This window comes from Lepidochelys kempii, chromosome 3 (assembly GCF_965140265.1).
Source record: "Lepidochelys kempii isolate rLepKem1 chromosome 3, rLepKem1.hap2, whole genome shotgun sequence".
In the NCBI taxonomy this organism is placed as follows: Eukaryota; Metazoa; Chordata; order Testudines; family Cheloniidae; genus Lepidochelys; species Lepidochelys kempii.
The window spans coordinates 168,266,478-168,554,835 of record NC_133258.1 but is presented as its reverse complement, the minus strand read 5'-3'; the positions used below and the strand labels follow the sequence as shown (position 1 = coordinate 168,554,835).

The 288,358-nt window shown below is 41.3% G+C and overlaps 2 protein-coding genes across 7 annotated transcripts; both read left to right on the top strand.

Moving 5' to 3' along the window:
• The first annotated feature begins 12,818 nt into the window (after positions 1–12,818).
• Positions 12,819–40,324, top strand: UTP25 (UTP25 small subunit processome component). 2 transcript variants are annotated; one of them, XM_073339009.1, is made up of 12 exons: positions 12,819–13,005; positions 15,653–15,692; positions 17,794–18,037; positions 18,994–19,200; positions 21,493–21,581; positions 24,511–24,921; positions 26,620–26,839; positions 28,566–28,768; positions 30,077–30,259; positions 31,656–31,768; positions 32,251–32,496; positions 35,148–40,324. In XM_073339009.1, exons 1-12 carry the CDS (start codon positions 12,902–12,904, stop codon positions 35,392–35,394), a joined length of 2,307 nt encoding a protein of 768 aa, XP_073195110.1. In that variant the 5' UTR covers positions 12,819–12,901; the 3' UTR covers positions 35,395–40,324. The 2 variants fall into 2 exon arrangements, with proteins under 2 accessions (XP_073195110.1, XP_073195111.1); XM_073339010.1 differs by having other exon boundaries at positions 12,829–13,005; positions 17,767–18,037.
• A 69,379-nt stretch (positions 40,325–109,703) lies between these two features.
• SYT14 (synaptotagmin 14) lies at positions 109,704–286,075 on the top strand. Of its 5 annotated transcripts, XM_073339008.1 has the most exons (9): positions 109,704–110,010; positions 126,200–126,247; positions 172,907–173,071; positions 185,122–185,340; positions 249,028–249,296; positions 252,280–252,729; positions 278,612–278,801; positions 282,502–282,558; positions 283,741–286,075. In XM_073339008.1, the coding sequence occupies exons 1-9, from the start codon at positions 109,998–110,000 to the stop codon at positions 284,052–284,054; spliced, it is 1,725 nt and encodes a 574-aa protein (XP_073195109.1). In that variant the 5' UTR covers positions 109,704–109,997; the 3' UTR covers positions 284,055–286,075. The 5 variants fall into 5 exon arrangements, with proteins under 5 accessions (XP_073195109.1, XP_073195106.1, XP_073195107.1 ...); XM_073339005.1 differs by lacking the exon at positions 282,502–282,558; XM_073339007.1 differs by lacking the exons at positions 109,704–110,010; positions 282,502–282,558 and adding an exon at positions 110,074–110,130.
• The last annotated feature ends 2,283 nt before the right edge of the window (positions 286,076–288,358 follow it).

Here is a 288,358-nt window from a genome sequence, read left to right as displayed (position 1 = left end):
TTGATTCACCTTAACTTTCTTGCATACCATTTGAGGCAAGCCAAGTGTCTATGCTGCTCTACTACATCATACTTCCCAGCTGTAACAGTACAGAATGAGTGGGGTCACATCAGTTCATTCAGCTACTCTCACATTTCTGAGCAAGCATCTTGAGGAAAGAGCAGAACAGATGTGATGCTTCTCAGGGGGAAAGAACCAGGAGAAAGGAGTCAGTGAATGCAGTCTAGTGCCCAAGGCATCAGTGTAGGGCTAACTCCATTATCTGAATAAACCAAACTAGGAGCACGGCGGGGATAGCATAGTAATCCCACTCAGCAGAAGGAGAAGAATAGTAAGCATCTTTGTACTATTTTCTAATAAATCATCTAGTTCACTAAAAAAGCAGCGTTAATACAGGGAACAAGCGACAGGGGTGTATCCACGGGCGCTGTTTGAGGTCCGTAGGGTAGAGATTAAACCTAGGAAAACGGGTTACTATTTAAACCGTCACCCCCTCCCCCGCCAATGAACGACGAGACACATCACATCCCACCTCGACCAGCGACTGCTCAGTGTAAATAGATGGGGGAACGGGACCGAAGAGGCGGCATCCTATACGATCTGTGGCTCCCATTTAAAGAAACCACTGGGTTTTATACCACCCATAGGACAGCCGGGCCAAGGCTTCCCGGGGGTGTTTTTCTGGCTTACTTACAGGACCCCCGCTCCCCGCACCAGTTTCAGCAGCGCGACAGCCGCGGGAATCACGCCGCAGGCTGGGAGCATCCAGCCCGCCTGAGGGGCGGGGATACAGACGCTCAAGCCGGAGCGACTTCGGATCCAAGCAGGGGTCTCTCCCGGCTGCCGCTGTCACAGGGGGCGCCTGGCTTCGGGGCTTGCAACCCTCAGGAGAGCCAGAGGAGGGGATCCCCCCTCAGCGGCTGCCGAGGGGGATCAAAGGGGGTAAGTGAGAAGTGGGGGTGGGAGGGGGGCAGCCCCACTCACCGCTCAGGCCCGGTTGCACCGCCCGCTCCCAGGGAAGGGCCAGTCACAGCGGCCGAGGCCCTGCGCCCTACGCTGCCCGGGCAAGTATCGAGTGTCTCTCGCAGCCCCGCCACACAAAGAGCTTCCCAAAATGGCGCCCGAGTCGGCCGGTGAGGCTGAGGTAGGAGGCTCCGCCCACCCCGTGCCAGGGGCGGAGCTTCCCCCACCCCGGCCCGCAGCCGGGGGGAACGTCACTGCGTAGAACGTCCCCCTCCCTCCGCCCGTTTATTAGCGCACCGGGGCTGCCCGCGGGCTCTGGGAGCGGCTGGGGCCCCGTGAGGGTGGGGCCGCCGCCTGTCACAGCCGAGCGGGGTCGGGAGAGCCCCGGCGTGGGGGCCCCGCGGAAAGTGCGGGGAGTTTTCCCATCCGCCCCGAGGAAGGAGGGAGGGAGGGAGCCGATGGCCCTCAGGGCGCCCCCCAAGCGATGGGCAGTGACTGCCCCCGCCGGAGGTGGCGCTCACTGGGGCCCGTGAGGGCGGGCCGCCCCTGCCGCCACAGCCGCTGGGCTTCCTCCTCACAGAGGACCGGACCCCTCCGTGAAGGGCGGGGGCCGCTGAGTGGGGACCCCGGAGCCGCTTGCACTGCGCCCTGCTGTGGCACCCAGCGGGGGTCACTGCTCCTCTCGCAACACTCCTGGCCTGGGGACTCGGCTAGAGGCTGCAGGGCCAGCCCCAGCGTGGTCCATGGCAGGGCTGCCAGGAGAGGTCATGGGACCCTCGATGCTCGTGTCCCGTTGCTGCAGGAAATGTGAGACCCATCTGGGTGGGCATCCGATATTTTCAGTCCCTCGCTTCTCCATTTCCTACCAGGATGCAACTGCCCCGTTCCCGTGAGAATCCCGTGCCCCAAACCCTTATCTCTGGGAGGGTCCCACCCTTCTTATCCCTGCCTATTAAAAAGCCACTTCTCGCCCCATCACTCTGGATGACAAGTGAGCATCCAAGAGTGCTACTGAGGTGTGTCTAAGGCGAATTCTGCATCTCCTCCAAGCTGCCAGGACAACAGACTTGCTAGTTGTTGGTATATATGGCATAGCTGGCCGTGCCTTGACTCCTCTGTAATATATCTGGAAGGTAAGCATGCATACAGCACAAGGATACAGAGACCCTGCACTTCACACACCCGGTGCCACTTCTGGTCAAAGGATCCAAAGTAATTTGCAGACATTATCATAATCACAACTTTACTATGCAGTAGGTATCACTGTTACTGACAGATTAAGTCCACCTCAGGTGAGGCACAGAGAAATTAAGTAATTTAAGGAATGTCGGATGAGATCTCAGCGGTGGAACTGAAAACAATGCAGAAATCTGGACTTCCCATCCCCTGTTCTAAACACTTGACCTGGGTCCCATTCTAGTGAAAAATTACTGTTTTTAAGCAAGTTATTTCTTACTCCCTATTTGTTTAGACTTCAGTCTAGCCTATATTATTCCTTTATTAATATTCCAGGCTTATCCTACTACCCAAATGTCATTTGTTCTTTTATATTGCAGATGTGTGCATTAAAAGCAGTGTGATGGGTAATATTAGACTTGGGTATCCTTGATAATAGGTTTACCAGACACAGCACACTGAAAATCCCTCATGATTGCAACCTATAGTTTGGAAACTGCTTTGAATAGTACTGTGCTAACTTTAAGGTAACAATAGATTCATTTGTTCAAAAGATTTTATTTTCTCAAAATAAATTCAGATTAGTGATAGATAGTAAAGCAGAGGGACTACATTAAGAGAGTGAATTACGTGCATTAACTTAATATGTAGTAATTTCATATTGTGGTGTGTCACTGCTTGTACCGTAGGGCCATCCACATGTTGAATATGCATGAAGTACTGCACAGGAAATGAAATAAATTTGTAAACAGTCAAGATTGAGTTTTGTCATTTTATTTTGTTTAATTGTGATATCCACTTTCAAGTTAGAAATACAAGACCAAATTCTGTAAGTCACACACCACATAACTGCGGTTGATGTCAAAGGAATTGCACAAATGTAAGTCAAGGTAGTATTTGACTCACTGAGCCAAAAGCTATGTACAGACCAAAACAAGTATGAAGAAAGGATCCCCAAATGAGGTCTAAATCCTTTTCTTTACCTTGAGATGCATATGCAGTTTTCCCCATGGACTGTAGCATGGATAGGGTGTTCTAATTGCTACAGAAAGGTGCGTGTATTTGCCATCAAGTAGTAATGTGAAAATTTTGTTTATATTTATTCCTTTGAAAGGTATAAAAGCTTGGAGTCACCTGGGTCTTGGTGTGAGCAATTTTGAAGAGACAGCCAGCGCTGTCAACAGATGACAATGTGTTACAAACAAACGGACTGATTGTGCTTGGTTTGGGGGAAAAATCTTCCATTCCTCTTGTAGACTTAAACCCAACTCTTTACTATATATAGATCTAGGTTCTGTGAAATTTATTCCTTTTTGCTTTTAGCATCTTTTTTTGTTTCTTTCTAAAATTTTGACACAAAAATGGTTCAATTCATGACCGTAAGATCTATATATTTTACTAAGAAAGGTAAACTTGGTTTTGGTAATAATGTAGTGTATGAGCCATGTTTATATCACAAATGCATTACTGCAAACATGACACCACATTTTGTGTCTTTTCATCCATTTTGTCACTGGTAATTATTTTCACCATCAGAGTTGTGATTGACGGTTCTTTCAACCATCTTGATTACAGTGGCGATCTATTAGATTTTCATTTCTGAGCATTACATGTTATGCTACCAATATGCAAATCAGTATACATTCTTGTTCGATGGAAATTTAATTCATGTACTAGTTTCAGTATGCAGATTTTTGGATGGGGCAGATCTTTATATCCACTGTGGAAAGGTCTTTGCAAATGTTGCTCCATAACTTGTGGTAAGGGAAAAGTTGGGGCTTATTTAGCTGATGGCTGGTGGCATGTTGAGCATCTACTATTGTTAGTTTTATGTAGATGCTCTGGGTGAAATTCTGACTCCCTTTGTAGAGCTGGATCCTTATATATTTGTGTATCAACTTGTTTTTAATATTTGACTTATCAGTGAACTCAGACTTTGGATTGTCTCATATGGAGCTAACTACTGAATTTGATAAATCTGAGTTGGTGACTAAAGTTGTTGCAGTATACTTTAGATTACATTGAATAAAGAATTCTTGCACAAGGGTACAGGTCAGTATTTAAGATATTGAAATGACTTCAATGCACCCAACAGAACTGCTAAATCATTTTTTCTTTTTGTCATAATTTTATTTTTCTTAATTACAATAAAATAAAAATACTTTACGAGACACATAAAAGAAGGCATAAGATGGGAAGGAGCCATCTTTGACAAGGATGAACAACATAGGAGGAAAATAATAAAATGTACAATATTTCTTTGAATAGGTCTACAAAGTCTAATAGAGTTTCCAGGTTTGAGTAAAAGGGATTATGTGGCTTTTTTATATTTCTGCTGCTATTTTTTTATACTCTTATATAAAACTGATTTCATTAAATCACTTAGTAGGTGATCATTTTGGTATCTTTCCAATTTGTCATGGTTTTACTCTGTCAACGTCTGCTAATTTTTTATAAAGACATCTGCCAGTCTTTTTATATGTGAGTGGTTATGCCCATTATCAGTAAATTTGATATGCTTAGCAAGGAAATATCTTATGATTGCTGTAAGGTGAAAAAACCTCACCAAAAAGTCTTAAAATAAGCTACTCTGGGTGGAAAAAACAATATAATTCAAGTATTCAGTGAGATGCCTTATAATATAAAAGATGTTATTGTTTCTATAGTCAAGCCTGGGACTGTCACAGTTCACTACAGGGAGTGACTTGGTTGGAGACAAAATGGAACAGTACACTAGTACTTTTAGATGATTTGAAATAACTGGAAATTTAAGACTCAATTTCATTCCAGATGCTAAATCTACATTTAGTTTTCCATAGAGGGAGCTGCAAACTGATGGAAAAACTAAATTTGTTTTCTGATTTTCCCTCATCCCCTCAAATACAGAATTCAATCCTCAATATTTCACTTAGCTTAAGACTATATACATCTGAGTAAGTTAAGAGTTTCATTGGTAAAGACTGACTTAAAAAAATTGTACTAATCTTGAATCCTATTACCAATGGGAAAACCTATATAGGTCATTTTGGTTCATTTCCCCACAATGACAACAGGTAGACACTAAATAGAGGATGTATCAGATACTGAACAGATATTAATTACATGACATCTTTCTAGAGTAAGAGATATGTCTGTCTTTCAAGTGTTGCATATGGGACTAACAACATCTGAAATAAGCTGATGAGAATTGCAAAACACTTTTGTTCATATGAGGAGCAAATGGACAGATCAGTAACTGTAAATGGAGACTGCAAGATGCAATGAGTTTAATTTTTTCTGGAGATTTAGGGAACAGGCTGAAAAGTACTCTTGTTCCTTTCTCTTATTTGAAACGTAAAAAGGGGAATTATGTGTGATGGCTAACATTTTGTATGGGGCCTATGTTTCATGGAGAAATGTATTTGATTCCATCCTGCAATCCTTGCTCACACAAACATCTGGCTGCTTTGCAACGCATGGTTTATATTCTTCAGTCACTTCACATCTGGAATTTTTGGAGTAAAATGTAGCTTTAGGGTGGACATTTTGAACTAAATTAATTAGTGTTATGTAAGTTATATGTCAGTAAGTATGAGAGTCCAAGGACGGTCAAATGTTTCTAGTATTGGGCAATATTCTGCTCTCCTCCTTTGAGTACAACTGCTACTGTCTGGAATGAAAGTTGTGCTTCAGCAAGGACTGCAGAACTTGGCCCATAGCTGCTGAATGGCTGGCTTGAAAAAAGGGTATTGCTCAGCATAAACCATGCTCGCAGCAACTATGGGCCAAGTTCTGGAGTCCCTTAAGCTTGTGCTTAACTGGGTGTCAGCTCCCTGACAACACCAGCCTGTTAGTTACCCAAACACTCCCCTCTGGGCTATGCCAGCCCTTTATTCTGAATCCACTTTTTAAAAATATTCCACCATTTTATGCACAAATTCCCCTTATGCACAACTTTTCAACCTTTTTAAGTTTCCTGAATCTGAGGTGCTAAACTTCTGGTGTAATTTGAAACTTTTTTAACAGGGATCATTTAAAAATCTCACAATTCATCACTTCACTTGCATCTGTATCATTAAACATCTGCAATGCTTTCCCTGTCAGCTTAGAGGGCAGAACAGTCATTTTCTGGCCCTCCAGGATGTTCTGTACCCTACAGATTCTTTAAAAGGTGGTCAAATATTCCTCAGTGCAATCAGTTTCCTAGTAATGAGGGCACAATTTGTCCCAGCTGTGCAATCTCTGGAGAGGATTGCTTGCTGCCTGAGTTTTGTATATGTGCCTCCATCATCCTGCATTTGTGCTCTCTCTCTCCCTCAGGCTTCCTGCGGGTGGGGTAGCTCAGTGGTTTGAGATTTGGCCTGCTAAACCCAGGATTGTGAGTTCAATCCTTGAAGGGGCCATTTAGGAATTGGGGATTGGTCCTGCTTTGAGCAGGGGGTTGGACTAGGTGACCTTCTGAGATCCCTTCCAACCTTGATATTCTATGATTCCTGTAGATCCATAGTTTGCTGATGGGCAACTGCTTGTAGGTCTTTTTGGCATATTGTTTCTCTGCCTCACGCTTTTGCGTTTCTGCCTCCAGGGCTCTTTGGTCGGCTTCTTCTTGCACTGCCCATTTCTCTTTGGCTGCCCATGTCTGGAATTCTCATTCCTTTTCTGCCTTCATCGCCTCCATTCTGGCCAACTCTAACTTCATGGCTGTTTTGCTGAGGGCTGCATCATGGGTGGCCGGTGAACCCCGCACTTCAAGGAGGCTAGCCCCAGGCCCACCCCTTCTGCCTGAGTCCTCACCTGCTGAAGCCCCAAGCCACTGGCCTGACCCCCCCATCTCTCTCCTCTGAGCTCTGCCAGCCCTTACTTTGTCTTACAGGTTAACAGTAGGTGTACCCCATTTCCTGAGACCCTTTAAAACATTCCCCTGTAGTGTCTTCTACTTATTTGCCCAAAGTTCATTGTCTGTATTCAGAGACAGTATAACTCCCTCATGGTTTGTTTTCCTGTATGCTTCTCCCTGTTAACATTCACATCCCTTCAATAATTCTGTATGCAAAGTGGCATCCATTGTGTTTGCTTAATTTACATCTGACAGAGAGACAGGTGAATAACCATCTTTTGTCTAACAGGATACCTGTTTCTCCACCTCTGCTGTGATACAGAATCTAAGAACATATTTTCAGTATCCATGCATAACTCTTTACATAGTATCTGTGCAGACATTTAACAGTGTGTTACCCTGGCTTTTATTCAAGACCTCACATGACATTTTCTGATGAACCAGAATGTACGTGCTAGAATCAGGATATTCTTGTGACCCCCTTGCCATTTGGCATTGAGGGGTTCATGGGTCACACCATGCTATTGGTGCTTCTCTAGTTTTCCTCTGACTTTTCTCACTGTTTTCTGTTTCTGAAAAACAGACACACACAACTCCAACTGATGAATGACCCAGTCCTGGCATTTGCAATCAGTCCCCAAGGATGCCCGTTAGCTTGCATGGCTCAGCCCTTACCCAGGGCTTGTAGTTGGCCAGTGCCTTCAGGGATGGTTTCTATTGTTTCAGCTATCTTACTCCATAAAGAAGCTTAATTGCTTCTTCCATTTAGCAAGAATGAAGGGATGGCTTGCACGTCCGTCAGGTTCAGTGAAGTCTATGATTGCCCATAAATCAAGAGAAGTTTGCTGGCAGCTACCAACATCCCACGACATAATACATGTTTCTCCATACTAATCACTGATGTGCCTCCATCCTGTTTGAAGGACCACCTCTAGTGACACTGCTTGATACCTTTGCTGAGAGTGCCATTAATGGCAACGATTAAACTTTCAAATATCAGCTGTGAGGTTTTTTCTATATTCTGTTTTTATACTGTAGATATTAATAAAGTACATTATCCTAAAACCACTTTGAGATATTAATGCTTATTCACTAGGCACTGGACTGAATGCACATAGATGAGTACTGAGACTATACCCTGTCCATATATGCCCTAACAGGTATCAGGCAGTAATGACTTTTGGCCTTTATAGTCTTGGAATGAACAGGAACCAGTGACTAAGAGGTGATAGGCTCTGACTCAATCCTTTAATCTTAAATAAGGCTACTTTTACTTTCAGTAGCAAGAGGGAGTAAATTGAGGTTAGCCTTCCTACAGTCAGTTGATAATTTCTTCTCTTTGCGGTGAGTAAGAGGCTGGTCTGCTGGCAAACTTTCCACAGGAGGGAAAGATATCAACGGATCACAGGATAGTTAATTACAGTTTTACAACCATGTTGTACTAAAAGTAAAAGTAGTTTTGGTTAGGTCTTGACTCCGCATCCCCCTGAAGGAAATAAGAATTTTCAGTGTGCATTAAATGCAAGGGCCTGTAGAAGAAAGAAATTGGGTTTCCATGGTCCATTGTAACCCAATTACTGCACCAATTGGGAGCTATCATAATTTTTAGTGTAAATTTGTGAATTCAACTTGTAATTACTGTCTTGAGTTCCAGCGGTGAAATCCTGGAGGAGTAATATATTTAATATGATTCAAACAGGATTTTGGTTTTGTGTTGCTTTTTGATTTAAGGTGATCTGAACTTCTGTGCAGGGGATTCTCCTTTGTCCCCCCTGCTGCATCCCATCTTCTTTAGTATATGGATTTTCCCATGACATATGTAGCCTTCAGCACAAAAGACTGGAAATCTAGGGCCCAATCCTGCAAGCCTCTAATCTGAAAAGTCTTTAGATGAGAAGCCCTTATGTTAGCAGTCCACTTGCAGTGCTTACGAGAGTGTTTGCAGGATTAGGTTTTAGTCAGCTTACTTTAGAGTAGGTTTAGATTATTTCTTCCTTTAGGTCTAAATGAGGATGAGAATTAACACTGTATTAACCTCAAAGGATACCACAGTTCCAGATTGCCTTGGCATTTTTCACATAGGACCAGAGAAACCCTTAGCTCTAGTATTAGTATTTACTAATTAAGGGCCTCCTCCTGTCAAAGACAGTTTTACTATTTTCTTCAGTGAGAGCAGGATCAGCCCTTATTGGATGATGTTTGAGCAGGACCATTAGAACTAAGGTTCTGTAAGTGTATCCAGTACAACCCATTATTTTCAGAGTTCTGATCCATTCATCTTTTAAAAAATAAGTTATGACCAAATTGGCAGAAAAGGTCTCAGCTTCAGAACAATTAAAAAAAAAAACAATGGAAAGAAAATCCTTTCAGCCATTTTAAAATCATCGGAGTTTAAATTATCCATGGATCCAATCTATAATGTTTGGTTCTGCATCCAAAGTCCAGGAATGTTCAATTCTGGGATTTTGGTTGAGACTCATCTCTCATCTTAATAGGTGATTTGGGGACAAAGTCTGCTGTATCAGTCTCTTTAGGTCTTGTACACTCTTTACAATGTTGTTATTGTATATATTATGTAAAGTGTTGCAGGCAGGGTTCCGATTTGGATATAGGACTGTCAGGTAGAGCTGACAAGTTCTTACCTGAATGAACTGAATATAAGGGGCCCAGTCTTGAAACCCTTGCTCACACATGTAGTCCTCATTTGTGCAAGTCATCCATTTAACTTAATGGGGTGACTTGCACGAGTAAGAACTACTTGTTTGAGAAAGATCTGAGGTATCACATAGAAGACATCTGTAACAGAAATGGAAGTGCTCTGCTCTTATGGTACCATAAGTACTTATTGTAAAGCAATGATAGTAACTCAGCTGATGAGAACACTGGAATCTGTGTCAAATAGTACAAATTAGAAGTTTTATATTATAATATATGAGGTGGGAGGTGATACTATCCCAAGCTCCATTCATAACAGCATATACTGGATGCCACCCATACTGCATAGATCTTTGTAATATAATTGAACTGTTCTTGCTTGCATGCTTTGATCAGCAGTGAAATAATATGTTGATATTTAGATCGTTAATGTTAGGTTTCAGTGTTAACATCCACTGAGATAAATAGGTATTCTTCACATCTTATACAGCTATTGTTTCCTGCTGACTGAACACTCAGACATCACTGATCAGGGTTTCTCAAACTTCATTGCACCGTGACCTCCTTCTGACAACAAAAATTACTACAAGACCCCAAGAAGGGGTGCCGAAGCCTGAGCCCTGGGTGGGAGGGTGTGCTCGATATCGAGTGGTACCAGAACATCCCAGTGACAGGTGCGATCACAGAAACCCCCTTGGGACTACCACCTGATGTGCTGAGACTATCCCTGAGCTTGTTTTCCCTGGCAGCTTGGGACTTCAGAATCCTGCCTGGTTGTGCCAGACACACTTGCCTGCTACAACCACAGCCCGAGGTCTGAACCACGTCCCTCAAAAGCTGCAGGCTTAAGTGAAAACAGCTTAAGAAGCATTCCTGTCTCCAACACCCAGATGCCCACTTCCCAATGGTGTCCACACCCCCAAAAATCTGTTTTACCCTGTATAAAGCTTATACAGGATAAACTCATAAATTGTTCACCCTCTATAACATTGATGGAGAGAGATGCACAGCTGTTTGCCCCCCCACCCTGATATTAATACATACTCTGGGTTAATAAGTAAAAAGTGATTTTATTACATACAAAAAAGTAGGATTTAAGTGGTTGCAAGTAATAACAGACAGAACAAAGTGAATTACCATGCAAAATAAAACACATAAGTCTAAACCTAATACAGTAAGAAACTGAATACAGATGAAATCTCATCCTCAGAGAGTTCCAGTGGGCTTTGTATACAGACTAGCCTCCTTCTAGGCTGGATCCAGCAATCACTCACACCCCTGTGGTTACCCCCGTCCTTTGTTCCAGTTTCTTTCAGGTATCCATTGGGGATGGAGAAACTCTCTCTTGAGCTAGCTGAAGACAAAATGGAGGAGTCTCCCAGGGGCTTAAATAGACTTTACCTTGTGGGTGGAGACCCCCTCCTCTCTCCTATGTAGAATCTAGCTGCAAGCTGGAGTTTTGGAATCACATGGGCAAGTCACATGTCCATGCATGACTCAGAACTTTACAGGTAGCGGCCATTGTTCACATGCTACCTTGAATGTCCCCAGGTAGACTTCTTATGTGGATTGGAGTTTTCCAAGGTTCCATTGTCCGTTAAGTGTTTCTTGACTGGGCACTTAACTTGCAAATTCCTTTCTTAAGAAGCTGACCAAATACCTTACTAAAGCTATTAAAATCAAACAAGTACACAGCCAATATTCATAACTTTGAAAACAAAAATGATAAATGCATACAAATAGGATGAATATATTCAGTATATCATAACCTTTACAGAGATATGTTACATGGTATATGTAGCATAAAACATATTCCAGTTATGTCATATATACATTCATAATCATATTTCTGTAAAGCATTATGGGGCACAATGTCACACTCCCAATATCAAGGATGATACAAAAACATTCCCCAAGGATAACAGGAACACACTGACCCTCCTAAAAGATAAGGTCAGGATAACAGTACGTAACAGAGATGTTTTGATCGAACCAACATGTAGAAGGTGATAGGTAATAACCAGCCACGTCCGGGGGCAGTAACTAACAAGATATCAGAGGCAGATCAACTTGTTTGTATCAGGATATAAAGATGTATCTCAGAGGGAGTATCTTTGTCCAGCCGAGGGGAGAATGGAAAGTCCCGCCATTCACTGACCTGCATCCATTGTCACGGGCACCCATGTCTTAGTATCCTCATAGAGTCTGCCAGGTGCTATTACCGTGCATTGTTGACAATAAACCTGGCCTGGTGCCTTCGCACCTTAGTGAATCTTGTGGTCATTGGGCAGTTCGCTCGAGGTCTGCTGTGCCAGATGTCTGCACAGAGCTGGGGCAGCACATAGGGAGAACACACACATGCAGCCAAACATAACCACAAACACTACACCAACTAGTGTTTTTAGAAATATGCCTACTGTTGTATTTTTCATTTAAATTTGTATAAAATATACAGCAACACTGTCTGGCACTTCAATAATTTCCTTTTCCCGCTCTCAAAATGTTTTATAATAGTGGTTTTATTGTCCCCATTTTACAGCTAGGGTAACAGTCACAGATGGGAGAAGTGACTTGTCCAACCTCAGATAGCAAGAACTGAACCTGGATCTCGTGGCTGCCTGCAATGAGCTCCTGCTGGGGCATTTACTGAAGTCAGTAAAAAGAAAAGGAGTACTTGTGGCACCTTAGAGACTAACAAATTTATTTGAGCATAAGCTCATGAAAGCATCCGATGAAGTGAGCTGTAGCTCACGAAAGCTTATGCTCAAATAAATAAATTTGTTAGTCTCTAAGGTGCCACAAGTACTCCTTTTCTTTTTACTCTGAAGTCAGTAAGGCTCCGAGCAGATTTAGGGGTCCGCCTCTGTGAAACTCCTTGCATGATCAAGGCCTCAGTCTGATGCACAATAAACGTACAGGCCTACAACAACTTATTTACACAGCTGAACCCAAACTGGAGGAAGACAGCGGAGCAGCTTCTATTCATTTATAAAGCACCTGCACTATGTGCCGGCTGCAGGAGAATTACTGAGTCCGATGAAGAGAGCGTAGAACTGATTGAACGTCCTGCCGCCCGCACCGTGGCTTATCCTTAGACACCAGGGCTATAGGGCCGGGATGTAAATACCACAGACAGACAGCTACGCACTCATGCAAAGGGAGAGGCCTGAGCTAATCCCCACCCACTCTGGTCCCGCCGAGGGGAGCGATTTGCGAGACAGGGAGGGATTACGGCTGACCGTAAAGCGCCGGGGAGCGGACCCACGTGGGTGCGGGTGGAGCCGCAGCGCCATGGGGAAAAGGAAGCCCCCCAGGCACCCGCTGGTCGGCAGCTTGAGCAAGAAGCAGAAAAAGCATCTCAAGGAGTTTGGGGAGGCGCATCCGTTCTACGACAAGTGAGCGGGCAAGGCGCGGGTGGGGTGATCGCTTGTCCCCGCTGCCCCGGGCCCCCGGCCGTGGGGACTGACGCCCCGGAGCCGCCTGTGCCGCTGGGAGACTGCCCCTTCTCCCGCCGGCCTCGCACCCGCCCCGGGAAGAGCCCCAGGGGCCTCTAGCCTCATTCTCCCGCCCCGCCCCTCCCCGGCGCTGGGGCAGCCCCCCGCTCTCAGCGTATGAATTGCCCGGAAGGCGCCGAGGCCGAAATGGGCGGAGGCTGGAGGAGGCGAGCGGCGCCCTCCGCCTAGAGGGGTCGGGCCCTGGCCTTGCGAGGCAGGACCTAACAAGGTGTCGCCCCGAGCTGACGCTGCCCCGGCTGCTCCCGGCCCGGGCGGCCCGGCCCCTGGGAGGCGGGCGGAGAGCTGGCAGCCGGGCCCTGGGCTCCCCGGGGTCACGACGGTGCCGGAGGCTGCCGGGCGCGTTGCCTCTCGGGGCGGCGCGGGCTGGACGGGGCGATGCTGTGCGGCTGGGGCTGCAGCTCGCCGCGCTGCCCCCGGCTGGGTCAGGCTGAACGGGGCCGGCTTAAAAAGATCGTGAGTCTCTCTTTCACAAAGACCCAGCGAAACCCTCCAGCCGGGGAGGAGCCTGACCTCGCCCTAGGAAGGCGGCGGGGGCGATTGGAAAAAGCAGGTGACTCCTGCTGGGTTCCTGGCTCTTTGTGACTTTGGACAAGACGCTTAACTGGTCTGAACCTCAGCTTCCCCACTGCTCGCCCAGCTTTCCCAAGTGGGTGTAGGTCAGTGGTTCTCAACCAGGGGCCTGGGCCCCCAGCCAAGCATGGCTGGCATTAGATTTGCCATGGGCCAGGGCGCAAAGTTGAAGTCCCACAACGTGGGATTGCAGCCCTGAGCCCCACCACCCAGGGCCTGAGCAACATCACTTCACGGTGCCCCCTGTGGTGTGAGGGGTCCCGGGCAATTGTCCTCCTTGCTACCCCGTAACACGGCCTCTGGTTTTTATGTGCAGAAAAACTGTTGTAGTGGCACAGCTGGGCTGTGGGGTTTTTACAGCATGGGGGGGGAGGGGGGAGCTCAGAGAGAAAAAGGTTGAGAACTCCTGATTAGATCTTTACCTGACAAGTGCCTATCTATCCAGATACACTATTATTAAAGCTTCACTTCCCCTCCCCCCCATAGGACCAAACCTATTTTTTGAGTGTCCTGTGCACAGTAAGAGGCTTGGTGGGTTTCATTTAATTTTCTCCCTGGGGGTGGGGGGGAGGGAATGTTCACTGTGGCAGCATCTTGCTTTCACATGGAGATCAGGGGTCTTAGAAACCTGTCGGGACAGCAGATTGTGTGTCCAGCTGTGCACCTGGGGGATGTGTTGAGGACTGTTGCCCCCTAGAACCACCCTTATCCAAGTTAGAGACTGTCTCTTCAAATGAGTGAGACCATGCAGGTCTGACTGGGAGCCCATAAAATATATGTTCCTATGACTCTCTACATGCTGTTACTGTCCCATGCAAGGACAGGTATAGTTTGAATGTTTAGTCCAGTTCGTAGTGTTTGGCTCTCATGTAATTGTACTGATTCATCTGGTGATTAAATATAAAAATGTCCTTCACTGGTATGGGATTGAATTGGTAGCCAGTATGTTGTACAACATTTGGCTTTGTGCTGTACATTAGTTTTTTCTAGAGTGAAAGTGGTTCCCTATTAGTTCACTGATCCTATCTTAATGCTGTAAATGCTAGTTTGCCTCAGTTAACTTTGTTGTATAAACTTGTTTAGCTGAATAATCTTGTAGTAAATTGGTGGCATATTGTTAATGTATGTTAGGGAATTTGTCTGTCAGAAGCAACGGAGCAGAATGCTTGGTTATTATGGCTTTTATGAGAGACTTAATATAACAGGGTCTTACCTCATCTACTGTCAGACTCTGCAACTGCCTCAGTTCCTCTCCTTCCCCAGTCAAACCACCACAACAGGTGCTTTGAATTACTTTCCCTTTCTGGGGTCTGGTTCGTTAACATCAGATAATAATTTAACTCAAAGCCAAAATTACCCACATGTGTTTTCCAGGCTTGGCAGTCCACTACAACTGTTGTGGGCTCCTAACTCCCTCAAAGACTTTACTTCTCCCCCTTGTTGGTAGCTCTAGCCAGACCTTTCTGTTTGGCTGGTATGGAAAGCAGGGTACCCTGTAGGAGCATCTCTGCTCCCTTAAAGCATAAGCGTGTGTCTTTCTCTTTCTTTTACCCTTGTATCAGGGCACTAGTCCTCAGCTCCCCAGAGCTCTGAGACACCCATTCTGGACTACTCTTAGGTCTTCTCTAGCTCCTGGTTGCCCTCCTTCTGAGGGCAGCAGGCTCACTCTTATAGGAAGCCCTACCCCTGGGGCTACCATTATGTGATGTTTGTCACCTGACCCAAACTCATCACCTGGGATATGGAGTACTAGGCACAGGTGAGGCTGAACCCAGCTCCCCCTTAAAGGCCCAGCCCATGCAGTAACATTTAGCTTTTCCTTTAAGGTGGCTTTTAATTACACTAGGACTTATTCATGTTTATTGTTCCCTTTCCCACATTGTACCATTTTGTTATGTTGTATGTGGAGAAACTGTCAGATAATTAAAAAAAATAAATGTCAACAATGTCTTTTCAGGGTTTCTGGGAGAGAAGAAACAACTGAAATTTGTGAGCTGGTAATATATTATTGCTATTTTTATAGTCCTCTTTGCATTGCTATTGATAGTCATGAAACTAATGTGAAGCATTAAACAGTATAGAGCTAATTTAGATGCCAAATCAAGATTTTAATTTAAGTAAAAACCTGCTTCCAGAATAGTTTCAGTGAAGTTAAAAACATCCATTGAAAATAGTTTATTGTGGTTTTAAACATTTCTCTGAAGGACTTGCAATCCAAAAATGTCAGCACTGCCTAGAACAGGAGAGCTGGGAAGTGAAATTGAATAGAAACTGAGTCTCTTTTTGTCATCCAAGCTAAGTGGAGAATTTTTGCATTTCACCTAACAATAATAGTGAAAAGTAAATTAGACTTTTAAAATGGAGAGTTAATAATAATTATAATATTAAATCTGAGAGTGTCCCTTGTAACTCTTTATTTTATTAATGCCCATTATGGGGTAGGCAGTTTGATTTTCATTCTCCAATTAAACGGTAGCTTTTTGTGGAGTGAAGGAATTTCATTACAGCTTGTTCCACTTCTAGAGATCTGTAGTGCTTTAATTTTGTGTTGGTCTGGAAAAGGGAATCCCCTCCATCATCCCCTTTCAGATGGATGAGGAGGCTGGGTTCTTTTGCTATTTTGTTTCTTCAGCCATAGTTCATATTGTTGTTTACGGTATCTCTGTTGCCTCTCACTTCAAGGTGCCAGGAGCTGAAAAGGAAAATTTAATCTCGGCATGAAGCTTGCCAATATTTCTGCATAGTAAAATTGTGTTTGTAGTACTGGCTGCAGTGTGAAATTTACTTGCAGTCATAGCTAAACATTGTTACGCAGGATCATTTTTATTTGGTGCACGCAGGGCCTTCTGGATCTCCTGGCTTTTTAAGTTTCTTCCAAGGTCTGTATTGGTCATCTTATGCATTGGTCAGTTATGGTCACTCTTTAGGGTAGCAGGTTTGCGCCAGGTACCATACAATTCATCCAACTTGCGGAAGGCACTTTGCTGGGCTGGTATAGCAGACAGCAGCTAGGATTCTGGCTATTGCTTAGAGAGTCAGGGTTGGCCTGTCCACCAGGTTCCATACTCGTTATAAGGGACTTTTTGCTGACTTAATCTTTCAGAGACCAAGTTTTGCCTCGTTGAAAGTCAGATGTTTCTTCAATAGGAGAAGGATCTGAGCAGTGACTTTTTACTGATTACCAAGTGAGCTAAACTGATGCAGATCTCCACTAAGTCTCTTCCTATATGGGTTGCTCTCTTGAGTGTCCTGCACCAGTTTAATGGAACTCATTGCTTATGGCGACTACAAACATTCTGATCTCCCTCTGACCATGGCTTAGACTGACAGGGTCAAAATCTGTGTTACTCTACACTCTGGACAAGCCCATTGAGTTAAGTCAGTACAGAACAACTAGATTTCATATTTAAAAGTCCAGAGGTCAAAGTTCTGTGTCCAAGTGGCCAGACTCGTCTGTTCCCAGAGAAGCTTGGTCCTCTGACGTGGTCAGAACTGTCATCTTGTACTGTGTCAACAGACTTTCCTTAGAGATGCTCAGTGTGTTATTACTTATAAACATAAACTTCCTAACGAAGTTCCATTAATATGAAGCCGATCCCTATAAAGCTGAAAACAATATTGTACTGATAAGCTCTGTTGTAGATGTCTCTTACTCATAGCAATTTTTGTCTTGAAGTTTCTGATGCCAAAACTTTTAACTTCACTTTGAAGTTCTTTCAATCCCAACTGATCACAAGAAGCTGTTCTTGGAGAAGGAGACTTTCAAAACTACCCAGCAGATTTAGCCACACAGCTTCTATTGAAATTAAAGGGAGTTGTGTGGCTAAATCCGCTTTCAGAATCTCAACTAGGAGGCCTAACTTAATTGCCTGCCCTTATGGAGATGCAATGAAACTACATAGGTCTGTTCAAGAGTAGAATCATGGAATGCAAAACTGAAAATGGGAGATCTTGGGCTGGCCACATGCATTAAATGAAAATACTGCTGCTTTGTGTATGTAGACACACTAATAATTGTTATGCTGTTAGGATGCATGCGAACAAGTAACATGCTGAAGGAATAATATGTAGGTTCTGGAACACTGTTTTCACATTCAGTCGGAGAATTCCGATCACTCAAGTGCAGAAAGTGATGGCGAGAGTGAACCAGAACAGGTCTCTGTATATCACAAGCTCCTAGCCACGTTCAAGACGGTTCCAGATTCTAACAATGAAGAAGGTGACGAAAATGAGTCGGAAGAAAGTGATGAGGAAGAAAGTGGTGAAGAGTCTCAGGAGGGTGAAGATGGAGATCATACAGCCGGTGAAGAAGATGAGAATGATGTGCAGGACCAGAAAGAAGGTAGTTTTTCTCTAATGTTTGGGTAACAATGGCTGAATCGGCAGGTATAAACAAACCGCGACACTCATTAAAGCCTCTGTATCCCAGAGTGGCTGCACTGCATGCTGGGTTGTCTGTTGTGGGAGGTGGGGTTTGTTGTTTTTGCTGCCTCTGGCCCTGAGGCAGTAGTACCTTCCATGGCTCCTGCAACTCTACGCTGAAGGGGTAATGGCTAATAGATCTATGTAGCAGTGGGTACACCAGCCCCTAGAACCCTCACGGAGCAGGACTCTGCCAAGTCGCACAGAGGATGCTCCCCACCGGCACAGGCCATTCCCCTACATTGCGGGGGTGGGAGGGAGATAGCTCAGTGGTTTGAGCATTGGCCTGAGAAGCCACGGTTGTGAGTTCAATCCTTGAGGGGGCCATTTAGGGATCGGGGGCAAAAATTGGGGATTGGTCCTCCTTTGAGCAGGGGGTTGGACTAGATGACCTCCTGAGGTCCCTCCCAACCCTGATATTCTATGGTTCTATGATACTCAGCACCTAGTTCAACTGCTACCACAGAAGAGAAGGCAGGATTTGCCTCTAGAGGAATAAATATTTGAAATGGAAGGAAACTTTCTTTACAAGGAGAGAGAGCCTCATTTGCAAGGTTGGTTAGCGAAGAATTCTAGTAAAGAGGTGGCAGCTTTACAAAATTGTAGCTATTTAAAATAGGGTTGTTGTTTGGCTGCTAAGACACCCATCTACAAAGATATATTGTTTAAAATAATCCGTTGGGCATCAGTGACCATTATGCATATGAGCCTTTGTTACTGTAAAACACAAACTGGTTCTGTTTTTGGAAAGAATATTGGGGAAAAATAACCAGTAGCTAAAATAATACCTGGAACCTAACCAGCAAGAATCAGGTGTCCATGTAGAGTGACTTTTTTTGGAGAACATAATTCATTTCTCTATTCAATAATTCACAGCTAAAGACACAGCAAAGCAGATGCTTGGCCAGGAGCAAGCCGATGGAGCAGATACCTCCAGTGACCCAAAACATGGAGCAATTGAAGAGTTCACCGATGTGAAACATGAATCTGAATTTAGCCTGGAAACCAATTTCATGGTCGAGGAGAGTGGTGATTACAATGCAGATGAGAGGGAGAGTAGCTCTTCTGTCATGGTTTCAGAAGGTAAAATACAGTATTTGTGTAGTGAGCCCTCTCTAGTGCGGCTCCTGTAGTTTGATAGTTTACACTTGTTTACAATAGCCACACGCAGCAAGACTGCAAACTCCTTAAAGTCATGCTGTCTAGCCTTCGAATTCTTATGTTACATTTCTGTTACGAGGACTTGTAAGCCAGTTGTGTCTATGTAAGCTCACCTGGTAATGTGGATAGACAAATTGTCTTCAGATTCGGGAATCTAGTTATTCTCCCATTAACAATGATGTGATTGTGACTCCTGGTAGGAGAGAACAGAGGACTGAATTTACCCACACACATACTATGAATTAAAAGCCCATCTCCCAAGCTAACTCAAACAACAACTAGACTGAAGTTTAAGAATATAGATGCCGTCTGTACTCCACTTCTAAATTTCAAGAAACAGAGGCTGAGATTCTTATTCCTGCTGTGGCCCTTCTACACCCAAAAAAAGGGGGTGGGGGGCAGAGTCATGTAAAGTGCCCTAGAAGCCCTGTATCTAGCTGGAGGAGGATTCACTTGGCACAAGCATGGCAGAAGACAGCCATAAGGCTGACTTCTGAGCAAGCCCTCACAAGCTCTGGGGTAACAGATGTGCCAGGAGAGTACTCCAGAGATTCTGGGCAGTGCTGCAGCCCATAGGCCAGCCCAGGGAGGCTGCTGTAACTTAACCAGTCCAAACAGCAGGTCTGAGTTATGACAGGGGCTCTGCAGCCCAGGAATGGTAAGGCACAAAGGTGGCTTAAAGACACCAAAGCCTTTACATCTGTGAGTTCTGTGCTGTGCTTGTTAGTGATGCAGCTGAGAATCTCTCTCTAAACATTAAATCGAACTGGGATGTGCAACCCAAACTCCAGTGTTTGAATCACACCGCCGTGCATAATACAAATAACGGTGTGCGGTGATGTGTGTGGCCTTTTCGTGATAAAGTAACATACCGCACATTGGCATTTGCAGAATTTCTGTTCACATTTCCTGCTATGTGGTTTTGATAGAGGGCATAATTTAAAAGAGAGAAATTATATTTGCATCATCCCTGGTGACACTGGCTTGTCTGCTTACAACAGCAGCTGATATTAAATCTGGGATGCAATTTGGTTATTGCTACATTAGGGTGGAGGCATCAAAGGGCCATGTGATGGGAAAAACTGTTCATTCTTGTTACCCTGGGGAATATTGCTTATGTTGTGGGAATTGCATTTTAATAAGAACTAGCAGCTTTTCAAATGCATACTTGGCACAGTGACATTGTTCAGCCTATAAACAATGTTTCTTTTCTTTGCGACGTGGACTGGAAGCTGCTTTTCAGCCTGTGGTAAAAGAGGCGAAACTGGGTCCTCTAGAACAACAGATATGGGTACGTCAGTCAGGGAGCAAACTTCTGTCCTTGTCCAGCAGTGACTTCCTGAGAACGGTGGTAATCATTCACTTACCCTTGGCCAACCAATGCTGGAACCAATATAAAGAGTAACAAATCAGAGCAGCTGTCTTACTTTAAAGTAGTATCCTCTTCAGTTGCATTGCTGGGAAGAAATGCACAGCACTGCCACAATTTAGAAAACCCCATGAGTTCTGAGCGCTGGATAACCTCAAGACATTGGCACTAGGATTCTCTCTCTAGTAGGCATTTTTTCTTATGAAATGAGCAGTCCCATGTGATGCAATTACTGTCAGGGCCTGATTTTCAAAAAGCTATGCCTATGACTGTACATGCTGTAGTGTATGGACAGCCACGTGATCTGCTTATGCAATTACTTCCCTAAATTAATTGAAAATCAGGCCTTTCAAGAGCTCAGAAGCAGTTTGGGAGCTTGGGAGAGATTAGACTAATCAGAGTCTTCACCACCTTTTAGGGAAATGAAGCAAATAAAAAAATGCTTTTTCAAAAAGTTTTTCTCCCATAACTAGAACGGTGTTGAGATAATTGATCAAAAGCACCCTATCCCAAGCAGAGCTTTCTATGAAAAAGAAAATGGGCTCATTATTTTTCTTGCAAGATGTGAGATACTAAGTGATGTTCAACAGTACTGTCCCCTTCACACATGTCTTGCAGTTGAAGCTCCACTGTTTCCAGCGTGGTGCTATTTTTTTATGTTTTGTTCATATAAAGAGTATTTGATATTCTGTAGAAGTGAAATGTCTCTTCCCTCCAAGTGCTGTAAAATCATTTTCTTTAGCAACTGAGTTACCTGGTTCAAAAATCATGTATGACTCAACTTGCAAATCAGTTCAGGAATTTGATTCCAGTTTTAGTAACAATAGCTTTTGTTTTTTAAATAGATCCATTTAAGCAACATATGAACAAAGAACTGGAAGAAAAAGAAATAGGAAACCATTCAGCATGTTCTAAAAGTACAATTCAGCTGAAGGTAATGATGTGTTTGTTTCCCCATCATGAACTTATAAAAGTGCCTGCATTAAATGAAATTGATGTTTAGCTTACATTAGTCCTTTTTGTATGCTTTATTATTCCAAAATTCCAGTATCTGCACTGAAATAGATTCTGAATACTTATTACTGTTGGAACTCTTGTCAGCATTCAGTCAGACTGCATTGTTGCCTAGATTTTTCTTTTTGTCTAGCTCAAAGCTGGAGTCAAAATTTAAGTTCAGATATTCAACTGGAGTAAATGGGAGCCACTGAGGATCTGGCCCTTATGGTCTAATCTGCACTACTGAAATTAGTAGACATTTTGTTGTTGACTTTTGGTAGGATTAGGATTAGTCCCGCAAGGACTGATTCTGAGAGGAGGCAAGCACCTGGGCACCTGAACACTTGTTACCACAGGGATCATTCATCCAGTCAGACACCTTGATGTTATTTCATAGATTTAAGACCAGAAGGAACCATCTAGTCTGACCTCCTGAAAACTTAGACTTGTTCAGGATTTGAATCTGGGATCTCTTACACCTAAAACAAGACTCCTACCCTACACCAACAAGCCACACTTAATAGATGTCCTCTTTCATCTACTTGTTCAAATACAATTATCTGTCACTAAGGGTTTTGTTCTCGGGGGAGAAAGTTAAAGATGCCCAGCACATGTAACATCTTGGATAAATTATCCAAGAAGTAACCTGCAGCTGTCAACTCTGTCCTCCTGGTAGTTTTAGAAAAACTCCTAATGAATAGGAATCAAAGCTGTATAGATAGAAAATACTTTTAGAAAATGAATATCATTTTTTATTACTTGGATTGCCATAGCAAATGTGCTAGACACTTTCCAAACATGGATACAGTCCTTGCCTAGAAGGGTATGCAATCTGTTTTAGATTTTTAAATGGATGGTCCTTCTCATTTGTCATCTTGCTCAACAATTATCATTAGTTTTGCACTCCTAGTAGTGACTAACTACTAGTCCTAAAATGAACCACATAAAACACATCTTGATATTCATGTCCTAGGACTACTGTATTCTATTATTCATCTCCATGACATGTTTCTTCTAGTTGCATATAGATTATGTCACCATGAAAACAGTTTTTCTCTCACACACACACACACACACAGCACAGTTATTCAACACAAGGGTAGATTGATTACAAATCACTGATCTTAATCAACAAGCAAGAAATCTTGGTTTGAATAATCAATTTTAATCTTGTTTTGCATTGATTCTCATTAATTGGTATAATTTAATACTTTTTTGTTAGTAAAAGAATATACTCTATCTAAACACATTTATTGAAGCAATTACATAGCTTAACATATCTGAATGGCTTCTTAATCTTTACATTTTTATTATGTTAGAAAGTGGTGAATGATTTTCTTATTCAGTAAATTTTTTATTCATGATTTGTGTCAAGCTGCATTTGAATGGAAATTGGAATTTAGTTTAAAAATCTACAAAACAGTATTTTAAATTTTTATTAGTTAAGTAATTAAAACTACCTTAAGTTCTGGATGCATAAATTAAAAAAAACTAAGTTTATCAAAACATGTTTTGTATTTTAAACTACCTGATTTAGTAAACAAAAGAAGTATATCTGTAGTTAATGAATTGAACTGATTATTTCACCATATCCTTTACAACTTTAGAATTACAACTTCATTCACACTTCATTTTTTATTCATATTCTGCTTTTTCTAGTTTAATAAACTGAAATAAAGAAGAAATTTCTCTCTGCACTTGCAGAAGAGACTACTGCAGTCAAAAGTTGGACCGAGCATTTTGTCAAACTGTTGTTCAGGTGCTTAGACAGGATCACCAGATCAGTGTCTTTTTAAACTTTGGCAACAAAAATGTACTGCTTGAATATTATTTTTTCTTTAATTTAAATTATTATAATAAATTTAGGTAGTAATATAAATTGTCAAAATTTCAAATAGGTTTCTTATGCAGAAAAATCACTTAATTTGCATTAAAAAATGCAATTTCCTTCTTGGTTTCTTTAAATCATTTATTTTTATCCACCTGATACGTTGGCTTGCCCTCCTTCAGGCTGGAGTCTGATGTTTAATTGGAATCTTACAGTAGGCCATGATGTTATTTGTTGAAGGGTGGCCATAGGTAAAGACACAGAACAAATGCAGAGGTGATCTGTAAACTGATGCATGATGTACATTGGTAAATTGAGTGCAAGTGAGAACAAATGAGGCTAGGGTGTAACTTACTTTGTGAGAGGCGAGAAGAAGCTAGAGTCTTATTTAACTTGCCCCTGCTAATTGCTTCCTCTGCACCCATCGCTTCTGGCCTTTCAGAATGTAAATCACACTACCTTATGCTTCTTGGTTAAACTCTCTAAGGCGTAGCAACTAACATGTAATTTACATCGCCTCTGAATTTGGTCTTTGATCTTAAAAAAGTGCTTACGTGAATTATCTTATTTTTCATATGGTAAAGAAAGTAAATGGTGACTATATCAGCATTGCTATGCTGGCATAGCCCCATAATGTACATGCAGACTACGCTGACAGAAGGAGTTTTCTTGCAAATATCAGAACACCACCTCCCTGAGCAAAGTTAGCTATGTTGTTAGAAATCCACTTCCATCAAAATAAGCTACATCTGCAATGGGTTTTGTTGGCATAGCTACATTGGTCAGAGGTGTGGTGTTTTTTCCACCCCCCCCAACCGAAGTAGCTATGCCAATAAAAACTCGTAATGTAGACCAAGCCTGAGAGATGGTGCATGTTGAAGGAAGAAAGGTTTTTAATTTGTATCAAGTTTGATAGACTAGTATTTCATATGTTATTAAAATAACTGCCATAGGAATGTATATTTTTAGCTGTATAGTGCTAAGTAATAAAGTAACACGTTTGATTTTCTTTTTTTTTTTTTTTTTTTTTTTTTTCCAGTGGCCAACGCTGGGCCAGTTAGTTTTTTCTTCTTCGTTACAGCAGCCAAGAACTTTTAAGCCAGATAAAGAAGCTGATTTGAAACAGCTTCATCTTCATAAGACTTTAGAATCCACCTGGCCAAAAGTGAACAGCCAGTTCTTATCCAAACTAACTAAACAGAACAATCACCCGTTTACCCTGTTACAAAAGGAACTCTTTTGTATTATGAATCAGTACAAGGACTTGTTCTACCCAGAAAGAACTGCTTTAGGGAATGGGGAAGAAGTTCGTCATGCTTACTGTCTGCATGCAGTGAATCACATCCTGAAGGCAAATGCCCAGGTCCTCAGCAATAATGCCAAACGAAGGGATCAGAAGCCAGCCATTGATGATGATGATTTCAGGGACCAAGGACTCACCAGACCTAAGGTGGGAGGACTTCATTAGCATAATCTTTTGCTGGGTAATTGGCCCTGCCATGCAAATGTCATAATAGTTTATCCTGGCATCATCCACTAGCTCTTTATATCTTTTGACATGTTCCCAATTTTTGTCTTTCCACACTGGCTGATCGTGTTGTCTTGAAGCTGTCTGTAAGTGGCAAGGACAAATAGTCTGGGAAAAGGGCTAACTTCATTTTGCACATTTTGCAGGCAGACTAATTCCAGGAGACCTGTTTTTGTTGGAAGAGTTTTTCTAGTACCATTACAGATCGATGTGTGTCTCCTTCCTTGTTCTTATTCCATTCCTGCTACACTAGCAAATAAAGAACCTCCATATCTCCCTTTACAACTTATACTGTTGCTGCAGTTGGAGGTCAACATCTGTACAGACTGCCCCAGAAAATCACGTGCTGCCCTTAGGACCAGTGGAAATGGCTCTGTATAGTCACTACTCTTCAGCCAAAGCCTTATGAGTTCCTACTTCCTTCCACCTGTTTCTCAAGGGCTACTGTCATTGCAGGTCCCGCTTTGCTTCAGACGTTCTTTGTATCCGGTGCAGCATAACTTGGGACCAAAATTCCTCTGCTGTTATTACATAACTCTATTGCTATGTCAATTAAAAATCAGCAGAGACCTATCTGTATTGGCCCAAGGGGATCCAGTCCCATCAGATTCTAATAAGGCCGCTTTCCCCTTTCATTGGTGATGAGGCCCAGATTAGAGCTGTCCTGCAATCAAATTATGTTCTTGATAGGGAGCATGTCACTAAGCCACCATAAACTGATGGATGGACAGCTGGATTCAGTTTGCACTGATTTGTCACTAGAAGTGTAAGTGGCCTGGTTTAAAAGTTCCAGTGTTGGATTGTCACAGTACGTTGTGGACTGATTACCTTTTAAAACCATCTGGTTTGGTTTTTTTTCTTCTATTAGTTTATTTAGATATTAGTATTTTGAGTGGTGTTTTTACTAGAACCGAACTTAGATCCAAATACAGCACCAAGTCCAAGTAGCTGTGTAGAGGCGACTCCTGCCATTTGGCTGGATAATCTGTGTGCGGGGCTTTGCTAGCTTGTGTGGGGAGAATAGAAGGATCTGCAGAGTGGAAAATCCTCTGGTGCCAGTGGGCCCTGTCTTGTCCATGCCCTGCATGCTAATGACCAGAGTGTCCTTTGCAGAGCTGAGCTCCAGACCACGGTTGGGAGTAAGCACCTGGGCATCTAGCCCCATCCATTGTACAGCAGAACTTCACAGGTTCCTCTTCCAATGGTTCCTCTTTGCTCACAGAAAAGGGGGCTTAAGTTTACTCATTGCATTTCCTGTTCCAGCTGAGTCACTTATAGCTGACTCGCAATAAGGTGTTTGGAAGCCAACAGCTAAGGCCTGTTTTAGTGGAAGTGCATTTTGAAGCACTTCACTGAGCCAGCTTCTGGACCCAATCATATCTGTTCAGTCAGGCTTTCATCACTCAGGCATAACCCTCTACCTTAGAATTTGTTTGCAAGGGACCTATATTTCTTTTAATCCAGATGGCACAATAATGGGTACTATGTGTAATAATAAATAAAATTCAGGCATCTTTGTATTTTTTGTGCTTCATAGGTTGATGTGCATTCCCTTCTTCTCTAGAGAAGACCTCGTTACCAAGTAAAGTTATCCTTTTGTAATTGTGTTGGTCCATACAGGTGCTGATAGTAGTGCCCTTCCGTGAATCTGCCTTACGCGTGGTGCAGATTTTCATCAGCCTCCTTGAGTCAGAGTGTAAAAAACAAATAGATGTAAGTAACAAAAAGCGCTTCAAAGGGGAGTTTGGTTCTGATCCAGATGAGAAACCTCCCAACCTGAAAAGACCTGAAGATTATGAAGCTGTGTTTGCAGGCAACATCGATGATCATTTCAGGATAGGTAATAAAATCATTTGAGTATTTTAGTTCTAAAATTAAAGAGCAGGAATACAGTTTTCCTAAATGACTTAGGAGTCTAATTTCTGTTGACTTCCAATTAAGCTTAGGCTCCTAAGTGCCTAAATCACTCTTGAAAATGCAGTTTAGGTACTCTTGAAAATTTCATTCCAGGTCAAGGGTTTTTTTTTTTTGTTTGTTTTTTGTTTTTTTTGGTAAAGTAACATTATGAAGTCTTTTTCTGCTTCGTGGTTAAGATCAAGTTTAATATAATTTTAAAACCCAGTGCATCTTTTATTGGAGCTGGGGGAATCCACATTGCAATTGGGAAAGGATGGACTTGGTATAATCGACCTCTTCCACCTGTAATGACTATAGTTTCTCTTGATTTTTTTAAAGCAGTTTGTTTGCACTGAAGTTATTAATCAGTAATGGCCTGAGGAAAATTTAGAAATTCTGTAATGAGCAAAGCAATTTTCTACTGTATTGCATATGATTTCCAGCAGAGCTTTCATGCATGCAAAGGATGGGCAGTGAGTATGAATACTAGCTGAGCAGAAAATGTCCAGACTGTTTAATAAATTGAAACTTCATGCTGGTGTGGTAGCGTGGTATGCAGATAATTAGCTTGTGGCTTGATGCCATGAGGAGTAGATGGTTGTTCAAACTTACCTAGACAGATAAGAAGAGGCTCTTAAAATTATTGTCCCTTGAAAGATAAATTGGCCTCAAGATGTTTGATAATGTCATGGCAAATGCAAGCATTTGCCCCATCACCAGTGAATAGCTGTGATTTACTGAGTGTTACGCTGCTTTCTGCAGCCAAATCACTCTCCAATATCCCATCCCATGTAAAAACCTGTCTGATTCACCTACTGCTGTGAAGAAATGCTCATCTGAATAGAGAGGAAATCGTTATCTGTCCTCTTGTAGCAGCATTGTGATGGCATCTATCACCATGTTATCTAGGCACTAAAATCCTTTTTAGTATGGATTAGGGAATGCATTTTAAACTCTACTAGTTCATTATTATTTTTAATATTTTTACAAAATATTTGTCAATGTTTTTGTTACATTGAATTGCAACTCTGTCTTGTGTGTTTATGCCCTCTGGTAGCTTATTTCTTTGGCTTGATTTCCAGTGAGGAGCTTTTAAAATACAAAAGGTAAAACCCTGGCCCTGTTGAAGTCAGTGGGAGTTTTGCCATTGGGGTGAATTCCTGACTTAAAGTGTCTAACTCGGGCACAGAAAGCTGTGGGCCCAAATACCATCAATGGTGTAGTCATGACCTGGATAACTAACTCATCACTTTATTTTTGTACAAAAGAAACAGTACCTAGGTCAGCCCAGCATGCCTGATATATTATGCTAGTGTAGAACCAGTGCCAATAAAGTTACTCCAAACTGGCATTGATGGAATTGAGAGCAGAATGGGTCATCCTGCCTTTATGAAGGAGGGGAGTGTTGTGTTTTAGTAACCTATGGATCTGTGAATGGTATTGATATATTTTTAAAGGTGCTCCATCCAGTCCTCCTTGGACAGAGTAAGATAATGATTACAACAACATTTAAAGGGGAAGGGTATAAACTGTGGGGGTGGGGGAGAAGGAGAGAGAATTGTGGGTTTTTTCATTGCATGACCCTTTGGGATGGGGGGGAAAGGAAGTATGGTGATCAAACAGCAGTATTTTCTTAGTATGTTTGACTTTTTTTGGTTTTTATTGGACAGGGGTTGCTGTTCTTCAAAAGAGCATGCGATTATATGCACCATTTTACTCTTCTGATATCATCATTGCCTCTCCCCTTGGCTTGAGGACCATTATTGGGGCAGAGGGGGAGAAGAAGAGAGATTTTGATTTCCTCTCATCGATAGAAATTCTTATAATTGATCAAGCAGATGTTTACCTGATGCAGAATTGGGAACATATTCTGGTAGGTTTTTTCACCCAATGTTACTTTATTTGTTTGACATGCTATGCTATGTCTAACTAGTTATGTAATTCATCCCTAGCAATAAACTCTGTGTCAAATTTTCATTTTCTCTCTCTCTTCCCCCACTTAATAATGTTTCATCTCACTAACATTTTCATATGCTAAAAGTAATTTTGTCCTAAAATTACAGATGCATGCTGAAGTCTGCTAGGCCTATGATACTCCTTGGATTTCAGTAATACTCAGCACTTTTACTCTGTAGGTCTCAATATTTGGCATTTCAGTAGCACATTTTATCCAAATTTCTGTAAAGTGTTGATTAAATCTTGGAACAGCCCTATGAGGAAGATAACAGGGATCGCTTCACTCACTTCTGGGAGGGAACATAGCAGTTGTATGGCAGTTTACAATAATATTAGACAACATTTCAGGTCAGAAATTAAAGTAGATTACTGTATCTGATTATAACTATGTGTAGGACTTGGGAAGGAAGTTGCTTTCTGTCTGCCTTGGAATTTGGCTTAGGCGGGTTAGCATCCCGATAGTTGCCGAATTTAGGTAATTCATAAACACTCCTTGAATTATTACTTAAAATGTTAGCTCTGTATCTTTCGGGGAAAAAATACATGGTTCAGTATATTAAAACAAAGCAGATTTCCATGAGACTGCTGGACTGAAACACCCTACTAAGGTGCCCAGGTATAAATTCCTAAGATTTAACAAGCACCGTTAACACTGTGCTTTCAGAAGTGAGCTTGGAGAGTGTCTTTTTTAAGTAATGTGTCCCGGGGGGGGGGGAGAGCATAAAACTGAATATTAACAAAAAATGCATTCATTGATGCCAATCCAGAAGTTTCTCTGAGTGAAATTCACTGATGTGGCACATAAGCCTGGTGCTGTCTCCTCTGCACAGGGATGAGTTCACCATCTGTGTTCATAACTCTCACTAAGTGCTATGTGGGTTCCACTTGGGCTTTATTGATTAGGTCTAAAGTTTCTGGAACTGGCCCAACATGGGGAAGAAATCAGGAGCTGGGACCATACCAACAATGAAATCTACCTCACTTTAAGCTTTTAAAGTCTGCGGAGCTAATGACCTACTAGATTTCTTTTTACAGGGCCTAATTAAATTTCTGTTCATCTGATGAGTGAGCAGGATCCAGAAAGCTGTGTTTTGGGAGGCTGCTAGTTTGTTATGCTGTCAGCTGACTTGTTCATTTCCACTCACTTTCGCAGTGCAGTTAACTTACTTGCCAAGTGTGCGTTCGTGGTCTAAAGTCACATATGTCTGTTTCTCTTCATTTAAAGCACCTAATGAACCACCTCAACCTCCTTCCGTTGGAGTCCCATGGTGTAGATTTTTCACGAGTGCGCATGCTGAATCTGAATAACTGGTCAAAGTATTATCGTCAAACGCTACTGTTTAGTGCTCTTCAAGATCCCCAGATTAACTCTATCTTCAATAAGAACTGCTTCAATTACAGAGGCCAGGTGAGTTCACGGACAGGCCAATAACTATCTTAGATTTTGGAGGTAACAGGATCAGCTGCTTCCTACGTGTCCTCTTGTGGCCAGGGTTGACTTTTTGCTGCACCCTAGCTCAGTTTCCCCTCTTGATTCCTCAATAACTCTAACCCCCCCCCCCCTCCAAAAAGCACCTTTAATGAGTCTGGTGGCCATTCTTTATGTTATTTAAACCAAACCCAAAGTTCTTCTACCCCATCTTAAGCTGGGCCCAGCCCCTCATCCCTGAGGTCTTGCCTCTGATGGTTCTCTGAGCCTCTGGAGAAGACACGAGGTCGATCCTGCCTTCTTTGTCTTCTCTGCAAAAGGAAAACTAAACCGGCAGCTGCGGGTTTCTGCTCAACCATAACTCCCTTTGGTCCCTTCCTTATGGACCAAAGCAGGAGACTCTCTCATCCTGCAGCTTCACTCTGCAGACCATCCCCTGAGAGGCCAGGCCCTGTAGGCCTGGTTTAGTAACATGGCTGTCAGTTAGGTGACAGTTCAGTTTCTTCACTGTGGAGGCAAACAAGCTGCCATCACAGTGGACTGTTTCCCTTTAGAAGGGCCAGCCACCCTCTGACAAGATGCCATGTTAATCTTCAACATGAAGAAATAGCAATAGAAATTCCTATTGTTTGTGCGTGTGCCAATAATTCATATAATGCACATCAGTTTTTAATCTACAGGACAGTGCAGCCTGCACTAAGAACGATCTCCAATGGCAAACTATTGCCTTAAGCAACCATTCTTATACCCAGAGATTCCATTGCAATTTTATTTGATCTATTAGATTTTTTTTTTATTTGGCAGTGCCTAAGAGCCAGCCAAGAAAGGACCCCATTGTGCTAGGCACTGTGCGAACACAGAGTCGTTACAGAGACTCCTGATGTGACAAAGTTTCAGGTCAAATTTTAGGGATTGGTTTTGTATCGAATCTTATAAACCTGACTATTAATAGAGGGGTTGTAGGGGATTTTTTTTTTTTGGTTTTGTTTTTTTTGGGGGGGGGGGGGTTCAATGGAATTTTTGTTTACATGTTGCATTCCCTCTAACTTGCTTGCAAGCCAAACATTATAGCATTGTATTAATCCATGAGAACCAGAAAGTGAAAATGACCATTGTCCAAGACGAGCAAAAGGCATACAGAAAGCAGTGAGTTAGTTCCCACTCCCATATCCTCCTAGTTGCCATGTCATGTATAGTTACGCAGATTCTGTGTGGAAGTAGGGCTGGCAGTAGTTCTCTGTTGACTTGTTCAAAACAGCCTCGTTTGTTGCCTGAAGGAGTATGTCATCAACTGAAAACTGATTAGAATGTGAAGGCTTTTTAAACACCACTTACGTTTCACTGCTTCTCTAACTGTTTGACTTACCCTCTGCAGGTAGCTGTAAGGAATGTACCCTCGATTGGCTCCATTAGCCATGTTGTGGTACAGCTTCCTCATGTCTTCCGAAGGCTGGAAGCTGAAAGTTCTATTTCTGTAATAGATGCAAGGTAATCTGTTGCCGAAACCATTCTGCTATGCCCCAGTGCCTAGTCCAGTTTAGTGCACCCTGGGGCCTACAGGGCAGGTGTACCTAAAAATAATGAAATAGTAAATAGTAGTGTGTGCTCTTATTGCTCATGAGATGCGGGTTAGACCCTGCAGTCAAATAAATGCACTGGTACTTTTCTCTCCCCTAGTCCTCGCTCCCTGCATTTTTCTTTGTAAATATTATAAACAACATCACAGAACCCTTACACTGATGTACCTTTGTATTTAGCCCTTCTCAAGTCTGGAAACCTTGGTCAGTTTAAAGAGTTTTTTGACTGTGACACAGACTAATAACGTTTGGGAGTTGTGGGGGGGGAGGGGGTTGTTCTTTTTTGTTTTTTTTGGTAAGGTTTCTCCCCCCCATTCTTAAGAAAGCTCCTTTACATATTGGAAAGATGGGTATTGACTCAGGATAATATTCATGTGCATTTTCTTAACCCAGGTTTCAGTTCTTCATTGACAAAGTTTTGCCTGAGTATCGTGATGCAATCATGTCACATACACTCATTTACATTCCATCGTATTTCGACTATGTGCGTCTTCGAAATTACTTCAAGAAGGAAGAGCTGAATTTTACACATATCTGTGAATACACCAAAAAATCTGGTATCTCCAGAGCAAGACAGTTCTTCCTCAAGGGAGAGAAGCAGTTCTTAATTTTCACTGAACGCTTCCACTTTTACAAAAGGTAAGTCATGGGCCAGATTCTGCTTTGAGATGCACATATGGAAATCTGAAGGCAAAGTCTTGCCCTTGGGATATGCTAGCCTCAAACTAGCAGTAATGGATGGGTGGTGGTGGTCTGGTTCGTGAACCAGTGTAACCTGTTTGGAGAATCCTTCTTAGATTGAAGTAGGAGACTCATGAAATATTAACACAAACAAAAATGGCAAGTATTCCCTTAAATCTTTAATAATACATTAAATACTGTACAGGGTTCAATGTTGGGAGTTGGTAAATGCACCCAACTCCCCACTGACATCTGCAGGAACACAGCACCATCCAGAATTGTCCTCATGGTCATCACAGTCTGCATCTGTGTTGGGATAATTCCTTTCACCTCTGGAAAGGAACATGGAGTTTGTTCCGTGACAGCAGCACTACTAAGAGAGTTTTTAGGGGACCCATAGTAAGTTTTCTACTTGAAACAGTAGAATTTAGTAAGGCAACCCGAAATTACAAAAGTAGGATTCTGCTAGGAGCCCAGAGGCTGATGAAACTGACCTTGCGTAAAAGTTATAGGATCCTTATTGAGCACAAGTCAGGGTCAGGGTCTCTGCTAAATTACATTCAGAAGAGCACCTACAGCTGCTCAGTGCTCCCAGCATTGCCTCAGGAAGAATGTCCCCACATGACTCTCCCAATCTCTGTACAGCAGGATGTAGACTAGCTTGAAAATCTCATTTTAAAAAAAGGCAAGTGAAAACAAACAAGCTTTGTGCCCATAAATTGACCTGAAACACTCACATCCTGTATCCTTTGAATTTTACAGTATCGCAGAGCCATCTCTTCAACATCCATTATCTGAGTATAAGGGTCTTGCTATTTTCAGTAATACAGATCATCCAGCAGAGTGTGTTGGGTTTTTTGTTGTTGGTTTGAGCATTCTCTTTCTCTCCCCTCCCCCCAACTCTAGCCTTTTTGGCCCTTTAGAATATAATTTTTCTGGTTTAAACCCATATTCTAAGTAACTTTCTTGAAATGGTAATACTTAGCATTTTAGGGGCCAAAGTGGACAGGGTTGGAGTTGACACAGACTTACATCAAGGTCGAATTTGGCCCTGCATCTTTCAAGTGCCTTACAACTATTCACTCATTCTCCATAAGTTCCCTATGTGGCAGAGAGATAACAATATTAACATTTTGCAAACTGAGGCAGGGAGGTTAAAGGACTTGCCCAAGGCCCTCTCGAAGGAAATTATAGCAGAGCCAGGTTTAGAATTCTGGAGTGTCCGGTTCTCAAGTCCTCTCTTTGGTGCAGTAAACCATATAGTGACTCTTACAGCATGTAGAGTGCTTAGGCTGGTAGTGTGACAGCTTCCCAGGGTGTCTCTCTTCAGGTTTTAATATATACATTTGGGTATTTCTGTAGTTGATTTCTTCTCCCTTCCTCTCCACAATAGTCTAGGAAAAAGCATTAAAACTAAGTTAATGCTGGATTTTAAAGAAGGGGAAAAAAAGTCCAGATGTGTAAGTGACAAATCAAGGCTATTCAGAAAAAGTGCTTATTCCTGACTACAGCTGATCAGGTTTTTTTTGATGGAATAGTTTTCTGTTTGAAAATGCTGTTTAGTCTAGTCTAAACTTTCCTGTGCAACATTTGATATAAATTTTGATGAAATTTTCAACGGAAAAAAGTAAAAATGCATAACATTGGTTAAAATAAAACATTTTTGATGATTCTGAATCGGTTTTAATTTTCTTTTTGCATGATATTTCAGTTATTCGTTCTGACTGAGAACAAATCTTGTTTTGAAATGTTGGCATTTTCTGTGGAACGGAAATCCCGGTTCTGAACTGGTTTTTGTTCTGTCTAGCACATACGTAAGATTGTTCCAAGATTCCAACAGTCTTTTGGCTGTTGTTACATCCTTGGATGTCGTAAAAGCATTTTAAGCGATCAGACACTTAAACTAGTCTACATTCTACTCCTCTGGTAACTCCTAATGTATTGCTAAAGGGGATTTGGATTTTATTTCAGTGATGTATGTCGGGTGGGGGGAGATAAATTTAGATAATAGAGCCCAAAAAAAACCTAAGCCAGAAAAGGGATCTCTGTGAGTGGATTTGTACAACCCCATTGAATTGCACTGGTTTAATTTGGACACCGCTGGGGCACACTACCCACGTGAATCCCTTTGCAGGACCAGGGCCTTAGTTTGACCAAGTTTTACTGTATTAGGATTAAATCCAAAAAGTTTGAGTTCAGTGGGAGTCGATGGTGCTCAGCGCTTTTCAGGAAGTGCCCAATACCTAGCAGGATTAAGCTCTAAATTCTGTTTCTGTTTAAGTCAATGTCAAGACTCCCAGCCATCAGTGGATGTAGCACTGGACTCGCAGAGCTCAGTCATGGAAGAGGCTGAGTGCACTTAACTCCAATTGAAGTCAGGGAACTGGGAGAGCTCAGAGCCTCACAGGATTGAGTCCTGATGAAGTGAACTGTAGCTCATGAAAGCTCATGCTCAAATAAATTGGTTAGTCTCTAAGGTGCCACAAGTACTCCTTTTCTTTTTGTGAATTTACTATGTAACTTTCATAAATGGACAGTGTAAATAAAGAGTTTCTGAAATCAGATTGCAGAATACAAGATTGTGATAATGATATTTTTCCCTAATTTAGATACCTAATAAGGGGCATCAGAAACCTCATTTTCTATGAGTTACCGACCTACCCCCATTTCTACAGCGAGGTTTGTAATATGCTGACAGCCACAGCCAGTGGAGAGGAAGCTACTTGGACTTGTACTGTTATCTATTCAAAGTATGATGCTCAGAAGTTGGCTGCTGTGGTAGGTGTAGATCGTGCTGCTCAGATGCTGCAGTCTAAGAAAAACGTGCACCTTTTTGTTACTGGAGAAAATGAATGAACAAAGTCATGGACCGGGACTCTTGTATGGACTTGGATCTTTTTGTCTAACATGCACAGTGATGCTGTTTTTTAAATAAGGGTTTGGGGAGGAGAAGATGTATCAAAAATATTTTGTTGGATCTTGTTTTACAGGGTTAGTTTGTATATTTAAATACTCCCACTTAAGCCAAAGAGGGAAGTGAAAGGTGCCATTTAAGCAAAGCACGTGTGCTGCTGCTTTTGTGTAAGTGCACAAGCTTAAAAAAAAAACTCGACTTTCCTGGCTAACTTACCCCCTGTGCTCTGTCTGCATCCTGGAAAATGTTCAGTAAATAGTTTTGGGGTGAAAAATGCCTCGTCGTTAGACAATGGCACTCCCTTTCCCCCATTCTCCGTCGTCAGAAGCTCTCTATGTTCCTTCATCAAACGCAACTTTCCACTGTCTCGTTCGGGGGAAATTCTTCCAGATGTTGAGCGTGTTCATGCAAGACATTCTGTACTCCTTACACCCCACATTGCCCCTCAGTTGAGGGCAGGGCATAGGCAGAGCCATTAGACGCGGGGCGCCTCTGTAACCCAAGCATGTCATTGAGTGAGTAGCTGAAAACACCTTGAGTTGGCCCTTTGAGAACAATTTGGGGTAGGAGTTAATGGATCTTCACTCGGACTGATTAAATGGTCAAAATTTCACCACATTCCATCCTTACAATGCTAATTTCAGTCCCAGTGTTTGTTTTATTAACACTATACTTTCAAAGCTAAATGCACACCATTGTGCTTTTCTGCACACTTCCCTTATGTGTGCAGATCCCCAGTGTGCACACCTAGTTACAAGATCACCAAAGCACAGGCATAGACTGCTGAAAACCAATCCAAACTCTTCATAGACAGTTTGCAAAATTACTTGGAGTATGTCTACACAGCAAAGAAAAACCCGCAGCTGGCCCATGCCAGCTGACTCAGGCTGTGGGGCTGTTTCATTGCTGGGTGGACTTCAGTCTCAGGCTGGACCCTGAGTCTGGGACCCTTCCAGCCTGAGCCTGGAAGTCTACCCAGCAATGAAACAGCCCTGCAGCCCAAACCCATGTGCCCTTGGCAGCTGGCATGGGCCAGCTGCAGGTTTTTCTTTGCTGTGTAGACATGCCCTTCATGAGTTTCTGAATACCTCAAAGTCAGCGATCTCATTCCATGGTTGTGGTCCAAAGCCCTCATCTATGGAGAGCTGTTCTGCCTCTCCTTGTTTACAGGAATTGTGTCATGAAAAGAAGCCAAAAATATATCAAATACTTTCCTAATGTTTACTTTTCCATATAAGCAATTGTAGTTGCCATAGGGACATTATCTGATTGAGGATGGAGGGGCTGGTGGTCTGTGTGATCCAAAGTGGGAAGGGAAATGCCTTCAAGCTATCTAAAGTGTGGTCCATGCTGTAATAAAGCTTAAGGAATTCCTCTCCTTTCCCTGATCCTTAATTAAACTGAGTTGCTACAGGCTAATATATAACATATAATGTTTTGCTATCTGCTCTCGAAATAGTGGTTAGTGTGTATATAAACAGGGAAAATTTAACTCCGGTAAACAAGTACATATTGTGGTAACACTGCATAATTTCAGCCTGTTCCCATATCATAATCATTATTATAATATTGTCAGATGTTTATCTGAGGTGATCATCTGTTGCTATTGTTAGTATGAGCTGTCAGTTCAGCCCTTTAGAAGCATAAGTCTATACAGCTGTTTGCTTTCTATTTTAGTGAGGCACTAAGGCCCAGTTGCAATGCTGAGCACTGTGGAGCCTGACTTTTAGGCACCTAGAAGATGCTGCAATCCACAAAGCCTGAGCTGGGTGCCTAGGCTCCATTTACAATGAAGGGAGGAGAGACATGCCTTAAATTGATATGCCAAGGCAGCGCACTGCCTAAGCTAGCCAATGGGAGATGCAGACCAGAGGGGGGTGTGGTGAGCCCTGCCCCTCGCACAGAGAGAGGCACCTAGCTCTGCTTGAGATGGATGAAGATGGGGGAAGAAAGGCTTTCAGATGCCTAAGTCACATGTTGGGCCCAATTGATAGGTATGCTCAGAGGCTGCATCGGGCCTCTCAGGCGAGTTCACCCAAAACATTCGGGGGCAAAGGTAATCCCTTAGAACCTTTAGCCTAGTAGTTAGGGTACACTCATCCAGGATCTGGGAATCCTGGTTCAAGTCCCCCCTCCTCATGACAGGGAGAAGGGATTTAAATGGAACTGCACAGGTGAGTGCCCCAACCACTGGGCTATTAGGGAACACCACAGCAGAATATCCTAATCTCTTCTGTTCAGAGTTCCACTTTAATTCAGTAATTGAATAATTGGGCCAGTGAAAGCATGAGTGACTCTGTAGCCTAGTGATTAGAGCCTCACCTGATCATTGATAGATCCCTGTTCCAATCCCTTATTCCCCTCGGGGGGGGACAGGGACTTAAACTGAGGGGTTTTCCTCATCCTCCACTAGGCTAAAGGTTATAAGGGGGCTCCACCTCTTCCCTCTCCCACCCTGATTGTTTTGTTTTGAACTCGCTTGCAGGGCCCAATCCAGTCGGCAGCCTCTCAGCATACCGACTGAGTTAGGCCCTGCATGCGACTGTAGGTGACCAAACACCTATCTTCCCTGGTTTGTGAATCGCTCTGGGGCTAAGGCAGGACCCAGGCACCTGGAGTGAGGTAGTGGTGTGCATGCCCAGAAGCAAAAACTTCGGTGTCAAGTGACTGTAGGTGCCTACAGGGTTAGGTGGCAGCCAAGCAGGAGTTTTGTGGATCACAGTGATTCATAAAATGGGACTCTCAGGCACCTGAACACCTTTGGGCCTCAGACTCTAACTGGTTATTGTTTATACATCTCTGTCCTTTAGCTCAGGAGTCGAATGCCACTAAAGGCTAAGTTCTTTTTCCCTTTGAACAGCTGACACGTGACAAATCTTTGCCCTGTTGCGTTGCTCCTTTTTTCCTATGTTTTCTGGACTTGATGGAGGTGTATTTTGGTCAGGGTCATAAAAGCAGACAGATAAATGAGGATTAAGTGTCTTTCCTCTCCACCGGATATGCTTATCACAGAGAATAGCTGACCTCTGAGAAAGCTAAAGTAGGATAACTACTTGGGGAGATAAAGTGATACAGTACAGCTCCTCTGCTAGCTGCAGTTTAAAAGACAGAAAGGTTATTTGGCTAGAATCTTAACTACAAAAGGGCCTGCTCTTACTCCCATTAAAGTCAATGGCAAAGGTCTTATTGACCTCAGTAGGAGCAGAGTGGGGGCCCTAATTTGTTTATCCCAAAGTCTTTTATATTAATGCCACATTTTTTCTTTATTCAAAGGAAAACACTCTTTAGAAAGGCTACTCAGGGCTGCCAATTGTCTCAGCATTTGCGTGCATCTATGTTCTGATTTGCATCTTCAGAGATCGTTTTGCTGACTATAAATTCTAATCTATTCTTATTTTTTAAAATTTAATGGATAAATGGGTTGACTTACACCTGACAGCTGTTAAAAGCTTGATTTGGCACTAGCCTTGCAAAACACACGGGTGGGATTTTTCTAAAGCACTCATCATTGACCTAACTCTGCTCCATCTCAAGTTGATAGTAAAACTCCTATTAACTTCAGTAGGAGCGGAAATAGCCCAATGCTAGTGAGCACATCTGTAAATTCCACCCTTAGTCTAACACTAATGCAGGATAGAGCAGCATTGGTATTTAAAGGCTTACGTCTGCTAGAATGGATGGCACCCCACCCAGTGCAATCTGCATCATGTCTGTTTGTTTCAGTACCAATGTATGGTATTTGAATGGAGGGGCACATTCTGTACTCAGCTACTCCTGTGAAATCCCATTGATTTTCAACATCGCATTGGTGGCTTGTGAACAGAGATGTCAGTGATTTTCAGTGGGTTTACAGTTATGTGAGTGTTCAGTAGTAGCCCCAAATGCAGTGAGTTACCGTTGTATGAGTGAAGCTGAGAAGATAATTTGGCCCAACATGGATGCAAATACATTAATGTAGTGCCCATCTTTAAAAAAGGGAAGGAGGAGGATCCGGGGAACTACAGGCCAGTCAGCCTCACCTCAGTCCCTGAAAAAATCATGGAGCAGGTCCTCAAGGAATCAATTTTGAAGCACATAGAGGAGAAGAAAGTGAACAGAAACAGCATGGATTCACCAAGGGCAAGTCATGCCTGACTAATCTAATTGCCTTCTATGATAACTGGCTCTGTGAATGAGGGGAAAGCAGTGGACTTGTTGTTCCTTGACTTTAGCAAAGCTTTTGACACGGTCTCCCACAGTATTCTTGCCAGCAAGTTAAAGTAGTATGGGCTGGATGAATGGACTATAAGGTGGATAGAAAGTTGGCTAGATTGTCAGGCTCCACGGGTAAAGTGATTAATGGCTCCATGTCTTGTTGGCAGCCTGTATCAAGTGGAGTGCCCCAAGGGTTGGTCCTCGGGCCGCTTTTGTTCAATATCTTCATTAATCATCTGGAGGATGGTGTGGATTGCACCCTCAGCAAGTTTGCAGATGGCACTAAACTGGGAGGAGAGGTAGATACGCTGGAGGTTAGGGATAGGATACAGAGGGCCCTAGACAAATTAGAGGATTGGGCCAAAAGGAATCTGATGAGGTTCAACAAGGACAAGTGCAGAGTCCTGCACTTAGGACGGAAGAATCCCATGCACTGCTACAGACTAGGGACCGAATGGCTAGGCAGCAGTTCTGCAGAAAAGGACCTAGGGGTTACAGTGGACAAGAAGCTGGATATGAGTCAACGGTGTGCCCTTGTTGCCAAGAAGGCCAATGGCATTTTGGGATATATAGGGGCATTGCCAGCAGATCGAGGGACGTAATCGTTCCCCTCTATTCGACACTGGTGAGGCCTCATCTGGAGTACTGTGTCCAGTTTTGGGCCCCACACCACAAGAAGGATATGGAAAAATTGGAAAGAGTCCAGCGGAGGACAACAAAAATGATTGGGGACTGGAACACATGACTTATGAGGAGAGGCTGAGGGAACTGGGATTGTTTAGTCTGCGGAAGAGAAGAATGAGGGGGGATTTGATAGTGGCTTTCACCTACTTGAAAGGGGGTTCCAAAGAGGATGGATCTAGACTGTTCTCAGTAGTAGCTGATGACAGAACAAGGAGTAATGGTCTCAAGTTGCAGTGGGGAGGTTTAGGTTGGATATTAGGAAAAACTTTTTCACTAGGAGGGTGGTGAAGCACTGGAATGCATTACCTAGGGAGGTGATATCTCCTTCCTTAGAAGTTTTTAAGGTCAGGCTTGACAAAGCCCTGGCTGGGATGATTTAGTTGGGGATTGGTCCTGCTTTGAGCAGGGGGTTGGACTAGATAACCCCCTGAGGTCCCTTCCAACCCTGATATTCTATGATTCTAATGCCAACACTCAATATGGGAATTGTTCAGACTACAATAAGCAATTTAAAAATCTGTCATGCAACCTGCTCCACAAGACTGGGAGAGGTGACTTCTGAAACCCAAAGGAAATAAGAATCCACGGGCCAATTTCTGATCTCAGCTACTTACTGTAATTCTGCTGTGACTCGGTTCAGAATCTGGCTGTATGTGCGCATCTAGGTTTTCTGTTTAGTGTATTTCAATTCATTAACCAATGTGTATATACAAGAGTGCTGACATCAAATAGAATATGAACGTATGACACTGAGCGTGATATTTTAGTTTTCAGAATGGTTTAAAGATTTGATTACACATCATCTTAGCATGGAAAAGCATTCTCCAGTCAAGCCATCTGAGAAACATGCAGCTGTTTTGACCTCTCTTGTCTTGAGGAGACAAAGATCTGTGTTCATTGGTTCCAGAGACAGTCACTCAGAATCATGGCTGTGGTACTGTTTTTTAAAATCCTCTTGGCTCCAGGAGCTGCTCTGAGTAGTGAAAATGAATTCTTCAGGGTTTTTTTTTTTTTTTATTCTTAATGAAAGAATCCTGACACAACACGAGAGAGTTAATTGTCTGGCACCAGGCAGTGGGATTCCCTGCCGCCAGCTGTTATTGCGGTAGTGCTGATGGTTTGCATTAGTTGGCTAGCTTTGGGGAATTCTAACTCAAGGGTAGAAATAAACACTGATAAGATGTTAATTCCTTTTCAGGATCTCCTGTCACCCTGTAAGTCCTACAAATTGTGATAACTGTAGAAATTATGTTTAAATATATATCTTTGATTGGAACAATAATATTCCTATATAATGAGCAGTATAGTACTGGATCCTGTTTCACTAGTAAAACTTAATCAGGACAATAGGTTCATTATGCTTTACTGTTGCTCCTGTTAAGGATATACAAAAAAAGCAACAATGCATTTTTGAAAAAGTTTTATGTGTAGGATGAGAGGCCGGGCTTATGATGGAGTCTGAATAGATGTGGGGGCTGATATAGGCACGGTCCTTGCACAGAGATGGGGAAACTGACTCCTGAGGACAGACTACTAAAATTTTGTAATGCTGATTGGAAGATTTAGAGCAATCCATGTGAGATAAAACTAAAGCCTCCTTGTTAATCACCGTGCAATTAACAATTATTTTACACTTAGTGAAACCCATTGTCAGGATTTCTAAGCCTTACGTTCGTTATGCTGTTGTGGTCTCAAACCTAGCGTTGTTTTGTTTGGACCTGGTAGCCAAGCATATCTGCTGGAATGCTTTAATTTGCAGCGGGATTATTCAGAAAGCTTCAATGCCTCCATTTTGAAAAGCATATCTTAAAGTGAAAGGATGAGGACTGAGACAGTTAAAAAGGTGTATAAGCATTTGCAAGGCAGCCTTAGAGACAGAGCATACAGTGCAGTCTGCTGCAGTGAAAGCTTACCCCCGCGATGGGTGTGATCCTCACCTCCACTCCAGCCCCCTTTATATGGGGTTAAAGAACTGGAGTGGTGTAAAGGGACACTAAGCTCCATATCTGTCTAGACAAGACTTTCTCCAGCACAGGTATTGTGGAGACAGCCGTAGGGCTTTATTTAGAGGACCTACTCACAGGCCATGGCAGAGTGGGAGTAGTGGGGCTGCAATGGAAGGGTGTGTTGGGGTGGGAATCTCGGCTTACAGCACTGTGGAGATTCCAGGCAGCACTATGATCTATGGGGAGGCCCAAAGAGACTACTGTAACTCAGGCAGGCTCCCAGGGCTCTCTGCAGAGCTGCTTCAGCCCCTAGTCCCTGGAACAGCCCAGGACTGAGAGGGCACAAGGGTGGCTTAAAGCCAGCCCAAGCCTTTTAGGGTATGTGTACGCTATAATGTAAGCCCAGAGTTAGTGGAACTCTAGTCAGTAAACCTTGGGTTTGAGAGTCCAGGGCTTGAGCATCTGCACTGTTTGCTGACCCTAGGATGAGGATTTTTGAACCCAGGCTTCAGCAGCCACACTGCCCTACACAGGTTTGAGTACAACCAACTGTATCCCCATACTTCCTAGCACCCTCCCAAAATGGGGCTGCTTTAGCCCTTTATTTGTGGCATAGTATAGGAAAACTTGACTGTCTGTCCGCCCCCTCCTTCCTCATGCCCCATTATGGCAAGTTTGATCAGTCCATCAAAGCATGCCGCCAAGCTGTCATTTTGTTCTGCATCCTCCCAGCAACCAAAACCAACAACATGGAGCAGCTGCCTTTTGAAGAACTTCTCTTGGTCGTGCTTTCAATCCTGTTTCAAGAAATGGGCCGAGTTTCCACATTCCGGCAGTGGTTTCTGACTCACCAAAGGCTCCTGAGAGAGCTAATGACGGAGGAGGACACAGACGTGGCAGACTTGAACTGGCGGCTGCTGCTCATGACACTTGGTATAGATGCTGATGCCCCATGCCTAGACCGATGCTTCCAGAGCAGGGCCATAGGCACAGGCTGGTGCAACCACATCCTCTTACAGACCTGGGATGACCAGCAGTGGGTCCAGAACTTTCACATGAGGAAAGCTACATTTCTGAAGCTTGGTGAGCAGCTTGCTCCAGCCCTCCAGTGTAGAAATACACACATGAGGGTGGCCATGCTGGTCCAGAAGTGGGTTGCTATAGCTGTTTGGAAGCTGGCTGCACCACACTTCTCCGGGTTTGTTGCCAACCAGTTTGGCGTTGAGAAGTCAACTGTGGGTAAAGTGGTGGTGGAGGTTACTGAGGCAGTCAGGTGTGTGGTTTATCCCAGGTGTGGGGCATAAAAGATATTCCTGAAGGAATTGCTGGCTCTGAGAGAATGGGGTTTCCAAACGGTGTTGGAGCCATTGATGGAGCTCATGCATGCATAGATTTTTTTTTTTTTTTTCCTCCTCAAGGAGCACAAGTACATAAACCGGAAAGGGTACTGCAGGCCCTTGTGGGCCACGGAGGCTTATTTATGAACATCAACGTGGGCTGCACTAGAAAGTGTCATGATGCCAGGGTTTTCTGCCAATTGGGTCACTATTCCCACCAAATAACAATGTCATAAATGGAGTTACTGCCTTCACTGTTATTTTGGGGGGCCCTGCTTACCCCCTTTTGCCTGGGCTTATAAAACCATGCCCTGATCTCAGAGGACCTGGCAAAAGAAGGTTTAACTGCATTCTCAGCAGGTGTAGAATGGTGGTTGAATGTGTGTTTGATGGATTGAAATCGACTGGTGTTTATAGACCCACTTGGTTTACAGTGTTATCAGTGCTGTGGCTTGTGCTGTTCCTGATCTTTGTGACGCCAAAGGGAAGGCATTTTTCCCCCCTCCGCGGACCTATGACAACAATGGATTGCTGAACCAGTACTCTCAGCCAGAAAGTGCACCTGTCGCAGTTGCACCTGTATGTACCCAGGCAACGGAAATTAGGATGCTCCCACATCATGGATTTACATGGAAGAGGGAGACTAGTACCTCTATGAATGTGCTTATGCAATGCTTACAGTACATTAGGTTGGGAGGTGGGGGTTTGATTGCCATGCATTGTACTTATGGGTGACATGACCACTTATGACATAGGGCAGGGGGGAGAACTGGATTAGATTCTGTATTGACAAGTGGTGTTTGCATACAGCTTCAAAGTTGTCCCTTGTCATGTGTTTCTTTGTTGTTTGGAATACACATTGTGTTGCAGTGATGATAGAATTTCTTCATAAAATAAAAAACTTTATTTTTGAACATTTATTAAAAAAGCACAATATTAAACCATTGCCGGGCAGGCCAGCTGCCATTAGCACACCAAAACCTTTTACAAAACCGTGCACAAATGAGTGCAAACAGTGAAACAATTTGCAAGACTGAAAACCTCCTACAATGGCAGGTCCCTTGGTGCCCTGTTCTTCTTTCCCCTCCTTACACATTTGCGGCTCACTGGGTGCCAGGGAAGAGGGGTGAAGGCATCCTTAGGGGAAGGGTTCAGCATGGGGGACTGCGTGGGGTACATTGACTGTCCATGTCCTGATAGGGCTTGATTGCCTGGCCCACCCAGTCATGGAATTGTCAAACCTGTTCCTATCTGCAGTATGTTGTACCGGGGCAGGGACTCGAGCCACGGGGTGTGCACAGAAGGAGCCTTCAGTCTTGTGGCCATTAGAAAAAGCAGCTGTTCAAACAGTTCTGTTTTCCTCCCTTAACAGCTATTCCTCTTCCGGGAACTGCTATGCAAGTGTCTGCTTCTGCACTGAAATCCTGCCCTCAAGCTGTGCAGCCAGCCTGAGCCTTTCCACTTGCTGTAATTGCCCCTCTCTTTGGTATTTGGACTGGCTTGTTGGCCCTGTCCAGAATGTCAACCATAAGTCTGTCATGGAAACGTTTCCTTTTGGGCTGGTTCATGATGGTATGGTGACCCAGGCTCCTACTGCTTTGTCAGTTATCTGTCGTGGTACTGTGGTCTGTAGAGATCAGTAGGCTTGGGAGAGGTCAACACGCAGAAGGTTGTTTGTCTCCGTGCGTGAGCACAGAAGAACTCCTTTTGGAATTTCAAGGACACAAAATGTTACTTTGTACAACTGTATTTCAGTAGAGTGTTAAAGGGAAGCTTCAGCTCACAGAAGCTCCCTCAACACGGCTGGGTTAATTGCAGTGAGGGTCATGCACACAGAATGGTAATTTACAAATCACAACTGCCTTTTTCTAATACCGCAGACCAATTTGGGCTTTGCGAGAGGGCACTTGTGACCATGTTCTAAATAAGCCTCTATCATGGCAGGCATTCTGCATTTTGGAGGGCGTAACCGTTCTTGTGGTTCCCGAGTGGCAGAGAGGTTTTATGCCAAGCTGCTGACGGGAAGCCAGCCCTGTATGGCACAGAAGTATTCAAACGTGTGGTGAGTGAACGGCACATCTGTGAGTGGAGTGGGCTGGTCAGCTACCGAGGCGGCCCTGGAAAAATACGCCCTTCCCCAAAATGTGCCTACCTGTCTGGAGTTTCTGCTACAGGAAAATTTTGCAGCTATCGGCACCCGAGATTGGGTCAAACTTCAATAGGTTAATGCCTGCATGGGTTGGTCCCTCCCCACTGCTTCTGATACAGCCTGTTATGACTGCCTGCAAACACACGAATCTCCACCAGCATCCCCCTTACCTGCCCCACACCCCCAGTTTCTGGACTTCATTCAAACTCCCAGATGTATTTCAGACACATGATTTCATCCGCTGTGGACCATGTGGACTACATTGATCTGAAATACTCTACAGCTGTAAAAGGACTACATGTCAGCCTCCCCCTGCTACAGTTTACTGTTTGCAGGGGGTTTGTTACACCATTGGATTGGTTCAGAGCAGTGTGCTTGCAGCGATGGCAATATATAGGGTTCTTATTTCTAACAAAACTTACCTGTCCTAGCAAAAATTTGTGCTTTTCTGTCGAAGCTTGTTTCACTGCTTGTACTTCACCATCTCCATTTTGAATTCCATATGGTTGGGTAGATGCCAAGGTGCTGGCATGCAATCCACCATTCACGGGTACACACTGCTATCCGAGGCCTGTAATAACCTTTACATTGGTTCATAAACTGGAAATCCCTCCCATAGTATGGAGCCAGAAACTTACCGGTTCTAGGGTGATTTCTGCCTCTTCTGTTCCTGCTGCCAGTTCCGCGATGGACCGCTCCTCTGGGGGGACCTCGAAAAGTTCCTCCTAGTACAACTCAAAGATGTGCTGCAGCTACACTTGCAACAAAGTCTCCTCGGGAATGGTTTCATCACCAGAGTCATTTTAGTGGCCACATCGGGCCCCTGCTGCTGGTTCTTGTCCATTCACATGCTAGATTCTGGGGACAGCAGGGCACTCTCCCACTTGACCAGGTCGTTGTGCTTTCTGTTGGTTCCATGCTAGGCGCAGTATCCAGCCCCTGGTCAAAGTCCTCATAAAACGGGAAGGATGATGGCAAGTTTGCAGAGGTGCTCTTCTGGTCCCTGGCTTTGTGGTACTCAGTCTTGAGCTGCTTAATCTGCTCCCTGCGCTGGTCACTGGTCCAGTAAATTTCTAACTCTGCCAGCTTCTTTGCTATTTGCTGTTGGGCATTGTCATTCATGGCACTCTTACTAAAATGGAATGTTTTGCTCGCTTCACAGCATAGAGTCACCAAATCTGGCTATGCTCCTGCAACAAGGAAGTAGTGCTCTTGGCAAAGGACTTCTGGGCGGTGGCTATTGCCAATGCAACAGAAGGGTCACTGCATTTGCTGCTCAGCAGTCACGATAAAATACAAGGGTTAAAAGCTGAGCTTCTCTTTAATAAAGGGGGTTACCTTCGTTCTCTGGGAGTCAATTGGCGACTTGTGGGGAGGAGAGGACAAAACACCGGCCCATGGGTTTGATGGAGAGCGTTAGCGGATTCCCAAGCCCTGTCTCTGTTGTGGCTGCATCCATACAGCAGAATGATAGGGCTTGAACCCTGGGTCTCAGCTGGACATGGGTTTGGACTCTCCACCCCCTTGGGGATCTAGGACCCTGGGTCTGAGCCTGAGTCCTGGAACTCTGTAGACAGAAGCTGGTTTAGGGTCTGAGTCCAGGCTTACATTGCAGTATAGACATACCCATAGATCTATAATAAATACTGGTGCACCACAGAATTGATTATTTATATTACCATAGTGTGATTCTCACCCTGTGTCACTAATATGCCTCAGCCATAAGTTGGGTGAGAACATAGTCCCATTGCCCTTTAAATCTTTGTCCACTGCGTTGAGCCAGAAAGAAAAAGGCAATTACTACAGTGACGGGTGTTTTAAAGGCCTATATAGAAATGGCCCATTAGTTTCAACTGAGTTAGGTATCTGTGATGTGGACAGCTGTCCAGGAATTGGACTGAGACCACTAACTCCTTTTATAGAGGTGATTAACAGCTGATGGATTTGATTACTGCTGAATTTGAACCAGAAAACTAGAGAGGAAATGTTAAAGTGGTTATAGTATTGAGAGACCTGGGAAAATAGTGAAGATTTGATTCACGTAAAAGGAATTGAGGAATCTTTAGTAGAGCAAGTGTCAGGGAATGGGATAAAGGGCAGGGAAAGAACAACACATGGGACAGAAACAGGACATTAACCTGGGAGCAATTGAAGGCATAAACATGACACTGTAACAGAGAGTACAGGTTGGCCCCTAGTCTTTCAGATGAAACAGTAAACACACACCAAAGTCTTACCTACTGTACATGGATACTAAAATTTGGGCCAAATTATTGTCAGTTACACTGGTATAAATCTGGAATAACACCACTGTCTTTTAAAACTGAATATTGTCAGAATTCTGTAACTTCAGTAGTTTACTCTACATTTACATCCATATGACAGTAGTTCCATGGGCTAAAATTGAATAATTGTTGCTGTACCATAATATTACAATGTACTAGGCAGTTCTCTCCATGTCATTTACTTGTAGTAGGTGGTAGATATAGAAAGACCTTATCTTCATTTAATTAATAGGTTAACAAAGAAACCAAGAACATTTGACTTTAGCTGAACGGATGAAAGATACTTTTAATCAAGAAAGGAACTGAGTCACAGTTTTAAATAGATACTATAGCTATTAATTATGTCACCAAGATGTAGTAACTCATGTTGAACATACCAGTAAAGCCATGGATAAATGAGAACTGGTTGACATAGTTTTAGTGGTGGTGTAGCCCTGTGGGCCCCGGGATATTAGAGAGACAAGGTGGGTGAGGTGATATCTTTTATTGGACCAAGAGACAAGTTTTCGACCTACCCAGAGCTCTTCTTTAGGTGAAGTTGGTCCAATAAATTATATTGCCTCACCCACCTTGTCTCTCTAATTTATTTAGACTTTCAAAAGGCCTTTGAAAAGATCACTCACGAGAGGCTACTAAAGAAACTCTGCAGTCATGGGATGAGATGCAAAGTAGTGTGATACAGTGAAAACTGGCTAAGAGACAGGAACCAAAGTTAGCAATAACTGGTAAGTTTTCATAATAACAAGGTTAACTGTGTGATGCCCCAAGTTTCAGTGCAGATCTCATAGAATCATAGATCATAGAATATCAGGGTTGGAAGGGACCTCAGGAGGTCATCTAGTCCAATCCGCTGCTCAAAGCAGGACCAATCCCCAATTAAATCATCCCAGCCAGGGCTTTGTCAAGCCTGACCTTAAAAACTCCTAAGGAAGGAGATTCTACCACCTCCCTAGGTAACGCATTCCAGTGTTTCACCACCCTCCTAGTGAAAAAGTTTTTCCTAATATCCAACCTAAACCTCCCCCACTGCAACTTGAGACCATTACTCCTTGTCCTGTCCTCTTCTACCACTGAGAATAGTCTAGAACCATCCTCTCTAGAACCACCTCTCAGGTAGTTGAAAGCAGCTATCAAATCCCCCCTCATTCTTCTCTTCTGCAGACTAAACAATCCCAGTTCCCTCAGCCTCTCCTCATAAGTCATGTGTTCCAGACCCCTAATCATTTTTGTTACCCTTTGCTGGACTCTCTCCAATTTATCCACATCCTTCTTGTAGTGTGGGGCCCAAAACTGGACACAGTACTCCAGATGGGGCCTCACCAATGTCGAATAGAGGGGGATGATCACGTCCCTCGCTCTGCTCGCTATGCCCCTACTTATACATCCCAAAATGCCATTGGCCTTCTTGGCAACAAGGGCACAGTGCTGACTCATATCCAGCTTCTCATCCACTGTCACCCCTTGGGCCTTTTCCGCAGAACTGCTGCCTAGCCATTCGGTCCCTAGTCTGTAGCTGTGCATTGGGTGGTTCCGTCCTAAGTGCAGGACTCTGCAGTTATCCTTATTGAACCTCATCAGATTTCTTTTGGCCCAATCCTCCAATTTGTCTAGGTTCCTCTGTATCCTATCCCTGCCCTCCAGCGTATCTACCACTCCTCCCAGTTTAGTATCATCCGCAAATTTGCTGAGAATGCAAACCACACCATCCTCCAGATCATTTATGAAGATATTGAACAAAACCAGCCCAGGACCGACCCCTGAGGCACTCCACTTGACACCGGCTGCCAACTAGACATGGAGCCATTGATCACTACCCGTTGAGCCCGACAATCTAGCCAACTTTCTACCCACCTTATAGTGCATTCATCCAGCCCATACTTCTTTAACTTGCTGACTGTGGGAGACCGTGTCAAAAGCTTTGCTAAAGTCAAGAAACAATACATCCACTGCTTTCCCTTCATCCACAGAACCAGTACTCTCATCATAGAAGGCAATTAGATTAGTCAGGCATGACCTTCCCTTGGTGAATCCATGCTGACTGTTCCTGATCACTTTCCTCTCATGTAAGTGCTTCAGGATTGATTCTTTGAGGATCTGCTCCATGATTTTTCCGGGGACTGAGGTGAGGCTGACTGGCCTGTAGTTCCCAGGATCCTCCAATTTGTCTAGGTCCCTCTGTCCTCTAGGATATATGTTTAATATATTTATTAATGATCTGGAAAGGGTGGGGTAGCAAAGGGGTGTTTAGTCCAGAAAGGACTGTGAGGAACTTCAGAGGAACCTAAATAAGCTAGGGGCATAGGTAGTAAATTAAATTGCATGTTCTATAAATACAAAGCAATGCACATTGGAGGGGAAAATTTAAACTACTCCTACACCTTACAGCATTCTGAATTAACTCTGTCAACTCAGGATAGGCAAAGTAAGAAAAATGCTGCTTGAGACCTTAGAGTTTGTTTTAAGGACATTTACTTTGTACATTTTGGCATGTGATGTTGACAATTTGTGTTTGAACAGTTATAAATCTTTAGTTTTCGAATCTCAACATCTACTATTGTTGAATAATTATTGTCTGATCCTCCTGTCTGGCACCCTGCCATAATTTTCCACAACTGTGAACATTTAAATAGCAGACTGAGACGCCTCCCTGGAGCCTGGACTTAGGTGCCTATCTCTGTGAGAGGGGCAGGGCATAGCACACACCCCTCCGGTCAGCATCTCCCATTTGCTAGCTTACGTGGCTCCTCAGCTAGCGTGCTAGGTTTTGTGGATCGCATTCTAAGGCTCCTGTCTCTCCCCATTCATTGTATAGGGAGCCTAGGCACCTAGATCCAGCTTTGGAAATTGCAATATTTTTCTTGTGATTTTCTGGGCCTCTAAAAATCAGGTGCCATGATGCTTAACATTGCAATATCTAAATCCCTACATGGCTCATGCCCCTAATATCAAAACCACAACCTCAGCCCATCATAAAGCCGCCTCCTCAGTATTCTGTTATTTTGTGGGGCTATCCCTTTCCACCCTCCCCCACAACAGAGATATTAGAATACAAGCTTTAACAAAATACTCTTGATAAAAGTTTGACAACTCTTATTTACCAGAAATTATAACTGACCATTTCAATTCTCTCAGGACTTTAACAGAACACAGAACTTTGTCTAATGAATAATTCTGAGGGGCAATATTTAGGATTGTTTACAGCTGGGGATATACCTGTTTGTGCCTGTTTATATTCTTTGTGGTGCCTTCCATATGTGGACTTTATGGGTGCTCAGACAGACATACATGCACGTAACCACACTTCCACACCCTAACACTACAAAAATATAAAAAGGCTGGTGGGACACTGGGATTCAGCCCAGACCAGTAAAGGGTTGTGTTACCACCTGTCCTGTAACTCTGGGTGCCTTCAATACTATGCTGCTGTGGCTCACAGGCCTGACACCAGCAATCTGCATAAAGATCAACCCTGGCTTCCACCACCCAGTTACTTTTTGCTGCGTGACCCCCAACACCCAAATTTTCCCCAAACTGTCTCCCTCTGTAGCGTCTTCTCCTGGAACGTTCTCGGACATCATTAAGTTTGTTGCTCCTTTAAAGAGTCAATACACTGCAGCTCATTAACAGGTGTTTGACATACTCTTATTCCAATCACAGTATTGAATAAGTTTATAGTAAAACAAGTTTATTAAACAAAAAGTCATAGGTTTGAGTGATACCAAGTACAAGGCTGAAAGATAGAAATTGTTACGAACTTCAAAAATAAAAAATATGCTTTTAAGACTAAAACTGAACTTTGGCAAGTTATAATTATTGGCTAAGCAGGTCAGTTCCTAGAGCATTCAACTCTATAGCCTTTTATTTTCTTTAACGTGAATTTTGTTATGTGGTATTACACCATTGTGGGTTCAGCTCTGGTTGCTACAGTTTCAAGTCTAACAGAGTGAAAGTTACTTTTGCTACTTGCTGCAGATTTAGAGTCTCTAGGAACACAAAGACCAAGTGTAGTGACCACATGTACATTCACTAGTACAAGGTCTAGTCTATTTTACAAGTTTTATTAAAGTTACAATTAAAGTTATAATTACCGAAGCATATAGAAATTCTATAGAGACCTATGCATAAGTTACAAATATAGTTATATTCACATCCTTAACAATAGTGTTAGGTCTGATGCGTCTCATGGATTGATCATCAGTAGAGGTTCCTGCTGGAGTTTCCCATAGGGAGCTCAATTTTCCCACTGTGGGCACTTTCATTTTATAATGTGATTCTGTCTATACCTACATTCTGTGCATGTCCATAAAAGTGTCAACCCTCTTTTTCCGTATTGGTCTGATGTCCCCTAGAAACTTAAGGGACCCTATAGGTTGTATAGGTTCTCTTTATTCTCTTAAGCATTGACGCACAACCTGTATCCTGTGGTTAAGACGTGTTGGAAACAGATGTGCCTTTACAGCATTTTTATGATTTAAAATTAATCTTCTGGCTAATTTTTCACAATATTACCACTTGGTACCTCTTTTCCCATAATCTTAGGGCATAGGGTTATTCTTCGATCACTTACTTATGTTAGCATTCCTTACCTCCAAGGCCTAGTATGGCTAAGCTAAAATCTTACAGGCCTTAGCCTGTAGGCCTTGCATTTCAACTCTACTTACTTAGATAATTAATACATGATTTTTCCCCTCTACATACTGATCAACCTTATACTTCCGAAATCCTACAACTTAACTCTATTTAGCATACAATTATTATATATGACATAACATGTTAGTTAATTATACCATCACACAATAAATAGAGAATAAACTAAAATCACTGGCTACAATTCCCTTTGTTGAATGATCCACTTTTCTCAGATGTACAAGATCCCTGGCCTCTTGTATCTGCCTAGTAAAGGATACCTATGGGGTTCTCTCCCCTTTCTTTTTATAGTCCAGTAAATCTTTGAAAAGTATTCTTTGAAAAGTAAGCCTAGACAATGCGTGTTTTCCCTGCTGGGTATGGACTCCATGCTATCTGGAGTACATGCTATGCTATTCTTCTCCCCCTCATGTGCCCTTCCTCCCATGCGTTGCCTCTGCATGAGTAGAGTTCACAGAGTAGTGAACCACCAGGGGGCCTCTGTGTCACACTGGGACATCTCCCAGCTAATAAAAATAGAGAGAGGAAAAATCAGACCATTCAGACAACAGCAGAGTTGCATACTCTTCAGCTCTAGCAGTCTGATGGACTCATAGCGTAGGCGCTGGAACTGCAGTTAACGAGCCAGATGGTGATGTTTCTATTGGCACAGCACTTTTTATTAGCAGACCTTCTTTTGGGTACAGGGAGTCTGGTCAAAGGCTGGCAAAGCCCGTTTGTTGATGTTGTGACTTCCTCTCCCTGAAGTAACCAGTCTGGGAGATTCTGGAACGTCAATCTTCTCTCAGCGGCTTGTTGATCAAGTCTCACTCTAAAAGGTGAGACTTGATTCCTACAGTTTTTGTACTTCCCATACTCTACCTTGCAGTGCCTCCCTCCAAGCTCTTCAGACACCTCAGATGTGAGGCCTACCTTGAAGACATGTAACTTGGTCCAAGCAAGCTCTAGTTAGGTCATCTTTTAGTGATCATCAACTTGGAAAAGTCCTGCTTAAATCAGCAATTAAAAAAAAATGGTGTTTTAAGTATCGCAGAGACTGCAAGTCTGTGATTCTCCCCGCCCCAAAAGATCAAATATCTGGATGCATGAGATCACTTTTGAGGAAGCTGGCATGATTTTATCCTGGTGAAAAGGTCTTGAGATGACATTGTGTCACCAGTTTCTGAAAGTTCAGTATAAAAATGGTTGATTGACAAAAGGCAACATTGATCCATCAGCAAAATTAAAAATAAGTTCAAACTTACGTTCAGTATAATTACCTCCAGTTCTTTCTCATGGAAATGAGGCATTTACAGTAATATTTCTATTTTTGAATGGTCAAACAGCTTATCTTGGAATCTTTATTTTGATAGAGGAAAGTTACTTGAAAACCTGTCAAGATGAAACCCACTTGGGTCTATATTGCCAAATAAATTATTCCTCACACATAAGAGAAATAAGAGACTGCTCCTCTCACATAAGAGACTGCCTGGCTGGTTTGTCCTTAATCTGTTTCTTAGGAGCCCACTGATGAAATTAAAATAAATGCTGTATTTAAAAAAAATTTTTTTTTGTGTGTAACCTTTGTACCTTGTGAAATTGCTAAATTTAGCAATAATACATTTTTATTTCCTTAGTGCTTGAACCCAAAGAATCTCTAAGACTGACCTGGCATAAAAATACCCCATATAACCTACAAGCCCAAGAACAGAAATTCGCTACAACCGGCGCCACAAAAATTAAATAAACTGGGCATTAATGTATAAAAATTCAATTGTACTGCTGCCATCTTCCCACCCTGGCCCCAATTTTTATTCGACTAAAGATTTTACTTAAATATTTTATATACAATATAGTAGCCACAAAGATGTGAAGTATTTTAATGTTTGGCTAAACTTACAAGTTAAGGGGCAGATTCTGATACCTCTATTCTTGTCAAATAGTAATTTATTCCACAAATAGCCCCATTGGAGTATATTGAGAGTATCAGAATTTTGTTCTAAGTAATGAATTGGACAATCAAGGGAGGGAAGAACATACCTGGGTAAGGCGGGGTGTGTGGTAAGACATGGGCTATGGAAATCTGATCAGAGTATATACAAGATATTTAGAAAGTCATGGGTCTCAATTTGGTTTTAGGTAAGATGGGTAATGCTTCTTTCTTGTCCCTACCCCGCCCTCGATATTTCAGTAAGTGTATTATTGCATGACTTTTACATTATTAGACAAACTAGTTCACAAAGTGGCATTTTGCTGATAAAACCACTTTAAGGCTCAACCAAGTGTTGAAGGAGCAATTGACCCTACAGAATGTCTTGTCACTTGCAGAGTACCCATCACGGACATCATCTTTCCTGCTATGTGCTTTACTCCTTTACTCTGTCCCCCTCCCTGCAAATGGATGAGTTCCTAACTTATCTGTCAAGTTAGAATAATGAGAAGACGTCTCAGTGATTCACAGCTGTGGACATGTGGAGCGCTTAGTTCTTTGTTCATACTGTGAGGCAATTAATGCAATTTGTGCTGTGCTGTTTGGCTGAATGAACAATTTGAAATGAACCATTGAGCCATCTGTTCCTCCAGCTGACATCAAACATGTCAAGAGCAGCAGTTAGCTTTCTCTGGGAAAGAAACGGCGCATTGACACTAAGGAAAGTTCAGGAATGGCTCTTTGCCCCTCTCTCCTCTAATCTTTAGAACACACTCTTTCCTGTGCTCACCTGGCTCAGAGCCTGGGCCAAAGATTTCTGCCTTCTGGCAGTGACTGAGGAGAAGTGAAATTGAGGCTAGGGTTGCAACTCCACGTTGAGGCTGAACTTGTAGTGTTCGGAACACCTTCAACCTTCTACTCGCTTAATGAGTGACATCATTGGGAGTTGGAGGCACTCAACACCTTCCAGGGTCAGGTCCACTTTATCCAACCTTTGGCTTTCCATTGTCCTGTCCATCTCTATGAAATTCTGCCTTGAACTGAGAGACTCAGGACATAGTCTCCCTTTAGATTGGCAGTTAGAGATGGCCATGGCCAGTTCAGAAATGTTCAGTAGCTCCATATATGGAAGGACTGTGCTTTCCGTGTCTCAGCCCCAATCTTATGGCAGATATTGGTTCAATCTTGAAGCGTGATACCATAGGAGTTGCTAATTGTCAAAGCAATTGTGATGGATTTAGTTGCCTGTAATAATTTATGAATGTTCTGTGTTGACCTGTGATGTTTACTGTATGCATCTATTGAGTTAATTCAATAGCAGGACTATCAGGAAATGCACCCAGGGAGGGGGAGATGGATCCAGATATACACTTCTCAGCAAACATCTGAGGGACAACATAAGAGCTATTTGCTCTGGTACTACCCCTATCTGGGCTTGCCAGACAAGTTTCTCCAGGGATGAATCAGTCCCAGTGAAGGAGGAATCAAAAGACAAGGGAGGTTTAAAGAGACACTCTCTCTCTCAAGGAGACACAGGTTTTTGAGACTGAGAACCCAAAGCCTTCTGTGTGGAAGTTTGGAGGAAGTTAGATCTACCAGGTCCCCACCAGTAGAATGGTTAGACTCTAGGAAAGATACATGTGTGTGTAGATCTTTGGTTGGTTTAAGATCCTTTTCTCTGGAATGCTTTGTTCCTATGGCTAAATAAACAATACTTTTGTTTTAAGAAGGCTGTTCTGGGTCATTGTAATCCATTGGTCAGCCTGCCAAAGGGAAGATCTGCAGGTGCTGATCACAGTCAAACTGATGGGATAAGCATGGCTGATCCACAGGGTACCGTAGCCCAGGGCTCAGTCTAGGAGTGGGAGGTTTGTGTGATTCCACCCCAGGGGAGACTAAGGCACGAGGCCTGAGGGGTGGCTCTCAGAGAGAGGGGTCAGAGGTGTAGCTAGCTCTGCAACTCTATTAGCAATCCTTACAGAAGTGGACTCACTTTCCAGAACTGATAGTTGGCAGAAATGGTGACATCCTTCCCAATAGCATTGATGTTGGATGGAGTGCTACCAATCAAATGTACTATGGTATGAAGAAATCACATTGAACATGAACATAGGAATTGCCATAATGGATCAGACTGGAGGTCTGTCTAGTTCAGTATCCTGTCTTCAAAAGTGGCCAGTACCAGATGTTTCAGAGGTATAAGACCCATGCTGTTGGCAGATATGGGACAATTGCCCCTCCCCCTCAGAGGTCTCATCCTGGTCTCTAATAGTTAGAGATTGGTTTATATTCTGAAGTATAAGATTTAATCACTTCCAAAAATTTTATTGTCATTTATTATGATTACAGCTGACCAGAAATTGGACTTCCCAATCCATGAGAAATACTGCACTTTCAACAAAATCAAAGTTTCACACAGAACAGGAGTTCTGAAGTTTTGTTTAAAAAAGTGAAAAAGACATTTTGTTTTTACCTTTTCAAAATGTTTCTGATGCTCCCTGAACTTCCCAGAGCACCAGCAGCCAACCAAGAGGGGAGCTGGGCAGCTCAGGGATCCTGGTAGCTTGGAAGCCAAGACTGCTGGGAAGCCCAGATCCTGGAAGTCCTGTAAGCCCCTGGTGGGCTGCCAAAGAACCTGGAAGCCTGAGCTTCCTGGTAGCCAATCTGGTGAGCGACAGAGGACCAGGGGAGCCCCAGAGCTGGGAATGATTTTACAATATAAAATCAAAATTTTCCAGCAAAATTGAAATTTTCCTTAATACAGGGCTTGTGTGCTAGATCCCAGAACAGAGAGAAGATCTGGGTTCTCCCATGTCTTCTCTCTCAAAGGGATGTAAAAGCCATCCTGATGTGAGAGTCAAGGATTCCTGAGATTAGGGTTGGACTGAAGACCTAGTATAGGGTCATTGGACTCCTTGTTTATATGATGAGCCATTCGTTGTGTCTTACTGTTCTGAGGCTGTTCCTGCTCCAGCTATGGCCAGTTGCCAAACTGTCCTGACAATTTATTGGCTACTTCCCTGCCCAGGAAGTGATGGGCATTATGTTACAGGATGTATCAAGTAACCTCTCCCAGACTCCATTCCTAGCTCCATCTAAACAGGCACCCATTGCCAATCTCAGTTCAAACCCTAGATCCCTACTGAGCTCTTCCTCCACAGCATTCAAGCCCCTTACAAACACCTGCTTCATCGCTGGTCTCACACAATAAAAAGCTAGGTGCCTCTTACATAGTCCTGGGCCCTGGCCTTTGGCCCCAACAGGCCATGCTTACAGCCTGTGGTCACATGATCCACTATTGAATTACAATTCCCAGAGTGCCTAGTCTGTTGTAGCAACATACTCCTGCACGGACAGTGCCTGCTCCGGCTCCCACTGAAGTCAATGGCAAAAACCTTCAATTGCTTGCTGTCAAAAGGAGCAGGGTTGGACGCAAAACTAATCACAAAAAAAAAATCTCTATCAAATGTAATTATTTGCTTGATCATAAACTATTTTCCTCAAATAGAACCACTATATGAGGAAACTGAGCTGTAAGTTTGAAGGGGCAACCATTTTTGAGGTAACAGGGCAAAAACAATTATAAAAGAGTCAAAATTTCAAATATTTGTAATATTTAGTAATATTTTAATGAGTTTTAGCTAACACTGTTTTTTATGAGTTTTCTTCAAACTTTACAAAATGGTTTTCCTTTGCCTTCAGAGTAAATGGGATGATTTTAAAATTCAAAGTTATAGGGGAGCTACAATAAAGGCATATAATGCAAACTGGCTGTGCCCTTGAACTATCATACAGTTTGTCCACAATGACTTGTATAAAAATGAAATGTATTTTCATGTACCAAATCTGCCGTATAAACTGGGCTTCTGTTTATTAAGGTTTATTAATTCCATTTTTCAGGGTTTATTTTTTTACCAAACTAGAAACTACTCACTTGAAACCCCCAGATATATAAGTAGATTGGGAAATGTCTAGGATGATGCAATTAGGTTTATTTCTTTATGGCTTGTGGACTCCTCTGTGCTAACCCCAAATGCTTTTGTTTTACTTGTAACCTTTAAGCTGGACCTCAGGTTATTCTTGATGCTTAATTCTTGTAAGTGGGTTTTTAAAATCTAGCAATAGCCTGAGTTTTCAATCGTATTTTCTTTCTTTTTGTTTTTGATAAAATTTACCTTTTTAAAAAAACTGGATTGGATTTTCTGTCCTAAAAGGTTTGTGCACATATTGTTTAATTAGCTGGTGGCAACAGCTGATTTCCTTTGTTTTCTTTCTCAGTTCTTCCCTGGAGGGGGCATGAAAGGGCTTGATGGTACCCCACAGGAAGGAATTCCCAAATGCGTGTTCCTGGGTTCTCAAAGGGGTTTTTGAACTTGGGTGGTGGCAGCATCTACCCACCCAAGGTCAGAGAGAAGCTGTAACCTTGGAAGTTTAATACAAGGCTGGAGTGGCCAGTATCAATTTTTAGAATCCTTGCGGACCCCCATCTGCACTCAAAGTGCCAGAGTGGGGAATGAGGCTAGACAACAGTAGTATATGCTGTCATGAGTAATGTCTTTCTAATGTCCCCCAGTGTGCTTTAACATAGTGCTTTTCAAACAGCACTTTGTTAAAGCACACAAGAGAACCTTTAGTGTGCACCAGCAGTGTCTACACGGACTACGTAATGCCCAACACATTAGTGTGCTTTAGAAATCACTCCCCAGTAGTCTGCATTGCTGTTCTGTCTAAGGAAGCCCTTAGACACAAGTAACCATTTCCAATGTTTGTTGGATAAACGCCAATTTCATTTTATTTTTGGTATTGGTTTGTTTTAATCTGTGTTTATCAGTTAAAAATAAAATAAAAAAACAGAAGCTCTATTTATAGCTCCTGTAGTAGGACAACATAATTAACATTACATTGAAACTAAATCTGGCAAAGTAATTTAGCTGATTGGTCAGAGTTGCCTTATTAGCATGAAATGGTTAAGTTTGAGCCTGATTCTCCTATCACGCCAGTTTGACACCTCTGTTAACTATTGATTTGAATTGAGTTACTCCAGAATTACACAAGTATAAGTGAAAGGAGAATCAGGCTTGAACAATTTAACAGCAGATGTTAGAAAAAGTAGTTTGATGCGGACAGGTGTCAGTGTTTATTCAGCTGAGAAGCATCAGTTTTATTTTAGTCTGTATGTTTTGATTACAGTTGTCACCTCAGCTTGCCAGAAAAACTATGTGAAGTTGCTCCTGCTCCCGTGTGTTTTAAGACAATACAGCTTAAATTTTGTTTGTAGTAAAAACTGTCCATAGTTCTATACAAAAAATATCATGGGTAGTTAAAGCTCCAGAAAAAACATACCAGTAGGGGGTGTGGGTACACAACTAAAGATTTTTCTACATCGGTGGTTCCAGACCACTGTAACCCTTTCAGGAGTCTTTGTCTTGCGTACCCTAAGTTTCACCTCACTTAAACTCGGGCTTTGGCTTCAGCCCTGGGCCACAGCGAGTCCAACACTGGGCCTAGCAACCCCATTAAAATGAACTCACCCATAGTTTAAGGACTGCTGATATAGTATATAGTATATAGTATATAGAAGAGTATAGATAAGTCACTGTCCTAGTTGAGAACCACTGCTACAAGCAACCTGGCCAAAGGGCTGAGCCATGAGACGAGGCCAATCACCACAATTTTGGTGGGGCTTTGACAGGGGCTTCTGGAGCCTCAGAGGCTGCTGTACCATTCCAGGCCATAAGGGGGTACACTGGCTGGCGAGTGATCCCTCCACAGTTAGGTTTCCAAATTCTGAATAAAAATAAAAATGTACTGGCTGTGAGCCTTTTTAAATGCCACCACTAACCCTGATAGAAGGCAGGAATCTAATCTGTCTTGTCCTTTGTATTGCGCTCAGTGTGGCATCAAGTCCGTTACAAGGAACTGTAAGCAGAGTGAGGATGAGCTCCACCCTGACACCTGGTGGTGAGGTGTGGCAAGTTGTGGAAAAGGACTTCAGGGGCTGATCTTATTTGCATAGGCACACCCACCCTGCCTAGAATGAGGCCATAGCTGCCCAAATGGTCACTTTGGCTGCTGTGGGATCCCCAGTGTCTCTGTTATTGGAGCAGAAAGAATAAATTGTTATTACCCTAATTATGGGAACTGTGCTTGGAACTGTACTTGGCCTTTGTTATGATGGAGGGACTCACCATCAACTGAGTAGCACTCGCTAGGCAAGGGTCATGGGTTCCAAAACTCTGTGAATGGAGAAGGGCTAGGAACAGGTATTAATACTTGGTGGCATGGGCCCCCTGGTGAGGGTCTTATATGCTAATTGCACTTCCTCCTCTCTCCACTGTGGAATATCAGAGCTAATTTTGATTCTGTTAGGAGTCTAGTTAAAGGCTGCTGAGCTCATTTTGGGCTAATGGTGCACCAGCACTGAGGCTCCCCTACTACAAGCTGAATTCACCAAAGAGCTGAACTGACTAAGAGCTGAAATCACTGAGTGTTGTGTTAAGTAGTGGGGGAGCCGGAAGGTATATTGTGGAGCAGTTTGTGGGACGGCTGGAGCGCCTTGTGGACTGGCTGGTGGAGCAGTTCATGGGATGGCGGGAGCCGCTTGTGGGATGCGGAGCGGAGCAGTTTGTGGACCGACCGGTGGAGCAGTTCATGGGACAGCAGGAGCTGCTTGTGGGACGCAGAGTGGAGCAGTTCATGGGACGGCGGGAGCTGCTTGTGGGCTGCGGAGTGGAGCTGAGCAAAGCAGTTCGTGGGGCAGCTGGTGGAGCGGAGCGGAGCCCTATGGAGCTGCGGGGCGGTCAGCTTCAGATCATGTAAGGTGCCCCTTACCTCTCTCTCCCTCCCCCTCCACACAGGTTGGGAGGTAAAGCTCTGCAGATAAACTTTCGAACTCTGGAGCTGCCCTGACCAGGGACAGAGACTTTTGGGTCATTGGACTTTTGGGATTTTGGGTGATTTGGGGTTGCTGGACTCAAGAACCAAAGGGAAAGGACACGCCCCAATTTGCTTGGGGTGGGTTTTTGCTCATGGGTTGTGTTATGAATCCTGTTGGTGGTGTTTCCCCAACATAATGCCACATTGTTTCTCTCTGTTATTAAAAGGCTTTTTGCTACACTCAGACTCTGTGCTTGCGAGAGGGGAAGTATTGCCTCTTGGAGGCGCCCAGCGGGGGTGGTATATATTTGTCCCAGGTCACTGGGTGGGGGCTCGAGCCAGTTTTGCATTGTGTTATTGAAACGGAACGCCTAGATACTGAACCCGGCCCTTGTTGCTGCCAACTCTGATGGGCAGAAGGGTTACAGAACTAAAAGGGATTTGGTTCACTCTCTTCTTTTTTTTTTTTTTTTTAATTCCATCCCCAGACTAAAAAGGTGTGTGGTGGGCTATCTATCCTATCCTGACTTTAAAAGGGTTAATGTGGGCCTCAGGTGCCAGTTAACACCCTTGCTTCACCTGAGGGGTGGGCCAAGCCCCATTAAAGATCAGTCCCAGCTGGGAGAGGAGCTTGATGGTAACTATAAAGGCAGGAAGTCTGGAGCAGTAGAGGTTGCAGGGATAAATTTGCACCCGCTCTCTGGGACTAGAGTGGAGAGGCTGAGGGGATCAAGGGGGAAGCCTTGAGGAAAGTAGGCCTTGCACTCCTCTTCTGAGTAGCTAAATCTGGCAAGAGGCACACAGAGCAGTCAGTGGGTTGGAACAAGCTCCAGTGGTGAGCCCTAATAGGGCTGGATCTGGACTTTCAGGGAAAGATCTCTGGGAGGCATTCACCTGAGGAACAGAGAAGGATGAAAGGTCAAACTGGAGGAGGGCAGAAGCACATTTGAGATTTTGTTAGGGGATTGCAGGGGAGAGCCCTGTGAGTCCTGGCCCTGAGAAAAGGGTGAACTTGGAAAGGTTGCAGAAGGAGCCCGCTGACAGGCTTAGTAGAAAGGAGTCCAGGGAGGTGGCAGCGAAAAGTCTGGCAGAGTGAATGTTGACTGCCTGTTTTAGAATCTCTGGATGTGTAGATGGTGGGCCTGGGTTCCCTTACCAACACCATGAAGCCCCTGAGAAGGGGCTAAGGAAGACTGAGAGCCTCAGGAGAAGGGTGTATGAACCACTGGGCCAGAACTGAGGGCAGAGGGATGGACATATTGGACATCTGTTTTTGCTGGACCTTCTATTAGGGGTGGGATTGGAACATGAGCCAACTAGAGGCTGAGTCACAAAAAGAGGTGGATGCTGCAGGAGTGGAGTGCCTTTCAAATTCAAGAATGCATTTTCTGTCAACACTGCACTATACGACCAGGGAGCTCACTCCGTTTTTCAGGGAAAGTGTAAACCTTTCCAGAAAAGTGCAGTTCCTGTTAGTTTCTTTGCTATGTGTCTTCTTCCTCCTGAAAAGCATTTTTTTGTTTGTTTGTTTGCTAAATGGTCAATACATTAATAGATGTTCCAGTTCAGGTCCCATGCTCTCTGCAAGCACCATCACTGACCTTTCCTCCAACTACTTGGGGTATGGAAGAGCTGTACTTGCTTCCCTTAGAGTTTGCAAGGGAGCCCTTGTTAATATATGGCAGCAAATCCCTAACTGTAAAGGAACAGAACCTTTCCAAATGGGCTAACAGCTGTGAAAACAAAGGTCACACTCACACATACAAACATGGAAATGAAACACAGCACTTGTGTTCACAGGCATTTACCAGCTGGTAGCATAACTAGCGATCTCAGAACAACGTCCCACATTCCACTAAAAGAACTTGTAATGAAAACATTGACAGCTCCACCTACCACAGCAAAAACATTAGGCCAAACTCATTCCTGGTGTCATTCCACTGACTTCTATAAAGTGACAGGGATGAATTTGGCCCAGTGTGCCACGGTCTCAGATGGTATCATTAAATTTCCCCATAAGGTTATCTGTTGGTTATACAGTATAGAATATATTTTGGTCTCAGCCAGCTACTCATTTGCTGAATATTGGGAAAGAAAAGCTCTCCCAGATGGTATTGCTTGGTTTCAAAGGATATGGGACATATTAATTATGGACCAATTAAAAGATGATGAGAAAACAGAGATGACCCATTTTTTATGAGTTGGCTGCAATCCTTAGTTTATGAACAAAATGACACTACAAAACAACCAGGGGACCTGATGAATATATATATTTTATTGTATTATAATATCTGTTTACTTTGGATGAGAATTCTCTTGCTTCTGCCACATTTGCTGTCCTATTACTTTGCTCTAACACCAAACTGTTTACAATCAAATCATGGTCTGTGACTTCTCTGTCTTGATTACATTTGTTTTAAAAAGTTATCCCTCTGTCCCACCCTACTACCAATCTGTGGAAGGATTGTAAGATACTTGACAAAAGAAGCTGAAGTAACAAGCTGCAAGAGACAGGATAGGAACTAATCCATCAAACTGAAGCATTTCTGTATTTTCCCTCAACCCCTGATAGCTCTTCCTCAGCTTCCCAGTTGAATTCTGCCTCACTAGAGAACCAGGGAGACAACACCTGCTGCTTGCTTGGTGACACAATCTTGGCTTGCCAGCTCATTGTGAAATCTTCTAAGTCAGCAGAAAATGCTAAAATTAAGAATAAATATAGAAAGAAATGTTTGTCCTGGTGGAGTTCTGTGGTTATAGTTGTCACAGGTAATGTTTGTTCTCCTCTGCTCCATGGAGCTAAAACCCAGAGACCTCCCACCCCACAGCTGAATCCTGGAGCCCTGAATGGGGGGAGGGGGAGAATGTGGAGGGCTCCAGGAAATAATCTTTGAGAATTTAAGACTTGAGTAGTTCCGTTGAGAAAGGGTGGCAGAATGTTTTCCATAGGTCACAATCAATACTCCCACCCCTGGCCCTCAACTTCCTCTGAGGTGGAGTCAGTGGTCCTTCTGCAGAGCACCCTTCCAGCCTGAGAAGAACAGGAAGCTCACCAATAACAGCAGAGAACTCTCCTGAAACTATGGATTCTATGGGCAACAAAGCCATGGAAGGTCAACCTCCGGTGAAGTTAAATTCAGGGGTTTCCAACTCCCTGAACTATCCCTTGTAGATCTTGCCTGGCTAAATCAATCATTTTTGCCATTCCAATCCAGGCAAGAGTCTGTTATCCAATAAAGACAGGTTTCAGAGTAACAGCCGTGTTAGTCTGTATTCGCAAAAAGAAAAGGAGTACTTGTGGCACCTTAGAGACTAACCAATTTATTTGAGCATAAGCTTTCATGAGCTACAGCTCACTTCATCAGATGCATGCTGTGGAAAGTATAGAAGATCTTTTTATACACACAAAGCATGAAAAAATGGGTGTTTACCACTACAAAAGGTTTTCTCTCCCCCTACCCCACTCTCCTGCTGGTAATAGCTTATCTAAAGTGATTACTCTCCTTACAATGTGTATGATAATCAATGTGGGCCATTTCCAGCACAAATCCAGGGTTTAACAAGAATGTCTTGGGGGGGGGGGAGGGGGTTTGGAAAAAAACAAGGGGAAATAGGTTACCTTGCATAATGACTTAGCCACTCCCAGTCTCTATTCAAGCCTAAGTTAATTGTAACCAATTTGCAAATGAATTCCAATTCAACAGTCTCTTGCTGGAGTCGGAGGGATCTGATCGCTGGATCAGAGGGTAATGGCTGATCCCACTGAGAGTTACCAAAAGAAACTACAGCATTTGCTTAAGAAACTCCCTGAAAAAGCACAAGATCAAATCCTCACAGACACACCCCTGGAACCCTGACCTGGGATATTCTATCTGCTACCCAAGATCCATAAACCTTGAAATCCTGGGCACCCCATCATCTCAGGCATTGGCACCCTGACAGCAGGATTGTCTGCCTATGTAGACTCTCTCTCCTCAGGCCCTACGCTACCAGCACTCCCAGCTACCTTCGAGACACCACTGACTTCCTGAGGAAACTACAATCCATCGGTGATCTTCCTGATAACACCATCCTGGCCACTATGGATGTAGAAGCCCTCTATGCCAACATTCCACACAAAGATGGACTACAAGCCATCAAGAACACTATCCCCGATAATGTCACAGCAAACCTGGTGGCTGAACTTTGTGACTTTGTCCTTACCCACAACTATTTTACATTTGGGGACAATGTATACCTTCAAATCAGCGGCACTGCTATGGGTACCTGCATGGCCCCACAGTATGCCAACATTTTTATGGCTGACTTAGAACAACGCTTCCTCAGCTCTCGTCCCCTAACGCCCCTACTCTACTTGTGCTATATTGATGACATCTTCATCATCTGGACCCATGGAAAAGAAGCCCTTGAGGAATTCCACCATGATTTCAACAATTTCCATCCCACCATCAATCTCAGCCTGGTCCAGTCCACACAAGAAATCCACTTCCTGGACACTTCAGTGCTAATAAACGATGGTCACATAAACACCACCCTATACCGGAAACCTACTGACCGCTATTCCTACCTACATGCCTCCAGCTTTCACCCTGACCACACCACATGATCCATTGTCTACAGCCAAGCTCTGCGATACAACCACATTTGCTCCAACCCCTCAGACAGAGACAAACACCTACAAGATCTCTATCAAGCATTCTTACAACTACAATACCCACCTGTGGAAGTGAAGAAACAGATTGATAGAGCCAGAAGAGTTCCCAGAAGTCGCCTACTACAAGACAGGCATAACAAAGAAAATAACAGAACGCCACTAGCCGTCACCTTCAGCCCCCAACTAAAACCCCTCCAACGCATTATTAAGGATCTACAACCTATCCTGAAGGATGACCCAACACTCTCACAAATCTTGGGAGACAGGCCAGTCCTTGCCTACAGACAGCCCCCCAACCTGAAGAAAATACTCACCAGCAACCACATACCACACAACAGAACCACTAACCCAGGAACCTATCCTTGCAACAAAGCCCGTTGCCAACTGTGCCCACATATCTATTCCGGGGACACCATCACAGAGCCTAATAACATCAGCCACACTATCAGAGGCTCATTCACCTGCACACCCACCAATGTGATATATGCCATCATGTGCCAGCAATGCCCCTCTGCCATGTACATTGGTCAAACTGGACAGTCTCTACGTAAAAGAATAAATGGACACAAATGAGATGTCAAGAATTATAACATTCATAAACCAGTTGGAGAACACTTCAATCTCTCTGGTCACACGATTACAGACATGAAAGTTGTGATATTACAACAAAAAAACTTCAAAACCAGACTCCAGCGAGAGACTGTTGAATTGGAATTCATTTGCAAATTGGATACAATTAACTTAGGTTACCTTACATAATGACTTAGCCACTCCCAGTCTCTATTCAAGCCTATTTCCCCTTGTTTCCCCCCCCCGCCCCGACGTTCTTGTTAAACCCTGGATTTGTGCTGGAAATGGCCCACCTTGATTATCATACACATTGTAAGGAGAGTGATCACTTTAGATAAGCTATTACCAGCAGGAGAGTGGGGTGGGGGGAGAGAACCTTTTGTAGTGGTAAACACCCATATTTTCATGCTTTGTGTGTATAAAAAGATCTACTATACTTTCCAGAGTATGCATCCAATGAAGTGAGCTGTAGCTCACGAAAGCTTATGCTCAAATAAATTGGTTAGTCTCTAAGGTGCCATAAGTACTCCTTTTCTTTTTATCCAATAAAGAAGACTCATAAAAAAACCTATTCAATGAAATCCTAAGTATTTTCTCTTGCACTGTTTATACAGGCTGAAGAAATTTGCTTGCCACTTCTCCTAAACCAGACTTCCCTACAAATCAGCAGCCAAGGCTCTGGATCTACCCTCCTCTGTCTTATCTTTCTTCCTCTGAAAAAGAGGGAACTGGTGAGACTCTTCTGAGTCTGAACCTGTGAGTCAATGCCCTGTCTAGCCAGGAAGGTGTTTTGGAGAACTGGAATTTCTTACTCATGAATGTTTTCTTTGTAATGCAGTTGGAGAGCCCACAATACAATAAAGCATGATTTCTAAAGGTCTCCTGCTACACTTTGGTGGAAAAAGCAAGAGATCCCTTCCTCTCAGTCCTTCTATTTTTGACATCATGGAGTTAATATGTAGTTCCCCAGATCCAAATAATTTTTTTTTCTAAATGTGCTCAGAAACTATACAGGCTCCCTTGGATCTTTCTAACAAATTACCATATCCCCTAAGGCGGATTCAGCTGTTGTTTCCTGTTCCAAGGAAAACGATCTCCCCATGGATTCTTAAAATTTCTCTGAGGGACACATTAATCAGGAAAGCGGAGAGAGTATCTGCAAATTTTCAGTTTAGGAGCTACAGTTTTTCCTCTACTGCCTCTTCTTCCTTTTGTCAAAACTACCACCTGCTCATTGTGTGAGAGTCAAGAAGACCTACTTTTGTCAGGCCCTGGAGTGCTCACTTAGTAGACCTTTCACTGTCTTAAGAATATGTGTGGGGTTAGTAAACTACACATACAAATTACACAGATTTCATTTGGAAATTATGCAACAACAGTACAGAGTATATATTAATGTTGTATATTGGTATCTGTACACCAAGAGGAGGTATAGATCGCCAAAGTGAGGCATACATGCATGTTTATTAAATTGTTTTTAATGTCTAGTCTGTTCTTGGAGTGATCCTTAAAAGGGTTCCACAATAACTGAAAGTGAGTTTGGCTGGGTCCAGTAGGTTCCCTCCACAAGGCACCCCAGCCACAAAGAAGCATGATCCAATTAATACATTTTTACATAAATAATAATACATGTTCACTAGAATGTAAAGAACCCCCTCCAACGTGTATAAAATCACAGGACAATCACATGAGTCACACAACACACACTTTTTTTTTGCAGTGCCCAAAATCTAACCTCTATTGTTGGATTACATGATGCAATAAAAGACCAGGCTAGTCTATCATGTTATTCCAAAGTTTCTGTTTTCAAAATGCACATAAATATACTTTTCCTATCCCTACTGCTGACATTTCTAATGGCATACATAATATTTATACCTATTCACTTGTTGTTGTTGTTGTTCAGCTTAGTTTCTTAGTGCTGATTTAAGTCTGTGAAGTAACTGTTTTGAAATTCTCACTTCATCTGCTTATCATATTCAGCTGTATTTGTCCATCTGGTGCATCTAGTAATTCAATAGTTCATGCATTAAAAACGTAGCAGTTACCTCACTGGATCCAATCATCAGTCTATCTAGACTGGAGTGTTTGCCTAAAGCAGTGGCTCGTGCCTCACTGAGCATCCCATAGATAGACAGACAGACAGACACACTGCACATCACAGTTATAGTATAGCCACAGATGATGATGTCTTATCTTTCAGTAGTTTACGTTCTTGTTTAGAACGGATCTGTACACAAACTGGCACAAAATAACAAGAGCTGTGAACCAAAACAAATTTATTTCAGAGCCAGTCTGTGTGGACACCTTAATTTCAGAAGAAAAGTGGCTAAATCAAATTAGCTTAATTCGGTTTTGTTACTGACTTTAGCTAAATTGATTGATTGTAGCCACATGTATTCTGAAATAAGAGTGTCCTACCACACCCACACCTGCACCAAAATAACTGAACTGATGTTAATTCACATTGCACATTTATATGTAGACCAGCCTTTCTGTTCATCTCTGTGGCTATCTTTCTTTAATAGCCCACTGTGTTCAGAGCGCGGGTTCAAATGCGCTGTCACAGACTCAAATGAGTTTAAATAATACCACCTACTTCCGGCACATCTTAGCCTCTATTTCTCTTAACTATTCAGGACAGAACTCACCCCTACAATCCAAACTCATCAGACAACTTTCCCCACGATCCTTTCTATAGAGACCTCTACCACGGTATAATTTACACAGCAAACTATTCTCCCTTTTGGAATGAAAGTTTACCCATAGTGTTATAAAATAGATGCAAAAAATAGTGCTTTCCCCTTGGGTAACAGACCTCCATTATGTAACAGAGCCTTCTCTCCAACTAGCATCTGTATCACACTGAAATAAGTATCCTTGTCAATATTTTGTAGTGTGTGAACCACTAGGTGGCACTCTAAACAAGGGTGGGCTAGAGCCTCAAGCCAACTATAGACTAGCTGTGAGATACTTGTAGCAAAAATTCTCTTTCCTCACTTGAAAGACACACAAAATAGCCTGAACTGCAAGTTCCTGTCCTTCCTATTGCTATGGCCCTGCACCTTGCAGGGTAACTGCAGCTGCTTGTTAAAGGGGAATGACACTTTCCAAAGAATGCATCTGTATTGAGTATTTGTGCTGTAGGATTGTAATAAAATGCATTTGTTCTCTAGGGGAGAGGTGAAGAGTCAGGGAGCTCCTGAGCTCCTTTTCGTGCCCCAAGATCCTCTGTCTCTCCCTCCATTTGCCTTCTGTAATATGGGGAAAATACTTACTTCTCTACCTCCCAGTGGTTTTCTAAGGATAACTTAAAAATGATTGTCCTTTACCTTGTAAGATCCTTAAGAAAGGGACCATATCTTCCTCTTTATTTGTAAATGCAGATAGTGTTCAATGGATGGTGATAATGATGATGCATGAACAGTGATGATTGTTTTCCAGGAAAAAAGCAGAGGATTTTTGTACTTGAATAGTTTAGATTCCCTGGGACATTCCTCTGCATGCCTTTCCTCAATTCTACCCTCTCCTCTCCTGCCCCTGATTTGATTCCAGGATCCTGCTTGTTTTAGCTCTGAGGGAAAGTTTAAACACAACAAGTAGTAAAATGGAAGAATTTATTACTCAGCTGTACCTGACATGAAATAAGAATACATAGAAATTAAATTTTGCTAAATGAACTGAAGTTGCTAGGCAACCAGTCATGCACAATGTGCTACCTACTCAACCGTGGTTACAAACAAAAACTTAATATGCAGCACAAATTACTGCTTTGCTTCTTTGTTACAATTAAATGGATGGTCTCAAGAAGCCAACGCCATAAGGACTGGAGGCTAGCTTTCAGTCACCGTACAGTATACAAGTCCTTGCACTCTGATTGGCTGTTGCTCTGATAATTCAACATTCATATGTCCACAATAAACCTGGTGATCTGACCTTATCAACTTCAGCTCAATTATGTGTCAGAAACATTTCACTATAAAAATGGTAGATGAAATTCAGTGTTGATAAATGGAAAGTAATGTACACTGGAAAACATAATCCCAACTATACATATAAATAATGGGGTCTAAATTAGCAGTTACCACCCAAGAAAGAGATCTTGGAGTCATTGTGGATAGTTCTCTGAAAACATCCACTCAACATGCAGCGGCAGTCAAAAAAGCAAACAGAATGTTGGGAATCATTAAGGAAGGGATAGATAATAATAAGACAGAAAATATCATGTTGCCCAAACCTTGAATACTGTGTGCAGATGGGGTTGCCCATCTCAAAAAAGATATATTGGAAATAGAAAAAGTTCAGAAAAAGGCAACAAAAATTATTAGGGGTATGGAACGGCTGCCATACGAGGAGAGATTAATAAGACTGGGACTTTTCAGCTTGGAAAAGAGACGACTGAGGGGAGAGGGGAATATGATTGAGGTCTATAAAATCATGGTGTGGAGAAAGTAAATAAGGAAGTGTTATTTACTCCTTCTCATAACACAAGACACCAAATGAAATTAATAGGCAACAGGTTTAAAACAAACAAAAGGAAGTATTTATTTACACAACTCACAGTCTGTCTGTGGAACTCTTTGCCAGAGGATGTTGTGAAGGCCAAGACTATAACAGGGTTCAAAAAAGAACTAGATAAGTTCATGGAAGATAGGTCCATCAATGGCTATTAGCCAGGATGGGCAGGGATAGTTTCCCTAGCCTCTGTTTGCCAGAAGCTGGGAATGGGTGACAGGGGATGGATCACTTGATGATTACCTGTTCTGTTCATTTCCTCTGGGGCACCTGGCATTGGCCACTGTCAGAAGACAGGAAACTGGGCTAGATGGACCTTTGGTCTGACCCAGTATGGCCGCTCTTATGTTCTTATGTTTCTTGTCAATTCAGGAACAAACATAGCTTAACTATGAAATGGCCAATATATCCATTCATGTCAGAAAGTTGTTGTTACCTCAATGTTATCAGATTAAATAGAACATACAGCTCTTGCATTTCTTCAAATCCTGAAGTTCTTATTGAGTCTGTGGCATTCTCCCTGAGTAAGGATGGCAGGATTTAGCCTACTAATAAACCAGTCTTGTAAAGCGTTAATGCCTCCTGGGGGGTGATGAGCACCTTGACTCCCATGAAGTCATGGGGAGGTGAGTGTGCTCACATCCTTCCAGGATGCACTTGGTACCTCAGTAGGGTTGCCAACTTTCTAATTGCACAAAACCAAACACCCCCGCCCCACACCTTCTCTGAGGCCCCGCCCCTGCTTGCTACATCCCCCCTCCTTCTCTTCCTTGCTGTCCCCCACCCTCACTCACTTTCACCGGGCTGGGGCAGGAGGTTGGGGCATGGGAGGGGGCTGAGGGCTCTGGCTGGGGGGTGGGAGTACAGCGGGGGGGGTATGGGCTCTGGGGGGTGCAGGCTCTGGGGTAGGGCAAAGGATGAGGGGTTTGGAGTGCAGGAGGGGGCTCTGAGCTGGGGCCAAAGAGTTTGGAGTGTGGAAGGGGGTGCAGGCTCCAGCTGGGGGTGTGGGCTTTGGGGTGGGACCGGGGATGAGGGGTTTGAAGTATGAGAGGGGACTCTGGGCAGGGGGCTGCGATGTGGGAGGGGTTCAGGGTTCCAGGTCCCGGTGGTGCTTACTACAGCTCCCAAGAAGTGGCCGCCAGGTTCCTGCAGCCCCTAAGTGTGTGGGCATCCAGGGACACGCCATGCGCTACCCTTGTGCCCGCAGCTGCTGCCCCTACAGCTCCCATTCGTTATGGTTCCCGGCCAATGGGAACTGTGCAGCTGTCTCTGGGGGTGGGGTACACACAGACCTCCTTGGCCGCCCATGTGCTTAGGGGCCTCAGGGACATGGTGGCTGCTTCTGGGACCCGCGCGGAGACAGGGCAGGCAGGGGGCCGACCAGAGCTGTCGAAAACCGGCCACCTAGCAACCCTACCCCTCAGATGATCCAGCCCTAAACATCAGTGGTAAAATCTTGTCTCCACTGAAGTCACAAGCAAAATTCCTTTTTGATCTCAGTGGACTTAGGATTTTTATTTTGTGTCTGTCTCCCACATTGTGCCCTACATTTGGGCCTTGGCCAGTGGGGAGACATGTTATGGGGCGCCATGGAGCAGGGAAGGCCCAGATTAAACATTATGATTTCTTTCTTCCTTTCTGTTGGTTTATGCTGAAATAAAATTTCTGCCAGGTTAATTAACTTTCCCAAATTACACTGACCCCTTTTGGCCTTGCCTATAGTAGCAAACTTCAGAGTCATAATTCACTACCAACCTAGCATCTCCTATAGGTGATATATTGATAAAAATGCCTGCACGTTGTCTACACCACTGGAATTGACCTGGTGGTAGCAAAAGCGGGAAATTTTAGGGATAAAGGCAAGGCTCTGCTAGACAAGACCTCAGTGAAGTCATTGGGAGATTTGACAGGGCCAAAATCTGAAGTCTTGGCTCAATTAGAGGATATCACATTAAAAAATCATGGCTATAAATACATCAGGTAATATTAAAATCAAGTTTGTTATACCTTTTTCATATTTCTATTGTCCAGAAGTTGATGATTTGGCCCATTAATTTCTAATTTAAGAAACCCATGGTAATTAATTTCCCTTGAATGGAATGTTGTTGTTTTTTTAATAGCAAGCTGTTGCTACATGAATCCTGAATCAGTTCAGAACATAATTTATTACATACAAATCTAGTCTTTAACTTGTGTTTATCATGTCTTAGTCAACCATAAGCAGGTATTAGTTTTAATTTGTCAGCAACATGATCTAAAAGTTTCTGATGATGGTAATATGAATAATAAACATATTTTGTGCTATTACAATACCCTGTATCCAAGGATCACAAAGAAATGTACAACCACTGGGCCTGAATCTACAGGCAAAATCCCCACTGAGTTCTCGAGTCAGTTAGGAAGCTGGGAAGAATGGTTAGATTGCTGGCCTTGGACTTTAGAAAATAGGGTTCAATTTCCTGCTGTGTTCCAGATTTCCTGTGTGACTTTGGGTAAGTTACTTAGTCTCTCTGTGCCTAAGTTCCCTGTCTTTAAATGGGGATAACAGCACTCCCCTACCTCACAAGGGTGTTGTGAAAATAAATACCTGAGCACCGCATAGTCTCTTATGTAAGTACAATAGATAGGTAGATAGCTTCTAGGATTAGGCAAATCAGTGAATTAACTCTCGTAAAGAGAAGAATCCGGGTCCCATTAAAATCACTGGATGAAATGCTGGCAAAAGACCATTATCTTTCATATAAGATAGTTTGTTCTCTCCCATGTCAATGGATTTGTGTCCACTTATGCCAGTGATGAATTTAGCTTTACATATTGTTTTGTGAGCAACATAAAGTATATAATAAAGAGCCTGATGGTTTAGATTTCACTGATGAGATTCTGAATCCACTTTTATCTTTACTGATGTTGCAACTGCATATGTCAGCTGTGAATGTGCCTCATTCTGTACACAGTATAATTGACTTCTTCAGCATAGCAGCACAGAGAAAATGTAGGACAGAACTTGATAAATTCCTGTCTGCTTTGGGAATATTCTGTCACTGTCTCCTGCTTGGCTTATGGAACAACCAAAATGTGTGCAGCACAGCTGCTGCTGCTAGCTCTGTTGCTCTGTAAGTTCCCCTTAACTTAGCTGCTAGGGCCAGATTGTGGTGCGGGGGCCAGCTGCTTAGAGGTGCACACCCGAAGCAACCTCAAAGTTCCCCTAGTTTGGTCTCGCAGAAAAAGGACACAGACTGTCGGCACTTTATTTAGATATGTGCCAGTGGTATAAGTGGGTATTTTGAAAGAAAACAGAGGAGGGATATATCTATATCTATCTATCCTCTATCTGGCCTGGAAGTCACGAACTTCTCTCTCATAAATACATAGTGGACAAAATCATCCTCTAAAATAAATCTAGGAAATGACACTCCTAGAAATGAAGCCACACATCCCGAAAAACCCCAGATGTACAAAAGGCAGCAGCCCAGGTCATTGTGAGCACATTACCCTTGGGCTCTGCTCTCTCTGCACTAGCTCCCAAATGACTACAGAGTACAATAAAGGTCTGTATCCTAATATTCAAGCCCTTCATGTGACTGGCTTAACCTGTCTGAGAGATTGGCTCCTGAGACAGCTATATTTCAATAGAACAACAATACTGTCAGCCAGCCGCCTCAGGTTTGTGAGCACAGGAGAATGAAAGATCATAGAAGCTAGACTTACACTACAGAGCTTGCTCTCTCAAGAGAAAAGAATGACAGTAGACTTTACCTCTTTCAGAACTAAATGCAAAATCCCTAATCTCTGACCTGGCTTTCCTTCAATAACATCTATAGACACACATACCAAGCTATTTCTTATACGAGCTGGGAAGGAAGGAAGTGATCTATAATTATTGTTGTTCTTATTTTTCAATGCTTGGAAAGTGTTCATATAGTTTAGTGGTGGGGGACATATAAGTATGGAGATAGACAGACCTAGGTTAATTGACTGAGGATTGGCCTGACAGGAAGTGACCTAGGAAGGAGGTGGGACCTGGGGCCTTCAAATTAGGACAACCTTTCTTTCTTAGTGTCAGAGGTAGGTGTGGCATGTGGAAGAAAACTACTCTAGGTAGACAACTGGTTTGCAGACATGTTTACTTAGGGCAGGGTTTTTGTTTTAATCAGGAAGATTTACTGGTTCAGGTATAGTTAGTCAGTTTTTCTTCTGTTACATTAGCTTTGTATTCACTTAAAAAAGTGAATGACCAGGAAAGCTAGAATAGATTTCTGTGGATATTCTGGGTCTCCCTGGTACTGCAGCTGTAGTATCTGTCAGTGCTGAAGAAGATTCCCAGCGTTGCTGTCAAATCTTATTTTCTTATTTAAAAATTATTTGTTTTCCTTAGCTGACGTCAGTGGCTGCAAGTGCTTCAGAAATGGCCTTCTGACCATCACATTGTGGACTAGTCCTGATGAGCTTGTCCAGAGACAGCGTCTTGGAATTTCGTACCTATTGGAAGGTGGGTTATTATTATGAAGGAGTAGAGCAATGATACTCGCCGGGAATGTTAAGAACTCCAGAGGAGGAAGGAAAACTATATGGTTTGTATGTTTGAGGAGGAAATGTTTCACTTTTCCACTTCAAACAGAAAATATTGAAAAAAATCCATAACACTGACAGGTACAAGACAGTTTTATTCAATGATGTTTAAGTTAATGTATTTCCCCCCCCAGAGGTTGCATATGAAAATCAAATGTATAGGATTCTGTGATGCATGTGACATTTTTTGGGAAAAACGATTGAAAAATGTTCAAATGATCCATCTGGGATATCTAAAACTCTCCATAAAGATTTTTTAATCTAAAATATGTTGTTAGAAGAAATATATTGTTTCTGTGGATGAGCATAGTGTTGTTACCTTGCAGAAAAGGTATTGTAAGCGCAACTTACAAATGCATATGGGGCAGGAGGAAACCACCCTTTTTAATATAAAAGCTCCTGCATATTGTTCTGCTTGGAAATCTGTGTCCCAATCCCCGACTTTTTGTGCTCCCTCTGAAGTCGATGAGACTCTTGGGTGCTCAAAAATGCCTGGTGTCCAGGCCAACTTCCATTTTTGTAGCTAAATTCTACCTACAGAAATTCAACATGTAACTTTAGTTGAAAATGATGTTCTTTATTTCCTGTCCTAAACTGTTCTGTAGTATTGCTGTGTGGTGTTAAACAGTGCTGTACCCTGCACCAGAAGTGGTTGCATTTAATTGTTGGGAGAAATGGTTATAATATATCCCTGGAATGTCTAACTGAGTAATGTACAACTTAATCAGCTAATAACTGTACAGCCATTAAAGATCCACTAATGAAGGTGACTACAAGAGTGGAATTACTACTGTTATTAAATTATCATTGTTGTTAACTTCTGGCTGGGAGAGTAGGATTGGCACCAATTTTGGCCATCTCGTGACTGGTCTTGAAGGAGTAATGAGGTGAAGTCCATTTTCTCCGATCTGAAGTCCAAGCTTACAACTTTCATTTCAAAGTTTGCACTAGCTTGAGTCATGGGACACATCACATATGTATGTGTTTATGTATTTGTTTTATTTATAAAATGCACCTGTTTTAAAAATGTATACATTTAATCCAGGTGGACCTACAATGTCAAATAAAGAACCCCGTGGAGTGTAGTTGGACTGGAAGAGAACAAACAATTCAAAACTAGCATCTCTTTGGGTCAGTCATGAACTGCAAATGAACAGAACTTCATTACGTGGACTGATTGGATGGGTGATGGTATAATGATGCATGCAGGAGACTTACAATGCTGTAAAATTTCCTCCTTTAGTGTAAAAAACTCTTCCTGTAATATCAATTTCATGAGTCTGTGTTACACTGTAAATAATTTTCAGCAACAACAGTGAGGGGACATCATATTTTGTGAGATGCAGGTGATTTTTAGGACTAAAATGAATGACATCTCTTGAAAGAGGAAGCTTGAGAGTTATGATAACAAAGTTAAAGCTCGTGATAGGTGAAACTGTATGCACAGGGGTAATATGGTAGGAAGTAAGTCTTAGGAACCCAGATATTTGCAAATTGTGTTTATCTTTGAAAGGGCCATTATTACTTCCTGGGTTGAAAACTTTATCCAGAGTCCTACATTCCTCCTTCTTTTGCCTACTTAAAAAGTTGCAAGGTGACTGTTTTACCCAATGTTTGTTTGAACGTATAGTGTTGTCACCTAATTTAACCTTGAATAGCTGGGATAGTGTCTATTAGGGATCACGTTTAGCTTGGGAGAATGTTCCATGTTATTGATAAGTATAAATGAATTTGGTAGAAAAAGAAGGAAAAAGTCACGTGCTGCATGAAATTTCTTACGCTTTGGTAAATGCCCTCCAGTAAATTGAAAAGAATATTCAAAGCCAGTTACTATGGATGTCAGTTAAAATATCCATTTTATAGACAAGCCATCCTCAGTTCACTTCAGAGGGATCAACACTTCTCAAGACTGTGTTGTAAATCCAGGTGCTTTACTGTAGGCCTTTTCTTGCTGTCATTTCTCAGACAAAACTTCCACTGGCCTCAGCAGCAATGGCTTCAATGAGAGCTTTGCTTCAAGAAAGTCTGTGATATTAGACCTCATATGGTACTTCTATCTCCCATAGGATGTACTAGTTAGTGTTAAAGCAGTTTTACTTATATTTCATTTTAACTGTACCTACATCTATTTTATTTTTAGCTAGTGGTTTATAGTATCCTAAATTAGCCATGGATGTTGTTCTTTGCTTTGAGATTTCTCTCTTTCTTTCTTATTTCCAATGAATAAGCTGTCTGAATTATAAAAGGTACTTTCCAATCTCCTGCTGAGAAATATGCCAGAGTATTAATATAAAAAAGGGGAAGAAATAAAGGACTTTTTATGTAAAAATACTTGTGTTCTGGCTCTTAGCATCTGTCTTCTGATTTATTGAGAGGGTAAAAGATATACATTCAGTATATAGATGATGTTCTGAGAGACACTGTGGCCAGAAGTGCTGAACAACAAGATGCTGATTCAAAGATGAATTATATATACAGTTATATTTGTTTGGGATTGTTCCAAATAATGGTGGAACTAACTTAACTGCTGCTGCATCATTCTGGACTAAAGAATATAAATATTCAAAAGTTTCTTGAACTGAGTTGCGTTTCCTTGGTATTAGCCAATATAAATAATTCAAAAATTCTCAAGTCAAAACATGCCTTCTCAATGCTATAATTTTAAAAGATAGAGAAATGTTTTTGGTGATATTCTTATTTGGCAAAGAACCCTGCTCCCTTTGGAAATTTGCTGTTGACTTCAGTGGGAGTAGGATCAGATCTGATGGTCTAAATCAGTAGCTACAGCCAAAGAGCTCACAGCACTGCTCAGGAAGGCTTGCAAAAGTGGCCTTTACACTCCCCAGTCTTGGGCTGGCTAAGTCCCAGAATAATTTAGAGATGCTCTAAATTATTCTCGCTGCTACTGCCCCAAAGAGCCCAAGTGGCAGCTAGGCATGTATGCGTTGTAGGGAAGCCCTGGCCAAGTCCCCTTTCTCCAGTCACTACCTCTCTGCTGGCAGAGTGGTGGGTTAGCACAGGAGCCATTATGCTAGCAGCTCTCTGTCACTGGAGGCCCCTACTAACTGGTGTGATCATCCTTTGGCTATGGTTATGCTGGGTTTGGGGGCAAAAGTCTCTACCAGTGGTGCACAGGCAAATGCAGGCCCATTTTAATGCATCATAAGAAACCTATTGGTGCACAGAGAAAGTATACACTTTGAGGCCCCTGTGTATATTTATTTTTAATAGCCATACTTCCTGAAGAGGGAGTCAATGGAAGTTTTGCTTGAATGAAGACTGCAGTTTAGGGCCCCACTTCACACGTGTAATTTGTTTTAGTATTACTTTAAGAGCTTAAACTGTTCGGTTTTCTGACTTCTGTGTATTTAAATGTGCATCATTTAATGTGATAAACACAGTTTTTACACTTAAATTGAATTAAAAAAACAGCTGACCCCTAGACAGTTGGCCATTTGTGGTTATGCTGTATGAAAAGAGATAAATTTAATTGTGATAAGTAATATCAAAATTGATCGAATACAATTACTTTTCTAAGATGTACTTATAGCTAACATCTTAGATGAAATCTTGATCAATAATGTATACTTGGCTGCAAGCATAAAACAATTTCCTTATAGGACTTTAGAGGTTATATTCTAGATGATGAATGCCAGATTGATGCTTTTTTGAAGGTTCCAGTGGTGGTGTTGAAGTCCAAATATATATCCAGATCTAGTCTGATGGTTGTACTAAAAGAGTATGATCAAGAGAGAAAGCCCAAAGTTTGAAGGGATAGCATTATCTAACATGGAATTGAAATTTAGTCATACATTAGATTTATAATATTTTCATGGTGGTCTCATCAAATTTAAATTTGTAGCAATAAAAACTTCATTAAATTCACTGCATCAGTCAAAACATTAACTTGAAAATTCCTTTTAAAAAATTACCACTGACCTCACTGGGCTAACTTCAAAATGTCAGGAGCGCAAAAAATGCATGTTCAATTGCATGCTTAACTTTCATGCACCGTGGCAGCATGCAGGACACAGGCATTTGCATTCAATTACAATAACTATATGCACAAATTAACTATACACTTCATGTGTGTTTTTGAGCATCATATTACAGGTCTGACTTGTCGAAAAACAAGCTTTTAGTGTCAATGTAAATCAGCTTTTGCAAAGTATTGATCTTAACGTTTAGTTCCTAAAAGTCAGTCAATAAATTCCATTCACATTCATGCTATGGAAGGCTATGCAAACTGAAGTATATTTATGGAGCCTGTGGGACTTAGAAAATGGGTAGAATTTTAAGAAATCTGTCCCCAAGATTGTGCAACTTAAAGACCCTTGTCAAACTTGTTTGTTGCCTTTCCAAAAGCATTTACTATAGATCATATTCAGTTCAGGCCAGCGCTGTCATTAACACTATCAGCACTGGTATACTGTCATGATGAATTTAGAGCAGTGGCATGAATGACAGAACAGCAAACAGCCCATTGTATATGGGGGAACACAGTTATCCATTCCTGAATATACATAATTTAAACTCCCCTTCACTATTACTATGAAATGCTTAGAAGAACTCACTACAGAAGACAGAGAAGTTCAACTATAGACAGCTAAATGGTAAAATGGTGCATATGCAAAGAAGTAATAAACTAAGAATCTGGGCTTAATTGCAGGGGATCAGGTGTACAGGGATAATGAACACAACAGGGTTTCTCAAATTTTTTCATAGTGCAAATCTGCATGTTACTGGGAAGTGTATCTCCTTCTCCTGCATACCTCCTCTCCCATTCACTGTTGAATGGAGCAGTTCTCTTGTTCATAATCATATATAATCCCTTGGCAACTGTAGCAATTGCTTGCATGGAAAAGAGCTGTTAGGAAAGTATATAACGACAGAGAGAAACTGGCCTAGGGAAAATTGTTTGTCTCTGAAACCTTATCTAATGCATAGATATGACAATGCAATTCTGGGTAAATGTTCCCCCCCCCCCTTTTTTTTTCCTGTTGTACATTTTAGACTTGTATTTTCTCCATAGACAATCCATCATTTATATGATCTAATAGCGACTTGGTACATTTCTGGTACTCTGTGAGTACGTCCGTTAAGTGTTAACTGAGAGAAATTGTCTAACTGAGAGCTGGTAGGTAACAAGAGCATTAGTGTCTGCATTACTCATCCAGAAGCTTCATAAAAACTGGGAATTGTATTTGCAAGTACAATTTCTGAGTGTCTGGGAAAGTCTCATTCTGTTGGAGCTGCAAGTGAAGGTGAGAGTATTGAGAGGAGACATGGCTAAGAACGTGTGTAACAATACTAATATGTCAAGTGAAAGAGTGATTCCTGACACAATATGCAAAGATTTAATCTTAAATAAATATTTTAATTGCAGCTTCACAATACACGATAAGAGAAGTGAGTAATAAGCACATTGAGCTCAATTTTGCTTTATTACAATGACTTCAATTTGGGTAGGAGTTGCATGAGGGAATGGAAGAGGTTGCTCTTGCCTAGGGTGGGGGAAAAATAATCATGAAGGGATTGCCCAGAGGTGAATGGGAGGAAGAGATACATGCTGGGGAAAGTCTACTGTATTTAGGGCTCTGAACCTCTAAGGAGTTGGATCAAAAATTATGTGGCTTACGTGCCACAGTTGCATGACGATAGGAACAGACTTCTCATCTCATAGTCATGTATATATTATTATTGTTCTTATCATTTTATTTATTATTTCCATTGTGTAGGTGTTTTACTATTGCGGTATTGTTTAGAGTCTCCACTTAGGGATTGGGAACCCATTCTGCATTGTACAAACATAATAGAAAGATGGTGCCTGTCCTGACGAGCTTGTAAAGCCAAAGATGTGCTTCAGAGCACCTTGATTCTTAAATAAAGTAGATCTCAAATATCAAAGCCACAGAGAGTGAACTTCTTAAACCTTTCATCAAAATGTCAGTATTTCTCATACAAGATGCAGTGGCTGGGCAGGGGGAAGAATACAGGAGACAGAAAAGGGACAGAGTTGAAATTGGTTGGATAACTTTAATATTTAACTTCCAAAGTTTATAACTTACAGTTACATTCAAATATATGTTTTAGCTTTGACTTTCCAGGTTCTTGTAAATTTGTATTTTTCGAGATCTTGAGCATTCCCTTCAAGGTTTTTCTATTAAGGAAATTATGTTTACAGTCTTAACTCCAATTTAATTAAGTGTTTTGCCTGGTAATTATCTTGGTCACTAAGTAGGTTAAATCTGATAATTAGAACACAAACATTATTAATGGACTTAAGTATTAAAATTAATCACACATTTAAAATTAAATTAATTTTGTCAAGAGTGAGAATGAACAATATCAACAACACTTCTTATTACACTGTGTCAGGGTTTCCCAAGTAGAACCTCCATCTAAGTAATTCAGATGGATCGTGCATGTGTTTCAATTAGTTATGAATAGTTTACAGGGTGGGGAAAAAAAGAGGATGTTTAAGAAGAGCCAGAATGGGCATATTTAAAGATGTTTTGCCCATGTATGGTTTGTAAGAAGTAGAAGAAGCTTGGTTTTGCTCAGATGGGTTGGTGTGCCTTTGCTTTTACTTCTTTGCCTAATATGAATAGTTAGTGAAGCTGTAGAATAAAGCTCTCCCTTCCAAAGCCTGGCCCACCTTATCCTCTGGAGATCTGCTCACTGAGGGGGCTTCTATGTCTGGGGGCCTGTCCCTTTTAATGCAGAGGTGAGAGGGTGCAACCTCTACAGAACAACTTCCACTTTGACTCTGCATGGATGCTTCACATAGAAGGAGCCCTGTGGGAACACAAAAGGGTGAAATAGAGGAGATGCTGCTCCCTTCAGCTTCATCATTTGTCCCGCATCCAGGTTTTAGTGCAGAAATGTGGACTGGGGTAATTCACCTTCCACTGGGTCTTTCTGTTACTGAGCAGCCTCAGTGGGATGAAGCCAATGACAGTACAGCTCCTAGCAGCGCTATCAGAAAGTGGGAAGACTAGCAAAGCCAAGCATTGCTGCTAAATGAGGGTTCCTTTCTCCATGTGGCAAGGAAATCACTTCCTCTCTGGCTCCTAGGATTCATGGGGCTGGGAGTGAGCAAGGCCTTTGTGACAGTCTATACTATTCCCAGAGAAAATTCTCCAGTCTCTACTTTGTATTTCTGATCTCCGTTCTGAATAAGCAAAAATGACTCCACCCTGAGATGGACCCTGCGGACCCTGCACATGCTCAGTAAGAACTTCGGATTTCTTAAAAAAAGGGGGCAGGGGGCTGGCAAAGAGCCAAGTGTTTGTGGGTGAGGCTTGGCAGAATCACAGTTCTGAGGTAAAGGACAACAGTGAGCATGTGCAGTAAGAGGTGACAGAGAGGTCAGTCAATTAAGCAGCTAGCTGGTCAGAACCTACTTATACTGGTCATAACTTGTTTTAAAGGTCAGAGCTGTCAATCGGAATTCTGAGATAATGGTCAGGTCTGAGCATGTGTGAGTGAGGAAACTATTGCTAAGAATAGGGAGGTATTTAAAGAAAGAGCTACAATTTAGCATACAAGGCCAGCTGCCAGCAGCACTTTCAGAGTCTGGAGGCTGCATCTGAGAAGGAGAGAGGCATGCAGGAAGAGTTGGAAAGCCAGAAAGAGAAGCTGAAGAAGAACTGCTGCAGAGAAAGAAAAGAAAGCTGGAGCGGAGTGGAGCTGGCTGACCAGGAGCTGAACAGCAACAACAGTGATTTGATTTTTAAAAGAAAGCCATGGATTTTTGAGTAAGCTTAATATTCTTTCAATTTTAATTTAGAATAAGTATAGTTTAGGATAGTATATAGCATTTAACATGTGTGTTGAAATGTGTATGTTTAATTCTATTTTACTTATGTAAACTTTAAAGGAATTTATGATCTGCTGTCAGCAATTTGTTGCAAACTGGGCACTTGCAACAAATTGCTTCCCTTAGTATCATTTGAACTATATGCTATTGTAGTTTGAATGCTCTTTAACTTGCAATAAGGGAATTTGTGCCTTATTTAGGATTTTTAGATCAGATTGGAGTAGGGATTATTTGACACTTCAAAACAAAGTATCTTTTTATTAGAAAGAATACTGCCTGTCTCAATTACTTTATTGGAAGGTTATATCTGTGTTCTTTGGTGTTTTCCTTTGCAGCCCAGGAACTTTTTCCTTGGGAAGGACACACTAAGGGGGAAATAGGCAGGTTATTATAGCAGCATCCCAAAATATATTTTTTGGGGTAACAATACTATTATGATCACCACTTTTACAAGACACTGATAAATTTTGTACAAAGTATTCCTTGTGAGGTATCATTTGAAACACTACAATCTGCTGAGCATTATTGTCCTGGTAAAATATGTGTAGCTACACTATATGTGAGGTTATAAGATTCTACTGTATGATTGTTAGTGAACTATGTTGTAATTCTGTAAAACCACAAACCAGTTTTTCAGAGACAGACACATTGGTCCAAGTCAGGTGTTAAAGAGCTAGCACCAGTTTAAGCAGCCATTCCTCAGCAATGGGAAGGTGTAAACAAGAAATTTACATTTCTTCACAGAGACAGTCCAACCCTCACATCCACAGGAGACTCACTTGTCCTCCGCACCCCAGTTGGGGTAATCATCAAAGAGGGGAGGGTGGTATAAGAGAGAGACAGTGGCTTCCATTTCACCGCTCCTCCTCCCCCCATCTCTCAGCTCATGACATCACCAACTCTCAAAGAACTGAACTAGGGGGAGTGAGCCCAGACTGAAAAAGAGACCCAGCCTGTGAAATTTACAACAGCATATGGTGAGACAAAACCTTTGCTTTTAAGTTCACTTGGCTTATGTTAGGTATTAGCTTCCATATCACTTTTATTTTCCTTTGTAACCAATCCTGACATTTGTGCATCATCACTTGTAAACTATCTTTCTGTAGTTAAAACAATAAGATAAGTTTATTATCTTAACCAGCGTGTTTGGATTAGAGCATGTGGGGAAACTCCATTTGGGATAACAAAACTGGTGCATATATCATTTTCCTTTGATGAAATAACAGACTTTCTATGAGCTTGCATTGGTAAGCAGTGTGCTGGACGTACAAGATGCACATTTCTTGGGGAACAAGGCTGGGACTAAGAATTTGTGGGAGTTACCCTGTATGTAATTCATGAGTGACTGGTCAGAGGGCTCATGTATTTAGCTGGGAGTAAATTTTCATGCTGAAGCCTGCATGAGCAGGCTATGCATGGCTGTTCTGACAGCAAAGCCGTGTAAAAGGCACCCTAGGCTAGAAAGTCAAGGGGAACACAGCTGTTAAACTGTCCAGATTGTACCCTGGGTAATGTCACAGCCTCGAAATCTCCACACACCCTAAAACTTCCCATCAGAATAGTTGGCACCAGAAGGAAAGTTCCTTGCAATTTTTCTACTGTTGACCAATCTTTAGATTATGTATTAATTATATTGATTACTTAAGAATCCCTAGTTATCACTTTAAAGGTTGACAGGTTCTTGCCCCAAGATCAGACCCAGTATTATTTAAATTATTATATAGTTGGGTACTCCGTTGTGCACAGTTGCGACCCTTACACTATAGAAACTCTTTTATGTTTACAAATATAGTTTATTGATACATTTAGCACAGTCACAAACCCCCCAACTCAGTAAGGTAGATAGAGATACTACAGAATGTACATCTGCACATCCACATATTCACACCTTCCCTTGTAGAACAACCTGAAATGTTAGCCATCATCTTCCTCATCACCATCACCTTCCCCCTCATCACCAGTGGCCATCATTCTGGCACCTCCCAAGGACTACTTCTCCTTCTCTTACCTTCCCTCTTTACCATATTATGTTGGAGTGTCTTTTTTGTATAGTATATCAATGATCTCAACTTATTATTATATATGTCAATTCGTTACAATGGCCCTTTTATGGTTAGGTATCACATTTGTTATTTCTGTCCTAACCGGTTATTTTGGTTCTTTCCAAATTCCAAGTTGTGGTGCCCTGTTAAGTTTAAAAGGGTATGAACTTAGGAAGCCCCCTATGCCAACCTACTTCAATGCATCCTCTGTGTTAAAGGTGGCAGCCATATATGGACCTTATGCTTTAGCTCATCACCATCTCTCTAGGTGAAAGGTCCCAAACATATGTATGCTGACCTTACCCTTGCTCAACGTACAGGATATGGTCCGTAGGTCCCTTGCATTACAGCCAAAATATATTTTAATATAAACCTATTATAATAAAACAAATAATCAAACCCATAAGAAAATAAGAAACTTATAAGAAAAGATATATAGGCAAGCAAGTAGGCTAGCATTAGCTGTATCTCATGTACCTGTTATGTACATCAGTTCACTGCCAGGACACTTCTGTGGTCATGTACCTGTGGTCAGAACTTTCCCTTAAACTCTATTTTTAGCTCCCCACATACTTGGGGTTTTCTGTTGGGCCATTTATCTGTGCAAAGTTAATAGGCCTCAAGCCTTATGCTAATTTGCTGAAGCTAATGTCTCAGGTGGTGGTGATCTGGTACAGTGGATTTAAGAGAAAGTGTACAAAAGGTTTATCTATTTTTAAGTAGTTATTCTACAGTAGACTACAATAGCCAACTTTTCCCTATGGGTCAAATGCAAGCAATTACTATGCATAGAAGACCGGTGTCTATCCATTAGAATACAGGCTGGAAGCTGACCATTACTATGGCTTCCCCCCCCAACAAACAAACAAATAAACCTAATTGAGAGCTCATTCTACAAGCCTACATGACCAGAGCTATAGAGGTATGGTCTCTCCATGTGCTTATATGGGTAAATTTCTGCCTTGGTGATGGCCCCTACGCTCATATCCGGGCACTCTAAGGGTGGCAGCTGCTGACAGGGCCCCGTCTCTTAAATGTTTATACACTACGAGTCCCATCCTGCTTTTGTTGTGCAGTCAAAATTTAGGGGGAGTTCTGAGTGTGCAAAGACTGTAGGACTGGGCTCTAAATATGAAATCTTAAAAAGTTAAATCAAAGGTAGTTTTGCATAAATGTTTTATAAGTGTGCTTCCCTGTATCAGAACTTGGACAGTTACACACCATTTAACTTTGTGAACATGATGACTATGCCTGAGTCTTCTAAAACCAACAAGAGAGTTGCAGAAAGAGCATTTTCTTCAAGCTTGAATGCATGGTAGGCCTTGAATATTACTCCATAAATCTTTATCATTGAGAAATCCAAGGGAAAGGGATATGAGAAAACATTGTATCATTGTGTGTGTGCATGTGTTCTTCTTAGCATATGCACAAGGTACCTCAGGTGGAATGTGATCAGAATTCATCACCGAATTTGGTCCACTGGTTGGATCATTAGCTTCCCCGGCTTGGGCCAGGTTCTGATGGAGAATGCGACATGAACGCTGATCCATGCTCCTCTGTGCATGCATTTAATTACCTTTAACAAGAATTCAGTGGCAGATAGATTTAACCCATATTTCTCTTTCTTTGTAAAGAATTAGGCCTTACGTCAACCTGACTTTGTAAGCGTCTACACTTAAATGTTCCTCCCACTGATGTAACTCACCTAACACACCAACTTAATAACTCCACCTCTGTGAAAGGTGTAATGCGTAGGCTGATGTAGTTAGGTCGACACAGTGTGAGAGTAAACACTGTTGCTGCCTTTCAGAAGCCATTCCACAATGCCCCACACTGACAGTTAAATCAATGTAAGTGCTCCTGGTGAGGACGTGCACCACTAACACAAAGAGCACAGTTTGGTCATGCAAAAGTGATTTAATTACTGTGGTGGCTGTATGTTGACGTAACTTGGGTTGACTTAATTTTGTAGTGTAGACTTGTCCTTAGATACATAGATTTTTGGAATGCTGGAAACTAGAGATCCTGGAGTAAAATCCATATGATAGTTCTCAACTATGAACAATATAATAGTAAGAGGTAAATTGATTTTGAGAATACCTGTTATTTGTATTATTGTACTGCCTAGAGGCCCCAGTCATGGTCCAGGGTCCGGGTTGGCCAAGTTGCTGCACAAACAGAATAATACATGGTTCCTGCCCCGAAGAGCTTACAATCTAAATGGACAAGACAGACTCAGGTGGGGGTGGGGGAAGGGGTAGAACACAAACCCAGAGTGAACAAGGGGCTGGCAGCAAATGGCATGGTAATTCAACAATTTATTTATTTATTTGGGTGGATTTAGTAGGAGGCGGATCAGCTACATGGAAAGAAAAGGGAAGGGAGGTGCATAAGAGAGACAAGCAGGACAGAAAGGGTAAATGGGGAGGTCTGGAGTAAATCTGAAATGGAGAGACTATGAGGGGAGGGAGAGAGTTGGAGCAATCAGCACAATCATCACAGGGCAGGGAAAATCAGAACTTTTCACAGTTTTGACTGGAATGTCCAGAGGCTACTGTTTTGGCTGTTTCAGGTTTTTTAGTGGGTGGAGTGTGATTGGCTGCTAGTTGCAATTTTACCCTAATGATGCATGGCAGGGGTCGGGGGTGGAGGCAGAGGGACTGTCTGGGTCCTAGTGACCCCAAAGTCTGTGGGCAGGTGGGTGGGGTCTGTTCTGGGTCTAGGGTGCTGGGAGACGGGGTGGCCCTGACTGGGCGCCATTTTACCTTCTTCCCCAGCATAGCAGTTGCTGCTTCGGGTTCTTCTGTCACCTAGGTTTGGGCAAGAGCCGAAGGGTCTGAGCTGATTTTTTTTAATATAATTCTTTAGATATAGATTAACTTTCTTTGCTCAGTATTTATCATTGTTTCCCCAGCCTTAAAATGAAATTTGCAAAGCATTGCCATAAATGGATTGAAAGGTAATCTTGTTTCCCAGCAGCTTCTGTAATTGTCTTTGTCTCCTTTCCTGAACCGCTATTCTGTAACTTCTCAAAGATATACTCTTCAGGGAACAGAAACAGGCCTCTTTATCCCTACTATGGCAACAGTACATTACAGGCCAACAGAAAAATACTGCTGTCTCTAAGCTCTGGCAAATCAAGGCACTGGCTCTTTCTCCATTTATGCCAATAGATCCTGTACTTAAGGTCAAATCCCTTCCACAGTGGTGAGGCCAGCTGAAATACAGGGTTCTCCATGAAGACAAAATCCTCCCCTCCAGGCTGTGAAAGACTAGCAGAGGTACTTTACGGCCAGTACAGCAGCCTCAGCTGTGCGATATCTTCTCCAAAGCTTCACCCCTTGTGTGGGAGGGTGTAGCCAAATGACGCATGCATGGATTCATAAACCACACACCTACTTTTGCCTGCTACGTACCCTCTGTGCTCTCGTGGATAAACCTATGAAACTCAGCTTCACAGTGCACAGATTGCTCGCAGACCCCTAAGAGCAGACTTCCCAAATCTTGCCTCCATGCAGCAGAATCACACCTGTTTCCTTGGGCAGAATTTTCTTTTGAAAGGGCATAGGATAAAAGTGAGTTAGGAGTCTAGGTCCCATTGAGGTTCATGGGACATGAGCTCCACAGTCATTTAGGTACCTCTGAACATTTTACCCTATGACCTTAATTTGTGCTTCTAAAGAAGAAAAGCTTTGGGGCTTATTTCTCTCCTTTCAAAAATAGCTGAAAAACCTATCTACATTTCCTGTCATTTTCATTCATGAAAAAAATCATTTTCAGAAATGGGAAAGCTTTTGGAAAAAAACATTCTATTAAAAATCTAAATAACAAATGACAGCTTGGTCTACTTTCAACCCTGAATTCTTTTTTCAAAATTTATTGTGGAAATTGGCTTCTTTCTTTACCAGCCAGCTCTACAATTACACCACCACCACCACCCCGCCGCACACACACACTCAAAAGGAGGAGGAATCATTCTTCTGTACCCTATGTGTTCTGGCTTCTGTGGCTGCTCTGGGACGCAGGAACATTCACAGTAAAATGTTCAGAGTTTATGAGCAAAGGTTTAACCTTGTTAAAACAACCTCCCTGCCACTTCATTCCCAGAAACAACGAAACCATTTTTGTTGAAATTTTTTAAAATATTCCACTTAAGGCAGAGACTAAACAAAGAAAATTTTGGCCAAAGGCTTAAAATTTGTCAATATTATCAGCAATTGAAAACAGAAGGTTATAATGGGTTAGGCAATATTAATAATAGAGTAAATATTTATTAAAAAGATCATCCCATTAGAATGATCACCAAAAAGGCAGACACTAAACTTCAAAAGCTTGTGGGAAATGTTTACTTGTGGCCATGTAGAAACAGAAAGTTTTTAAAAGTTTGACTTAAATTTTGATTGTATAGTTCAATGTATTATACAGTTATTCCAAATATGCATTTGGAATTGTGGAATTTGACACATACAGTACTAGTCTATGCCTGCTGGACATTGGTATATAAACACACATATTCTGGTCGATTACATATTGCTGGCTCACTTCTCAACATAGTATAGACTATTATCTATCAAAATAAAGCTCAGGTCATTAACTTTGAAGATGAGTGAGACTCATTTGGCTGATTGTACTGCCATGGCTGTTACGTGCTGGCATGAAGCAAATGCAAGCTTCACTGTATTTTCTTGCAGAATCTTTTGAGGGGGAGTTGCACACTATGGATCTGATCATACAAAATGCTGGGCTCCCTCCAATCCCATTGTCTTTAGCCATATTACATGCAATATCATTTGCTAAAATTCCCAAAGCAAACAATATCTCCAAGCTGGTTGTACACTATGCACAGCAAATACTAATCCAGTTCAAGCACCTCAGTTTGTGATTGCATTTTAAATTTGTTTTATTTAACGAACAAGCTGCTGTTCAGATTCAACAATTTCTTTAAAGTAATGGCTCTTCTGTTTCTTCAGAATATTCCTATTAATATGGAATAAAGTGTGGAAAACAGGCTCATGAAGAGATGTAAATAGCTCATTCTCGTTCATTCTTAATAGTATGACTGGATTTTGTGATGAGAGATGATCCAAGATATTTACTATGAAATATGCTGAAACAAAGCATAAAGGAGTGCCGCAAACTACAACGCTTTCCTGAGTAGAAATAAAAATAAACTATCTTTTTCACATACACAGCACATTTTAGCCATAGATCTCAAAGCTCTCCCCAAAGTTGGCTAATTATCCATGTCTCCATTTTACAGTTAGAGAAACTGAGGCACAGAGCGCTCTAATAAGTTGCTCATGGTCATGCAGCATGTCACTCGCAGTACCTGGTGATCACAGTTGATCTATTTACGTGGCTACATTTTTTCCCAAAACATTTCTGGTCTTCTTTCATGAATGAGGCACTGACCCTCACTCATTTACCATTATTATTTTTTGCAGCTCATGGGGCAGCAGGTTCCTCTTGTCCAAAATAAATCTTGGTGGTGCAGGGCAGGAGGGTATATTGGGGCAGCCCAATACACTGCCTCTTGATCCCGCCTGTGTGGCCATCTCGCCCATCTGTCACATGGCTACAGAGGCAACTGCTGGGTTATTGGCTGTCTTCACGCCCATTTCTCGGATTTCTGCCGCCTTTGGTGTTATGCTTGCCTAACTTTCCACACCCTTGATCCAATTTCAGCCATGTCATAAGCAGACACAATTCTTGTTCAATGGGAATTGCAGCCATTTGTGAGGACTGTATTTCGTGTCCCGGATTAAGATTACCGCATGTATACACATACATCTCTCCTCTCCAGCTCCCTGTGCATTGCTGTTTGTCTGAAAGCTGCTGATTTCTTGACACTCTTGTATCCTGATGCATCTGCACCACAACAAGCAGTATGTAGCCCAGCATAATTTCTGTGAGGGGCAACTCCACTGACTTCTGCTTTCTGTAATTTTAGTTTGCTGTTAGCATTAGTAGTGTACCTTTTATAAACCTAGTCATCCAAGAAATAACAGGTAGTAACATAACTTCTCATTCCTAGAAAGGGTCTGGTTGTAGGAAGGATGAGAGGATGAAAATGGCGCAGTGTTTGTCCTTCTATAGCAGAGGTGGGCAGCCTGCAGGCCACATCCGGCCCACGGGACCCTCCTGCCTGGCCCCTGAGCTCCTGGCCCGGGAGGCTGTCCCCCTGCCCCTCCCCCGCTGTCCCCCTTCCCCCGCAGCCTCAGCTCACTGTGCCACTGGCGCAATGCTCTGGGCGGTGGGGCGGCGAGTTCCTGGGGCAGCGCAGCTGCAGAGCCTGGCCTGACCCGGTCTCTGCGCTGCGCGGTGGTGTGGCCGGCTCCAGCCGGGCGGCGTGGCTCTAGCACCGCCAGCCACCGGTGCTCCAGGCAGCGCGGTAAGGGGGCAGGGAGCGTTGGATAGAGGGCAGGGGAATTCGGGGGCTGGTGGTGGTCAGGGGGCGGGGCTGTGGATAGGGGTCAGGACAGTCAGAAGGCGGGGAACAGGGGGGTTGAATTGGGGCAGGGGTCCCGGGGGGGGCAGTCAGGAAGGAGAGGAGAGTTGGATGGGGCGGCGGGGAGGTGTCGGGGGCAGGGGTTCTGGGGGCAGTCAGGGGACAGGGAGAAGGGGTGGTTGGATGGAGCAGGGGTCCCGGGGGGGGCAGTCAGGAAGGAGAGTGGGGTTGGATGGGACGGCGGGGGGGTATTCAGGGGTGGGGGGTTCCAGTGGTGGTCAGGGGACAGTGAGCAGGGGATGGTGGATGGGTCCTGGAGGGGCCGACAGGGAACAGGGCGAGTTGGATGGGGCAGGAGTGCGGGGGGGGAGGCCGTCAGGGGGCGAGAAGCAGGGGGGCGGGGCCGGGCCACACCTGGGTGTTTGGGGAGGCACAGCCTCCCCTAATCAGCCCTTCATACAATTTCCAAAACCTGATGCGGCCCTCAGGCCAAGAAGTTTGCCCGCCCCTGTTCTATAGTGTATGTGGGCTATGAATACACAGCACACTTCCAGCTTTCATTATGCCTAGTCCCTCTGTCTAAAAACAGCCCTTGCAGTCTTCTTACTATGATTTTAACCATGTCACTAAATTAGATGTAATTTATCAGTATGAGGGCTCCAGTCTGGCCCCATTGTACTAAGAAGTGTACAAAAAACCAAAACCAAAACCAAAAAAGCAAACGGAAAGAAATGGTTCTTGCCCTGACCAGAAGTGAAATAACTGCTATTGAGGTAAAGTGGAAATCTCCAGTTTAAGGCAGAGTATTAAGCAGAGGCATCAAATAGATTAGTAATTAATGCAGGAAATTTTTACGTAGATTAATGACTAACCATTGATTGACAACAAGTACAGTTGTATGACAAGCCTGTGAATCATCTGAAGTATGTTTTTATCATGCACCCATAGCTAGGAACTAACTTTTTTTGTATCAAATAACAGTATTTTGTAGTCTATCATCCATCATCTTGTTAGGACACAAACTGTGACCTATATCACACTAAATACAACTGTAGTGAAAGGTTCCACTTTAATGTTGGCTGCCTAGACTTGCCAGATTAGCCCCACCTAAGGGAATGGCACTCTGTCTGTGTCAACGAAAATATCTAGTACTATTATTCATCTGGATGGACATAATGAATCCTACTGGTTTGCTCCGGCAGTAAATGTTTTTTTGCCATCATTGCTGAAATACAGCTGAGTATTAGAATGTGTCCATACAACAATAATTTCAATATATTAACTCCTGCTGGAATCTATCATTAACAGAACCACATATTTCATATAGTTGTGAATCCCACAGCTTACTTTTTAATACCTATATGATTATTGTGTATATCTATTTCTGTTAAAACTAAGAACCTCAAGCTAGGAATTTGTATTCCAAAAAGCAAACCACATTTCACAAAAATTATTTATTCAGGGAACATTAAGTCTCTAAAATTCAGCTAATCAAAGAAATACTGCCTAAAATGAGATATGTTTGGAAATAAAAATCCTAATGGTATATGAAAGTCACATTTCTACAGAGAGAATGAACAAAGGCAAATTGTTTTAAGACACTGTCCTTTTCCAGAGTATGAATTGCCTTATATCAGGGTGTCATTGTAGCAGCAACATTCCTGAGATTTGAACTTTCATGGCCAAGTTTACATTCTAGAGATGATCTGTCTATGTATGATGCACTTAACTAGTGCAGATGAAGCTGACTGTTGGATTTTCACCATGGTGGCAAACTGATGGCCAGCACATTTAGACCGTTCAATAGATTTATTTAGGGATTCAAATCCCTGCTTGGGGGAAGAGAGATCCTCAGTTTCCAAAAGCTTGTGAACTACTGGTGTAGTTAGTTAAGTATACATTTATTTTACATAGTTGTTACCTATTCAGACAGGAAATCGCATTTTAACTAATGGCTCTTTTCAGGATGTTTTCCATGAGTGACATTAGATCAGATTCTGCTCGGTTCCACCAATGCGAATCTGCGGTAATTCTACTGACTTGAGTGGAGTTACTTCAGCTAGTGTAAGCAGGATAGAGCATGGCATTTGGCCGTGTGTGTGTAAAACCAAGCAATGTTCCATGAACCAATATTCATGCCCAGAGCACAGAAGGGGGTGGTGAATCAGGAAAAACAAATAATAGGCATATGTTAAGATAAGGTAGGTGAGGAAAGATGGTCCAATGTCGCAGGTGGTAGACAGTGACCTGGGCTCAGTTCCCTGCTTGCAGCAGATTGCTTGTGTGATCTTGGGCAAATTGTGTAGTCTCTCTCTGCCTTAGTTCCACACCTATTAAATGGGGAAAATTATACTTCCCTACCTCATAGGGGTGTTGAAAAGATAAATGCATTAAAGATTGAGGCCCTTGAATATTACGGTAAGGGGGGCTGTATAAGTACCTAAGATAGAGAGGTACACTAGAATTTCAGAGTTACGAAGTGACTGGTCAACCACACACCTCATTTGGAACCAGAAGTATCCAATCAGGCAGGAGCAGAGACCAAAAATAAACAAATAAATAAAAAAAAGTAATTCAGTGCAGTACTGTGTTAAACTTAGAAACTACTAAAAAAATAAAGTTTCAAAGCTGTCTTAAGTCAATGTTCAGTTGTAAACTCTTGAAAGAACAACCATAATGTTTTGTTCAGAGTTACGAAGAACCTTCATTCCTAAAGTGTTTGTAACTCTGAGGTTCTATGGTAGGTGCATATCATGATGTTTGGGGGGAACACACTTTAGCCTACCCCCTTATGTTAATTGCTTTAAATGTAACAACTCCCTCCCCCATGTAAGTTTCACTCACTGTGCACCCCCACTGAATGCCAAACTGTTACAAGTTATGCTACTTTGCTCCTTGCAGCTGAGGTCTATTTTCTGACCAATCTACACCATGTGTAACTTACAGCACCATTTACATCACTGCCCTATGTGATTTACCCTTACTAACATACTTTGAGTCTTGACAACTTGATTTGATTTGTTTTTTTTTTTTCAAAAGAACTCATCACAGTCTTTTTTTCCCAACTGCATTTTTTTAAATAGAATTTAATCTTCCCAAATAGAAAATACTGGAGAATCAATGTGTATCTTTTTTGTTAAAAGAGCTAGTCTTTGTAGCTTTCTTTTGCAGCCCATTAGATTCTTTTTAAAATGATGAAAATGCAACATCCTCACACACACATATATATAAAAATTTAGGATGTACATAAAGGAGTTTCTAGAGACTGGATAGTTAGTTATATTTCAATGACAACAAAAACTGCCTTTGAAATTAAAAAAAAAAATAGACCTCCACAAAAATAGACCTCCACAGGAAGTAGCCTGGGGGGACTAGCCACTGTGCTGAGGGATGTCAGTGTGTTTCAGTAGGATCCCTGCTGAATCTGTGGTGAATACTCCCACCACTGACAGGGCCCTGGGCTGGGACCTGGTGGAGCAGGGACAGCCTGGGTCCTCCTACCCCGACTGCCACCCACCCCTAGGTGGCAGCTCACTACTCCCCATTGGCCATTGGGCAACACAGCCCTGAGGAAGTGGGCAATAATATTGTTCCACAGCTTGGTTCCCAGACCAGTCTGTGAAAAAATACTGACATACAAGATGGAGTCCAGCATCATGTGGCCTGGTCACATGTCCTTGTAGAATCACAGCAGCTGTCACTCACAGGCTGTCTGTAGCTTCTCAGGAAGGCTCCCCAGGTGGGAGATAAGCTTCTCCTAAGGCCTATTGTTTTCCCTAATGGCTGAATCCCTGAATAGGCCCTTCCCAACCAGCTCTCTAGACTGAAAGCATCTTGTCTAATGGTTGTTACTCAGGTGTAACTACAGTTGAAGTACAGATACATAGTCAGTATTTATAACTTCAGATGCAAAAATGATACACGCATACAAATAGGATAATCATATTCAGCAAATCATAACTTTTCGAATGACATCTCACATGACCCATCTTGCATAAAATGCATCATAATTATGCTATAACCATAGCATAATAATATCACTATGAAGAATATGGGATGCAGTGTCACACAGGGAACCAACAACTTGGGGAGAATTGTACCAGAGGACAGTGATGGAGAACACAGCTTTCATCTGGATCACCTTTTGGACTCGCAAACAGCTATAGGAGCCAACAGGGATTGCCAAGGCAGAGAAGTTAAACAGATTGTTATCAGGAGTAGAGTTTCCAGTTGGGGACAATATGCAGCTGGAAAGAATCAAACAAGCTTGAATATGAGAGAGGCAAAGTGCTAGAACCACTGATGACAACTGTTGAAACATGTCTAATTTGCATCTAATATTGCAACAAAATCTAAACCTAGTAACTGGTTCTTTGGATAATTTTCAACTTCTATAATGGAGTCAGAGTATGTTTTTCCCATTTTACATGGTTTGTCTGTTCTTTAAAAAAAGGGTTTTTCTAAAGATGCAGGTTTGTTTGCCTTTTGTAGAAATGGGAACAAATTGTTTGTATCAGGTGGAAATTAAAACAAAAATTGAAACTTTTCAATCAAATGAAGCCAAACAATAATGTTTATTTAAAAAATCAAAATGGGAAAATTCAGATATAAAAGATACTTTGTGAAAACTAGTTAAGGTTCCTAAAGGACAATTATGCCATACTCAAAACCACAGAATACCCAGAAAATATAAATTAAAGCTATGTGCATTACATTCTCCCTCATATACTCTTAGCCAGATGCTAACAAACACACACCATCCATTCCCCTACCAAATCAAGCTTACTCAAGCATTATTGCTAAGATCTTGTCCAAAAATTTTAACTATGCCCTCCCATGGGATTAATCTTTATTTCCCGCTGTTTGTGATTTTTGAGTCTGGAATTATTTCCCCTTAGGAACCTTCACCCATCACAACAAATATATGTTTGTAATATTAGAATTGTGAACTATAATGTGTTATTAGTCAATGTTTCTATCTCTGAGGATCCTTGAGCAATGTAGTGTTAGCATTGTGGATGTGTCGATCTCTGGTATGTATTCTACTTTGCTTTGCTTCTTATGCAGGAGACTGGTAGGGTTTTTTATGGCGTTTTGCTCATATTAAATATAAGTATAGCAGATACCAAAATCCATATTTAGACCTTGTTAATGTAAATGAAATTTCATTTTGGTTTGTATTTGGCCCTAAATACTTTAAAATACTTGACCTGTACATGGAGCTTTATTACAAAGTGGCTTCAGTCTAAACTTCTGATCAGTTTGTTACTAATTTCATTACAAAATACATCTGGCATTTTTCTCTTGGTTCTGTGCTCATCATAAAAACCACCACCACAGTTGGTAGCAAATTGCACCCGTATTAGCAGTCTCAGCCTGAGCTGCCCAGGAATGAATTGGCACAGAAACTGAACAGCCCTCTCATTCCTAGAAGTGATCTTCCCTAGATGCCTGAGAGAGGATGGATTATCCAGAGAACTAGCCTAGGACTTGAGAGACTTGAGTTCAATTTCCTTCTCTTTCACAGAATTCCTGTGTAACCTTGGGCACGTAGCTTAGAGCTAGATTTATAAAGGATTTTAGGTTCCTGGTGGGATTTTCAGAAGAGCCTTGTTGCCCAGTTCCAACTGAATTATGCTTTACTGGTCCACTCTTTGCCAGATAAAATAAGTCATTTTTAAAAAATTGCCTTTTTTGGTGCAGCTGACTTCTTACATGGTGGATGATAAATTGTTTTAACTGAATAGAACCCTATATTGTTAACACAAAGAGCAATTATAGTTAGTGCCTCTGCCTGCTATAGCTAGTAAGCTCTACTATAATCCACAATTTTTAGATCCTCATAACTTTTTGGAACATTCACATTTTGAACTGAAATTTTCCATGATTGATCTTAGTCAGTGGCAATTTTTGGTGGAAATTATGAGCAGAATCCCATCAGCTATTTTTGAGTTATGGGAGAACTGAAACAAATCAGACAATTCTCACTGTAAAAAAATGTTTTGTGAACAGGTTTCAAAGTAACAGCCGTGTTAGTCTGTATTCGCAAAAAGAAAAGGAGTACTTGTGGCACCTTAGAGACTAACCAATTTATTAGAGCATAAGCTTTCGTGAGCTACAGCTCACTTCATCAGATGCATATCGTGGAAACTGCAGCAGACTTTATATATACAGAGAGAATATGAACCAATACCTCCTCCCACCCCACTGTCCTGCTGGTAATAGCTTATCTAAAGTGATCATCAGGTGGGCCATTTCCAGCACAAATCCAGGTTTTCTCACCCTCCACCCCCCCACACAAATTCACTCTCCTGCTGGTGATAGCCCATCCAAAGTGACAACTCTTTACACAATGTGCATGACAATCAAGTTGGGCTATTTCCTGCACAAATCCAGGTTTTCTCACATCCCCCCACCCCCATACACACACAAACTCACTCTCCTGCTGGTAATAGCTTATCCAAACTGACCACTCTTCAAGTTTAAATCCAAGTTAAACCAGAACATCGGGGGGGGGGGGGGTGGTAGGAAAAAACAAGAGGAAACAGGCTACCCTGCATAATGACTTAGGTAACTTCTGGGAACTCTTCTGGCTCAACAGTATGCCAACATTTTTATGGCTGATTTAGAACAACGCTTCCTCAGCTCTCGTCCCCTAAAGCCCCTACTCTACTTGCGCTATATTGATGACATCTTCATCATCTGGACCCATGGAAAAGAAGCCCTTGAGGAATTCCACCATGATTTCAACAATTTCCATCCCACCACCAACCTCAGCCTGGTCCAGTCCACACAAGAGATCCACTTCCTGGACACTACAGTGCTAATAAACAATGGTCACATAAACACCACCCTATACCGGAAACCTACTGACCGCTATTCCTACCTGCATGCCTCCAGCTTTCACCCTGACCACACCACACGATCCATCGTCTACAGCCAAGCTCTGCGATACAACCGCATTTGCTCCAACCCCTCAGACAGAGACAAACACCTACAAGATCTCTGTCAAGCTTTCTTACAACTACAATACACACCTGCAGAAGTAAAGAAACAGATTGATAGAGCCAGAAGAGTTCCCAGAAGTTACCTACTACAGGACAGGCCTAACAAAGAAAATAACAGAACGCCACTAGCCGTCACCTTCAGCCCCCAACTAAAACCCCTCCAACGCATTATTAAGGATCTACAACCTATCCTAAAGGATGACCCAACACTCTCACAAATCTTGGGAGACAGGCCAGTCCTTGCCTACAGACAGCCCCGCAACCTGAAGCAAATACTCACCAACAACCACATACCACACAACAGAACCACTAACCCAGGAACTTATCCTTGCAACAAAGCCCGTTGCCAATTGTGCCCACATATCTATTCAGGGGACACCATCACAGGGCCTAATAACATCAGCCACACTATCAGAGGCTCGTTCACCTGCACATCCACCAATGTGATATATGCCATCATGTGCCAGCAATGCCCCTCTGCCATGTACATTGGTCAAACTGGACAGTCTCTACGTAAAAGAATAAATGGACACAAATCAGATGTCAAGAATTATAACATTCATAAACCAGTCGGAGAACACTTCAATCTCTCTGGTCACGCAATCACAGACATGAAGGTCGCTATCTTAAAACAAAAAAACTTCAAATCCAGACTCCAGCGAGAAACTGCTGAATTGGAATTCATTTGCAAATTGGATACTATTAATTTAGGCTTAAATAGAGACTTGGAGTGGCTAAGTCATTATGCAGGGTAGCCTGTTTCCTCTTGTTTTTTCCTACCACCCCCCCCCCCGATGTTCTGGTTTAACTTGGATTTAAACTTGAAGAGTGGTCAGTTTGGATAAGCTATTACCAGCAGGAGAGTGAGTTTGTGTGTGTATGGGGGTGGGGGGATGTGAGAAAACCTGGATTTGTGCAGGAAATAGCCCAACTTGATTGTCATGCACATTGTGTAAAGAGTTGTCACTTTGGATGGGCTATCACCAGCAGGAGAGTGAATTTGTGTGGGGGGGTGGAGGGTGAGAAAACCTGGATTTGTGCTGGAAATGGCCCACCTGATGATCACTTTAGATAAGCTATTACCAGCAGGACAGTGGGGTGGGAGGAGGTATTGGTTCATATTCTCTCTGTATATATAAAGTCTGCTGCAGTTTCCACGATATGCATCTGATGAAGTGAGCTGTAGCTCACGAAAGCTTATGCTCTAATAAATTGGTTAGTCTCTAAGGTGCCACAAGTACTCCTTTTCATTTTGTGAACAGTATTGCAGAAAAAGAAACAGGGCCACAGCAAAAGTTGTTGAAGTTTGTCTCAGACAGGTTTTATAGTGTTCTTTGAGGACTAATGCATTTCTTTAATTTTAAAATGTTTTTTATTTATCCTAGTTGAGAGCATTAATGGTATAAATATGTTGGAAATATGGCTCTCCTACTTTAAAATAATTACATATTAGCTAGAACTGGTGAAAGAAACAGCAATATTTTTCAATGTTTTGTTTGGAGGCAATGTGACCAAGTGGATATAGCACCAAACTGGGATTCAGGACACTTGATTCTATTCCCAACTGTTCAACTGTCGTGCTGGGTCACCTTGGGTAAGTCATGTTACCTCTCTTTACCTTTATTTTCCCATCCTAAAAATGGGAGAATTAGTACCTTCTTTGTAAAGTACTTTGAAATCTACTGAAGAAAAGTGCTATAGAAGAGCTAGGTATTATTATCAATATTTTGAAAAATTAATTTGGTAATCACACTTTTTCAAAAGCATTAGGAACCTTGCATTAGAAATACCTGAATAGGTTTGGTTGTGGTTTTTTAAATATTCCCCATCAGCATAACACGTGTCTCTGTCTATAAGATGTGTCTCAGTATAAACAAAACTGATAATTGAGTATTTTAATAACATTTTAATAACAAGACACAGAATTACACATTTGTTAACTCAAATCAGCAGGGCAGCTTTATATACATTAATCTGAAATAGTTAATTCAATCTCAAACTGTAACTGCATGGCTTTCCTATGTTACAACTCTATCAAACTATATATTTTACTGCATCAAGTACATTAAGTTTTTACTTCAATCCTGTACAGTAATTTCATAACATGCCTCCAGTGTAGAATTTATGCTATATAGCCTTTGTAATGAAAAGGGCATTCTGGCAGTATAAACACATACAAACCACAGAATAATTCTGTTACATTAAAAGTGCATCCCGTAAAGAAAGGGCCAAATTTCCTTATGACTTTCAATTTCACAGTGCTGCTTCTCCTGTCAGCCCTGCTGCTCTTTCTGTCTGACTGCCTCTCAGTTACACCAGCAAACATTCTGTCTCAAAGTTCCATTCCATCCCAAGGGTTAGTTTCTGTCAATGTGAGAGTTGACAGTATACAGATAATTTTATTTATTTGTATTGTGGTAGTGCCTAGGAGACCCAGTCATGGACCAAGACCCTTTTGTGGTAGGCACTATACAAACATGGAACAAAAAGACAGTCCCTGCCCCAAAGTTTACAGTCTGATACAAAGATAGGGAGTACAAGAAAACAATGAGACAATACTGGTCAGCTTGATAGGCAATGTTTTCCTTTAAACCATTTACAGATGCCAAATTAGCATTGTTGGGACTACAGCATCAAAAGTAACTCAATCACATAACACAGTTGACATTTCATTTGCATATACACCTCTTATTGCTTAAAATGCTTTAAGCATACAAGTATTTACTCTAAGGTCTGGCAGCTGCAACTGCACCCAGATGGCTGCTAAGGGGATTCAGTGGGTAAATTCTGTCTAATACAGACTATCAGAGGAATTGGTCTCTGTGGACAAATCTTTGTGAGGTTCCTTTATGTGCAGAGCAGCTACACAAAGCTCACCCATGTTGTCCAAAGTTTTTGGCTTTGGGCTGATGAGTTATCAGGGTGGGACGAGGGGGAGGCAGAATATACAAAGAGACAGTGCACTAAAAGCAATGAGACAGACATCAAGAGTGAGAATGAAGGGAGCTGTTTCTTGACAATCAGGGCTGACCGAGTGGTGTCTTAACTGGGGTTTGGACAAGTAGAAAACTGTGTCTATATTTGCCCAATGCTGTTCAAGGTAAACAGGATTTGCACAGTTGTAAATGACTAACACTAGAAAATACCTTGAGACTGTTCTCAATTTCACTTCCAAATTATTCCACAGCAACCCCACTACTGCCCTTGAAAACATCCCCTGGACAAGCCCTAGGCTTTAGGGGTTGGTGGACATGGGCACCAGCACCACTCTCCCCCCATGGACCAACCTCAGTAGTCCACTTCCAATACCTTCCCCATTACTCTCCATGTACTCTGGAAAATTATGTGACATGAGGCATAAAATGAGAAATGGTAAGAACCATAAAAACCCATTGATTAAATATATTCTAGAGATGCATTGAAAATTCTTAAAGGAATATTTTGACTCTCCCTCCACCTTTTTAATTTTTCATAACAAAGAACTATTAGTAATAACATGGTTTCATTATTCTAAGGGAGGAGAAAAAATAAAATTTTTCTCCTACACTTTTGAAAGTCTAAGTGGAAAGCCCTATATATATAGGGACAGAGCTATGATTGTATATATATACATCTATCTTATATATATACTACTATCTTAGGGCCTGTTTCAGCTTCTGTGAAAGGCAATGGTAGCCTTTCTTTTGATTTTAATACTGATCAATTAATGTGAGTTGGACAATGCCCTTACATACCTTCTTAACATTTTCTAAATGTTTAATTGAATAAGCACATACATTTGTTCTATGGTGTCAAGTGTGATGGCTTTTTATGACAAGGGCAGTTTGTTTTTTTAAATAATGGACATGGTTTTATGATCTGATGTGTGTTTATATAGTACATCAGTCACACAATTGCTAATCTCTAATATCTGTCTAATTAAAAGTACATGGAATTATTCTTCTCAGCAAGAAACTATTATTATTTGGATGTGCTTACATACTATAAGGGATGTGACTGTGACTTATAGTTGTGGACATGCCAGACCTATTACCTTATTCTTACTCATGTAAAGATTGTATTAAATTTTATGCATAATTTTGAAAGTTGAGATGAATGGTTCATTTAGACTATAAGTACTGTGGATATTTTGTTACAGGATGGAGTTATGGCTGTTTGCAGGTGGCCACGGAGATATGTTTTGTTCAGTGGTATGGGTGTGCATGAATTTTGTGTTAATTTTGTGCCAGAATTGTTTACATAATCATTGTGTGTGTGTGTGTACATGCATGTGCCCACGTGTGTAAAAAGTATGTATTTACTGGTATATTTTCTCTTGAATTGCACTTAAAAACTTTAACTGTAACTTAATTCTTTGTTTTGGAACTCTATAATGTAAAGTATAGTATACACTGTGGAGTAAGGTTTACTTTGGTAACTTGAGCAGGTCTGGCTTTTTATGAGTATACCAGTAAGTTTAATTATCCTTTCTATCTGGGACAGAAGAGTGCTTTGTTACAGGACTTGGATAATGGAGCACTAAATAAAATAAAATGCATAAATGTTTTAGTTCATATATGTGTGGAAGGTAAATGATACTGAAAGATTTAGCAATAGGAACCCTGATCATAACTGTTTGTTCATTGCCATAGCTTATAGGCGATTGTTGACCAGTACCAGATCCTCACTGAAAACCTGACCATATGGAGTCTAGGATGATGGTAGAAGTTAACTGTTATTAGAAATGCTCTCTTTTTATTTTCTCAATCAATTTATTAATTAATGCTAAGTTAGACACTGGGCAATAGTTGACCACAGCATTTGCTTCAAGAGTAATCTTTTTGAGCACTGATCAAATTATTTCATTCTTAATGGTGGCTGGTAGATTGTTCTCACCAAAGGGAGCTAAACAATTTTCGTCAGTAGAGGGAAGCTTTCAGAAACCATAAGGGACAAAGACTAAGAGCCACAGATATTCACTCAAACTTTCTTTGGTACCAACAAAATGATTATGCAAACCCTCAAATTAGAAGGTAAGTTGTTAATGCCCTAATAGGGACATTTTTCATGGGAAACGAATCTGAATGGACATCAATTTCAGCTCCAGTTGGCAGAGTTCACAACATCGCTGCCAAAAATTCTTAGTGAAAGATGTAAACTGAGATCCCAAATCAATTTGGGCATAGCACTGTATCATAATTGTTTCAACCATCTCTTCATTTGCTAGTGCAATAATGTCCCTGGGAGGAAATTTTTCTGAAGATATGGAATGTGACAAAGTTCTTCCTCTGCCTTGGTAGGTCCTGTGCTTTTTGGTGGATTTGCTAATCTCAGAGGTTTATGGCAGCCCTCAGTCTGGCTGCTTCAGCTAGAGGCTCAAACCTGCCATTCACTCAGCTAACCTCATCACTGGCCAGCATGGGGGAAATGGAGAACAATCCCTGCAGTCTCTGTGTCCCACCTAGTGGGTCAGGAACAGGCCAGATCCCTTTCTAAATTAGACCTTCCCTTCTGGGGCTTCTCACAGACCAGGTCAACTCCTCCTGTGTCCAATCACCAGGTTCCAGCCCAGGGCCTTGTGGATAGCAGCTGTCTACAATATCCCCTGTATCAGCTGCGTGACAGCTACAACTCCCTGGGCTACTTCCCCATGGCCTTTCCCCAGCACCTTCTTTATCCTCACTATAGGATCTTTCTCCTGATCACACTTGTACTCTTCAGCCCTCCAGCAACACGCCTTCTCACTCCCTGCATGCCTACCCCCCGCCAGGCCTGGGAGGTCTTTTTTTAAACCAGGTGTCCTGATTAGCCTGCCTGCCATAATTGATTCTAGTAAGTTCTTAATTGGCTCCAGGTGTCTTAATTAGCTTGCCTGTCTTAATTGGTTCTAGCAGGTTCCTGATTGTTCTAGAGCAGCCTCTGCTCTGGTCACTCGGAGAACAGAAAACAATTTATCCAGTGGTCAGTATATTTGCCTTCGATCAGACTCCTCTACCCCACTGGTCTGGCTCTGTCACAGGAAGAAGATAGGTTTTGTCTTGAACAGGTCTGGTGTTTTCTTTGTTAGTATGTTATTTATGATGGTATTGTTAAAGTCTGATATTTTTCAAGTCCCCATGAACAACCCATTTCCCCATAGTGGGAGAGTTCAGAAAAGTATTGTACAGTATGTTGTTCTGCTTCTTGCTGGGACTCTGGAAGACTAGAGCTGTGTGGGAACCAGAATTTCTATATTGCAGGAGATTCTGCTGATTTGAAACTTGTTTGTTTTGGTGGTTTTTTTTGATTGAGAACAAAAATAAAATTTTGAAATTTCCTGCAAGATGAAATTTCTGAAGAAACGTTTGACCCAAACCAAATTTTAGTTTTGATAAAAATCAAAACATCTCATTTCAATTTTGATATTTAATTTTTTTATAATATAAAGAAATTTTCAAAACAAAGTCACTTTGAAATGAAACAGTCAATACTACATTTTAGAATGGAATGTTTTGACTTTATCAAAATGTGGGGTTTTTTGTTTTTCTTTTAAAACAAAAACTAGGTGAAAGTGACACACTCTGTCAGTGCCTGGGAGGTGGGTGGTTGTATCTAGTGGTGAGAGCAGGCATTGAGCCCAGTCGTTAGAGCTAGTTTAAGGGCCCAGAAATCAGAGGCCTGATGCAAGAGCAAAGGGTCAGAGCCAAAGTCAGAAATCCAAGCTGAGTCAGAGGGTCAGAACTGGGTTACCTGGCGTGGAGGGGAACGGAGCAGAGTAGGGCAAGAACTAGCACAGCTATAGGTAAATGCTTTGACCACCCATTGAACTGCTGCAGCTGGGCTTAAAAGCCAGTCTGCTGAGCTGGTACCGCTCCTAGGCGCCGACTCTGTGGGTGCTCCAGCTCTGGGTGGATTTGGCAGAGAGAATTTTACACATCAGCAGATCCTTTATATTACTTTTATAAAGGGAAATATGTATTCAGACAAAGTTCGGTTTGTCACAAGCATCCACGTTATTTTTAAAAGAAAACTGACTTATATGGCCCAAACAAAGAATTAATTTTGCAATTTGATTTAAAGTTTTGTCCCTCTTTTAGTAACACTGCAGTTGAAAAAATAGGACATTATTCTATGGTCTGTTGATTTAGTATAAAGATTAAAAAACGTAAACATAGTACATGTGACTGTATTAATTTTGACTTGAGCCAGGGATAGTGCTGGCAAGCAGTGTTCATGCTTCCTCGCACATCTCTGCCAATATAACTCTTTGCTGACCTGGAGAGACACCTATTATTTTAGTCCTGGAGCTCTTTCCTGAGCAAACAGCTAATTGGGATTAAGTGTGTGGAGATTTTCTGATGTGAAAAAATGGGGACTGGGATGAGATTTCCAATCATCATTTTACTCGTGACTCAAGCAACAATTAACTCACAGCCTCCCCAAGAAGGATTGCCACTTATCGGCGTTTGTCCAACGAGACAAACTTGTGTGTCACAACATGTTAATGGTGTGCAAGCATGTGACAATGGGATAACTTTTTGCAGGCCACCCACAAATTTGGGATGATTGATTAATGTCTTTCAAACTGGAGCCCAGACCTGTGGGGATAGACTCCTATACCCAGCGGGAGCCCCACTGTGGGTTATGTGACATGACATTACCCCAACAAAATGGAGATACTGCTAGAAAAAAATATGTATAACAACGTTAACAGAGGTGAAAGATACTTGGATCCAATAGATTCCTTAACCCACTACTCAGAACCAGCCGTACAATATAGTCAAACAAGATGGTTCTTAACAACCAAAGTCAAATTGCATGGAAGTTTTTAGGGATAGCATATACTCTAGTCTTCCTACAGCACCAAACCAAACTCCTCACAGCCTCTTTTTAAGGATTTTCTGAAAGTTCAAAACAACAAATTATTATCAGATATAAACTCAGTCTCTCCTAGGATCAAACTCAGATAAAAATAGTACCCAGGCTAACCGTTCAAATGAAAGAAGGCATGGAGACAGTGTGGTGTGATTAAAACAGGAAATATTCAGGAAGAAAATGTATGTAGCACTGTTTGGTGATAACCATTAGTCAACATTATCTGTTTTTTGTTATTTGTGTGTGTGTGTTCCAGTTTTTAAAAAGACAAAAAAATAAATTTAGAGAGGAAATAAGTTAATATTGATAGATATATGGAAAGCTAACTGAGGGTCAATATAGAACGGTGAATGGATGAGGAGTTATGAATTTTTCCTTATGTCTCCTGTTGTGTCTGTGATTAGGAGAATTGAGGTAAATATTATAAACAGTTCAGGTGGTGACACCTATAATTAAGGTTCCCTGACACTTTCCATTATAAGACCCTGTTTACAGTTGCTGATAACTTGGCTAAACATAAATCATTTGAGTTGAAATTTTACTTGTTGGGTGTCTGCCTCAGGCTTTTTTTAATTTAAGCTAACATGGTTCAGCCATTTCAGAGAGTGACGTTAGGGGAAATTATGTTTTGCCTTCGTTTAAAAAAATTCTTACAATGGTTTAGCTGCGAAGATCTAGTGCTTCCATGATTGAGAGCAGGGACTTGAAATTTGACTGGGGTATACTTGTGCCGGGGTGTGCCCCTGTGAAAATTTCCCCAAATTATAAACCACTAAAAATCTCAGTTCTCACATGCTCAGAGACTCAGATTTTGGCAGGTACAGTCTCTGAACATCCATCTGCAATGGGCATGTTCCCTCCCTTCATACACCTCAACCAGACTATACATGTGCCATCCCTACATAGCAACTGAATATACTCTGGCCTTGGGCTGTAGGAGCTGAGCAGGACTTTGCCTGCAGTTACTCCTTCTGTCTGCTACCAGGCACAGGAATGGAGAGCAGGGAGACTGTATCTCTTTTTGTTCTCAATACACCCTCTGCTGAAAAGGGGGTAAAAAGTGAAGTGGCAAAGTTTGCAGATGATACAAAATTACTCAAAATAGTGAGGAGTGCAAAGTTACAAAGGGATTTCACAAAACTGGTTGACTGGGAAACAAAATGGCAGATGAAATTCAATGCCGGTAAATGCAAAGTAATGCACATTGGAAAACATAATCTCAACTATACATACAAAAAGATGAAATCTAAATTAGCTGTTACTGATCAAGAAAGATCTTGGAGTCACTGTCGATAGTTCTCTGAAAACATCTGCTCACTGTGTAGTGGCAGTCAAAAAAAAAAAAAAACTAAAAGAATGTTAAGAACCATTAGGAAAGTGGATAGATAATAAGACAGTACATATCCTAATGCCAGTACATATAGCTATAGTACACCCACACCTAGAATACTGCATGCAGTTTTGGTTACCCCATCTCACCTATATTAGACATGGACAAGGTACAGAGAGAGCAACAAAAATGATTAGGGGTATGGAATATCTTCCATATGAAGAGAGATTAAAAAGACTGGGACTATTCAGCTTGGAAAAGAAATGACTAACGGGGGATATAATAGCAGTCTATAAAATCATGAATTTTGTGGAGAAAGTGAAAAAGGAAGTGTTGTTTACCCTTTCACATAACACAGGAACCAGGGGTCACCCAATGAAGTTAATAAACAGCATGCTTAAAACAAACATAAGGAAATACTACTTCCCGCAACACAGTCAACCTGTGGCATTTATTGCCAGGGGATGTTGTGAAGGCCAAAAGTATAATGGGGTCACAAAAGAAATAGACCTATCCCTCCGTGAATTTATCTACCAATGGCTATTAGCCAAGATGATCAGGGATGCAACCCCATGCTCTGGGTGTCCCTAAGCCTCTGACTGCCAGATGCAGTCAAACCCTGCTGATGGCCCATATGGGGGGGAGGGGGGAAGAGTCAGTATGATTCTACATAATTGATTTTATTTTGACTTTTACATTTTTAAAAATTAACCTTCTACTGTACTGTTTATGTAATCTTAATGTTGCAAAATGAGGCACCTTAAAGTTAAGGAAATGCCAGAATTAAGACCACCTCATTCACTTTTTTTGCCCTGATCCCACAGACATACCTTTATGTACTGCATAAAGCTCATGTGCTCACATGCTTAGTTACCGTGGTGTATGTAAAATTGGGAATGTATTTACGTTTTAAGTCTTCTATATGAATCAATGCATAGTTTTTTAAACAAATAAAACTTCCAAAACCTGGACAACTGTATGCCCCACCCCCCATTTGAAAAGATCCAATTTTTAACAATAACTGGAACGGTCTTAAAATTTCAAGGATGATCAGCTATTGATACCAGATGAGCAAAATTTCAAAATTCTGCCTATTTTGGAGGGGAAAAGTTCTGTCTTTGCTGAAAAAAAAAAATCAACTGTTTTTGGCAGTTGGGCAAGAATGTGCACTTTATGCCGAATTTTAAATGGACCAAATCCTGATCCTACTGAACGCTAGGGCAAAATTCCCAACAAGCTGTAGTGCGTTCAGGGATTTGGGCCCCGATTCCTTGGCTGCGCAGCAGAAATGACCATTGAACCCCCGAACAGGGCCAAATCCTGCTTCCATTGGAGTCACAGGCACAAACCCCACGGACTTCCCTGGGCTCAGGCAGCCGGGACTTAGCAGGGGCCGGAAGAGCGCGCGCAAGGCTTGGAGCAGCAGCAGGATGGAACGCAGGCCGGGGCCGCTGGCGGCAGCAGTCGGGAACCAGGGCACCGACGGCCGTTGGCCTCGGAGTCGGGACGGCGTCGACCTCCGCCACCCAACTGCCGCCCTTTCGAATCTGGGCGCGCCTCTGGCCCGGGGAAAGGGGGCGGCGCCACGCGCAGCTCCACTGCCCTGGCACGCGCCATTCTCCCTCCCCCGTTAGGCCCCCCCCCCTCCCGTTGCTTCTTTCTTCTAGCCGCTGCCTGTCGGTGTGCCTCCTGCGTGCGCTGCACTTGGTACGGCCCACCTGGAAGATCATGGCGATTGATGGTAAGTAGGCCAATAACGGGCTCCCCTCCCCCTGAACATCCTCCTCCCAGCGGGCATGGGGAGCAGGGGGCTCCCCTGGGCGAGGGACCAGCGGGGCGGAGGGGCTCACTCCCCACTCAGGTAAATAATCCCTGGCAAAGCGGGACTGTGGCGCCGAGCGGTCGCGGTGGTACCCGGGTGGCCGGCTGCGCCGTGGCGTTGGCTGGCTGCAGCCTATGGTGCCCGGCGTCTGTGGCTGCAGCAGGGCAGCTACCCTAGAGGTGGGTGGGGACGCGGGGGGGTGCTGTTCCCTCCCGGGCCTCTCCCCACCCTGTTGTGGTTGCGCCGAGGAGTCTCCGAGTAGGTAAATAAATAATCCCCGGGGGTGCCAGGCAGCTGCCACCGGGCGGGTGTTGCCGAGGACTCCGCCTGGGGTGGGGGGAAGCCTCCCCTCGCTGCACGCTCCCCTCTCGCCGGTTGCTGGCCGTGAGAAGACGGAGACTAGCCCAGGGTCTGAGCGCCCCGCACCGTGGTGCGGGGCAGGGGCCCGGGGCGGGGCGCCAGTGGGGTTTGTCTTGCGCCCGCCCACCTCCCTGGTTTTCCAATAGGTGCTAGGCGGAGCCCGGGACGCAGCCTGCTGGGGGGGCTGCCGCTGTTTGCAAGCCCATTGGAATGAGAGGCTCAGGATTCAGTCGCAGAGATTGTGGATCGCATCGAAACCCACGCAGCATAACCTCCCCCCCCCTTCTTCCTCCCTGGGGAGACTTCATCAGTTGCTTTAAAACTCCTTCCCCAAAGGATGGAGTCTCCCTCTTTCTCTCTACTGCCCAGGGAGTGAGACTTGCAGGGCTGTCTGTGTCTGCTCCAGGTTCTTTACACCATCACTTGCTCTTTTTTTTTTTTTTTTTTTAAAGGAGTGGGCACTTGGGAGGACAAGGGATGATAGACACTTGTTGTAGTGTTGGAAGATGACCATCTGTTTTGAAAGGGGTGCCACTCCTGAATCCGCACAGTTTGCTTTGAAACCTCATTCAATCTTGAGGAAAAAATATATAAATGTAATTAAAAACTCACAAACCCCCAAACTGTAATTTCCGGTGAAGGAGACTGTAAAGGTACACTGTCAATTTCAGAACGTTTGTCAAAATTTTTTTCCCTTACTGTAGCTGAAATAAGCTATCATTTAAAAAATTCCAAAACTATTTATTAGTTTGGTTATTTTGTACATTTGCCAGCACTTTAGTCAGTTTCACTGTGAAAGGTAGGGGCTTGGCTTCCTATAACTGTGGAAGTTGCTTTATGCAAGCAGATTCCAGTCCCCACACAGAGTCAGGGGGCCCTGTGTGCGTGCAGGGGTTCACCCAGATGGAGTAGCTTGCAACATAGGAACCAGAATTGGTCAGTAGAATTCTCCCATGCTGAAAAGCCCCCTTTAAACAGAGGTAGACAAAAATCCCTTCTCAGGTGTCTATGGGGGGGAGAGACAGGACTTCCTATATAATATAAAGGATGTGCTGTCATTAATTGGAATCTTTTAAATTAGTCATTCAAAAAAAAAATCAAGTTGACAGTGTCCTTTAAAACAGTGCCTTAACTTTTATCCCTAAAATGGAGAATCTCCTCCAAATGCATCAGAGCTTATTGGATCTGAAGATATTTTTTTTATCACCCTTTGAATTCTGTATTTGAAATCTATTTTTGAAAGATGAGTGGTAGAAAGAAGAATACTACTAAAAATGTTTAAAAAAAAAACAAAAAAGATTCAGACTTTCAAAAGTGCTCACTATCTGCAGTGCGGGGCCAGTGTTTCAAAAGAGCTCAGTTTCCACTTGGACACTTAAATAAAGTGGCCTAAACAGGAGCTGAGCTCTCCTGAAAATCTGATGCAAATCCCATTATGAAATTGAGCAGCTAAGTATTGATTTAATTCTCTTGGTGAAGGCAGGAGTTGAAATGAATTTCATTACTATAGGCAAGGGGTAGGCAACCTATGGCATGTGTGTCAAAGGTGGCATGTGAGCCGATTTTCAGTGGCACTCACACTGCCCCAATCCTGGCAACCGGTCCGGGAGGCTCTACATTTTAATTTTAAATGAAGCTTAAACATTTTAAAAAAAACCTTATTTACTTTACATACAACAGTAGTTTAGTTATATATTATAGACTTGTAGAAAGACCTTCTAAAAACGTTAAAATGTATTACTGGCATGCGAAAACTTAAATTAGAGTGAATAAATGAAGACTTGGCACATCACTTCTGAAAGGTTGCCAACCCCTGCTATAGATTTAGCAAGAGTGTAGCATCCATTCTGTTTCATAAATAATATTTTTTTCCAGTTTTAGTGATGTGTGTGTATATATAATCCCTTCTCCTTCCCAGTTCGGTTTTCTTCCTTCTTTGGTCTGCTTGTTAGCACCTTGCCTTTGGCTTTAGTGTTTGACAACCCCCTTTACCAGTCAACTAATCAAATTCATGTTTTTATATTAGTTATCCCTGGTACATGCTACTGCTTTTGTCTTCCCCAGTGCAATCAGAGTAAAGGAGCAGGACTTCCGTCTTACAGCACTCAGATACAGAAATTACTGTGTGTCCAAGACATTTTCACACAATCATTAGACATAAAATATGTTCATAGAAAGTATTTTTTTAAAAACACCATGTACTAGTTCAATATTATTATTATTATTTGTAACTACAGGGAATCTGCAAGGTTAAAAATTTCAGCATTTAGAATAAATATCAAAGGGTTTTTTTTAAAACATTTGAAACAAAGTAATTATAGTAGCATTTGAAATCTACACAATTAAAATATCAACTTAAAAATAGTATTTATTAGCTCTAGTAAAGAAGTACTTTTAATGTATTTAAAATAATTTTAGATATTTTCTATGTCAGTCATGTTAACATATGCCAGTTTACATCAGTGCTAACTGAAAAACCTAAGTTGTTTTTCTCATGTAAAGCTCTTTATATTAAGAGTTGTAAGGAAGAAAGCAAGTGCAATTTATTTTGATCAGTGAAATTATTTATAGCTACATTTGTACAGTGTGGAAATACTTTGGTTACTGACAAAGCTTTTAAAATGAAGTAGTACTTCATGAGGTGAAGTTTGGGAAGCCACATTTTCTACTAGTAGCTACCATTATAAAACTTGCTGAGATGATTTCTCAAAATAAACATATTGTTATAAAATCATTTAAAGTCAATATGAAGCTGAAATTCCAGTCATTGTGGAGATAGTAATTTTTAAAAAATACATTAACATATTTTTTAAATATCAGGTAGATAGTTTAGGTTTGGCTTGAGCAACTCCAGAAGTACCAGGAAACAGCAGAGGACAACTAGGAAAGGGGCAGGCTGAAATGGGACTACAGAATTACTTTGACAACCTTATCTGTCGTATGTTTCTCACTCCTCAGACAAAACAAGTAAGGCAGAGTGTCAAGTGTAAGATACGTTGGAGGGGTAGATACAGGAAGCACATTGTTTAATATTTCCACTAATAATAGAAGAAGTTAAAGTTTCAACTAATAAAAATTTCAGACAACACAAAAATTGGAGGAGTGGCAAACTCAATCAATGATGGCATCAAATGGAAAAGTGACTGAAAGATTGGAAGAGTGGGCTGCATCAGAGGGGAAAATTGGAAGCAAAATGGAGCAGTAAGTCACCAAAAGTAGCAGTTGAAAGGAATGTATCCTATTAACTGCACTCTGTGACTCTATTAGGGTTGCTTTCCCACAGGTCACTGGGGTTTGGGACTCTGTGGGATTTCAGGCAGTGTGCTGGGATGGGTGGAGAGTGCACCACTGAGGAGCAATGCTTCTTTCATACTCTCACAGCATAAGTTAATGTTGCTTATAGCAGCATTAATTTCATTTTCACACCTGCACTCCCTTCTCCCCCCCTTGGAGAAAGGGCTAAGCTCAGACATATGCTAAAGAGCTTTGGTAAAACAGGACCCAGTTGAGAAGCTGATGATAGCATCTCTTTAGCCATGCTGCATGAAGTATGGAGGGAAAAGTACAGGGACAGAATGGATGCTTTATGATCTGAGATGATGCATTTGGATAGCTCTGTAAATCCTCTACTTCTGCCACCCTTCTGGGCCTTCCCCTCTTGTTCACTCTCTAAAGTTGTACACCTGATTTCCCCAAGGTGAGACTGCAGCTAGAAATTCACCAGTTCAAACTCACTGAGTTCTTAAATTTATACTGACTCTTGCAGGTTTTGCTGGGAGGAGTGGAGGTTGTTTAATATTAATAATTATGAAGGTATACTATGCAACATGAAAAGGAAGTAAATAGCACAGATTCAAATTGAGGGATCATTGGTTAGAAACTAGTAAGTCTGAGAAACACCTTTTGTAGGACAGTAGACAGTAAATCTAGCAGAGAAATGGCAAACTCAATCTGAGCTTGCAGTGCTTTTTACAAAATACTAACCAAATAACAGTATTTTTCTTTGATGTAAGGAGCCAGAGGGATAATAGTGCTTCTTTGCATAGCTTTGGTGAGACTATACTTGGATTATTGTGTCCAGTTTTGCTCCTCATAAAATAGGAAGGATAAATCTAAAACTAGAGTAAGAACAAATAATTTGGATCAAGGGCATATGAGGAAGTGCTTAGAGGTAAATTTGCTTACTTTAAAAGAAGGCTTGGACAGGGTACAACTTACAGTTTCATGTATGGCTTCTGTGTAACAGTATAAATGAAGGAAGGAATAAATCAATTACTGATGATGGCAGGACGAGGACAAATGTCCTGAAGGTTAGGAAGGAAAAGTTTACACTGGGCATTAAGAAAATGTTATTAACAATAAGGAGCAGTCTGTCAGGGATCTAGATTATCATGGGAGATGGTTGAATTTCCATGTTTGTGAGTACTTTAAGATCAGGTTAGACTACATATACTGGCCCTTCCCTACACTGCGGTTTTTCTTCAAATCTCCCAACATTACTGTGGAATTGGTTTTAGTTCCACTGGTGCTAGCAATAGTTGGAGTACTAACATAGATCAAATGCTCACATTACCACCCTGCAGGGTTGGATGACAAGGTGCTTAAAAAAGTTAGGAGCCATTCTGTATTAGTGGTACCACTTACAGAGCTGCATGAATACAACAACATGAGTGCCAAGAAAAGAGATTTTCAGAAAAATCTTAGTGTAGCTGAAACCTAATGGGAATGATACAGAGAATAGTTCTGCAAAATGCAAGAGATTAATTTGGGTTATTCAAGTTGTCTCTTCTGACCCTAATGTTTAGGATTCTATAGGAAGCAGAGGCTTTCATACATTAGAAGGGGGTTGACACACTAAGCTACTGTTGCATTCAAGAGTTGGAAGAGAAGAACTGAATTGTGTAGTAGATTACCAAGTTTATCAAAATATCAAACGAATACCAGCAAATGGTGAACAGTATAGTGATAGCCAAAAAAACTACATTAAAAGAACATGGAAGTTGCAAGTCAACCATTGATAAGATGAAATGAAGACAGAGAGAAGAGAAAAGTGTGGATCCTTAAATTAATAACCAGTAATAATTTTAAATATATACTGTTAAGGATAACTAATGAGTTCAATACCAAGCCCCTTGCCAGTTGCTTTTTTTATTTTATGAAACTTTTACCTTCATAAGCTGAAATTTTCCAGGCTTATTTTCAGCCCAAAAGGGATTTTGTTTTTTATTTGAGCAAAAACAATTCAGCTGATTTTACTAAAAGAATAAATCAATTATGCTTTCCCATAATAAAATCTTGCCATGTTTTTCACAGCTTTGTAGCCAAAATGGTTGGGAAACACTGAAATTGGCATTTGAGTAATCCTCTGTAAGGATAAATGCCTTTTGTGAGTTCTTGTAAACTCTATTTTTTTTATTTGATGGATTTATTACCCTTGAAAATGTCATGCTCTGCATGCACATTTTGCACTGATTCCGCCCCCCCCCCCATCCATAAAAGGGATACCAGAGGAATGCTTAGCTTCTTTACACCTTCAATATGCTTTTCATATAAATGTGTGGGAGGGCTTCTGTGTTGTATATGAAGTTTGCAGGAGGGCACATTGCTCTGAGATATCTTACACAAGCAAGTAAATCTAGAGGTTTGCATTTGTATTGGATATTTTGCATCTGTATGTTTTAAAATCCAGTATCAAAGCCTTCCTTGTACAGTTAAGGGGATGAAGTGGTTTGCTCTGAAGTAGGCTTTGGAGTCCTATAGAAACCTGAAGATTTTCACTGTTGTTGTTTTAGATTTAATATGTAGTATATATGTTGTGTAAGTATGGCTTACTGTAGTTTTTGTATAATGGTATTTCCTTGACTGTCTGCCATTCACAGTCCATCCGTTCATATGGTCCACAAGTGAGTGAAGTTATATATTGTAGGTGATGGTTTGTAAGATAAAACCTTAATTATTAAAATACATCCCTCACAGAGAACAAAATTTATCATATAAAAAGTCTGTCAGGAAAGATATTAGTTCATTATGACGTATAACCAATGATGTAGAGGAAATTGTATGATATATTGTACTTTGAGCAATAGCATTTGGCCATATAACTAAAGGCTATTGTAATGCATGGACACAGAACTAAGGTTGTACATACAAGATGAAGAGTGATGTTTCCCAACTTTCTTTTTTCAACATGTAGTCTATTATAAAGTTTCAGCTAAATCTATCTGAATGAGCTAAACTTGATCATATGATGCAAAGTTTATAGGCTGGGAGTGCAGAGATTTTAAAAATTGATAAAATTCAACTGTCCTGTCTCCTGTGACTTTATTTGGACAATTTTCTACTTTATGATGCAGTCAGAACTGTGAATACAAACTCAGACACACAGATTTGTGGTAGAAATCTAGATCTTCAATTTAAAATGACGAGAGAGGATTATATTCCATCAGCCATGTTTCAGCTACCTCTTCGTATGCTGGATTCAACATGTGATCTTTATATTTGCGATCAGTCATGTTGGCTAAATAATGGAAAGGTTCCATAGCTTCTCTGAATCATGTTTTGATTTTGTTCTTGTGTGGTTCCAGTTCTTTATTAGTTAGATCAAGCCAAATTTCTAACAGCATTTCAGCAGTAGTGTCACCAGCCTGTAATCTGGGTGGGGTAGAAAGGGATAATTGTAAATTGTTGGAAACAGAGTAATTTTATTTTAAAAATTACTGAAAAATGTACTCTAGAGAAACAAGAAGTGGTAGACCAGCTCCTTTGTCTTACTGACAAATCAGGGAAACCCAAAATCAAAAGATAGGGTAATGAATAACCTGCATCAATCATTCTGACTCCCACTATTTTACTCAAAGGGGTTCTTTTACATACCTTAGGGGACACCAGGATTAAAACCAGTAAAATAATCAGAATTATTAACCATGGATATTTTATTATTGAAGAAAGTAAAAGAAAATATTAAAACAACACAAATGATAAAACACAAGTGATTGGCTACTTTCATTACAATCTCTTCTGTATGTCTGTCTATGGAGAGCTTTTACAGATGTATTTACCTTTGAGAGTGGACCACCACTGGGGATGCTCTTCATTTGATAAGTTAAAACCAAAGTATTTTGTTTTCCCAAATTATTAAGAACCCAGTCTTAGTATCTATTAGATACTTAGAAGCTGTTTATGTATGGACAAAATAATTTGTTTAAGGGTAGATAGAACTTGTCTAGTTATTAATAATCAGCTCGTTTATAACTGGGAAAAGTAAGCAATCTTAACTCAATCCTATGAAACTGAAGGAGGTATTCAAATCGGTGATTTAGAGCAGAAGCCATTTAAAGAGCTGCCTTGAAACATAGCAATTGACCAATATTAAGAATCTTAGATCCAATTAAATCCCTCTTTTCCTTTGTTTCAGTGTAAAGCCCCTGACTCCTCTTCAGGTGTATGCGGTCTAACCATTTGATGATTAACAGCAGCAACTATTAATGGTTTAATTTATAACAGCATTTTCATATCCCAATAAAATCATTAGAAGAGTTTTAAATTTAATCTCTTGGCAGTGTCTTAGTTAACTTTCTTTCACCAATCCATGTTGAAATCTTGAGGAGCTATCCTTTGGGTTTTTTTTGTTTTGTTTTGTTTTTCCCCTTGAGCCTTCTCTGTTTTTCCTTAGTTGTTGTGTCAGCTTTCTTATAGAGATGGAAAAGATAAGTTGATAAATGCTTGCTGTTTAAGTAGGGTAGCACAGGATTTGTGTGTGTGTGTGCTCACTTCTGAGGGTGGTTTTTTTTAAATACTCTTCCTTTTTGTTTCCGTGAAGTTAGGAAGACATCTTTTTTCAGGCTTGTTTAGATTCCAAGTTTGTTGCTGTCATCTTTTCATTGGCTTCATGCCATTGGGGTTGGCTTAGGTGCTACCTTCAGCTTCTGAATATGCAGCCAGGTGTTGGTCTCTTTACCCAATGTCCTTAGAGTTACAGTCTATCTGGTATATCAATTAAATGTCTTGGATATTTTGTACAAAGCATAAATTTAAATAACCAATATATCTTTTAAACATAGAACAAAAGAAAATACATAGTATAAAAGTTAAAGCAAGGTAATGTTTAAAATGCAGCTTTTCTTAGTTTGTATAACACTCATGGCTCTATGGCTAAGGTACAATAATCTTCTGAGGCCATTTGCTTGTTCTTGGGAGACAGAAAGCAGAAACCTCTTGTAATTTCTTTAGCCAGCCTGAAATTTTTATAACATAATTAACTAAAACATACCACAGATATCTTTCAAGCATTCTGGCTATAATACATTTGTAGCTGTATCTTAATATTCAGTAAAGATGCAGACAAATTTATAATCTAATAAAAACAAATTTTTTATTAATATAATTTTGCATCAATATTGAGGTCTCTCCCTCATATCTATGAAGTTGCTGTAAATTCTTCATATTTTATACAAGAAACTCTAGAAAGCCACTAAATCTGTTTTAAAAGAAATGTTTTGTTTTCCTTGTGCTCAGTGCAAATTTCAGCATACTTATGGTAGTTGGCTGTAGAGACACAGTTTTTCTCAGTTCTACTAAATTTAATTGAGAAGTTGGGATATCAGTCTTCCAGAATCAACCAGGAGAGTGATGGTGATTTTTACGTTAATGCTTTTGAACTGTGTTAGTTGATACTTTATTCTCAACAAGCGTCAAGTAGTGTGTTGAATATCAGTATGTTGCTTCAGGATGATTTCAGTTCTCATCTTTTTTTCAATTTATTTTTCACTGTTTGAAAATTGGTGAAGACCTCTTTTTGTTTAATTTTTTCTCTGGATTTCTGGATGGGATTTTCAGCAATTTGGACGTGGTATTCTGTTTTTTATTTTCATGTGTAGAATCAATAGCATTAAACAAGAATACATTTCCTTGACTAAATGACAGGTTTCAGAGTAGCAGCCGTGTTAGTCTGTATCCGTAAAAAGAAAAGGAGGACTTGTGGCATCTTAGAGACTAACAAATTTATTAGGACATACGCTTTCGTGAGTTACAGCTCACTCACAAAAGCTTATTCTCTAATAAATTTGCTAGTCTCTAAGGTGCCACAAGTACTCCTTTTCTTGACTAAATGTTTGTGGTAATTATTGAATGACTTCTCATTTTCAACCTACCATCTAATGTCAATGTTGATTCTTTTAGCTCTTTCCATAATTTTCTTTCTTCACTAGTGAGTTGAAATCTGTCTAGGGAGAAGTATTTCTGCCTATGACTATCTTAACGATTTCTGGTTTGAGCTTTTATGCCATAAAAACAGCCAAATCTCCCATCATTCTTTCAGTTTTTTGTGTGTCAAGGACAAAAATACAATTCCTAAACTAAGCTAAAGTTGAAAAGCTTCTGGAAAACCTGGAACAGGGACTTAAATGATCGTTCTAGCTACATTTTGATAACAGCGGTGACCTTGAAAAAAATCTTCCTTGCAGGATCATCAAACTCATCAATATTTTATCTTTCCCATTCAGTAGATGAATTGCCAGTCAGTGGCACATTTTGAGCTTGATGAATCAGAAGAAATAGATTCTGCACTTTAAGATGAGCATGGCCCCTTTCTAACTTGCTACTTAACAATTCTTGACCGTTTTTGCATTTTAGTGTGAAAGTTATCTGGTTTTATTCCTTTGATCTATTTGATCCTTTGTATTCTACCATTTCTTTCATCTTCATTCATGTCGAGTAGATAAATTCTTATGCCAATATGAAGGAATCATTAACAGTAATTGTTTTAGCGTATTGATCAGCAGCAGTATAAGCATATACTACACTTAAAATGAGAAATGACCACGTAATAAATTACCCTGTTGAGACTGAAGATCGATGAGCTAGATACCCTTTTACAGAGGAGTGGCATCACCTCTAAATTAAGATTGGGTTCCATTTTTTTTAATTTGGGAAGGATTCATTCTTTGATTTGCATGAAAAATACATTGTATCTTCCCCAAGCACAGAGTCTGAGTAAAGCCTGCATTTTCAGAGGTATTTTAAACTAAATCTTTTACTTTGAGTTAAAATTAAATGGGACATTGAAACACTTTTAGTGTTTGACTTTTCTTCATATCCTTTTTGCTAACAAATGGTGGTTTTATCATTCACACTTTCTGTACAGTTATTGCCAGCATTCCTTGAATGTACATTTAATAAAAATAGATTGTAACTAAGCAAAGTTCTAACTACTTTATTTGTGGAAGAGATGTCCCCAAAAGGAGAAATGGCACTTAACCAGTGCGTTGGTTATTTGCTAGACAGCAATATAATGCTAGGAATCAGGATTCTTGGATTCTGTTCCCAGCTGGGAGGGGATAATGGTCTTCAGGTTAGAGTAGTGGGGGGGATTGGGAGTAAGGAATTCTGGGTTCTGTTTCTAATTCTGAGAGGTGCATAGTCTTGTGGTTAGAACCATGGTTACTGATAGCATAGCCAAGCACATAGATTTGGCAAATGCTTTTTGAGGGGCAGAATCAATGACAGGAATTGAGAGGTGCAGCACAGAATCAACAGGCTAGGAGGAAGAGGCATTCAGGTGGCTTTAAAGCCAGGAGGGGGTTGCATCTAAGTTATATTAGCCTGCCTTTGGCTGCCCATGGGCAGCAGTGCTGCCCTGAATCTCTGCAGTGCTACATGTTTCAGCCCCACTTCTGACGTACTCCTCCCACACACAGCCATATTATCTCTGGCATGCCCCTATGCAAGGACTTTGAAGGGGTCTTTGGAAGATAGCCTGCAGCTGTCTTCTTCAGTCCCTGCATGAAGATGAATATCTCCTGGAAGGAAATGGATCTTTTTAGAGACTTTTTAGGCTGTTTCCCAGCCCTCTTGCCCAGCATAAAGTGGCAAGAGCAGGGGAGAGACTCTCACCCTGGTGTCTGTCCCAGCTCTGCTAGAGATGACCTTGTGCAACCTCTCAGTTATTTCATATGTGAAAAGCATGGATGATTTTTGCCACCTCATAATATAGGGATATGAGATGTTGCTCAATAATAAGGTCTTTGGAGTGAATGGAATAGATGAGATTTGAACTCATGGTCTTCTGGCTCCCAGCTCAGTACATCTTTCACAGGGCTGAATAATAATTTGATGGAGAGCTTTTTCTTACCCTTCCATCCCCCAGAAAACTGGGAATCTACTTCACCTGTAATTTAGTATACTTAAGTGCTCATTTGCCATGTGAAAACGAGGCTGCCTCTAGTCAAAATTGCCATCTCTTGGGTCTTTTCAGTCCCACCAGAAACAAGCCACAAACTATCCTCAGGGAAAAGGGTCCTTCCCTGTGGTCTACATTTGGGAAACTGTGAGGAGAAGGTGTATACCGTAACTTTGGCACAACTGGGGAGCAGTGACTAGCATTTCCGGGGGAGCGGAATTTGGAGCTCCAGTTCTGAGATCTCTCCAGCCATGTTAAAGCTTTGTACCTCTGATTATGGGTATGTCTGCACAGCCTATGGAAGTGAGCTTCCGATCCCTGGTCGACAGACTTGGGCTACCCCAAGTCATTGCTTCAAAGCACTGTATACATGGCTATTTTTAGAGCTCTAGTGTGAGCAAATCCAGAATGGGACAAGATCTCCTACCCTACTTTCAGGAATACGGGAGCTATTGTATTGGAGTTGGAAGTGTAGAGAAAGGCCTTCTTTGTCCCCTCCCTCTCCCACCTTTCTTAACACAGTTAGTCCTTTCCTCACTATGCATGCTGTCTCCCACTTCCCCAACAGCAAATGTTCCCACTCCCTCTGTAGACTATGCCATAGGGGAAGTCGAGGGCATCCTTATCACCCTTTGGCCTTTTTTCCCCCTCCTAATAAAAAACCTCTCTCCTATACTTGCTGTATTAAAAATCTGGGAAATTCCATAAACAGAAACTTTGTTTAAAAGGTCTTGAGGTTAGTGGTCCCTCCAGCTCAAGCTCTAAAATTCAAGAAAATGCCTACTAATGGGATATCTCTTTACCATACCTTAATGTTTACACAGCATCTGTACACTGACAGGAACAGACTCTGTTTTCGTAAGGAATATTTTATCTCCAATATATAAGAAAATGTACTATGTACAACACATTAATGTTACCTTCTAAGGGAAATTAATTACAGTCTCATGCACTCTTCCCCCTTAAACACTTAACACACCACATGCTTAACCTGTACACTTTCTGTCAACACTAAATGTTTGCTGAGGGTCTAATTAAGGTTTTGCATTATGCTGTGAGGGAGATTAATGTATTCTATGTATATTTCCTTATCATTTGCAGTCAGAAAGAAGTTCATTGTGAATACACAGTCTGTTGAGTGGAAACATGTTTAATGGGCATTAAGATATGGTTAAGAGATGTCCTGTAACTTAGTATTACCCTGAGTTTAAGTGTTTGAGTTTGGATGATGTCAAACTTAAATAAAAACTTTGTTTAAATGGAGCGAGTATATTGTGATACAGGAGGGCCAGGGAGCAGTGGTTTTTGCTTCAAAAAAAGAAAAAAAAATTTATTTGCATAACACTTACAAAGAATCGCCAAGAAGGAAAAAACAAAACTATGCAATAAAACAAAAGCAAACGTAAGGTATAACACAGCAGCCTTCAGGAGGGAGAAGTGTTCAGGCTAGCCTGGGCCCAGAGCAGGGGGGCTTTCTTGACAGTCGTGGTCTTCCACCCCTTCGAGTTACCTGGTGCCACGCCCAGTGTCACCGATTATTCCTCTCCTGAGAGTGCCCAACAAGATGGGCATGGCTGCAGGGTGGGCAGTTTGGGGGGGGGAGGGAAATGCACACCCACATGTGATAGGACCCCTCCTAGGTGACGATGATGATATCCACAGCGGCAGTAGCTGGGGCCTCTCGCTCTTCCCCTCAATCAAAGGGTCAGATGGAGGGAACCGGACGGGGTCACCGAGCAGAGAACCTCAGACAGCGCCCACCGCTCCTCGAAGGCATCAAGGGAGTCGGTGGACGTCTCCCAGAGGAACTCCGCCCGGATACGTGAATGTACTGAGGATCGGAAAATGGCCCTACAGTTGCAGGACGCTTCATTGGCCAACCTCCTCTCTCTAGTTTTATAGATGGCTGTTTTAGCTAGGGCTAGGAGGAGGTTAACCAGGAGATCCCACAACTTTGTGGGGCCATGGATGAGGAGTGTAAATAAAAAGGTGAGGGGAAAAGCACAGCCAAAAGCATGATAAAATATTTGTGAGGAGCCGGAAAAGGGGCTGCAGCCTGGCACACTCTAAATATACATGTGCCAGGGTTTCCCTCACATTGCAAAAAGGGGAAGTGTCCGGGATGGGGGTGAACTGCGTCAAAAACACACCCGTGCTCACAGCTCCGTGAAGGAGCCTCCAACTAATGTCCCTGATGGGCCTCGGGACCAAGGTGGAATACAGGCTGGCCCACCAGGGCTGCTCACCCTCCAAAGGTGGCAGGAGGTCCTGCCACTTTGTATTGGGGTGGGACACCAGCATGAGGGTGTGAAGCATGAGGGTGTATAGATGTTTCCTTGGCGCAGTTTGGAAGCTGACCGGCTGCAGTGAAAGGGTGAGGGGTTTGTTGGGATCTACGGGGTAGGGGCCCAATTGAAAGGTCTGGCGGGCCTAGGGTAGAGGGTGGGCAGGGTGCGCCCTCATGCAGGGCTCGGCTGAGATAAGCCTGAGCAGCAGGCGTCAAAACAGCCTTCACCTCCTGAAGTATGCGCTGGGGGGGGTACGAGGTCTGGAGAGTCCCATGCGCTGAGTGAGTGTCAGGGGATCCAGCCAGTCTCCCTGGTCGTAGTCCAGGAGGTCTCCGACTCTCGTCACTTCTGCCAGGACCAAACTCTGGTGCACGGAGCGGGACTCCGCCACCTGCAGACGGAGCTGGGGGTTGTGTAGCAGGGGCTCTGCGAGGAGAGCCGCTCCCACAGTGGCCGCCGCAGACGTGGTAGTTGAAAACAGTTTCCAGGTCAGGAGGAGGTCCTGGCAGAAGACCGGCAGCCTGGAGAGGTCTCACGGAAGGCCTCTCGGACAGAGATAAAAGAGCTGCTGGTCATATCGGAGCCCTTGGAAGCGACGCAGGAAGGAGTGCGCTAGTTTGCTCCACGTCGAACTACCTGCACTATAGAGGAGCCTCTGCAGGGCCTGGAGGCGGAAGACACAGTGCAGACACTTCAGTCCCTGTCTTCCTTCCTTCAGGGCTAGATGAAGAACCCCAACAGGGGCCCAGTGCATTCCTGACCAAAAGAATTCTAGAATCGATGTCCGGAGGTTGGTCAGGAAACCCGGGGCCAGGACCAGGGTGTTGAGCCGGTACCAGAGCATGGACAGGACTAGTTGGTTAAGCACCAGCGCTCTCCCTCAGAGGGAGAGACATAGTCAGGGAGCAGGGGTACAGGGGAAATATATAAGCCTAAGGCTAATTAAAGCATGGCTCCCTGTAGACTAGGGAGGGTTGCTACAGGTTAATTGGAGCACCTGTAGTCAATTAAGCCCTGTCAGGAACCTAATAAAACCCCCTGCTTCAGGCAGTTGAGGAGGAGGAGGAAGGAAAGAGGACTGGAGCTTGGAGGTGTGTTGTAAGATTTGATAAACCAGAGAACTGAAGTAAGGGAGACCCTGCCCCAGCAGAAGAGGGAGACTTCCTCCCTCAACATCTAAGGACCAAAGTTTCCCCACTGAAGGGGGAAGAGGGTAAGAACCTGCAGGGGTTGAGAGGGGCTGGGGCTCAGAGTGAGGAGCAAACCCAGACCCCTCCCCCGCTTCCCTTCTCTCCCACCTTTTCGGCCCAGTATCAGGGACCTCAGCATCCCAAGAGCAGGGGCAAGGGCTGGCATCTTAGCCCCCTGCCAAGAAAAGCACAGGACCCACCATACTAGTATTGGCTATCTTGCCACTATATATATATATATACACACTCCTCTTTTTAACACTTAATGGCACTTTATTTCACCCAATAACCAAGCTTTTCTCTCATCCCATTCTTTTTCTCTAGGCTTCTAGACAATTCTTAACTTTCCCTAGTAGGCATAACAAGTTTCAATGTTCTCATTGCTTCCCTTTGAACGTTTTGGAATAGTTAGTTTTCATTCACAGTCTGAAATTACAGCCTAATTTTTCTAGTAACAAAGAGCTTTCAAGTACTGTATATGTTATGCCCATTTAAGTACTTTAAAGTAACATAAGTTTAAAAAAACCCTCGCCAAATGGAAAAACTTGATAAAACTGGGGATGATGGGAATGACACCAATAACCTCTATGTTTTTTTTCCTGAGAGGATAAAACCTGTTTTGTACAACTTATCAATTAGACATTGCAACAGAGTGTCAACGTGATGTTCTAAAACTGGCTTTCTGAAACTCCATGTGCTGATCAAGTGGCTCACCAACTTTTCAGAACTAGAGGACTTGGTTTATAGTTAGGAAAAGGTTTGGGGTGACTAGCTCACAGATTTCTATGTGTAAAGTCCACATGAAAAGTTTAGGGATAATTTAATATTCAGTTTAATACATTGAATCCAGTGCATGAATAATTGCATCTTTAGTAGAATAGTAATACCAAAGAACGGTTTGAGTTTTCATATTTCCTATTTACATATAATATCCTCTGAAAAAAGGAACTTGTTTTATTCTTTTGGAATGTCCTCATTAAGTGACGCTCAGTTTTCCCCCTTTATCTTTCTTGCAGTTTGTAAAACTCATTAAATATTAGAATACATTTCATAATATCTATTTCCTATTTTCTAATGTTGTTTTTCTCAAATAGGTGGAGAACGAACCTGTGGTGTACATGAGCTAATCTGCATTAGAAAAGGTACACAATATTTTAAAATGGGTGTTTAATTTTAAGGCTAATTTTTGGGAACAATGAAATATTTTAAATTGGTTATTTATGCTATACTTTCAAATTGCTGTAAAATTACTTCTGTTTAATTTGTATGCAGTGTTTGTTGAAGCTATGTCAGTCCCAGGATATTAGAGAGGCGAGGTGGGTGAGGTAATATCTTTTATTGGACCAATGTCTGATGGTGAGAGACAAGCTTTGGAGCTTACATAGAGCTCTTCTTCAGGTCTGGGAAACTTAGGCTATGTCTACACTACAGACCTTATAGCGTCACAGCTGTACCGCTGCAGCTGCGCCACTGTAAGGTGTCCCATGTAGCTGCTCTATGCTGATGGGGGAGAGAGCTCTCCCATTGTCGTAATTAATCCACCCCCAACGAGCGGCGGTAGCTATGTTGGTGGGAGAAGCTCTTCCATTGACCTAGTACTGTCCACACCGGCACTTCTGTTGAAGAAATTTATGTCGCTCAGGTGTGTGTGGGTGTTCCTGACCAACAAAAGTTTGACTGACAAAAGTGCTCGTGTAGATATAGCCTTAGGCTATGGCTATACTAGAGAGCTTTCAGCAGTGCTGCTGCACTGATGCAGCTGCGCTACTGGGAGTTATCTAGTGTAGCCACTCTAAGACGATAGGAGGTTAATCCACCCCCAACGAACAGCAGCAGTTTGTGCTGACCACACTGGTGCTTCTGTTGGTGAAGCTTATGGTGCTCAGGGGTGTGGTTTATTTACATCTCTGAGCAATGTAACTGGATCCTCTGACTCCTGCCTCTGCTCTGGTCCACAAACCGCTCCGAGACCTTTGTGCTGGTCCAACACCTTGAGTAGTTTGTTTACAATGTGGGTTCCCTACCGCTTCATACTACATATGGCTCTGCTCCAACTGTCCTAGGGAGTCCCTAGCTCCTGCAACAAGCAGGGAAGAGCAAATTCTCTACTCCTCCTACTGTCTGCTTTCCCCACCTTCTACTTTCTTCCTATGCCTATTTATAGCCTCTGCTTAATGGCTTAATTAGCCTTCCAGCTCTATTTCTCCAAACAATTAGGCACACTCTGTTTAACCAGCTCCATTCTGGATTGTTTGAGTGGAGCTGCCATGACCAAAGTGTGTGCCCAGCTGCTCTTGCCTAGCACTCTGTTACAAACGACATAAGTTGGACCAACATTAATGGCTGCGTAGACATAGCCTTCCTTAGTGTCACAACTAAATACAAGATGGAACAGATTGTTTAGCATAAGTAGTTAACACACATTTCAAGGGACCATTCAAGGTGAAGTGGCCTTTTAAAACCCCTCCAGTCATAGGAAGAAAGGAGAGGGTCAGGGGAAATAGCTGGGGCTAGTTGCTAATGAATTATAGATTGTTGTAATAAGCCACAAATCCAGTGTGTCTATTCAGTCCGTGTTTTTTGGTATCTAGCAAACTTATAAATTTAAACTCCCAGGCTCATCTTTTGACAGTTTTGTGCAGGTTTCCTTTGAGGATGAGGACTGATAAGTCTGTGTAGTAAGTCTTAGGCTGCTTGTGTATTCTCTCTGCATGCTGCACTGGCTCTGGCCAGATAGGCCATACAGAAGACTGTGATCCAACTTCTCAATCAGACCACAAGACTTGGTTTGGTAGCGAAGGCACCTAGCCAGGTTTATTGTCAATGAAGCATGGTCCTAGTTCCCCGGATCAGTGTCTACAGTTATACTAGCATATGCATGCCCATTGCACTGGACGCAGCTTGGTGAATGGTGGGACTTTCCATTCCCTTCTTGGCTGGCCAAAGACGCACCCTCTGACCTTTCTTTTATATACTGATGCAAACAAGTTACATATTGCCAACTTGATGTATTGAGGTGATTAGTTACCACCTTTTACCTTATACATGTTGGTTCAATCAAACATCTCTATTCATCACCCTGTCATCGTAACCTTTTCTTTAAGAGAGTGTTAGTGTGTCCTTGTATCATCTTCGGGGAGTGTGTTTACACCATAACCCTGTATCGGGGTGTTCTGGTAACACCCTTCTGGAATGTGTTTCCATGAGTGTCCTGTGCCTAGCACGACTTAAGAATGTGTGTTTTTTTGCAGTGCCAGCCCAGTTCTTGCCAGGTTCTATGAACTTGAAAGCAGGCATGTTTTGTAACAGGGCCTGATTTCTCCTCACAGCTGACTTTTGCTAACTTTGGCTTCTATGTACAAGGCTTGACCACTGTTTTAGTTCAGGCCTTTTATACCAAGCGTCATGTGTCAGGCTCTCTCTTTCTACTACTGTCCGATATAGAGTGATTGCTTTATGAAAAGTGTTCAGCAGGTGATGTGGTGTTTTTGTCTTTTGTCATTTTCGTGTGAGTTCATTTTGTGTCATTTTGTGTCACATAAACACCACCCTATACCGGAAACCTACTGACCGCTATTCCTACCTGCATGCCTCCAGCTTTCACCCTGACCACACCACACGATCCATCGTCTACAGCCAAGCTCTGCGATACAACCACATTTGCTCCAACCCCTCAGACAGAGACAAACACCTACAAGATCTCTGTCAAGCTTTCTTACAACTACAATACCCACCTGCAGAAGTAAAGAAACAGATTGATAGAGCCAGAAGAGTTCCCAGAAGTTACCTACTACAGGACAGGCCTAACAAAGAAAATAACAGAACGCCACTAGCCGTCACCTTCAGCCCCCAACTAAAACCCCTCCAACGCATTATTAAGGATCTACAACCTATCCTAAAGGATGACCCAACACTCTCACAAATCTTGGGAGACAGGCCAGTCCTTGCCTACAGACAGCCCCGCAACCTGAAGCAAATACTCACCAACAACCACATACCACACAACAGAACCACTAACCCAGGAACTTATCCTTGCAACAAAGCCCGTTGCCAATTGTGCCCACATATCTATTCAGGGGACACCATCACAGGGCCTAATAACATCAGCCACACTATCAGAGGCTCGTTCACCTGCACATCCACCAATGTGATATATGCCATCATGTGCCAGCAATGCCCCTCTGCCATGTACATTGGTCAAACTGGACAGTCTCTACGTAAAAGAATAAATGGACACAAATCAGATGTCAAGAATTATAACATTCATAAACCAGTCGGAGAACACTTCAATCTCTCTGGTCACGCGATCACAGACATGAAGGTCGCTATCTTAAAACAAAAAAACTTCAAATCCAGACTCCAGCGAGAAACTGCTGAATTGGAATTCATTTGCAAATTGGATACTATTAATTTAGGCTTAAATAGAGACTTGGAGTGGCTAAGTCATTATGCAAGGTAGCCTGTTTCCTCTTGTTTTTTCCTACCCCCCCCCCCCAGATGTTCTGGTTTAACTTGGATTTTAACTTGAAGAGTGGTCAGTTTGGATGAGCTATTACCAGCAGGAGAGTGAGTTTGTGTGTGTATGGGGGTGGGGGGGATGTGAGAACCTGGATTTATGCAGGAAATAGCCCAGCTTAATTGTCATGCACATTGTGTAAAGAGTTATCACTTTGGATGGGCTATCACCAGCAGGAGAGTGAATTTGTGTGGGGGGGTGGAGGGTGAGAAAACCTGGATTTGTGCTGGAAATCACTTTAGATAAGCTATTACCAGCAGGACAGTGGGGTGGGAATAGGTATTGTTTCATATTCTCTGTGTATATATAAAGCCTGCTGCAGTTTCCACGATATGCATCTGAAGAAGTGAGCTGTAGCTCACGAAAGCTTATGCTCTAATAAATTGGTTAGTCTCTAAGGTGCCACAAGTCCTCCTTTTCATTTTGAGAGTGTAGTGATTCTCTGGTTTCACCAGCATAGTTGCTGTTTGGGCATTTAGTGCACTGGATACCATATGTTGTGATAGGCACGTGTAGGACCCCTGGATTTTGAAAGATGTGTTTAGGGATGTAAATATTTAAAAAGTTAACCATTTAAACAATTAAAATTATATAGTTTAACTGATGAAAGGGAGAGGGGCTGGGGTCAGAGGCTGGGTCTGGGGCTGCTCCGGCCGGCCTGTGGGGTTGTGGCTGGGGTTGGCTGGCCTGGGGCTGCTCCGGCTGGCACGGCCTGGGGCTGGGGGGCTAATGTTTAGGGTGGGTTAACGTTAAGATTAATGCTTATCGGTTAACCATTTAATATTTTACATCCCTAGTGGAGATATGTCTGCAGGTTTTGTATCTGTTCTGGCAGGGTCTGGTGCCGCTTTGAGTTAGTGTCCTGGTCTGTGGGTAGCTTCCTTCTGGTGATTAACTTGGAGAGGTTGTGAGGTTCTTCGAAGGACCGAAGAGGGGTTCAGGAAAGGATATTTCAGGATGGAGTCACCATCAAGGAGGAGTTGTATTTGTATGATGCAACCCTATCTGGGTTCCAGTGTTGGGTGGTAGGTGCCAACTAGGGGTATGGGTCAGAGGTGGTTTTATTTCTGTATTGAAATATGTTGTTCCATTTAGTTTAATAGTCATTGGAAGTTGTGTTTGTATTTTGGCTTGTGGGTGCACTGTGCAGGTGATCTTGGGGCTTGTCTACGCTATGCAGCTTTTAGCGATGAGGCTGTGTCAACACAGCTTAGTCGCTAAAAGTCAGCGAGTGTGAATGCTCTTCTGCGTTGTTTTCTCGGCACTTTTGCCGACAAAATACTTCCAATACCCCCCCCCCCCCCGAGCAACATAAGCTTTATCAGCAGGAGAGCACTCCTGCCAACAAAGCTGCATTCGCACTGCTGCTTGCGTCAGCAAAACTTTTGTCTTTTGGGGGGGGGGCTTTTTTTAAGTATCTGCAAAAGAAAAAAGTTTTGGCAATAACTGTGCTGTGTAGACATACCCTAAGTCTAGTTCTTAATCTGGTGTCCTTATGACCATACTTATTGATACTGTTTTTCATATTATCATGCTTGCAAACTTATTTTATTTATGTAGTGTACACATCTGACATTCTCTAAGTGCATGAACATTTTTTTAGTTTGAAGAAAAGCCCTAAAAACAACAAAGCTCTATGCAAGACATCAGGCAACCTTCATTACCATGACATGACATAACCATTCAAACCTCAGAGAAAGAGAAACATTATAATTTTAGTAAATTTTCAAAACCTCCAAAGTTTATTGAAAACAGAATTTCATAATGAAAGCTCTCAACTTGAAGTAAGATTTAATACTTCCTGACCTACTAGAGCTGAGGTATAATTTGCAGCAGTTTGTGTGCGTGACCTGTGAGGTATAATTCATAACACCTACTAGAGCTTGAAACAAATGCTGCATACCACTGGAAAGTGAGAGCTCTTATTCTGGTGGTACAAAAATATCTGGTTTTACCTCTTGTAGTTTGTGAGCTACTAAATCCTACACATGTCATTGGTCCAAAGTTGAATGTTGCCCATTATGTGTCTCAGACAAGTGTGGTTTTGGCAGGAAATTTTGTCTTTGGGGAGGAGCATGTGATTCAAACCCCCCCCTCTCCCCTGGTGTGTGAGGTTCTACTTGTTTTAAAAAGAAAAATCTTTGTATCAAAACTGCTTTTTATCAAATGGTGCTGCAAATTTATGTGGCTATCAAAGATACCTACACAAAATACAGGAGGCAAATATATATACACCATGTACACACACTTATCACTGTACACTATTAAAATATGCAAACATTAGGATGGCATGTTTTTTAATGGTATTGCAGCTTAGATATTTTCCTGTTAAACACAGTTAAGTGTTTTGGCACAGTGGGCACACAGATTTTCTATTAACTTCAGAGACCATATTTCAAAATATATTTATGATTTGGTACTGTTTTTCTCTGCATTTTTAGTTGCATTCATTTATCCATAAACCTTTACTCATTTCTATAGCTAGAGGGGACATTCAGGGGCGCTATTTGCCACTACTTACTACTATTTCCCCTTAATCTGAACTGGCCAAGTCTCTTATTGTCCATTGGTGTATGTGCACTAGTTTCTGCACAGTCTTAGGCAGATAAGAACATAAGAATGGCCATACTGGTTCAGACAAGTGGTCCCTCTAGCTCAGTGTCCCGTCTCTGACAGTAGCTAGTACCAGATGCTTCAGGGGGAAAGAATAAGGCAGTTTCAAGTGATCCATCCTGTTGTCCACTTCCAGCTTCTGGCAGTTGGAGGTTTAGGGATACCTGAAGCATGGGGTTGCATCTTTGACCGTCTTGACTAATAGCCATTGACGCACCTATTCTCCGTTAACTTAATTATTTTTTAATCCAGTTATACTTTTGGGCTTCACTACATCCCCAGCAATGAGTTCCCCATGTTGACTGTGTGTTGGCTGTTTTTAAACATGCTGTCTTTTAGTTTCATTGGATGACAGATGTACAACTTGGAGAGCTTTCTGACTAGCCCTAGAGTCACCGCAAAGAATAACTGTTCTCCATCATCCTACAGAACTCTGTTGCGTGGCATCTTTCTCTGTGCCACTATAGAGGGGCTTTTACTGGCAGAGACAGGCTGGTGGAGAAGCAGGATGAGTATGGCCAGTTGCCCCACCACAATGTGAATTCACTGAATAAAACTGGAGAAAAGTGTTGTGGGCTGGAAGTTCTTGTATGACACGGTGATAAGTACCTTAGATGGACAGACAGAACGCCATTGCAGTCCTGTGATTAAATTAGTAGTCACTAAGCAGCCCTGCTGGTGTTCTGAAATCTATGAATGTGTGTCAGAAATTTGTCTCCCTGGTACCCAATAGAAAGCCTGTGGTTTAGTGCAGAGCTCCGGTTTTACTCCTTTATCATTATACTTTTTGTAATGGAAATATTTGCAGATGCTTATAATTTTGTGTGTGTGTGTCTCTCTCTCTCTCTCTCTCTCTCACACACACACACACACACACACACACACACACACACACACACACACACACACACACACACACACACCCCTCTACCCCTCTTCTTCCTGTGAATTCAGTTGATATTTTTGAGGGTATGCGGGGAACTGATATTAAAGGGAACCTGTTATGTTGCTTTGCTTTACAGCCAGCACATAAGAAATAAAGCAGATACATAGTGAAATACCATCTGTGTTTCTTTAAGAACCTATCCAATACCATTGAATTTGATAGTAGTCTTTCCTCTGACTTGATGGTATTTTATGGCCCCGATCCAATTTCTATTCAACTTAAAAATCGATATGCACATGATTGTGAAAATATTTTATCCACTGCTCTGATAAATTATAACTAAGAGATGAAAGAAAATTCTCAGTTTTAGTTTGTTTGCTTTGTGTTTCTCAACATTTTGAGGAATAGTCATTCTTTTTAGAGTGCTGTCCCTGTGGGTGCTCCACTCTAACGGCGCTGGGACACACCAACACCTAATCAGAGATTTTTGGTAGCAGTGCCTGGTCGGGATGCACGCACTCAGTTGGTATTTCCCATCTTGTTGGAATCTTCCTGAGCACGTGCATCCCGCACCCTCCTCAGTTCCTTCTCAACCGTCCTCTGCTGAAGACGGGACTTGGGGCAGTGCTACTTTTCTTCCCTGTCTCTGTAGGAAACAGTAACAAAGAACATAGAAATATTTATTAGTTACATCCCAGTTGTTTCCCTTCTTTTAATGTAGTTGCATAGTTAGTTACTTAATTTTTAAAAAAAACCAACAACCAACCCCTCCCCCCCCTCCCCCAAAACAACTTTTTTGGCTTCACGCTTGTCTCCTGCTGAGACACTCTCCTCTGCCTTTTCTAATTCATAATACCAGGGGCTTCAGGATTCAAAAAGTGTGTTTCCTGTCAGCACTCCATGCCACGGTTGGATGGGCACTGATGTTGTGTGAAGAGCCCCAGGGAAACTCATGTCCCCGCAAAGTGCCTCCACTGTATGAGCCTCAAGTCAAGAGCTCGGCGTGACAGGGACCTGCAGCTTAAAATGCTTCTAATCCCTGCAGCTGCTTTTGGAGACAGGGAAAGTTAAACCTGCTCCCACATGCTCCCCAGCCAGATCCGAACCAGTTGGGAGCATTTCTTCACCCTCTCTGGAGCAGAGGCAAGAAGCACAACCGTCTCAAAGGAGAGACTTTAACTAGGGAAAAGGGTCTCCCGCAAGAGCCTTACCTTCTGTGCTGACAGCGCCAAAGGCAGGCACCTCAGCATTTTCTAACGCCTCAGCCACGGCTCCCGGAGAGTGCAGAGGCAGGGACCTGACCTCCCACTCCGGGAAGGTTTCCACGGCACCTGTCCCCTCCGCACCGAAAATAGATGCGGTGCCAACAGCGCGCATGACCCCAGTGCCGAGAAGAACGTCGGCACCGAGCCTCCCTCCCACCCCGGCACCAGCAGCAGATCCCCTGCAAAGCACCTCCAAGCGCTCCGCAGCACCGCTGACACTTTCACTCTCACTTGATAACGTGCTAGAGCACAGAGCAGGCTCAGCGCAGCCCAGGGAGCAGGAGCAACAGTTTCTCACTCCATGTGACCTCTCAGTGCCACCTGAGCCTAACTCCCTACTCCTGGATACACAGGGTTCACTTTTTGAACAGCCGCTCTCCCGACCTGAACTGGCTACTTTTACTGACAGTGAACTCAATATACAGCAGCAGGCAGAGTTCTCCCCACCTGCCTCTCCTCCACCAGCACCTCTTCCACATCAGGTCGTAGCTCACAACCACCAGCCTCAGTTTCCCTACTTTGCTGCCCCCCCCCCCCACTCCCCCCCACCCCAGGCAGCACCTGGGTTCTCCTACCCTATGCCTTGGCCTCAGTGGTGCCCTTGACTACATCCTTCTACCACTCATCCTCAGACCCCTTCCACCAAACCACTACCTCCTTCGTGCCTTGATCTCCAGCTCTGTCCACTTCTAGAGTACCTGAACCCCCTCCTGAGAATGTGAGCTACGCACCATACCCTGACTCTCCGACTCCTAACTCTCCATCCGCTCCTACAGAACGTGGACGACTGTAAACAATTTCAAGAACTTTTCAGGAAGGTGGAACTCAGTCAAGACATCCCCTTAGAAGAGGTTCAAGAGACACAACACCGACCCCTCAGAATCTTTCAACCATCTGCACCCTCAAAGATTGCGCTCTCCATAAACAAAGCACTCCTGGAACGAGCTGACGCTCTCTGGTAAACTCCAGCTTCTTTATTACCAACTTGCAAAGAGGCCGAACGTAAATACTATGTTCCTGCTAAGGATGCTGACTTCCTATTTTGTCATCGAAACCGAACTCTCTTGTCATGGATGCAGTTGCACAAAGTACGGAACAGCCACAATATCGGCCCAACCTGCAAGACAGGGACCTTAAATGTCTTGACGTATTGGGTCGCAAGGTTTATTCATCGTCCACTCTTCAATTCAGAATTGTGAACTATTCTGCCCTCCTCTCTAGCTACAACTTCAATAATTACAATAAACTTTTTGAATTTGCCTCCTACATTCCAGATGATAGGAGAGCAGACTTCAAATCAATCCTGATTGAGGGCCAACTGATTTCCAGAACAGCCCTACAAGCATCTCTAGACACGGCGGACACAGCAGCCTGTACTACTGCAGCTGTTGTGGTTATATGCAGATCTTCATGGCTCTCTGTATCTGACATCCCTAAAGATCTGCAGACCGAAGCGGAGGACCTCCCCTTTGACAAAGAAACTTTTTTTTCCCCACAAAAACGGATAAACTCCACACCATGAAAGATCCTAGAGTGACACTGCACACCCTGGGCATTCACCCATCTCTTCCCAGGAGACAAACCAACCCTACCAAAGACCATGGACACAACAGTATTATCGGCCTCAACCCAAACCATACAACATAACTAAGAATCACGCTAGACCTTCCCTAAGCACAGACAAAACCAAGCTCAAGCAACCACCCCCCACCCATCGGGGAATTAACAATTTTGAAACATTAGTTGAGGGTCTGCATGACTACCCCTTGATTCTATCGCCTACTTGCCCATTTGGCCACTACCTCCAGAGTTTCCAACATGCCTGGCAGTGGATTACACAGGACCGCTGGGTCCTCGAAATAGTTCAGTCCGGTTAGTTTATCCCATTTAAATCCTACTCTTCCCTTTCCCTCTTCAGGGACCCTTCTCACGAACACTTTGTGCAGAAGTGGCGCACCTTCTACAACTAGGCACAGTTGAACCTGTGCTGACGCAACATTGAGGGAAAGGGTTCTACTCCCATTACTTTCTGACCCAGAAAAAGACCAGGGGATGGAGGCCTATACTAGACCTATGCTGACTGAACAAATTCGTGGGGATACAAAAATTCAAGATGGTCACACTGGGCACAATAATTCCTGCACTGGCTCAAGGGGACTGGTTCACAGCCCTCGACGTACAGGACACTTATTTTCATATATCCATTCATCCAGCTCACAGATGCTTCCTACGATTCACCATCAGTCACAGCCATTTTCAATACAGAGTTCTTCCTTTCAGACTCTCCACAGTGCCGAGAGTCTTTTCCAAGACTCTAGCTGTGGTCGTGGCTCACCTCCACAGACATGGGATCATGCTTTTCCCCTGCCTGGACGATGGCCTCATCAAGGGCAACTCCTAGGGCGAGACACTTCAAGCTACCCATTTCGCCATCTCCCTCTTTCACAGCCTAGGCCTCCAAATAATCATCCAAAAATCCACCCTGATGCCTACACAACAGAGTTCATTGGAGCTCATCTGGACTCAATCCGAAGCAGAGCCTCACTCCCAAATCACAGATTCCTCGGTATCCCACAACTTATACGCACGCTCTCTAGTTGTCCTAGGACACAGGCAAGAATCTGTCTACAGCTCCTTGGTCACATGGCAGCCACCGCTTCCATGGTCCAGTACACCAGGCTACACATGAGATGTCTTCAGGGCTGGCTCAACTCCAACTTCAAACCCAACAGACATACCTTAGGGATGCTGCAGACTCCTCCTCCCAACGTTCTAGCTTTCCTACACTGGTGGAAAAGACTAGAAAACCTCTGCACGGGTGTTTCCTTCCAGCAGTGATCCCGTAGTTTGCCCTCCCCTGCTTTAAATCCTTTATCAATCAATTTTATCTGATCCCTGTATCCTTTCCTTATGGAGTACCTGCACTGGACAGCCATCACAAAGAGATGCCAGCAGTTAGCTTGGCTGTGTTCCCAGACATCTCCTAATGCCCCCTTTTAATATTCGCCAAAAATTTGTCAGCTTCCAAGTCTGACAGGTGGATCCCATCCTCTCTGAATAATTCTGGTGCTCCAAATGCTATGACCATATCTAAAATGTTGACTCCTTTGACACCCATGAATTTGGCCACATGCCTACTCCCATACCTCTGAGCCTTGTTAACCTGTGGGGGCTTCACAGCTGCCCACCACACGCTGCGTTGCAGCATGTCCAAGAACACAATTTTTACAACTGGGAAAAGTTTCAGGGTCTGCCCCAAGTCCCTCTTAGCTCTGATTAAGTCTACCACTTTATGCATTCCCAAATCATTTTTCCCCAAGCTGAGCTATAGTTAGTTATATGTAGTGTCTGCTCACACGCTTCCACAGTGTACAGAAGGGGCATCAGCTGGTCCCATAACATGCCCCTCCTCCCATGCCAGCTCAGGACTGCTTCACCACTGAAACCCAGCTATCACCTGTGGCATGTGCTTGGAAGAGAAACGGATGTTTAAAGTTTAAACATTTGTAGTGCAAATGTCCTCACCAACTTCATAACCCTGTGTGATCTGAAGGTCTGGTCATTCTTCCCTCCATTAAAATGGCTCAAACAGTTCCTACACCCCCAAATCCTTCATTTCTCCAGTAACTCATATAAAATGGAGAGATCTTGCTATGCCTGCAGTGACTGCTGCAACCCAAGCACAGAATGCCTGCGCTGGGGCTACTACCCCTCAGGTAAAGTTAAGATGCTCAATAATTGCAGCTCACAGAGTATTCCTTTTTGGCCCTGTGATGGGATATACCAGCCTCACACTGGGCCACCAGGGGCGCACCAATCATTGTGGATCCAGGAGGCCACACCCTCTCCTCCACATGGAGCATGTGCAGCAGAGAACTCATAAAAGGAGGCAGCCCAAGCCAGTCAAGGGGAGGGAGGAAGGGAGCACACTACTGGCTCCTGCAGGGGTACCTGTAGCGCCCCGGCAGTAAAGCCTGGGGACCTGGACTACCCGCCAGATGACCTGCTGGCCGTGGAGATTGCCGTGGAAGCCGAGCCCCTGCCCACTGAGGAAGCTGCCTAAACTTTGCCCCAGCCCCGAGAAACAGGAGGTCTGTAGATTGTTTTTGTTGCTTACCTTGCCCTGCCCCAGGATTGCAGCCTGCTTGCTGCTTCGCCCTGGCCAGGGGGCTAATTCCCCAGACAATTGGATTGTATGCCGCCCCAGGCAGGAGGCTGCTGGGCTATAGAGACTTTTTACTTTGGCCCCTCCCTGGGGCTGCAGCCTGCTTTCTGCTGCTTCACCCTGCCCAGGGGGCTAATCCAACAGACTGATGGTTTTGCTGCTTGGAATCCACAGACCACCTGTTCAGGTGACCCCGTCCAGAGGCCAGGACACACTTGGCAGAGATCACCTGCTTAACGGGGAAGTCCATGTCCAAGTGGTGGAGTGGGCCACCCACATACTGGACTGATGGGGGCACGCCAGCTCGACCTGCAAGGCCCCGCCTGTCACAGGCCCCTCTACCTCTCCTAATCAAGACCAGTAGTTCCTGAATCTTATCCTTAGGGAGTAGCGATAAACCTGCCAGTGCGTCTATCTAAATCCCCAGGAAGATTAGTATAATGGAAGGTCCCTCTGTTTTCTTCCTCCACTAGGGTACCACCAGTTCTTTAAACAAGGGCCTGAAAGGTGTTCCATCAGGTTAACGCACTCATCCAAATTCACCCTGCCTGCAAACAAAGTTCTTTGAGTAATGAACTACTTGCTGTAAACTACTTTCTGCACCGCTGCAACAGTGAAGCATTGTACTTAATTTCTCAAATGCTGAACAGAATATTGCACATCCCATGGGCATAGCTTTATCAAAATAAAATTGTCCCTTAAAAGAGAATCTTTTTGGATTTAAGTCCGAAGGATGCACTGGAGCTGTCAAAAAGCAGACTTGATATCACTCTTAGAATGGGTAGATTTAATGATCAAAGCTAAGAGGGACTTGGGGCAGATCCTGGAACTTTTCCCAGGAGTGAAAATTGTATGGTTGGACATGCTGCAACGCAGGGTGTGGCGGGAAGCTGTGAAGCCCCCAAGGGTGAACAAGGCTAGGAGGTACTGTATGTGAATAGGTCGATTTATTTCATTCCAGGCAAGAGCCTCCCAGTTGGTTGATATGTTTAATTATAATAGTGGTGGGATTTGTTTTGGTTAGGTAACAGGTGTAATAAAATTGTTTTAATCTCTAGGAAGTGAGAGAACAGAAAAGAAAAACTGGTTAAAGGTCAAGCTTCTGACGTGTGCAGGTAATAGAAGTGGGGTCCAATAACCCATAGGTCAGGCCCTCAAAGTATCATTCTCTCTGTACTTCCAGCACCAGGAAGATCAGGTTCTTGGGGGAGGCTGAGGAAGAAAAAACAGAATTGTAGAGACAGACAAGAAGCTGAGGGCCAAGCAACAGTACAGAACTGACCAGCCTGAGGAGCAGAATAGCAGGCCAGGGATAGTGATGATGAGAGAGCCTGGGGGAGGCTGGTAAAATACAGCAGTGTATATTATTGTAGCTGTACAGTTGTGTCTGGAACTTAACAAAACGGTGTAAAACTTTTTTTTTTACTTTAAATAAATGTTTGGTTTATATTCACTTTCAAGACATAATTCCATTAAATCAATTATTTTTTATCAGTAGTGTTTGTTGCCATGGTAATACAATTTATAATACAGAGGGATACCCTGGCTTAAGTTAGACATTGAAGAATGGTGGTACAGCTTCTTTTCAAAATTAATTGGGGTTCTTGAGCTAACAAAGAGGTGATATTACAGGTTGTGGTTTTTTTGTGTGTTGTTGGAAATGTTTTCTGCCTTTTAATCCATCCAATCCTCCTTTTTGTTTTAGATGGTTTATGTTCCCAACACCCTCCAGAGGCCAGCAATATGGCTTCTGGGATTTTCATAAGTGGTTGCTTGAGAATTATGCAAGATGCTGCCTTCGTCTAGGTCCCAAGCACGTTACCTGTTCAGGGAACTCAAGACTAAGGTTGAGAAGAACTTGGATATTTACTTGGCTGTATGCTGCATTGCAGCAAGGCTGCTTGGCCAATTTTTAGTTAGCTATTATTAGACTGTGACCGGATCCCTGGGTGCAGCCTGGGACTGTGGGACCACTGTGCCCCCTTACCTCTCTAGCCTGGGCTGTCTCTCACAATGCTTTGCTAATGACAAGCAGCAAACTCCTCCAGGCTTTGTGATCACGCAGTATAACAGCATGTGGAGCCCCACACCAAGCTAGATTGCATGAATGCTCCCAGAGCCACTCACTAATTAGAGAAAGGCACCAGCCAAATCCCCCCCCCCCCCCCCCCCCCCCAGCTCCCAGCCTTGCACCTCAGGAATATACCGTCTTGCGCTGCTCAAGATGAGCAGGGCAAATTTATTAATTGGTTCACCATTTCATCAATGGAAAGTGGATATACACCAGTCTTTGCGAACCGGAGCAGATTTGTCACACACTTCAGGCAAACTCGCTGGTAAAGATAAACAGTAAAAGAAGTTTGATTACAAGAGAGAGATTTTAAGTAATTATAAGTGATAGGCAAAAAGTTAGTTAGTTACCAAAAGAAAATATAAGCACGCAGTCTAAACTCTCAACCCTATTAGGCTGGGCATCTAGATTAAGCAGTTTTTCTCATCCCATTGGATATTGCAGTCGTTAATATACAGGTTTGTCCTTTAAACCTGGGCCAGTCTCCTCTGTTGGAGTCTTCAGTCCTGTTGTTTTTTTGTTTTTGTTTTTGTTTTGTTTTGGTTTTTTTTTTGCTTGTAGCATAGGTGGTGGAAGGAGAAGGGTGAAGTATGGGGCCCCTGTGTTTTGTTTTATACCCTTAGTCCATATGCTTGGAGAACACAAGTCCAGGCATGTCTGGGGGCATTGCTGAGTCCCCAGGCAAGGTTGAGCAATTTGCCTGGTGTGGTCTTATGCAGGTGAGTAGTTGAATTGTAGCTCCCTTGATGGACAATGGCTGTTGATGGGTTGTTTGACACCCGCCTGGGCGTTGGTTACTTTCCTTGGCATTATCTCTGGGGAGCTAGTATCTGGGCGCTTCCCAAACCCACAGCATATTTTAGTGACTACCGTATAACACAATTCTCATAACTTCATATACACTAATGATATACATATTAAGATAGAACAGTGACTTTCAGCAGATCATAACCTTTCGCCTGATACCTCATATGGCCTGTTTTATATGCAATATCACGATTATATATAAATGAGGAATATGGGGGTTACAGGATGCTCCCCCAAGGTATGTGACAAAGACACACTGGTATTTTAATTAAGCATTGAACTCTCTTTCATACACTTTTTTCACGGTGTGTGAAATTCAAGCTGTTTTGTTTTTACTGGATTGTAAATAAATAAAATGATAAATATATTTTACAAAATATTACTTTACCCCATGAAAGTTATTCTAAAAACAAACAATGTGTGACCATCATAGATTTTTTTCATGACTTTTTCTCCAAGTTTTAAAGGGACACTATCAATTCTGAAATGTAGTCAATTTTTAATGAATGAGGTAAAAGTAGTTTGGGTCTGTCACCAGGTCTTGAGTACCTTGGCAAATTTTTGTGGTTTTAGTACCCTTTTTTGTTGGGGTGTGTGTGTGTGTGTGGGGGGGGGGGGGGTGGTGGTGGTGGTTTTTTTTTTTTATTTTTTGGCCTTTTCTGTTGCTGTGGGAGACCTTCATAAGCGGGAGAAACTTCGGCAAACTGTATGTAGAGCAGAAACCGTGAAACTGATGATAGACACACACTGCTGTCAAATGCACAACATAAAGAAGCTGGGAAAAGACTGAAAGACTAATTTCTTTCACTCAAGTAACATAATCCTAAATGTCACTTAACAATATCTGTTTGAAATAAAATCCAACTGAAGCATGATTTTGTTTTTAAGTAGTCATTGTCCCTTTAAATATTCAAGGCAATATTATTTGCTGATTTTTATCCTTTTTGGTTGTTTAAGTTACCAAGATGTATCTCTTTCATCTCATTCATATATAACATGTACAGAAAAAATCCATTCACACTTCTTTGTGAATCTCACTTTATTACTAGAGACTTTCATTTATTGAGTGAAAGAATTAAACTACTTATGAAACTCAAAAAGCATTTTATTTTTGACACAGTCTACGTTTAAAAAAAGTAGACTTTTTTTAAAGTAATTCTTCCTTTTGTTTCCCCTCCCTCTCATTCAGTTGGCGCTTATAGTTAGAGCTCAAGAGAAAGAGGAGACTGCAGAGCATGACAAGCTTCTTTAACTTAGGTAACATGACTAAAAAGTGAAACAAAATGTAATTATCTCATGTTACTGTTCAGTCTGTAGTTCATAAATATTGAAGATACAAAGGTTACCAGCTTTCTTCTGTTGCTTTAAGTATGGATAAAAAACCCTGAACTAAAAACAAAATACAATTTTTGAAATAATAATCTTAACACTTTTAGAAGCCAGCAGTAATTGGTTCATTAGATGATTGCAAAGCAGAAATCTATCCTAGATTTGTCTTTGTAATAAATGTCCTGTATAAAAATCTATAACTATTATCCCATGAGTAGCAAACCTACAATTCAGGTTTTGATGTTGTTCAGAGAATATCACTAAACCTTTAGAAAATTGAAGATTAGTTTTTGGATTTAAAAATATTAAGATATTAAATTCTGTTTTGCTGTTGACTGTTTTAATATGACGCTATGGAACAACTAATCTATATCCAAATATTTTTGGACCAGTGAAATAGTGACCTGAAACACACACATACTGTTCTTTGAGGGGCATTCTTCCATATCCCACATATGAGGTGCATTCTTGCTGAGGCTGCGGAGCTTTTGAACCTTCCAGTAAGTAGTCCCTGTTGTGGCCATGCAGCCACAATCACTTCAGTTCCTTATTCTCTACAGCAAGCTACAGGTATAGGAATGTTGCCGTATCCCAAGTCTAACCTCCTGCCTGCTTGCTCCCCCCCCGAATATATTTGTGTAAATAGTTATTAGAATTAGTTTTAGATAAATTTTAGGTAGCATTTGAGCCATTTCAGAATTGGTTCCTAGAGTTTTTCAGGTTCAGTTCTGGATGTCATGGCTGACCCAGCTTCCGAGAAGGCTGGTTTTAAATGATTTTCATAGTGCCCCTACATCTCTCCACAGTCCAATATACACACTTGTCTAATTTGCTTCAGGGAAGGCCATTCTCCAGGTCAGTGCTTGATATGGTGGGCGCTTATGCCACAAGCCCATAGAGACAGGTTCTTCAGTGCCCTGATGCCATCAGATTTGGCAGGTTTAGCGAGAGACCATTTGGAGTCTTCACTCCAGTTACTACTTGTTTTTTCCCTCCATTAGGGGACTATTGGTTCATTTGCTTGCAATGTGACATGTAATGGATTGTTGGATTTCGGAAATAATCCAATTTGATTATATGATCCTGGTTCCACTCCAAGCCACACACAACCCACCTTCCTGTTACTTTTCATATCTCTCTGAAATACTGAGAGAGACTGCTCAGAGAAGAGATGGGTTCCTTTATTAAGGCTGGGAACCGACCAAAAAATGCTAAAGCAGCATAGAGGAAGAGTACCACTCAAGGTATTTATTCATCCCAAAAGCCTTCACCCCATCATATGCTGAAGAAACTGAAGAGTTATATCAGAAAGTTAAAATTCCGTATGCAGACTTTGGCTGTGGAACTGGTACATATGACATCAGGTATCTTTCACGAGATTCACCTTTTAGGTCTCCAGAATGCCCTAGCAGGCAGTCTGAGCAGGCACTTTGCAGCAGACCACAAGTGGACAATGAAAGATTCTGTGATTCACCCATAATGTGTGTGTGTGGTTTTTTTTCTCCAGGATTTAGGTAATCCTTCAATAGATCTGTTTGTGACAGATGAAAGCAACACGTGTGTTAGTTTTTGTTCCAGATGGGGTCAGAGTCCAGGATTCTTATCCCATGCATTCTCATTCACTAGGCCTCAGTACTGAATGTATGCATACCAATTTATCTGATTCCTAAGGTACTCAGAAAGATGAGACCAGTTGCTGTCTGGCTCATCATGAGACTGCCTGCCCAAGGCAGTTTTGGTACCTGGAGTTGATGCTCTTAGTGATTCATCCTCCAAGACCCTTACCCCTACTACCAGACTTGACATCCCAGGACAAACAGGATCTGATTTCTGAACCTAGTCTCTCTCCATCTTGCTGCCTGGCTACTGTATGGATGTCAGACATAGAGAGGTCACGCTCCTCAGATATCCAGAACGTTTTGACTAATAGGAGGAAGGATTCCACCAGACAAACATATACTGTTAAGTGGAGAAGTTTTGTATCTTGATATGAACAACATCAGTTATATCTTATTGACTCACAGATTCTTATTATCTTGGACTATTTCCTCTTTAAAAAAACCTGGACTCTTGATTAGCTCTGTTGAAGAACATTTCTGCATATCACCCTACCACCAAAGCTACACAGTCTTTTCCAGGACTTTTCCACTATGACTAAATTCCTGAGGGCCTTACTCAGGTTTTCTCACCAGTGAGAGAACCTCCTGCTTCTAGCACCCAGAACCTTAATGTGGTTCTGGCAGGTTTAATGGGTCCCCCATTTGAACCTCCTAGCAACTTGTTCTGTACTACAGTGATCTCTTTTGGTAGCAATTATGTCAGCTAGAAGAATTGGGAACATACAGGCTCTCATGGCAGGACCTCCCTATACTGTATTCCATGCAGATAAAGGGTCTCTCAATCCCCACGCCAAACTCCTACCCAATGAAGTCTGTGACCTTCCTTAAATGAAATGACCCATCTGCCTCTATTGTTTCCCAAACCCATTCTAATCAAGGAGACTCTAGATGGTTATAGGGCCCTAGCTTTTTATGGTGGATAGGTCAGTCTATCAATGGCTATTAGCCAGATAGTCAGGGATGCAACCCCATGGTCTGGGTGTCTCTAAATTCTGATTTCCAGAAGCTGAGAGTGGACAACAGGGGATGGATCACTCAATGATTGCCTGTTCTGTTCATTCCCTCTGAATCACCTGGCATTGGCCGCTGCTGGAAGACAGAATACTGGGCCAGACGGATCATTGGCTGACCCAGTATGGCTGTTCTTATGTGCAAAGAACCAAACCCGTCAGGGCTTCCTCATAACTGTTGTATAGTATTTGCTGAAAGAATGAAGGGTCAACCTGTTCCAGCCCAGAGATTATCAGGGTGTATTAGTGTCTCATGAGCTAGTCTAGAACAGTGGTTCTCACCCCCTTTTTTTTTCATATGTGGACCCCTAAAAATTTTAAATGGAGATGTGGACCCCTTTGGAAATCATGTGTGTATGTATGTGACAAAGCTCCATCCTTGCCTCTGTGGGTCCCGCGTTTCCTGGCGGATATCGCTAGCCTCAGAGGCTCACTGTGACCCTCCACGTAACTCTTCTTTCTCTAGAGACGAGGGTCACAATCTACTGAGCCATTTTCATCATAAGCCAGCAAGGGAGGTGAGGAGAAGTTATCCTTCCTTGCACAGTCTCTGTCTCCCAGTCTCAGTGATTAATCAGGGGGCAAAGGTGTGGGGGGGGCAAGCCGGGCCCACCCTCTACTCCAGGCTCCAGCCCAGGGACCCTAATAGTATCAGCTATGGTAGCTGACCTTTTAGAAACATGACATGTACAATTCCCTGGGCTACTTCCCCCACAGCAGCCTCACTTCCTCAAGCTCCACTTCACCCTTACCTCAGGGCCTCCTTCCTTGTGCCTGATACAGTGTGTACTACTCAGTCTCTCCAACAGCGCAACTTCCTCCCACAGCTCCTAACATGCACAGCCACTTGACTAACTGGGAGGCTTTTAACTAGTTTCAGCCAGCCCCTGATTGGCTTCAGGTGTCCCAATCAACCTAGCATTCTCCCTGCCTTCTGGAGAGTTCTTAATTGGCCCGAGGTGTCTTAATTGACCTGGAGCAGCTGCCATTTCACTTATCCTGGTACCAGGGATTTGTTTAGCCCTGAGCTAATATATCTATCTCCCACTACTTTTCTATGGCCATCTGGCCTTGCCCCATCAACATATATATATATATAAAATTCTGTTCAGTCAGTTTTCAGTATTTCTTTTGCAGACCCCTTAGGCATAGTTTGCGGACCCCCAGGGTCCGTGGATTACAGGTTGAGAACCACTGGTTTAGAACACTCTGCTAACATTAGGGCTCCAATCTACTAGGACTCATGGCAGCCTCTAAAGCTTTCTTCTGAAGCATACCAACTTCAAATCTCTGTAAGGCAGCCTTTTGGGATTAGTCCATACTTTTACTAAACATTATTCCGTAGTAGAAGCCTTGAAGTCTCATGCCTCTCTTGCAGAACTCTACTGCAAACATTGTTTAAGTAGACTCCAAACACCTGGCTCCTCATAGCAGGTCATTGTTTGGGAGTCAACAAGAGTGGAATACATATGGATGGGTGCTTGAAGAGGTAAAGTTATTTAAATTTAAAGTAATTGGGGGTTCTTCAACATGTATTGTCCTTATATATTCCGTGACCCTTCCTCTTTCCCATCTACTATGGAGGCCTATAATGCTTGGATTCTGTGGCGGCAAAGTAACTAAGTAGTGATTGGGCCTGCTCTTTCCTTAAGTCCTCTGTACAGGAGGACAGTCCATGCATGCGCAGCCCCAATGGGCGTTGCTGTCCATGTGTGCACCAAGAGTGGAAAATATATATGAGCACACCTTGAAGAACTTCAGTTGCTATATAGGCAAGTAATTTTTCTTTCTTATATAGAAAGTTTACACTCTTACTTCAGTTTCATATTGAGGTATGTATTAACAATAACAATAGTCACATGCAGCCTATAAAATTTATTGAAAAATATCACAAAGGAGTGCAAAATAAAAATGAGTGGTGGATTTAAAAACAAAATATTTTAAAATGGAGGGAAATTCCCTCCAGATTATAATAATTTTAGAATGGGTCAGATATCAGCCTCAATTTAATGGGCAGTGTTCTCTTAAAGCAAATATAAAAGATCAAAATCACGGGTGATTTTTTTTTTCCTTCTTGATTTTTTTAAAAATATATTTAAATCTAATCTGGCATAGATAATGATGACTTAAATTTGCAAGCACACAGTAGATTAATATTGTAACACTTTCTAAAAAATGTTTCTCTCCTTGCTGATTCCCTAGAAAGCTTATTTATTTGAATTTCTGTGACAGAATTACTTACTGCTGTATACTAAACACTTGGTACTAAGGGTGTAAACTGATGTACATTGAGTTATGAACCTCAGTTCCTAGAAAGACTTTTACTTTGTAATAATTTGTATAAATTCTATACAATATATAAACCAAATAACTTTTAGTGAATAGTTCATAAAATTAATTTAGGAACTAGTTTAGCTTTTTTGTCATAGATTTGTACCTATGACTGAGCCATATGATAAACTATAATAAATGCTTTGACAGAAAATGTAATGGAGTAAAAATTCTGGTTTTGATCTGTTTGCAATTTTAATGAAAATTAATTCATATAACGATTATACCCAGTCCTCACCCCTTTGTCAGTGGGTGCAGAAGGTCCTAGATGTTGTGAATTTTTATGTTAGGGAGGAGCGAGTCCTTAGAGTTCATGAGGAAGTCCACACCAGTCTGCAACTGAACAACTCAGCTGGGATTTGCTGTCCCTCAGACTACATGAGTTTTGATGGAGGAGGCCAATGGATTAATCACTACATGGCTCTGCTGGCTTTTTTCCTCATTCCCATATCCTGTGTACATTATAGGGTGTGTACCTCATCTGTGTGCTGCTCCAGTCTGAAGGCTACAGTAGCAGTCATAGAATTGTTCTGTTGCTTTTAGAAGGAGAATTCCACTAGACAATTGTGATGGTTCTCAGGGCATCCAGGACTGGGGTCACCTTGCTACCTCCAGCGTGAGGGAATCTCGCCTGTGGTGGCTGGGTGTTAGGTTGGTGGTGTTAGGGAGCTATCAGCCACTTGACTGCTCTCCTCCATCCCTGACTTCAATATGCAGGTTAACGATAGGTGCACCCCAGTAACTGAGTGCCTTTGAAGTGTTCCCCTGTGATATCCAAACTCTAACATTGGCTGCTCACAGAAATCCCAGATCCTCTGCCCCCAAAGGAGAGTTGTCATAAATATAAAGGGAAGGGTAACCACCTTTCTGTATACAGAACTATAAAATCCCTCCTGGCCAGAGGCAAAACCCTTTCACCTGTAAAGGGTTAAGAATCTAAGATAACCTCGCTGGCACCTGACCAAAATGACCAATGAGGAGACAAGTTTCTTTCAAAGCTGGCGGGGGGACAAAGAGTGTGTCTGTCTGTGTGATGCTTTTGCCGGGAACAGAACAGGAATGGAGTATTAGAACTTGTTAGTAAGTAATCTAGCTAGAAATGCGTTAGATTTCCTTTTGTTTAAATGGCTGGTAAATAAGCTGTGCTGAATGGAATGTATATTCCTGTTTTTATGTCTTTTTGTAACTTAAGGTTTTGCGTAGAAGGATTCTCTGTTTTTAATCTGATTACCCTGTAATCCTGATTTTACAGAGGTGATTCTTTTACTTTAATTAAAATTCTTTTAAGATCCTGATTGCTTTTTCATTGTTCTTAAGATCCAAGGGTTTGGGTCTGTGTTCACCTATGCAAATTGAGGATTTTTATCAAGCCTTCCACAGGAAAGGGGGTCTAGGGCTTGGGGGGGATTTTTGGGGGGAAGACGTCTCCAAGTGGGCTCTTTCCCTGTTCTTTGTTTAACACGCTTGGTGGTGGCAGCATAGGATTCAAGGACAAGGCAAAGTTTGAGGAAGTTTTTAACCTAAACTGGTAAGAATAAGCTTAGGGGGTGTTTCATGCAGGTCCCCACATCTGTACCCTAGAGTTCAGAGTGGGGAAGGAACCTTGATAAGAGTGTACTCCACTTTTACCTTAAACCCCTGCTCATAACAGTGAGCACTAATAAAACAAAAGAAAATTTATTTAAAAAAGGATAGACATTATATTAGAAATAAGAAGGAGTGATTGGAAAAAACTGGTTACAATACAAACAAAATCATAAAACACACACTTGGGTCTACACTTGTCTTTTCAGCCTAGTAAAGTAGGTTTTCCCCTCTCCCCACCCAAAGTTCAGTCTGTTACAGAGCTGGCTGGCTTCACAGGAACCAGGATCAAATTTTTCATGAAAACACCACAAGGTGTCTCCTCAGTAAAAGGATAGAGTACCTTTCCTCACCTTGTGTTACACTGAAAGTCATTTATCTTTATTCATAGTCATGGCGAGTCTCTGTCGTAATGTTCCTTTTTCATCTCCAGGTGGTTTCAATTGTTTGCAGTTGTCTCTGATACTTTCCAGTGAAAGTCTTGGGGTGGAGCAAGGCTAGATTGTTGAAGATCACTATATTAATGCAAAATGTTGTTAAGTGCAAAGTGGATGCAACGAGAATCCAGGCAAAGTTAAATCATGGGTAATCCTCCTCACTTTTTGCCCTTTTAGATATTGTTCATGATGTGTAAGAAGAGCAGCCAACTTTGTTTTTTCTGCTATCTTAATACTCTCTCGGCTGTAGTTGCAAGATTTTTCATTTTATAAATCCTATATCTGATTTATCTTCACAGCAGTAACAGGGAGTCACTGAGCCAACATGAAGTGACATAAGATAAACTGAAAAAAGGCTGCTGTTATTCCAAATAAGAGCACACGGTGCAGTTATACCAATATAGTAATGCCAGTAAATTTCCCTGTGTGGACAAGCCTTTAGATTTTGGTTTTATTTAGTGACATGTTAAACATATTGTACATGTTTTATAAATTAGCCATTAGATGGCACCGTCTATTAGCTAAGGTAACTTCATATCAAATTCTATATTTACATTTTCCTTTTTTGTACTTTGGAAACAACATAAACTAAACCAGCGGTTCTCAAAATTCATTGCACCGTGACCCCCTTCTAGGGTCGTGTTGTAATTTTTGTTGTCAGGAGTGGGGACCGAAGCATGAGACTGCTGCCCCAGGTTGGGGGGGGGGGGGCCCAGGCCCCACCACCTCAGGTGAGGGTGCCAAAGTCCAAGTCAAAGGGCTTCAGCCCCAGGCAGGGGGCATGTAACCTGAGCCCTACTGCCCAGGTTTGTCCCCAGGCAGTGGGGCTCAGGCTTCAGCCCCGGGCCTCAGCAAGTCCCGACCCACAGTTTGAGAACCTCTGAACTAAACTGAAAAAAGGTCACGATTTCTAATGAAATGTGAGGAAGGAACTGTAAAGTAGGGAGACAAAATATAAGAAAATGTTTGCAAATTTTTATGTTTCTTTATAATTTTTTTTTTAAAGGTTAGCAAAACTTTTTTAGAAAGAGCTCTCCCTAAAGTTATTCACAGATCTCCCACTGACTTAAGTGGAAGCAAAACAACTCAATCAGGGTCATCCTTACCCATGTGCAAAGTATGCAGTTGCGTAGGGCACCAAGAAATTTGGGGCACCAAATTGCCCCAAATTTCCTTGTGCACTACGCAGCTGCGTGCTGCTCCAATGGCCAGCCCGATTCCCCCGGCCGGCTGAGCTGCCCAGGAAAGTTGCCCCTGCCCCTGCTCCTGCTCTGCCTCTTCCCCATTGTCCCTGCCTCTTCCCACCCCTGCCCTGCTCCACCTGTTCCCCTGAGCAACATCCCAGGGGACTGCAGCAGGGGTCGGGCGTACTCCACACTCATGGGGTGGCAGGAAGTCGAGTGACCCAGCCCGCTCTGCGCCACTGGTGAGTGCTGGGGGGGGTGGTTCCCCTGCTCCCCAGGGCTGGGAGCCAGGAGAGCAGAGTGGAGCGGGCTGGGGCCGGGTCACTCCACTTCCCGCTGCTCCGTGAGTGTGGGGTCGGGCCTGCCCTGCACTCACTGGGCGGCAGGAAGTGGAGCGACCCGGCCCCAAGCCGCTCTGCTGGCTTGTGCTGGGGGTGGTTTCCCCCTACCGCCCAAACCTGCTTCTGTCCCCCCGCAGAGGCCTGGGGGCTGTGTAGGGCACCAAAATGTCTAGGGACGGCCCTGAACTCCATATCTGTTTAAGACACTTTTGTTTTTCTATGGGTGAGTAGGTGACACCTGAATATTATTAAAATACAGAGTGTGTTCTATCATATATTTTAATCCAGAATATTAAAACTGTTGGAGTAACAGTGGATCTATTTTTTCACTTTGGAAACATTAGAGCAGAAGGCTGAATAAAACCTTACCATTTTAATTATGGTATTTTATTTATGGTAAACTAAAGATGTTGTTGTATAGTAGCTTGCTACAAGTACGGTATTACCCAGGTGAATAATAATTCCATATTTTGAAGCCCTGTGTATTTAACTTGCTTTTCTCAACCAACAATTTATCTTTTAAAGAGACTAAAATACTAAGATAGCCTTCAAGGTCAGTTGCGTGGTATTAGAGAAGTGATCAATATCATTGGTGTTTTAATTAACTGTAAAAGAAGATATTTTTATTATCTGTAAACTACTTTATTGATACAAACATAGAAAATTATAGCTTTTATTGCTATCTAATCAATCTTGACATTTCACTTAAAAACTAACTCTGATGGAGTTTCATTGTGATATGGGTTGTTGGCAAGAAATATATATCCAGTATGTGGAGGAGAATAAAGGATGGATAGGATGAATCTTGATCTGAATCACTTTGTCATTCATTGTATGCATTTTGTATGGCAAGAGGGAAAGTTCACATGTAACTTCAGAAAGACAGTTGATTAAAATGACACTACAATGAGTAATCTTTGCACTAGAATAGTATCAGCTAGACCATTACATTTTAAAAATGTCAATATACACATGTAAAAATTAATGATTTTTCTAAGAACTGATTCAGAACAGATATTTTAGCACTTAAATTTAAAGTAATGAAGAAAACAAAGGCTAGAACCTGTTAGATAAAAGTTGCTGCAAAAAAATCCAGTATCTAAAGTAGAAAGCAGGTATACTTTTTTCTGTTAAAGTTGCTTTTCACATATGGCCTGATTCAGAGCCCATTGAACTCCCATGGATTTCAATGGGCTTTGGATCAAGCCCACAGTTACTTAATTTGTGCAAAGAGCAGGTAAGATTTCATCTGTGAAATAAATAATTAAAGCTTCATTAACATAGAGTTAGGTTACCATATGGCTTCATACATTACTGGACAGGTGAGAACTACACTACATTGCATGAGCTCCAAAAATAATTTGCCTTAAATTACACTTTCTAAATTAATCCATTTTTTAAAAAAAATGTTTTGTATTTTATATATCTGAAGATCTACATTTTTATTTGACTTCAAGATATATTTAAAGATGATTGTTTTTTTGATAAGGAGAATTGTATAGTACATTTGAAACTGCTGCTTGTAACATATTTTAATAGACATTAGATTTGAGAGAGCGGCACTAATTTTCATGTTTTAAGGTAAGTTTGTACTCTAATTTAGTGCTAATTAGTAATCAAAATGTATTAATGTAATATTTCCATAATATTATTGTAAACTAAGTATACTTTCTATAACATTAATTTTCACAGCCAGTGGAATACATTAGTCATAATACCAACTTTGTGGTAAGGCATTTTGAGTTTTTTTTATACGTTGAAAGAGCGTTATTACGTTAATTACCATATACAATTTTTTCAGCCATTATTTTATATTGTCTAGCATATAAGTGGAGGATAATTATCAAGTTAGTGAAATAAAATATATGAATTTGATCAGTTTACAGAAAGTATTTTGATTTTAAAAAAAAAATACCATCTTTCTGCTCTAGTTTGATAGTCACTGGAAACTCTCAATTTTTTTTCTTTTACACTTTTAATGGTTCAGTGAATGTCCATTTGGATTGTTAGTTAGAATTTATGTGAATACATATTTTGGATGAAAAGAATTTCATGCATAGATATGCTAAAGACCATCTCTTACACATAGTAAGATGCTTCTTATTGTTTTCTGTCCAGGGAGCACAACTGGTTAACACTTGAACTATGAGAAACTAATTTAGGGATTTATCCAGTCATCATTATTCGTAATATACTACACTGTTAGTGATCATACCTTCACAAAAGTATTGAAGATCAAATACAGTTTTAACGCAATACAGTTTTACTTATTTTATTATGGCTTTTATAATAGCATTAAAAAGTAAAAATATTTTAACTCGATAATATATTCAGTCCACGTACAAGCAGTTTAAGATCCTACATGTATGCAAATCGGAAATTATCTTTTTCGTATCAAAGTCCAATGGTGGTATTAAATTACATTAATAATTAGTCTTTCTGGAGCTAAAGTTTCAGTCTTTTTGTAAGGTTAGATACTGTGCTTTCTTCACTTCAGAATGATGTCATCAGGTACTGTATATCCATAGAGAGCGGCATAGCTCACTTACAGGGTTTTTTATTTTCTTTCTTGAGTACTGCTTGACTAATTCATTTAATACTAGGCCTACTGTATTATGGAATAAACCGCTTTATTATAGGTTCACTTCTGTTTCAGGGTTCATGTTGAATAGATCAGAATCACCTTTGAGGTTGACGGGAATAGGTCTGTGCATTATAAATATGTTTGATACAAGCACTTCCAGTTGTTTTGTTTTAATTTTAAATAGCAGGGTGCATAATACTTGAAAATATGCTTTGCTTTTAGGATGAAATAATTGTAGTTAGCTTGGATGGTTAGAGTTCTAATTTAAAAATAAAAACAACAAACTATTTCATACCCTCTCTCCCATGTGCGGGCACTGATCAGAAACCCACTAACCAGCAGAAAAACAATTGCAGACTTGGCAAATAAGAGTCCATTTTCCTTCTGCTGGTGACATCCATGTGCTGTCTGCATATTTAAACATTGAAAGACACAAGACACTTGCTTATGTGCTTTTCATGCAGGATGCTTTAAAAAAATAATAATAAAAATGTAGCTGGCCAGTTACCCAAGGCCTGTGTAATTTTCGGCCATTTGCCCTTTTCACTCTGCTTGCCCAGTTTCCTTCCCTTTTTGTAGCTTTCTGATGAGAAGTTTAAAAAAAACCAGACTAAACAAATAGATAGCAGCATACCAGAGGATTGATTAATGTAAGGTAACAACAATTTATAACTTGGTAAAACATGAGGCCCCTGACTTTGTATGTATAATGGATCAGAGACCTGATTGAACGATGCTGCTGAACCAGTTTTAGTACGGTTGGTTGTGGCTGGGTGCTTGGTGTGGCGTGAGCCAAAGAAGTATCAGCATAGAGGGTGTATTACTGTGCTGTATGCATCCAGCCTGAAATGTAAGCGGTCTTCTGACCTCCTCTGGATCTTGATCTTTGTCAATCTGGTTAATGACCTGGGTACAACAGAGGTGGCTATGGTTGTGTGTGTTTGATGATCTTCTCCTAGTGGTGGATGAAGGTCAGGTATCCCTGCTGATGTTGTTACATCTGTTAGTTTTCTTCAGTACAATTTAACCACGAGGTTTTGTTGGCTTATTTGTGAACTAAAGTGGGGTGGAGAAGGCTGCTTTTGAGTTGTTTAGTGGGTACTCTCACAGGGTGGTGGTAGGCTACTTCTCCAATATGAATGTGCTCTCCTGTGTGGATCTTCAGGGGATCCATCTTGTCATCACATGCTTAAAAAAGTGGACTAGGTCATTAGGAGGGTTAGTATGGAGACATGGATTGTATTGTATTCAGTATTCTGATGTACAACTTTGTCTCCACCTCAGCCCCGTAATGGTCAGATGCATTACTAACTGTCTGTGGAAGACGGACTGAAATATGGAAGAGGGAAAGCTGGCTGAGACTCAGTCCAGTCAAAATGAAAATGATTTTGGTTGGTTGAGGGAAGCAACCAGAAGATATGGCAGGAAATAATATCAGCCTTCTTTGGTTGAAGTATGTGTACTATTTTGTAGATTGAGTTTGCAAGCTGAGAGTCAGGTTTAAACTCCCAACCTCTGCTAGAAGAGCAGGATCAGCTACAGTTAAGTTGGCTTTTTTCATCTCTGCTGTCCAGAAGTGTACACTTATGTATTCCATGCATTAGTCACCTCGAGATTAGACTAGTGCAATGTATTCTACATGGGGCTACATATTAAATCCATCTAGAAACTGCAACTAATGCAAAATTCAGTAGTCCTCTTGTTAAGTGATGTGTCATTTCATGACCATATTAAGCTAGTACTCTATGGCCTTGTCTATATAGGTGGGGGACAGGGGTTTCTACACACTAACCTGAGTTTGTGCACATTGAAATGGCCTTTATGTTCACAACACAAACCCTTGAAAAGCACAGTAACTCCCTAACTGTGCAATCAGTAATACACTTTCAAAGTGTAGTAAGTTCGTTGCAAATTGAGTTAGTGCAAATTAAGTGTTTGAGTGCACTGAATGCTCCTTCACACTACTTTATCAGTCCTCCAAGTGCTATACCACACTGTTTTGTGTGCTGCTGTGACCAACCTGTCTGTTCACCTGTGTGCCCTCCACTGCTCCGGGGTCAAATTGATCTCCCCTTCCCTGTTTAAAATCTGGCATGGGGCCAGGATTTGTACGTTTGTTCCTGGATTTGAATACATCAGTATTACAGTGGTATTATTACAGCAGTGCTACACAATATCTTATGCATCCACTCAGAGCCATGCAGAGATCTTGCCATCTGGGGAGACGCAATAGTGCAGCCATTTCTTGCCATCAACCACCACAATAAAGACATGTCCATAGATTTTTGTGAAGTAGCTGGCTGTGAAGGGTCACAGCTGGGACACTAATCCGTGTAATCTGAAGAGCGAAGAGCAAAGAGCTTAGGATCCTTTACGAGAAAACCAGGGATGCAAATCAAATCTCCAGTAATACCCCTGTATCCTTTCCATTTTATGGGGAGGTGGACAAGATGTTTTTTTTTAGGCGCACCACTATCAAACCCAGCTCATGTGTGGACAGTGCTGACACTGTCACTGCCACCAGCAAGGAGGCTGAATCCCAAGAAAGACCAAGATTCAGAGGAGAATGAGGAGATCTTCCCAAACAGCAAAGGCTCTCTTCTCCAACAGAACCCTAAGGGTGTCCATACAGATACCCCAGCCAGATACTCAAATCAGGACACAGGATGATAATCCTTTTGAAGGGATCTCAGCATGTAAGTATCTATCATTATAATTTATTATTGTTTTTGTTTGTTTTATTTTATTATGCTTTTCAGCGGTGGTAACTTATTGTACCTGGTGGCTGCTGCCGTTTATAATGGATATGAGCTGGGGCCTTTCTGAGCTTCTAGCCGCTGCTTCCCTCTCTCCCTCACCCAGCGGTGTCTCCCTTTCTTCCCCCTTCCCACCAAACACATTTTGAAAATGGCAACTGGGCCAGGTATTCAGCCTTTAACTCATACTGACATCCCAAACATTGATTGTTTACATACCCATGGTATGGAGGGCATATATCCATCTACTTATTTCCTTTTCCCTGCCTGCCTCTCTCCTGCGTGGTGAATGCTGATTTCCTCCCCCGCTGCCCCTACCCAGCAGCCCTATTTGCATGCCCAAACTGGCACCCACATACTGTGGCCCTAACCCGTCTCCCCTTGGGCAGTAGATTCAAATAATGAAACCTTGTAGTTGTACAAAGTTTTAAAAGTTTACTGAAACAATCAGTGCAGGAAAAAAGGTTAGGTTAGGTTTCACAATTTACATGAGGGGTATATGGGATTACACACCTATACAGCTATTTAGGCTATTACTTCCAGCTGAGGCACATCAAATACCCTTTTCAACATTGCAACCAGCATTTCATACAGGAAAGAAGTTTAGGTTAGTTTTGTTTTCAGTTTAGCTTAGTTAGTGTACAAGAAGAATATGTAGGTAAAGGGATTGCATAGATTTACAGCTTTTGAGGCCACTAGCTCTGGTATATCAAGTACCTTTTCCTCACTATAATCAATTAGGCAAATGTTACATAATGACATTTCATAACATTGTATAGAAAGACTGGGAGCCATTAAGGTTTCAAACAATCAATGCAAACCCCAATCTATTTCTTGCTGCACGTTCTTCATGTCTGCAGAGGAGTTAAAGCAGAATTAAAGGCAAAGAAGTGCTCTCTATTGGTACGGACATTCCATGGTTGCCCTTCCATTCTTGCAGCACTTCTAGGGGGTCCATCTTGGTGAATAACATCACCATATTGCTGGTCTGCCCTTTGCCTTTTTGAATAAGTTCCTTCTCTGCCTTCTAGTCACCTACGTCAATGTAATGTCACCAAGAGTCAAGATTGCCTTAAAAGGGGATTACTGCCCAGCCCCTTCTTACACCCTAGCCATTCCCACCCTTGTTGTCTACACCCACCATCCAGACATTTAACATAAAGTTACAGCATACGCTGTAAGACCCAACCTAGGATACACGTGTACCCTACTCATCTACATCACCCATCCATACGCGTATTGCAAAGCTTCAGCATGAACTATAAGACTTAACCCAGGAAACACACACACCCAGTCGCCTCCCCAAACATCCTCAAAACTATGACATGTACAGTAGGACACATGCATAAGAGGAACAAGGATGAACATGACTTACCCTCTCTGATGTCTTCCAAAACTGAGATGAAATTCAGAAATGGAGGGAATGCTTTCCTTCTTTTGAAGTAGTACTAATCTGAACAATAACTACTTGTGTTTTTTTTTTTTTTTTTTAATTAATCCCTTCCCCCAGCTATTGCACCTGATTTGGTGAGACCTTCAAGGACAGGGCATTTATCAACATTTGGCAAATTTGAGAGGGAAGAAATGGATGTCAGAGGAGGAGACGTTTGGAGTTCTCCTGATGGACTCGTAGGGTATGTCTTCATTTAAAATGCTGCAGTGGCAGTGCTTCAGTGTGAACGCTCACTACAGCAACAGGAGGGGTTTTCCTTACTGTAGTTAATCCATATTCCTGAGAGGCAGTATCTAGGTCAACAGAAGAATTCTTCTGTCAACCTAGCACTGTCCACACCGGGGTTAGGTTGGCATAGCTATGTCTTTGAGGGGTGTGGATTTTTCACACCCCTGGGAGATGTAGCTATATAGATATAAATTTTCAGTGTAGAACGAGTGCAAAGCCACCACACACCAGAAGGGTGTTTTGCTGGTTGAGTAGGAGAAGGATAGGCAGCTGGCCAGAGACAGCATGGACCTGACACAGATTAGCATTGCCCTGACCAAGGATGCTGTAGAGAAGGATTGAGACACACAGAGGCAGCTCCTGGAGGCAAATAACAGGCAAAATACTTTGCTGGAACATATTATTACTGCTAGGCCAACAGGCAATGCAGCATCCTCAGGCAGGACGTTGTCATGTTCTCCAACCCTTAGATAACACGGATTACTGGGATCAGCAGCAGATATACCCTGTGGTTGTCCCACAAGCTTGTCGTCGGTGGCCATTCCTTCTCCAGTCCCAGCACTGGGTGGCAAGAATAGCAGTGCATGAGCGCCAAGCTTATTTGACCTCTCCACTGCAACAGAGACTGTTCTCCCACACCACTCTAGCCCTTAAGGCAGGGTGATCAGAAGGAGAATTAAGACCTTCATATGCCTGTGACCAGGAGTGTGTGCTACCTCTTTCCCGTTGCTATCTGATGACTCCTTCCCACTGCACTGTTTGTAAATGTTCACTAGTCACACATTGTCACTTTCAAGTTGTATATTATGTTAGTTTGTTTGTAAATTTGAAATGTTATCCAAATTTTATTTTTCTATATTTTTGTACTGGCACAATTTATACAATAACGACCATTAAATGTACCTTAAAGAAACTACAATGCATGGAATACACCAAGACTCCCAGTTTCCACATAAGAGCACTATATTTGGTTTTAAAAAATCATAGGAGCCTCCTCAAAATGTGAAATATATGATAAAACCTAAATGTGCCACACCAGCACTGTATGACTTTATAAAAATTCATAAAATCCTCTCCAGTACTCAACAAACCTACAATGCTTCCCCTCCCCTAAATTACTACTGAGGGCACAGCAGAATGTTTTCAAACCCCAACCTTAAAGAAAAAGCAAAAGACATGCCTGATATTGTGCTGTGGCAATTCTCACTTTGCAATAGATGCCTTACTGGCTGCTCAGACTGCCTAGAAAACCTCTGCACCATTGCCTCTCACCTACTCTTGAGGCTCTGCCACTTGCTCTCTCTTTTGTACAAAATACAGCATGCATTTGTAATCTGAGGCAAGTCTTGCTCTGCAGCCTCTAACCTTGTCATGAGAGAGCACCACCTGCTTTTCAATGTGCCAAATGCATGCTGTCATCCTGCAACTGCTCAAGGTATAGTTGAACTGTTCCTTTCTTCTATCCTATATGGCTTCATCAGCAAGGGACGCAGAGGATAAGCGGGGTCTTCCAGAATGATAGAGATAATCTCAACATAATTAATGTTGGTAGTGATTCTGGGGACAAATCCTCCATTATTCATTAAGGCAAACAGTTGGGAGTTCTGAAAAGATCCTAACATAATGAACCTTTCCAGACCACTCTGCATTAATGTTTGTGAACCTGCCACAGTGACCAACCAAGCCTTGTAGCACTGTAGAGAAATATCCCTTTCTGTTTATAGACTTGAGGCCTGGTGGAGGGGTGGGGAGCAAATGGTAGGCACATGGGTCCCATTAGTTGCCCCAGTACAATTTAGGAACCCCCTGCGTGCAAAGCTATCAATAACCTGTCAAGTATCAGGGGGTAGCCGTGTTAGTCTGTATCCACAAAAACGAGTACGGTGGCACCTTAAAGAGTAACAGATTTATTTGCACATAAGCTTTCATGGGTAAAAACCTCACTTCAACTCCTTGTTGCTTTTTATCAATAACCTGAGTGTTGGTAAGCTTTTTGACTTAGGGCATTTGTCCCTTTTGCATTGCAGTGATGACCAATATATGTTATATATAAACAGCATATATATGTTAGTTTGCATTAAGCACAAATAGCATAGCAGTTATAAAGCAAGGCCTACAATTGGCCTATACCTTTGCTACAATCCTGTTCTCTTATGTTAAATATCCCATAACACCTTGCATTAGCTGAAGTAAGTTTTGGCACAAGCAGATAGGAAACATGTCAAAATCAAGATAAATTCATTCTATGTCTTTATACAAGCTAGGGAAATACCTACACAAACCAGTACCTGGAATGCTAGTATCCAAAACAAAGATAAGGAAGGAATGAAACAGCAAGCTAGGGAACTGGGACAAACTGATGGGTTGGATTTTAGTGATGTGTAAAGAGATGTATAACTTGCAAAATCATCATAAATAATACCAGATGAACTGTGTACTTTTGGGAGCATGTTTTCAGAATAAGGTGAGAGTAACATAGCTGCAGGCGATGGCTTCTTGAAGACTGGTATTGTATAGAACCTTTTCCCTGTATTGTATTATTATTGGCTTATAGCAATAAACCTGACTAACCTTGATTTATTTGTCTCTTGAGTATATTTCATACTGAACCAAAGTGTGTTCAAGCAATTGATTATACAGTTTATCAACAAAGTGGTGAACCTAGCCAGAAACAATCTAGCCAAAATCTAGTCAGTCGAACCAAGCAGTGCAGGGTCATGACCTAACTGCTTGGAGGGGGATAACGTTCAGTGAGACGTGGAACTCTAGTGTTCATGAATCTCACGTACACTGATGGAGCCAGCCCTGGCTGGGCCGATGAATGCTAAGTGCTCCCACAATTCCAGTATGCACAGGAGGTGCTACTGTGATTTTAAAAAATATATAATAAGTGCTATTTCTGTGGAACGCCTATTCAAAAGTAACTGGTTTTATAGAAAGTGCATGATAAAGCAGTCTAGGCAAAACGCCAATACTTTAAGAATTCCTGGGCAAGAAGTCATTCTTTAAGAATATATAAAGATTAATTACAAGTGAAATTTTCTGGGCAAAACACCCAGATACAGCAAAGGCTAAAATGGTGAAGTGCCAAAGCCCAAGAATTAGCAATTATGATAGCTATAAATAATAATGAGCTACTAAAATTTTTGTAAAAAAAATGTAACTAAATATAGGGGCAGTTCGTTTATGAATGACATGAGGCACATAAATGATCCCCAGGATTCATTAGATGAAGTAAAACAAATCAAAGAACTAAGAGAAGGGTTAAAACTAGAAAAAGATCAAAATAGGAAATTAGAACAGCAAGTGGAAAGTATAAGCATCTGTAATACTCCTCTTGCTCACAGTTTACAAGAAATGCAGGGAAGACAAGGAAATTGTCAGACCAGATGCAGCCAACAAAAAGGTGGAAAATCAGGCTGTTGAAGACGGACTAAAAATCTTAAAGCTGTACTGAGTTGCCCAAAATCAGTTAATCACAGTAAGGAGCAGAGCACTTCTGTAATCCATTAAAAGTGCAGACAAAAGCAACAGGCACTTGGGGAACAATTTCATATTTTGTGGGAACAGGTAGCAAGCCCCACTCTTCACCAGAGGGGGGTTAAAAATGAGAGGTCCTCCTTTCTACCCCCTACTCTAACCCACAGAACCCCCACTCCCTTCTTAGCCCTGGCCTACACTAGGAGTTTAGGTCGAATTTAGCAGCGTTAGATCGATTTAATCCTGCACCTCTCCACACAACTAAGCCATTTTTGTCAACTTAATGGGCTCTTAAAATCAGTTTCTGTACTCCTCCCTGATGAGGGGATTAGCTCTGAAATCGACATCGCTGGATCAAATCTGGGTTAATATGGATGTAACGGTATTGGCCTCTGGGAGCTATCCCACAGTGCTCCATTGTGACTGCTCTGGACAGCATTCACAACTCAGATGCACTGGCCAGGTAGATAGGAAAAGCCCCGCAAACTTTTGAATTTCATTTCCTGTTGGGCCAGCATGGCAAGCTGATCAGCAGAGGTGACCGTGCAGATCTCATCAGCAGAGGTGACCATGGAGTCCCAGAATCGCAAAAGAGCTCCAGCATGGACCGAACAGGAGGTACTGGATCTGATTGCTGTATGGGGAGACAAATCCGTGGTATCGGAACTCCATTCCAAAAGACGAAATGCCAAAATATTTGAAAATATCTCCAAGGGCATGAAGGACAGAGGCTATCACAGGGACCCGCAGCAGTGCCGTGTGAAACTTAAGGAGCTCAGGCAAGCCTACCAAAAAACTCAAGAGGCAAACGCCCGCTCGGGGTCAGAGCCACTTCTACAATGAGCTGCATGCAATTGTAGGGGGTGCCCTACAACTACCTCACCCCTGCAAGGTGAGGACTTGTGGATTCCTGCAAGAGGGAAGTCTCACGCAACAGGGATGAGGATTTTGGGGACGAGGAAGACGATAGCGCACACCAGGCAAGTGGAGAAACGGTTCTCCTCAACAGCCAGGAACTGTTTATCACCCTGGAGACAGTACCCTCCCAATTTGGGCTCCTGGACCTTGAAGGCAAAGAAGGCACCTCTGGTGAGTGTACCTTTTTGTAAATATAATACACGGTTTAAAAGCAAGCGTGTTTAATGATTAATTTGCCCTGAAGACTTGGGATGCATTCGCAACCAGTACAGCTACTGCAAAAGTCTGTTAACCTGTCTGGGGATGGAGCGGAAATTCTCCAGGGACATCTCAATGAAGCAGTCCTGGAGGTACTCCCAAAGCCTTTGCAAAAGGTTTCTGGGAAGGGCAGCCTTATCGCGTCATCCATGGTAGGACGCTTTACCATGGCAGACCAATAGCACATAGTCTGGAATCATTGCATAAGAAAGCATGGCAGTGTGTGGTCCCGGTATTTGCTGGCATTCAAGTAACATACATTCTTTATCTCTCTGTGTTATCCTCAGAGTGCTATCGTTCATGGTCACCTGGTTGAAATAGGGGAATTTTATTAAGGGGACATTCAGAGGTGGCCGTTCCTGCTGGGCTCTTGCCTGTGGCTGAAAAGAAATCATCCCCACCGTTACCACGTGGTGGGGGGAGGGGTGAAGTGATCATCCCAGAGAATTGGGTGTGCGGGAGGGTTAGTTGGGTTTGTGCTGCATGTTAAGCCGAAATCATCAGCCCCTCCTTTTAAATGGCCAATGTGTCTTTTTTTCCAACTTTACTCTCCCTTTTTTTCCTCCCGCAGCTGCAAATGTTTCAATGCTGCCACTAGCATCTCCGTCCCAGAGGCTAGTGCAGATAAGAAGGCGAAAAAAACGTTCTTGCGATGAAATGCTCTCTGAGCTCATGCAGTCCACCCAAACTGAAAGAGCCCGGCAGAATGCGTGGAGGCAGACAATGGCAGAGTCCAGGAAAGCACAAAATGACCTCGAGGACAGGAGGCGGGAGCAACAGGAGAGGTGGCGGGATCAAGAGGAAAAGTGGCGGCAGCATGATGAGAGGAGGCAGGATGCAATGCTGAGGCTACTGGAGGATCAAACTGATAGGCTCCAGCGTATGGTTGAGGTGCAGGAAAGGCACAGACCGCCACTGCAGCCCTTGTGTAACCAGCCGCCCTCCTCACCCAGATGCCCAAGAATGCAGGGGGGGCCTCCGGGCACCCAACCACTCCACCCCAGAGGACTGCCCAAGCAACAGAAGGCTGGCATTCAATAAGTTTTTTGAAGTGCAGTGTGGCCTTGTCCTTCTCCCGCACCCCACCTGGTGCTTTCCTCCTCCCCCATCCCTCCCGGGCTACCTTGGCAGTTAATCCCCTATTTGTGTGACAAATTAATAAAGAATGCATGAATTTGAAACAACAACGACTTTATTGCCTCTGCAAGTGGTGTTCGAAGGCGGGAGGGGAGGGCGGTTGGCTTACAGGGAAGTAGAGTGAACCAAGGGGGCGGGTTTTCATCAAGGAGAAACAAACAGAACTGTCACACCGTAGCCTGGTCAGCCATGAAACTGGTTTTCAAAGCTTCTCTGATGCGTAGCGCACCTTGCTGTGCTCGTCTAACTGCCCTGGTGTCCGGCTGCGTGTAATCAGCGGCCAGGCAATTTGCCTCAACCTCCCGCCCCGCCATAAATGTCTCCCCCTTACTTTCACAGATATTGTGGAGCACGCAGCAAGCAGTAATAACAATGGGAATACTGGTTTCGCTGAGGTTTAACCAAGTCAGTAAACTACACCAGTGCACTTTTAAATGTCCAAATGCACATTCTACCACCATTCTGCACTTGCTCAGCCTATAGATGAACAGCTCCTGACGACTGTCCAGGGTGCCTGTGTATGGCTTCATGAGCCATGGCATTAAGGGGTAGGCTGGGTCCCCAAGGATAACTATAGGCATTTCAACATCCCCAACCGTTGTTTTTCTGGTCTGGAAAGTAAGTCCCTTGCTGTAGCTGTTCATACAGACCAGAGTTCCTGAAGACGGAAGCGTCATGTACCTTTCCCGGTCATCCCACGTTGATGTTGGTGAAACATCCCTTGTGATCCACCAGTGCTTGCAGCACCATTGAAAAGTACCCCTTTCAGTTTGTGTACTGGCTGCCAAGGTGGTCCAGTCCCAAGATAGGGATATGCGTTTCATCTATCGCCCCACCACAGTTAGGGAATCCCATTGTAGCAAAGCTATCCGCTATGACCTGCACATTTCCCAGAGTCACTACCCTTGATAGCAGCAGCTCAGTGATTGCATTGGCTATTTGGATCACAGCAGCCCCCACAGTAGATTTGCCTGCTCCAAATTGATTTCCAGCTGACCGGTAGCTGTCTGGCGTTGCAAGCTTCCAGAGGGCTATCGCCACTCGCTTGTGAACTGTGAAGGCTCCTCTCATCTTGGTATTCATGCGCTTCAGGGCAGGGGAAAGCAAGTCACAAAGTTCCATGCAAGTGCCCTTATGCATGCAAAAGTTTTGCAGCCACCGGGAATCATCCCAGACCCACAACACTATGTGATCCCACCAGTCTGTGCTTGTTTCCCAGGCCCAGAATCGGTGTTCCATGGCATGAGCCTGCCCCATTGCCACCAGGATTGCCAAATTGCCGGGGCCCGTGCTTTGAGAGAAGTCTGTGTCCATGTCCTCATCACTCTTGTCACCGTGTTGCCATCGCCTCCTCGCCTGCTTTTGCAAGTTCTGGTTCTGCATGATAATGCATGAGGTGTTTACAATGCTCATAACTGCCATGGTGATCTGAGCGGGCTCCATGTTTGCCATGATATGGTGTCTGCAGGAGCACAGAGTTGCAGGGGAAGTGGAGGTTAGATGACCAGTTTTGCAGACCTACTGCACCGTCTGCTGCCAGGACACAACAGCTGAGCGGGCTGCATGCTTGCCGTGGCATGGTGAGACAAGAGCAGCCGAGCAGAGTTGCAGCGGAAGCAGCCCTGTGAGACCACCAGGAGAGCAGGAAAGCAGAGTGGCAGCGGAAGCGGTGGATGACGACGGTTAGCAGTCCTACTGCACCATCTGCTGAAAGCAGTATGGCACCCGCATGGGAAAAAAGGTGCGAAATGATTGTCTGCTGTTGCTTTCACGGAGCGGGGGTCGACTGACAACATGTACCCAAAACCACACGCGACAATATATTTGCCCCATCAGGCATTGGGAGCTTAACCCAGAATACCAATGGGCGGCGGAGACTGCAGGAACTGTGGGATAGCTACCCACAGTGCAACGCTCCGAAAGTTGACACTAGCCTCAGTACTATGGACGCACTCCGCTGACTTAATGCGCTTAGTGCATTAGTGTGGGGACACCCAGAATCGACTGTATAAAATAGCTTTCTAAAATATTGACTTCTATAAATTCGACCTAATTTCATAGTGTAGACATACATTAGAGCTAGTAATAAACTTTTATCTCCAATATTTTTCAATACAGGTCCAATTTTTCTTTTGTCCTTTCTCAGTTTGCTAAACTTGGTGCTGCTGCCTGTACTTGGAAATGCCCTCACTTAATCTCTTTTGGCGGATGTCACTCTCCCTTCCTACATTGCTTTCTCCTCATTTCTGCCCTCCCTTTCTGTTAAAAATTATAGTTATTACAGAAATCCTTGTTGCACAAAGAGATGCAGAAGCTGAAAAAAACCCAAAGAAACAATCAAAATGGTTAAGGTAAAAATTTTGTAAGTCCAGTAAATAATTTTAGCCCTTCAAGGATGCAGCAGCTGAAGATACTCAACCTTCTTGAAGATATAGTTGCCAAGCAACAGAAATGCTAACTCTGCTTGAAATCCTAGCCACTAATATAAGAAACATGGGTTTTCCATATTTTTGTATAGCAGTATTATTAAGATAAAAGTAACAAGTAATGGAAATTGCCTTAAGTTAACTAAATTAATACTGTACAACAAAGTGGGCAAATAGCTTAATAGAGATTCTTATTAATGCTTATTACAAGTTTAAATAAAAACTTGCCTGGTTAAATATTTAGTTCTTTCATTTACCGTTTTTGCTTTCCGAAATGAGTTGTCTTAATACCTGTAAGTTTTAATGCCTTATCTTGCACTGTTATAAATAGTTTTGGCACCATTCGTATTTAATTGTAAGTTTGCCCTTTGTCATATATATTGTCCTATGTTGTGTGTCACATCACTAATTTTTGTTTTGTTGCAACAAAAGCCAATGTTATACTCATAGTTTAAAAAATTAACATAAGTGGTATCATACTATTTAATATTAAGGCTGGATCATAACCATCATTACATTTAAATTTTTCTGCAAAGCTCAGAAAAGCCTCAGTGATATATGTACATATATAGATAATATATATTTATTTCAGCCTTAATAAATAATGCAATTGCAAACAAAAAGGGTTTTTTAATTAATCAAAGGCTTTTAGATCAAAGGAAAAAAAAACCCTGCAGGGCAGCAGTTCTCAAACTTTAGCAACCCAAGGACCTCCATTCTGGTTTAAAATGTTTTGGGGACCCCCAAGTCCTGCCTCTGAACCCCAGGCCCTGGCCCCACCCCACCTTTTCCCACTCCCTGCTCACTCCATCTCCCCTCCCTCCATTGCTTGCTCTCCCCCACCCTCGCTCACTTTCACCATGCTGGGGTCGGGGGTTGGGTTGCAGAAGGGGGTGAGAGGTGTAGGCTCTGGGAGGGAGTTTGGGTGCAGGAGGGGGTTTGGGGTGCAGCCTGTGGGAGGGAGTTTGGGTGTGGGATCTGGGTTGGGGCAGGGGGCTGGGATATGGGAGGGGGTGAGAACTGCAGGCTTGGGCTGGGTGGTGCTTACCCCAGACGGCTCCTGAAAGCGACTGACACATCTCCCTGGCAGCAGCTCCTAGGCATGGGGTCTCCATGCACTGCCCCTGCCTGCAGGCACCGCCCCCCCCAGTTCCTGGCCAATGGGGACTGCACAGTTGGCACGCGGGGTGGGGGCGGGGTGGGGGCAGGGGCCAGAGGGCCGAAGGGACCTGGTGGCTGCTTCCGGGAATGGCGCAGAGTGGAACCAGGGCAGGTAGGGAGCCTGCCTTAGCTCCACTGTGCTGTCGGACTTTTAGCACCTAAAACCTCCTGGTTTGGCTTCAGGAGCCTCTGGGAGATGAAGGGGGGGGGAGTTGATAAGCAGGGTCCATGGACCCTTTGGAGTACCCTTGGGCACTCCCAGAAGTCCACGGACCCCAGTCTGAGAAATGCTGCTGTAGGGGAAAAACCTCAACACTAATGTAAAGGTAATATTAATACAATCATATTTTAAGAAAGCTTTTATAAACTTATTTGGCCCTTTATCACATTTATATCTATATTTTAATATTTAATAATAGATATTGTTCAACATTGTGGCTATGTCTGATTATGTTATGAAATGTTAGAGCTAACCAAACAATTTCAGGAGGTTTCTAACTTTGTCTTCTAAGCACGAGCAAATGTCATGAAAGTTTAATACCCTGAAGTGCTTGCATAAACCTGCATTTAAACTTCATTTTGCTTTAATTTTTATACTATTTTGTGTTATGCTTAGAAAAAGTATTGGTTATAAGGTTTATACTTTCAAATATTTAACAAAAATTAAATTGCCACCACAAACAGATTAATTCTAAAAAGCTTGGGTAAAAATTCTGTGGCGAACTCCCTTGCTAAAACAGAGTGCTCAACAGGGGAGAGCAATACATGTTCTCACAGAAGATGGTGAGCATCTATTTTAGCAGTCAAGCACTATATCTGTTGTTAAAAACTAGTAATGCACCTATTGAGGAAGTAATAATTAATGTTTTTATGCAAAAACTGAAAAAGCATCTAAAACATGTTTAATATGTGCTAAAGAATTGGAAAAAATCAGAATAAAAAGCTGAAATATATTTTAATAATTGGGAAAAAAAAATTAGACTAACATAACCAGGTCATTCTTCTGTCATATGCTGTACCAAAGCGTAGTTTGTGTTATAAATGACTTGATCCCTATTACATTGTAAATGAACTAAATTAATCTGCATATAAATTTGGTTTACTGAAAACAAGGGAAATGTAAATTTTAAAAAATAAAACATGTTAACCAACATCCCACTGCCAGAAGACACCAGAAGATATTAGTGAAGATGCCCTAGGCATTGGAAGAAGAAAAGATAGTGTGTTTATAAATAAGACTGATCAACTACACTTCAACATACTGTATATGGACAACTGAGTATGCAATAGACTTTAGAGACGTTACAAAGACCACTAGCCCAGCCAGGTCTAATTGTTGTTTAAACTGTATATTGTTAAGCAAAGTGAGTTTATGCATATACCTGTAGTTTTAAATCATTCTCAGTGGAATATGGATGAATTTGGTTATTGTGGAAAAGCAAATGGATTATGACTGTATCCTTCGATAATTATATAATGGCATATTATCAGGAAGGTGCACAAGACTCAATGGCTGGGCAAAAGACTGTTCAGCAGTCTAGTATCTTTCAAAATATGAGACTCCACAATCTAGATCAAATTATTGTTTACATTTCAAGATTATTTGAATCTGGAATATCTATTTGGAACAGGGGTAATATGGAAAATATGTATGTATAAACCCCACCCACATTAGTGGTTTTGAGCATCAAGAATTGGAAACTATCTCTAAACCCATAATTCCTGGCACTGAAGTGTAGCTACTAAAAACAAAAAGAACCATATGTGGTATACAATATGCATAACATTGATAACCTGTTTAACGTAACACAAGCAAAACTTAATTCCAACAAATAATAAAAATGTAAAGGAAAATCAGGAAGGTAAAGAAATATTTGTACTGCTTATGGGAATTGCGTGTTAACTACCATAATCAATTCATTAGGGAATATTGAGAAAGGAAAACTGCCTGACCTTAGTGATGAACAGTTAGCTAACTGCTATTTCCCTCAGCGTATAACAAAAATTATGGTAAATTGGTAGTACGTTGAATCATGTAGGCAAATTCCCTTTCTTAGTGGAATGTGACTGAATTTCGCTATTGTGTAAAAGCAAATGTACCATTACTGTATTCTTTGTTAATTAACATAGCATCTTATCAGGAACATGTACTAGACTCAGTGGTTGGGTAAAAGCCTATTTGTAATTTGATGTCAGTGACATCACATCCTAATCAAGGCACATGTTACTCAAAACAGTGTTGCTCAGTGTCTGATTCAGTGTATTTTTTTTTTTTTTACATTATCACTACAATATTTGATAAATTGGTTACTGTCCATTCAGTAGGTTACCTAAAAGATGACATCTACGAGGGGTGATTGGATTTACCTTCGCTATTGGTGGTATCACACAGCAACACAAACCTGGAGAGCACCACACATTGCGTGTTCCACTAAGAGATACCAGTACATGTATCGATGCAATGTTTTTGACATTGCAACTCCAGTATGGGGCCATAATGGTTCAGGCCGGTCCAATGCAACAGAGAAGCTAGCTGCTCCTGTCTCCTGTCCAGTGAAGCTTACCAGATGCCGACAACCAGCAATAAGGGTACTCTGTAAGATGGATGGACAGTATGGAGGCCTGACTTGTAATGTTACTACTACAAATTTCTGTTTTACTCTTCATGTATGTAGCACTGTGGGGGACACTGTAATAATGCCTATCCCAATTTTTCAAAATAAAACTTATCAAAAGTGAATCTTTAACATGCATATTAATTCACTCATTTAAATTTAAAAACATTATTAGACACAAAAGACATACACATTATTTAAATTAGCAATGACATGCACAAGCTGGAACAAGTCTTGAATGATCTTATCCATGATGGGGATCTTAAAATACTAATTTCTCATTTGGATAGAAGTTGCATTTAAAGCTTTACTTGTGGTTCAAGGTGTATTAATTTTAGCTGTGTTAATTATGTATTGCCACTTATGCAGGGGTAAAACATTTTAAATGCTGTTTAAAGGCCCTCCCCACTGTTTCACATATTAATTTTGCAAAGGTGTCACCTTTGCTATAACAATTAGTAAGGTGACAAGTGGGGGCCTGGTGACCAATATATGCTGACTAGCATATATATATCTATATATAAATTAAAAATCAATATCTGCACCATATATACATTTAGTATGCATTAAGTATAAATTAGCATTAAGTACAACTAGTATAGCAGTTATATAGGCTAAATTGGCCCATATCTTTGCTATAATCTTTTGGTCTCTGAGTGACTATTGATGTAGTTAACAGCACTGTCCAGTCTTTTACATCAAGACAGCAGAAGAACTCTTCATACACACATTTCATAAGGGTATATTTGGCATGTCTTTCACCATCCATTGGAAAGCTTTGCCATATTTTCTTACGTACAACATCTAGTTTTCTTAAGAGGTGATTATATTTTTCTCTACCTATTTCGGAGTCCTTGCTGGTTTGGGAGCTTAATCTGGTCCTTTTGGTGCTCTTGAGACCATTCTTTGCATGCTGGGAAATTGACCTCTTGCTCAGTCATCCCTGCGCCATTTGTTTCTGCCAGTGCCTCACCATGCATTGCCAAAGCTTCCCAAAAGACCATGCACATGATGGCGGTGGCTTGCACACAGCGATACTTACCCATGGTGCACTGCGCTATGCACTGGCACAAGCACTTCTGGTGAGAAAGTTCAGCGCTGATGCAAGGAGCCAACTACGCATGCACAAAAGCGATCTGCTGACCGTGGTGACTTTATGCTGACATAACTTGTGTCAGCAAAATTTGATAATGTAGACATGCTCTCAGTTACCAATATTTTCCCAAACCTCACGTCAGTCATGAGGAAGCTAGGTTACATATATTAGACGTTCTGTGTTGGCTTTTTATCCTCAAAGAACAGACCCTTCAGAAACTCAGTGAGGCTTTTTAATTTCTTTGTGGAAAGGATTAGGGATGTCCCTATCTCCACACAGAGACTGTCTAAGTAAATTTCAGGGTGTATAAGACATGTTACAAGATCATGACCTAGATTCCCCTCCTAACCTTGGAGCCCTTTCAACAAGCTCAGTCCACTTCAACAGCCTTGTTGAGGAAAAACTCCTGTTGTTGACATCTGTAAGGCAACTACGTGTACAGGCTGCTAGAGCAGATGTTTCATCTGAGGTGGCTGTATTATAGTCTATCTTGCATAGAACTCTGAAACACCTACCTTCATAGTTGAATCACTGCGTGGGAGGCACCTAGAATAGAGCACCCACAGGAACAAGCAGAGGAGTGGTTACTTATCTGTATCGTGCTCTACAACCCACACTTCCTCCCATCTGCTTCAAAGTCCCTAGTTTGGGCTGGGTTCCATGGTAGAAAAGGAACTGGATTGGCAGTTGGTCCCACACTAGCCTATGTACCCTCGATAAAGTGATTGAGGCACATGCGTGGATTAAGCAGACAGTTCTGGCAACAACAACAAAAAATCTCTGATTGAAGATGATTTGGGTACATGCGCACCTTGATGGACTCCAGTTACGGCACAGGTAAGTAACCTCTCCTCTCAGAAAAGAGCTCATATGTTTTGTAATGTTTTCATTAGGTTAATCAATCAAACATTCTGATTCAGCATACCTTGGCTGTTGGTAGGTATGAGCTGGGTTTCTTGAAGTTCAGCATTTCCTTCATTCCTATTCAATATAATCATTACAGAATTCAGGTCTCTTTTCTACATGTACATTGTTCTGGAATTTCCACAGTACGGATGTACCTTTTTAGTGACAACCTGTATTTTTATTTCCAATTAAAAAAATCATGTTTGTGCACACAGTGATCAATGTGAAAGGAGCTGATGATTCTGTTTTCAATTTCTGTTAGACTAGTTGAAGTTCATCAAGATGTGAAGAAAAACTGTATAACATGACATGGTAAGGCAAATATTCAAAATGATGCCAGAGATGTTAAATAACTTTATTTTTGGCAAATCTGTGTGACATCTCTGACATAAGAACTAATTTAGAACGTGTTGGGTGACTATAAGAAAATATTTTTGTAGGTCAGTCAGCTGGTCACTTTTAAATTTAACACCGTGTCCAAAATACATGCAAACTGAAGTAGTATAATTTTATTTTAGTAATATCTTTCACATAAATTACAGACAGTGTGGGTATTGATTATTGAACCGTCATATTCTGAAATCTATTGTCGATTTTTAGATTTTTCTCTTTTTATTTCTTTTAGTATCTCCTGAGGCAGTTGGATTTCTGTCAGCTGTTGGAGTGGTCATTATCCTCATGTTGCTTCTTTTTCTATATATTAATAAGAAGATGTGTTTTGAAAATGTTGGTGGCTTCCCAGACCTTGATTCAGGATACAATGCAAGGAAGACTTCACAAGACAAACTTTGTAAGTATCTGAAATATATTCTACTCAATTTAATTCTGTAAAAGTTAATAGAGACTTTCACAGAGTAACACAAAATATACAAATACTTGGACCAAATGAGAAAGACCTGTTATATGTATAAAAATTTATGATGATTGGGACCTATTTGGAGGAAAGGCAGCCTCTGTGACTGCTTGCCCCCAGAAACTCTACAGGTCTCAATGGCTATATAGCTAAAGAGATTATCTTTGCTTATGAGAAGATACTTTTCCCTCCCTGTGCTCCTTAATATTGGATGTATAATGCCAATTGAAATATTGCATGGTTGTCTTTTATTGCCCTTCTCAAATAGATGTAGGTGAACCACATTGCTGAAGATTGCACTCAGCATGCTGAGTTAGTCCTCCAGTGTCCTTGCACAGGAGGTGGCTCGTTCAGTTAGGGAAGAATTTTCAAAAAAATCACTCACCAGAAAATATAAGGGTTTCTCTTCGGTGGCTAATAATTCATTTCTAGAACTTGCCTATATGGAAGATAGGATCCAGTAAGCCAAAGATAGTATCCAGACTGTCAAAAAATAATTAGGGGAACTACTTTATCAAATTTCCAAAGGGATCAGGGTTATGAACTTCGTATTTCTCTGGGAATGGAGTTTGGTAAAATGGCCTTTGGGCTGGAAGAATTCCAGCTGGCTTTGTTGGCTCTCTTGTAAAGAAGACAGGCCTCAGATAAGGAGCTATAAAGTGTGGGAGATGGTACGTTTATTTTACTTTGGGCTGTTCTTCTTTCCTGCCTTCTTGAAAGTTGCTTCCCAAAAGGGAGGAGCAGGCTTTGTTTTCTGGGACAGGGGCTAGGGCTTTTTTCTCTCCTTCCAGCTGTGGAACAACTGTCTGTGGCCCAAAGTATCTCTCATTGCTTAAAAAGCAACAAATGTTTTGAGCTGAGGAAACCCTTTGGGGTATGTGCTATTGTGCAGCTATTATGTTAATCTACAGTAGTTCTTCGCAGTATGAATTAATTTAGTAAAAGTACATAATTTTAAAGTGTTTAAAACTTCTTCTTTGCAGGTGTTGAATAAAATACACATTTCCCCTTCTTTAGTTGTATTTTTGAAAACAAATACTCGTATTATGGCTAGTTGATACTGAACTTTGATGAAAGACTACTTATTTTGCAATGGAAAAATATTGTTTTGAGCTAGTTGATCTTGGCTTCATTTCAAAGATTTTTTACTTCAATTTATTATTTCCTTCAGTACATATAGAGTTTTGGGCAAGAACGAAGCTGCAGTGGCTGCAGGTTATATAGTAGGTTTTTGGACAGCAAAACTAGATAAATGTAAAATTGAGTCTCTTGGGTGGGTGACAAATTCACAAAACTGAAGACCTTTCTACCAGAAATAATTTGTTTAAGATTGGAGAAATGGCATTTTTCAAAAACTTTCAACAAAATCTGAGCCTTCCTTCTGTGTCTTCTCTGGTTGACGCTCTTAGTAATGCTGTAGATGATCTAACCAGTGCTGTTGGAGAGGTCAGCTATACTGTAGCTGATTCGGTCACAGAGCAGGTAACGAGCATGATAAATGGCCTTCGCACAGAAGATGAAAACTCTCGAATGCAAGAGGATAAGTCTATGCCTATTAAAGAGGAAAATATAATATCATTAGCAGATTCTAAGGAAACTAATATGAAGGAAAAAAGATGTGTTGAAGATAAACATAAGCAGACTCATTATTCTGATTCATCAGATTCTGTAAAACAAGAGTTCAATCAAGTTAGAATGTCAGTTCATGTCCAGGACAAAAGAAACAATCAATTAAAAAAGGAAAATGCTAACAAACATTTTAATAATATGGAAGTGTCTGGAGACATGAAAAAAGTAGGACGACATGTTAAAAGCAAAGGAGCCACTGGAAATAAATACTTGGAAAACGAAAAGTTTTCAAAGGATAATAATTTGACTAGTAATAAATTTGTAACAGATGAATCTATTATTAAAGATCCAGGCAATGGGTTACGTGCAGTATTGGAGAATTCTAAGGATCACTTGCATAGAAAAGCCAAATCCAGGTCTTCAGTGATTGATTTTCAGGACCCCAAAGAGCAGCCCTGTACAGATGGATCCAAGGATTCAGAAGCAAAAGCAAATGAGGTACCAAAGCAGAGATTATCAGAGTCAAATTTTAAAAAGGCACCGAGTGATCATCCTGATTGTGCTAATGAAGTAAAAACAAAGAAATACAAAACTTTTTCTGATGGTAACGAACAAACCATAGTGAAACATGAAGAAAATGCAACAACCACATTTTCTAAAGAAGGTAAAAAGAGAAACTATAAGGAATCAGAAAAGATTTCAAGAGAAGTAAGTAGCAAGAAGACACCAGAAAAAGGTGAGGTGTCTTTCATCAAATTTTCTCCATTAGGCCTTTCCTGCATCTTTTTCTACATACTACTTTTACCTCCTAATTTACAGAATTCACTAGAACAATTTTTCCTTTTAAATGAGATCACTTTACAGTGTATTTTATTTTCTATGAAATTTATTCTCTAATTGCAATACTTATTGAAAACCAGTTAATTTTTTTCTATAATTGGAGACTCAAAGAGTTTGGCTCATTTAGCCTAACCAAAAGAAAGCTGAGGGGAGATATGATTGCTTTCTATAAATACATCAGAGGGATGAATACCAGGGTAGAAGAGGAGTTAAAGTTAAGTACCAGTGTGGACACAAGAACAAATGGATATAAACTGACGATCAACAAGTTTAGGCTTGAAATTAGGTGAAGGTTGTTAACCATCAGAGGAGTGAAGTTCTGTTAACAGTCTTCGAAGGGAAACAGTGGGGGCAAAAACATAACTGGCTTCAAGACTGAGTTTGATAAGTTTATGGGGAGGATGGTATGATAAGACTGTCTACAATGACATGTAGCCGATCTGCGACTGCTAGCAGCAAATATCTCCAGTGGCCGACGAGGGGACATTAGATTGGGAAGGCTCTCAGTTACTACAGAGAATTCCTTCTCGGGTGTCTGGCTGGTGAGTCTTGCTCATATGCTCAGGGTCTAACTGATCGCCATGTTTGGGGTCAGGAAGGAATTTTCCTCCGGTCAGATTGGCAGAGTCTCTGGGGTTTTTTCACCTTCCTCTGCAACATGGGGCACTTGCAGGTTTAAACTAGTGTAAATGGTGGATTCTGTGTAAGTTGAAGTCTTTAAACTATGATTTGAGGGCTTCAGAAACTCAGCTAGAGGTTAGGGGTCTATTACTGGAATGAGTGGGTATGTAGGAGGTTGGATTAGATGACCATGATGGTCACCTCTGACCCTCAAGTTTGAGGCTATGCTAGTACTCATGATTAAATCTCTGACATTTGTTCTAAATTTTCTATTTTCCAAATAAACACTATTTTGCATTTTCTGAAGTGCTTTGTGTGGTTTCTGTTGGGTACTGGGAATTTTTCTCTAGTCTTTGTTTGGCTCTAGAATGTTACTAAAAATCTGTTTGTTTCAGTGGTCCTGGTCAGAATGTGTAAGAGAACACTTAGTGCAGCAAGCTGTACTATATTGTCTAGGAACAGGTTCAAAGCATCTGTGTTGCCCTTACTGCATGTGGATCAGGGCACATATATATGAGTTTAAGGTTTGAATTTATTTTTCTGACACTTTATTTGCAATTACAATATTCTCTCAACAACAAAAATCCAAAATTAATTTTCCATGTATTCTTTGAAAGCAGTTTAAATTCTATGTGCATTTTTAAAGACTATCTAGAAAACAGTTTAAGGTCTGCAGAAAACATTCAGGATGGGATTTTGAAGGCATACGATAAAAAACTGAATTTTTGATATATTTGTACTTGGGAAATTTTCTACCACGAGTTTGCTGTCTGGTTGAATAACACAGTAATTTTAGGATAGAATAATCACTGATGAGGTAATTAAGAAGCCTGTAGACATAAAAGCTGGGCACTTTACTAAATTGTTTCTTTGGCTTGTCTTAAGGAAGATTACAGTCTGACACAGAGAGATTTTATATGTGCTGTTGGTAAATATGCTTTGTGATATGTTTTTAACATACTAAGCTTATAAATATGTACATATGTGACACGATGCAAATTATTTAATGAGCTAATTTTCATATTTGCAAGTAACTTAATTTTTAAGATGAAGTTTATACTTATAAGTATGTGGATTCATTGCTGGTGAAAGGCATTAGATTGTGGCAGCCTGATAAATGAAGATCTATGTTTATCTACAGGGGAGCAGCTGGGCAAATGTCCTACACATATTATTCTGCCAGCATATTTCAACCCTGATCTGGGGGAGGGGCAGGCAAGGACTTTCTTTAGAGATAGCAGAGGGTCCTTCTCTATGTCCTGTGCAGGTCATCAGTTCTCTACTGTATCTGCCAGTTAGCACAAAGCATACTGGTGAGTTTATGATGTGGGAGATGGAATTGGAACCTACAAAACTGATTTCATATAGGTAAGGTTGCCAGGTGTCTGATTTTTGACTGAAATGCCCAGTCGAAAAGGGACCCTCGTGGCTTCGGCCGGCACTGCTGACCGGGCCGTTATAAGTCCGGTCAGCAGCGCAGTGGGGGCCCGGGGCTAAGGCAAGCTCCCTGCAGCCTCTAGACACATGGATGGCCAGGGAGGTTCCGCGCGCTGCCCCCCGCCCCGAGGGCTGGCTCCGCAGCTCCCATTGGCTGGGAACCACAGCCAGTGGGAGCTGTGGGGGCAGCACCTGCAGGTGCGAGGGCAGCACGTGGAGCCTCCCTGGCTGTCCATGCATCTATGGGCTGCAGGGACCTGGCGGCCACATCCCAGGAGCCACGGTAACCGCCACCGGGACCCCAAACCCCTTCCTGCAGCCCAACCTCCTGCCGCAGCCTGGAGTCCCTTCCTGCACCCAGACTTCCTCCTGGAGCCTGCACCCCCGCAACCCCGTGTCCCAGCTCTCTTGCATCCCAAACCCCTCATCCTCGACCCCACCCCAGAACCCACATCCCCTCCTGCACCCCAACCCCTTGACCCCAGCCTGGAGCCCTCTCCTGCACCCCAAACCCTTCATCCACGGCCCCACCTGAGAGCCTGCACCTCCAGCTGGAGCCCCCCCCCCCCCCACACTCGAACCTCTGCCCCAGGCCGCTAAAAATGAGTGAGGGTGGCGGAGAGCAAGCGACAGAGGGAGGGGGGATGGAGCGAGTGGGGGCAGGGCCTCAGAGAAGGGCAGGGAATGGGTGGAGCCTGTAGGAAGGGGTGGGGTATTTGAAGCTATTTGAGCTTGACTGGATTCAAACTAGTGATCTACAGGTTAAAGATGCTGTAGCTCATTAGCAATATCCTAAGGCATCAACTCACCCAATAAATGCTAACTTAAGAGATGGTCATAGATACATATCGTAAATGGAGCTGATAGCACTGATAGGATAGTTGCCTGACACTTCCCATTATGAGATTCTGTTTTCAGTTGCTTATAACTTTGCCAGACTTCTACTGTTTAGGCCAAAATTTTCCGTGCTGTGTGTCTATTTTAGTCAGATTTTTGTTTTTTGTTGCCGTGTATGGCCATCCCTCCCTGTCAGTCTGAGAGGGAGGCCACACCTCCTCACTGTCACACCCTTAGAGTGGCAGTCTATCAAAGGAGGAAATTAGCAGTTTGTGATACTTGGGCCTTCTAAGCTGGGCTGAGCAACAATCAGTCTGGGTAGAGCAATACAGAGTCTTGGAGCCCAGGCCCCCAGGTAGGGTGGAGCACCAAACAATCTAGTGCTCTGGTCTGTAGTGAGGGCAGAACAGCAAAGAAGTCTAGGGGCCCAGGCCCTCAGGCAGGGTGGGGCATCAAATAGTCAGGCGTCCTTACTCTAGCAGATGGCCAAAAAACCTAGAACTGGCCTAAAGATGGAGAGGTTGTCATCCCAGAGGTGGGTGGGCAGGGGGACCCAGGCCCACTCTACTCTACTGGGTCCTAGTCCAGGGCAATACTAGTGGCGGACTGTTCCGCCACTGGGTCAGCGGGGATCTGCCCACAACACACTGATCTAGAATCAAGCCAAGACTCAACCAGACTGTAGTCTAGTTTGCCTGTGCTACTTCCTACATCCTTTTTATGTGGTACCTCCATTTTGTGGGTGTCCTCTATCTTCCTAGGGCAGGTGGCCAGTGGTAGCCACAGCAACCCCTCGGCATCTTGATTGGCCGGTTGCTATAGCAAGTTCTCAGTATGGCTGAAATCCTTTTCAGGTTCCAGCCTCATATGAGTTGCATCTGTCTCCCTTGGCAGCTCCAGCCCAACTGAGCTGAAGGCCCTGCCTTTTATACTTTTGATTCCTGTCCTGCCCCTCTGCTTCTGGTGGGCTGGGCGTGGCCTTCCCGGCTCAGCCCACCAAAGGGCAGGTTGTGGTCCCTCCCTGTCAGTCTCAGAGGGAAGCCATGCCTCCTTGCTATAGTTTTGTTTAAGTTTCAGCTAAAACACTTCAGCTGGTTCCAAGAATGAGATTAGGGAAAAATAAATTGGCCCATGTTAAAAAAAAAAAATCTTATCACAATTTCACTGAGATGCTTTTGCACCTCCCTGCTATGGAGCAAGAGCTTGAAATTTGGGGGGGAGGAGTGGGTTGTTCTGGTATAAGGGAAGTGCCTTTTGCTGTTTCTGTGGAAAAACTGCCCAAATTAGACTAAGTTATAAACCTCTGGGAAAATTGCAATTTGTAGGTACTCAATAGAGGCTTTTGTAACCAGGCCTTAGTGGGTCACAACTGAGGATGCCAAATTCAGGACGAATTGCTGAGAAATAGGGCAAACACAACCCAAAACTGATGGTTATTCTTTTATAAGATATACCAAACCAGCCACAAAAGTAAACTCCCATTTCACCACACTGGTTAACAAGAAAATATAAAGGCAGGCATTCGAGTTCTTATATCACCACCAAAAACACTGGATTCAGAGATAAGTGGTTCTTTACAACCAGTCTCATCAAATAATAGGTTCTTCTGATCCCAAAGGGCCAACCACACACCCAGGTCAATATGTAACTTAGATCTTACCCAAAAATCATGCTGATGCCAATTCTTTATTATCTAAAATCTAAAGGTTTATTTATAAAAAGAAAGAAAAGTGAGAGTTAAAATTGGTTAAAGGAATCAATTACATAAGAGTAATGGCAAAGTTGTTGTTTCAGGCTTGTACCGGTGATGGAATAAACTGCTGGCTTAAGTCAAGTCTCTGGAGTACATCCACAGCTTGGATGGGTCATTGTCCTTTGTTCAGAGCTTCAGTTTGTCACAAAGTTCCTCCAGAGGTAATAAGCAGAATTGAAGACAAAATGGAGGAGTTTCCAGGGCCTTTTATAGCTTTTGCCATGTGGAGGGCATTCCATTGTTCTTACTGTGGAAAATTACAGCAACAAGATGGAGTTTGGAGTCACACTGGCAAGTCACATGTTCATACCCAATTTCCCTAGTCATTGCAGGAAGCACATTTACAAGACCGTCCACTCAGTGTAGATGGGCGTCTCCCATGGTCCATTGTCAACCAAGTGATGAATCACTTAACTTGAATAGTCCCTCCAAGATGTGCTGGCGAGCTACCTTGTGGGCAGTACCCCAGGAGCAAACATTTGAAATCCAGGTATAGAGCCAATACTTATACCTTCAAATACAAAACTGTTACATGTATACAGATAACATAAGCATAACCAGCAAATCATAACCTTTTCATAGACACCTCACTTGACAACCTTTGTACAAGATTTGCTGCAAATATATAACAGTGGTTGCAACAATTACCTATATGGTTATATTTTAATCAGATAACATCACAGCTTGTTATAGTCTGTGAGCTAAATTCTCATAAGACTCTGTCTGCACTGGGCATGCTCCATTCCAGGGCTGTAGAGGCCAAACAGGACTTTCTGAGCCGTTGCTGCTTCTGAGTTCTGTGGGCTATTTTGGGGTCAGGCATCACAACTAACAATTGGGAGATTCTCTCCCCTGTGTTTTCAGTGTTCCCTCTGCTGATTCTCAGATTTTGTAGATGAAGAAACTGCCTGAGCGTAATGCAGAGACCACTGGATGAAGTTGACTGGGATTGGGAGCGGTGTGGGGGTGGGAATGGGAAATGACTAGACTAGGAAGACTGGGAGCTAGGGGCTGGGTTAGAGAGACTGAGATTGAACATGGAGCTGGGGTGTGAGTTCCAGGAATGGGTGGGCAAAGAAACTGAGGAGAGAAGGAGGCCATGGCAGTTGACTGGAACTAGGAGTTGAGGTGGAGGGAATACAGAGACTCAGATGGGAAGCCCAGGTAGGGAGACTGACTGGGTAGGGAGAATGGGACTGGGATGAGGAGCTCATGGCTGGAATGGGGGTTGGCTAAGCAGTAAGACCTCGGTTAGGGCAAGGGGCTAGTGGTGGGAATTGGGATGAAGAGATGGGAGCAGGGAAGAGGCAAGAGAGGGACAGAGTAGAGGGAATGGGGTGGACGGGGTCAGGCTTGGGGAAAAGTGGGGAGAAGGGTCTGTGATCACTAGAACACACTCCTCTTCAGAACCTAGAATGTCACAAATGTATGTGAAATCCACTGGCAAAGTGTGTGCCTCCTCCTCCTCTACTGGCTGGTCCACACAGAGGATGAGAACCTTCTGCTGCTGCCACCATAACTCTGTTAGCTAAATTGGCAAAGGTCTGTGCTGTGAATCTAAGGATTTCAGTTCTGCTGATGACTCATGTGGGTGTCAGTATGATTCCACATGGTGGAATTTGTTATTTCAGGTTACTTTTTCAGAAACCTGGGAAGTTACACATAAAAAACCTTATGTAGAAAAAAACGTTAAGATTGCAAAAAATGTAGGAAATGTCAGTATTAAAGTTGTCTGTGCAACCTTAATTTGGCTCCCTTGTGCATATGCGTTGTGATACAATCTTTAATTAGATGGTCATGTGCTATTTTTTTCCACAAGCGCTGTTTGATTCAGAGCACAGGATGGGCCATGCAGGGTTGTTTAGTGAAAGAGGCCTTTAGTACTTCTGCCTCATTTGTTGCAGAAATTGGATGGTGTGTGGTGAATGAGGCAGGGACTTTGTAATATGGAATTTCTTGGCTAGATTGGAGAGAGGTAAATAGTGGTGTCCCCCAGGGGTCTATACTAGGACCAGTCCTATTCAACATATTCATAAATGATCTGGAAAAAGGGATAAATGGGGAGGTGGCAAAATTTGCAGATGATACAAAACTATTCAAGATAGTTAAGTGCCAAGCAGACTGCGAAGAGCTACAAAAGAATCTCACAAAACTGGGTAACTTGGCAACAAAATGGCAGATGAAATTCAATGTTAATAAATGCAAAGTAATCCACATTGGAAACTACACATAAAATAATGGGGTCTAAATTAGCTGTTACCACTAAAGAAGGAGATCTTGGAGTCATTGAGGATAGTTCTCTGAAAACATTCAGTGTGCAGTGGCAGCCAAAAAAGTGAACAGAATGTTGGGAATCATTAAGAAAAGGGAAGATAATAAGACAGAAAACATCATATTGCCTCTATATAAATCCATGGAACATCCACATCTTGAATACTGTGTGCAGCTGTGGTCGCCCCATCTTAAAAAAAAAAAAATACTGGAATTGGAAAAAGTTCAGAAAAGGGCAACAAAAATGATTAGGGGTATGAAACGTCTTCCATAAGAGGAGAGATTAATAAGACTGGAACTTTTCATCTTGGGAAAAGAGACGAGTAAGGGGGGTATGGTAGAGGTCTATAAAATCATGACTGGTCTGGATAAAGTAAATAAGGAAGTGTTATTTACTACTTCTCATAACACAAGGACTTGGGGTCACCAAATGATATTAATAGGCAGCAGGTTTAAAACAAACAAAAGGAAGTATGTGTGGACTCCATGTCAAAGGTTGTTGTGAAGGCCAAGACTATAACAGGGTTCAACAAAGAACTAGTAAATTCATGGAGGATAGGTCCATCAATGGCTATCAGCCAGGATGGGCAGGGATGGTGTTCCTTGCCTCCATTTGCCAAAAGCTGGGAATGGGCAACAGGGGGATGGATCACTTGATGATTACCTGTTTTGTTAATTCGTTCTGGAGGACCTGGCATTTGTCACTGTCGGAAGACAGGATACTGGGCTAGATGGACCTTTGGTCTGATCCAGTATGGCCATTCTTATACCACTAGAATGCCCCTCTCCTTTGTTTATGAGATTTGCTCAAATTAGTCACTGCCCACGTACACCAATTTAAATGATAAACTTTGGCTTAAATTGTAATCATAGTTGAGGAGGCTAGTGTGCACTTAAGTTAGTAATGCATGTAGCCCCAACCAACCTATTTGTGCAGCTCAGGTGGGTATGCTAAAATGTACAGGAGAGAGCGGCTTTCCTGTGCAATTTAAGAACTCCACACTTGGGGAAGACTTCATTCTAGTCTGGCTACGTTCCTAAACTCCATTGGAAAAAAGCTTTTCAGGATTTCCTTCAGTGAAATGCCTTCCCCATCTGTGGAGCTACCAAAGTGAGGAGGGGGCAAAGGCAACAGCTTCTGCTCACCGCATGTAGTTCATTGGAGTTGCAGGCAGTGATCCTGCTGACCTTTATCAGGTTCTCAGTAGCCCGTCCTTATCCCTCTCAGACCTTAAGATCCACACAAACCTTTGCTTCAGCTACTGTGTAGTTTACAAAATTGGTCAGAACCCTGCCTTAATCCTTTTGCACACCATAGGAGGTGCCGGCCCGCAGCAAACTGCAGGAGTCTTTCCCCGGCCCTTGCACACCATACAAAGTCTCAGCCCTAATTATTCCGATTAATATGCAACAATTTATGTTACTAGCCAGTTCAATGTGAAATTAAGTCTGCTTGAGAAGTACTTATCCAGCTTATTATTTTTGGATATGCACTTGGGGTAGAGTGCACTACATAATGCACTACATAATTTCTGTTTAAGGCCTCATAGTTACTTGGTGTTATATTTCTGTACAGAGGTTAAGTGGAACTTAAAGATAGTATAGACCTTGTACTGGCCATCTAAACTGAGCTATTTTCCTGTTAAATTTCAACTTTTAAACTGTAGCCATTTCAAGTGGAGGATTTTTTAAAAAACAAACAAACTAAAAACCTTGTAGGTTTTTTAAAATGGAAAATGTTTATTTTTCACTCCATTCTGAAAACAGCTGAATCTTTGTTTAAACTTTTAAAAAACAAACTAAAAACCTTAAGACACTAATTTTAAACACAAATGTGATGATTTCAGAATTTATGACTGGATAAAAACAGAGGTTAGAATATAAACTTTTATGCAACCTTAACTATTGCCAAGTGGCTGCTATGAGAATCTGTATTAATTTCAGGTTTGAGGAAAATAGTCAGTTGTTTCAAGTAAAATAAGATTCTGTATGTCCATTTTGATTTTCATTTAACTGAGTACTTTTCTACATCCTTCACAACTATTGGTATGTGCCTGTATTGTAAAACTTCTGTTTTTAGCTATGAACATATTGGTCAACTTCTTAGATTTTCTTTTAAAACATAGCAACGGTATTACTGTACCATTGTTTCCCTTAGGTGTTGTTAACCTGAAATATTTTATGTAATTTTGTCATCTGTTTTATTTTGACATCAGAATTTTATGTATACCATATTCTACACCATAAGCCCCTTGACAGGAGAGAATCAGGAGTTGAATTTCTAATATGAGTCAGTAATCTAAAATATGACATTAAATTATGTTGTCTGTGATTACATAAAATCTTTGGGAATTTTGTTTTTTAAATAAAGAGATTCAAGAAATTGGGTAAGTGTGCTTCCTCAAAAACCCCCATAGCTTATTTCCCATTAAATATACTGTATAATATTTAGGAATTTGTAATTTTTCTGCATTTGTAAAAAATAATAAAAATTTCTGACGTAGTACCTATGTAAAACGATGACAAAAGTTGGTTACATATATTTTGTTTTTCTCAAAAAATTTCAGTAAACATTGAAAATATTTAAATTGTATTGATTAATTTGTTTCACTCTCTCAAGCTATCATCTGTCATTTACTGTTCTGTTTTCTTCAAACAGACAACTCGTACATGAATAAAGACCAGAATGGTTCCTCCTCTGAAAGTGAAGACGAGGCAGTGGGTAAATACCATGAGGCCTTGTCCAGAACACAAAGTTCCAGGCCACCAATGGTAGATAGCAGACAGCAAAAAAATTACATTTGGGAAACTAGACAAAAATATAGCCCTCTGTCTGCAGAGTATGATGGGTACAGTAGTGAAGCCTCAATAGACGAAGGTAAGATGTGATTTACAATATTTCTCCCGTCATTCCTCACCTTCAGGTTACACTGTGGATAAGAATGTTGCAGTTAAAGACAGTCTGGCTTAGGAATAGTCACTATCTGCTAGTAACTCTAAAATATTTTTCTATATCTGCATTCATTACAAAAGATGGGTACCAACATGTTTTCATGTCCTTCCCAAAAGCACTGCATATGGAATTTAATATGGGAGGAATTAATATCATGCAGCTTTACCAACAGTAACATTTTTCTTGGAAGAACTCCTTTTAAGCTGATTTTTGTGGGGATTAAGAGGGAAGCATGGTGGCTCCTGATGAAGTAGTATAGGTACAAAATTACAAGACATACTTGCTGGATCCTTTGTACAGAGGTATACTTTATACATATGTTGACTTTTATAGCTCTAAAGTATAGCTTATCATTCAGTGGAATTTATTCTATTATGTTATTAGCACGTAAATGACAGGAATGTCTCATGTCTTTTAAATCACAGGAGTTAAGAACCAAAAAAAAGTTGTTTTGTTAATAAAAATACCTAAAAGTCAAATTTTGAAAATAGATCCTTTTTGTGGCATATTTTTGAATCTTCAGTTCATGTCAGTTAGGGTGTGCCTACACTGCAATTCTGAGGTGTAATTGCAGCTTGAGTAGACATACCCGAACTAGCTTTAATTTAGCTAGTTCAGGTACTCTTAGCAGTGAAGTCATGGCAGCCTGGGCTTCAGCTCAGGCTAGCCAGCTGAATAATTACCCAGGGTTCTGAGTGGGCTTGTATAGCCGTGCTGAAGCTTGTGCTGCTACGGCTTTACTGGTATCCAAACTTGCTAGATTAACGCTAGCTAAGGTATGTCTACACAAGCTGCAATCATCCCCCATGATTGCCATGTAAATAGCTAAGTACACAGTCACTGAGATGTCAAAATTATATCATTTGCATCTGGAAATAGTTCCAGGTGCGAAATTGTATCTGTAAGCATTTTGAAGCATAAAAACGGAGTTCTGGCTGAGGTCCAGTTTAAAAAAACAAAACAAAACAAACCAGGTTGTATTTTTCATGTGGGTGCAATGGTAAGACTTTCTTGATGGAGTAATTAGACATTTTAATTGTATATGTAATAAAATACAAGTGTATTTTAATAGACACTATATTTTTAAAAATTAAATAATTTTTCCTAGCAAAAAGCAATACATCTCATGTACTAGGGTTTACATTTAAGTGTAGCTTGCAACCTAAAAACATCCTTACAAATTTAGAAATTCTTTTCATAATGCGAGAGCCAATTTGTTTTTGTTTTGGAAAAATGTCCATTTACCACTTCAGCTAAAAGAGATGTTATTTTTGTGACCCTTTCTTCCACTTCTTATGTTGGAAACAGGGCCTGGATGGGTACTCTGATTCCTATGGCAGGACACAGAGATAGAACAGGTACACCATACTTGAAGCTCGCAGCAGAGTAAGATAATTCTCTTTCAGTCTTCATCTAAATTCCTCAGTCCTTCTGCTTCAAAACCACATCTTAGGAGGTCGGCGAGCTTGAGTCTCAGCATTTAGGGAGGAAAAAGGAGAAGTGATGGTTATTGTTTGCTCAGGAAGTACTGGGAGAAAGGCAAAGATGAGTAAGGGTAGAAGGATGTGTTTTCTGTTTCAGTTCCTTTTATCTACTTAAACCTGCCAACAGCAGCATCTACATTCCCTCTCCTACCCTGCTGCCTTTCCCCCCAACACCTATGTACTCCATGCTATGTGGGGAGCCAGCTTCACCTGGAGCTACTTGAAGGGAGAATTATAGGGGATACTTGCTGGGGGTGGGAAAGGGAGATGTTACCATCAGCAAATAGGAGAAGAAAGATACAGAATCTAATGCAGCCTCAATGCTGTTTGCCTCTTTCCGTTCAAGTGGCTCCCACTTGCCCACTTCCTCCTACCTCAAAGTTTCTGAGATTTGAATCTGAACCCATCTCCTAAAATTTTTCCCCCCCCTTCCCTGCTCCTGAGCTTGTCTTGCAGGGGCAGTGAGATTTTACCAGCCACCTTCTTTTGTGTCCTGGGGCAAAAAGCTGGGGCTTGTGCTGGCTTCCCCCTGAGCAGGAGTCCTTATTCCTCAAGCTGGAAATTTAGAACATGATTGGAGTCCATGACAGATGGGCCATCTTTGGCAGGTTCTAAGCACAGCAACTAGGAGTCTGCCAGGCTGCTGCAGATATCATCAGTGCCCATGCTTCCAGACAGTGTCTCCATTCAAGAAATGGGATAATTATCACAAAAAAAACTGTCAACAACTTAAGTGGTAAATTGACTAATTTATTATAATGGAAATGTTTGCAGGAAAAAAAGGAAATATTAAAAAGTTTGATTTAAAATATGTTCAATTTCAGGTTATTTGCATATATGTTCTACATTTTAATTTACAGAAAAAATGTCAAAGTAATTATCAGAGTTCTGTGAATACTTATTTTGCATTTGCTGTCATCAAGAGCTGAGCTCCAGTAGTGTTGTCTGCCAGAAAACCTGCAGTTGTGTTACAGTTATGAGCAAAGCATTTGTAGAATCAGGGCCATGTTTTATAATTATTTCGGTAGCCATTAGTCTCCATGAGATGCTGCTCAATAATGTTACACAAGTTAACAAAAAAAATTATCATAGTGTTCTTTATAATATGTTATGGCCTGAAGGTGGTACACTACAGTATATATTTTGCTGATACTTCGTAGTTCTTCCAAAACAATTTCAAACACAACAGCAAATTCCTTGCATTATTATTAAAATATGTTCCATACAAATTTGCTCTGAATACAGGAAGAGACAAGGAAGAGTATGCATGGTTGCGTTTTATTCACCAAGAAAGGCAAGCTTCACATCCTAGAGCTTTAGTGACAAAGAAAGTGGGAACCTGATAAAGAACACCGGCAGCTCATAAAAAGAGGCTGGAGTGTACAACCAACCAGTTCAGACATGTTCAGAGAACAATATGTTTAAACATTTGAAGTTACAGTCTCAGATTAAAAGTGAAGAACATCAAGGAACTTTTTAGTCATTTTGTTTCAGTGTAAATTATGCAATGCCAAGTCTTACTGTTTCTGAAACCTGGACATGAATCCTTAATGCTATGAGGCATCACAGCAATCCTAACTGATATTTTTCAATAAATAGTTTAGTTTTAGTTTACTTGATATAACTTTGTGTTAAACTATAAATATAGATGATGTAAAGACAAATAATAGAGAAATTTCTTAATTCTTTGGAAAAAGGAACATTACTCTGTGTACTTAAGGAAAATGTCATATAAGAAATAAACAGTTTTAGTACTTAGTAACATCTTCGCTCCCCATCTTTAGATTTTCACAAATGTGTAATCTTTTCTACTTCTACACCCTAGATATTTTAGTCCCACTTTCAGAACATTAAAGCCTTCAATCCCTGTGCATAACTCCTACTGAAATCAACAGGAATTCCACCATAGGTCAGGAGCAATGTGATCTGATAAAACTACAGTGGTTTTCCATTTTTAGAAACGTGTGCTATTTTTTGGGGAAGCAATTAATCAGTAGTTCTTTCAGACTGTATATGCCCTACTATATATTTTCAAAGAAGGGACCCATATATGTGTTTTTACCAATAGCTGTCTTTTCTGCACTTTTACAATTACTTATATTTTTGTTTACTTTTTTGTTTGGCTAGTCGTGCTCTTATTTGTTTAAAAAACAACATGATGTACACAAAATCTTACAACAGGACAGGCAAGAAACAGAATCTTGTGTTTAACACATGAGGTTAAGTAAGATTGCACTGCTTGATATATTACCTGATTTTTGTAATCCCAAAGTGTAAAAATTCAATGATAATATCCTAAAATCTTCTTACACTATTAATATAATACTGACATTAATTATAAAACATGTATCAATACTTGACCAGCATATTGTATTTAATTTCACATTTACAGGATGCATATATTCTGAAAAGTTGTTATTTTGAAGCTTGGAAACATAAGAGAATGTGGCATATTTTGTTATCATTCTTTTGTCCTCTAGGTGGCATATTAATCTTTCTTTCCACCTAGAAGTACTGTGTAGAAATGACATATTATCATTATATAGCATGTCTAATAATCTTCAAATGGAGAAAACCAGTAATAACTTATAAATATTTTTGTAACATTACTTTTGGTTTTGTTTTTACCTACATTGTTTTATGACTCCATTTTAATTTGCTCCATGAATCTTTCGTTAAGAATTTTAGTTAGAAAAATAGTGTTCTTCTAATTCCAGGAGGTCAAACACAGCTTATGAGCTGGATCTGTCTTGCTTCTTGTATTTCTGTAGCAAATATGATATATTAAGATTCTGCAGAATCAAAATTTACCTTTGTAATGGAAGTTTGACCTGAGCTGGGTTTAGATTCACGCTTTTCTGCATAGGCCAAATGATAATTTTACCTCTCGTCTGCCAAGCTGTAGTGAACTACCTCAGTCTAAGATACAAATGTGTCTTTAAATAAACCCTAGTTTATTACAAAATTAAGAAAAGATCAAGTCAAAGCAAGTTAAAAGGCACAGAAGATGTACCTAGGCCTGAAACTCCCCTCACATTGCACAGATAGGCCCAAATTGTTGAAGTCACAGAAAAGAGATAAGCAAATTTAATGCCTACATTTCTAGACCTCTGTCAGTTTCACCAGGATTTGGACATATGCCATTCTCCATGACATATTAGATATCTATTCAGATCCCAATGTCAGTTTCCTTTTTTTTTTGCCATCCTGTTATACCTTCTTTTTATGTGGTCAGGTGTCTACTTACTCATCATATTAACCAAGAAAGTATCTGTGGCATTAACATCTTGACAATAATGTTTTCTCAGGGAGAGTGAAGTAATCTCTGTTCCTTGTTCCTATACCAATATGATTGCCATATCACTTTTAATTATATCCCCTCTTTACTGTAAGTATAATTATTTTTCCTAGCATTTCAAATGCAGCTATGATCCTGTTACATATAAAGTAATCTTCCTTACACAATGTTATCTGATTTGCAGGATCTGGTCCACTTTTACATGTGAAAAATTCTTTATTTCAGCACAAAGAGTGAATATTTCATACTTCATTAAAATTCTTTTTAAAAAAAGTAAATAAATTATTTCATTTCTTATAATCCAAGCAGCTAATTATTAATATAAATAAAGAATTGTTTGTTTACAACAATTAGTTTTAAATTGACTGTCCTTTTATGTGTTTAAACCTAAGGCAATTTGTCAGTGTCTCTCTGTCATAATTTTAAAGTGACCCTACTTTCTTAGTTCCAATTCACCTGAAATATGATTTCTCATCAAACATTATCTAATCTGTCACAGTGGCCCTTTTAATATATTCTGTCGTAGCTCCTTATTAAATCTAAAAATTGTCATGCCTTTGCCCTCTTCTAACAGTTCTACAGAAGAGGGCAGCATTTTTTCTTTAGAGAAACAGTCCCCTGAGGTTCCTGAAGATAAGTTTTTGAAGTTGATAATATTAAGACAAATGTGGTGAAACTGAGACATTGCAGACAGATGTCAAAAGCCCTAGATTTTTCCTTGTTTCTAAAGCAAGAAATTCTCTAAATCCGAGTTACCCAAAAGAGTGAAAAGGATTTTGCTTTTTATGTTCATGAGAACATGCAAAAATGTCTAAGTACACCTTGGATGCCCCTGACTAAGCATGCTTTCCCAAATCTCTTGATCAGCTTTAATTCCAGATGATAGCCAGTAAATCTGGGGCATAGTTCCCAAAATTGACACTGCTGTTGTTGCCTGTATTGGGAAATCCTCAGTACCACTTGATATATGGTAACATAGTTTGAATTATGAGACAAAGTCAGTGGCAACATAAAGAAAAAGAAAGAAAGCTTTAAGGAATATTTAGGTGTTCTCAAGTTAGCTACACTTACCAGTGCAGTACAACCGTTGATTCCATCTCCATCCTATTTTAAAGTATTTTTAACAACACTGCAGTCAATAGTCCTGTGGCTAAAGACTAGGTTGTTCAAAGATTTGCTCTGTAAGATTAATTTGTGTCTTACTCTTCACAAGGGTTTTTGGAAACATATGGAAGTACTAAAAGATTACAGCAAGAAAACAGAAGTTCTCTTAAATGAGGATCTGCTGCTCTGTCAGGCGTATGGTACTGGCTTTTATTGGCCTTTTGTACATTGTGAAGGTAGAGCAAGAGGGTCTCTTGCTTCTCCTTCTCTTTTCCCCAGCTAGGCTATCAGCATGGTATTTTTACATATCTGTTGGACTGCAGCCACATTGCTGCTCAGTTTCGTGTCTCTGATTAGGAAGGCAGAGGTTTCTCTGGAACTCTGAGACCTCTGATTCGTCTTGCAGTAGTGTCCCTATGGGTGCTCCACTCTAGGTGTGCTAGCACCCCGTGTGCCTTTGATTGGAGATTTCTCATAGCAGTGTCCGTTCAGCCTGTGTGTGTGTGTCCGTCAGTCTCGTGCCCTGTGCCGTTGTTATATAGCACTGCATAGGCGAACTACCTTTAGTTCCTTCTCAACCACCTCTGCCTGAGACAGAGCTCTGGCGGTTGTCTCGTTGAGATTTCCTCAACTTTCCACTTCTTTTATTAATAGTCAGTAGTAGTATTAACATTAGTTTCTATACTTAGTAAATAGTAATTTTTTAGCTTATTTTTTCTTAAAATAATATTTAATTTTCTTTATATTTAGATAGATATTAGCAAGTGGGTAGCTTTTTCTTTTACTGGGAGGTTATGCCCAGTTCTCCCAGCTTCAGATGCTGTCTGTCATGATGGGAGGCAATCCTGGTCAGCGACGGGCACTCCCACTACATCCGTTGTCTCAGGAAATCACATGTTGTCCAGAAGTGTAACTTTTGTCTGGCAATGAAATCAAGAGCCAGAAAAAACAGAGAGATAAAGCTCATGATGGAGAACTTTATGCCTATCTTCTGACCCAGGCCAATGGACACTCCTGCCCCTTTCTCCCCCACCCCTTCAGGTGTGCCGGTCTCCAAGCAAATCTGCTGCCTCCATGACCTTTATGCCCCACACCTCCAGGGCATCTAAGAGGAAGACACAGGACTCTTTCTGTAAATCCTCAGTGGAACATGTCCCTGGCTCACAAGGTAGAGAATCTACCTCTAAAAAGCCAAAATTGTTGGAATCATCAGCTACCCCAACATCACCAGCTCGCCAATCATGTACTCACAAGGCTGCTGGCTCCTCAGGGAACCAGGGCATGACTACACCGAAAGATGGCAAAGCCTTGGGCCCCGAGAGGTATTGTTAACTGACCGAAGCAGCAAGAAGGGCTCTTCCTCAGCTTCCTCAGTACTGAAGAAGTCTGCTCAGGCTCCGATTGTGTTTTCATTGGAGCTCTCGAGACCTTTGGTACCATCAGCAACCGTGCTTCCCGCTGAGTGCCCGAGATCTCCAGTACTGTCACCACAGTCAGCTATGATCACCTCAGTGCAGACTGCAGGCTTGGTACTTGTCATAAATATAAAGGGAAGGGTAAACCCCTTTGAAATCCCTCCTGGCCAGAGGAAATCTCCTCTCACCTGTAAAGGGTTAAGAAGCTAAAGGTAACCTTGCTGGCACCTGACCAAAATGACCAATGAGGAGACAAGATACTTTCAAAAGCTGGGAGGAGGGAGAGAAACAAAGGGTCTGTGTGTCTGTCTATATGCTGGTTTCTGCCGGGGATAGACCAGGAATGGAGTCTTAGAACTTTTAGTAAGTAATCTAGCTAGGTATGTGTTAGATTATGATTTCTTTAAATGGCTGAGAAAAGAATTGTGCTGAATAGAATAACTATTTCTGTCTATGTATCTTTTTTGTAACTTAAGGTTTTGCCTAGAGGGGTTCTCTATGTTTTTGAATCTAATTACCCTGTAAGATATCTACCATCCTGATTTTACAGGGGGGATTTCTTTATTTCTATTTACTTCTATTTTTATTAAAAGTCTTCTTGTAAGAAAACTGAATGCTTTTTCATTGTTCTCAGATCCAAGCGTTTGGGTCTGTGGTCACCTGTGCAAATTGGTGAGGCTTTTTATCCAACATTTCCCAGGAAAGGGGGGGTGCAAGTGTTGGGAGGATTGTTCATTGTTCTCAAGATCCAAGGGTCTGGGTCTGTAGTCACCTAGGCAAATTGGTGAGGCTTTTTACCAAACCTTGTCCAGGAAGTGGGGTGCAAGGTTTTGGGAAGTATTTTGGGGGGAAAGACGCGTCCAAACAGCTCTTCCCCAGTAACCAGTATTAGTTTGGTGGTGGTAGCGGCCAATCCAAGGACGACGGGTGGAATATTTTGTACCTTGGGGAAGTTTTGACCTAAGCTGGTAAAGATAAGCTTAGGAGGTTTTTCATGCAGGTCCCCACATCTGTACCCTAGAGTTCAGAGTGGGGGAGGAACCTTGACAGTACTGATAACACCCTCGGTATGACAGGAGTTCCATTTCCCCTGGGACCTGGCTGTATCTGAGATGCCTGATTCTTTGCTGTTTGGCTCCGATGTGCTGTTGGTACCAAGAACATCAAGATTGCCTGAAATTCGCCTTGTACTGATGTTTTCACTTCAGATCTCTCCAGGCACTCCACCATTCCAGAGTTAGCTTAAGGAAGAGGATTTGGACGAAGACCTTGCCTTGGTGTCTCAGGTGTCAATACTGCATTCTCCCCCTCACTCCTGTAGAGGCGCCTTTCCAGAAGCCTCAACTGAAGCTGTAACTACTTGTGGCTCATGATTACCACCAACACCTCATTGGTTTGAGCACCCTTGGGTGTCACCTCCTATGCCTTATGCACCTCCTCCTTGCCCATATTGGGACCCTTGGGAGGCTTATCACCAACAATTTTCCAGAGCATCCAGAACCACCCATCATAAAAAGGGGCATCCTGCTTCACCTGCTCGTTCCAGGAGACCTGACCCTCAAAATAAATCTTTTGAGGAGCAGGAAGCTAGAGCTGATAAAGAGGTTTCTCCTACGGCCAACATCTCCTCTTCATTTCCAAATGAAGCAGTCATGCCTCCTCCTCCATCCCTGGCAGATGATTTTAAACACTTCCAGGATCAGATCAAGAGAGTTGCAGACTCCTTGCAGATTCCTCTTGAGGACGTGGAAGGGCCTCATCATAAGCTGCTTGATATTCTCTGTTCACCCATATTGGCCCACATAGCTTTGCCTGTTAACAAAGCTCTTCTGGACCCAGCAAAGATCCTCTGGCACAGCCCAGCTTCTATTCCAACTACATGGAAAAGAGAAGATAAAAAGTATTACGTCCCGGCAAACGACTGTGCTCTTATTTTCCCGTCCCTCACTTAACTTCTTGGTAGTTGACTCAGTTAATGAAAGTGGAAGGCAGCACCATGCTAAAATCATGTTTCAAGAAAAAGATCATAAGCATCTGGATTTACTGGGGAGGAAGTCTTATTTCTCGGCCCCCTTAAAATTTAGAATCCCCAATTATCAGATGTCTACGGCAAAATATAACCATGTCAATTATACCAAACTGAACCCTGTTGTGGACCACCTACCAACAGAGCACAGGGAACAGTTCCAGGCAATTATTATGGAGGGCCAATTCCTTGCCAGAACAACTCTGCAAGCTGTCATGGTGCCTCTGTGGGTCACAACTGAGAATACCAGATTCAGGACAAACTTCTGAGAAATAGGGCAGAAACACCCCAAAACTGGTAGTTATTCTCCCATAAGATATACCAAATCAGCAACAAACGTAAACTTCTGTTTCACCACACTGGCTAACAAGAAGTCAGAAAAGCAGTTTCCTGAGGCATTCCAGTTCTTGTGTCACCACCAAAAACACTAGACTTCATGATGAGGGGTTATTTAAAACCTATTTCATCAAACAAAAGGGTGGTTCTGATCCCAAAGGACCACCCACACACCCAGGTCAATATATAACTCAGATCTTACCCAATAATCATTCTGTTGCCAGTATTTTAGTATCTAATATCTAAAGGTTTATTTATAGAAAGAAAGAAAGGTGAGAGTTAAAATTGGTTAAAGGAATTAAATACATACAATAATTGCAAAATTCTTGGATCAGGTTTGTAGAAGTGATGGAATAAACTGCTCGCTTGTTAAGTCTCTGGTTGGTTCCAAATCACTGGAAGGTTAGAATGCTCCCATTAGTATAAGTTTATAGTCCAGAGGTTTGAGCAGGAAAGAGGCAAAATGGATATGTTTCCAGCACCTTTCATAGCCTCTGCCAAGTGAAGAGAAACCCATTGTTCTCACTGTGGGAAAATTACAGGGAACAAGATGGTGTTTGGGGTCACACGGGCAAGTCACATGTCCATGCATGATTTTGCTTAGTCATAGCAGAAGCCATTACCTATACTGCAGATGGAATGTACACAGGAAAGTTGATTCAGTATAGATAGGTGTCTCCCATGGTCCATTGTGAGTTGTGTTCCTTGATGAGCCATTTAACTTGAATAGTCCCTTCAAGATGTGCAGGCTAAATACCTTGTGGGCGTTACCACATATTTGAAATACAGATATAGAGCCAATACTCATAACTTCAAATACAAAAATGATACATGCATACAAATAGCATAATTATATTTAGCAAATCATAACTTTTCCATAGACACCTTGCTTGACATACTTGTTGCAATTATACAACAATGGTAGCAACAAGGATCTACATGGTTACATTTTAATCAGATAACTTCACACAAGCCTTCCTTGATGCCGTTGATACTGCCACCCATTCAACGCTTCCTGGCTCTAACTTTCTGGATTAGCAAAAGAGGTCCAGAATACTGAAGAGAACTTTCCTTTTGATGGGTCTAAGTTGTTTGCAGATAGCACGGATGAGTCTCTGCGAACATTAAAGGACTCTAGAACTACCTTACCTTCTCTTGTCATTTACACACCCACCTACAAGAGGGAGCACAGTAAGTTCCAGATGGCCCAGATATCCTGCCCTGCTCAATTCTTTACCTCTCAGAGGTTGAATGAATGTCATCGAAAGAGGCAGAGATTCCAGAGAAGGAAACTTTCTGCCTCTCAGCCTTCCTCCTCGCATACAACCACTTCCAAGCAGCAATTTTGATGGGTTGGTTGAAGGCTCTAATTGCTATTCTCAACCTCTTCAGCTGCACCAATTCACTATCTTTTCTCCCTTTGGCTACACCTTCACCACTTCAGGTGCTCCTGAGAATTGATCACTATGGACTAGTGAGTTTTGGACATGATTTCCACAGGATACACCATCCACTTTACTGCACATCCACCAATGAACCCCACCCCTTGCTTGTCACTCTTCAGGGACTTCTCGTATGAGAGCTTGCTTTATCAAGAAAGAGAAGGAGCCATAGAATCAGTCCCCAGCTGCACAGAGGGAAGGGGTTTTATTCAAGGTACTTTCTGGTACCAAAAAAGAGTGGAGGTTAGAGACCCATCCTAGACTGAGATTATCAATACCTATGTGAAAGCACAGAAATTCAAAATGGTGACACTTGCAGCAATAATTCCATCAGTAGAGTAAGGGGATTGGTTCTCAGCCCTTGACCTTCAGGATTTGTATTTCCATATTGCTATTCACCCATCCCACAAATGATTCCTGCATTTCATTGTTGGCGATGACCACTTTCAATACAAGTGCTCCCCTTCGGCCTGTCATCTGCCCTGAGGGTCTTATTGAAAGTCATGTCCGTAGTAGCAGCACAGCTCCGCAGGAAAGGTATCTTAGTATTCCCTTGCCTGGACGATTGGCTGCTGAAGAGCTGTTCCCTGGAACAGATGTTTTGAGCAACCTCTGAGGCCATAGGTCTCTTCTTCAAATTCTTCAATAATTCACGGGATCAGAGGCAACCTGCTCAGATGGCATAAAATGTTACTATTACACAGCAGGAAACAATCTACTTGTTACATGTACTCTCAAAAATGGACAAGGTTTGACAGTTGGTGTGACCTCCAGCATGTTTCATCAATAACCTCATCACTTCCAGATATACCTCCTAACTCTAAAAAACCTTGGGACTGTCAGTGAACTCCACAAGAGTCCACCTGGCAGCCATCATGGCTTTCCACCCCCCGTTAGAGGGTTATTCCATCTTTGCCCACCAACCAAAGTGAGTTTCTCAGAGGGCTTGGAAACCTCTATTCACCGATCCAATGCCCTACTCTGGAATGGGATCTTAATCTGGTCCTTAAGTGCCTCACAAGACCACCGTTTGAACCAATGGTTACCTGCTTTCTGATAGCTATTACACTGGCACAACAGGTTGGAGAAATAGTGGCTCTGATGGCACCCTTCACGGTATTTTTAAGATCAAGGTCACACTGCAACCCCACTCCAAATTCTTACCAAAGTTTCTTCTGAGTTCCATATCAATCAGACAATTCACCTGCCTGTCTTCCACCCCAAATCACATCTAGATTACCAGGAGGCATTGCTACCAGGAGGCACTCTTGATGTCAGGAGAGCCCTGGACTTTTATCTGGGTCGGACAGAGTCCTTCAGAAAGACACACAGGTTGTCTGTCTCGCTAGCAGATAGATTAAAAGGGTCAGCAATGTCTCACCAGAAGCTTTCCAAGTGGATATCAGGCTGCATTAACTCTTGTTACAAGTCTTGCAATATTCAACTACTTTCAAATATACGCTCTCATTCTGCAAGATCTGTTGCCACTTCTAATGCCTTCCCCAAGAACGCGCCCATTATTGATATCTGTAAACCCGCTACTTGAGCACCTGTACTTACGTTCATTGAACACTGTGCTATAACTCATGATTCTGCTTCTGATACTGTGTTCTGCTTGTTGGTACTCTTCTCTGTGTTGGGCTCAACTCTGAAGTCCCCTCCACGTTGCAGGGTTCTGCTTGGTAGTCACATAGAGTGAAGCACCTGCGCGGACAGTACTTGGAAAAAGAAGAAATAGTTAGTCACCTTGTGCAGTAACTGTGGTTCTTCGAGATGTGTATTCCTATGGGTACTCCATTACCTGCCCTCCTTCCCCTCTGCTTCAGAGTTCTCTTATATGGAGCTTTGCAGTAGAGAAGGAACTGAGGGCGGTTCACACGCGCAGTGCTGTATAACTATATGGCACAGGGCACGAGGCTGACTGACACGTATGCGTGGGCTAAACAGACACTGCTATGAGAAATCTCTGACTGAAGGTGCACACCTAGAGAGGAACACCAAGAGGGGGACGCATCTCAAAGAACCACAGTTACTGCACAAGGGTAAGTAACTATTTCTTCTTCTTGCATTTTCTTCCTCTTCCTTTAGCTAAGCATCCATATTATAGGGAGAGTGCCTTCATTGGAGCACCCGGAGAACAGCTGGAAATTCCCTTTGCCTAGCACTGTCTCCCCAGTGCTAATGTCAAAAAGCTCCTTTTCACAGCACCTCAATCTGGCAATCCTATTCATTTTCCCAGCTTGCTGAAACAATGTTTTGGGGCTTCTCCTGAGCAGATACATGTTCAACAGAGTTCCAGGTTTTTTTCACCCTTTGAGTGCCATTTAAACCAGAACCAAGACTCAGATTAGACAGGGGGAAGAAATTTAGGTTGGAAGTTAGAAGACTTCTGTCAGAGGAATGAAGTTCTGGAACAGCCTTGCATTATACTTGCTGGAACAGTAGAGGCAAACAACCAAACTAGTTTTAAGAGGGAATTGGATAAATTCATGAACAGGATTATATGACTGGGATAGCACAGAACTGGAATCGATGACTCGGGAGGTCCCTTCCAGAATTATGTTCCTATGTCCTTCCTTTCAGACCACGCTGAGTTTTGACTCAGAATGCACCATTTCAAAAAGATGGCATGGAGGTCTTAGTGTAGCAGATCTGTTTGACTCACCCTCCAGCAATTTAGCTTCCACCAGCCCAGGATCCTTTCAAGATACAGTGAAGAAAGTGCAGTGCTGTGAAAACCTCTAGTTGTGTTAGAAGACTGTGAATAATTGAACCCAGCAAGAAAAGATTTCCATTTGTAGGACCTCTCAGAAACTGGAGCAACTTCTGGAGAACAAGGCCACTAAATTATTCTCCGTACCAAAAATTGATTAATCCTTTCTATGCTACAGCCCAGACTGTTGCAGCCAAAGAAGATATTGATCCCAGTGAGTGGAGCAGGAGCTGTAAATTATTTTTTAGACCAGAAGATTGAAAGCTGCTTTATATGGTCCGATGAAGTGAGCTGTAGCTCACGAAAGCTCATGCTCAAATAAATTGGTTAGTCTCTAAGGTGCCACAAGTACTCCTTTTCTTTATATGGATCCTTTTTCATTACTTTACATGTCACTTTAGCACGTTGTGATGTTAGCTTGAATGGTTCTTTCTAGTCTTTCATAGAATCATAGAATATCAGGGTTGGAAGGGACCTCAGGAGGTCATTTAGTCCAACCTCCTGCTCAAAGCAGGATCAGTCCCCAACTAAATCATCCCAGCCAGGGCTTTGTCAAGCCTGACCTTAAAAACCTCAAAGGAAGGAGATTCCACCACCTCCCTAGGTAATGCATTCCAGTGCTTCCCCACCCTCCTAGTGAAAAAGTTTTTCCTAATATCCAACCTAAACTTCCCCCACTGTAACTTGAGACCATTACTCCTTGTTCTGTCATCAGCTACCACTGAGAACAGTCTAGATCCATCCTCTTGGGAACCCCCTTTCAAGTAGGTGAAAGCAGCTATCAAATCCCCCCTCATTCTTCTCTTCCACAGACTAAACAATCCCAGTTCCCTCAGCTTCTCCTCGTAAGTCATGTGTTCCAGTCCCCTAATAATTTTTGTTGCCCTCCGCTGGACTCTTTCCAATTTTTCCACATCCTTCTTGTAGTGTGGGGCCCAAAACTGGACACAGTACTCCAGATGAGGCCTCACCAATGTCGAATAGAGGGAAACGATCATGTCCCATGATCTGTTGGCAATGCCTCCACTTATACAGGCCAAAATGTCATTGGCCTTCTTGGCAACAAGGGCACACTGGCTCATATCCAGCTTCTTGTCCACTGTAACCCCTAGGTCCTTTTCTGCAGAACTGCTGCCTAGCCATTCGGTCCCTAATCTGTAGCGGTGCATGGGACTCTGCACTTGTCCTTGTTGAACCTCATCAGATTTCTTTTGGCCCAATCTTCTAATTTGTCTAGGTCTCTCTGTATCCTATCCCTACCCTCCAGCGTATCTACCTCTCCTCCCAGTTTAGTGTCATCTGCAAACTTGCTGAGGGTGCAATCCACGCCATCCTCCAGATCATTAATGAAGATATTGAACAAAACCGGCCCCAGGACTGACCCTTGGGGTACTCCGCTTGATACTGGCTGCCAACTAGACATGGAGCCATTGATCACTACTCGTTGAGCCTGACAATCTAGCCAGCTTGCTATCCACCTTATAGTCCATTCATCCAGCCCATATTTCTTTAACTTGCTGGCAAGAATACTGTGGGAGACCGTGTCAAAAGCTTTGCTAAAGTCAAGGAATAACATGACCACTGCTTTCCCCTCATCACAGAGCCAGTTACTCGTCATAGAAGGCAATTGGATTAGTCAGGCATGACTTGCCCTTGGTGAATCCATGCTGACTGTTTCTGATCACTTTCCCCTCCTCTAAGTTCTTCAGAATTGATTCCTTGAGGACCTGCTTCATAATTTTTCCAGGGACTGAGGTTGTTATACTAATAAATTAAAAACCAGCAGGATCTTATTAAAGGGAAAAAGGCAAAATACCACATTTATTGTGAATACAGAAAGAATCATAATAAGCAGTTATAACATTCCATTCAATCTCATATTTATTCACACATTCATTCATACACACACACACACAGGTTCTGCAAGGTTGTTATCATAGTTACCAGCCTTAGAGTTGCTCATGCCAAGCCACTGGCCAGGTGGCCTGGACATGAGGAGGGAGCAGGGCCTTGTCAGATGCTCATCTGATGCTCCTGGGAGTTGGTTTTCAGAATCAGACCTCAAAGTTCACTTTCTAGAGTCTATTTTTACAGGAATTTCTTCCTATGCCAGTCTATGGGAATTGCTTCATCATGCTGTTGCTGAATCAATCAGCAGATAGCACATTCCTGACGGCTCCGTGCTGCCAGATGTTATCTTGTTCTTTGGTTTTCCCATTCTTGAGGCTGTTGGGTGGATTCTAGTCTGCCCTCCGGGGGGGTCCTCTGATTATTTCCACTTGACGCCTTCTTCAGCCGATGAACACTGGATTCTTAGGCTGGCACCTCCCTGATCATACAGTTATTATCCACACCAAGCATCCATCCACATACATCCTCTATCTCTATTTTAATCACAATTGTTAATACAACAAAAGGGCGGGCAGTCTCTGGGTGCTGTTTCTGTTAGAGTATTGCTTTGAGTCTCTCTCTGTGTGAATTGCTTTGAGAACAGACTCTGTCTTAGAATGTACTAACGCAATTAGCAGCTTGCAAGTTTCACACATAGAGGGAGAGAAACAGTACCAAAAACCAAGAGACCTCTTAATTAGTAATACCCTGGAATTTAAACAAACTCATTTGTGATTTTAATACAGAACTTCTTTAATATGATCCAACAAGGTGAGGCTGACTCGCCTGTAGTTCCCTGGATCCTCCCTTTTTTAAATATGGGCACTACATTAGCCTTTTTCCAGTCGTCCGGGACCTCCCCTGATGGACATGAGTTTTCAAAGATAATGGCCAATGGCTCTGCAATCACATCTGCCAACTAATTTAGCACTCTTGCATGCAGCACATCCGGCCCCATGGACTTGTGCTCGTCCAGCTTTTCTAAATAGTCCCAAACCACTTCTTTCTTCACAGAGGCCTGGTTACCTCCTCCCTGTGCTGTCCAGTGCAGTAGTCTGGGAGCTGACCTCGTTCGTGAAGACAGAGGCAAAAAAAGCATGGAGTACATTAGCTTTTTCCACATCCTCTGTCACTAGGTTGCCTCCCTCATTCAATAAGGGGTCCACACTTTCCTTGACTTTCTTCTTGTTGCTAACATACCTGAAGAAACCCTTCTTGTTACTCTTAACATCTCTTGCTAGCTGCAACTCCAAGTGTGATTTGGGCTTCCTGATTTCACTCCTGCATGCCTGAGCAATATTTTTATACTCCTCCCTGGTCATTTGTCCAATCTTCCACTTGTGGTAAGCTTCTTTTTTGTGTTTAAGATCAGCAAGGATTTCACTGTTAAGCCAAGCTGGTCACCTGCCATATTTACTATTCTTTCTACACATCGGGATGGTTTGTCCCTGTAACTCGATTATTCATCTCTATTATGCACCCAGAAGAGATCCCAGATAGTATCAGAGATAAAGCTAGGCTTTATCAATAACTTATTAGATTTCCCTACTGATATATTTTGTGATAACTTAAGATCATCCATCTCTTGTATAACATCCTAGCATGAAGAAATTCCATATGTGGCTTCAGGCTCTGCATACAGATACCGCTTCTATCAATAACCTCATCCACACACATTTGATAGGGTGAAATTTTTCAGAGAGGCCCTAGAGGAGCAGTTGTCAAATGTTCCAAACTGCCTCGTGTTCTATTTGGTAGGTATATACACACATCCATGTATTATGTAGGTATAAAATGCAGCTTTGCCAGTAGGGCTCCATCTGCATTGCTGTGGCCCAGCTGTGTGCTAAAAAAAAAAAAAATCAAAATTTGCCGCTCTGATCAGAAAGGGGATGGTGTTAGCTGAGGGGGAGATAGCATCTGGCAGCCTTCTGGAGTGGTCCTGCCAGTAGGGGGTTGGTGATGCCGCAGCGGGGTAGGGTGCGGGAGGGTCTCTGGGCAGGTTTGTGGGGAGGGTGGACGCTCTAGGCAGTGAGTGTGGGGGGGGCATTAGGACCTAGGGGTTTTAGGCGTGCTACAGCACCCCCAAGTTTTAGGCTTCCCGGCCCTGCGCGGCAGGACTTTTAGGCTGCCCGGCCCCATGTGGCAGGGTCCGGGTCCTGGCTCTGAGCTGCCCGGCCTTATAGGATGGGGTGTGAGGTACAGCTGCCCAGCCCCGCTATGCGAGGTGCAGGGTCTGGCTGCCCGGTCCTATGCTCAGGGCTCCACTCCTGGCCCCACTCTGTGGAGGGGTCTCTGGGCGGGGTGTGCTGGGCTGTGGGTGGCTTTGGGGGGACACTGTGGTTCTCAACCTGTGGTCCATGTAACACATATGCGGCCAATAAAGATAAATAATTTGGGAATCACTGGTGTACCGGTATTCATGTACTGGTAACACACTCTTAGTGTAGATGTGGCTATCTTTAAATATGATGTTTTGAGCATTCGGGTCTGGCAATCAACCTAAATGTTTATGCTGCACTCATCACCATGATATCAGGTCTTGGAAGTGAGTGTGACACCTAACCACAAACAAAACTATCAGTCTTTTCTAAATGTTTTTTCCTAAAACGGAGTGCTAGTTTCATCAGATTGAGTCAGGACTTGGCTACAGAGCTCTAAGATTTGTAGAACTCCTGACACAAAATTAATTGCCTGGGAATCCTCTGCTTTGAAGAGAAAAACTGGTTTGTTGATATCTTTGATGTATAAATCAAGGAAGCACCTTGAGGAGTTCAACAGAGCTTTTATGCTTCAGTACGTTTCTCTAGACAGACGTTTTGTCTTGTATTCTGAGATTGAGGAATTTTCTCCTATGACCTAGAATACTGAAGTCTCTGGTCTCAGACCACACAAAAACCCTTGAAACACATGCAGCCAATGAAAGTGAGATGAACTTGCAGAAATTTATACTGCAGAAGATTTTTAGGAGATAATCCCAAAAGCGTGTCCATACATATTCCACTCTTGATGTGTTTTTGCGCCATGCCCTTGAGATTGGACTCCTTTGGCCACAGTGCCCAATGGGACCAGGCCTGCACATTGAGTGCTGTTGTGCCCACATGTCCCCTCTCTCTTTCCGAGGACTTGAGAGGTGGAGTGTGGCCAACTGTTCCTCAGTTATTGCCCAGGATTGCAAGCTTGAACTGTGAGCACACCTGCATATCTAAACAAATTTAATTGTATATAGGTATCCCTTTAGTGTAGCTTTTAGTTGTTAGCATGGGATTGCGATACTTCTGTTCTAGTATTTTTATTCTGTGTTTTTAGTTATTGAGTTCCAGGCTTCAGTCCTTATGACTGAGCAAAAACATCCAAGGTTTAAATATTGGCCCTCATATGAAGTAGTTGTAGCCCTCAGTAATGGTCATTCAAGGTATTTAGTTTGCTTTGGCGATGGACATCTCCCTGAGAAATGTTTGATTGTCCATTTATTTTCTAAATGGACACAAAAACAAGAGAGGCTCACCTAAAACATTTTCTTTGGGACCACTCCATGAGACCTGCTTCTGATCCAGGTAAACAAGGTCCAGCCTAGATCAGGCTTCCTCCAGAAAGGCTGTCCTAGATCAGCCTTCCTCCAGAAATACACATGTGAGTGTTGGCTCTGGGGCTAATTCCCAGGTTCCTGCTTCCTCAAAACACTCAGCTGTTCCTGCCCTGAAGTCATCATCAATTGATAGAGATAGGACACAGCAGTATTCTACAGATCACAAAAACAGTTAACTAATAAGAAAGAGGCAGAGATCACCTTATTCTGCAGCATCTAAAAGTAGAACAAAGCCTCATATAGGTCCCTCTGGCACCCAAAAAAGGCCCCGGCCTCTGTACTTCAGTGCCTGCTAAAAAGCTTCTGCATGCTGTCTCTTGCACTGACTATGCGGTACTGTATTCAGGGCTTTAAGTACTAGCTGTAACATACCAGAGGTACAGCCCAGACCAGTGAGAGGCTGTGTTACCTCTTTCCTGCAACCTTGGGTACCTTACAATACCTTGCTGTTGTAGCTCCCACCTGGGATGCTCACAACCAGCCTTCCAGCATGCAAGCCATACCCTGAGTGTCTGTGTGTAACTGCAACCTGCCAGCTGTACCCTGGCTCTCACCAGCCTTGGGTTTACTGCAGAGTAACCCCCAACACACCCCTAGTCCTGGATCTTCCTCCAGAAATGTATGTCCTGTACTGCCTGCCCTCTCCTGGACAGCACAGATATATCAAGTCCATTATTTCTTTAAGGGAATAATATACCAGTTTGCTATTTTAAATAGCCTGACTAGACACTCCAATTTAAACACAGTAGATTAGATTAAACAATAAAACAGGTTTATTATCTACAAAGAGAGAGATTTTAAGTGAGTATAAGTAATAAGGCATAAAAGTAATTAATGGTTACAAGAAAAAGAGAGTTAAAATGCTTACTAATATCTACTTAAAAATAACTATCTTAATTGCAAAGAAAACTTTCTCATCACATGCTCCAGCAGGTTACTGACCAAACTCTCAGGTCAAGACCCCTCACCGACCATCTTCTTTGATGCTGACAGGTTCTAACTTGCTCAAGGTACTGACGCTTTTCAGTATCAAGATTGATAGTGGTGGGTGATTTAGTGGTATTTGTCCTTCCCAAGTCACTGCTGTAATCTTTGCTACTGAAGATACTACCATCAGCATCATCCACCCAACAGCCGTGGAACCAGGTGCATCTTTGGTACTGGCAAGGAATCTTCTCAGGTCATGCCCTGATACCCTCTGCCAAGTCTATTCCACCACTGGAATCAGTTTCACAGCATAGTAGGAGAGTTCATCTACATACTTCACGCTCATATGAAACGTAAGCCTTTTGATAGGGATTTCAGAACCCAAAACTACCATCATAGTCACAGGGGATATAGGGAGGGACTCCCTACCATGCCTCCTACTCATTTTGCTTCTGGCTCACTGCTGGATGCCAGGGGGTCATCAACATGCTAGAAGGCCCTCTTCCTCTGCCCTTTACTGGATTAGATCACCTCCCTGGTACAGTCCCTGAAGGCTCAATGGTGTCAACTACCCCAGGTTTCCCATGCTGAACCTCACCAGTTACAAGCTTCTGATGATGAACACCATCATCATGCTGAACTTGTCTCAGCTGCCATTTCTTCATCATTGCCTGATGACATTGCGGTATGGCTTTGACTGTGAAGTGAATGTCATAATTGCAATCCTCAGGGATCCCCAGGGAAGTGCAGAGTACAGTAGGGGATCTCTTTTTGAGGGCTATGATATGTTCATCAGTAAAATTGATCATGTCTTACTTTCCTTAAAAGACTCTTTGGCCATGCTTATTAGGACAGACAAAACACCAGACCTGTTCAAGGCAGACACCTTTTTCTTACTGTGAGTTATACCAAAAGCCATCAGAGCCACTGAAGAAGAAACAAAGATTCTGTAGAGGAAGGCCCTCAGCTACTACTACTTCAGCAGCAGTGCAACCTGTGAACATGTTGAGAGCTGGTTTGATGTTAATTTGAGGGCCACCTGGGACCACATCTGAAGGTTCTATATCCCTTTTCCACCCTGTTTGGGGACCATTTGTTTTATTTTCAAGGGGCCTGAAGCAAATCACCTTGGACTGCTGGGTCCTGGATATCATCCAGGTGGAGTATTCTATACAGTTCCATCCTCTCCCTACCGCCACCTGCCTGCCCCATATCTTTTAAGGGACCCTTCTGTGTTACAGCAATAGAAGAAGGTCCTCTTTAATACAGAGGATGCAGGCTTATTCCCATTATTTTCTAACTGTCAATAAAAGGAGGATGGCACCTGATTCTGGACACGAGAAACCCCAAAGCATTTGCTAGTCAATTCAAATTCAGAATGGAAGCCCTCGCCTCAGTAAACCCATTCCTAGATGCACAGTACTGGTTTGCAGCTCTTGACCTCCAAGACATGTATGTCCAGATATCAATGCCTACAGCACATAGGAAATACCTAAGTTTTCTAGCGGGGATCTCACATACTCAGTACAGAGTCCTGCCATTCGGATTATTGGCAGCCCCAAGATTCTTCACCAAGTGTTTTGCTGTAGTAGTGGCACATTTAAGGAAATGGGATACAAGGTTACCCTTACCTTGATGACTGGCACATTCAACGGAGCTTAACTCAACAGGTCACAGACAACATTCATCACCTCCTGTAGCTCTTCACCACCTTGGGGCTTAGGATCAACAAGGAAAAGTCATCTTTTGTGTGAACCCAAAAGATAGAGTTTATAGTGTAACTTCTAGACTGTACAACAGTAAGAGTATACTTACCATAGAGGACGTTTGAGGTCATGGCAGAATTTATAACTCAGTTACAACTTAGTCTAACTGAGTTATAAGTTATATCAGACAACACTAAGGATGTGTCTGAGATTGCTAAGTCACATGGTCTCATACATGTTGGCCAGAGTTCACCTACTTTGTAGGCAAGGTTGGTTGAAGTGCGTCTACCTCCCAAACAAACACCACATGGACATAACAGTACAAATTCCTGATGAAAGTGTATATCATTAAATTGGTGGAAGAATTCTGATAGGTATGCAGAGAAGTTCCATTTGCCCCATCTCTGCCTACATAGGCTGTAGTAACATTATGCTTTCAACCTTGGATGGGGAGCATCACTTGGACCAACACCAGACTCTGGATTTATGGTTACGTGAGAAGACTCTGCACCACATATGTCTTAGAAATCAAGGCAATACATTTGGTTTTGTAACATTTGCACCTCTCAGTCAGGCAAAATAATTGAGATAATGATAGACAATGCCATGGTGATGTTTTATGTGATCAGAAAAGGAGGAGCCTTTTCATCCCTTTTATGCCGCAAATCTGGTCTGTCAGAGGAATCGGTGCATCCACCATCAGTTCACCTCAAGAGTACTACACCTCTGGGATTACAAAACTCCTGAGCAGATTTCATGCAACTATGAGCAGCCAGTAAAGGACTCTGTCATTCAGGTGACAAGTGGAGTCATCTGTAAATTCTGTGGCAGTTAAGTTGAATAGAATGTGTCATACATGGAGGGGGTCTGAGCCCCAGTTTACAGTCAGACACATTCCTCATCTGTTGGACTCCAAGAGTGATGCATGCTTACCCATCAGTCCCTCTGATACTGAGGGTTTGAGGAAGCTCAGGCAAGAAGCTGCAGTAATGATCCTGATAGCATCAGGGTAGCCCACACAGTTCTGTTATGCAGTTTTTCCGTTTGATCTCCAGTAACGTAGCCCCTGAATTCAGACATAATTTTCAAGAGTAGGACAATCTCTCCAGATCCAGACTCTGCACCTCACAGCCTGGATGCTGGCTGCAGAAAACTTGTTCTAGAGTTATCCAGAACATTCTGATCCAAAGCAGGAAAGACTACAAGAAGGATTTGTGCAGCCAAGCGGAAAAAATGCTCCATTTGGATATAGCAGTGTCACCTCTCTCCCACAGAGTTTTAGATTCCTCCTCTTTTAGACATTTTCTGTCACTGAAAATCTGAGGACTTTCTGTTAGTTGGCAACTGTATGAGCTCACCATCCCCCTATACAGGATCATGCTGTATTCTTGCATCCTACAATGGTTGGGTTCCTTCCTTAAAGGCTTTAATGCATGTATTTCCCCTGTATGGGACCCCTCTTCCTCCTTGGATCTCCATGTCATTCTAGCTGGGTTGATGGTTCCCCACTTTGAACTTTTGGCATTATGCTTTTCATATTATCTTTCATTGAAGACAGCCTTCTTAGTAGTGGTCATGTCAGCCTGCAGGGTGTGAGAATTGCAGGCATTCATGGGCTCACCATACACGTTTTCCACAAGTCAAGGTCACACCTGATCCCCATGCAAAATTTCTGCCCCAGATGATCTCTAACATTTGCCCAGACCAGATCATATTCTCACCTGTTTTCTTTACTAAGTCTCACTCTGATGAAGGGGAGGCAAGACGCACATGTACTCAAAACCCCCTTTTTCTGCCTGGATAGAACTAAATCATTCAGGGTCTCACTAAGATTGTTTGACATAGCTAGGGATGTCTGTCTGGTACCTGCTGTCAAGAGAGATGAGATGGGTTGTATACTAGTTTCTACAATATGGATTTCAATGTTTCTTCTTGCACTTTAGTCCTAGTTATCTGTTGATTTAGTTGGTGAAACATCTAAGGGCTCATGTTTGCTCTCAGCCATCAGATAAAGATGCCAGAACAATTGGTTTCTTGGGCTGAAAAATGTTCTCAGATACATTGGGGATTCATACGGTCAGTTATCAGGCCCTCATGACCTGATATCAATTCCACCTTTAGGCCTGGAGATGAGCTTGTTCGGAACATTTTGGTTGGAATGAAATTTTGCTGAAATTATATATTTTTTTACCAATGCCAAAATGTTTTGTGGAGGCATATCAGTTTTGATAGTGTTTGAGAAAGCACAAGAGAGACTTGCACCCTATAGCCTGGTGGTTAGGGCACTGGCCTGGGATGTGAGGATGAGGTTTGAATCATTGCTGCCTAATTCAGAGTGATCAGGGATGAAAAATTCTGCTCTGAATCAGACAAGAGAGCAAGGACTTGAAAGCAGGTCTCTCATAGGCCAGTGTCCTATCCACCAGACCACACCCAAAATTCTGTTTTCATTGAAAGGTTCAAAGGGTTTTGGTGTTACTCAAAGTGGAACAAAAACAAATTTTGAAACCTCAATAGTAGCCATGAAGTGGAGTCATCATTTTGCAGCCAACTCTACTGGAGACTTCCTTTGCTTGACCATCTCCCTGAGTAGCAGAAAAAAGTGGCAAAATGTTTTAATGTGCTCTTATAAGGCTTCATTAAATTTATGGGTATTGCTTCAGTTTAGCATGTGATTCCTGTTACTGTAAATGGTGGTCTCATTGTTCAGTATAAGCATGCCATGCTGAAATGAAACAAAAATGTCTTTAATCTTGTAAACTCATAGAGCACTCATTTAAGTTTTCCATCTGTTCATGGAGAGTGTGTATGGTAGTTCTTGAATTTTAAACTGGATAGCTGTTGGCATTCTTTCGTCTGCAAGAGACGGTTGGAATTGCAGCCTATGATGTAGTTGGTTTGCAATGTTTCATGTGATTGAATAGTCCAATCCAAGATTTTCATGATCTTTAGTTATTGCAAATGTTTGTCTCTTGGTTGGGAGCTGCTTGCTTCCTGCGGACCCTTTTCTCTTCAAGATGTAGGAGCCAGCTTCTGTCATGGACTCTGATACCCTGATGGAGACAATGGTGACACTTGTTATGATCACTTGCAAAGATTTCCTATTGGTCAGGATCAATTCCAGATTCCTTCATATCTTGCTTGCATGTGTCTTTACAGCGAAGCCTGGGATGTCCTGTTGTTTGTTCCCTCTGATAGCTTCCCATGTAGCATGTCCTTGGGTATGTGTCCGTCTTCCAACCTACTCAGATGGCGCAACCAGCGCAGTTGTCTTTGCTTGAACAGAGCTGTCACGCTTGGTTAGTTAGCCCTTGGAAGAATCTCTGCATTGGTGATTTTATCCTGCCATTTGGTGTTGAGTATGTGGCGTAAACAATGTCGCTAGAAACTGTTTGACCTTTTCTTCTGATGAACATAAGTTGTCCGTGTTTTCCCACCATACATGAGAGCGCTGAGGATGCAAGCTTGGGACACTAGCATTTTGGTCTTGAAGGTAAGCTTTGAGTTGAGTTGCTCTTTTAGTTCATCTGCTAAAGGTGGTGGCAGCCTTTTCAATGCGAACATTTAGTTCTTCATCCAGTGAGAGGTTGGTGGTCACTGTAGAACCTAAATAGCTGAACTGTTGGACTACTTCTAGCCAGTTTACATTTAAGGTAATTGAAGGATCTTTTGGAACCCACATCCTAATACATGGAATCATAGAGGATTAGAGTTGGAAGAGACCTCAGAAGGTCATCTAGTCGAACCCCCTGCTCAAAGCAGGACCAACCCCAACTAAATCATCCCAGCCAGGGCTTTGTCAAGGCGGGCCTTAAAAACCTCTAAGGATGGAGATTCCACCACCTCCGTAGGTAACCCATTCCAGTGCTTCACCACCCTCCTAGTGAAATAGTTTTTCCTAATATCCAACCAAGACCTCCCCCACTGCAACTTGAGACCATTGCTCCTTGTTTTGTCATCTGTCACCACTGAGAATAGCCTAGCTCCACCCTCAATACAACCATTTTCTTGATGCTGATGTGAGAGCAAATGCCTGACAAGCACTTGAAAGGTGGTCCATGAGTTCTTGTAGTAGATCTTCATTCTGGGCTATGAGGGCAGCATCATCAGCGAATAGAAGTTCTCCGATTAGCACCTTTTTGACTTTGGTCTTTGACTTAAGTTGGGACAGGTTGAAGAGTTTCCTATCTGATCTTGTGTGGAGATACACTCTGTCTTGCATGGCCTTAAATGCACAGTTCATGAGTACTGAGAAGAAGATTCCAAAGAGTGTAGGGGCAAGAACACATCCTTGCTTTGCTCTTTTTTTCATCTCAAAGCTGTCCGAAGTGGACACGTGAAGTTTAAACTGGATGCATCTGTATTAAATTAGTATATTTATTTCATATTTTTTTTATTTAAAGATGCTTGGAGCCAGATCTTTAGTTTGTGTAAATTAGCTGAGCTCTAGTGACTTCAGTGGAGCTACATCAATTGTCATTTTCATGAATAAAAATAATTCTGATGCTAGTATATTTCTTTTGCAAATTCCCTATTCAGGAGTTAAATGGAGAAAATTGTATAAAGATATCTACAGTGAATGGTGAATAGGGATTCCCAGCTTCAGGTATTGCTGGTTGGAAGAGATAGACATGCAGAATTTGATTAGTCTGAATTTGCTTTTGTCATCCAGAATAAATATTAAGTGGCTGCTACATGAAGAGTGAGTTGGTTCTGATTTTTGTTTTATTTGGTTGAAACAAGTGCGAGAGAGAAATTAGAGTACATTGTTCTCTGTAAATTTAGAAATTGTAGAATATTATTCATTGTTTTCTTAGTGGTTTAATTGTCTGATACTGTATGCTCATTTTATAAGACTTTTGCTTATATTTTTAATGTGTGTGTTCTTAAATCAGAGAGCAGGAAATGACTTGCTTGGTGTGGTTTTTCAGATCCACCTTATTTTTGATAACTAGGGGTGTATTTTTTAAGGCAAAAAATGTTTATTCCTGTGCCAGTGAGAGAAATAGAATGTACATTTCCATACTATGGATTTTTGAGAGCAGTTCATGCTCTTGAGCCTCTTAATATAGGGGCATTAGAAAGCCGTCTGTGTGTATGAATTTATAAATGTCTTTCAGTTAAATAAGAGATCTAAATACAAAATCCGGCACTAACAGAAAATGCAGATGTCTGAGACTCCCAGTGGGATTTAGTGTCCAGACCTAATAAATAGGTTACCAGTACACAGCTCTATGTCTATGTTACAGTGAATATATTTAAAAAAAAAAAATCATGGGAAGCATGGTCTGCATTGGTGAGATGGAATGAGGCTCATAATATACACACAAATGCCTAATTTATCTGTGGTATTTCTAAGTTGCACATCTCTTCAATATCTATGTGCTCAAAATACAAAAAGTAGTATAATTGTGCCCAAAGGGGAGTTAGTTCCCAGTCTTTTCATGTTCTAGGCAGTTTTCTTCTTCCTTTTCATCCTATTTCTCTTCCTCCTCTTCTTCCTTCTTTTGTCTGGTTACTTTCTTCTGAAACATATTGTGAGGAGATGACTTTACTGGGGGAAAGCCTTTTGAAAGAAGTAATTCTTTAACTTAGATCATAGTATGGTCAGGTTACATCTAAAATCATTCCACAACCAGGGTCATGCTGCTAAGAATACATTGCTTTCTGAGCCAGAGTCTTATATTGGGCCTGTATAGATGCAGTGTCCTAGTATAGTATATTTGAAGCTCATGGGACCTTAGGCATCCATGGTTGACTGCGCTGTCCCGAAGAACTAGAAGATGAGCTCTCCCAAGACTATATGGCTCAGTAAAGTTCTGGTTAAGTTGATTGCAGGTGATATGCAGCCAGAAAGCAGATTGAAAGCATTTTGGCTGGGATGATCCTTTTATTCTGTGTTTCGCAGTGCCTGGCATAATGGGACCTTGGGTCCAGGACTAGGTGATAAATGATTATCTTCGCAGGAGTGACTTTGCTCCAGGAGAGAACCGAACTGCAGGGACTGAGACAACAACTGGTAATCTGTGACCAGACAGCTCCAGGCCCAGCTTCCTTACAATCTCTCCACAGAGTCTCCCTCTGTGTCAGCCTATCTCGCTACATAGCTTCTGGCAGCTGACACAGAGGGAGACTCTGTGGAGAGATAAACATTTATCACCTAGTCCTGGACCCAAGGTCCCATTGTGCCAGGCACTGCGAAACACAGAATAAAAGGATCATCCCTGCCAAAATGCTTTCAGTCTGCTTTCTGGCTGCATGTCACCTGCAATCAACTTAACCAGAACTTTACTGAGCCATACAGTCTTGGGAGAGCTCATCTTCTAGTTCTTCGGGACAGCACAGTCAACCATGGATGCCTAAGGTCCCATGAGCTTCAGTGAAAAGAACAGGTGATACAACAGAATCAGCTCTATTTAGGAATCTGTATGCATCCGATGAAGTGAGCTGTAGCTCACGAAAGCTCATGCTCAAATAAATTGGTTAGTCTCTAAGGTGCCACAAGTACTCCTTTTCAGTCTGCCAGAAGCTAGCAATGTACAGAGATGTGCTGAAATTTTGTATTTACATAAACAAATCTCCAGAAGGTTAGAAAGTGGCTTTTAGGATCAAATTAATCTCTGATGCAGTTCCACTAAAGTGAATGGCATAAAAATGACAACATTCTGGCTGTAATGTTTCATTTGTTCTGTGTGTGAACACATCAGTGATGTTGCCTTAGCAGTCTTCCTTATGAGTTTACTCCATTGTCTACTGGGTCTCGCAGTTAGAAAATGATGAGGGAAAATAGTTATATATGGTGCAGTAAATTTATGTATTTGTATTTATTTCTTTACTATTTTTATTTTAGTTTTTAGTTTAACTTAGTGTAGGTTCACAGCAGTGTTAGAATCCTTCAGAAGTCTGGAGTATGTAGAAGCTTTTAGCCTAGGAACAGCTTCAGGTAGAAAGGCTCTGATTTTAATGAGTGTGTGAAATTGACATAGTTGGAAGAAAACAGAGTGTATTTTTTTAAAGGCAGTTTTCTTGTCAGCACAGTCTTGAAAACAAGAAAAAAGGAGCCATAAAAATAAAAAGCTTTTGTGATAACTTAATGTCTTCTCTTCTTCCCCAACTGCTTCTATTTCAAAAACTCCACTGCCTTCTGAGTATAAGCTGCCAAGTTAAAAGCAGCAATAGACTCTCTGCTCCTGGAGAAGTCAAAAGTCTGTAGTATATTTATATTTAGCTAAGACTGCCTGAAAAATGTTTTCTACCATATTTTGTGTGTTTTGATATGAGGATAGGATCATATGGTGAACCGTGTTCCCGCTAAGCCCTGCTCCCTACTTGCAGGCATCATGCAGAGTTCTGAACCTGCCACTCTGCTCCATGTGGTAAAGATTTGTGAGCAGCCTCCTCTTCCTTCAGCTCCTGTCAGAAGGGGAAAAATGCACCCAGGGTTCCCCCTCTTCTTCTGTTCATCTTGCCACCAGGGGAAAGTGGCAGTAGGGATGCCCTTTTCTATCTCCAGTGGAAAAGGAGCACCTGTACCAAGAGCGAATGTATGAACAGCTTTTTATTTCTTGTGATGCACAAAGTGTTCATAGGTATTAAAATTGTGCTCTCAGTGCTCAGGGTTGGCCATGAGGAGAACTGAGGCAGCCGCCTCAGGTGCCAGGCTGTGGAGGGGCGCCACTAGGACCCAGAGTGTAGAAAATTGTGTCTGCTGCTGGTGCATATGTATGCTCTCTGCTCTAGATCCACAGAGATGGTGGAGTGCTGTGCTGGAGGAAGGAGGGCACAAGAGGCATAACAGGCAGGGAGAAGAAAAGGTGAAAGGGAATAACAGAAAGCAGCAGGAGCTGCAGGTAGAGAGGAGGAGGAGTGTCTTATGTACCTCTCTAGCACCCCCAGGAGCCTGGACTGATTAACACCCGCTTTTCAGGGAGCTTCCTGTTTCCTGCTGCTTCCCTGAACCCACTTGAGGAGAACATGCAGTCAACTGAAGTAGTAGGAGCCAATTAGGCCCCTAAGACGCTGATCTCTTCCCTCACTCAGGCCCTGCTACCAGCCTGCTTATTTGTCCCCTTCAGCTGAGCGTGGAGAGCCACTATAGCTAACAGAGAACAGCAGTCATGAGTGAAAGAAGAAAATGCCCTCTGGGACAGCATTCAGAAAAAGAAAGAAAGCAAAGGGAGCTTTTCTATCTAAGCAGGAAGGAGCTCTCCTGAGATACGTAGACACAAATGTTCACGGTGAGCCTTCCGGCTCCAGTGAGGATGTGACTGTTGAGGAGATGCCTGATCTTCGAGTTAGAGTGCAGGTGACCTGGCAGCTACTGCAGCATCCATATCTCCATCTCAAATGGATGTAACCATGCACATGCCTGAAGAAAAGTGTAGATCAGAGAAGAGTGCGGTGGAGGTGCAAGAAACAGCTGCTGCTGAGTTTAGTTCCTTAAGTCTAGACGATCCAGGACTGTGGACCCACTTGAGCGTAGCCTGAGGGACTTCCTTGTATTGCATGGGCCACAGCAAATGAAAAACTTCATGTTCCCCAAAGACAGTGAAAACAGAAGTTTCCATCCAACACATTACTGGCATGAAATCCCCAGTTGTGACAAAGTGGCGAGGCCATGGCTTATGTACTCAAAAAACCCAGAATGCTGCATACTGTTTTTGTTGCAAACTCTTCCAGTCTAATGTTCCAGTCTAATGGGATCTACAGGCACAAAGGACTGGAAAATAGGTGGAAAGAGCTTGAGATGAGACTAAGGTTAAAGGCCACCATAGATGATCAGCATCAAGAGAAGCTTGCATCAGAGTCTCTTTACTGGCAAAATGTTCTGAAAAGGCTCGTTGCCATTATGAGAATGCTTGCTACCCAAAACCTAGCACTGTGTGGCACTTCAGATCAGCTCTTGTATTATTGTTATACTGTATAAGTTTCAAACAATGGAAACTTCCTTAAAACTGTGGAGCTGATGGCTGAGTTTGATGCTGTACTCCAGGAGCATCTAAGAAGAGTCACCACGCAAGAAATGTACACACACCTCTACCTTGGAAAAACAATTCAAAATGAGATCAGACAGTTACTGGCAACAAAAGTCAAACAGAAGACTGTGGCAGATCTGAAGTCAGCAAGATATTACTCTGTTATTCTGGACTGCACACCTGACATCATCCATACAGAACAAATGACTTTAATGGTGCATTTTGTAACAACAACAGAAAATGTCCCTGCAGTGGTGACTGTCAGAGAGCATTTTCTAGAAGTTACTGACATTGATGAAACTACAGGAGCTGGTGTGACAAATGTGCTTCTTAAAAAGCTGGAAGATACGGGAATTGCGATAACTGACATGAGAGGTCAGGGCTACGATAATGGTGCCAACATGAGAGGAAAGAACAGAGGAGTGTAGACATGGATCTGAGAGTTAAACCCTCGAGCTTTGTTTGACCCATGCAATTCTCATTCATTGAACTTGGTGGTCAGTGATGCAGCATCAGCATCTAGTGAGGCTGCTGAATTTTTTTAATGTAATTCAAAGCATCTGTGTATTTTTCTCTGCATCAACTCATTGATGGAAAATTTTGAAGCAACATCTGGGACCATCCTCTCTGACTCTGAAACCACTGAGTGCCACATGATGGGAAAGTCGAGTGGAAGCGATAAAGCCTATCAAACGCCAAATTGGGAAGATAGATGATGCCATAGTTGCCATTATGGAGGATAATGCTATGACAGGAGCTATTCGTGGCAGAACAGTGGCAGAGGAAAATGGAATCACCAGAAACATACATAACTTCAAATTTCTGTGTGGCTTAGTATTGTGGCATGCCATACTGTTTGAAATAAATGTTGTAAACAAGAGACTCCAAGGTGTTGACCTTGATATATCTGGAGCAATGGAACTACCGGACAAAGCAAAGTCATACCTACAGTCTTACCAGTCAGATGAGGGATTTCAAAACATTCTGAAGAGTGCACAGAAGTTGGCAGAGGAACTTCACACTGAAGCTATTTTCCCATCCATTCAATAATACAAGAGTCACCGAAGAAGATGACATTTTGATTACGAGGCATGGGATAATCCCGTAAGAGACTCCAAACAACAATTCAAAGCTGAATTCTTTAACCAGGTGCTAGACTGTTCAATACAGTCAGTTGAAGAACGTTTCATGCAGCTCAAGGAACACAGCAGTATATTTGAGATGTTGTATGATATTCCAAAACTCCCCACTATACCCAAAGAAGACCTAGACCAGCAATGCAGGTCACTAGAGACAGTGTTGACACATGATGACATGCGCGATATTGATGCGAGTGATTTAGGTGATGAACTGAAAGCGCTCTCAAGATACATTTCAGCAGGATCAACTCCAAAGTCTGTTCTGGAATATATGTGCACAAATAAGATGACCACCCTCTTTCCAAATACTTTTGTTGCTCTGTGAATACTTCTAACACTTCCTGTGACAGTTGCCAGTGTGACACATCTACGCTCCACAATGACACAGGAGAGGCTGATTGTCCTTGCAACCATCTCAATAGAGCATGAGCTGGCCCAGACTGTGGACCTTCAGGAAGCAGTTCAAATCTTAGCAATCAAGAAGGTATGGAAAGCACCACTTTGGTTATTCAAACAGATAAAAATGCCAGTGTTTACTATGCAGACAAGAAAAGTTACATTTGCTGTTCAGGCGTTTGAAAGTTAAGTGTTACTTAAAATTTTTGAACAAGGCATTTTAAGTTGTTAGTTCTCCTTTATTGGGGTAGGTAGCAGAGCAGTACCACAAGAGGAATAGAACAGGAAGAAGGCAGAATTGAGACCTTTCAAAGTTTTGGCCCAAGCGAGGGGGCATAGGGGCATCATTTGAGCTCCCCGCCTCAAGTGCCAAAATGTTGTGGGCCGGCTCTGTTCGTGCTGATTATTCTGCATACAGGAAAATAATGAGGGAACACTGGGTAGCAATAGTGAAACTGTATTGGATAAAATTATATTTGACAAATTAGATTACTTATTCCTGTTCTTTAATAAAATATGTGTAAATACAGTGATAACATTCTGATATTCATCTGATTATATCTCCATATCCATACAAAAATATTCTCCATAACCTCATAATAGCATAACCTATACTTTCAGCACTTTTCTAATTAGAATGCTAGGTTTTCCTACGTTTACAATTGTTCCCCATTCCCCATATTGCAGAAAAGTTGGTAATCCTTCATTCTAAAGGGTCAGGTAATTCATTAATTTATTTAAATTTGATGATACAATATGTCATTTCCATTGTATATATGTTCAGAAATGTGCACTTATAACAACCACCCCAATGTTAGCTTGTAGTTGTGTAATGTGGTAAACAGCCAAACAGAGGTACACATTTTCCAGCTAGACTCTTGGCAGGTCATGCTGGAATTTCTGTGAGATCCCTTCAAAGTCTACTGCGTCGCTTGCTGCTGTCCTATTATGTGTAACAATCAGTGATTCAGAAAGATGCCTTTCTGCATAGCAAATAAAAAGGAATGGCTAGATAGATGCTGACAGACCCTAACCGTACTCTTTAAAGTTGAACCTGAGTTATCCAGTTGAAGAGCAATAAACCTTTCCAAGAGTAAGTTCCAGAAGTCCATTGAACATCATGGCTCAAAATGTCTGGAGATGTTGATTCTGCAAGAGTTTTTTTGAAATTGGACTTTGTCTCCAGTATTTTCTCCCTAACTGTCCCACCTTTTGTTTGGGGGAATGCATTTTGGGAGGCACTTACAATTATCCAAAATATATGAAACCACCACAGATGGCTTCTTGTTCTTTAGCATTCAAAAAAGTACGATTGTTTTGAGGTTTTCTTTGAGATTTTTAGTCTCCAGAAGTTTAAATACTGTCAATACGGTATCTTTAGAAAAAGTGAAATTCCTAATTTGTAATTTGATTTCTGTGAAGGTATCATTTTACTGGCTTTCTACTCATCCTTTCTCCTTCCTTTCAGAGTTGGGAGGTACAATATTTTCCAGTGACTGGATTTGTGGTCATCCGATGATATAGATATATTTTTCTGACACAAATTTTGTGAAGCCGTTAGAAAGCCACTTTGCTTCCCACTCATTAAGGAGGATACTGAGGCACTAGCAGTTGGTCAGAATAAAACACATAGTTTCTGGTGCCTCCAAGGGCCAAAAAACTTTGAGAGCTAGAGCTCATTTGTCCCACATAAAAAGCACAATCTTCAAGAGTAGGGATCCAGCCACCAGAGATCTTTAGGGAAGCTGAATTACAAACAGGTAATTTTCTCTTTACAGTTGAGATCTGAAATGGAGAGAGCCTGAAGCAAAGAGATGAGAAGTCTGCTTCAGGTTGCAAGAACTCCAGTGGACAAACTTCTCAGGCCAGCAGTGATATGAACTATAGAGCAGTGTTTCCCAAACTTGGGGTGCCGCTTGTTCAGGGAAAGCCCTTGGCAGGCCTGGCCGGTTTGTTTACCTGCTGCGTCCGCAGGTTTGGCCGATCGCGGCTCCCACTGACAGCAGTTTGCTGTGCCCGGCCCATGGGGGCTGCAGGAAGTGGCGCAGGCTGAGGGATGTACTGGCTGTCGCTTCCCACAGCCCCCATGGGTCGGGCACAGTGAACCACAGCCAGTGGGAGCCCCGATCGGCCAAACCTGCGGACGTGGCAGGTAAACAAACCGGCCGGGCCCGCCAGGGGCTTTCCCTGCACAAGGGGCATCCCTAGTTTGGGAAACACAGCTATAGAGGAAAGAAAAAGAGGTTAGAGCTAGATGAGTGCACTGATCCAAGAGATAAGTGAAATAAAATGAGCTGTGAGGCAGGCTGGAGCAAGTCCACAGACGGTGATCTTTTTGTTTTGTTTTAAAGGGGCAGGGGCAATTTTGAAATGGATTCTGAAATGAATAGAAAGCCACTCAAATTGTGTGATACTGTCATGATGTGGTTGCACATCTATGCATGAGTGAGTAGCATACAGACTTGCCACACACATTGGAATCTGGAATTCTGTAATGTATAAAGTCCATAGACAGGAGCTGAAATTAAGTAATTAAACGGAGAGAAATTGAAAGCAAAGATGAATACTGCAGCAGAGATGAAATTACACAGTAGTATACCTAGGTAATATTGTGGAGATAGCAGTAGGTAGAGTTGCAGACATGGGAGATGGTGGTGGGAGGAAGAGAATGCAAGGTCAGGTTAGTATCAAGTTTGAAGATAGTACAGATAAATAGAGATGTCTTAGTTGAAAAATGACTGAAAAAATCTCTTGTTGGAGAAGAGTAGCGTGTCTGTTGTTGATACATGTGAAGGAAATTCAGATAAACGCAAAACTTTACCCCGAAGCCACACATTTACTTGGTCATGAACAGCAGAGATGGTAGATGGTGTCATTTTAAAGTATTGAACAATATGTACAATAGATGATCATCAAAGAAAGATTAGTAATCAAGCTCAAAGTTTCGTGATGGTGATATGAAAATTGTCAACAAGACAATCCTCCTTCCCAACACAACAATCTCAGAAGAGATACCCACTCTGATGTAAAGTTTTTGTTTCTGATGGATGCAAGTGAGCAAAGTGATCTCCCAAAATAGGCTACCCCTGCCAGCATTCTGAAGTCTTTGAAGAAATAGCCTTTGCAATGATGTGGAGTCTTTGAAGAAATACACCCCTAGCAATGGGATGTCCCTGAAGTGATGGAAACCATGCATTAATAATTACAGGAAGGTTTTCATTTAATTTAAAACTTATTCATTTAATAAGTCTCTCATCTGGATCGGGGGATTTCTCAAAGGGTTGAGAATGAGATCATTTTGTGATTTCTGTAAGTAACTGGGCAAAGCCTATGTGAATAATTGGACTAAAGTGGAAAATGTTAATATCATACTATATATGAGCATTTAACATTAAAAAGGCACAGAAATCAGATGCAATACAAACACAGATGTAGTACTATATCAGTGTAAAAGAACACATTCTTGAAGAACCAAGAATTTTGTTGATATGTTGTTTACACTGAAAACTAGATGTATTTCTTTCACTTGTGTAACATAAAAGCTTGTAATGATTGTCAGTGTTGCAGAAATGTTAAAATGTTTGTTCATATAAGGGCCCTGCAAAACCTAACCTTGAAACTTTAGGTGTAATATAAATGTCCAATCATTCTCTTGAACACCTTATTCTACATGAAATAGAAAGATGTATGTATGTTTCAACATTTTGTTCTTAAAATACAAGTGTATTGACTTTTGGAAAATATTACCCTGGATCCTAGTTAATCATATCTAGTGAAAATACCATACAGTGGTTTGAAAATCTAGAAACAGAACAATCTGCAGAAGAGATTGTTGCAAGACAAGTGAAGTATCTAATAGATCTCTCTAATCTATAATCCGTTGTATTCTGCCACCCATCACTGTAATATCTGAGCATCTTCCACTTAAAATCAATAGCAAAGTCCTTAGTGGTCTTCATAGAGTCTCTGGCACTTCTTCCTTTACTGGGTCAGAACTCTGCTTGAGGTAGGGCTTTTTTTTCCGGGGCGGGGGGAGTAGGAGAGTTCTGGGACTAAAAGAGTTGTAGAAATTGTGGGTATCCTTTATAGTGAAAAGAGGAAGCCTTGGAAAAGTTTCCTAAAAATTGTCAGATTTTGGATTTGCCTGATTTCCTCTGGAAGATTGTTCCGTAGCTGGATTTTCTTGAGAGTACTTTGTCCTTAGCTATTGCTGCTTAGTCCTGGGCTTTGTGATCAGCATTTTCCCAAATGAGTGTAGCTGTCGCAGGAGTTCATAGATTAAATTTTTGTCTTTGGGGTAGCTGGAGCTTGATGCATTGATTGCTTTGAAAATTGGGACTAAGGCCCGAACTGACTTTGGAAGCTGACTGGGAGCTAGTGGAGGGATTTGAGCACAGGCCTGATATATTCATAGGATATGTCTACACTGGCAGCAAGTCTTAGAGCCTGGTTCAACTTGCTCAGGATCCCTGGGCTCACACTATGGGCCTAAAAATAGCAGTGTAGACATTCAGGTTCAGGCTGGAGCTCAGGCTCTGAAACCCACCCCACTCATTGGGTTTCAGAGTCTTAGTTCCAGCCCAAGTGGGAACGTCTGCTACTATTTTTAGATCGTTGGCGCAAGTCTGAGTCAGTTGACTCAGACTCCGAGGCTTACTGCCACCAAATTTTTTCAGTGTAGACATACCCTATGAACGCATCATCACCTGATCCCTGGAGAAGCCTTATTCTGTATGAGCTGTGGAGGAGAGGGCACCCCTCTGTGTGCAATATTTGAGGCTGTTTGTTTATTATTATTATTATTTATTATTATGGTACTGCTGAGAGGCCACAAATGAGATCAGGGACTCATTGTGGTAAGCACTGTGCATACTGTGATACAGCATGGCCAGAAGGCAGCAGGAGAGTGATATAGGAGAGATATGTAAGTCCCAGGATGAGAAGAAGCCTTATTCCCTGTAGAGGGAAGAAAGGTTTCTATAGATTAATTAAAAGCACCTGAAGCCAATTAGAGCACCTGAAGGTAGTCACCTTATAAAACCCCCCTGCTTCAATTAGCCTGGGGAAGGAATTGGAGTAGAGTGCAGTTTGAAGGAGTTGAAGTAGAAGAGATTTTGGAGAAGTGCCATGGCAGGCTAGAAGACCAAGACCCTATGTAAAGAGACACCCAGCTTGTGCAGAGAGAGAGAGGGCAGGAAGCCCCACAAGCTGAAGAGCAGAAGAGGGAAGTAGCCCAGGGGAAGGAAGCACTAGTTCAAGTGGTTTACCACTATCCCTAGGGCTGCTGGGCTGGGACCCGGAGTAGAGGGTGGGCCTGGGTCCCTCCCTCTCCACTAACCTTCTCTGGGTTACTAGTGGGACAATAAATACTCTAGTTCAGGGGCAGGAAACTGTGCCCTGAACCCCCGCCAAGAAGAGGAAGCGCAGTTCCCATCATAATCGTACCAGCAATTTGCCACAATACATGTAGTAAAAGACTGTCCTTGCCCTGAAGAGCTTGTAGTCAAAATAAGACAAAGGATGGGAAAAAGGAAGCATCATTTTCTTTAACCCTAATTACAGACTTCCATTGTCTGTATGCAGAGAGTAAGAACATAAGAACAGCCATACTGGGTCATACAAAAGGTCCATCTAGCCCAGTATCCTGTCTTCCGACAGTGGTCAATGCCAGGTGCTTCAGAGGGAATGAACAGATCAGGTCAACAGGGGATGGATCAAGTGATACAGAACAGGTCAACAGGGGTGGATCAAGTGATCCATCCCCTGTTGCCCATTCCTAGCTTCTGGCAAACAGAGGCTAGGGACACCATCCCTGCCCATCTTGGCTAATAGCCATTGATGGACCTATTCTCCATGAATTTATCTAGTTCTTTTTGAACCCTGTTATATTCTTGGTTTTCACAACATCCTCTGGCAAAGAGTTCCACAGGTTAACTGTGTGTTGTCTGAAGAAAATACTTCCTTTTGTTTGTTTTAAACCTGCTGCCTATTAATTTAATTTGGTGACCCTAGTTCTTGTGTTATGAGAAGGAGTAAATAACACTTCCTTAGTTTCTCCACACCAGTCATGATTTTATAACCTCTATCATATCCCCCCTTAGCCGTCTCTTTTCCAAGATGAAAAGTCCCAGTCTTATTAATCTCTCCTCATATGGAAGTTGTTCCATACCCTTAATCATTTTTGTTGCCATTTTCTGAACCTTTTTCCAATTCCAGTATATCTTTTTTGAGATGGGGCGACCACATCTGCACTCAGTATTCAAGATGTAGACATAACATGGATTTATGTGGAGGCAATATGATATTTTCTGTCTTATTATTTATCCCTTTCTTAATGATTCCCAACATTCTTTTAGCTTTTTTGGTTGCCTCTGCACATTGAGTGGATGTTTTCAGAGAACTAGCCACAGTGACTCCAAGATCTTTCTTGAGTGGTAACAGCTAATTTAGACCCCATCATTTTATATGTATAGTTGGGATTATGTTTTGCAATATGCCTTACTTTGCATTTATCAACATTGAATTTTGTCTGCCGTTTTGTTGCCCACTCACTCCGTTTTGTGAGATCCCTTTGTAACTCTTCGCAATCTGCTTTGGACTTAACTATCTTGAGTAGTTTTTTACCATCTGCAAATTTTGCCACCTCACTGTTTACTCCTTTTTCTAGGTCGTTTATGAATATTTTGAACAGTATCTGTACAGAACTCTGTGGGACTCCACTATTTACCTCTTTCCATTCTGAATACTGACCATTTATTCCTACCCTTTGTTTCCTATCTTTTAACCAGTTACTGATCCATGAGAGGACCTTCTCTGTTATCCCATGACATCTTACTTAGCTTAAGAGCCTTTGGTGAGGCACTTTGTCAAAAGCTTTCTGAAAATCTTAAGTACACTGGATCCACTGGATCCCCCTTGTCCACATGCTTGTTGACCCTCTCAAAGAATCTAGTGGATAGGTGAAGCATGATTTCCCTTTACAAAAACTGTGTTGACTCTTCCCCAACAAATCACATTTGTCTACGTGTCTGATAACTCTGTTCTTTATTATAGTTTCAACCAGTTTGCCTGGTACCAAAGTTAGGCTTATGGGGCTATAATTGCCGGGATCACCTCTGGAGCCTTTTTAAAAAAATTGGTGTCACATTAGCTATCCTCCAGTCATCTGGTACAGAAGCTGATTTAAATGATTGGTTACATACCACAGTTAGTAATTCTGCAATTTCACATTTGAGTTCCTTCAGAACTCTTGGGTGAATACCATCTTGTCCTGGTGACTTATTACTGTTTAGTTTATCAGTTTGTTCCAAACCTCTTCTAATGACACCTCAAGCTGGGAAAGTTCCTCAGATTTGTCACCTAAAGAGAATGGTTCTGCTTTGGGAATCTCCCTCACATCCTCATCCGTGAAGACCAATGCAAAGAATTCATTTAGTTTCTCTGCAATGTCCTTATTGTCCTTGAGTGCTCCTTTAGCATCTCAATCATGTAGTGGCCCCAGTGGTGGTTTAGCAGGCTTCCTGCTTCTGATGTACTTAAAATTGTTTTTATTACTTTTTGAATCTTTGGCTGGTTGTTCAAATTCTTTTTTGGCCTTCCTAATTATATTGGTATACTTCATTTGTCAGAGTTTATCCTCCTTCCTATTTTCCTCAATAGGATTTAACTTCCACTTTTTAAAGGATGCCTTTTTGCCTCTCACAGCTTCTTTTACTTTGTTGTTTAGCCACGGTGTTACTTTTTGGGGTCTCTTACTATGTTTTTTAATTTGGGGTATACATTTAAGTTGAGCCTCTATTATGGTGTCTTTAAAAACTTTCTATGTCACTTGCAGGGATTTCACTTTTGGCACTGTACCTTTTAATTTCTGTTTAACTAACTTCCAATTTTTGTGTAGTTCCCCTTTCTGAAATTAAATGCTACAGTGGTGGGCTGCAGTGGTGTTTTCCATACCACAGGGATATTAAATGTAATTATATTATGGTCACTATTACCAAGCAGTTCATCTATATTCACCTCTTCAACCAGATCCTGTGCTCCACTTGGGACTAAATCAAGGATTTCGTCTCCTCTTGTGGGTTCCACGACTAGCTGCTCCAAGAAGCAGTCATTTAAGGTGTCAAGAAACTTTATCTCTGCATCCCATCCTGAGATGACATATACCCAGTCAATATGGGAATAGTTGAAATCCCCCATTATTATTGAGTTTTTTATCTTTATAAACTCTCTAATCTCCCTGAGCATTTCACAGTCACTATCACTGTCCTGGTCAAGTGGTCGGTAGTATATCCCTATTGCTATATTCTTATTATTCAAGCATGGAATTACTATCCACAGAGATTCTGTGGTACAGTTTGGTTCATTTAAGATTTTTACTTCATTTTACTGTGATTTCAATCCCCTGCATATACCCACTTCCCCATGTACCTCCGCAGAATACAGCCATGTTACTTGGGTTTATAGATTTAGAGAATAGAGTAGATACCCTCACTTGTCCTGCAACAGTCTCTTCTGCATATTTTTCTGGTGCTTTCACTGTTTCTGCGTTTCCAAACCACTGTATGGTATTATCAGAAGAATACAGTCTCTGTTACCATAAGATGAAAAATTAAAAAGTTAGTCTCTGGTCAACATTATAAAAAACAATGCATCTTTTCTGTTTTTTCTTTTAGCCAGTCACTTGAACCAGATTGATTCTGATGTCTAGACCACAGTCTTACCCGGAGTCTTTTTCACATTTTTCAGGGTTGACAGTACCTCAAGGGGTGGGGGAAAATGCACCACCAAAACAGTTCTGCTGTACATCAACCTTTCATAAGTGCACAATGTTGGTGTTTAAGTTTTCATCTTGAAATCTGAGCAGTAATAGTAGTTTTTCTTAACTTTTTTATATGTTCTATTTTTAATGGACAAGTTGGTGACCTTCTTTAATAGATTTAAAGTAGTATCTAACAGTGATCCTATTTTTCTTTAATTTAAAGCAACACTAGTATGGAGTTTCCTAAATAATGTAGAAATGCCAGATTGATGATGATCTTCATTTCTGTTGCTCAGGTCCAGGCTTGGGTTGAAAAATCTTATAATATTATGGGGAAAAGGGGTTAATTAGATTGTCCCAATTTATCCTTTGATTTTAGGCATGATGCGTGGTTTTAAAACAGCAAAATCATCTCTCAGGAGATCCGAAGAAACATGTTAATTTGTTTCAAGCATCAAGCTTTAGACCTGTTTACCTTTATTAATAGTGCATAGTTATTGCTCATGAAAGTAAGAAGCTAGAATCAAGTGTCGTATGAGGTCCTATACAATATTCCTACACACCTCTGCCAATAGGATTTAAGGCTAGAAGGGATCAGTATATAGACAGTCCTCCTTTATAACTCAGGTCAAAGAACCTCACCCAGTAAAATTTGCATCAAACCCATAATTTGTGTTTGACCTGTAGCTTATCTTTTAGAGAGATTTATCCAATCTTGATTTAAAGACTTGAAGTGATGGAGAAACCACCAGATCCCTGAGTAAGTTATTCCAAAGGTTAATTATCCTCACTGTTTAAAAAAAAAGAGCCAGTTTTGAGTCTGACCTTGTCTGGCTTCAGCTTCCAACTATTCCATCTCATTATGCCTTTTTCTGCTACATTAAAGATCTATCAAAACTATCAGAAATCTCTTTCCCACATAAATACTTGTAGACCATAATCAAGTCACCTCTTAACTTTCCCTTGGATAAACTAAATAGATTGAGATCCATATAGATTGAGGTGTCATTATGATAAGGTATGTTTTTCCAGATCTTGAATCATTCTTGTAGCTCTTTTTTGAACTCTTTCCAATTTGTAATTTTGTAAGTGTGGCCTCTGCTATTGTTCCTAGATGTATGAGCTTTCATTTGTGTTTATTAAAATGAGCTTTACCTTACCAAGTAATCCAAGTTTGCCTGTACAGCTGACCTGTTTCCATCTTTTTTTTACCGCTCCTCCAATTTTTGTGTTGTCCACAAATTTTACCAATAACAATTTAATACTTCCAAATAATCGATAAAGATATTGAGTAGCACACAGCCAAGAACACCACTAGATATGCCCCTATTGGATGACTATACCCCATTTACAGTTACTTTTTGAGGTCTAACACTTAGCCAGCATTTAAGCAATTTAATGTAGGGTACATTGGTTTTGTACAGTGCTAATTATTTTTTCATGATGTGTGTGACTAAGGGCTTTTCTACACAGGGCAAAAGATTGCACTAACTGGTACGCACCACCTCTTGTGAACACTGTTACTGCACAATAAAGATTTGTCTATACAGGGACACTCAAGAAAATTAATCCAAATTAACTAAAGGTGTACATTTAAAGTGGATTAGTTAAACCACATTAAATCCCTGTGCAGATGCTTTTATTCAGAATTAAAGTGGCCTTAATTTGATCTATAGTCATTCACTTTAAAAGTTAATTTGGATTAACTTTCCTGAGTGTCCCTGTATAGAGAAGCCCTAAAAGTGCCTTTGTGTACAATAGTTCTGCCTCAATATATTTTAGAAGTGCATTAAGTTAAATCACCTGATGGTACTTTCAGTGTGCAGTAAAGCTACCAATATGGGGAGTGAATGCGAAGTGGTTAGTACACTTTAAATTTAAACCCTATGTTACTGCGCACCGACTTCTCCGTGTAGACAAGTACTAAGGCAAAATGCGTTACAGAAGTCTAAGTATGTTATATCAACACAATTTCCTTTATCAGCCAAACTTATGATCTCATCAAAAAATAGCAAGTTTGATGAGGCCTGCTTTCCATAAAATCATGGTGATTGGCATTAATTACATTATCTTTTATTTTTTTAGTGATTATGTCCCAAATCAGCTTTTGCGTGATTTTACCTGGGATCAATGTCAAGCTAACCAGCTTATATACCTGGGTCATCCCTTTTACTCTTTTTATATATTGGTACTATATTCGTTTTTTTACCAGTGCTCCATGATATCTTTAAAAATCAACATTAATGATTCAGAGAGCTCTCTTGACCAATTCTTTCTATGCTCATGGGAACAATTGATCCAGTCCAGCAGATTTAAAAATGTGTAACTTCAATAGATAACTAGTTATTGATGTAATAAAGTATTTCATTATCACTGTCAGATATGACTACATCAACGTGCTTCTTTACAAATACAGAACAGAAACATTTATTGAATACTTCTGCCTTTTCTACATCATGATTGACAACTTTGCTGTCTAGTATCAGACCTATATTGTCACTAGGATTTCATTTGTTCCTGATATTTAAATAATTCCTTCTTACTCTCCTTATCTTTACTGGCCACAGCTTATTTCCATTGATATTTTTAGTGTTTGTTTTACTGGTTGGGACTATGTTGTGTTTGCAAATAACAAATGAAATTGGGTTATAATCACTTGCATCTAGGTAGCCATCAATTTTTACATCAGTGATCAATTCATCTTTATCTGTCAGAATGAGGTGTAATATATAATTGCTCCAATTTGGGTGCAATACTTCTTGTGTTTTAGAAATTTACCTTACTTTAAGAACTTCAGGGTTGTTTTCCTAGTGGCAACATGGGACCTCCATGATTTGTAAGACATCTGGGGGCAGAGCCTCATCTTTATGAATTGTCATTTTACCCTGAGGATCTGGCTCCTGGAGTGAAATCCTGGCCTCATGGAAATCAATGGCAAAACTCCTATTGATTTCAGTGGTGCCAGGATTTCACCTCCGGTATTCTAATTCTCAGCCTATCCTAGTCATATGAATTTGGGCATAGGGTTTTGATGCCAATTAAATCGAACACATTTCATTCCTGGTCTGTAAAGGAGAAATCACCCTCTATACCACCTAAACTTCTGACACTAACTTTTATGGATATTAACAGACCATTTTGTAAAAACTTGTCTATTATCTTCTTTTGTCTTTTAGTATTTGAATCTTGTTGAACCACTCTACATTGTTACATTTAGAGCTCATTTTCTAAGATTATTTTACAGGTATCTTATTTTTTGTTATTTATCCTTTTTTCAGTAGTTTACAAATGCATTATTATACAGATGCAGCACATTTATGACATGCCTTTGCAAAGTGTATCAATTTGTCAGATAAAGTTAAAAATTAGATACACTTTATTCATGTTACAGTCACACCCTAGCTTATTTAAAGGCAGCTTTGACTTAGAGTTGCAAGCCTGAGGATATTGATTTGAATTATTCATAACTGTCTGGTGTGCAGTTCCATTAGCCTGCTGGATGGATAATGTAAACATGTTCTGAATGTTAAGTATACTATATGAGCAGCAGGTTAAAAATAGAGCTAATAAGAGTGCATATCTGGAAAATGTGAATCCTGCGGAATAAAACTATACAAGGATGATCTCTCTAACGGTAGGCCTACACAGCATTTTGGAGGGAGCCTCCTAGCCCAGGTCAACAGAGTCAAGCCAGCTGGGCTTGTGCTAGCACTCTGAAAATGTTATATAGACAGCACTTCAAAGTTGCGTCTCAGGCTGGGGGCTTCAGAAGCCCAGCTGTAGCCTGAGCCGCATCTTCAAAGCGCTGTCTGTATAGCTGTTTTTAGAGCACTAGAATGAGGGCTTGTCTTCGCTACCAGGGAGATCAATGTTGCTGCAATCGATGCAGCAGGTGTTGATTTAGCAGGTCTGGTGAAGACCCGCTACATTGACAGCAGAGCGCTCTCCAGTGCAGAGAAGAGTAAGGTAAGTTGACTAGAGAGCATCTCCTGTTGATGCAGTGCAGTGGAGACACTGGGGTAAGTTGACCTAAGCTACATCAACTCCAGCTCCGTTATTCACTAGCTGGAGTAGCATTAACTTAGGTCGACTTACCCCAGTCGTGAAGACCTGAGCCACACTAGCCTGAGTCATCAACCTGGGCTGGGAGACTCGCTCCAAAATGTTGTGTAGATACACCTGAAGTCAGACTCTTGTGTATAATAACTTTTTTTTTTTGTAATTTATTTTTCTTTATTTGTTGCTGTTACTCAGCTGAAACAGTTACGACTTATGTGTAAGCCTACTACCTGAACAGGGGGAAAGGTTACTGTTGTTTATCATAACTGGTTGATTATTCAGCACTAGATTATAAAACTTGTAATAGATCAGAAAGAAGTAGTTACCTTTTTGCAGACAGAAGGCCATATTCTGCTCTCCAAGTGTGTAAATCAGGAGTAACTCCATTGACTTGAATGGAAATTCTCTTGATCCTCAAGGAATTGTTTAAAATTGATATTTGAATATACTCAAGATTGCTTCAGCTCACAGGTCCTGATACTTGCTGTTTTATGTAAGAAATGTATTTCAGTGGTTCCATTTGCCTCATTATACTTAATGATCAGTGTGTTTTCTCCCAGTAAACTCTTGTATTGTAAACATCCCCAACTTGACAGTAAAAGTATGACACAATCTGAAACTTTGTGTTGAAGGTCTCAGCATTGAGAACACAGTTTTTAGTATCATTTAAAATAAGTAATTTTTGAGATATTGTTGTGAAGAGAATTTTGTGTGTGTTCTTGTAACTCAAATACATAGTTAAATTTTAAAAACAAAATTTTATAGGTGACTAGTCAAAAATGAAGAATACTATACTATATACTTAAATGTTTAAAGTCACTTTTCATAAAAACTTTTAAGTGTTCATGTCATTTTCATTGCACCTGAATAGCCTGAAAGGTGGAATGACTAACAATCCTTCAAGACAGTGATGTTCAGAATGAAAAAAATCTCTATGAAGACTCCTGAGTTTCTTTGCTTTCATAGGTCCTGGTCTAATGGCTAATAAAAGTCGAAAGATTCCAAATTTTGTCTGAACTTAAAACTACCCACTGAAAATTACTTTAATATGTAGATGCCTACTTGTAGCTTCATACTTAAGGTCAAATTGACTTTTTCATGTAAGGTAAGTATTTAACTACTGTGTTATGTGTGAAGAATTCAGTGTATTTTCTCCAAAATTATAGTATTTATTCTTTGAGTATAGCATGAATTGAATGAGAATTTACAAGTAAATCAGTTAATTTATGCTATCAATATTAATTTTAAAATGGATCATTTAAGAAGTTTAGCACTTGGTCATTTTACCCCTTATTCTTGATAACTTAAAGTTTATCCTTCTATCCATGTTGAAGGACTGATTTACTTGTAAATTCGACTTTTATTAACTCTGACCTATAGTGACACCGGTGGGGGCAGGGGAAAGGAGATAACATGAATATATCTTTAAAATTAGTTTCCTCCAAGGTCTGGGCACAAACACTAATATGCATTAATCATAATTGTATGGTTTTTGTATAATGTCACTATAGCAGAGCAGAGTTAAGGTTCTTTGGGTGCGCCTTCAAAGCCTGGGGAGATGAACTGGTAGGGCTGCATTCCCTGAAGTTGTTTAGCCTTTGAAAAGTATAATACTTCAAGAGGCTCTTAGGGAATGCAGGAGAAGGTGTCATTTGCTTTACTGTTATAACAGATTTAGCCATTGCTGCCTCCAGTGTAGCTATTTTATTAAATCTGATCTTTTCCCACTTAGTGCTCTCCAGCTCGGAGAGCCAGCTTGCACCTGGCCATTGCATATACAATGAATTATTGTATGTAAACATTAGATCTAAATTCACTTTGTGTGCAGAAAAGCCCTATTTGGTGTATGTTCTCTTTGTTTATAATATCATTATAGTTCTTATTGTTAAATAAAAAAAACACTGCAGTGACTGTGGCATCACATGTACTAATGCTCTGTCATCCCCCACAGCCTTCAACCAAAGCATGGGAGAAAAAACCTGGGAAGCTAATACGAATAATAAGAGTGTATGTATGTGAACTACAGCTGGCTGACATTTTTCAGCTGAAAAAAATTCCCAATGAAATCTGCAGATTTTCACAATCAGTTTTCACAGAAAAATTTCAATTTTGACAAAATATTTTAATTTTTGATAGGAAAATTCAAGGAAACATTTTATTTCAGATCAACATTTTGAAACAAAATATTTCATTTTGATCAAAAATGTCAATTTTTTTCATTTTGACACTTTAACATACAATTTTAAAACTTTCTGTCCTGGAAACTTTTTTGATATTTTGACTTTTGTCCTGCTTCATGATGAAAACAAATGTCAAAATATCAGAATTTCTTGCTGGACAGAAGTTCCATTTGCCAAAGAGTTCTAATAGGAAAAAAAGAAATGAAACTTTCTAAAACTCTATCTATCCTGTGTGATTAAAAGTTGAAGTCTAAAATATTTACTTCCAGTTATTTTTACAAAATCTTTAGTTCCCCAGATTCATAAAGAGGAGAAGGCTAAAAGGGCCATTCTGAAGCGTGATTAGGCAATAGTTATCCACTTTGAATATATGCCTTAAAGCTGTCACCCGTTATTCTGCTTTGGGATGCCTGTTTCACAGTAAGAAAAGGAGTACTTGTGGCACCTTAGAGACTAATCAATTTATTTGAGCATAAGCTTTCGTGAGCTACAGCTCATATGCATCCGATGAAGTGAGCTGTAGCTCACGAAAGCTTATGCTCAAATAAATTGGTTAGTCTCTAAGGTGCCACAAGTACTCCTTTTCTTTTTGCGAATACAGACTAACACGGCTGTTACTCTGAAATGTTTCACAGTAGTGTCTTCCCTTCCTTTTTGACTTTATAGTAGTTGTGTTTGCTATACTCACTTTGCAGCCCACACCTTACCATAATCTTGAGTTCAGTGGGTCAAAATTAGAGGTGATTCTGAATCAGCCTTTAGTGAGTCTAAATTAGTGTAACTAACATTTTCTTCTGTTTTCCCCTCCCCTCCACCCAAGTACATTACATCGTCTTAGACTAGGTTACCCTCTGCCTTTACATCACCTCTGAATTTGGTTGCCTGAGTGTGAGGGCAGGGCTGCCCTTACCTATACACGTAGGGTCCCAGAATTGCTAGGGACGGCCCTGTGTGAGGGAGTCTAAATTGGTGTAACTAACATGAAGAGGGGTCAGAAGACAGGAGTGTAACAAGAAAATCAACTAACAGGCCATTCACTATGTTAATATACAGCTTTTTACACATTCTTCTGACTCCTTGAAATGTGAATTACACTAGTTTGGACTCCCTTGAACACATATACACCTAGTAAGAGGCTGTGAAGAGGTCTAAAAGTATTAATCTATGTTTTAAAGGAAACTAACTTACCTCACCTTATATATCATCTCTGAATTTGGCCCAATGAGTCTCCATTCCTGTGATGAGTTCTGAAACTTGCATCACATTGTATTTCACAAGAAACATTGGGTATCCCTTAAACTCTCTCCACTCTAAATGAACAGCAAACCCAAAATTGTTTAAAGTAATTGATTTTCCATTGGACACCATTTATAACTCTGTTAGAGTTGATCAGGTTAGTTTTAGTTTTGTATGTACAACACTTTCACTTCAGTTCTCTTTAAATCTACTACAGTACTGTTTTTAAAGTAGGAAACAACCTACTGGTATGTTTCATTAAAAATTTAAAGAATGGTGTATTCTTATTTTTGAAAGCATGAGGAGTGCTATGAAGAGATTAGATATTCATCCTGTATAGATGTCTCAGATTCCTAGTGTGTCAGTTTTCTGATGTTTGATAAGACACACAAAGCAGTTGTGAGAGAAAGCATGTCATTCGTATCCATGGTAACTCAGAGATACTTTGGAACTCAGAGGGATAGAGTAAGCCACAGTAATAGGTCTCATTATAAGGGCAAAATACATAAAAGGTTCAGGTATATGCTTTTAATTAGTTTCCAAAAATAGCTAGAAACAGAAAAGATGCAGTGAAACAATATAACTCTTAGAAGTGGCAACATTTGAAATATAAAGATGTGCTTAGCTTTTCTCTTACCATCTTAAGGGTATGCAGACTATGAATATTAATAGATTTGTTACGGTTTGTTAATCATGCTTAGGACATGAGAGAGCGTACTTCTCATGACTACAAGTTTTAGAAGTTGGATATCAATGTTAATTCCCATAGCTATGACGCAGCTTCTTATGAATATCATCTTTAAAGCTTTCCTTTGTGTTTTACAAATGTATTACTGGAAAGGTACATTTAATATGTGCCTCTAAGCAGGAATAATACAAGAGATATGGTTGAAAAATGCAGATCAGCCTAAGGTTAAAAATCCATATTTTTAGATTAATATGACTTTAACTTCTTTTTAAAAAGGGTGCATGTGGCAATGATGGATAGGAAATGTCATTGGAAATTTGAATGGATGGGTTAGAATCGGTTCCAGGAAAAACAAAATAGAAAGGATAAAGAAGTGTAAGATATTATATACTTCAATAATAATATTAATGTTTTTTAATAAAGTGAATTCTTTAAAGTTTTCTGTTTGAATTACATTGTTTGTAAAGAATTCATTTTGTATTGCGGTGCAATTCATCACATTATTTCTTCTCTGTTGCTATAGCAACTAATTCTGGTGCAGCTGTGATCACTTATCAGCATTCTAACATTTCAGTACTTATTTCTTATTTTAAGTTATTAAATTGCTTCATCTGATTTTGAGTTAAGCTACATATTTCAACACTGGTGAATTGCTGACTGGTCAAAATGTTAATGTGAGGTTGGTTGGTTTTTTGTTGTTTTTTTTGCATTCATCACTTTCTGTAGCCTAAGCTACCATACTTATTGTAGAAATTTGAATTACAAGAAATTTAAGGCTTTTTTATTTGCTGAATTATAAATTGCTATCCAATATCAGCATGGTGTAATAGTTGCAACTTCATAAATCTAATCTTAGTTATATTTGATGTTAATACTTCATAGACCCTAAATTGTTCTTAATACTGAGTTTTATTTATGAAGCGCTTGGCTATATGGTGACTTAGTTATATTAAGTATAAAACTACAGAGTTATTAAATTTGTTATCTGATATCCATATGTCTTTTATTAATTTGGACAAAATACAAATTCTCAGTGATATTATGTTCAGTCTGAAAATAGTTCACAGCAAGAATTATCGTAGTAGCGCTTGACCTTGTAAAAATCCCTAGGTTATATCATAAATATTAATGAAGTAGGTGTCTTTTTTTAGTCCCTGTTTTTTTTTTTTCATATGACAGAACTACCAATATGTTTGATTTGTAGAATATAGCATGACTTGTAGATTCAGATGAGGTTCAGGAATAGAATAGAACTACTGCAGATCAGAAATGAGCTGCATAGTTAACTGCATGGGGAGCTGAACTATCTCAAGTGTTTTTAAACACATGCTGTACAGACATTTTGAGATCCCTATACTGTATTACACAATATATAATATGTAATGTTGGTTTTGTAAACCATTTGATAAGGTAGTTAGGCTCACTTTACACTGAGATTTGAAACCAGTGTTAATATAATTCTGGCTAATATGATTTGAAGACTCATCTACACAGCCAAATAGTATTGGTAGAACATGGATAGGCCTGATCTGCACTGATTGAACCAAAATGATGTTATGCTGCTAGACTTGCAGCAAAGTACTGAAATGTTTTACTGGTATTTCTCCAGATAATTATTTAGCTTTTGAATGGGTGTACATTAATGTCAGGTGGAGTGCAATAAGCCATTTTCAATTTTGAAATTATCATACAAATATTTTGCAACTGTAGCTGTCAGACTTTGATTACTAATTACCTGCTTGTGCACCACCTTCAAATCTCTTATTTAACAAGCAGTACCAAACAGTAATTTCAAATTAGGTCTATAACATCTTTGTAATTTAGATGCTCCTTCAGAAAAATCTTTTTATGTGTGTGTATACATTTAGTCTGTCACACAGCCTGATAAGTAAATACATCATCACCTCTTGACTAATGTACTCACCAACTCTTATTTTTGTGAGTTAAACTACATGAGTTAAATAGATGGCAAGTGAAAAGGCTGTAGTGTGACCCCCTGATTATCAAGGGCATTCCTGTTTCACTGAATCCCCTATAGTATGAACAAGGCTGAGGTAGCATTCTTGTAACATGTGTAAACACCACATGCTCTTATCTTTAGCTCCCCCACCTCTCCCATGTTCTCACCAACCTAACCTGCATATAGCCTTGCACCCTGATGGCAGCTGCAGCAGTTTAGTGTACTTGTCTTCACTATGCAGACTCAATTTCATCTACTCTTGTCAAGGTTCAGGTTATCACTGGCTTCTGAGGTATGTGGGGAATGCTGGAACGTAGGATTTACCAATGGTCCATCTAATCAAACATTCTGTCTCTGACAGTGGCAAGTATCATATAAATCAGAGGAAAGTGCAAGAAATCCGATTATGAGGAGACACAGGAAGGAGATAGAGAAAGGGAGAATACCCAATCTGCTGCTTTTTCTCACCAGAAAAAAGCTCAAAGTAGGAGAACACATTTTTGGAACCAGGTTGGGGCCATTTTGGAGAAAGCAGAGTAGACTAATGCCACCTTCAACATCTTGTCCCTCCCTTTCCCACTCTTTCTAGGTTAATAGGAAGGAAAGGTACTATCTTTGATGTCAAGATATGTGTTTTCCTTTGGATTTAAAGGTGTCTGCTGCCCATTTCTCTCTCTGGACACTTGACATTAACAGTGGCCCCAAAAGCCACCTTTTAGCAGGAATTAATATTTGTAAAGATTTTGAAGGGCTCTGAAGCTTATAACTAGTCTGCCATAGTTACTAGCCTACCAGGAACACCCGGTTAGGAGGAGATCAGGAGAGTTTTTACTCTGACGGTCCCTATGACCTCTGACACATGGGTCCTGACTATTGGTCAGTGAGGCTACAAGATCTGGTTTATAAAACAGAACCGAGCCCTTCACTTTGCTTTTCTCTGGAATGCTTTCAGGCCCATTTTTACAAAGAGATGTTTCAGGAAATTAATTTCCTCTTGGTAAAGACATCTATCGAGCCTGTGCCACCAGGTGAAAGAGTTAAAGGGTTTTATTTCAGGTACTTCCTGATACTTTAGTAGGCAAGAGAGTTCAAACCCATCTGGAATTTCAGTTTGCTAAATTAATATTTTGTCAAAGAAAAATTCCAGATGATCAGTTTGAGAACCATCCTGCTTCTTCTAGTGGAAGGCAACTAGCTGTGCTCTCTAGATTTTGCTGACACCCATAAGAAGTAACTCAGATTTCTGTTAGTGTTGGTATCAATTATTTTCACAATATGATTGGCAGAAGTCATGGCATACATGCACCTGTATGTGAGTGGTTCCAAACTTTCCTATGTTGGAGGCGTCACCTATGGCAGATCTGGGTGGCCATAGGCATCCCTGTGTGTCATTGATGCATCTCATCTGGTTTATGTCCATTCTTCCTCCCTCCTTTTTCTGTATCTTTCTCTTTTTTCTTTGCTATGTGTATATTTAATTTTCCATTTTTAAAAATTCTGATTCTTACCTCTTTCTTCTTTCTCCCAGTTTGCACCTTCCTTCCTCTGCCTCTCTGAATTCTGCACTACTCACTTCTTTGTCAAAGTTGTCTCCCACTTTTCAGTCTCTCTCAACCCAGTCACCTTCCGTCCTGGTTCTTCACCTTCTCTTCCAAATCACTCAGCATACCTCTCTCTCTTCCCCTTTCCTTTTGTCTCTTCCAGTCCCTCCCTCTTTCTTTCCCCCTAATCTGCTCCCTTGGTTTCAGTCTATATTTTTTCTTCCCCGCTCCTTCAGTGGATAGCCGACAACCTGGGAAATTCTGCTGCAGCAAATCTCGTAAAGTAGCTAGGAGCCTAGAGGGCCCCAGGCCCCCATGGATACACAGTTCTGTGGACATTCTGGTGAATTTGAGATTATTTGGTTTTTGGAAGGCATGAGACAAAAAGCGGAGAAAAATTCCCTGGAGGACTACCCTCAAGAAGAATGGTCCAGTGGTTAGGGTGCTATTCCGAATTTGGAAAACTGGATTCAATTCACTATTCCACCACAGACTTCCTGTGTGACCTTGGGTAAGTCACTTAAGCCATGTCTACACTAACAAGCTTACAGTGGCACAGTTGTACCAATGCAGCTGTGCCGCTGTAAAATCACTCATTTAGCCGCTTTATGCCAACAGGAGAGAGCTGTCCCATTGACATAATTAAACCACCCCCAACAAGAGGGGGTAGCTATGTCAGCAGGAGAGCATATCCTGCTGACATAGTGCTGTCCATACCAGCACTTCTTTTGGAGTAATTTGTCACTCATATGGGTGTTTTTTCACACCCCTGAGTGACATAAATGATACCAACAAAAGTGCTAGTGTCGACAAAGACTTAGTCTGTCTATGCCTCAGTTCCCTGTCAGTAAAATGGGAATAATTGGGGTGGTGTGGCATTAGCTGTGTTATAGACTGTGAGGTGTTCAGATACTGTGGAAATTGGGACTATATAAGTATCTTAGTAGACAGCTAGAAAACCTAACTTTTGCTCTAGTGTAATGGTCACTCTAGGGCTATTGAATCATGGGAACATATGTCCACTCCAGGCACACCCCTACTCTCCTTTGGTCCATGTTCATTTTCTTCCCGTCTTGCCAAAGACTGCCCCCTGCACCTGAGGCTTTTGCGTCTGGCACTGAAGCCCCCACCTCGGAAGGGGAATATGGGGGGCTTACAGCTGTTTTACAGTCGCTTTGCTCCAGTCTGTCTGGTGCAAAGGAATCTCAAGGCAATGATGAATGGGGCGTAATATATGTGGAACTTCACATTGCCATTTTGAGAGTTACTTTTCACAATACAACTTCAGGATTTAGCTGCCATGGTAACAGTCTTAAATGCATAAACTGGAGTTGTTCCCAAGAAACTATAAAAAGGGAAATTATATATTAAACTGTAACAACAGCTCTTCTTAAAGACAACACTTACATGTCTTGTTAAATTGAAGATATGGAAAATCAACTAAAATGTAAGAATAGTGGAATTCTGCAATTAAGGAAAGTGTGGCTATTTGAACTGCTGACTGGATTGTATTTATTACATATTAATATATTTTTATTAATTTCAATTACTGAAAAATAAGTTTAACTCCTCTGACATCTGGAAAAGATTTTTATCCTGATAATGTTTGTCAAGTTTTGCATGTTAACATTTCTGAAACAAGCTCCACATTTTAAAATATTTAAGAACCAAGTTATATACATTAATTGTCATATCTGCTTTTCCTTGTCTTTGAGACCAAGTTTTGGAGCAAATGCAGTGACAAAAAATGGGCATTGCTGTATAGTTCATTCATGGGTTTCCAGACTATGCTGGAGTAATCAGTAGAGAGAGTGCCATTTTGCATTGCTGAAATAAGATTTTGGACCCATAGATAGCCTTTTTACATTCCAGCACTTTATACAGTTAAATTAAGCCTCATGTTATATGGCACAAAGTCTGTATTTTGGGACTTTGATGCTGCCAGAGAACTGTTGGATGAAAAACTTGCTTGCTTTAAGGAAAAAGCAAATTACAAAAAAACTCTTGTGTGAATGTGAAGATTTCTCTAAGAATTCTGTCTTTCTAGAATTCTAAACACTTAAAAAATTTCATTGAAGTCTTTCTCTAATAAGAAATTACATGCAATTTAAAATAAATTATAAATAATATCTCCATCAACATTGACCTTAAAATTTGCTTTATTTCATTCCTGGAATATAACTGATCCATCTGTTACCAAATAATTGATTTATGTATATCTCATTTGATTTATCAAAGGATATTGCATTCCAGGTATGAATAAGAGAGAGAGAGATCAGTCTTGAGATAGATATCTCTATGTAGGGACACACATCAATAATTTCGGCAACATACAGCAATGTTACATATGTGGTACTAAAATAAGAAATACCAAGCCCCTGATGTTGCAGACATAACACGCGAATTTGGCTTTATGCACTGAAGTCATTGAAACTATTCAGAGTGTGCAAAGTTAAACGTGAATAAGTTTTTGCTTAACTTCAAGTCCCTGTTCCAAAGCATGGGGTACTAAACCATTTAAAAGAAAAGGCTAGAATTTTTTTAACATGGGCAAAACAACATATTTTTCCCCAACTTCATTCTTAGAAATGGCAAAACTGTTTTCCAAAATTTTGGCTGAATTTCACTTGTGTTTGGCTGAAATTTGTCAAATGCAATTCAGGCAAAAGTAAGCACCCAGTATGGAAAATTTCAGACAAATAGTAAAAGTTTGGCAAAACTATAAACAACTGAAAACAAGATCATATAATGCGGGAATGCTGGGCAATGTTATTCATAGGCAGTGCAACCAGTACCACCAATAGTTCTGTACTTACCCTGTTTGTACTCTAGAAACTGAGCGGCTTTATTGGCCATCATGAGCGTTTTGTGCCAATTTGTGAATATCTTTGATTTGTCCATCTTTTGTTTCAGAAACAAAACTCTCTCTCTCAAACTAGCATCTAGAAACTTTGCTAAATTGAAAATGCAATTTAGTAGTAGAACAAAGATGCAACCCAAGGAATACATACTAATTAGTCAACTTAGTACACAATTCTGGAAAGTAATATGTGCAAATAGTTAATGTTATTGACGCTGTGCACAACCCTAGTTAAAATGGTGAAGCCAGAGTCTAGATTGTATCCACTGAAGAAGAGAATACAAAACAAGAATTACTACTGCATAAGGCAACACTATCTGGAGAACTGTATACAGTACACGTTACTATCCCCAAGGATGTATATTATTAAGGGTACAGTGTAAGACAACTAATATCATTTCAAGTCTCTAGAATCTCTGTTACAAGGAACGGTTTTAGAGATTTGTGCATAATCTCACTGAAAAAGAGGAGGTTTTGAGCTCATGTAACAGAAATTTTAAAACACTTGAGAGAGTTTGCTAAAATTAATCAATATAAATGGTTACACTAATAAGATTAGATATTTAAATAAGTACATCCAAGAAGTATTTGAGTAGACTTTTGACAATATAAAGCACTATACAGGATAATTGTTAAATATTATTTAAGAAAATAAGAATAAAATGGGAACTCAAACATTGCATACACAAGTTAATAAAGACAGAGTAAGTTATCAGGGAATGCTATTCAAGTAGAAGACAGATGAGTTCAAGACACATACCAAGATTCATTTCTGATGAAGGGAGGAGGGATGGAGAGAGACGGTGAGAAACAGGACAATGATAAATGTAATTTTTAAAATAAGGAGTAGATAGCCATTCTTAGTTCCTTCATTTTTATAATGTACTTCTATTTTTAACAATATTCTATTTTTAGTCCATTTTGGCACCCAAAAGCTTGGAATCACTTCCCTAATTCAGCACTGATCATTGTTTATCTCTTACACAAGGGATGCATTTCTGGTCAAACTAATGGAATAGTTTTCAGGTCAAAAACAGTTGCAGCAGAATAATAAGCAGCAGTTCCAGCAGAAGTTAACAGAAAAGTACAGTAGACTCTGCAGGTTGCCACATTTTGTCAGCAAACCAAAACAAACTACAGTTTTATTGGCTCACAATGTAAACAAGCACAAGCTTAATGGAATTTACTATTCCAGCAACAATAGTCTCAGTTGTGGGAGTTTTTACTTCTCCTAAGAGAAAATTTTGGAAGTAGCTCTAAAGAATGTACATAAATGACATTTAACACTTCTAGGGAATCTCATATTCTATCAGATAAAAATTATACTCTAATCATGTGTATTAATAACACAAAGTAATTGTGCTAGCACATGGCAATCAATATTGAATATATTAATCTATGATTAATAAAACTATTCTTGGAATGTAATGAAAATGTAGTGTAGTGATATAGGATTCGATCCTGAAAAGGAAGTGAATGCCAACAACATTTCCACTGGCAGAGGATCAAGCCCATAATGAGTATGAACGTAAGATGTTTTAAATATTTGGGAGCAAAGAAAAGGTACCATTAACAAAATAATTCATATGTGCTGGTACAGCATGTATAGTAGATTAAATACTGGTTCTGTCAATTCCAGCTTACTTTAAGAACCTCTAAATTTGAAAAGATAATCAGAGATGACTGTATGGTGAATAAAAACCAAAATATATGGCCTTTGGAAAAAGATTGTTAAAAGGGGGTTGCGTCCCAATGTGCAGATACATTCCATGTTGACCTTAGATTCCCCACATTTTGGTAGTTGAATCCACATGTACCTAATTTCCTTTGTAAAAATTAAAATGCCAAGAAATCTGCTTCATAGTAAAATAACATTTTTTCTCACACACACATAATTTCTTCATTTTAAAGGGAAGATAAACCCTTCATTCAATATTATATATTTATATTTTATCCTCTCCTTATGATGTAGGGTTATTCAGTCAGTTGAACTTTCCTCCCATCCAAAATATTAAAATGTGAAAATTACATTTGGACTGTCTGAGCTGCATACCAGAAACAGCTAAGGGTGCTTAATCATTCAGAATGAAAAAAGGATTTCTTTAATTTTTAAACATGTATTTCATTTTATGTTTTATTAAAATTGTCTTAACATTTGCATAGAACCCCTTGAAGGATTAAAACTTGAAATTTACATTAGATTAAAAAATGAAGTATGAAAAATACTGTATGTAGCAAAATTGCAGAGGAAGGAAAGATGCCACTGTGTGTAAAGATATTCATGGAAACTACAAAACATGACTTGCAAAAAGTCTGGATTTATATAAAGTTTATTGTTTTAAAGAAACTCAGAACCACGTTCGTTATGAAGTTTGCAGTAAAGATTGTCTCCCACAGTATTGTGAATATTTAAAGAAAAAATGTACAAGAGATGTTCAAAGCTAACTTACAAAAGTGTGTTTTGGTGGTTGTTTGTTTATATGTCTAGGGAATTACAACCACAGGAATAAGCTTGTAGTTTCCAAATGTTAATGAGAGAGTCATTCTTGGAAGTGGACTGAAAAATTTGAATAAAAGAAAGATAGGATTGTGGAGATGATGACCGTTTGGGGGGAAATAGTTGAAATATTAAGATCCTACATTTGCAAACACAGAAAGAAGCTTTACCAATAAAAGGATACTTTTGTTGGGACGAAAGTGGAAGGTAATGGACCAGAAAAAAGTGGAAAAAATTAACAAAATTGGGAGTGAAGCATTTTAAAAAACAAAAAATGTGAGAAGAAAAGCATTCTATTCAGCAAGCTGTTGAAACCTTAAAGCATGATTCCTCTCTGAAAAAGGTCTGTGAAAATTTTCACATAGTTCATGTAATTATAAACGGGATGTTTATTGTAATCAGCCTGGCATAGGTTGTTTCTATGGGGACTTATGGAAATCCCATTGAAGTCAGTGGAAGACTTCTGTTGACTTCAGTGGGCTTTGAATCAAGCCCAGAGAGAGGGACTCTTGAAAATAGGCTAACATCCTTCTTTTGACGGACAGAGTTTAAAGAAAATCTTTACTTCTGATTTCAGTCCACTAATGGCCATTTACTCAGTGTGACTGCTGATTGTACCAGCAGTCCATCATCTGCTTGTGTTCATAGATTCTTATCCATAGTTCTTATCATGCTTAATCAATAGAATCTCTCAGAAAGGGCCGACATGTACAAACATTGTTTTTTAATTTTTATAGAACTTTTCGATCTATACACAAGTTGATCAAATACAAATTTTTTTTGGTTATATAATTTTGCTTCTTACTAGTTAAATTTTTATGGAAAATGCCCAACTTCTTATTTTGAGCTTTGATCGACGATTCTATGTGATTTCACTGATTTCTGATGTCCATCAACAATTAGATTGTCTTTTCACAGAGTTCCTGCTGTGCATTTAGTGCATGCAGTGATACGTAAACAGTGATAGCCATTTATAAACCATCATTTGCCAAATTAACACACAATGGTTTCTGTGCTACCACAGTATCTTATAGTTAGGGTGGGGGAGATCCATGGTAACTGTGTGGTAGCAGTTGGCAAGTGTAAATTTTTAATGGCTTCTGCTATATTTGAATTCCTTCTCTGAAATGGTCTTCTAACATTCCTACTTCTGTGTGACCTGCATTGTCTGAGGAAAGTACCCATATTACTTCATTTCAGTGACTACTGAAGTGTTATTTGGAATACAAACATATGTAGGATTGGAAAGGCATATATTGGCAATGCTTCTATACCACTGGTTTGTAAAGGAGGGGCTTCTTGCAGTAGAAATATGCAGGACCAAATTAATCTGTGGTGTAACTCCATTGAATTCAGTCGAATTGCATCTAGAATGAATTAGACCTACAATGCTGGGCTGTTACTAATGTATACTTCTGTTTGCTTGACTTTGAACTTTGGGGCAAGGGTTTAAACAAATTGAGAACAGGCACAATTGCTCAGAAAGAGTTTAGGCAGCTGTGAGATAATGGGCCTGATTTTCAGAAGTGCTGGATTACTTGCTGTTCCAACTCAAGTCAGAGGAGTAGCAGTTGCTCAGTATCTCAGAAAATTCTGCCCTCTCTGATTAAGAGTTGGACAAGAGGTATAGGTATGGATATGTATTCTGCAGCACTGATCATTTACATCTGTGTGTGCACATAGGGGAAATAAAAGTTAACCCGAAGAAAGGTCTATCTAATATTAGATGGTTCTTAGTACAAAAAGGTCCACTGTTATTATTTAAAAGAATAATACTTTACCTCAAAAACCATTTTCAGTCTAATTCCTTTAAAAACTTTGTTACCTCTTTATGTTGAGTTAAGGGCTTTTTTGATTCTGAAATGGTTTGTGCCTGTTTACACTGATTATACAAATGTGTATTTAGATCCTTAATATCGACATTCAAAACCTGTTTTTAATAGTTTACATTGTAGTTCTCTTTGCTAAGTAAGCTTTCAAAAATAAATAGTTAAAAACTTGCATTTATGTTTCTGCTTTTCTGACATTTATGGATCACTCTAGCTGCTTAAAAGGAATTTTCTTCTCTTCACTTTTACTCCACCTACGTTAAGAGCACCTTTTCTGTCACACAGCCTTATGCAGGTTTCCCATAGGGACATATGAGAGGGTTCATCAAAGTGAAAAAAAAAAATGAATCACACAGTCATTTTATTTACTCATGTAAGACAATAATGGCGCTAATAGCTATCCGGACATACTTTCGTTTTTCTAAATTGTGCACAAATTACTGGAAAAAAATTGTCATTGTAGATTGCAACTTTTTAAAAAACTGAGGCATAGCTGTATGGTAGTAATTGTCTCAGTTAATGTTGTTTGTGGGCATTTTGCCATTTTGAGCAGAAACTATTGCTTTAGATTTGAAATAACATTAGTGACATTGTCCGGCTATACCAAAAGAAGGAGATACTTCATATGGATTTAATCAGGCCGCAACTTTATTATTAGATGTCTGGGACTACCCAGCAGATAAAAGTGTACAATGCACATAACCCCATGTTTATTCCATTATTAGCCAAGGGACTTCTACCAGCTACCCCTCTTTTTCCATCCAGGTCCCTCCAGCAAATCTATTGCCAGAACCTTACCATCCACCCCTCCCCCCCATAGGAGGGGTAAGGTGGGCTATCAGAAAAGGGGGGGGGGTTGGCTCCCTGCTGTTCCAGCCATAGGAGCCCCAAACTCCACACCATTCTGTTCCTTTAACCAGCACCTCCTTTTAAAATCCTTTACCAGGCCATTTATCTGGTCACTGAATACCTTACCTATGGAGTACCTGCACTAGACGTCCGCCCCACATTTACAAAATAAATTGCGACATAAAGCCTACCACCTTCTGTGCCCACCATAATAGGTCTTCCCTGCCACCCACTGTGGGGAAGCCAAAAACACCCCACTCCACCAAAGCCAATATGGTGGTGAGGGAAAAATTCCTTCCCAGCCCCCCTAAAAAGGAGCGACTAGCGCAATGCCCACAGAAGGTTCAAACCCCACCTGATGATCACACCTCAAGGGTGGAGAGGGTGGGTGCTACCTTGCCTGCTGCATGGAGAAAGAGGTTTCCAACACCAGGGCTTGCACCTTTAAAGCCTTTCACCCTTACATTCCCAGGGGTGAGTCAGTGCTGCAAATCCGACCACCACCCACCTTTTTGCAGCAGTTTGACCTTGTTCCCCCCCCACCATAAAGCACTTCTGCCTTCCTCCAGCAAGATTGGACAATATCCCCCCCACTTTAGGTGTGGTGCGGTCATTGCTTGCAAAATGGAAGCCCTACTTACATAATAAAGATAGTTGAGTGATACTGCAAAAGTATTAGATTTTAAATAATGTATCCATCCAGTTCTCTAAGTACATGTACTTACTATAGAAACAACAAAAATTTGTCTAATGTTCAACAAATGGAGCCTTTCCAGGTTCCGCATGGTCCCTTCACAATCAAAACTTTCCCATCATGTACTCCATTAATAATCCCCTGACAACAAACGACAGGTAGAAATGTAGAGCAAATTGCTTTACAGTGTGACCTGGAGGTCAGCAAATTCAGGTTTTGGTGAGCTAAGGCAGGAAGAGTATTCCACACTTTGAGAATCTCTCACTGAAAACATCCAGCCTCCAGCATCTGCATGTTAAATAAGAAGGTGTAAACTTGGGAAACTCACATAATATCAGGTTTCAGAGTGGTAGCCGTGTTAGTGTGTATCAGCAGAAAGAATGAGGAGTACTTGTGGCACCTTAGAGACTAACAAATTTATTTGAGCATAAGCTTTCGTGGGCTAAAGCCAACTTCAACCCTACACAGGGTGGAGATACAGTCTCTCAGATAATCACTGCTGAAATAAAATCTCATACTGTTTAACAGTTGTACTTTCACTAATCTTTTGGTTTGACGAATTCTTGTAAGAATATGATTATGGCCTATCTTCATTGTCAGAAGTTTTTGTGTTGCCGTGGCTTTGGCTGTGTCAAACAAGATCCTACAAACTGCAACAGCTCATAACTTTGCCCTTACCATCAGCTGAATGAAAACTGATGTTATGTACCAGCCAGCTCTTCAACAACCTTACCAAGACCCATCAATAAGCCTGGAAGCCCTGCATCTTGGCAGGGGGTTAGACTAGATGACCCTGGCGGTCCCTTCTAACCCTATAGTTCTATGATTCTATGGTACATATTTTACCTATGTCTTTGGAATTTCTGTTGCTTTTGCTAACACAGACCATATTTTATTTTCCCATCTGCAGTTAATTTTGTAGCGCCAAGTAGTAAAGCAATAAGCTAAAATTTGAAATGAGTGCATTAAGTCAGGTGTCTACAGTTTTATTCAGGCACCTTGATTTTCCATGGTGCTGAGTAGACACAGATCCATCTGTCCAGCTGGTGTCAGTGGAAGCTGAAGATGTTCAGCCACTTGGAAAATCAAGTCTCTTTGGCGATTGATCTAAAGCTCACTAAAGTCAGTAGTAGTGTTTCCAATGGCTTCAGTGAGTAGGCACCAGTGTCTAACTTCGAGGTACCCAAATGTTGAGCCCTTTGATTTTAATAACTAATGGAGGATATGATCCCGAGAAACCATTAAGTTTGTTAAATTCAGTGGGTGAAATTCACCTATGTGAAGGGGCATGTTGCTAGTCTTTTGCATTACTTAAACTCTATGTAAAGGCTGAACAGTTAGTCCACTGACTGAGCACCTGCTCAGGGGTGCCAATGCACTCCCTACAAGCCATGGAAAAAAGGCCTTTGTGCCAACCGTACATAAGATGGTATACTAAGCCACACTGCCAGTAGGCAAGGAGAGGGGCTGCAGATCTTCATTTACATGGATCCATTGTCCCTGATACTTCACACAACTGACATGGAGGAGTTGTAGTCGCTATTTCAGCATGTTGGAATAGCAGCCACATAGGAGCTACTCGGCAATCTTCCACTGTGGGTTGGGAGTGGTTTCATTTGCCCAGCTGCTTCACGCTCCCAAAACTCTGACTTCGTGAATTGCACCTAATAGAGTTGTAGGGGCCCAGCGCATCTCACAATCAGGGCCAGAGTTTTTATATTGTATAAAATATTAATGTCATGCACATACAATTAATGTATTCAAGTAATTTGCTTTTCCCTCCTATACACTGTATTGAAAAGAGATAGATGAGTTATTTGTTTATTAATATAGTGTTTCTTCAGGAGTATCCTATTTAATTTGAAGCATCAAGAAATTGAAGATAATTGTAGTTAAATGTTGTGTCCAGATGTTTGAATTCAGTCACTTTCCAAAGAAATATTTGAGCAGTTAATAACCAAATGCTCCATATATTTTCAGTTCAGAAAGTGTATAAGTAAAGATCTATCACTTATTCACAGCAAACTGTATTCAAAGAATGAGAAGAACACCTCCACTGGATGAACTGCAGCCTCCGCCGTATCAGGATGATAGTGGTTCTCCTCACCTCTCTTGTACACCCTCTGAAGTTGATGACAGTAAATGTGAATTTTCCCACTGTAGCAACAGTCCAAGATGTTCATACAAGTGCCCAAGTGAGGGAAGCACTGGACATGAAATAGAAAGCTTCCATAACAAAGGATATGAAGAGGATGTACCCAGTGATAGTACTGCTGTCCTTAGCCCAGAGGTAAATGAAATACAGCCTAGCACTACACTTGTAGGTATCTTAGATGTAACACAATAGCATTTTAACTTCTCTTGTAGATCTTATAAATATCTTGTTTCTAATTTACATCTTACAGAGACTGTGTACGTTAACTTCAACGGTCTGTTATAAAGAAGAAAAATGTATATTGCCAAATAATATAGCAATAAGATTTTAACTTGCTCTGTATAATGACCTCAATGACACTTCATTTTAAAACAACACCCCAACAGGAATGATTTATTTTTTAAACCAGTAAAAGCTATGATGTACATTATTATGGGGAACTATATATTAACAATTCGCTTCTCACAACAATTTTCAATTAATAATTTAGTAATAAATCAATCAAAATTATATTTCTCTTAGTGCCTTTCATATTAAACTCCCTAGAGAACTGAAGAAAAATCTTGATTAAAAATCCTTATTGTTTTGAGATTAAAGAAATATTTTTATTATGGATAATGTAATAGATTTATGATACTTACTTTCTCATTTTTCTCTTTGTAATTTGTAATGATTATTCTTCCTAAACAGAATTTTTAATATTTTTAATATGTAGATGTCTAAAATGTGTAAAGACAATCCATAGTATCAATTCTTAAACCAGAAGCAAACAATTTTTAGATTTAAAAAAAAAAGCTACATTATCATTGATATGAACAAGTAATATCTTTAGCCATATGAAAGGACCTCAGAATTTACACTGAGGTTTTACATGTTTGGAATAAATACATCTTATATGAATAATACAATGATCTATATTATACTTCAAAAATTTCTTATTCATACAGTACCTTTTTGCCACACTAGCCATTGCATTTCTTTAGCTGCTAATTGTATCAGTCCTTGAACTCAGGTTATTGAGGTACAGTATGCAAGCATATGGAACCATTGCTTTATCTTGATCAAAACTATTTTGTATTATAAATTCGATTCAGGCCCAACCTTTGGTCAAATGGCTCCATCCGTGATCTAGAATTTTCCCATTCCTTAATAAATAAATGGGGATGAATGTAATTTTAATGATGTCAAGGAGATTTGAGGACCTGTTGCTCACTCCTGATGTCTTCTTAGAAATAGGTCATTGATCTTGACTATGACTGTATTATTTTCATGGTAATCACAGATCTAATGGAAAATGTGGAGTTGGCAATTTGCTGTGTAAAACATGCATGGAAACTTTATGCCCCCCTTTTTAAAAACATAGTGCTAATGCAGAGAGGAAAAACCTGAGAGATGTGGATTGTTACTGAACAAACAATATTGCTGACAAAGGGCTGTGAATACAGGAGGTAGCTGGGGAGGGCTTTGTTGGAAATAGCTGGCCTGTTCTTTGGGCTTACTTGTGTTGAGCCTGCTGACACAGACCAGCGATCGCTGGACAATCACAGGAAAAGAAAACATAGGTGCATAGATGGGCAACCTGGCTTTCCCAAATGGGAAAAAAAAAAGTACAGATTGACAAATATTGTAGTCAGAAGGGGAACTAGAAAGCAAATGTGAAAAATCGGTATTGGGGTAGAGAGTAATAGGTGCCTATATAAGAAAAAGCCCCAGGACTGTCCCTATAAAATTGGGACATCTGGTCACCCTAGTAGTCAGTCATCTTTTGGGTCAGCCCACACTGCATGTGTTAAAAGATTCTTTTCATGTTCTGCTGAATTGTAAATGCCAGAGAATTTTCATCTATACATCATGCTATGTCTGAATGAATACCACTGAAAAAATACTTTCTATAGTAGGAGTTCCAGATTGTTGGTTTTACTGAAATATTGTTGTATGTTTGAATGGGAGGCACACAAATTATTTCTTTATACATGACTTTTTAAAAATAAAATTATTTTGTCAAATAGTGAGTAGAAATTATTTGTTTCTTTAGATAGATAGATAGATAGATACTGAAACATTTCTAGCACTATATTCAGCACTCACTGTATTTATGAAATTGAAAGTTGTGCTATGAAATCTGACACATTGCTTCACGCAAAATAGCACTTATTTTCTTTAAAAATACAGCCTTAATCATGCCCCATGATTAGAATATATTTGTAGGTACAGCTAGGTTAACTTTCACTAAACTACCAATACCATGTAAATGGAGTAAATTCGTAGTAAACTACTTATATTGTAAGGGAGGAAAAATCAACCCATATTAAAGAAGGGTTCATTGTGCAAACAAAGCAATTTTAATTGAAACAGAAAGTAACAGCATATCCTCACCATTTTATTAGCTATTAAATTTATAAGTGCACACCTAATGAGAACACTGAAGATTTTAGAAATTAAGCATTAGCAATAATTGATTTAAGAACTGATATACTGTATATGGCAAGTACAGAAGACATTTCTGACATAGGTATGTTTCTTGTATACTTCTAAGGAAGTTACATATACCAGGCTCTATTAGCCATCTGCTGCATGTGCACAACTTTCACTGACTGCAGTGGGAGTTGTGTGTGCAACCAACTGCAGCATTCAGCCCATTACTTGCTCTGGTCATATATATTTCACAATATTCGGTTACCATCAAATCAGGTATTAATGTGTTAAATATGTTAAACCTGAGTATTGATTTTTTTTTTTTAATTCTGCAGAACGCCTCACTTGACTCAGATATTTGGATTGCACCTCACAATGAATGACAGTTTATCTCCGCTTATGTGGAACTGAAAAAATTAAGTCATTAATATCACTTTATTAGTTCTAGCTTTTTCTTTTCCAGTTGGTGCCTGGGTTTGTCTATTTTGACCAGCTGGAAGTAGCTTTTGATTTTCCTTGGTTGCCAGTCAGCCACCTCTTCATTCTTCAGTGTTTAATTACCTTGTTTATGAAGTGAACAAAAAGATCACAGTCCCATCATGCTGCTTAGAGAAAACCATGCATTTCCATGCTAGATTTAATAATAAAATACCAAAAATAAATAAATAAATTTAAATAAAAGTATTTATATTTCCTTCCTTAGGATATGTCAGCTCGAGGATCATCTTCACAGCTTCCTAAACCTTTTGATCCTGAGCCAGTAGCTAAATATGGCACGCTAGATGTGACTTTTGACTATGACTCACAAGAACAGAAGCTTCTAGTAACAGTGACAGCTGTCACAGACATCCCAGCATATAACAGGACAGGCGGAAACTCATGGCAAGTACGTCTAGTTCTCCTACCTATAAAGAAACAGAGAGCAAAAACGAGCATCCAGCGGGGACCATGCCCTGTCTTCGCAGAGACATTCAAATTTAATCATGTTGAATCTGAGATGATTGGGAATTATGCAGTTCGCTTTAGACTGTGTGGTGTACGTCGCATGAAAAAAGAGAGGATTGTGGGGGAAAAGATTTTTTACTTAACCAAATTGAATCTTCAAGGGAAGATGTCAGTACCAGTGATAATGGAGCCTTCTTACAGTCTTTCTGTGAGTATTCTACAAAGCAGAATAAGAATGTAATTATATAAATTGTCCTGAATTTATTAGGAATAGTTTATATATTTATAGAGACAGCACTTCCACTGATGCCTCCCCTCCCCATTGTCATGCACACTTTATGCAAAATAATAGTTTGGGGGAGGGGGTCATTACAGCTCAAAGATCCAATTAGCTACTGTTAGGTACATTTATTTCTCATGTGTAGAAGCTGCCTACACTTTTTCATTTTGATTACTTTGGTATTTCCACTATAAAATATTATAATAGTAGTAGGAGGATAAACTTATTATATTGAGCTTAGTTTTGCAGCTTTGATTTATCAACCTGTTAAGCATTGTGCTTTCATATTAAAATATCTATATTAGTCGGTGATTTTTGTCTTTTGTAATAAAATCCAGTTTGTAATATAATACACATGCTTTACTTTCCCAGGAATAATGGAAATAGGAAACCTGAAGGTGCTGAAACCCTTATTTAAGGACTTCAGAGGACAAGCAAAATAAAATGTTTAATTTCTTTTTAGTTGCATTAATCTATAAAGGACAATAATCTGTTGGGATTTGAAATGAGGATCAGCTGAAAAATATAATATGGAGTCCTGGTGATGGAACAGGTGATGATAGAGGACTTTATCATCTCCCATTTTTTATGATTCTGTAAGGAACACAAGGGAATCCTGGGTAGTGCCTTCTGAGGACAAATACTGTTCATTTACCTTAAGTAAACTTTCCTACTATTGAAGTGCTTAATACAAGAGCAATGAAAATTGAAACACAATTGAAAATACTCTAAATTTACTATTTTTCAAGTTCTTGAAGGTCCTGCAACAATGAAATATGTTTTGCAACATTTTTGTGTCCGTGAAAATTGTGCTGAGGTTGAATTCCTTCCGCTCCCCCATGCCGTTTGGATGTCAACAAAAGCTTTCTTGTGATGAGGTTTTGATTTTTAAACTGGGTTGGGTTTTTTCACATGGCTGAAATTCTGATTATGGGTCTGATTCAAAGTTCATTGAAGGCAGTGGATCAGGTCCCAGATGAGCATATACCTCATGTGCTCATCAGAAGTAATTTTGACGTATTTTCTAAGGCCAGTCTACACTAACCAGTAGATCGGCACTGCTGCGATCGATGCAGCAGTGTTGATTTAGTGGGTCTGGTGAAGACTTGCTAAGTCAATGGCAGAGGATCTCCCGTTGACTCTGGTACTCCAGCCCCCTGAGAAGAGTAAGGTAAGTTGGCAGGAGAGCATCTCCTGTTGACACCATGGTAAATTGACCTAAGCTTGGAGGTGGAGGAAGGGTTGGTGTTCAGATTCAACTTGCTGCAAACCTATATGAGTACACTTGAGCACCTTTTTGACTATTGAGCTACCTAATCCAACTTTGCAATCCAAATCACTTTTTAAAACTCTCTACAGAGAAAGAGGTGACAGCACTTGCAGTACTTTACAAATGACTTTCCTTGTGCGTATACCTGTTGTGCCTTTTAATGCGTAGGCCTAATGATCTTCCGCCTTACATCCCTGTGCTAGTCATTTCGCTGTGAAGAATTCAATTTAAGTTTCTCACTCTCCATCCTTGGATATACTGGATGCGATCCCAGTGGTAGTGACTAGACACTGGGCAGGTGTATGTGCATCAAACATCTGTGAAAAGATGCATCCACAGCCTCAGAAACAACTCTGACATCATAATCAAAAAGGCTGACAAAGGAGGTGCTGTTGTCATCATGAATAGGTCGGAATATGAACAAGAGGCTGCTTGGCAGCTCTCCAACACGAGTTTCTACAAGCCATTACCCTCTGATCCCACTGAGAGTTACCAAAAGCAACTACAGCATTTGCTCAAGAAACTTCCTGAAAAAGCACAAGATCAAATCCGCACAGACACACCCCTGGAACCCCGACCTGGGATATTCTATCTACTACCCAAGATCCATAAACCTGGAAATCCTGGGCGCCCCATCATCTCAGGCATTGGCACCCTGACAGCAGGATTGTCTGGCTATGTAGACTCCCTCCTCAGGCCCTACGCTACCAGCACTCCCAGCTACCTTTGAGACACCACTGACTTCCTGAGGAAACTTCAATCCATCGGTGATCTTCCTGATAACACCATCCTGGCCACTATGGATGTAGAAGCCCTCTACACCAACATTCCACACAAAGATGGACTACAAGCCGTCAAGAACACTATCCCCGATAATGACACGGCTAACCTGGTGGCTGAACTTTGTGACTTTGTCCTTACCCATAACTACTTCACATTTGGGGACAATGTATACCTTCAGATCAGCGGCACTGCTATGGGTACCCGCATGGCCCCACAGTATGCCAACATTTTTATGGCTGATTTAGAACAACGCTTCCTCAGCTCTCGTCCCCTAAAGCCCCTACTCTACTTGCGCTATATTGATGACATCTTCATCATCTGGACCCATGGAAAAGAAGCTCTTGAGGAATTCCACCATGATTTCAACAATTTCCATCCCACCACCAACCTCAGCCTGGTGCAGTCCACACAAGAGATCCACTTCCTGGACACTACAGTGCTAATAAACAATGGTCACATAAACACCACCCTATACCGGAAACCTACTGACCGCTATTCCTACCTGCATGCCTCCAGCTTTCACCCTGACCACACCACACGATCCATCGTCTACAGCCAAGCTCTGCGATACAACCGCATTTGCTCCAACCCCTCAGACAGAGACAAACACCTACAAGATCTCTGTCAAGCTTTCTTACAACTACAATACCCACCTGCAGAAGTAAAGAAACAGATTGGTAGAGCCAGAAGAGTTCCCAGAAGTTACCTACTACAGGACAGGCCTAACAAAGAAAATAACAGAACGCCACTAGCCGTCACCTTCAGCCCCCAACTAAAACCCCTCCAACGCATTATTAAGGATCTACAACCTATCCTAAAGGATGACCCAACACTCTCACAAATCTTGGGAGACAGGCCAGTCCTTGCCTACAGACAGCCCCGCAACCTGAAGCAAATACTCACCAACAATCACATACCACACAACAGAACCACTAACCCAGGAACTTATCCTTGCAACAAAGCCCGTTGCCAATTGTGCCCACATATCTATTCAGGGGACACCATCACAGGGCCTAATAACATCAGCCACACTATCAGAGGCTCGTTCACCTGCACATCCACCAATGTGATATATGTCATCATGTGCCAGCAATGCCCCTCTGCCATGTACATTGGTCAAACTGGACAGTCTCTACGTAAAAGAATAAATGGACACAAATCAGATGTCAAGAATTATAACATTCATAAACCAGTCGGAGACCACTTCAATCTCTCTGGTCACGCGATCACAGACATGAAGGTCGCTATCTTAAAACAAAAAAACTTCAAATCCAGACTCCAGCGAGAAACTGCTGAATTGGAATTCATTTGCAAATTGGATACTATTAATTTAGGCTTAAATAGAGACTGGGAGTGGCTAAGTCATTATGCAGGGTAGCCTGTTTCCTCTTGTTTTTTCCTACCCCCCCCCCCCAGATGTTCTGGTTTAACTTGGATTTAAACTTGAAGAGTGGTCAGTTTGGATGAGCTATTACCAGCAGGAGAGTGAGTTTGTGTGTGTATGGGGGTGGGGGGGATGTGAGAAAACCTGGATTTGTGCAGGAAATAGCCCAACTTGATTGTCATGCACATTGTGTAAAGAGTTGTCACTTTGGATGGGCTATCACCAGCAGGAGAGTGAATTTGTGTGGGGGGGTGGAGGGTGAGAAAACCTGGATTTGTGCTGGAAATGGCCCACCTGATGATCACTTTAGATAAGCTATTACCAGCAGGACAGTGGGGTGGGAGGAGGTATTGTTTCATATTCTCTGTGTATATATAAAGTCTGCTGCAGTTTCCACGGTATGCATCTGATGAAGTGAGCTGTAGCTCACGAAAGCTTATGCTCTAATAAATTGGTTAGTCTCTAAGGTGCCACAAGTACTCCTTTTCTTTTTGAGAAACATTTTAGTTCGAGTTATTTTTAGTGCAGTAAGGCATTCATATTTATCAGTTTAGAAGCTGATGTTTATTCATTTATTATACATTTCTTCATGCATTGTGCCTTTGTTTCATGTTGCTCTTTACCTGTAGCACACATTATATAGCAGTCCTGCAGGATATAGTAGGGCTACATTTGTCAACTCATTACCTTTTCAGAAAAGCATTCTAAAACTAAAACTTTTAAACTTCATCACAGTCATAGGATTCATGGCCACTGGGGACTGAGGCTGACAAGTTTTATATAAATTAGGGCTGTCAAGCGATTAAAAAAATTTATCGCGATTAATCGCACTGTTTAAACAATAATATAATATTTATTTAAATATTTTTGGATGTTTTCTACATTTTCAAATATATTGATTTGAATTACAACACAATACAAAGTGTACAGTGCTCACTTTATATTTATTTTTGATTACAAATATTTGCACTGTAAAAAACAAAAGAAATAGTATTTTTCAATTCACCTAATACAAATACTGTAGTGCAATCTGTTTACCATGAAATTTGAACTTACAAATTTAAAATTCTGTACAAACAAAACCTGCATTCAAAAATAAAACAATGTAAAACTTTAGAGCCTACAAGTCCACTCAGTCCTACTTCTTCTTCAGCCAATTGCTCAGACAAACGAGATTTTTACATTTGCAGGAGATAATGCTGCCCTCTTCTTACTTACAATGTCACCTGAAAGTGAGAACAGGCGTTTGCATGGCATTGTTGTAGCTGGCATTGCAAGATATTTATGTGCCAGATGTGCTAAAGATTCTTATGTCCCTTCATGCTTCAACCACCATTCCAGAGGACATTCATCCATGCTGATGCCGGATTCTGCTCGATAATGATCCAAAGCAGTGCGGACCAATGCATGTTCATTTTCATCATCTGAGTCAGATGCCACCAACAAAAGGTTGCTTTTCTTTTTTGATGGTTTGGGTTCTGTAGTTTCTGCATCAGAGTGTTGCTCTTTAAGACTTCGGAAAGTATGCTCCACACCTCATCCCTCTCAGATTTTGGAAGGCACTTCAGATTCTTAAATCTTGGGTTGAGTGCTGTAGCTATCTTTGGAAATCTGATATTTGAACCTTCTTTGTGTTTTGTCAAATGTGCAGTGAAAGTGTTCTTAAGTCAAACAACATATGCTGGGTTGTCATCCTAGACTATCATAACACAAAATATATGGCAGAATGTGGGTAAAACCATGGAGTAGGAGACATACAATTCTCCCCCAAGGAGTTCAGTCATAAATTAACACATTTTTTAAAACAAGCATCATCAGCGTGGAAGCATGTCCTCTGGAATGGTGGTCCAAGCATGAAGAGGCACGTGAATGTTTAGCATATCTTGCAATGCTGGCTACAGAAGTGCCATGTGAATGCCTTTTCTCACTTTTAGGTGACGTTGTAATTAAGACGCGAGCAGCATTGTCTCCCGTAAATGTAAACAGACTTGTTTCTCTTAGCAATAGGCTGAACAAGAAGTAGGACTGCGTGGACTTGTAGGCACTAAAGTTTTACATTTTTTTGTTATTGGGTGCAGTTATGTACCAAAAAAAAAATCTACATTTGTAACTTGCACTTTCACGATAAAGAGATTGCTCTGCAGTACTTGTATGAAGTGAATTGAAAAATACTATTTCTTTTGTCACTTTTACAGTGGAAATATTTGTAATCAAAAGTAATAGAAAGTGTGCACTGTACACTTTGTGTTGTGTTGTAATTTAAATGAATATATTTGAAAATGTAGTAAAACATCCAAAAATATTTACTAAACTTCAGTTGGTATTCTATTGTTGAACAGTGCAATTAAAACTGTGATTAATTGCAATTAATGTTTTTAATCATGATTAATTTTTTTTAGTTAATCGCGTGAGTTAACTGTGATTAATCGACAGCCCTAATAAAAATGGTTGTGTCTTAGACCTGTGGATGACTGTACTCCCATACTAAGTCTTCCCCTAATCAGTGGTTCTCAAACTGTTATACTCGTGACCCCTTTCACATAGTAAGCCTCTGAGTGCGACCTCCCCCCCTTATAAATTAAAAACACTTTTTTATATATTTAACACCATTATAAATGCTGGAGGCAAAGCGGGGTTTGGGTGGAGGTTGACAGCTCGCGACCCCCCATGTAATAACCTTGCGACCCGCTCAGGGGTCCCGACCCCCAGTTTGAGAACCCCTGCCCTAATACATTGCATTAATTGTCCTATTTTAGAAATCTGGAGTTGAATATTAAAATTTGAACACACGGATTTATCTTAATTATTAGCAGGTGGCCACCTAGCTTAATAGATTAAAAGGAGGAAAACAACTAAACCATTTCAATTTACAGTAAATGAACCAACTTCAAATGAAAGATCTTGTTCATAATATTTTATATAATTTAAGTTCTGTCTAAAATTAAATTAATCTAAGTATCAATGACTTTATGGTACATTGCATAAATACATTAATGTAGTTTATATAATCATGTCTACCAAAGTAAGATTCAGTTATCACTAAACACTGAACAATTTAAAAATATATTTTTGTATTTTTGATTTAGGACCACAAAGTCTACTTTATCCAACAGATTTTTCTCTAATAATCACTTTTTGAGAATGGATAATAATTCAAAATTGCACAGAAAGCTGTGTGCTGTAAACATGTAATTCAGTTCTGTACTCATACAGGTCCCACTGCCCTGTGGATCAACAGTGCTTACCCTTCAGGTCTGGCTAGGTTTGGTATCTATGGTTCTTCCCTGTGGGAGCCTGTGACCAACAGATTATCATGACCCAAATCAGACTTCTCAAAACAAAAGTATTGTTTGTTTAGCCATACAAACAAAGCATTCCAGAGAAAAGGATCTTAAGACCTATACACATGTCTGTCTTACCTATATGCTCTATCCAGCCTTCTGACAGGGACCCTGGTAGGTCTGACTTCTCACAGACCAGCATGCAGAAAACTTCGGGTTCTCAGTCTCAAAAACCTGTCTCTGTCTTTGAAGGCTTATGTATCTCTCTAAACTCCGTGCCCGCTCCTCCCCCCCAGTTCCGTTGATACACCTCACCCTTCACGGAGACTGATAGGTTTCTCCAGGACCAATCTGGCAAGTCCATCAGGGGGGTTGCACCACAGCCTCAAAGCAAATGGCTCTTGCATTATCCCTCAAGTATATATCTGGATCCACTCCCCCCTTCCTGGATGCACTTCCTTACTACTGAATTATCTCAGTCTTTCTACTGAATTATCTCAATATATGTGTATAGTAAACTTTACACTAATGAGGTCAACACATAATTATTATTATTATTATTATAGGCAACTCCAAATACATAACATGTCATTGTGGGAGAACTGGTGTCAATGAGATTGAGAGATCTGTATGAAAAGAGTGTAAGATTCCAATTGTTAATTATCCAGTTGCTGAAGGAAATCCTGAAAATAGAAAATCAGATTCCAGTGTAAGATACTATGATTGTTACAGCTTGATTCTCATCTCTGTTAAACTGGAGTAAATCAGGAATAACTCAATTAATTCAGTTATCTTGGTATAAAATATGAAGGAGTAGAATCAGGCATGGAAGTTCATAATGCAGACGATGAAACTCTTGTAGTTTCTTTGACAAGGTTTAATAGAGGATTAAAACAGACCAAACGTTAACAGGACTGAGCTAAATCAAACATATAGGGCTGTGAGCTCTCCTTGAGCTTCCTGTGAGACACTGATCTTTTTAATGTGCACGACAAAAGCCTAAAACAGTGATGCGACAAGGAATATCAGAAGCTTGGGATAATGAGAGGTTGTCATCTTTAATATCAGTTTCAAAATTTCATATTACTGGTGCTTACTGGTATTTTTTAGACAGAGTTTGTTGATATGTAGATAAATCTGGGTCTAAAGTGAGCCTTACAATAAGATATAGTTAAGATGAATCAAAGGAAAGAAAGCAAAAGAAATGGCAGTTTTGCATCATACCTGAAGAAAAGCAGACTTTCAGATTCCAAATTTTAACCAAAGATTTTATGTGATCTTTAGTTAAGGCTGTGTTAATTTGACAGAACTTTGTCATGTACTATATGAAAAGGCAGCTCAGCTCTAGGTTGTTCAAAATGGTATTGATTGTAACCAGGAAAACTGAATAGATCTAGTTAGGAAATTTTAAAATGTGTTGATCTGCAAAGAAAAGATGATACTGTGCATTTAGGCGATTATAAGGTATAAGAACAGTCTCTGCATACTGGGTAAGGTTCTGATGATGGAGCTCTCGGGAGATATATGCGTGCTGTGCATGGACGTAAGACACTGATCTTTCAGGTCTGAAGGCCTTGGTTCGTGTTTGATTTTAGTCAAAAATTAAGGGTGAAATTCTTCCTGGTGTGGACGGTTAGTGCACAGTTCTCGACACCACTTAAATTCCGTGGTAAGACAACATGGGGCAGAGCATCAGGGGACCTCTGTACTAATTCTGTGTTCTGCAGCATGTAGGTCAGCTTTGAAGACTGGCAGTAGATCAATGGGAGCAATGATTATTCAGATCCAGTAGAATCATGTGGAAGGCATTCAGCCACTATCCCACTCTATGGGCAGTAGATGCGTACGGTGGTGCTGCAGTTCTGTATCCTGACTTCATCTTGGAGTGCCTTTCTCTTGCATAAAGCTTGATTACTTAGGTTATATGCTGAACTGAATTTCACTCTAATTGAGTTTAGTGGTCTCAGACAGCAACAATATCTAGTAGTTGTTTCTCCATGTCACAAAACAATTACACGATGTAGGACATGTGGCATTTTTGGCTCTTAACTCAAATGCCAAGGATGCTGGAGGTCAGAAAGAAGGTGTATCTCCATTAAATCATTCCCTCAGAGAAGGGGTAGGGCGGGGCAGGGCCTCAGGGCATGGGCCGGGAATGGGAGGGGCAAGAGACTTCAGTTTTGTTCGATTAGAAAGTTGGCAACCTTATTCAGTGGAGTTGCCAACTGTTTGTCAGTGTGAATTTGTCTCATGGTCTATGAAACCCCTATATAAAGGTTAACAAAGGAAGCTTTCGTCTCGAGTCCACATCATACTATAGAGGAAATTATTTGAAACTTCTGAAATACAGGGTTGTTTCGAAGAGTTATAGAACATAGTCTGTATATGGCTTTGGGTGTTCCAGAAACGAAACATTCTTTCTTTACAATTTTTGAGCTACTAGCTGAGGTATACTCCCTTATCAAGAAATCATCTCCTAATATCAGACTATTTATCAGTTACTGTTCGGTCTTAAATTTCACCTTTTTTTGTGAAGATTTAGGTCCATCCCTCCCCAGGATTCAAACAGGCCCAGCATTCTTAGACATCACTGGTACTCTGGGAGGGATTTAAATTTGGGTTTCTAGCCTTCCTTTTTAATTTAAACCCTGGTTGTCATGATTATGAATGATGATCTGCCTGTTTTAGATTCGAGTCAGTTGGCTATTTTGAGCATTCTGACCTTCTTAGGACCTTTTGGTACAACTGACCATGGATAAGTGCTTCAGTATTAAGGGACATTACTTGATGTGTGGTTGCCTATCTTCCACTTCTAAGTAAGGAAGGACTAACCTATGACAGGGAAAAGCTAGACAATGTTTAAAAAAAATCAGCTACCATCTCATGAAAATATAGAATCGGGGCCAAAATCTAGTTTAATCTCTCTTCCTAAAATTGATACTATTGTGGCTTCATTAACCATAGATACGGTTATTTTATTGGAAGGTGTTTTTTTTTCCCCCAAAAGAATTTGAAGCTGGAAACACTGAAGGAACTCAGAAATGAGATTTCAAACATTCCTTCAGCTGTCTTCCAAGCATCCTTAAAAACCATGGGTACTCAAAAGACAAAGAATTTCTTCAAAATGCTCAGGAGCCAAAGTATTTGGTGAGACACTTCCAAGAGGGGATGAAAGGAGATGGAATTCCCACACTATGAACAAAGCACATGTGTACTATACAAAGTGAAAATTTACCCTTTTACTGTGAGTTAGCTTTTAATTGATTTATCAGTAAAACCTATCAAACCTTAAACTAGGATTTTCCTTGCAGGGCCTCCTGTATCCCAGTCACCTGCTCCCTCTGGCCTTGAGAAAGGCCCACCCCTTATATAGCCTATTTGGAGCAAATTGAATCCATCTGATTCGTAAAATTCACGAATGATTCCATTGCACCTTCATGTGAGGATATATAAAAAAAAAATCACACTTCAGAATGTAAATTTTTACTTCAATCACAGAAGCTTTTGGTCCAGAAAATGTTTTATTGACCTACATCAGTGGAGAAGTAAGTGGAGTTAAACCCCATAAAACCGGTGTATTGGAATGAAGAATCAGGCTAAGAGCAGTCAAGATGTATTTAAAATGCACCAAGGATTTCAGAAGATCTTCAGCCTTCTTTATTTTTTTCTACTCAGATTGCATAGGGGTTAAATCCACAAAATCAGGGCTGGGTGGATTAAATGATGTATCAAAGAATCATATAGAGCAGCTGGTAAGCCATACCTAAAATTACCAACAACATCCTGATAGAGCTTTAGCTGAAGATCTGCAAGGTCAACACCAGACAAAATTTCTACTTTCAAAGACAACAAACTGACCCTTAAGACTTCTTCAGGCATATCTTCCAAAGGAAGCATATTCTCCAGTCCATGGTTCCAAGATAAATTTCCATTTCCCTTAGGGATGCTGATAATCTCAATTTCCCAACTTCTATTTTATTTTCTCTCACTGCTTGCTACTTCCCACAGCAATGGAGACATGAAGAATTGGAACACTGTTAATTGATTATTTTCTTTCTTTGATTATTGTTTCCACTAATCTGAAACCATCCATAAACTCAGCAGTTAGTGACATCTTTTTTTCATTTCTGCCCTCTTCCAAAGCTTGGTGTATGTATGTTCCTTCCCCTTTGCTGGCTGCCCCCCAAAAGTTTCACAGCTAATGCTTGTTTAACTTGGAACAAGTTATTATCTTTTGCAACTTCAGGAGTATTCTTCTAGCAGGAAGTCAAGTGGGTGGAATTTAGGGTTGGATTTCCCAGCCAAAGCACCTGAACTCCCTGCCCCTAGTCTTTGTGCCTAGAGGGGTAGCTCTGGAGTGAGGAATTAACAGTGACACTAATCAAACAAAATAAATTGTCTATATGCATCCTCTTTTCTTTTTGCCTTTCAACTATTTGATTTATGTCTTTCTTGTGTTGTGATTTCAATTTTCAGTTTATATGCTCTGTCCTCTGTGGCTTTCTGGGCACTTCTCCTTTCCTTGGATCGTACATTTTAACATAAAAACTACGGGTTATTTTCTTCATTTCAGACCTCAGGATTTTCATTCCTTTTTTCTATTCCTGCAGTCTTCATCCTGTTTTAGATTAAACATTTCCATGTATACAACCCCTTTAAGAAGGATCCTTATAGCCATAGCAGGTTAGCCTCTTGTCAGTGTAGGCTCTCAGCTAATTCTGACCTTGAGCTGTGTATTTCACACTACACTTCCTGTCTTTCTGATGTGCTTAATCAACTGGCAGCTGGATCCCAAGAGAATCCATCTTATCTTCACTTCTTACCCTTCTCTATAGTTTACTTGATAGCTGTAAGACTAAAGCAGATAATTTCCAAACTGCAAAACATCCGGGATCCTCTGTCCAGGAGATTTAACATGACCTGAACAAATCATGTGGGACACCACTAGCAGCCTTTTTTAGTGTTGGGTGAACTATTCAGAGCAAACAATCTAATTGACAGACGTTGCCTCCTTTTCTGTATTGTGAACAGATTTTTAATATTGCAAGTGTGTTCATTATCCAGAATGATTCAATGAATATTTTATACAAACAAATTTTAGCCGATAGATTACTCCCAAAGTGGGTTCAGTTGTAACCTAGTCACTCAGTATTGTTTCTGTTCCATGAGTGAATGAATGTATCTGTTAGGGAGTGAGGATATGATAAAATCACTGGGTTTTGGATTCTCTCAGTTGAGGATGGGAGCAATTTGTGGCGTTAAGAGTGGCTTGGCCAGCATGATTAAGGAGCTCTGTGGACATTTTACCTACCTCCTCTACCAACAACAGGCAGCAGTGAGCGGGCAGATGGTGGGAAAAGGCAGGGAGGGGAAGGCAGTGGCTTTTAAATTGGCTTGGGAGCAGTGACAGCAGTTCTATCACTGAAGCAACTTTTTCCCTTAAAAAAGATCCAGATCTTGGCCAGTGGGGGCACTGAGCTGAGGAAGTCAAATTTTGCTGAAAAAATTGGAATTTAGAAAAAAATGAACATATCTAGTTGAAGTCCACACGGGTCGTCATCTGGCTCAGAGAGACCAATTCTAGCCAAGCTGAAACCCGAGTCCTAGACCTAGACAAAATCTATGTTGCATGGATCAAGGACATTCTAGGCAATGCACTCTCTCTCTAGTTCATCCTGACTTTTCCAGCCTCAGAATGGCAGCCAGTGGCAGCCCTGGGCCAAACTTTCCTTGCTTTGTCAGAAATAGAAATGTTCAATTGTTTCTGAATTCCAATTTTTTAACGACATGTGACTTCCCACTGGCACAGTGCACCCACTGGCCAAGACCTGGATCTTTATTAAGGGGAAAAGTTGTGTCAGTGATGGAGCTGCTATCATTGCTCCCAAGCCAATTTAAAAGCCACTGTCCTCCCTTCCCTGCCTTTTCCGGGAACAGGCCCAGCAGTGGAATTTGAGGTTGGGCCTTACAACCAACTCCAGGTACTTCCCTTCCCACTTTCTTCTCCCATCCTCACTGTCTCAAGCAGGACTGGCTCCAGGCACCAGCGAACCAAGCAAGTGCTTGGGGCAGCAAATATAAAGGGGTAGCAGGAGGTCAGGCTCTGGGGCGCCAATCTGCCCTCGGCAGCAGCGGGAATTCAGTGGCGGGGACGCGACTGTTCTTCGGTCGCTGGCACCAATTCAGCGGCCGCGCCATCAGTCCACCTCCGTGTTTGGCGGGCAGGATTCCGCCTCCCTGTTTGGCGGCAAGTTTTTTGGTTTTTTTTTTTGCCGCTTGGGGCAGCAAAAACACGGGAGCTGGCCCTGATCCCAAGGGTCAGGCCGAGCAAGGACGGAGCAGGGAAATGGGGAGGAAAGCAACTGGACCAAATTGTGCAGCTGAAACAGGAACTCCACTGCTGGACCCATTCTGCCTGTTTCAGATGCCATGTTGGTTGACAAAGTTACAGGCACTGCAGTGAGTCTGATGATGGGACAGAAGTACCCATCAGCCCCCAGCAACCTTAAATAATCCACCTGCCATCTACTGAGAACGGGGGTTGGGGGGACAGGTAGGAGCAGCAGGAGTGGAATTTGTGTGTCTGCTCCACAAATATTCCATCTTCTTGTCCCCTCTTTGCCTTCTCCCTGTCTCTTCTTACCTAGGGACAAGGAGATAGGGAGAGGAGCAGCTGGAGTAGATTGTAGAGCTCTAGTCCTGGCTTAAGGACCCAGCTTTGGTTCATCAGATTCAGGTTATGAGCTGGTCATCTATAGGAAGTTTGCTATTTGGGAAATCTGCTGGGAGAGATGAGCTTGTTACCTGCACTCTCAACAGAATTTCAGCTCCCAGGTCTCTCCCCAACATCCCTCCCACGTTTCCTGTTATCTTCAGAGGGATAAAGAAGCGTGGGGGAGTTGGTAGCTCTAGCTTTGTCAGGAATGTAGCTGAGAAGTCTGTGCATTGTGCTGGCAGTCCATAAGTGGATCAGCAATACTTCATGGTTCCACTAAGTAATTCTAAAAAGAAGGTCTAATAGCATTTAGTAGTTTAAATTACACATCTTTGGGGCACTATACGCTAGACTCGGCAAAGAGAGTTGAGTGATATACATTTTATGTCTCTTTTGCTCTTTTTATTTCTAGGTCTGTGGAAAATGTGTTAAGACTTTTGCAACTTTACAAACAGATATTTTTTGGAGTGTTCTCTCTCTCTGAAATCTCTAGTGCAAATGACTCTAAATTCCCTTTCCCAGATATGCCCTACAAATTTACAAGCTAATCTGAGTTTTCTTCTGGATTTTAGAGGAGCTATGAAATTCAGCTTTAAATAGAAATTTAGCTAGATCCTTAACTCTGGAGCAACTAGATGCTGTTCTGTACTCTGGTAGAAAGGTAAAGATATCATTTAAATATTTAGTCTAAACAGATGCACATTATGGCCAAATGAAATAAAATGTTTAACTATTTCTGTACATATTAACATTTTGTTCTTTAGGATTTAGTATGAAAAATCTTTTATGAGACTTACAAATTTACTGTACACTGAGCACTAATAGTGTTCTCAAAATATGAAAAGCTTCACAGGGCTCTTACTTGGCTTGTTCAAAGTCTTTCAGGAAGACAGAATGCTGTTTTGCCAGTTTTGAGAACATACATTCTATTTTGTCATTTCATTTTATGGCTAATTTATTCATGATATCTTGAGTTTGGAAACAAAACTAAACTTTGAATAATATGGCATTTTTCTGGTTTCATTAATTTGGCTGTGCATATTTTTCTAACTGTTTAAAATACAAGTAAGGACATTTTATATAACTTTATAGCCTCCATAGTGATAAATTAAGGCTGTACATGAGAGTTTTAGTCCCTTGACTATAACAAATGAAAGAATTATATTTTTCATTTGATTTCCCTTTCCAAATGTTTTGCCCATGATAAAATGAGCTTTTTTGAATAGTACATTCAGTAGTTTGTTCTCCTGAGAGCAAAAAACAAAGCAAAGGGAAAAGGTTTTGATGAAAAGTTATCATTTTAGCAGTTTTTGAGGCAATCTGATTATAACCACATTGATGATAATTTAATAACCATCAAAACAATTGTACATTTAATGTGAATATTATTAATGTGGAATAGTAGTTGATATAAAGTCTTATTTTGGGATTTGCAAACAGAAAACATGCCAGCATTTAAAGTATTAAATTTTACACAAATGAGAATGTTGTTTCATAAACTGAAGTTACACAATGGTAATATTTGTAAAACATTTGATATTTCTCCAGTGATTTAAGTTGATTCAGGACTTAACTCTGCAAGCTTAGCTTTAAGCACATGAATAGGACTATGCAGTATGCTTAGTTAGGCCCTGATTCAGGAAACCAGTTAAAGCATGTGCTTAAGCACGTTTCCTGATCAGGAATACTGTCTTGAATTGGAGCCTTGTCAGGTGATTAAAGTTTTTATACATGTTAGCAGGCGTATAATCTAAAACAACTTGAATCACAAGAGTGATACCATATGTTCTACTAATTTACCATACTGTAACTGCAATTTAGTAAATTTTCTTACTTGTATATACTGAAATCAATGGGACAATTCTGGTGCTTGAGTTAAGCATGTGGTTAAATGTTTTCATGATTGGGGCCTTCATTAACATCTTTTGCCACTGAAAAACATTATTCATGTAAACAAACACCACAGAATATTAGAGATTAATTCCGTGTGTAATTTCTGAATATTATTAACCTTAATCTTAACTTTACATCTACTTTACAAATAGAATATCCTGTTAAAAAGGTCTCTTATAACATGAATAGTTCCAAAATGAATAATGTTGGACAGCAAGGCGTACAGTCCTATTCTGCCAGATATAGTGGTTTATCTGCATGCAGATCTGTCTAAGGTTATGTGCTTAAATCCCCAGCCTGTCTTGTCCCCAGTTCCTGTGTCACTTTGTCCAGATGTGAATCTTGTACTGGGAACTTGCCTGTACTTGACAACTTCCAGCTTCTGGTCCAACTTTAGTCCTTGAAGATTGATAAATTTCAGTGCTTGGCATCCAACCTTGACTTTTCCTAGTGCGCTCATGGTTTGCACCCTGTAGAGGCTGGTTTTCACATGAGCTGGTCTACTAATTTCTGGGGAGCAGCAGCTTAACACCAAAGTGAAAATCAGTGGGACATAGGCTTTGGAAATTTAACTCCTGAGCTTTTTGCTCACACGTAGAATGGAATCCTGGTCCTACTGAAGTCAATGGCAAAATGCCCATTGACTTCAGTAGGGTTAAGATTTCCCCCACAATGTGTTGGGAGGTTTCAAAAGTATTAGGGCTTGTCTAATCAGGATACTTAGGAAAATTAATCCAAGTAATTTTTTGAAGTGGATTAAACCTCATTAAACCCCTTTGTAGACACTCCCATTCAGAATTAAACTGGCCTTAATGTGATTTAGCTTAATTTACTTTTAAAGAGAATTAAACTAAATCAAATTAATATCATTTTAATTCTGAATAAGTGTGTCCAAACAGGGGTTTAATGTGGTTCTATTAATCCAGTTTAAATTCACACCTTTAGTTAATTTCCATTAACTTTTGTGAGTGTCCATTTGTAGATAAGCAAAAGGACAGTCAGCTAAGAGAGAGCATTTTTTAAAAAGTTTTGAAAGTTGTAAAATGACAAAATGCTGTACTAGCCAAAAAAAAAAAAAAAAAGCACACCTAGACTAAAAAGAGTATTCATTACATTTAATCTTTATTTCTTCATTTAACTGCTATTTGGCAACATCTTTACTAACAGAGTGAAGCTTATTATTTCATGCATATTTAACATGAGGATATAAGCATCACTTAACTCTTCGGATCTGCTGAATATGTTCCCACTAAGCAGAATATATGCTAATACTGGCCCAGTTAAGTAGCCGTCAGTGCCATTCATTATCATTAGGTTAAATTGGTTTCCTGGGAGCTAGCCCTATAAAATATATGATGATGAAGTGATGTATATTGTACCATCTAGCAGATTTCCTGAACTGTCATGTGCTCTAAAATTTTCCTCTTTGCCACTGAGAAAAAGCAGATCATCCTCTTTTGGGCACAGAAGACTATTGGGAGATCAAGGGGAATGAGGAATTTAAATTTCCTTCCTAAATCTGTAGTGTTTGGTGAATTTGGAGATTTAGTATCAAATAGAGACCACGTTATTGTGCTAATTGTGAATTGCTGGTACATTGCAAAAGTTTGAAAAACATTGTATTTACTTGAACAGTTTCGCCTTTGGAAAAAAAAACACAACTTCATGTTTTCCACTTTTCTCTTCCCTGCCCAAACAAAGCTTGCAAGAAATGTGTATACCACATACAGGTCTTGAGAGAGTATCTATGACTGTTTGGAGTAGCATTGTCCAACTTAACTCTATTAAAGCATACAATAATAGTACATATAGAGCTGAATGCTTGAAACAAATGAAAGTTACAATATCAAATTCAGTTGAGCTAGTCACTGAGGCTGGTATTTCAATACATTATATTGATACAATACTAATAAAACTCAAAAGCTGTCCCAAACAATTCAATATATGTTAAGTGGTTTTAATATTAGACATTTCCACAACTAACATGCTGTGAATCATGTTAGCTTAGCCAGGGGCTTTCCCTAAACAAGTGGCGGACTGGCTTTGAGAATCACTGGTCTAGGTGAAGTTACTATCAGTGGATGCACAACTAGTTGAAAAAGAGTAATTATCAATGGTTCGCTGTCAAACTGGGAGCATGTATCTAACAGGATTCCACAGGGATGTGCCCTAGGTCCGGTACTATTCAATAGTTTCATTAATGATTTGGATAATGGGGTGGAGAGTATGCTTATAAAATTTGCAGATGACACCAAGCTGGGAGGGATTGCTACCTCTTTGGAGGACAGGATTAGAATTCAAAATGACCTTGACACAATGGATAATTGGTCTGAAATCAACAAGATGAAATTCAGTAAAGACAAGTGGAAAGTACTGCAGTTAGGAAGAAAAAAAATCAAATGCACAACTACAAAATGGAGAATAACTGGCCAGGCAGTAGTACTGCAGAAAAGGGTCTGGGGGTTATAGTGAATATGGGACAACAATGTGATGCAGTTGCAAAAAAAGCTATTATTATTCACAGCAGTATTGACGGAAATGTCGTATGTTAGACATGGGGAGTAATTGTCCTGCTCTACTAGGCATTGGGGAGGCCTCAGCTGGAGTACTGGGACTAGTTCTGGATGCCACATTAGGAAAGACTGGATAAATTGGAGTGAGTCCAAAGGAGAGCAAAAAAAGATAAAAGGTTTAGAAAACTTGACATATGAGGAAGGTTGACAAAACTAGGTGTATTTATTCTGAGAAAAGAAGACCGCAGGGGGACCTGATAAGTCTTTAGATATGCTAAGGGCAGTTATAAAGAAGACTGTGACCAATTGTTCTCCATCCATTGAAAGTAGGACAAGAAGTAATGGGCTGAAGCTGCAGCAAAGGAGATTTAGGTTAGGTATTAGGAAAAACTTTAACCAATTAATCTCTGGAATAGGCTTCCAAGGGAGGTTGTGGAATCTCCATCATTGGAGTTTTTTAAGAACAGGTTAGACAAATGCCTATCAGGAATGGTCTAGGTTTACTTGGTCCTTCCTCAGGCAGGGGGCTAGACGAGATGAGCTGTGGAGGTCCCTTCCAGCGCTACATTTCATAGAATCATAGAATCATAGAAGTTTAGGGTTGGAAGAGACCTCAGGAGGTCATCTAGTCCAACCCCCTGCTCAAAGCAGGACCAATCCCCAACTAAATCATCCCATTGATGATCCACTAATCCGCCAATTCATTACTCAAGATCTTTTTTTTTTTTTAAATCTAAATAAAATAGAGGTGTATACATTTATTTTTCTGGTGATAACCTACAATAGTTACATGCAGTGTTGCTGTAGCCATGTTGATCCCAGGATATTCTATGATTCTATGAAATATTCACCATTAACAAAGCCAAGGAAAAAACAAAACAGCAATATGGGGAAGTAGAACCCATGTAAGATTCACCCCAAACGCAGCCTTCTTCAAAGCTTCTTCCCCACACAGCCTACTTCAGGTTTAGCAAAGCAAAAGAGATTTCTTTCTTTAGAATATTGGGCAGCCAGGAGACTTCAGCACCTCTTTCACTCTTGCAGATCAGGATTAGCATTTTATATGACAAATGAGCCCTGGTAAGAGTTGGGACAAATGACCTACCTAAAACATTGGGAAGGAGAATATCCCTTCCCCGGTACTTGCACTTATGGTGTGACCTCAAATGAATTGAGAGCAGAATTTATCTCTATGACTACAAGTCCAGAATAAGTCACAGGAAGAGATGAACATGTAAGAAACAAACATGTTATTTCCATGAAATTGTGATTAATAATAAAAAATGAAGAAAGACAGATGAAGTTATGCTATGGACTGGGATGTAGGCAGTCTGGCCTAGTAGTCAGAGCAGGAGTCAGGTCTAGTGAGCAGAGCAGGTGTCCAGGTTGGGGAACGAAGCCCAGGGTCAGCACCACAGTCAACTGCTGATTACCAGAGCCAGGGGGCAAGCCAGAATCAGAACTAGGAATCAAAGCGGAGTGTCACAGAGTTGAAGTCAGATGCCAAATGCCAGAGCCCAGGGTCAAGCCAGAGTCAGGGTGAGAAGTTGGTGCCCAGGGTCAGAGCCAGGACTAGTAACTGATGATTGGAGACGAGGTGTAAGATCAAGAATTGGAGGAGAGGCAAGAATCAAGCATGGAACAGGAGCATAGTGGGAACAGGAGTGAAGGTAAGGGTGAGGTAGGAGCCAGAAGTAGAGGAGGAATCAGGAAGAGAGTTGGATGCAAGAGGCAGCACAAGCAGGGGCCAATGCAGCCACAATAGGAACTTAGCTTGTTGCTCAGACAAACTTCCAGTGCTGACTTCTGGCTTAAATAGCATGGTTGGAGCAGGGCAATCCTCCAACTGGGGCTTCTGTCTTTGATGCCTTGGCTGAGGCTATAGTCCTACCAGCTTTTTGGCCCACCAGGTTTCAGAACACGTTGGGTGGAGCCCAGGATGTGGTGCCTGCCTGGCGACTCCCAGGCCTGAGTTTGAGACCCAGGATATCACAAGTTATACAAAAGAAATACCAGGTTTTTTTAATGCTTTCTAGGGATCAATGTCTGCTGTTTAATTTGATCCAGTTAGCTCTGTTTGCTGATGGGGAAAAAACCTAGGAAAAAAGATGGGACTGAACCCCCAGGAATAGGGAGTCACTTCTCATGTGCCACAGGGCTAAGGTTCAGATAGTAAGAAAACGTTCCTCAGCAGTTCAGCACGCCAGCACTGAGCACTATACGTATTTTCCTCTATATGAGGAAAAAAGGTCTTGTATTTCTTTTGGTTTATTGTTTGTTGTGCAGTAGGAACCAGTTATAATGTGTTTAATAGAAACATTCCTATACCTGATATACTCCTTTAGGGATTCTTTTTAAAAGGTTCAATTTTGTTTTCTATTTGATACACACAAAGAAGTTAACAGAGACAGTGTCTTAATCTCAAATGTGTACATACACAGTACATTTTAATCTTGTAATCAGATGTAAATTCACCCATTCTAATGATGTTGATCAAATCAATTCTGAGAGACCTTCCAGTAAAGTACCAGCCTTGTGGTGTATGCAGAAAAGATTTAAAGATCAACAGGGGATGATAGCTCTGACGTATAAAGCCAGAGAGCTAGAAATCTGGGCATTTTAATGTAAAGATATTGCTGTTCTGACCAAATGCTTGGAAAAGGTTTTACCACTTAACATTTTTTATTTTGTATTTAGTGTACTAAAAATATATTTGTCACAGTTAATGTAGGAAAAATGTAATTATCTTATGCAAACAAACACCTTTCTGAATAGGTCAGTGTAGATAAACTTGTTTTGACAGGTTTTAAGGATAGAGCATTAGACTGAGACTCAGGTGACCTGTGTTCTATTCTCAGCTCTGCTACTGGCCTGCTGGATGACCTTGGGCACACCACTTTATTTCCCAGTGCCACCGTTATCCCCAAAATGGGAATAAGGATACTGCCCTCTTTTGTAAAGTGCTTTGAGATCTGTGGATAAAAAGCACTAGGTATTATTATTAATTTATTTTATCTTACTCACAAGGAAACTGCTGCAATGAAATGGCCTCCATGCTGATTTATAGGTAGGTTCAAGGCAGGTTTAGATGGCAACGAAAAGCAGAAATAGCACTCCATTATTGTCATAAGGTTAAAGCTTTATTGTGTCTATCTTTATATTCATGTTGTATTGGTTAACAATTTCATAATTAATATTTTAAAAGTTGGCACTTGATCATTGTGCTTTTATTTATCAAAATATCAGTACCATCCGAAGGCCGGTAATACAATATCATTTCTTTCCGCACTCTTTCTTGAAAAGACTGGTGACCTCTTTTTGGATTTTCTACCATGTGCACAGAGTAAAAACAAGATAGGACTTGGAAAGGAGCCCAGTGATACTGTTACATTTTAAAATCTTCGTGCAATGTACAGACTAGGGACTAAGAGTAAATAGCAGTAGCCATTGCTACCAAGAAGAGCTTCACTTGAAAGGCAATAAATGGATCTGTTTCAATGTAGATCTCCACATCAACACTCAAATAGGGCAGCATACACTGGGGAAAATACTGTAGAGAAGAAATCCTGCTAATATAGACTATTCTTGAGTTTTTTACTATAGTGTTTTGTGGGACTTTTTCATAATGGTTATTGTGGTGGACAATTGCCATTGCCATATATGAAAACGCTTCCAGTCCTTAGTCTGTGACATTTTCCGTGCTGCTAGATATGTGTAGAAAGTCTTCACCAAGCACTGCTCTCTCTCTCGCTGATCTCTGTTGCTGAATTTTCCCTCTCTGAGCATCACCTGGTCCCTTTCAACATCACCCATCAGCCCCTCCCCTTGTCCTGTCACTCAACCTTTCCATGGTTTCCAGTCCATCAGCTTTGATGATTTTTCATCTGCTCTCAGCTCTCTCCTCCCTGTCCTCTGTTCTCTTGCTTCTACTGATGTGGTTGTTGATTATCTCCATGCTCCACTCTCCTCCACCTTTGACTCTTTGGCCTCTCTCTCCCATCACAAGGTCCATCCTGCCTTGGCTCACCCCCCAACATCTGCTTCCTTCACTTCTGCTCTCACACTGCAGAGTGTTTCTATGGAAATCCTGTGACCAGGCTGATTTCCTCCACTACAGATTTGTTCTCTTTATCAGTTCTGCCATCTTGTTAGATAAGCAGCCCTACTTCTCCAACATAATTTAATCCCATGCCCGCAATCCCAGACACTTTTTGCTATCTTTGATTCACTCCTCAAACCCTCCCCTCCTCATGTCTCCATGTCTCTCTCTGCACAGAATCTCATTAATTTCTTCAAAGAGAAAACTGACAACCTATGACATGATTCTCTCTCCCCTTGGTTTCCCTTCCCTTTCCCTCCTACAACTCTCTTCCTCCTCCACAGTAACAGATGCAATGGTTTTTCATCTGCTCTCCTCCTCTTCTAACACTTCCACTTGCCTCAGTGAGCCCATCCCATCCCATCTCATCTCCTGATCTCCCTTGCTCCCACTCTCATACCCTACATTACTCTTCTCTTTTAATCTCTCACTCTCCTCTGGCTCTTTTCCCTCACAACATAAACATTCTTTAATCTTTCCCTTCTTAAAGCAAAGTCATCCTTGACCTCACTTACCTCCAGCTACTGCCCCCTCTCCTTTTCATCTCTAATCTCATTGAATGCATTCTCTGCAATCACTGTCTGGAGTCCCTCTCCTCCAGTTCTATACTAGATCCCCTACCATTCATTTTCGCTTCTTGCACTCCATTGAAATGGCTCTTGGTAAAGTCTCTAATGACCTCTTCCTAGTCAAATCTCAGAACTAGTACTCCCTCCTTGTCTTCGTCAACCTGTCAGCTGCCTTTCGTACTAATGACCATGGCTGCCTTCTTGACAGTTTGTTCTCCCTTGGTTTCCATGTCTCTGTCCTCTCCTGATTCTCCTTCTATCTAATTGCTCCTTCAGTGTGTTCTTCGGAGGATCCTCTTCATCACCCTCCAACTTCCTATGGGTGTTCTGTAAGGCTCTGTCCTTGGTCCCCTTCTCTTCTCCATCTATATCTTATCTCTGGTAATCTCATCTGTAAACACAAATTCACCTACCATCTCTATTCTGATGACTCACAGATCTACCTCTCTACTCCCAGACCTATCTCCTTCTGTCCAAACTAAAATCTTGACCTGTCTCTCTGACATCTCCTCATGGATGTCTAGCTGTGTGCCCAAGCTCAACATGGCTAAACAGAGCTCTTTATCTCCTGCCCTGTAAGTCCTCTCCCCACTCTTTCTCAATCACTGTCAACAACAACACCATTCTGCCTGTCACTCAGTAATCTTCGACTTGGACCTCTCTCTAGGTACTCATATCCAGGTTATGTCTAAATCTTGCAGATTTTTTCTGAGTAATATCTCTAAGATATGGCCATACCTATCCATTCACACAGCTAAACTCTCATCCAGGCTCTCATCATCTGCCATCTCAATTACTGCAACATCCTTGTCTCTGGCTCTGACAAATGCAGACTTGCCCCACTCATATCCTTTAAGAATGCTGCTGCAAAAACATTTTCCTACCCCATCATTTTTACCACTGGCATCCCACCATTTGAAAGGGGCTCTGGAAAATATGCGCACAGCTACCTCATTATCCTCCTTCAGATCCCTCCTTAAAACTCTCCATTGCCCTGATGCCTACAAAAACTTGTCAACGGTTAGGCTGCTGATAGGCTCACACTACTGTCTATTATACTGACCGATCCTGGGTATTGTGCAATCATGGGGTGTAATTCCAGCTTAAGTAGACAATCTGAATAAGCTCAACAGAGAGAGTTTTATATAGTTTTAACAGCTGTGAAAAAATGTTGTTGTATGCCATACCTGCAGTTGTGAAAACACATTATAAAAACAGACTGGCCAACCCTTGATTTTATCCATTTCATGACAGCCGGCGCTTTTGGAATGCACAGTGTATACAATGCTTGCTGGAGCTGAGTCATGTTCCTTTTCAGCATTCCACTTTGTACTTCATAGTTTAGGTTGAGGAATGTGGGGGGTTTATTTGCTGTATACCAAAGAAGCAGAGAGTAAATGCAATTAAAAAATACTTCATAGCTCATTTTCAGCCCTAAATAATGAGCATTGGGAAGAATTATCAAAAGCTGAAAATGCAAATTGGGATGGTTCAGAGGACTGGGATCTGAGGATTTGGGTTAGGACCTTCTCCAGCAGGAATGTATTTGGTAACACCATTATGCATTCACATATAAGGTCTGGAATTCTTGGAATAAGCTTTGGGAAGCTTGTATCATGCTTACATTTATTTGGACGTATTGTTTCTGTTGACGAGAATTAGGACAAGGATTCAATTTCAAATGCAATCTCATAGACTAAAGTAATACCTGTGCTATAATTTGGTCTTCTGTATTTCATTCATGCTTTACGAGTAAAGTAAAATTTTCATTTGCTTTAAGATTGACCTTGGCCCGGGATGGTCCCAGGCTTGATCTCACTGTCCCTTACCACCAATTTCTAGAAAGGGTATGGATGTGTTGAACACTGGAGAAGCAACCACCTTAAAGAACAATGGATCCAATCCCCCTCCTTCCGTCTGTCCCCCAGCAACTCCTTTAAATAATGTTGAGTCTGAAAGGAGCCACCCCAAATTCTCTTTGATGAAAAGGTGGGTACAACTTACAGGCCTCCCAGCCTAGGTAGACAGATTTGTGCTAGTAGGGCTCAAGTTAGCACCCCGTAAATAGCAGTGTAGATATTATGGCTCTGATGGAGACTTGGGCTAGCTATCTGAGCTCAGACCCAAAGGTGTGTGGCCGGGGGCATGATCTTAGGTGGCTAGCCCAAATCTCCACCCCAGGGGCAGTGTCCATACTGCTATTTTTAGTGTGCGGGCTTCAGTCCTGCGAGTGCAAGTCAGTCTACGCAGGCTGGAAGGCTCACTTCCAGCTGCAGTGTAGACAGACCCTTAGGATCTTTGAGGGAGGAATTTAAAGGAGTAAATTGGGCATTTTAAATTCTCTCCACGGCTTCCAAGCAAATAGCAGTTGGGCCAAATATAACCCAGAGCCTTGTTTGCACTAGAGTTACTATATGCATATAGTCCCCAGAGTAGGAAGTCCACTGGGGCAATAAATGTGGTAGAGTAAAGTAGCTGTAACCTTTCCTTTGCCGGGGGGAGGGGCTGAAAGGGGCCAAGGTGGGTGTGAGCAGCCTGGATCAGGAGGCAACACAGTCATAATGGCTGGGAAATGTGCATCCTCTTAGAGGCTCCCATGGTGGAAATTAAAGCTTCCTCCCAGCGGGAACCAGGTGGAAAACACTAGATCACTGCCTGCCCACCCTTGACGTGACTTTCCCTCCTTGCCACTCAGGGCACAGAGGCCTGTTACATTCCATATGCCTGGCTCAATTAATCTGCCCTACTAAACAAACTGGTTCTTGGCAGTGTGTGTTTGTGTTTCTCCTTGTGTCTTTAACTGTATGCTCATGAGTTTTCAATCTGGCGAATAACCTTTACAAAGGAGAAATAAAAGTTCCCTGTATTTTATTGTGTTCCAAGTTCAAATGGTGATTTATATCTATGGAAAAACAGCAAATATCCTAAGTTTAGTAGGCTCTAAGATGCCAGCAAACTACACTGTATGTCTCACCTTATCAATTCAAGTAAGTAAAGACCCTAAATGCTGTGTTTGACTTGGTCCTTTTATTCTTCCTGACTATTTAATAATGAAAACACAATATTAATAATAACTTCGTCTCCAGATTGCTTTATTCTTTGTTACCTCAGGTGTATATATAAACACACTACACTAAATACACTAAAGGACTACATTTCTCATCTGGTGCATAAGGGTTTTAGGCATGCAATTCCTGTTATTGGTAAAGTTGCTTCCCTAATTCCCTAAGTGCTACACTAAAAATTGATCTCAAGTAGCTTCACTCTGTAAAATACTTTGAAATATTTCATTTCTGTTTACAGGGCTGTGACTCTCAAATAAGCATGTCAGAAATGTCCTGCAGTGAAAGTACCTCCTCTTGTCAGTCCCTAGTACATGGCTCAGCTCCAGAAATCCTCATCGGCCTACTTTATAATGCCACAACTGGAAGACTATCAGCAGAAGTGATAAAAGGCAGCCACTTCAAAAACTTGGCAGCAAACAGACCACCCAGTGAGTGATGATCTTTTTTTTTTTAATCATCCTAATACTTCTGCACTTGTGGGGCTCTCAGTGGTGGGAACGTCAATCCTATCATTTAGTCTTACCCAGTCCAAATGAAATAGAGCAATCATCAACTAATCTGTTTCATGTTTTTATTTCTAGTCCGTTGGGAAATAGCAAAAATCTAAAATTCAAAATATTAGTTATAAGTTGACAAGACTGTTTTAATTTTTCATGATGACTGACTAATAAATTACCTTTATTATAATGATTAATTGCTGAACTATTAATGCCTCACATCACAGGCCAGGAATAAAAAGTTACCGTTTTTAAAGAAACAGTATGTGCCAACTAACACTAGTGTAAATATGGTGAAGCTGTTGCTGTTACTAGGGAACTGATGCTACAGTCTTTAATTGTGTATGGACTTGTGTATGTATGTGATATATTTGGAAAAGTTATATTTAACTTTTGAAATCTCAGAGAAGACACTCTAAGGCAAATTCTAGCCTTTGCCATGTGATGCAGTACAGATCACCACTTAACTTGGAAAATTCATCACTGGATGGAGCTGGGAAAACTTTTTTTATTTTAACTTATTCTGCAAAATTGACTCAAAATCAACCTTGGTTTGAGATGAACCTGTGTCTAAAAATATCTCCAAACTTTCTAAATTTGTATTTTGAGTTCGAGCATAATTTCCTGAAATAAGACACATGGAATAAGTCAGATGGTATTTTTCCTCCGTCTAGTGTTCCAAATTTTGGTTGGATGTATTCCTGGAGGCTTCCTCGCATGACATAATCTTTAATTACAAATTAATCTTAAATTCCTGGAGACTCCAGGACAATCCCAGAGGGTTGGCAACCCTACCTCCATCCCTGACTGGTTGCTCCTTCTCATGTGATGTGGAGAATAAGCCCAGCTAATCAGAATCCATTTTTATTTGGTTCCTATGTGATTCCATTCTAATTCTCTGATCTGACTTGGCAAAATTCAGTAGGTGTCTGTCTGACTCAAGCAGGTTATAGCAAGATATGTCTGGATGCTCCGACCTTGGCCACATTATTCCCCAATCTAAGTTCCCTCTAAGCTGCGTGGCCACACAGCTGCTTATTAAGCACTGTGCAGGCTCTCAGGGCTGCAGTAGGAAGAGATGCCTCTCCCCAAGCCCTGACCCAGCCCAGTCTCGAACCTGCTTAGGACGGTGGAGAGGCACCCCAGCCCCAGACCTGCTGCAGCCAGGGGACAGGAGCCCCTCCCCCAGCCTGGCCCAGCCCAGCCCCAGACCTGCAGCAGCTGGGGAAGAGGTGCCTCTCCCCTCCAGCCCAGGTGCTGCTGCAGGGAGAGAGAGAGCTGGGGGGGGGGAAGTCCTCTCTCCCCATCGTTACCCCGGGGAGCCCCACTGCACACCAAACCCCTAATCCCCAGCCCCACTGCAAAGCCTGCACCCCCAGCCGAAGCTCTCATCCGCCCCCCCAACCTTCTGCCCCAGCTCTGAGCCCCTCATCCCTGGCCCCACCCCAGAGCCCACAACCCCCAGCCAGAGCCCTCACCCCTTCACCCCAACCTTCTGCCCCACCCTGAGCCCCCTCCCACACTCCGAATCCCTCGGTCCCACCCTGTCACATGAATTTTGTTATGTGCACCAATGTGGAGATGATGTGTCATGCCATCACCTCCGTATTGGTGCACATAACAAAATTCATCCCACACATGGGTGGAGAAAATTGGAGGGAACACTGTTCCCAGTCCGCAATTTTCCTACCATTTTGCAGGCTTATCTGGCAGGCTGCCAACATTAAAAAAGCTGTGTTCATATCCTATCCATCTCTGGGATTGTTCTCTTCTTTAGCAGCTGAGTCATAAGTGGGACACTGAGGCTTGAGACTCTCTCCTCTCCCTTCCCTGGCTCTTTACTTATCCCATTCATTACCTTTGTCTCAGCCTTCTCCTCCATCTCCCTCTCTGAATATCTTTCTGCAGGGATGGAGCTGAGCTTGGTGGTCATGGATGGAGAAGGGTATGATGTAATCTTAGCTGCCTTTGTGTTGCCAAGCAGCAGCTCCAGAGACATCTCTTTGGAGTCAAAAACTAATAGAGATTGGGGATTAGAGAGACAGGAAAGGCTGGAGAAAGAGAGAGCGAGAGAGAAAGATGGGGAAACATGAAGGACCCAAAGACCCCAGATGAGGGAGAAGAGCAGAAGATGCATGGAGAGATGGGGATCTCACAGGCAAGAGAGATGAGTGTGGAGAGGGACAGTGGAAGTTTGAGTGAGGGGATGGAGGTGGAGATGTGAGAATCAAGGTAGGAGAGAGATGACTCTGGGTTCCCTTAGGGAAGAAAGAATAGGTAGCTGCCCCTGAAGGTGTTGGAGAGAGGGAATAAGCTACAGTTTCCTATAATACATTAGTGTACACATTTTATGCAGATTAGATCTTGGGGGGTTTTATTTCTGGCAAGTCTGGCAGTGCCCTAATACTTTACTTTCATTCATTTCCCAGTTATCGGGAATTACCTTATTATTTTATGTTGTGATTAGTATAATAATGAGGGCCTAATTCTATATGTGCAAACATGAGATCAGAGTTCTGTTGTTTCCATGAAGCTGAGATGTAATCTAATTTCTAGTTCTGATGTGAGTGCTAAAACACTCATGATCCCATAGAATCCCAGTTTCACCCATGGATCACAATGAGATTCAACTGTGAAAAGTAAGGTTTTGTTCAGACATGACCCTTTTCATAGATTAGGGATTGTGAACTCATGTAAATTTGTCAAAGTCCTTGCAAACCAAACCTGGAAGGGTTCCTGCATCTCTATTACTGTTATAAGAGTTGTAGTGAATTTATCAAGCTACAGACTGACCTATACTAACAATCAGAGTTTGGAATTTGATCTGATATAGTATCTATAGTATAATTATCACTATAGTGTGATGAAGATGAGTGTACTAATCCTGATGAACTTTTATGTATTTTTAAAATTCCATTATAATTTAAAATTATAAAGTAGTGCATAAACTTTCATATAATAATTGTATGCATTAGTTTTAATTAATGAGTTGTTTAAATTTTAAACTAGAGATGGATCCACATTTGAATCCCAGGTCTGAGCATCTGTGAACTTTGCGGAAGTTTAGATCAGTTTCACTTTGTGATTCAACTTCATCTCTGCTTCAGTCGCAAAGTAACATTAAATATAATGACTGATCAAGATCATTATACGTTTCTAGGATTAATTTTTCAGGTCAATAATCTTTCAATCTATTATTTGTAATATACGGAGCATAATTACTGTGTGTAGTCTTACTTAATATGCTGGAGTTTGCATGAAAAAGCATAAGGTTTGATAAAGAAGATACAGTGATATCAACCTAGTCTTTTATAACCGGATCACATGCATGATTCTTTCTATGTTCAATGTGCTTAAAATCCAATAACTATTAATATTAAGATCTCCCACTATTTAAGTGTAATTTTTTTGGTAAAGATTACACAATGAATGTACAAAATTCTCGTTTCATTAAATTTTACCCAACAATCCTGTTGTTCCATCCTCTATCTGAACAGAACTGCTAAGGTTTTGTGTTCTTCCGCTCCAGTGAACAGTGTTTCCTCTTAAACTTTAACCTTTGACCCTCTCTCACCAAACTATTGACATCTGGTCATTATTTCTTTTACTGCTTTCCACCCCCTGTTGTCAGACGGACTGTTCTGTTGTCTAAAACACTTGATAGGTGGACAGGTTTATATAATCCGAGGTGAGTTCCTGTAGAGACTAATTGGATGTTGTCTTTTTCATGCAAAAGGAAACTTGCCAGCAGTAAAGCTGTCCACGGCTGTCCACCATGTAGTTTCCAAAATGTACATATATTATCTGTGGCACTGTTAAAAATAGTGGTAGCACATATCTCTGATTATGGATGATGGTATTCAGAGTATCTAAAAAGTGAAAATATGCAATGAGCATGCTCTACGCAAGCTCTAATCTTTTAATAATCTTCTTGTCATATATACGATAGGAATAAAAAAGCAGATTTTTTCAGACAATTATATACTACTTAAAATGAGTAATAACTTTATGAAATACAAATGCTTATACAGTATGCAGGTGTCATGACAAACAAAAAAATACAATTTTAAAAATAAAAGGCTTATCACTCAAATACTAAAACTCATGGTGTGTTAAATGCATTTTACAGTATATATTTTAAACATTACATCAGCATTTTGAAAGTATTTCCTAAAGCACTAGGCAAGCCACATCTTAAAGAACCATGTTAAATTGTGCAAAGATTATTTATTTTTCTCTCCAAAAACACATTAAATGTAATCTTGCATGAAACTAGGAACTACAAAAGAGATGTAATCTGTTTTGTAAATATCCACCATTTAATACATTTGGCTACATTTTGGTCTTTAAATGTAAACAAAATCAAAAAGTCTTAAGTAAGAAACCACATCCATGCAGAGATTTTTTTTTAAAGCATTTCATCCTTAGCTGTTTTGATGTCATTGCTGCACACCAACATTCGTTTTTCCTCTTCATTAGTTGTCTTCATTCCACTTGTTTGTTCTTATTTTCTGAAAACTCAGTGATATGCTTTTCAGTGTTGTGGCTAGTTGAAGCTTGCTAAGTGTTAATGCTATACCAGTCTGCTTTGTGTACAGACGTTGGGGGTGGTGTGAAAGAGAAGGATTATGAGGAATACCGTTAACTAAACTCATTAACATAGTGAAAATACCAGCTATGTCATTAGTGCAATAAAAATATTTTTGCTTACTTATCATCCTCTTCACATTATAACTATGTATGTCCAAACTGAGCTATGTTCAGTCAACATGGTATACACCGTATCCTTATGTAGTATGTCATTATATATCTTGTTAGCAAAAAGTCCTAGTCTAACAGTCAACATTCCAAAATGTTATTTATTTTGTAGATACATATGTTAAGTTAACACTGCTGAATTCCATGGGTCAGGAGATGTCCAAGTGCAAGACGTCCATCCGCCGAGGGCAGCCAAATCCAGTATACAAAGAAACCTTCATTTTTCAAGTGGCACTATTTCAGCTTTCAGATGTGACACTCATACTGTCTGTGTATAATAAACGCAGCATGAAACGAAAAGAGATGATAGGCTGGATTTCTCTAGGTCTCAACAGCTCAGGAGAAGAGGAACTAAATCACTGGACTGAAATGAAGGAATCCAAAGGACAACAAATATGTAGATGGCACTCATTACTAGAGTCTTAATAGGTAGTACCAAGGGTCAGTTGTGGTTCCAGGGAGTTCCATGTTTAACAAGACTGTCCCTTAGTCACCACTAAGAGATCTGTTATGGAAGTAACAAATTCAACATTCCACCTTAAAGAATGCACAGTGTGCGATGGAGCGGAACATTTTACACATTTTCTTCAATTAATTTGTCAGACACCTCACTAGTGTCACATTAAACCTTTCTGTACACAGACGAGATAGCAATCGCTCCATCCCCTTGATGCTTTCAGTACTGTTTGGTTTGGGATTATTTTCAATTTAGCAATTCAAATATATTTTATGTAAAAATTCCCAAATTATTATAAAATCCTCCTATCATCTTGGATTTTTTTAGTGCTCTTATATTTTAGTTTCTGACCTGCAAACATCCCGATTTAGAGACATCGGCCTTTAATACAAGAAACAACAACAAAAAATCACCACGACTTGGAAAGAAAGCGTAATAGGGAATATATTGCTATTTTAGATTGATTTTGTTTTTTACGCACTTAGTTGCATTAACTTTTCATTTCTGATGTGAAATTAGTTTGAAAAACTCTAGCACTCAGTGGAATCAGGTGAACTTTGACATAAAAAAAAGTTTCTTCAATCTGTGATAGGAACAAGCTCCACATTGTGGCATAAATTGGGTTTTTCCCCATTTGCTTGTGCTGGTGCCTAACCCAAAGAGACCAGATCACTGTTCTGGTCCCTTGCAAGTCTGTTGAGACAGGTTGTACTGTAAAACTATGTAACTTTCTGTTGAAAGCACTTCCTGTATTCATGTATTCCAATATAGGAAGCTCCTAGAGCGTGAGTTTACTAAAAATATCTTTTCATAAAACCAATTGATATGCATTTCTTTAAAATGTCAATATTGTGAAGATTATGTTGAAAGATCACAGAAGAAACAGTAGTAGTTAAACTGCTAAGGTAAAGGACCAATTCTATGACTTTGGGGAAAAGAAAGATATTTTTGTTTCCATGGCTGGTCATGTGAATTGCAGAGTTTCAAGAACCATAATTTCTAGTCTTGTTGGAGGACGAATACCAGGGATCTAGAAGAGAGTTATTTCCTCTCTATTTTCCAGGTGGCAGAGAGAAATCGGGCTAACCCCTGAGTTGTCAGGGCTTGCATGGAACATTGAACTCCCAAATGTATGGGTCCATTTGCTCTGCATGTATTTAAGGCTGGCACGGTTGGCTTCATAGCAACATCATGGTAAAAAAAGAAAAAGCTGCAGCATAATGGACAAATTTTGCCTTTGGATATGTACCCACAACTTCCACTGACATCAAAGAGGTGTGGGTGTGTGTGTAGAGCTGAGGTTTGGGCCTAAGTACAGTAGAGTATCACTAATTCACACTGACGGCCAGATCCAATTCAGATTACTAAATATTGTGGATTATTGAGTCAGTAATGACACCGGTTTTAAAAAAAAAAAAAGTCAGGATTCTCAAAATGTATTTTTTATTTATTACGATAATTTTAATTTCATCTTAATTGCTACTCTACCATATGTGAGCAAACATACCAAAGTTTATTTCTTAAAAGTAATTAAGTCTTACTAATGTGAGACCCCCCCAGTGCAGCATTCACTGAGAAGGAGGGTGCGATCGCTGTATTATTTTTGGTGAGAATTATTGATGTTGTAGTGAATTTGGGTAAAGAAAGAAACTCTTTCTTGTTACCTCTGAACAGTTCAACCGTTGGGATACAAAGACCGTCAGGTACTGTGTGATTGCATACAGCAAGTGTATAAACTTAAAGATACATCATGTGACTCTCAGATACTCACAATACTTAAATGATTTCATAACCCCTTTCCTAAGAAATCTCCAGTTATAGTTTTGAATTGATGTTATTTCGTGCCTTTCATATCACACTAGTTGAAGCTGCTAATACAAACGGATGGTTATATTTGCAGAACTGGGCCTTCAATTTTTATTGGCTTAAGGATTTCTCAGAACATTGCCACAGGAATTTTCTTTCCTGTCTTGCATGTTGTTTTTTATGTAAGGCACAATAAATTTCATTTTGGTAATTCAAACATCCAAGAACTTTGATTAGCCAGAAACATTGTAAGTAGCAGTACAGTATAAAGTGTTCCTTCCAGTTCTGTTTGTTGCTCAGTTTGTGAGGTGCAACTTCAAACTAGTAAATGTTTAAATAAAAAATACGTTAATTTTATGTAAATAAGAAAAACCACCTCAATTTCCCCAGCTCATTTTGGTTTCACTTACAATAGACAAACTTATTTACTGAGTTACTACCAGGAAATATGTCATACGTAACCTCTCAAGGGTCATGAACCACTTATATTTGTGAATATTTTCAAGCAGTCTTCTAAGATCAAATATTGTCTGTCAAGGGTTGTCTCTTGTACAGGTTTCACTGTATAAAGTGGTGTACAGTATTTCACAGTAACTACTGAACAAGATAATTCCATTGCAGAGCATGGAAGATCTCAGGTCACCACAGACTATATTACAAATTAAACTTGGTGAGTCTATAACCTGGAAAAGGAACCCAAACTACACTAAACGATGTGAGCAATCAAATTCCTTTGGAAAAGTGATATTGTTTAGGAATGACATTTTCATATATTAACAATACTGACATATAAGACATTAACATATTAATTTAGACAAAACATGTCTAGATGCATGTTGAGTACTAATAATCTAACCAGATTATTTTTGTTAGATTGTGATGCTTTTCCAAGATTTTCATATATGATTTTCATAGACTCCAGATTCAACAAGTGTATCACAAAGTTAAAGGTCTTACTTATTTAGGCTCATGCAGTATAAATGTATATGAAGAGCTTAAAGGAATTTCTAATTTTACATGGACATCATATACAGGTAATAGAATGTGGTCAGATGTTTTTGTCTTTCAAAACTAATCACATCATCATCCACTGGAATTCACATGGGAATTTTTATAAATTGGTGGTAGCTCTGGTAACTGCTATGTTGTTCTTTATTCCCAGGTCAGTGTTATGACTTGTGGTTTTGCTCGGGTTTTTGTTTTGTTAATTGCTTAATGTGAATCTACACTCCCATATTCTAAATCTGCCTTTAGATAAAGCTTTGTGCAAACCTTACCCCAGTGGCTGATGCACAGAGTCTTTTGTATGCATTCAGATAGAACAAACCTCAACCAAGGAACAGACAATCCAAAGAACAAAAACCCTGGTATGTAGGAGAAAGAAATCAGAACAGGGGCTTTGTGCTGGCCTCAAAATTGTGCATGATTCTATTTTCTTTTGACTTTTTCTGTTGTTGTTTACCCTTCAGACTTCTGCTTTAAAGATACAGTCAGCCCTTATAAGAATTTATCAAATGATTAAATTATTTTTCTCCTTTATATCAGGATTCCACAGAGATTACAATCCTTGAACTAATACTGGTTTTTGTTACAACACCGCAATGGTTTTTTACCCCTTGGGTTGATATAAAACAGCAAGGTTTCTTGGAGAAACTACGCTTAAAAGGAAAGGAGTATTTGTGGCACCTTAGAGACTACAGCTCACGAAAGCTCATGCTCAAATAAATTGGTTAGTCTCTAAGGTGCCACAAGTACTCCTTTTCTTTTTGCGAATACAGACTAACACGGCTGTTCCTCTGAAACCTACACTTAAAAGGGTTTTCTATCTTTTCTGCAATATATATACCTACATATTTGAAAAAAGGATTAAAATCTTCCATACTATATATGGCTCCTTACAAATAGGATTACAAAAGTGAAAGAGAATGGTTGGCTCCATACTTGAATTTGCACAAAAGATTAAGGGCCAGATTGTGACATAACCGGCCAATACGAGGGAATATGAAGTTACCAGGTGCCCTATTACTCCCCTGCACTGGCCAGTAATATAGCAGTGCAAGATGGAGGACAGCCTCCTGTGCAGGTGGGTGGGGAGTGGAGAGAGGGGAGCCTTGGCTCCATTCCCCCATTTGCCAGCCAGAACATGCTCTGGGGAGAGTGAATCTGTGCCAGGTGCAGAGAACTTCGCCCTGAACAAGAGGGGACATGGCACGTGCAGTCACCGTCTGGTTCCCAGGCTGCTCCTGCGGCAGCACATCTACATGCTGCCCCTTGTGCTGGGCTTGTGGCAAAGCCACAATTCAGCCTTAAAGTAGAGTCTAGCTTCTTGGCTGACCAGCAGCTGAGGATTTGCTGGCATGCAAGAGCTATGGATTCAGCTACTTGACAGATACAGCATAGTTGCTAAACATAATTAAAATCCTCAGAGCATATTAATAAAATGAAGGTTCAAAATACAGTGATTACT

What these genes read in the sequence shown, in the direction of transcription:
- SYT14 (XM_073339004.1), top strand. Translation starts at nt 174,473, where the DNA reads ATGGCATTTTTCAAAAACTTTCAACAAAATCTGAGCCTTCCTTCTGTG. An exon ending in TGAAGCCTCAATAGACGAAG is followed by an intron (nt 185,341 to 249,027) that starts GTAAGATGTGAT and finishes ACTTATTCACAG; the next exon opens with CAAACTGTATTCAAAGAATG. An exon ending in AGCCTTCTTACAGTCTTTCT is followed by an intron (nt 252,730 to 278,611) that starts GTGAGTATTCTA and finishes TTCTGTTTACAG; the next exon opens with GGCTGTGACTCTCAAATAAG.
- UTP25 (XM_073339010.1), top strand. Translation starts at nt 12,902, where the DNA reads ATGGGGAAAAGGAAGCCCCCCAGGCACCCGCTGGTCGGCAGCTTGAGC. An exon ending in TGTGCAGGACCAGAAAGAAG is followed by an intron (nt 18,038 to 18,993) that starts GTAGTTTTTCTC and finishes AATAATTCACAG; the next exon opens with CTAAAGACACAGCAAAGCAG. An exon ending in AAGGACTCACCAGACCTAAG is followed by an intron (nt 24,922 to 26,619) that starts GTGGGAGGACTT and finishes TGGTCCATACAG; the next exon opens with GTGCTGATAGTAGTGCCCTT.